General features: G+C 39.7%; 17 protein-coding genes, 1 long non-coding RNA gene and 1 pseudogene across 28 annotated transcripts; 14 read left to right on the forward strand and 5 right to left on the reverse strand.

The window, feature by feature from the left end:
- The first annotated feature begins 291 nt into the window (after positions 1-291).
- On the forward strand, positions 292-9911 carry LOC121884246 (perforin-1-like). Its single transcript, XM_042392946.1, has 10 exons — positions 292-561; positions 676-749; positions 2959-3026; positions 4026-4179; positions 4277-4415; positions 4508-4588; positions 5107-5597; positions 7148-7241; positions 8125-8454; positions 9699-9911. The coding sequence occupies exons 1-10, from the start codon at positions 292-294 to the stop codon at positions 9909-9911; spliced, it is 1914 nt and encodes a 637-aa protein (XP_042248880.1).
- Positions 9912-16770: 6859 nt separating this feature from the next.
- Positions 16771-24799, forward strand: LOC121904906 (annotated as a pseudogene).
- Positions 24800-29100: 4301 nt separating this feature from the next.
- LOC121904913 (perforin-1-like) lies at positions 29101-37217 on the forward strand. Its single transcript, XM_042422712.1, has 9 exons — positions 29101-29450; positions 29566-29645; positions 31057-31102; positions 31416-31558; positions 31656-31794; positions 31898-31978; positions 32295-32755; positions 34131-34224; positions 36528-37217. Exons 1-9 carry the CDS (start codon positions 29106-29108, stop codon positions 36747-36749), a joined length of 1611 nt encoding a protein of 536 aa, XP_042278646.1. The 5' UTR covers positions 29101-29105; the 3' UTR covers positions 36750-37217.
- Positions 37218-55770: 18553 nt separating this feature from the next.
- Positions 55771-73442, forward strand: LOC121904899 (perforin-1-like). Its single transcript, XM_042422691.1, has 9 exons — positions 55771-56044; positions 56152-56231; positions 59444-59489; positions 60876-60988; positions 61080-61218; positions 61318-61398; positions 67852-68345; positions 70383-70476; positions 72733-73442. The coding sequence occupies exons 1-9, from the start codon at positions 55775-55777 to the stop codon at positions 72943-72945; spliced, it is 1530 nt and encodes a 509-aa protein (XP_042278625.1). The 5' UTR covers positions 55771-55774; the 3' UTR covers positions 72946-73442.
- Positions 73443-80235: 6793 nt separating this feature from the next.
- LOC121884258 (perforin-1-like) lies at positions 80236-85126 on the forward strand. The gene is made up of 9 exons (XM_042392967.1): positions 80236-80505; positions 80620-80699; positions 81147-81192; positions 81486-81628; positions 81726-81864; positions 81956-82036; positions 82360-82856; positions 83360-83453; positions 84483-85126. The coding sequence occupies exons 1-9, from the start codon at positions 80236-80238 to the stop codon at positions 84693-84695; spliced, it is 1563 nt and encodes a 520-aa protein (XP_042248901.1). The 3' UTR covers positions 84696-85126.
- A 5866-nt stretch (positions 85127-90992) lies between these two features.
- Positions 90993-124152, forward strand: LOC121904857 (perforin-1-like). 5 transcript variants are annotated; one of them, XM_042422644.1, is made up of 11 exons: positions 90993-91210; positions 117594-118079; positions 118955-119243; positions 119360-119439; positions 120067-120112; positions 121199-121335; positions 121433-121571; positions 121680-121760; positions 121869-122362; positions 122472-122565; positions 123472-124152. In XM_042422644.1, exons 3-11 carry the CDS (start codon positions 118974-118976, stop codon positions 123682-123684), a joined length of 1554 nt encoding a protein of 517 aa, XP_042278578.1. In that variant the 5' UTR covers positions 90993-91210; positions 117594-118079; positions 118955-118973; the 3' UTR covers positions 123685-124152. The 5 variants fall into 5 exon arrangements, with proteins under 5 accessions (XP_042278578.1, XP_042278588.1, XP_042278597.1 ...); XM_042422654.1 differs by lacking the exon at positions 90993-91210 and having other exon boundaries at positions 117280-117837; positions 117979-118079; XM_042422663.1 differs by lacking the exon at positions 90993-91210 and having other exon boundaries at positions 117280-117837; positions 118005-118079.
- Positions 93469-99375, forward strand: LOC121904882 (perforin-1-like). The gene is made up of 9 exons (XM_042422672.1): positions 93469-94582; positions 94699-94778; positions 95397-95442; positions 97053-97189; positions 97287-97425; positions 97534-97614; positions 97703-98196; positions 98306-98399; positions 98566-99375. The coding sequence occupies exons 1-9, from the start codon at positions 94223-94225 to the stop codon at positions 98773-98775; spliced, it is 1641 nt and encodes a 546-aa protein (XP_042278606.1). The 5' UTR covers positions 93469-94222; the 3' UTR covers positions 98776-99375.
- Positions 101088-117114, forward strand: LOC121904892 (perforin-1-like). Its single transcript, XM_042422683.1, has 12 exons — positions 101088-101102; positions 101816-101928; positions 109655-109734; positions 110428-110716; positions 110824-110903; positions 111370-111415; positions 111695-111837; positions 111933-112071; positions 112170-112250; positions 112567-113063; positions 113743-113839; positions 114326-117114. Exons 4-12 carry the CDS (start codon positions 110447-110449, stop codon positions 114554-114556), a joined length of 1584 nt encoding a protein of 527 aa, XP_042278617.1. The 5' UTR covers positions 101088-101102; positions 101816-101928; positions 109655-109734; positions 110428-110446; the 3' UTR covers positions 114557-117114.
- A 1792-nt stretch (positions 124153-125944) lies between the features above and the next one.
- si:ch211-14k19.8 (uncharacterized threonine-rich GPI-anchored glycoprotein PJ4664.02) lies at positions 125945-137707 on the forward strand. Of its 2 annotated transcripts, XM_042391038.1 has the most exons (11): positions 125945-126688; positions 127819-128202; positions 128650-130668; positions 130756-130844; positions 130932-130990; positions 131657-131820; positions 133086-133251; positions 133356-133547; positions 134892-135113; positions 137099-137258; positions 137348-137707. In XM_042391038.1, exons 1-11 carry the CDS (start codon positions 126646-126648, stop codon positions 137420-137422), a joined length of 3573 nt encoding a protein of 1190 aa, XP_042246972.1. In that variant the 5' UTR covers positions 125945-126645; the 3' UTR covers positions 137423-137707. The 2 variants fall into 2 exon arrangements, with proteins under 2 accessions (XP_042246972.1, XP_042246981.1); XM_042391047.1 differs by lacking the exon at positions 134892-135113.
- Positions 137708-142957: 5250 nt separating this feature from the next.
- On the forward strand, positions 142958-147018 carry actb1 (actin, beta 1). Its single transcript, XM_042391058.1, has 7 exons — positions 142958-143065; positions 144195-144320; positions 144465-144704; positions 145247-145493; positions 145588-145779; positions 145971-146152; positions 146354-147018. The coding sequence occupies exons 2-7, from the start codon at positions 144198-144200 to the stop codon at positions 146495-146497; spliced, it is 1128 nt and encodes a 375-aa protein (XP_042246992.1). The 5' UTR covers positions 142958-143065; positions 144195-144197; the 3' UTR covers positions 146498-147018.
- Positions 147019-151166: 4148 nt separating this feature from the next.
- On the forward strand, positions 151167-159588 carry fbxl18 (F-box and leucine-rich repeat protein 18). Of its 3 annotated transcripts, XR_006098416.1 has the most exons (9): positions 151167-151342; positions 153634-153831; positions 153986-154335; positions 154735-154870; positions 154981-156059; positions 156464-156682; positions 156782-156981; positions 157149-157201; positions 159546-159588. XR_006098416.1 is itself a non-coding variant. In XM_042423602.1 (8 exons), the coding sequence occupies exons 1-7, from the start codon at positions 151289-151291 to the stop codon at positions 156936-156938; spliced, it is 2193 nt and encodes a 730-aa protein (XP_042279536.1). In that variant the 5' UTR covers positions 151167-151288; the 3' UTR covers positions 156939-156981; positions 157149-157287. The 3 variants fall into 3 exon arrangements, 2 of the variants coding, with proteins under 2 accessions (XP_042279536.1, XP_042279529.1); XM_042423602.1 differs by lacking the exon at positions 159546-159588 and having other exon boundaries at positions 157149-157287; XM_042423595.1 differs by lacking the exons at positions 157149-157201; positions 159546-159588 and having other exon boundaries at positions 156782-157030.
- LOC121905410 (stonustoxin subunit alpha-like) lies at positions 157376-162753 on the reverse strand. Its single transcript, XM_042423632.1, has 5 exons — positions 161871-162753; positions 161706-161780; positions 161025-161088; positions 160759-160809; positions 157376-160057 (listed from the first exon to the last, which is right to left on the reverse strand). The coding sequence occupies exons 2-5, from the start codon at positions 161742-161744 to the stop codon at positions 159537-159539; spliced, it is 675 nt and encodes a 224-aa protein (XP_042279566.1). The 5' UTR covers positions 161745-161780; positions 161871-162753; the 3' UTR covers positions 157376-159536.
- A 117-nt stretch (positions 162754-162870) lies between these two features.
- On the forward strand, positions 162871-168565 carry ptcd1 (pentatricopeptide repeat domain 1). Its single transcript, XM_042423586.1, has 8 exons — positions 162871-163728; positions 163815-163955; positions 164981-165199; positions 165290-165391; positions 165482-166165; positions 166696-166812; positions 167219-167401; positions 168114-168565. The coding sequence occupies exons 1-8, from the start codon at positions 163237-163239 to the stop codon at positions 168366-168368; spliced, it is 2193 nt and encodes a 730-aa protein (XP_042279520.1). The 5' UTR covers positions 162871-163236; the 3' UTR covers positions 168369-168565.
- A 1167-nt stretch (positions 168566-169732) lies between these two features.
- zgc:112980 (uncharacterized protein LOC503706 homolog) lies at positions 169733-184506 on the forward strand. Of its 2 annotated transcripts, XM_042423614.1 has the most exons (22): positions 169733-169840; positions 171059-171197; positions 171658-171766; positions 171869-171962; positions 172183-172333; positions 172478-172589; positions 174865-174990; positions 175085-175147; positions 175250-175372; positions 175479-175634; positions 176366-176419; positions 177164-177390; positions 177486-177565; positions 178501-178590; positions 178695-178772; positions 178877-178981; positions 179690-179795; positions 182039-182111; positions 182296-182303; positions 182389-182449; positions 183827-183877; positions 183985-184506. In XM_042423614.1, the coding sequence occupies exons 2-22, from the start codon at positions 171068-171070 to the stop codon at positions 183986-183988; spliced, it is 2001 nt and encodes a 666-aa protein (XP_042279548.1). In that variant the 5' UTR covers positions 169733-169840; positions 171059-171067; the 3' UTR covers positions 183989-184506. The 2 variants fall into 2 exon arrangements, with proteins under 2 accessions (XP_042279548.1, XP_042279556.1); XM_042423622.1 differs by lacking the exons at positions 182296-182303; positions 183985-184506.
- smcr8b (Smith-Magenis syndrome chromosome region, candidate 8b) lies at positions 184364-197100 on the reverse strand. The gene is made up of 6 exons (XM_042423576.1): positions 196300-197100; positions 192375-192787; positions 190513-191273; positions 189150-189635; positions 186884-187367; positions 184364-186535 (listed from the first exon to the last, which is right to left on the reverse strand). Exons 1-6 carry the CDS (start codon positions 196480-196482, stop codon positions 186088-186090), a joined length of 2775 nt encoding a protein of 924 aa, XP_042279510.1. The 5' UTR covers positions 196483-197100; the 3' UTR covers positions 184364-186087.
- Positions 197101-200839: 3739 nt separating this feature from the next.
- mief2 (mitochondrial elongation factor 2) lies at positions 200840-210112 on the reverse strand. Its single transcript, XM_042395186.1, has 8 exons — positions 209990-210112; positions 206435-206593; positions 205545-205710; positions 205349-205437; positions 204089-204265; positions 203797-203960; positions 203099-203251; positions 200840-202267 (listed from the first exon to the last, which is right to left on the reverse strand). The coding sequence occupies exons 2-8, from the start codon at positions 206570-206572 to the stop codon at positions 201766-201768; spliced, it is 1389 nt and encodes a 462-aa protein (XP_042251120.1). The 5' UTR covers positions 206573-206593; positions 209990-210112; the 3' UTR covers positions 200840-201765.
- Positions 210113-212976: 2864 nt separating this feature from the next.
- alkbh5 (alkB homolog 5, RNA demethylase) lies at positions 212977-217561 on the reverse strand. 3 transcript variants are annotated; one of them, XM_042396652.1, is made up of 5 exons: positions 217393-217561; positions 216188-216942; positions 216025-216105; positions 215818-215934; positions 212977-213945 (listed from the first exon to the last, which is right to left on the reverse strand). In XM_042396652.1, exons 2-5 carry the CDS (start codon positions 216904-216906, stop codon positions 213786-213788), a joined length of 1077 nt encoding a protein of 358 aa, XP_042252586.1. In that variant the 5' UTR covers positions 216907-216942; positions 217393-217561; the 3' UTR covers positions 212977-213785. The 3 variants fall into 3 exon arrangements, with proteins under 3 accessions (XP_042252586.1, XP_042252576.1, XP_042252567.1); XM_042396642.1 differs by having other exon boundaries at positions 216188-216946; XM_042396633.1 differs by having other exon boundaries at positions 216188-217561.
- Positions 217562-219664: 2103 nt separating this feature from the next.
- myo15ab (myosin XVAb) lies at positions 219665-271945 on the reverse strand. The gene is made up of 78 exons (XM_042429396.1): positions 271855-271945; positions 271673-271744; positions 268409-268546; positions 268064-268286; positions 265611-268000; positions 262387-264627; positions 262127-262246; positions 261670-261987; positions 261183-261380; positions 260809-261050; positions 259209-259602; positions 258793-258875; positions 258190-258253; positions 257954-258063; positions 257172-257246; positions 256841-256931; positions 256707-256712; positions 256512-256615; positions 255801-255864; positions 255144-255257; positions 253542-253703; positions 253268-253381; positions 253106-253164; positions 252655-252778; positions 252444-252539; positions 251591-251722; positions 250813-250938; positions 249365-249442; positions 248879-249030; positions 247709-247754; positions 247436-247560; positions 246772-246889; positions 246442-246617; positions 245481-245565; positions 245345-245377; positions 245156-245237; positions 244802-244932; positions 244478-244573; positions 243931-244059; positions 243695-243801; positions 243348-243526; positions 242262-242334; positions 241883-242074; positions 241696-241778; positions 241063-241136; positions 238354-238459; positions 238111-238188; positions 237955-238019; positions 237434-237859; positions 236098-236179; positions 235785-235880; positions 235628-235688; positions 235211-235304; positions 234980-235097; positions 234135-234250; positions 233947-234006; positions 233574-233649; positions 233350-233465; positions 233138-233256; positions 232157-232298; positions 231678-231789; positions 231500-231574; positions 228131-228336; positions 227915-228033; positions 227573-227642; positions 227362-227434; positions 227088-227161; positions 226880-226962; positions 226634-226764; positions 226449-226543; positions 224884-224961; positions 224700-224796; positions 224165-224325; positions 223951-224084; positions 222192-222325; positions 220701-220834; positions 220429-220569; positions 219665-220332 (listed from the first exon to the last, which is right to left on the reverse strand). Exons 4-78 carry the CDS (start codon positions 268227-268229, stop codon positions 220231-220233), a joined length of 13326 nt encoding a protein of 4441 aa, XP_042285330.1. The 5' UTR covers positions 268230-268286; positions 268409-268546; positions 271673-271744; positions 271855-271945; the 3' UTR covers positions 219665-220230.
- Positions 271946-271972: 27 nt separating this feature from the next.
- On the forward strand, positions 271973-280063 carry LOC121909041. Its single transcript, XR_006099359.1, has 3 exons — positions 271973-272052; positions 279164-279233; positions 279981-280063. It is a non-coding gene; the product is annotated as an uncharacterized LOC121909041 (long non-coding RNA).
- The last annotated feature ends 6166 nt before the right edge of the window (positions 280064-286229 follow it).

Here is a 286229-nt window from a genome sequence, read left to right on the forward strand (position 1 = left end):
TAGGGAACAGTCAATAAGTAAATTACAATTCAGTAAATAGCGAAGCTGCCCGTTTCATTATTTTATATTCATGTAAAAAATATAAAAATGTCAGTTAGATGGTAATCTGCATGATAAAGAAAAAAAAATCAGTTATAATAACTATCCGCTTATAGTGATCAATTTGACACAGACAGACGTGATCACTATAAGCGGTTTCCACTGTAATTATGTGTAGCTGAAATGACTGATTTCCTTTTCCACTGTCTCTGTCTTTCTCTGAAACATTTCAGTGTCTCTTTGCCTCCTGCCATGCTCTCCATTTCATCCTCACCCCCTCTCTACCTGAGTTTCCTCCTCTTTCTTTCGTACCACTGCCCTGTTCTCTCCTTTCGGATTGGGAACCGCAGCCAGTGTGAGTCTGCTCCCTTTGTGCCAGGCCACAACCTGGTGGGAGAGGGCTTTAATGTGGTCACCATGCGGCGAAAAGGAGCCTACATGGTTGATGTGAAGACTTACCTCATGCCAGACGGCACCTGTACTCTCTACTCGAACCATATTCAAGACAACAGGCTGCAGAAAGTAATTTAAATCAGAAAGGCACAAACACAGACTTACATATTCTGCAGCAACTTAAAGAGTTGCACATACTTCATGTGCAGATGCTAATCATGCTGTTCTCACCTTAATTTTCAGCTGCCACTCTCTGCAGTGGACTGGCGTGCATACAGCAGCTGCGATGATGCTATCCACAGCAGTACACACACCTCCATCAGGTACTGTTATACATGGCATCCTAATCACTGAAAAGGATATATCATCCATTTTCATATTTTTAATTATGTTATTTCATTGCCTCAATACGGTGGCCCTGGGGTGCAAAACACAGCAATATTTTATAAAACACTTCCATCCATCCATCATTTTTATGCTGGGACCAGGTCACAGTGGCATCAGACTGAGTAAGGAAACCTAGACATCCTTTGCCCCAGCAACGCCCTCCAGCCCTTCCATCCTGGGGGATCCCAAGGTGTTCCCAGGCCAGAAGAGATATGTAATCCCATCAGCACGTTCTGGGTTTGCCCCAGTTGGACATGCCTGTAACATGTGCATGGCGTCCAGCAGGCATCCTAACCAGGTGCCCAAACCACCTCAGCTGGCTTGCAAAGGAGCAGTGGCTCCAAATTTCCGAGCTCCTCACCCTATCTCTAAGGCTGACCCCAGACACCCTGTGGAAGGAATCCATTGCCTTGTATCTACAATCTCATTCTTTCAGTCATTACCCAAAGCTTTTGACCATAGGTGAGGGTTGAAACATAGACTGACTGGTAAATTGAGAGCTTTGCCTTATGGCTCAGCTCCTTCTTCACTACAACAGTTTAGTCCAACACCCACATCATTGCTGATGCTGCAAAGGTCTCATATCCCTGGTAGAGGTCTCTGAGGTAGTCAAAACGCTCATTGAAACAGGGTTCTCCACACATCTTCCAATAAGAAGCAGCTGAATCAGGTGCTTCTCAGTTTGAGGACAGCAGACCTCAAGAAATAGAAAGGGACTTGAGCACACTGATAAATTTGCAGCCTTTAATTGTGCAAACAGACTAACATTTCGACACTACTGTGTCTTCATCAGAGTCAGGGTGGAAAAAGACATTAGGCAAACAACATATGTAATCAACCTAAACCAGGTGTGCAGTCGTAATTAGATAATAGGTTGAACAGGGTTTCAAATCTATTGGATGATGAATCCAAGGGCGGGAGTTGCCATAGTCAGTGTCCAAGTGCCACACCCCCAACACCCTGTCAGAAACAAAAGAGCACAAACCACTCCTGATTAATAAAATACAGCAAATCCAATTATAAATATATCCATCAAATGTGACAAACTAGAGGAAACATGACATACTTAGTTCTTCATCAATGCCAAAGGGCCAACACCATATCAGAAACAAAAAAACTAAACAAAAACCCTTCTAGAAAGTTACAGAAATAAAAGTACCTAAGGTACAAATACAAACATCCATCAAGTATGACAAGTCAGAGGAAACATGACCAATTCAGTTCTTCATTTATGCCAAAGGGCTCCACTGACTATGGCAACTCCCACCCTTGGATTCATCATCCAATAGATTTGAAACCCTGTTCGACCTATTATCTAATTACGACTGAACACCTGGTTTAGGTTGATTACATATGTTGTTTGCCTCATGTCTTTGTGAACCCTGACTCTGATGAAGACACATTAGTGTAGAAACGTTAGTCTGTTTGCACAATTAATTAATCAGTGCTTTCCATCCCCTCTTTTTCTTGTAGTCAAAAAGCTCCTCAGTGGCAAGGCGCGGGGTGTGGATGAGATTTGCCCTGAGATGCTGAAGGCTCTGGACATCGTAGGGCTGTCCTGGCTGGCATGTCAGGTACAGTGCATGTGGACTGGCAGACTGGGGTTGTGGTTCCCATTTTTAAAAAATGGGACCAGAGGGTGTGTTCCGCCAGGGTTGTCCCTTGTCATCAATTCTGCTTGTGATTTTCATGTGTCACAAGTGTTGTGTTTTGTGTAATGCTGTTGAGTTTTGCACCTTATGGCCACCATACCCGAAGGCAGGTCAGTAAATACTTGTGAATTTGTATCAGTCTTTCCTCAAGCTAAAAGCTTTTGTGATTTGTAGGTCCACAAATTCAGCTTTCCATTTCACTGTCTACAGATGAGCCTTTCATTTTGCACCACAAGTCCAAAAATCTAAAAATGGGTGTATTCCCCTTTAATAAGTATTTGCGGGTTTGAGATTTCACTACACAGACTCATGCAGTCATGGTTTGTCTTTGTCCTAAATTGCCCACATTTATCACATTATCAATAATTTCATTCCTATTTTCTTTTCATTTGTAATAAAAAAATGAACATACTGTAAAAATAGAATTAAAAAAGTAAACCTTTGTAATGAAGACATTTTAATGATGATTCTCTCCTGTAAATTGTGTCCAGGGCTCACTGATTAACGCCTACACCGCCCAGGACAGTGACGACCAGAGGGTAGGAAACATTCACAGTTGTTATTGTCAATCAATCAAAACATGAGGTGATTTTTTTCTTCACAATAAAATGTTTCATTTCAGTCGATTATTGATCATTTTTAATTAGTTATCTAACGACCTTTAATGTAGACCAGTAGAAAAAAAGATTGAATTTAACTACTATATTTTGAATTTAACCACTTTATTTATCAATGCAACAAGTAAAACTAAAAAACTGCCTTACCTGTCCTTTTTTATCAATAATTTCCTCATCGTCTGCACTCAATTCTCACCCCACGCTGATTCTGTTGTTGTGTCACATGTTAGTGGTGCAACCGAACAAAGACAGCTGTTAAAGCACACTCCATTATCAAGGAATATGATAGGCTGTTTATGAACCAGGGAGGGAGCATGCTCGGAGTCTCTCACAGCACAGACAATGCTAAGTTAGCCAACTGAGCTAATGCTAAAAGCCTTACAGCTGTTAGCATGTAGCTAAAGCAGAAACAAGTTACTGTTAAAGGACAAATGTGTAGGATTTAGTGGCATCTAGCGGTGAGGTTACAGGTTGCATCTAATCCAATACCCCTCCCTCAACCCCCACCCCTTCCAAGCGTGTAGGGCCTGAAAAACACAAAAGGTCCTCTCTATAGTCAGTGTTTGTTTTTTCTGTTGTGGGCTACTGTAGAAACAGTGCAGCATGGCAGGCTCTGTAGAAGTGGACCCACTCCTTATGTAGAAATAAAGCACTCATTCTAAGGTAATAACAACATAACAATTCCTATTTTCAGGTGATTATACACTAATTAAAACATACTTGTGAATATTATATTTCCTTTCTGCCAAGTTTGGTCCACTAGATCCCACAAAATTCTACACACTGCACCTTTAAGTTAACAGTAACAGAGTATGCTTGGGGTTTGTTCATGCAACTGAACGTTGTGTATTTGTTACGTGCCTTCATGACGGTTTGCATTTAATGCATATAAGTGAAACTATCATTCTATCAAACTATTTTACTGCTATTGATGAAGTGTGTATCACCGGTACATATCACTATCATTTTATCGCCCAGACCTACCTGGATGTTGAGAGAACACGTTTGTCTGCATATAACTTTGCTAAAGAAAAGAACAAACATGATCGCTACACCTTCAGCTTACACAGGGTCACCTGTAGCCATTACAGGTAAGGTGTGAAGACCCCTACATCACCACAGAATTCTTGATTTTTCAGTTATGTTTGTATACACAGATAATTTATCAGTGTGTCTCTTTGAGTCTAGTTACCGTGTGTCAAGGAGACCACCCCTCAGCCCTGAGTTCAGTGAGGATTTGGAAAGACTGCCAAGTTTCTACAATTCCAACACCAGATCTCAGTACAATGAACTCATAGATACCTACGGCACACACTACATCTACAAGGTTAAAACACACATCATATTTATTTCCTTATTTCACAAATAAATAACACCATAATTCATTTTTTTTCTCAACAACATTGTACTTCATTTAAGGTTTATCTTGGGGGGCGATTAATGCGAATCGCAGCTGCTCGTACTTGTTTGTCCACACTGAACAGGCTCTCCTTAAAGGAGGTCAGTAATACACGTGTCTGTACACAGTAACCAAACTGCATATTTGTACACATACTCCATATGCACACTATCACACCTATTCCCATCAGGTTTAGGATTAATTTTAAGGTCCTTGTTTTCATGTATAGAGCCCTGCATGGACAGGAACCTAAGTACATCTGTGATCTTCTCCATCTTTATATCGCTAGTAGTTCACTTAGGTCTTCTGACCCATCTTTTCAAACTGGCCTTTGTCTCACTTTAAGATGTCTAGTGATTGTTCTTTTGTGTGTTTCTTTGCTTGAGTTTTGGTTTGATTTTAACTTTAACTTGTGGCTTATGTTGTTATTGTTTGTATTTTTTATGGTCTTATTCTTAACTTTTATTCTTCAGAAGCACTTTTTTAATTCCACTTCTGTGAAAGGTGCTATGCTAAATAAACTTATTATTATTACTATTTGGTGTTTTGGTGATGGAGATGGAGAGCGTTGTCGACCATTGGCCATAAATAACATGTTATTTCTCCTCCTGTCCTCCAGGTGCACTCCTGCTTATCACTGGGTTTCAGTGTAGGCCTCGGGAAGACAAGTGCATCTGATATCAGCAGATTTTGCTCCAAGGTCCTACGGAACCAGGGCTTTGATACCTCGAGCTATGAACTATACCAAAATCACAAGCAGGTGTTAGGAGGTACTCAATGGTCAGGGGAGTTTTCACTTACTCGTAATGACTCTCTGGGCTACCTGAATTGGATGAAAACCCTCAAGAACCGCCCAGATATTGTTGGGTACTCCCTCAGACCAATGTATGAGCTGATGCCAAATGAGCCACAGAAGGCTCGGATGAAGACTGCCATCGAGCAGTATATAAAAGACAACACTGAGATTAACTTACACATAGAACCATATTGTCTGTTCATTCCCAATCTGGCTCCCAACTGCTGTCCTCTACAGGCCTGGAAAGGAACTCTGGTGGTGATCATCATCCGAGCCTGGGATCTGCATGGAGATGATTTCGGCACCACTGACGGGTACGTAGAGTAAAGGCCCATTAACACTGTGTGCAGTTTTGTCTGAGATGAAAGTTGACAATCGTGAGAGAAATTTGGTCAAATTTGTGGTCATCAATCCAAAACAATGGTCCTAAATCACACTGTGAGACAAACCAGCCGATTTGAAACAAAACATAAGGTTAAATGCTAATTTAACATGCCAGAATTAAGTCCCTTTCAGTACTGTGGATAACACCACTTGGCCAGACCTGCCGTTACGCTTAATGTCATTCTTGCAAATCACTGTTTAATTCAGGTCTATGTGCAGCGTGAAGCAAACTTCAATATTGAATAGAAAATATTACAACATGCAATAGCACAACATGCTGTCATCATAAAAATAAATAGACCACAGTATATGCATACTTGTCAGACTAAGATAACAGTCCACTTTGATGATAGATTTCTGTCTTCTTTTTATGCTTTCCTATGGAGGGGTCATCCACAGCATGTGGCCCCTCTTTTACCCACATCTCTGCAAATCTCAGAGCAGGGAACGTAGCAACACCTGGTCCATTTGCTTCGTCATCATGAAGCCTAGACACGGTGTCATCTCTACTGTCAAATAAGTGCAAGTACTGACAGTGAAAGTCCATTTCTGATTTTAATGTTGTTTGCACTAATGACTGCTCTCACATTGCAGCACCTATATATTTTTTAAATAGCTTATTTATTTTAGATATTTTATGTGGTCTATGGGTGAATCAGCATAAATCATTAAATTTTTCTCCCCATCAGGGATAAAAAAGGACTCAGCAGATGCAGGGATATATAGACTAGGGATGTGCAGAGAGCCCAGTATTTGTATTTGTGTCTGTATTTATTGAGGAAGCAAAATTATTTGTATTTGTATTTCAATAAAAGTGGAAATAGGCATAACAATCCTGTTTTTGTATTTATTACACTTCTAATTTTAAGATATTAAAGTGCTAAAGTAAGTGTTCTTCAATAAACTATTTTGCAAAGTAGGGTTCACACTCCAGGTCTCAAACCCTGATCTCCCAGACCCCTGACAACTGCACTGACCACTCAACCAAAGCTCAGCTCCATCAGACAGACAGACCTGCAGCTATTTATACCATGACTCAGAGACAGAGTGAAGTAGAAGAGAGAGACAGAGACAGCGATGTAACCTCGCTACACTACGAGTCCCGACCCGCTCGCTGTTATTTAACGTTTTTTTTTCTTCCCAAAAAACAAATATATTTTAAGATATTTGTATGAGATAAATATTCATAAAAAACTACTATTTGTGCTTTTCCTTATACTATAATCAGCTCCACCCCTAATATCGACCAGCAGGGGGAAAATCCTCGCCGTCCTCCCCTGCAAATCGCACCGAAGGTCGCGAGCAAGAGTTTATTAGAAACATCTGCCACAGTGTGACATGCAATGAATTTACACCGTTGTTGTTCCATTGGAGAATGAAATCTGGGGGTGCTGAGAGGGCTCACACTGCAAATATGATATCTATCAAACATAAACATTAATTAATTATTTCTTTTTCTTTCATTTTCTCTAATTCTCAGGTATGTTACGATGCAGTATGGTTCCACCTACCGCAGGACTGACACGATCTCGTCAAACGATCCTCGGTGGAATGCTCGTTATGATCTTGGCACGGTCAGTAATTTCTTCTCATTACTTCTGTTTGCAGATGTTGGGGAGTACTAAAATCATGTGAAAAAAGTTGTATAAAGCCATTTGTGGCTCCAGAGGAAGCTACGCAGTCTGATAAACTGCCTCGAATAATGTTACTTGAGTCAGCATTGGTTAGGGCCAAAGACAAGAACTTTGGGGTAGTGGAGTTAAAGTGAGTTTATCAGACCTCCTCATATCTGCTTGAGGCTAGCAGGTCCAGACTACATTAACTGCTACTAGCATAACACACTCAAATCTGTACAGTTGCGTGAATTGAGTTTAGTTGCAATGAGGGCAATGTGGGTGCAAGATCTAAGCAAGGGGGAAAAATGCTTGTGATAAAAAAACTATACCTGTAGTTCTGCTTCACTGATTTTGACCTTTTTTAAAAACTGTGCAGGGGCGCTACTGAGCGTGCAATATGTAATACGTGTCTGGTGGCTTTTCCTGAGGAATGTGACTTTTTAAATCATATTTTACTTGTGCAAACTTGTTTTTTCTACGACTCAGAGTGATGGCTGTGCCAACAGTAACTGATCATTCTCTATTATACTCCCGGAATCGGTTACAATGTCAGGATGCACAAGGTCGGATGGAACTTTGAACTTTGATGGTTGTTGGGCTGATCATTCTTGGGATTGGGAGGAGCGGGGTCTCTACGCATGTTGTGTCCAGGTTTCCCCTAGACTAGAGACATAACATGATTTGGGGGCTCATCTGTTCTTTCTTTTGTCCGTTGGTGCATCAGATCAGTTTGGTGAGAGTTTCAGTCAGAGGATTTCACCACTGCTTTGACTGAAGACAAATTGGATAGGTGGAGGAAAGCTGACCTTATCTTAATTGCAAATTTCTTTGACTTGCAAAGAAAAAGGAGTTAAAAGAGCTCCTGCATGAGAAGCTGAGTGAAAGGGGTTTGTTTGATGAGCCAGCTTCTGTAGGTGGAGCTGAGCCGGCTGAGCTAGCTGATGCTCCCACCCCACTTCAAGGTCTCCCTGTGTCAGCTGGCAGGGCTGCAGAGGAGCTCACATTAACTCTGCACATAAAGGAGGTGGCATTGAGGAATGGGGAGTTTGAGGTGGAAGCTATGTATTTAAGGGTTAGGGCTCTGGAGTTGGAGTGGGGAGCCACTGCAACTGCCAGTCCTTCCACCACTTCGCTGCTGTCCCCTAGTCTCGGAGCTGGTGACAGCTTCGATGTGAGTAGGCACATTGTACTAGTCTCACCTTTTAGAGAGTCTGAGGTAGAGTCATATTTCAATGCATTTGAATGCATAGCAGCTACACTACACTGGCCAAAGAGTGTGTGGCCTCTTCTACTCCAATATAAGTTTGTGGGGAAAGCTCAGGAGGTATGCACGTCTCATGTCAATAGAGGACAGTTTAGATTATGATATTCTAAAAGCAACTGTCTTCCGTGCTTATGAATTAGTGCCTGAAGCCTATGGGCAAAAATTTAGAAAATGTGAAAAGACTGCCACCCAGACATGTGTAGAGCTTGCGAGGGAGAAAGGTACTGGCAGATGAGTTTTCTGTGATGCACAAAGGTGTATCTTCTCCTCCGAATTGGCGAGATCCAGTTCCCATTGAGAGAAGGGTTAAATCCCCAAAAAGTGGCTCCCTTTTTTTTTTGATTATGTCAAAAGGGTTAACTTTCAATCTAACAAATATTAGAAGATACAGCCTACCGTCATAGCTTGCTCCTTCCCTTCGCATATATGATGTGAGATGTGATCTTGACATAATCTTACTTGCATAGTGTTCTACTCACTGACATCACTCACTCTTTATTTTTTATTTTATTCAATTCAATTCAATTCAATATAACTTTATTAATCCACAAAGGCAATTTGATTTTGGGCATAATAAAAACAGACAGGAAAATCATAATAATATAAAGATAAAAATAAATAAATGAGGAAATAGTCCACATGGCAGACAGGCATTTAAGTAGAGCACAAGCTGTCCTTCAGTTCCTTGTTCACCAGGCGGATAGCTTCAGGAATGAACGATGAGGGAGTATCTGGAACTGAGGGTGAAGGACATGGGTACTTTCCCCCATGATGTCGTGGGCCTTTACCCTGACCTGCTGCTCACAGAATTCATTTATTCTCCTTTTTCTTTCTCTTCATTTTTTTCTTTTCCTTGAACTTTCTTGATGTAATATTTTTATAATTGTTATTATCAATATGTTACTACTGGTTTGTTATTTTATTTAATGATTTCATTATTCTGTTTTATAATTGGCTCTTATAAGTGATTGTTACAACCATCTTTTTGCCGTAAATAGTCATTTTAAATTAATGAATAAATAAAAGTGGGGAAAAACTGTCCATCGTGAGTGTGGCAGTGCTTTAAAAGTACAATGCTAAATCAGTGGAGTACTCTCAAGATGATCTTCAACTCAACCTTGTATTTTCATTTTTCTTATTCTTTTATAAAGGTGGATACACGCTTAACTTTCAAGTTTGAGGTCTGGGATCAAGACTGGAGTTATGACGACCGTCTGATATCATGTGAGGTCTCCCCAACCCAGGGGCTACACAGTCGCACCTGTTCATCATCACTAGGCAGACTCGAGGTCATGTACAAACTGACCTGTGACCCTAACTTGACTGGAGACAAGTGTGATCATTATGAACCATCTCCACTTTAATTGAGTGTAGTATTTGATTAGTTGAACATTTAACAGGTAATAAAGGACTGAGGGCTTATACATTTATTTTCCTGTAATTGAATCACAATATTCTGTTTTCTCTTTTACATCTGTTTAGGGTTCAATCAATCATTTGACCATATAAAGTGTAGTGCTATGTAAGCCAAATGACTGTTCAGTTTTCTGTTTTATAAACTGTTAAAATTGCAATATATCACTTATTATTTGAACATATAAATTAGACATATACTCATGTACATACAATATGTTATTTAAAAAAAGAAGAAACTAAATCTTGTGTCTTTCTTTTTTGTCTACGTAAACAACAGCTTGGATGTTTTTTGTTGGTAGGGCTGTAATGGTTATGATATTGCTTTACATTTGTATCGCAGATTGTGTTGTAAACGTTGTTAGTAATTATCTTTAATAAAATTTTGTGACAAAACTGTCAATTTCTTGTTATGTCTTTCAAAAGAGAAAAACTTGTGTGCGATCCTCAAGTAAAGACAAAATCAAAAGGTAAGATGTGTCTCAAAGTCACAGGCACATCCTTTCTATAAACACACTGTGCAAAGCATTTTTAAAATTACACAACCCATCAAATAGAAGATAAAAGTCGTTTGTTTAAGAAGATGTTGTGACTTTTTCTGATTTATTTAATCATATGACTAATTTTTTGTCAAGCATTTTCATTATTATACTTGGCTTTCAGAAGGAAACTGAACATTTCAGCCACTCGGGTAAATCAAATTTGTTACACAGAGAATGTTGATAATATCAACATTAGAGAACTCACTGAGAAAAGGTCTTATTAGGGATTTATTAGGTGAAAAAATCAATCAGGCGGGTGTCAAGTAACAAAAACATCAATTCTTCCAATGGACAGTGAGTGATTTAAATTAAAGTCAATATAAACCTGTTATGTCAGACATGATGCAGGATTTCATCTTCATAAAATGTAAAATCCCCTGGAATAAAAAAAAACATCATAATTAAATTATAATTATGTTAGCAAATATAGTAATACAGTAAGTATAGTGAATTATACAGATAAATAGTCACGGGAGACGAGAGTCACAGCCCCTGTTTACTACACATTAAAATCACTGAGTTAAAATTTTACTCAGTTTGGGTCAATATAGTACCAACACAATACTGAGTTAATGTTACATAGAAAGCCATTTAAGACAAGGGGTTGTTTTGACCCAATTATAGTGTCATTTTTATTTTACTGTTGGGTTATTCACTCAAACTATAATCTACTCTACTCTTTTTTAACTTACATGTCACGGTTTGTTATTGATTGCTAATAATTTGTGTATCTTTTGAATGTTATATGTACATCTTTTTGTACAAGAAACAATACATTTGTGGACGATGAATTGTTTTCTTCTGCGGGTGTGGGCGAGACTTAATTGTGCTCTGCATTCTACAGTAGCCCAAAATTGACAAACTTATCACTGGCTCAAGAGAGGTCTTTTGCGTTTTTTGTGAGTTTCATGGCCCCCATAGGTTCTCCTACACGCTTGGAGGAGGAGGTGGAAGAGAGGAGTATTCAGTTGGTTGCAATCTGCAACCTCACCGCTAGATGCCGCTAGATCCTACACACTAGTCCTTTAAGTGTGATGTCAGATCTGTTGATTACGTTCTTGAAGTTGTCATTGAACATAATCCGAGGGTCATCATTCTGTGTGGCAGTGGGGTTAAAATTAGAGGTATATTCACATTATGTAACTGAAGTGTTTGACTTATAAAAGAAACCTGCTTTATGACTGAAAAAATAGTTTTCTAACATTACTGATGAACATTGATCATTTTGATTCAGTGGTTTATTAGTGTTAAACTATGTATTAAAATATAATTTGGGAGTGATAGCAGGTCTCAGCCCTGTTTTGAATCTGGTGATGGGGTTATCCTGTGATTTCCATTGAGATTGCCAATTACAGATTTATGGTTGTTGGTGCTTATTTAGAGTTCAGTTGTGTCAACTCAATAATGTCTACCATCCCTCCTCATGCAAATAAAGCATATGGAAACATGAGCTGCATCTTAAAACTTAAGAAAGACAGCTTGTACAGCTTGTAACCTTACATAAAACAAAAAACTTGTGTTTCTCCTGACTTTTCTCCAGAAACTTTCCAAGATGGAAGGGGTGTTTCTATTACGTAAGGCGGTTCAGTCATGTCAAGGAATGACAGTTTATAGCAAATGGTTATACAGTTAGATTTTGAGAAAAGGCTCTGCTATTTGAAAGACCTTTCAAAGAATCTGAGCAGCGACAAGGATTCTGTTTATTAATCCCACTAACAGACATACGTAGACATTAAATCTAAGTTAAAATCAACAATATGAAATACCACATAAAGGAAGAGGTTGGGGTTGTAGAGGGAGCTGCAGCAGCAAACTGCATTGGCAAGAGAGAAATCATCAGAGTGAGCTGTGACAGTGTCAGGTTCAAATGTCCAATCACTTGCATGAATGTGATCGGATGTTACCGGCTACACAGCTGCCAATGAGTCAGTGAATATGAGCATATTGAAAACAACTGAGACCAATCAGCTGAAACAAACAGGACTTCAGTGCTCTGCCCAAACTAACACTATGCTCCATTAGTTCTTGAGTATCAAATAATAATGATTTCTGTTTCACAGAATGTGTTTTGTGTTTTTCTCACTCTGCATCAAAGAGTCTGAGAGTCTACACAGCCATGCTAGCAGCTCTGTGAGGCTACATAGACATCAGCAGTGCTTTGAGCTATATGCTAACATGCTGACATTTAGCAGGTATAATGTTTACCATGTTTACCTTCTATTTTGATTACATTTTGCAGGGTTGGTTACAAACCAGAGTATAAGACAAATTAATATTTTTGCCTGATAATGAAAAGCAAAGAAATCACCAAAGTTATTACAGTTCATCTAAACATAAATGTGTGTGTCCAATATCATTGTAATTGTACAGCAGATATTTTAGCATTAGTAGCACCAGAGAAAAAATGTTCATTGTAAATCCAAAAATCAATAGGATTTACAATGTGGGAACCATGAATGTCACTCATTTTTTTAAGTTATATTACTATCCGTCCACTCATTGGCAATAAAAAATAATTAATACATGTAAATTGCTTCAAAATTCTTACATATGGCACCTATAAGCCAGTGATTTGCATTGTTATAAGTTTTCTCTGGACTCATTCCTCCAAGCATGTTTTTTGTTTGTGTTGTTTTAACAGCAGTCATTTAATCCAAGGTCATTTCCTTAAAGCTTTACACCCTTTCTGCTTTGACCTTACTATCTTATCTCCTTTTATGTGCTTTCCCCTCTTTTTCCTTGCTTCCTCATAAGTTGCCATCCTCTGCTTGTCTCAGGTCAAAGAGCTAGAGATCTTGCTACTGTTGGTTCTGTTTTTGATGACTGGCAGTGGAGCAGCAAAATCAACATTTTGGGCATTTGGAACAGGTAGACCCCTCTTTTTAACTTTTTGTAGGAAGATGACATCAGGAGTCTTGAATGGGTCAGACTGATAATTAATTTTAAAAGATTTAAGAACCAAAGATTAACTTCTGCATGATGCAGTAGATAGAGAGCATAATTTGAGCTCCGATGCTGGAAACTTTATCAACAAAAAAGGACAAAAAAGTCTCACAGATTTGCAAGAGACTTAACTAAAGTTAGGAGATGATAATCATAGTTCAGTATATTGGGATTGGAGGTATTTGCTGAAATCAGAAGTTTTGAAAACTATTTGGTTCTTTTAACAATTATGTCAACTATTATGTCTTACATTAGATTGACTAATCTCAAACTGACATCAGCAGCAAAACATCAGTGACTGTAAATTATTCTGTTATTCTGAGGCTGCCTGGCTCTGAATGATTGAATCAAAGTCAGTGTAGTGGTTCAGCACATTAACTGAATGATAACAATCAACACATAATCTTGCATTTTGTGGTTCCTAAGGATTGGCTGATCTTTCTGTGAATGCATGTGTGTATGTATTTATATGCAGGCTGATGAAGGTCGCTTGATCAAGACGTAGCTATTTAATACATGTGTGCAGGAGTGGATTTTTTGTTTTGTTCTCAAGCAATTAACATAAAAAAACTGAGAATTAAAATTTAAATCAATAACCAGTCAGTAATATTTAAGTGATCATAATTCCACCACAACTTCTGGGTTAATTTTGTTTATAGCCTACTCAGGTGCTATAATTATCTCCACTATGGTGGTAACTTTAAAGCAGAGGGTTTGATTAATATATACTAAATACTCTATCAGCCAAGACCAATACAAAAACATAATGAGATAACACAGGTTAACAACAGAAACAATATACATAGCATGCAAATAGCTGGGTAGGTCTGGCAATGCCTGGAACAGGTGTATAAAATTGTGTGGGAATATCAATTAAAACACAACAGAGGAAAACCACACCAACAGTAATAAACCACCATTGCTTTCACAGTCTATACAAGAGAAACTGGTCATAAAATCATATAGGAACACTACATACAGTCTTATCTCAAGATGAAAGAGTGTAAACATTGATAAGCAATTGTGTAGTGGGCCACTACTTCCTTAACCAGACAATACTATCAACTAATGATGGTGATAAACATACTTACTGTACAAAAACTGCAGCCTTTTAGGATAAGGCTTATTGCCATGTGTCTTCCCTACCCTGTCTGTGGCACTCAGCCCTAAGCCCATTATTTCCTACTGAATAAAAGGGAAATTTTGGTTCAAAAGAGACTCCTTGATGACAAGCCTGAAAACATTTTAGGCATACAGTTATGACTGCTATTTAAATTACATGATTTAAAATTTTAACAGTGCATTGACATCTGCTTTAAATATTGTTGCTCCACTAAAAGTTAAAAAGAGGTCAACTGACTGAATCTCCCCATGGTTAAACAATAATAGCATTAATGAGATCAACAGAATCTGAGAGAAAATGGAGGAAAATTAGGCTCACAGTTCACTGTAATATGTACAAAGAAGCCATGACTGTCTATAACAAAGCAATACGTCTGGCAAAAAAGGATTACTTTTATTATTACAGAGAATACTGGGATTTCTAGAATATTATTCTCCAACATTGAGTGGTGAGTTCCACCTCCCATCCCCAAAAATGTGATAAACTCACATTGTTCTTGTGCTTTAATATCATGTTTTTCCAATAAATCTTTAAATTAATTGTTTGTGCTGTTTTTGGGAGTCTTTTACTATGACAAAGCCGTCTTAGTTGCTTGGCTATTAAGTAAATATGTAAATATTTCAATATATAGTAAATATGACCACAATGTTTGCTGTTACCTGCAGACTTGACTATCACAAAACATCCTGGGACTGACTGAGACACATTGCAAAGGAGAAACATTGAGAAACCCTGCTGATACCTGAACAGGTAATCATAAACATGAACGTAATAAACAAAAAATAAAGATGTGCATGATGAACATTTAAAGGGTTCATTGACACAAATTACAAAATAAATACTATACATTAAGTTCCACTCACTTACAGTTGTAAAAGTGAAGAAAGACCAAAGGATTGTCTTATCATTTTAATGTGCAGAGATGTGTAAGGATAATCATTACTTCTCTCCTTGGCCAATGTGTGCATGTTTCTGAGAGAAGGAATGTGTCTTAAGAGGCCCATACCCCTCACTTTCCATCCTGGCTTAGGCTCAAATAAGGTACCATTCTGTGTCTTGGAATAAACAGGACATGTTGAGGGGTCGAAGGCCACATATGCCTTGAGGCTCTTCCTTGATTTGTGTCTTTAGGTGATGTGGCTCCTAGTTAAAATACATGTACATGTAAATGTATCTTGTGGCTGTTTGCCATCGGCTGTAATCCATAAATTTGTATGATTTGACCAATCACAGATCATTTCTTCGTTCCTTCTCCAACTATAATAGGATAGGGTTGCTTTTTACTCGCTGAGACGAACTGATGCAAATCTTTGTGTGTTCTGTCTCTTGATTGTACAATAACATTTTTTTAATCTTCAACCCAGCAGTGTTTTATGTATTATTTCATATGTGTGCTTAGTGTTTTCAGACAATTTCCACAAGACAGTAGTATTTACTCATGCAGATTTACTTTAGTTTGATTTAGTTTTGACAAAATAATCTTAAGGTCCACTTACTACCTTATTTAGAGCTTTCAACTTCATCTCACAGTCTTCTTTAGCAGGTGGAGTAGGCTCAGTTGTCATCACATGTTTTATGTGATTTTGTGACACGGTGGAGGTTAATGGATTTTCACTTGTGGTGCTTAACACATCAAATATGATATCTGACAAACTCAAGAGTAAGATTTCTCTGATGTTTTAGTTTTATGTGGAAGTTTATCATTCAAGGTATATAGTGACAGTGACAGCGGATAGTAGCAAAGACCACCTAATCAGCTCCTAGCAGAGGCAAGACAGGCAAGAGTTGGATGAACTTTGAGAGAAGGAGAAAAGGAAAGAGGAAGAAGAGTCCAATAAACTGGTAGATGGGCATCACGATGAAGATATAAGAAGGAAGGAGAATAGCAGGACATTTGCCAAGTTAGGCACCTCCACGCTGCTGTGCTTGTTTGATAAATAAAGTTCATGACCCAAGGTCTAGACATGAAACAAGGCCCACAGTTTGCTAAATTGTTACAAGACATCATAGCACACATAATACACGGATACAAAGAGGTAAAATAACATTTTCATCCCACAACAGGGTAATAAAGAAACAAACATTTGTAGTTTTTGTTGCGTTCATTAATAATTATGTGTAGCTGAAATGACATTCACTGGTTTCCTTTTCCACTGTCTCTGTCTTTCTCTGAAACATTTCAGTGTCTCTTTGCCTCCCGCCATGCTCTCCATTTCATCCTCACCCCCTCTTTACCTGAGTTTCCTCCTCTTTGTTTTGTACCACTCCCCTGTTCTCTCCTGTCGGATTGGGAACTACAGCCAGTGTGAGTCTGCTCCCTTTGTGCCAGGCCACAACCTGGTGGGAGAGGGCTTTGATGTGGTCACCCTGCAGCGAAAAAGTACCTACATGATTGATGTGAGGACCTACCTCACTCCAAGCGGCACCTGTACGCTCTGCTCCAACCCTTTTCAAGGAAACAAGCTGCAGAAAGTAATTTAAATCAGAAAGGCACAAACACAGACTTATATATTCTGCAGCAACATAAAGAGTAGACCATACTTTATGTGTAGATGCTAATCATGCTTTTCTCACCTTAATTTTCAGCTGCCAGTCTCTGCAGTGGACTGGCGTGCATTAAGCCGATGCAACACTGACCTCTACAGCAGTGCACACACCTCCGTCAGGTATTGTTTTGTACAGCATCATAATCACTCAAAGGGTTATATCAGTCATTTTCATATTTTTAATTAGGTCAGTAAATACTTATGAATTTGTGTCCGTATTTACTAAACTGAGCCTTTTGGGGTTTCTCCCCTTTTGTGACTTATTTTTTCATCCAATCAGTGTCTCTGCATGAAATCTGGCATCAAAGTGACACAACCTGAAATGTACTCACAAATGAGAGTCATTCCTCTTTATAAGCATTTGAGTGTTTGTGATTACTATCAAACTGCACAGACTCATGCAGCCACTGTATTCCTTGTTCTAAATTGTTGACATTTATCACATATTAATTATGGTTGAAAATCCCCATTTCACTTGTGAATATAAATTTTGACAGTCTGAAAAAAATTACTTTTGTAATGAAAGAGTTTTAATGATGATTCTATAAATTGTGTCCACAGCTCACTGATTAACATTCCTGCCAGGACAGTAATGACTGGAAGGTAAGAAACATTTCACTGCTATTGTTCACATTCAATCACCACTGGAGTGTTTTTCCTACACCTATTTTGTAGAAACAGTCATATTGCAGTAAAAAACCTAAGACCACAAAGAGCTGATATTAGATTTTGAAGCACCATGTTTCCTAAATAAGGTGCACATAAGTTCTTTTCAATTTGTGTTCTTCGTGTAAGTCCTTAATGCTTACAGAGCACTATATTAAATTAGAAATATTTCCAAATAAACAATGGTTTTATAACTGAATGGTCATATTTAATGCACTATATTGTGGTGATTATAGTTGGAACATCAAACAGATTATGATCTTTTGTCTTCATCAGGTTGGCCTAGATTTAAAGTTAAATAAGTCAGCCAACCTGGATATAGGGGGAACATGTTCACCCGCATATGACTTTGCTACAGAAAGGAACGGAGAGGGCCGCTTCTCCTTCAGCTTACACAGGGTCACCTGTAGCCATTACAGGTAAGGTATGAAGACCCCTGCATCACCACAGAATAACTGATTTTTCAGTTATGCTTGTTTACACAGATACATTACTAGTGTGTCTCTTTGAGCTACCGTGTGTCAAGCACACCGCCCCTTAGCCCTGAGTTCAGTAAGGATTTGGAAAGACTGCCAAGCTCCTACAACTCCTCAATCAGGGCTCAGTACAGTAAACTCAGTAAACTCATACGTATCTATGGCACACACTACATCCGCCAGGTTAAAACACACACACACACACACACACACACACACACCATATTTATTTCCTTATTTCACAAATAAATAACAATAATCATTCATTTTTTTGTCTCAACAACACTGTACTTCATTTTAGGTTCATCTTGGGGGACGACTAAGGTGAGTCACAGCTGCACGTACCTGTTTGTCCACACTGAACGGGCTCTCCTCAGATGAGGTTAGTAGTACACTTGTCTGTACACAGTAACCAAACTGCATATTTGTACACACACTCCATATGCACACGTTGTTACACTGTCTTGAAAGAAAGAGTTGAGCACATTCAAACAAACACTGATGTAATGTTTGTTTGCCTCATGATATCTCCAATTGTGTGTCATTTACTGGGGGGATGAACGCCATTCTTCCAAAAGATATTCCCTCATTTGGTGCTTTGATGATGGTGATGGAGAGTGCTGTCGACCATTGGCCATAAAAAACATTATGTTATTTCTCCTCCTGTCCTCCAGGTGCACTCCTGCTTATCACTTGGTCTCTCTGTAGGCCTTGGGAAACTGAAATTATCCAGTAACCAAAAGTCTTGCACCAGTGTCCTAGAGAACCAGGACTTCTGCACCTCGTACCACTCTGGTCTCCACCAACATTACACAGAGGTGGTAGGAGGCAATTTGTGGTCAGGAGAGTTTTCACTCACTCATAACGACTCCCTGGGCTATGAGAACTGGCTGAAAACCCTCAAGGACCAGCCGGACATTGTTTGGTACTCCCTCAGACCAATGTATGAGCTGGTGCCAAATGAGTCACAGAAGGCCGGGATGAAGGCTGCCATTGAGCAGTACATAGCAGACAACGCTGTGAGTAATTCACCCCGAGAACCAGATTGTGGGTGGCACATTCCCAACCTGGCTTCCAACTGCTGTCCTCAACAGACCTGGAGAGGAACACTGGAGGTGACCATCATCCGAGCCTGGGATCTGTTTGGAGATCTAACTGGCAACACTGATGGGTATGTAGAGTAAATGCCCATTAACACTGTGTGCGGTTTTGTCTGAGATGAAAGTTGACAATTGTGAGAGAAATTTGGTCAAATCTTTGGTCATCAATCCAAAACGATGGTCCTAAATCACACCGTGAGACCACTCAGCCAATTTGAAGCTTTGGTGACTAAAGACAGCCTGCAAAAAAGTGTCCAAAATGTAGGACAAAATTCTCACATAGTGACTGCTGCTATGTACCACATCTGCAAATCATCTCAAATCATCGGAAGAACATAAAATGAAATGAAGCAGAATAAACTGGCCAGCATGACATTGCATGAGTGCTGTTTTTGAATAAAGTTTAGGCAACATGCGCACACACAAACCAAAACGATGGAGGCAAAATAAAAAAGAAGTTTGTGGGACTTACTCGCATTCTTTGCTACATTTTCAAAACATAAGAGTGTCGGAGATGGATGAAACGAGCTGACAATGTGCCCCTGCCCTCGTTCTTTCTTTCTATATACATTGTAACACTAAGAATCACCAATTATTCATCACACAATCTGACTTTTCTCAAATGCTATTGTGACATAGACTCTGACACAGATTGTGACTAAGAGTTTATTAGAAACATCTGTTGCACTGTGATGTGCAATAAATTTACACAATCGTTGTTCTTGAACAATCTTAAAGCACCTTAAAGCTGGGAATGAAATCTGAGGCTGCTGAGAGGGCTCAGACAATATGAACATGATACATGTAACATTAATTACTTCTTTTTCCTTATTTTCTCTAATTCTCAGGTATGCTGAGATGTGGTATGGTTCCATCTACCGAAGGACTCATATGATCAATTCAAACGACCCTAGGTGGGATGCTCTTTATAATCTGGGCAAGGTCAGTAAATATTCTCAGTACTTCTGTTTACAGGTGTTGGGGAGTACTACTGCATCATGTGAAAAAAGTTGTATAAAGCCATTTGTGGCACCAGAGGAAGCTGCACATTCTGATAAATTGCCTCAAATAATGTCACTTGAGTCAGCATCAGTTAGTGCTGAAGACAAGAAATTTGGGGGTGTGGAGTTAGAAAGTGAGAATACCAGGCCTCTTTAGCCTCCTCATCTCTGCTTGAGTCGAGTGGCTATGATGGCAATGTGCATGTAATATAAAAGACGAGTGCTCTGGTTCTGCTTCATCGTTTTTAATCCTTTTTTAAAAAAACTGTCCTGGTGCCCTACTGCGTGTGCAATATGTAAGATGTGTTTGGTAGCTTCTCCTGAGGAATGTGACATTTTAAAACATATTTTACTGCTGTGCAAGCTTGTTTTTTCAGCAACTCTGAGTGATGGCTCTGTTAACAGTAACTGTGGTCATTCTCCAACATACTCTTGGAATTGGTTACATTGTCAGGATGCGCAAAGTTGAACTTATCTAGAGGACACTGTAGAAAGCCTCAGCCATCGCCTGACTGCCCGAGCTCTCTTGAGAAGTCGCCTGATGCTAATGAAGCTCTGCCTTTAAGTATCAAGCTAATGATGACTGAAATGCATACTGATATTGTTAATAAGCTTTACTCCATCATCACAGAGAAATTACTGCAGCTATTGAAACCCTTTTAGAGCAAATTGGAATAACTCAGTGAGACTGTTGCAAACCTTCAACACTCAGCCAACAACAATAGCAGTCAACTGGCTGACCTTGAAGCCAAAGTTTACAAATTGACCACTTTGGCTGACTGTCTGATCTGGGGGCGCGTTCGTGTTGGAACAATATTTGGATCGTCAGTATAACTTGTGTATAACTCCTTCCATAAAACTTTTTGGCATCAGCTGGATCCATTACTTTTACACAAGTATAATGAATCTTTTAATTGGTTGCCTTCTCCAAACCCTGTGCTTGCAAATATTTCTCTGATACTAAAGAAGGGCAAAGACCCACTCCTTTGTACCTCATATTGATCAATTAGCCTCTTAAATGTAGATTTTAAATCGCCTTGAATCTTTCCTTCTGACTATCTATTTAGCCGACCAAACAGTGCTTCTTTGTAACAGGCATTATTTCTCTAATCTTAGACATGTTTTCAACACTATTTATCATCCTCCAATTTCAAACACTCAAGAATTGCTTGTCTCTCTTGATGCAGAGAAAACATTCAACATAGTTGAGTGGGGCTGTCTTTTCTACTCTCTATGAAAATTTGGCTTTGGTAAAAATTTCATTTCATGGATTAAATTACATCTCCCCAGGCCTCTCCCAGGTCAGAACTAATACTGTGCAGTCTGACTAGTTTTACCTGTTTCACTCTGCTCGCCCAGGTTGCCCTTTAAGCTCCATATTATTTATAATTGCCATTGAACCCCTATCAATAGCCCTTCAATATAACCCTGCTATTTCTGGAATCTGCAGATATGAGATAAACCTGCAGTATGGAACTTTTACACATAAATGAATGTCCGTTACATTCAAGCCCTTGCCAGACGAGTTCACACAATTCTGATTAAGCCTATCACCGACAGATAAATCTGTCTGTATTTCACAGTATACAGAGTTTTTAAATCTCATGTCGGGCATGACATTCCCACACTGGCTGTTTGGCTGTCAATTGTGCACCTTTTCTAGACTTTCCAAATGTTATCAGACTGAATGGATCAAAGTCTGATAGTGAAACAAATCATTTTGTCTGGGTTGTTTGACCCTCAAAAGAATTTATCCACCGTTTTACAGCCACAACAGCAGGTTACGGCCAGTGGTCTGCTGGCATACTGGTACAAAGTTCATTGGGGTGTTTCTGGGCTGGTGGACCGTCAAAACACATCCATTTTTATCGCCCATCTCTGTGTGCCTGTCATTCGGGGTGCGCATGTGAGCATGCTGCATGCATGTGTCAGGCCGTATTCAGACAAAATCAGGTGTTGAGTGCATTGCTGCAGGGTTGAGCGGAGGTGTGTGGGAGTGTTTGTGCTCTAGAACGTAACCACTGTGAAACAATCAGAAAAAAACATTTTATTGATGTGATTCACCGGCTTTCTTGCCATTCCCTCTCTTCATTCACTCCCTAGCTCACTCAACCACAGCTAATCTCTCTCCCTCTCTCTCTTTTTCTCTCATCTTTTTTAAATGAGTCAGGAAGTCGACAGAAAAGTCTAACTTTACTTTTAAAATGATCAAACGAAGAGAAATATCCTCCCCTCATCCTAGTAACATCTTTGTACTCAGGTTAGGTATTTGCAAATTTAAAGATCTATATATTGATAATATATTTGCCTCCTTTCAACAGCTCTCAGATAAATACTTGCTACCTAAGTTACATTACTACAGATATTTGCATATCCATTCTTTTTTCCGCTCTAGATTTCCTGGATTTCGAGCTTTACCTATGGACACACCCCACGATGACTTCTTGACATCAGCAAACTTTTGTTTAAAGAATTAATTTCACTGGTTTACAATAGCATTTGTCTAATACGTCTGCAAACATCTAACCCACTTAGGGTCCTGTGGGAGGAAGACTTGGGAGAAGAAATTTCTAATGAACTATGGTCTGATATTTTGCATCGGGTTCATAATTCTTTTTGTGAAAGGCATGCTCTTATACAATACAAAGTTGTGCACCGTACCCACTACACCAATGCTAGATTATCTAAAATCTTCAGCAATGTTTCTCTTGCATGTAATCACTGTCAGCATTCCCCGATAGACCTCATACACATGTTCTGGCTATGTCCAGTTTTAAGTAACTACTGGACAGAGATTTTTAAAACAATCTCAGACATTATTGTAGAAAGGGTTGCACAAAATCCGCTCACAGCTTTGTTTAGGATCTCTCACTTTCCTTCTGTCTGCATTTGTGTTGGATTATTGATATTCTTTACTTCTTTAAGATAGAAAAAAATTAGACTTACTTTAAAGAGTTCATCCGATAAGTTCCTGAAAGTGCTCCCTTTTTTTGATTATGTCAAAAGGGTTAATTTTCCACGTAACAAATATTAGAAGATACAGCCTACCATCATAGCTTGCTCCTTCCCTGTCCATATATAATGTGAGATGTGACTCTTTTATTCAGTTCAATTCAATTGAACACAACTTTATTAATCCACAAAGGCAATTTAATTTTGCACATAAGTGAAAACAGACAGGAAAATCATAATAAGATAAAGATAAAAATAAATAAATAAGGAAATTGTCCACCAGGGGTGTGCCCGAATACAAATACATTATTCGGCAAAGCACAAATAATGGGTTTTTTTTTATGAATATTTGTTTCATACAAATATTTTAAAAATTATTTGTTTTCCGGAAGAAAGAAAAACATGTTAAATACCAGCACACAGGTCGGTTACATCACTATCTCAGTCTCTCTCCTCTGCTCCACTGTTACGCATTTCCTAATTTGGATATCACTCCCAGAGTTGGGGATGTTCCCCGGAGACAAAGCTGAACTACTGACACAAATGAAGTGCTCCCAAGAGAACACTTCTTGAACACTTATTGTAACACTTTAATTTTCTAAAATATAATAATAAAAAATAATAATAATAATAATTTTTCTGCCTCAACAAATACAGATACAAATACAAATACTGGGCCCTCTGCACATCCCTATTGTCCACATGACAGATAGGCATTTAAGTATTTCATGCACCAAGCTCCAGATAGAGCACAAGCTGTCCTTCAGTTCCTTGTTCACCAGGCGGATAGCTTCAGGAATGAACGATGCTCTGTGCTGGAGGCAAAGGCAGCGCCTGAGAGGGAGTATCTGGAACTGAGGGTGAAGGACATGGGTACTCTCCCCCATGATGTCGTAGGCCTTTACTCTGACCTGCTGCTCACAGAATTCATTTATTCTCCTTTTTCTTTCTCTTCATCTTTTTCTTTTCCTTGAACTTTCTTGATGTAATATTTTTATAATTGTTATTATCAATATGTTACTACTGGTTTGTTATTTTATTTAATGACTTCATTATTCTGTTTTATAATTGGCCCATGAAAGTGTGCTGACTGTGGCAACCATCTTGTTGCGGTAAATAGTCATTGTAAATTATTAAATAAATAAAAGTGGGGAAAAAACTGTCCATTGTGAGTGTGGCAGTGCTTTAAAAGTACAATGCTAAATCAGTGGAGTACTCTCAGGATGATCTTCAACTCAACCATGTATTTTTCATTTTTTTATTCTTTTATAAAGGTGGATACAAGCTTAACTTTGAAGTTTGAGATCTGGGATGAAGACTCAACGAGTAATGACGACCTTCTGATATCATGTCAGACGAAGCCGAAACAGGGGTCATACAACCTTAACTGTTCATCATCACTAGGCAGCTTCGAGGTCAAGTACACACTGACCTGTGACCCTCACCTGACTGGAGACAAGTGTGATCGTTACAAACCATCTCCACGTTGAGAAATGCATTTTTGGAGTCATGCTATTCACAAATGCCAGTGGCTTTACTTTAACTGAGTGTAATGTGTGATTAATTGATCATTTAACAAGTAATAATGGAACAAAAAAAGTACTTTCTGTGAGTGATGAAACAAAATGATGATTAGTAAGATGATGATTACATGTCAGTTTAGTGCTCACTAATTAACTACTCAATTATATAGGGAGTAGTAAATGTGTGAACAAGACAGTCTTGTTAGACATAGTCCAGTCTGTCTTTCTTGTAATAACTATGTAATTAACAGCCTGTAAATTAAAAGATTAACACATAAAGTTTACTTGTTTGAGAGAGTTGTGCATTAGAATTCCTGTTTAATTATGTTCTCAGCAACATCTCAGAGATGATAATGGAAACAAACATGTAGCTGAATGTGCCTACAGGATAGGTTCACAATTTTTCAAGTCTGTCTTTAAACAAGTCAGATGCCCCTACGAACACTGAAGGAGGTTTTCCTCGAGTAATCATTCCTCCTGCCCATAAACAGCTGTAGCCGGGTGGTAAATTGGTTCAGATGTTATTTTCCACTTAGGTGTGATAGCTCTCAAAGTTGTTTGAATGTCGAATACAGTAAATGATTCAAATGTGTTTCTTACTGACAGATAACAGACTCTCCTCTCTCCGACTTTAAGAAAGTTGTTCATGGTTCTTTTGTAGACCCACAATTAACACAGATGCACTGTTTTTAACTAGACGATGAATCAGAAAACAAATAAAATATAAAACTGGTGATACACTTGAGTTTAATCTGTAATGTTTCCACTCTGCAGTGATGTTTTGACGTATCAGATCAGTCTGATCAGTTGCAACTGATTTCCAGTAAGGGGAGTTGTCGATTTCAGGGTCAACTGAGGATAAAGGAGCGAGGAAAGATCAAATAAGGGCATTGGGGTGTACCCACAGTTACCAAATGTAGTAGGTGGAACTTTAGCACCCAGTTGATCTAGTGTATTGATAGATGCAGGAGGAGTAGCAGACGAGTTAGTGGAATGTGCTTTGGTCAGAAAATGCCAAGTTTAAGGGTGTGGTATGCCTGTTTTTCATGCACCTCTTGTTTGGGGCACACACTGAGATCTGAGGTAAGAGATTTGCTGTGATTTTAAAGTGTCACATGTGAAGTTCAGATAACAAATTTATATCTTTGTATTTTTCTTAAGAGAGCTGATTTAACACAGCCATCCCTGCTGCGAATGTGTTTTTTCCTGATTTATCCATGAAATGTTTTTCGATTGTGGTTTATTGTTGTTCTGTTTGTGTAGTGACTTGTAAGCCCTGAGCTGTTCCCAGAGGACACACAGACCTATAACTGCTTGGGTTGTGTGAATCTAAATTTCTGATATTTATTGAGAAATGTGCATAAGCCACAGAGGTTGTGAAATTGTAATTATTTTACATTGATGCTGTGCTTCCAGTTTCAATTGTCTTTGTCTTTTCCAGTCGTGTGTATGTGTGTGTGTGTGTGTGTGTGTTTGTGTGAATGCTGCAGGTTTTCAATATTTTAAAGATAAGACTAACATCGGTCCTTCTTTCTTTCTGCAGGGTTTCCTGGTGGCAGCCAGTGGGTGCACTGGGAATTGTGGGCACACTGTATGTGTGATACCTTGATTTACAGTGAAGTTGGTGTGTAGTGGTAGTTTGGGTGTGGTCACCTTTAGATTGGGTGAGTGGTGTAGTGGTTCCTTTATCATCTGCCTTTGGGACCACACTGTGCTGCCTCCTCTGACTGGCTTCCTTCAGGCTCTGCTTTAGTAGGACCTGCAGATAATTTTTAAATTAATTTTATGACATAATAAAACTGCTTGTAAGAACGCTTGCACCGGTTATTTTGACTGCTGAGTTTATTTAGAACTAGATGTGGCTGTATCCATTGTTACATTTGGTTACAGGATTCAGGCTGTGCCTCATTTGTAAATGCGCACAGCATCTCTCTTACAGGGGAAACACACTTATCATTTCATCTGCTTGAGTTTATCATTTAATAAACTCAAGCAGGTCTCTTTCAACGTCACAGTTGGTTTAGTGCCAAATTCCATCTTTTTGCTATGATCCTTCCACTACAGCTCAACAGGGAAACAAAAAGTGGGAAGAAGTGTAATTTGATTATTTAAATCTCCAGAGACGCCGTCACTTCACTCAGTAAGGAACCTTCCTACGCAAAAAAGACTATTCAACCACAGTCCAGTTTTCAGCCATGTTTTTGCTCCACAATTCCTGACAAATACTCTATTATCTCATGGCTAGATGAAAGTGTAAAACATTGATGAGCAATTATGTCGTGGGCCACCACTTCCTCAACCAGACAATACTGGCAACTAATGATGATGATAAACACACAAAACTGCAACCTTTTATGATATGGCTGGCCTTATTCTATATTTTTCTTAATGTTACTAAATCCCTAAAAAAAACACCACAACTATCAAAGCATTTGTCTGTCTCTTCCCTAAAGTGTCTGTGGCACTCATCGCCAAGCCTATTATCTCCTACTGTAGACGTAACAGTGGGCGTGGACACACACCTCTCTCATCTGTTGTGAAATCAGGAAGAGGATGAGGGAGAAATCAAACCTCAGCCACATTCTTTTGGAAAATTAATACAGCAATGAAAACAATTTTGCCCACCGATAATTCTCCCTACGATGTCGCTCTGCTAGCTACGGTTATAGTCACCCACAATCACATTTGACAGATACATTTTTGATGAGTCATCAAACATTTGAAAATGTTTTACAGGAAGAAAAGAGACTGGAATTTTGATATAAAAATACTCCATATCATATATAATATAAATATATTATATATATATTTATATAATATAAATATAAATACTCTCTCTATGTATTTGGCATACAAAAAGAGATGTATTTTTATCTCTGTGTCTATAAATGTTTTTGGACAACAATGGATATTTATGGCACAGACAAATAAGATATATCATGCTTTGACAACTTAGAAAATACTTGACGGAATGATTGTTGGTTTTGCTCTTTAAAAAAAAAAAAATAGAATATCACCAGCGTTACCCTTTGACAACTTTGCTGAGCCAGTGGGTTACCCCCTCTCAAATTTTACAGTAACAACACATCAGTTACAACTAATAGCTACAATGCTCACTAGAGGGCGCCTTTTACACAGCATCCATCTGCTTGACTGTCACTGTCTTCACCATAAATACTTTCAGAAATACCAATAAAACTAGGTCTGCTGAGTGGACCAGCTGTGCAGTTATGAACATTGCTAACAGTCAAGCATGACACACAAATTTAAAGACTTAAGGGAAGGTATCATTGCAACCTACTTTGGTGTGCTTCAATTGTTTTGCTTAAATTAATTGTTTGTACTGTTTTGAGATGGGTTTTTTTTTTTTTTTTACTATGACAAAGCCTGTCTCAAATGTTTGGCTACTCTACAGTAAATATGACCACAACATTTGCTGTTACCTGCAGACTTGACAGTCACACAACATCCTGGCCCGATCTAAACTGAGACACACACTGCAGAAATACAAGAGAAACCCTGCTGATACCTGAAGAGGTAATCAGTTTTCAAAAAATAAACATAATGCATAATGAACATTTAAAGGCTTAGTTCATCCTTGTTACAAAAACAAATGCTGTACAGTAATTCCCACTCTGGGACAGTGGGAATTACTGTACAGCATTTGTTTTTGTAACAGATTTATTTTAGTTTTATTTAGTTTTTGAAAAAATCTTAAGGTCCACTAACTACCTTCTTTAGAGCTTTCAACTGCATCTCACTTCTTTAGCACGTGGAGTAGGCTCAGTTGTTATCACTTATACCCTAATGCTCAATTTTTAGTATTTTCTTTTTTTTAAATTTTGCAGTATTCATTGCTGACTGTTGCTACAATAACACAGTTGGGGCGAATGTTTTCAGCTACTAGAAGAGGCAAGACAGGCAAAAGTTGGATGAACTTGAAGAGAAGTAGGAGCAAAAGGAAGAAGAGTCCAATATACTGGTAGATGGGTATCATGATGAAAATATAATGTCAAGTGAGAGCAGTATGAAATTTGGATATTTGCAAGGTTAGGCACCTCCAGGCTGCTGTGCCTGTTTGATAAATAATGTTTACAACACAGGATCTGGTCTACTTCAGAAACAAGGCCCACAGTTTGCTCAGTTGTTAGAAGATATCATTGCAAATTTAGATACAAAGAAGAAAAATTATGTTTTCATCCGGCAAGACACTGATGGGGAAACAAATAATTACAATTCTTGCTGTCTTCATTAATAATTATGTGTAGTTGAAATGACAGTCACTGATTTCCTTTTCCATTGTATCTGTCTTTCTCTGAAACATTTCAGTGTCTCTTTGCCTCCCGCCATGCTCTCCATTTCACCTCCTCCCCCTCTCTACCTGAGTTTCCTCCTCTTTCTTTCGTACCACTCCCCTGTTCTCTCCTGTCAGATTGGGAACCGCAGCCAGTGTGAGTCTGCTCCCTTTGTGCCAGGCCACAACCTGGTGGGTGAGGGCTTTAATGTGGTCACCCTGCGGCGAAAAGGAGCCTATTTGGTTGACGTGGGAACCTACCTCACTCCAAACGGCACCTGTACTCTCTGCTCCAACCCTACTCAAGGCAACAGGCTGCAGAAAGTAATTTAAATCAGAAAGGCACAAACACAGACTTATACATTCTGCAGCATATCAAAGAGTTGCACATACTATATGTGTAGAGGCTAAACATGCTGTTCTCACCTTTTTTTTTCAGCTGCCAGTCTCTGCAGTGGACTGGCGTGCATTCAGCCGATGCAATACTGACCTCTACAGCAGTGCACACACCTCTGTCAGGTATTGTATTACACAGCATCATAATCACTGAAAGGATTATATCATCCATTTTTATATTTTAATTTATGTCATTCCATTGCCTCAATACAGTTGTGCTGGGGTGCAAAACACAACAACATTTTTACAAAATGCAACATTTCACAAAAGACTACATTTCCAAAGCACAATAGCATTTCATAAAAAATGACGTTTCAGAAAACACAACATTTCCATCCATCCATCCATTTTATGCTGCTTATCTGGCTTACGGTGGCATCAGACTGCGTAAGGAAACCCAAACATCCCGGCAACTCCCCATAGCTCCTCTCAGAGGATCCCAAGGCCCTCCCAGGCCAGAAGAGATATGCAATCCCTCCAATGTGTTCTGGGTCTGCCCTTATGGCTCAGCTCCTTCTTTACCACAACGCCTTCATTACTGCTGATGCTGCAAAGGTCTCATATCCCTGGCAGAGGTCTCTGAGGCAGCTCCTCAGTAGCAAGACGTCAGGTGTGGATGAAATTCGCCCTGAGATGCTGAAGGCTCTGGACATTGTTCAGCTATCATGGCTGACACACCTCTTCGATGTAACATGGAGGTAGGGGACAGTGCCTGTCGACTGGCAGTCCGGGGTGGTGGTTCCCATTTTTAAAAAAGGGGACCGGAGGGTATGATCCAGCTATCAGAGGATCATACTACTCGGCCTTCTGGGGAAAGCTTATGTCAGGGTGCTGGAAAGGAGGGTCCGGCCGATTGTTGAACCTCGGATTCAGGAGAAACAATGCAGATTCCATCCTGGCCACAGAACAGTGAACCAGTTCTTTACCCTTGAAGGGTACTTGATGGATGATGGGAGTTTACGCATCCAGTCTACATGTTCTTTGTGGACATGTGGGGGGTGCTGCATGAGTATGGGGTACCAGGGCCGTTGTTGCGAGCCATTTGGTCCTGACATAACTGCAGTGAGAGCAATGTCCGCATTCTTGGCAGGAAGTCAGACTTGTTCTGAGTTGAGCTCCGACAGAGTTGTCCCTTGTCACCAATTCTGTTTGTGATTTTCATGTACAGAAGCTCGAAGCGCAGCCGGGATGGGATGGTGGTGGGGTGTGTCTGGTCTGGGGACCTCAGGATTGTTTCTCTGCTGTTTGCGGATGATGTGATTCTACAATGTCTTTGTTCATGCAGAAACACAACTACATTTCATGAAAATTTCATGAAAAATGGGTATATTCCCCTTTGAGACTATTTCACTACATAGACTCATGCAGTCACAGTCTTCTTTGTCCAAAATTGCCTACGTTTATCACATTATCAACAATTTCTTTTCATTTGTAAATATAAATTTTAACATACTGTAAAAATAGAATTGAATAAATAAACCTTTCTAATGAAGGAGTTTTAATGGTGATTCTCTCCTGTAAATTGTGTCCACAGCTCACTGATTGACATTTACATCTCCCAGGACAGTGATGACTGGAAGGTAGGAAACATTTCACAGTTGTTGTTGTTGTCAATCAATCAAAACATGAGGTGATTTCTTTTTTTAAACCACTGGAGTGTTTTTCCTAAACCTGGTCTAAAGAAACATATTACAGTAAATGAAAACCTTAGATCACAGTTTCTGTCAAAAGAGCTAGTAATGGTAACAGTATATTAAATTAAAAGTATTGCAAATCAAATATTTTTTTTATAAATGAACGGTTATATTTAATACACTATACTGTGGTTAGTGGCTAGTACTGTGGTATTATGGTTGAACATCAAACATCTCATGAGCCTCTTGTTTTCATCAGTTTGGCCTGGATTTAAATACACTTGTGTCGTTCAACCTGGATGTTGGGGGAACACATTCGTTTGCATATAAATTTGCTGTGAAAAAGAACAAACAGGATCACTACTCCTTCAGCTTACATGGGGTCACCTGTAGCCATTACAGGTAAGGTGTGAAGACCCCTGCATCACCACAGAATTATTGATTTTTCAGTCATGTTTGTATACACAGATAATTTACTAGTGTGTTTCTTTGAGTCTAGCTACCGTGTGTCAAGCACACCGCCCCTCAGCTCCGAGTTCAGTAAGGATTTGTCGAGACTGCCAAGTTTCTACAATTCCTCAACCATGGCTAAGTACACTAGACTCATACGTCTCTATGGCACACACTACATCCACCAGGTTAAAATACTCACACACACACACCATATTTATTTCCTTATTTCACAAATGAATAACAATAATCATTCATTCATTGTCTCATCAACACTGTACTTTGTTTCAGGTTCATCTTGGGGGACGACTAAGGCGAGTCACAGCTGCACGTACCTGTTTGTCCTCACTGAACGGGCTCTCCTCAGATGACGTTAGTAGTACACGTGTCTGGACACAGTAACCAAACTGCATATTTTTACACACATTCCATATGCACACTATCACACATGTTGTTACACTGTCTTGAAAGAAAGAACATATTTTTTAGTTGATCAAATTTGAACAAACAATGATGTATATCATTTACAGTATATACCAGACCCCATGATATCTCCAATTGTGTGTCATTTACTGGGGGGATGAACGCCATTCTTCCAAAAGATATTCCCTCATTTGATGTTTTGATTATGCTGATGGAGAGCACTGTCTAACACTGGCCATAAATTATTTCTCCTCCTGTCCTTCAGGTGCACTCCTGCTTATCACTTGGTCTTGGTGTAGGCCTTGGGAAACTGAAATTATCCAGTAACCAAAGGTGCTCCAGCATCCTACAGAACACGGACTTCTCCAACTCGTTCCGCTCTGGTCTCCACCAACATTACACAGAGGTGGTAGGAGGCAGTTTGTGGTCAGGAGAGTTTTCACTCACTCATAACGACTCCCTGGGCTATGAGAATTGGCTGAAAACCCTAAAGGACCACCCAGATATTGTTTGGTACTCCCTCAGACCAATGTACGAGCTGGTGCCAAATGAGTCACAGAAGGCTGGGATGAAGGCTGCTATCGAACAGTACTTAAAAGACAATGCTATGTATAAACCATCTGCCTCAACCACTCACTGTCCTCAACGGGCCTCGAGAGGAACACTGGTGGTGACCATCGTCCGAGCCTGGGATCTGAAAGGAGATATAACTCCCTCCACCGAGGGGTGCGTAGAGTAAAGGCCTATTAACACTGTGTGCGATTTTGTCTGAGATAAAAGTTGACAATCATGAGAGAAATCTGGTCAAATCTTTGGTTATAAATTCAAAATAATAGTCCTTAATCACACATTGAGACCAGTCAGCCAATTTGAAGCTTTGGTGACCAAAGACAGCCTGCAAGAAGTGTCCAAAATTTAGGACAAAATTCTCACATAGTGACTGCTGCTATGACCCACATCTGCAAATTATCCCAAACCATCAGAAAAACATAAAATGAAATGAAGCAGAATAAACTGGCCAGCATGATATTGCGTAAGCGCTATTTTTGAATAAAGTTTAGTTAACATGCACACACAAACCAATGGAAGCAAAATTAAAAAGAAGTTTGTGGGTCTTACTTGCATTCTTTGCTGCATTTTCAAAACATGAGAGTGTCGCAGATGGATGACGTGAGCTGACGACATGCCTCTGCCCTGATTTTTTTTTTTTTTCCAATTTACATCGTAACACTAAAGGCCCAGACGCACTGAAAGTGTCTGATGCTCCCGTTTTGACATACACCTATTGTTTTAAATGGCTGAACGCGCACCAAAAGTGTTATGAGGCAAATTAAACTGCCTTGACTGGCCTAGCCAAACCTTGTTTCGATTTTGGAGCGTCACATGAGGACCTAGGAACCAAAGCTGTTTTCTCGGCAGCTGAAAAAGAGAGAGGTAGCGCAAGCCAGCTGAGCACCTGCAAGCGAGCAAGAGAGAGAAAGAGAGACAGCTCAGCAGTGGTCAATCAAGCAGTAGTGAGAACAAAGCCGGTGAATAAAAGAAATAGAAGAGTTATATTCTGATTAGTTCACGGCAGGTACATTCGACAGCACAAACGAGTGACCGTCAAACACTCAACAGACTTACTGTGGAAAGAGGTGCTCTTAGTTTCAGTTTAATTTTCCTCCTCTGCATTTCTCCTTTTCATTCATTCATTACATTCAACTAATGCAGCAGTAAATACGAAGAACAACAAGACAGATTGGTGTTGGTTCTGTAGTGTTGGCATTTCAAATCTGATTCCTTTAGTGTGCCATAGGAGCATCAAATGAGGCGTGTCAAATGAGGTGTGTAAATTATCGCTTTTAGTGCATTTAGGCTTCAAGAATCACCACGCATTCATCACACAATCTGACATGTCCCAATGAGTTTATTAGAAACATTTGCCACAGTGTGTCATACAATGAATTTACACAATCGTTCTTGCATAGCCTTAAGGCACCTTAAGGCTGGAGAATGAAATCTGAGGGTGCTAAGAGGGCTCGCACACTACAAACATGATATATATCAAACAAAAACATTAATTAATTATGACTTTTTCCTTATTTTCTCCAATTCTCAGGTATGCTAAGATGTGGTATGGTTCCGACTACTACAGGACTCGTATGATTGAGTCAAACTACCCTAGGTGGAATGCTCGTTATAATCTGGGCAAGGTCAGTAAATATTCTCAGTACTTCTGTTTACAGGTGTTGGGGAGCACTCCTGCATCATGTGAAAAAAGCTGTATAGAGCCATTTGTGGCTCCAGAGGGAACTGTGCTGTCTGATAAACTGCCTCAAATCATGTAATTTGAGTCAGCATCAGTTAGTGCTGAAGACAAGTTTGGGGTTGTGGAGTTAGAAAGTGAGGTTACCAGGCCTCTTTAGCCTCCTCATCTCTGCTTGAGGCTAGCAGCCCCAGGCTACATTAACTGCTACTAGCATAAAAAACCCAAATCTGTACAGTTGAGTGAAGTGAGTTGAGTTGTAATGATGGCAATGTAGGTGCAACATTTAGGCAAGGGAAAAAAATGCATAGAATAAAGAAGATGAAAGCTCTGGTTCTGCTTCATCAATATTGATCCTTTTTAAAAAAAAAAAAAAAACTAAAAAAAAACCTGTCCTGAAGCACCACTGCATGTGCAAGATGTAAGACGTGTTTGGTACCTTCTCCTGAGTTATGTGACTTTTTAAAACATATTTTACCTGTACAAACTTGTTTTTTCAACGACTCTCAGTGATGACTCTGCTAAAACTGTTGTCATTCTCCAACATACTCCCGGAATCAGTTACAATGTCAAGTCAAGTCAGACTTATCTAGAGGAGGCCGCAGAAAGCCTCAGCCATCGCCTGAACATAACCCCTTGGGCTCTCCTGAGAAGATGCTAATGAAGCCCTGCTTTCAACTATCAAGCGTCACTGTCGTGCCTGCTGTTACAAGCAACCAAACCTTCTTGTATCTTTTTGGTTTTTAAGAGCGGTTGGCAACCGGTGTTGGCTGACCTTTCAACTGGATGTTGTGACGATGATGATGTTCCTTGGACGAACAGGGTGAAGCAAGTCCTGTGTCTGCTGACACTGTGTCACAAGGCACATCCTGTTCCATATTCCTTGTGCCCTAAAGTTGAAGAAGAGCTCCAACACATAGTGGACCAAGGAATTTTATGTAAGGTGGACTGGTCTGAGTGGGCAATGCCAATAGTACCAGTAGGCAAAAAGACTGACAAAGTACGGATCTGCAGAGATTTCAAGGTGACAGTGAATCCCATAATACATGCAGACCAATATCTACTCCCACATATAGATGATATTTTTGCATCTTTAAGATATGGCATGTGTTTTCTCAAAGATTTACCTATCTACAAATGAAAATAGAAGAATTATCACAGAAATACCTGACCATAAATACTCACAAGGGATTCAGATTACTGATCATCAGCCCCTAGTATCCATTTTCAGTCCCCAAAAAGGTGCTCCAGCCATGGCAGCTGCATACTTAAAACAATGGGCTTTATTCTTAGGACCACACACATACACAATTGAATGTAAAGGTACTAAGCTCCATGGTAATGCTGATGGGCTATCTTGCTTTCCATAAACAAAGTCTGAAAAAGCTATCAAACCTGCTGTAGTGCTACGCATGTCATAGATGGAACCTCTTTCTGTCACCAGTGCACAGATGCAAAAAGGGATGAGGAATGACCCTGTCTTAGCCAAAGTCTATGACTTGACAGTGAATGGATGGCCAGCACATGGAGACACCCAGCTGCTGGAGTACCCTACCTGGCGAGATCAGCTTTCTGTGTGTCAGGGTTGCATTATGTGGGGTCACATGTTGCCGTACCCCCAAAGCTACGCTCAAGAGTGCTTACCTCATTGCATTAAGGACACCTCGGTGAAGTTAAAATGAAAAGCCTCGCTAGAAGTTATGTGTGGCGGCTTGGCATAGATAGCCAAATAGAAGACCTTGCCAGGTCATGCACAAGTTATCAACAGACGCAGCGCCAACCGCAGCCAGTACCTCTCAACACATGGTAGGGGCCTGCCATCCTATGGCAATACATACATATGCTGGTCCATCGCATTTTTCTTCGTTGTTGATGCCCATTCAAAGTGGCCTGAAATCTTTATGGTTAAGAAAGCAACTGCTACTAAGACAGTGAACCTCCTGCGAATGCTTTTTGCTCATACAGGCTTACCTTTGCAACTGGTGAGTGACAACAGCTTTCAATTCACGTGGGGGGGGGGGGGGGGGGGGGGGGGGGGGGGGGGGGGGGGGTTTCAGTGCTTTCTCAAGAGCAATGGCATAAAGCACATCACATCAGCTCCCCACCACCCTGCTACGAATAGTCTAGTGGAAAAAACTGTCCATAGTGAGTGTGGCAGTGCTTTAAGAGTACAATGCTAAATCAGTGGAGTACTCTCAGGATGATCTTCAACTAAACCTTTTTTTTTTCATTTTTTATTCTTTTTTAAAGGTGGATACACGTTTAAAATTGAAGGTTGAGGTCTGGGATGATGACTCATCATGGGGAAATGATGATGACCTTCTGGTATCATGTGAGAGGTATGTGAAAAAGGGGTTTCACAAATTCACCTGTTCATCATCACTAGGCAGCTTCGAGGTCGAGTACACGCTGACCTGCGACCATCACTTGACTGAAGACAAGTGTGATCACTACACACCATCTCGACAGTAAAAAATGCATTTTGGAGTCACGCTATTCACAAATGCCAATGGCTTTACTTTAATAGAATGTAATATTTGATTAGTTGATCATATAACAGGTACTAAAGGACTGAGGGCTTATACATTTATTTTCCTACCATTGAAACACAATATTCTGTTTTCTCTTTTACATCTGTTTAGGGTTCAGTCAATCATTTGACCATATAAAGTTAAGTGCTGTGTAAGCCAAATGACTGTTACACTTTTCAGTTTTCTGTTTTCTAAACTGTTAAAATTGTAATATATCACTTATTTTTTGAACATATAAATTGACATGTATTCATATACAATATGTAATTGAAAGAAAGAAGAAGCTAAATCTTGTGTCTTTCTTTTTTGTCTATGTAAACAACAGCTTAGATGTTTTTTGTTGGTAGGGCTGTAATGGTTATGATATTGGTTTACATTTGTATCGCAGATTGTGTTATAAAGGTTGTTGGTAATTATCTTTAGTAAACTTTTGTGGCAAAACTATCAATTTCTTGTTATGTCTTTCAAAAGAGAAAACTTGTGTGTGGCCTTCAAGTAAAGACAAAGTCAAAACGTAAGATGTGTCTCAGAGTCACAGTCACATTTTTTCTATAAACACGCTGTGCAAAGCATTTTAAAATTACACAACCCATCAGTTAAAATGCCTTTGTTTGTTGTTGTGACTTCTCTGGTTGGTGTCCAGACACCAAACAACAGCAGGATCAGTGAGTTACCACTAGCAAACAAATTAACTATATTGGTCATTTATTTAATCATATCACTAATTTTTGGTCAAGCTTTTCCATTATTATACTTGGCTTTCAGGAGGAAACTGAACATTTCAGCCACTAAGGTGAATCAAATTTGGTACACAGAGAACAGTGAGAATATCATAGAGAATTCACTGAGAAAAGGTAGTCTTATTAGGGATTTATCAGGTGAAAAAAATCAGTCAGGCAGGTGACAAGTAACAAAAACACAAATTCTTCCAATGGACAGTAAGTGATTTCCGTCAATATAAACCTGTTATGTCAAACATGATGCAGGATTTCTTCTTTGTAAAATGTGAAATCCCCTGGAATGAAAAAAGGATCATAATTAAGTTATAATTATGTTAGCAAATATAGTAACATAGTAAGTATAATGCACTATATAGATAAATAGTGAGAGTGAAAGACCCTGTTTACTACATAATAAAAACACTGGGTTAAAATTTTACCCAGTTTGGGTCAATATAGTACCAACACAATACTGAGTTAATGTTACCCAGAAAGCCACTCAAGACAAGGGGTTGTTTTGACCCAGTTATAGTGTTTTTTTTAAATTATTTTACTTTTGGGTTATTTACCCAAACTAAAGCTTGTTATAATCTACTATACTCTTTTTAAACTTATGTGTCCCTGTTTTTTATTGATTGTTAATAACTTGTGTATCTTTTGAGTGTCATATGCACATCACTTTGTACAAGAAACAATACATTTGTGATATTTGTATTGGTGCTATATTGACCCAAACTGAGTAACATTTTAACCCAGTTATTTTTAGTGTGTATATATGCACTACATGTACCCATTTTATTTGAGGGTCTGTATTCTAAGTGTGTATATTTATCCACTAAAGAAGCCCTAAAAATTCCACAGTGGAAGAAAAAAATTACTATCTGTGAGTGATGACAAAAAATAATGATTAGTAAGAGGATGATTAAACGTCAATTTACTGCTCACTAATAAACTACTGAGTGTCAATGATATAGGGAGTAGTAAATGCATGAACAAGGGAGTGTTGTTAGACATCATCCAGTCTCTTTCTTGTAATAACTATGTAATTAACAACCTGTAAATTCAAAGATTAACAGATAGAGTTTACTTGTTACATACGATTGAGAGAGTTGTGCATCAGCATTCCTGTTTAATTGTGTTCTCAACAACATTGCAGAGATGATACTCATGGAAACAAACATGTAGCTGAATGTGCTCACAGAACAGGTTCACAATTTTTCAAGTCTGTCTTTAAGTCAGATACCCATACGAACACTGAAGGTTTTCCTCACTGTAATCATTCCTCCTGTTCATAACAGCTATTAAAAGATCCCCTTCAAATCCACTTCCAATGTAAGTGATGGGGATAAAAATCCAGTGTGTCCACACAGTCATGTTGTGAAAAAAATGCATTTAAAAGTTTATCTGAAGCTTATACGAGCCTTCGGCAGTCTGAGTTAGTCTTATCAAGTGGATATCTGCCAGATTTACAGTCTTTTTAGCATAAATTGGCTCTTTGTGTTTCTTCAGAGTCAGACAGTGTTTCCTTGTTGAGCTGCAGTGGACCGCCCATCTTCACAAGAAAAACAACACTATAAATCAAAAATTCAGGCTGGAAAGAAACTATAATTATGTTTGCGCCATCTAGTGGCCATAGTAATTATGACTCGGAGAAGTGACACAGATGACGTCAATATAAGAAGACTTGATAAGAAGAATTTATCTTATAAGGAAGAGGAGGGTTGGGTGCATGATGATAGTCAGTAAAAAGTGGTTGATTATTTATTATTTTTAATAAATCTCTATAATTGTCTAGAAAGATAAGAAAGGAAAAAAAGGACAAATCTTTATATGACATATACATATAACAACATTTTGTGTGGAACAAGAGGTTTGCTGTGGGGGAAATGTGAATGGAGAATGTGAGGTCAAACACTAGAAGACTTTGAAAAGACTTAAGTCTGACTCCCTCTCACGTCTAAAGACAATGTGTCATAAGTCACTGAGTTTAGTTACAGACTAAGATTTTGCAAAGACTGGGGATCTTGCAGGGTCACTATTTGCAAGGCTACAACTAGATTCCTTTTGAGATTTTTTCCCATCCTGCTCCTGGTGGAAATTTCCAATAAGAAAAAAACTGTTGAACAATGGAGCAGAAACAGAAGCTGCCCTTATGTGTGCAGTGGTTTGTTCTGAAAAAACAGCCTAAAGAAAATGTTAATTAATTAATTAATTCAGTTATAATTGAACAACAACAACTGTGAAGAGAAACAACAGGCACTACATGCCGATTGTTCCTGTGAACTCATTTTCAAATAACTTTTTTTTTTTTTTTTACAAATAAAATTTTGGGGGTTTTAACGTTTCTTAGGTATTGTCCCGTACTTGAAAAAAAAGTCTTCAATTTCCAGTGTGGGAAAACAAGGTATTTTTACAACATTAAAACAGCTACACAGTTTATACAGCTGCACACAGAAACCACCTTCAATCATTAACTATCTGACTGACTGAGTTTTATTACCACCATACAGATGACTGATTGTGGAACATTTTGTTTTCTTGCTGTTGCAGCCAGCGGAAACATTGTGTAATGAATTTCAGGAAGTTTTATTGCAGGATGTTTTACTTTGGTAGGCACAATACAGAAAAATGTAATAGGAGACAGTGTACTTAGCCAGGAATTAAAGGGTCAGTTCACTCAAGTCAATGCGTTCTCGCTCTGCACAGAGTTTCAGTGTTCAGTTTCAATATGATGCTCTTTTAATTTATACTCCCTTCTGGCATTGTTGCTCTCACTTCCCAGCACTGTAATAGCAAGTCTCAACTTGATAGCCATTAGTGGCCATGTCCAAATAACACACACAAAGCAGAAACTGAAACCCCAAAAACTTACATAAAGTAATAATTAAAGTTGCAATACACAACATTCAGCCACTAGATGTCACACTATAGCACCAGTATCTCAGACCAAAACAAACGTGTGCGTTTTTTACTCGATAAAGTTGGGGGAAAAAAATGAAAAGAAAGTAGTCCCTGAACAGACAGCTCATGAAACTCAGATCAAACAGTCAAAGTAATAGTAGTAGTAACTATTTTTTGCCTCGAATGTTTTCAGAGACATATTTTAGTGTACTGTTTAGCTGTAATTCAAGAAAGATTGTGATGCGGCTGCCATCTTGGATATGGACATGGAGGACACAGAGGGAATCACATGCACTAACATGCACGTGCGACCAGACCAGCTACCAAAACAAAGAACAGAGAAGCTCAGATAACAACACACACAGATGGAGTGTGACCTCATTCTCTGCTCACGTCACCATTACTCCACTATACCATAGCAAATAGTTGTTTGCTTACATCTAGTGAGGCTGAATGTCATTTATTGCAACTTTAAATGTGTTATAAGTTACAGTACCAGTCAAATGTTTGGATACACTCTCCCATGCCCTTGAATGAGACAGTGTGTCCAAACTTTTAACTGGTACTGTATAATAAATAAACTTTACTGAAATACTGATTATTTCAAGCAAAGGCAAGAGTGTATGTAAACCCAAGCCACAGATAATAATGTACAGCATCTTTTGAAGACCAGGTAGGAGCAAATACAACAACAAAGAACATCATGACAGCCCGCCACTGTAGATGATCTGAAAGACAACAAAGATGCAAACATAGACAAAAACTAATTGTGTCCCCCCCAAATATTTGAAATTGGATGGCTTTAGAAATTGTTAACTGTGCTTTTAATTAGCCTTAATTAGCCATAACTATATAGTATGTAAACATAAGTCACTTTACTGTATGTTTTTATTTGTATTTTAGTGTGCTAAACACAGACCCCCCCCCTTCTCTGTTTAGGCTATTGGTTAGCATACAGCTAGAAAGCTCTATGTAGTATCAGCAGAGATCATAGAGATGCTCAACTGTGGCTGTGGTAGTCATGTAGAATTGTTGTTAACTGCAGTATAACAAATCTTAGCTCACACCACAAAACAATTTGACTTAAATTTCTCTTTAAAGTGACTTAAGTATGAGAGGTTTTAACTATAACTCACAAGTGCATAAGTGGATATCCACATTTCCATATTTACAGTCTTTTTAGTATCAAATTCCCTCTTTGTGTTTCTGTGGTGGCACTTTGTAAAAAAGACTCACAAGAGAGAAGATGTCTTTCTGCTTTTTATTCTCACACTTGCAAGCAGGCACAAAAACCTTCAACAGTTACAGGAGCTGTCTTGGGAAATGAGCAAGATTTCCCTCTTAGCCATCAAACTTTATACACTCAGCAGGCAAATCCGCCTGTTTGGTTGGATAGACACGTTGCATATCTCTTTCTCTGAAAACACCAAACAGACCGCTGTCCACAAACCTGTCTGGGCGATTGCACCAGAACACCCTTTAATGTTTGTACAACCCAGTTAAATTCAGTTTACACAACCTTGGCCATATGTAAACATGTCCTTACAAGTCGGTGTTTTATGCACTTTTTCGACAACAGTTTCTTTGGACAGTGTTTCCCTGTTGAGCTGGAGTGGAAGTATAATAATAAACAAAAAGAGGGACTTTTGCACTAAAAAGACTGTAGATAACTTCTTGATTTGACTGATTTGTACGACTGAAGCTTCATATTAGATCCAAATAATTTATACACAAACCGTTATTACAAAAGCAGGATTGTTGTACTTATCCAAATAGTCTTGATGAATCCAGCCCTATGAGTTACCAGAATATATAGATAATATCACTGACTATCATATTTAAGGACATAGTCATGACTAGTTGCTCAGTTTGTTGTCATACACTGCAAATGTTTATATTTTAGAAATGTGATTAATATTATATTATTAGGCACCTGCTCTCTTTTGGATCATGGCCATGATGAGCTTGAGAACACTGAACCTGAAGAAGTGGCAGAAGTCTCGAAATTAACCCTGAATATGATCTAGATAAGGTGTCAAATAATTAAAGGAATCAACAGATGACAAAGAGAGTGCTGGCCAGCCCGTCACACTCCATAAATGGCTAGGCTGGATCATCTCTTTACTAAAGCAAGGAATCTCTGTCAGGTTTTCTGATGATATGGGAACCTGAAGAGACTCTGGACTTAGGTGGAGCAAGAAGAGAATTTCTAAGACTTCTAATGAAAGCTTTGCCCCAATCTCCAGTGATTGAGGGAGAAGACAGCAAGATGAACTTGGCCCTTGACAGTGCTGGTATGTGTTGATTATAATTACATATCATTGAGGTGCTGAAGTCCAGACAATAATTCATTACATTTGTATCACAATATTTTGTATGATTATTAGGTATTTGTCAAGTCTTTGTGCACATGCACTGTCAAGGTAGACAAGTACTTCATTGCAGGCACGGCCATCACAATAAGCCTTGTACACAGCAGTCCTCCCACTGGTTTTCTGTACCCAACTCTGTTCTCTTGCTTTGTTAATGGCCCAGAATTGGCTAAGCCAGTTTTGGAAGATGTTGTGGATAGTGACCTGCCCAAAAAATTAAAAGGGTAATTTTTTTTCTCAGGTTTAGAATATATTTTGGTGTATGTGCAATTGTTTCCACACTAGTGACGACGGCACTTTCAAATTTTGTTAATTGTATCTATTGGAAGGTCACTGAGTGTAAATCATTTGAAGATCTGCTAGCAGCAACAAAGCCGCTTGAGTAATATTTGGCCTATGCTGGCTCCCTGAGGCTGCTGCAGAGGTTGGAGACAAGAATCTGTTTGTAGATGACGTTCTTATGTTCCAAGTGATACACAGAATGCGGGGGCCTTTTGAGGGGTACATTTTTATCCTGTTTTTCGCCTCTCCAATAAGGAACTGCCTTGTGTTCAGGGTTTTCTGTGCACCATTTTTGTATATTGTGTATAGTGTGCTAGATTATGTCTACCCTCCACATGATTTGGCAAGGTGTGCTTGGGTGTGACTCTTGGCAAGGTAGCAGGTACCCTGAAAAATATGAATCTGACATACATACTTTACTTTTGTAGTTTAACTGCAGTGCAATACATGTGCATATTTTAATAGGTTTAAATTCCTATATTTATAATTATTATATTTTTTATTTGAATCATTCATCTGCTACATGTGAAAATGTAAAAACAAACTTTTTTGTGAAAACTTAAGTCACCAATCAAAACACAAAGTTAGTGTGATTCTTACTCAGATTTGGGGATGGACTGAGAACACTTGGCATGCTGGACGGAGAGTTTTCGCCCCCTTCTATGATGGTCTCCTACAACCCTCACAGCTGTTTCTTGTATGAACTGAAATATCTTCTCACTTGAAATTAATAATGCACTGTATCTTGTCATTGTATATCAGTTAAGAGTAGTGATGTGTTGTTTTTTTGTTGTTGTTTTTAAATCTAATTTCTGATGTATTCCTTTTTCTGTAGCTCAAGAGGGGAACACAGAAGCTGAGCACAATTCTTGCCTTTGCCACTGGAGCCAGTACTGTTCCACCAATTGGCTTCTCTCCACAACCTTCAACTGAATTTCTTCACCAAGAGCATGGCACAGAAACCACCTCTAAACTGCCCATTGCAAACATCTGCATCAGTTGTTTGAAGTTACCACTGCACCCCTTTTACAGAGAAAAACATGGATTTGCATTGGGCAATACCCATGGTTTTGGCATAGCTTAATTCATGGGCAGGCTTCCTTCTCAGTATTCTGTTTAAAGGTCTTCTTATTCAAATAAATAAATGTCAGTCAACACTCCAATAATACCAAAACAATTCTTAACACATGTTTTTGGTGTGGATATCATTCCACAGTGCTTTGTTGGAAAAATACACATTTGTTGTATCTTTGTTAAAACAGTAAGGTGCTAACATCTTCTTATCAAGTAGAGTTCAGATTTACAGAATGTTCAATGACGGAGAAAAAAAACTTTAATGCAGAAATCTATTGTGGAATAAGCTTAAAATGGGTTTGGAAATTGGCTCTGTATTTTTAGCCAGGATTAGGTTGCCAGTAATCTTGAAACCAAACTGAATTTACTGTAGCTTGCTTTCATTGATAAATTGTTTAGTTGTTAAATGCATTGGTAAATTGTTTTAATTTACACAGTGTTGTTCAACACTCCCTGCCTGCTTTTGAACATCAGTGTTCATCTAACTAATTTCATACTTTTCATCTTCTCATGACTTTGTATTTCAGTAACTTTACATTTATTATTAACATACAGACTTTGAGTTGCTCCAAGTATTTTTGTTTTTAAGGGAGTTATGAGAGTTCACCAAATCTTACTGTCTGGCTAACTGTTACTATACAACACGAAACGGCGACACACGAAATGACTTGATGTAAACCCTAATGACATTGACTATTGGTAAGATGAACTGGGTAAGGAATTGTGTTCTAAAACAAACTGGCATAATGATGATAGATGGTAATGTGGCCTTTTACTTATACTTTTTTTTTTTACAAAGTAGAGCCTTTATCAATCTGATAATCCTCGAATTTCCTCAATAAGTTATGCTTAAATGTTGTTAAATATAGTTTTATCCTTATCATAACTCATAACTTATTCTTGGATAAACATTTTGTATAAAAATAACAACTCATTGATTAAATTAAATCATTCATCTGCTACATGTGAAAATGTAAAAACAAACTTTTTTGTGAAAACTTAAGTCACCAATCAAAACACAAAGTTAGTGTGATTCTTACTCAGACTTGGGGATGGACTGAGAACACTTGGCATGCTGGACGGAGAGTTTTCGCCCCCTTCTATGATGGTCTCCTACAACCCTCACAGCTGGCCTGCTTGACAGCCTCTTCATCATCCGCAGAAATAGAAGCCGTCCTGAAGAAGTTGTTGTTCCTCTCTTGAGAGACTACCTAACAGATGCAGAGGGTCAGTGTAGAAGTGTTTCTTGTATGAACTGAAATATCTTCTCACTTGAAATTAATAATGCACTGTATCTTGTCATTGTATATCAGTTAAGAGTAGTGATGTGTTGTTTTTTTGTTGTTGTTGTTTTTAAATCTAATTTCTGATGTATTCCTTTTTCTGTAGCTCAAGAGGGGAACACAGAAGCTGAGCACAATTCTTGCCTTTGCCACTGGAGCCAGTACTGTTCCACCAATTGGCTTCTCTCCACAACCTTCAACTGAATTTCTTCACCAAGAGCATGACACAGAAACCACCCCTGCACCCCTTTTACAGAGAAAAACATGGATTTGCATTGGGCAATACCCATGGTTTTGGCATAGCTTAATTCATGGGCAGGCTTCCTTCTCAGTATTCTGTTTAAAGGTCTTCTTATTCAAATAAATAAATGTGAGTCAGCACTCCAATAATACCAAAACAATTCTTAACACATGTTTTTGGTGTGGATATCATTCCACAGTGCTTTGTTGGAAAAATACACATTTGTTGTATCTTTGTTAAAACAGTAAGGTGCTAACATCTTCTTATCAAGTAGAGTTCAGATTTACAGAATGTTCAATGAAGGAGAAAAAAAAACTTTAATGCAGAAATCTATTGTGGAATAAGCTTAAAATGGGTTTGGAAATTGGCTCTGTATTTTTAGCCAGGATTAGGTTGCCAGTAATCTTGAAACCAAACTGAATTTACTGTAGCTTGCTTTCATTGATAAATTGTTTAGTTGTTAAATTCATTGGTAAATTGTTTTAATTTACACAGTGTTGTTCAACACTCCCTGTCTGCTTTTGAACATCAGTGTTCATCTAACTGATTTCATACTTTTCATCTTCTCATGACTTTGTATTTCAGTAATTTTACATTTATTATTAACAAACAGACTTTTAGTTTCTCCAAGTATTTTTATTTTTAAGGGAGTTATGAGAGTTCACCAAATCTTACTGTCTGGCTAACTGTTACTATACAACACGAAACGGCGACACACGAAATGACTTGATGTAAACCCTAATGACACTGACTATTGGTAAGATGAACTGGGTAAGGAATTGCGTTCTAAAACAAACTGGCATAATGATGATAGATGGTAATGTGGCCTTTTACTTATATATATTTTTTTTTTTTACAAAGTAGAGCCTTTATCAATATGATAATCCTCGAATTTCCTCAATAAGTTATGCTTAAATGTTGTTAAATATAGTTTTATCCTTATCATAACTCATAACTTATTCTTAGACAAACATTTTGTATAAAAATAACAACTCATTGATTAAATTTAATTCCATCTGCATGCAAACCTTTTTTTTAAACTATGTGATGCAACAATGTAAACATCTATAGGAATTTTGTTTTGTAGAGATCTGGGATATGAGGACAATTCCTCATATGGAAATGGAAGTTACTTTTAGCTAATACTTCTACAAAAACAAGGCAAGTTCAATTGTTAAATATTGTATATTTGTAGTACTTAGTGAATGATTTGTAATTATTTTCCTATAACACCACAATCAGGCCCTGATTTACACATGCAAGCAAAACATATAAAAATCAAATTCGTCATGAAATTTCTGACATAATTTTATTTCCCTCTTAAGGACATACCCTTTTATTTTGGAGCATCCATATGCATTGCTTCCATTTGCTCTCAAGTCAGGCCAAAGTGTCAATGTTGCACAACCTTATTGCCACTGAGCTGATTACGTTTGAATCTGTTTAGCATAGTGATGCGCTACACTTCCTTAGTCCTAATAATGGAAAGTTTCTAAGACGCATAAAATGTGTGGGATGTTAAGACTCTTCTGAATTGTCAGATATATTAAAATATTGAGTCTTAAGTTGTTGTTTTTTTAATCAAGATGTAAAGTTGTTACTGTTTTAATATACACTGCTTCAAAAATTGTGTTTTTTCAGTCAATGTCTATGCAATGTGAAATTATTTTTTTCTGCTTTTGTTCTCCTATGTCTCTTCTCTCTGCTACTTTTGTGTTGCTTCTTATGCTCCTCCTGACTTCTATTCTTACAGATTCCACTAATGTTGTATTAATGTTGATGTTAGTTTTAGCCATCCTATGCAACAAAGGAAATCATGGGCCCTATCTTACGCCCGGCGCAAAGCAGCGCCAAGTGTGACGCAAGTGTCTTTGTTAGTTTAAGACCAATGCAGTTTAACATCCAGTACCCACGTTGGTTAAATAGCAAATGCACTTGCGCCCATCAGAGCGCCCATGGGAGTGTTGTTCTTAAAATGAGGTGGGGTCAGGCGCATTGTTGGCGCATTGCTATCTTGAGGCAGCAGAGAGTGATTGCACTATTGACCAACAAAAACCTGGTCTGAAGTCAATGGTGCAGTGTTTCACTGTTATTTTAAGGGCGCATTATCAAGACAGCAATATTTGCCTACATACGTGGGTGCACAACATACACTCTGCTTGTTACAAACACAGGACGCGCAGCAGCACAAAAACATGCAAAAGACTACAAATAAAAGGATTACAATGTGAAAGATTGTTATTGTGTACGTCAAAATATTTTTAAAAATACATGTCATAATGCTTAGTCATAATATTTATCAGAATTAACTCATCGCAGGAATGACGGATAAAATTGTCTAATTATTTTACCAAATCACGGCAACACACGTAGACAGACAGACAATATCGGATCAGACACAGATCGACTTTCCTGCTGCATCAATACATGAGCACATGAGGAACACATGAGGAAATAAATGAGGTGAAAACAATGATTAAACTAAAGAAGGAAATAAATCTTGACAGCTTCTAGCTGCTGCCAGCAGCAGGATCAGCACCTTGGAGAGCTGATCAAGTCCTGATAACTGTATTAATGATTCTTTACATGATTAAAATGAATGATTTCATTTTTGAACAATATTTAACAAACATACTTTAACATTTTTGGGAGTACAGTGATCAGGTTTCCATACTTTCAGCAATTGAAACCTTGTTGATTTTACCTGTTACTCCATTACTGAACAAAACAATTTTAAAGAAACCAAAGCTGTAATTAAAAAAATAAACCTTTTCAAAAACCAAACAAAAATACATTTGCAACAAATTAATTAACAGGATCTTAAACTGGTGGTCTGGGGATATCCACGGGAGGGTCCAGGAGCAGCAATGTGCTCATTATGAATCGTGCACTTTCACTTTGCGCACAAGCAGATATGTTTCCTCTGCTACTACTTGGCAAATGCGCCATCATAATAGCAATCCGCCATGGTGCAAGCACACCTGGCTCTTAAAGGGAATGGGAGATGACACTCTGATTGGTTTATTGCAAGTTACGCCGAAAACACACCCATGATTAATTAGGAGTCCAAAGACAACCCCTCTGTACCATGCGCCTGGCGCATTGACATTTTTTCCGCTGTTAAAATAGCAAAAGTGGATTTGGACACACCCTCAATGCACTTGCACCATGGGCTTCAGACCGTGTGCTTTAGATTGTTAAAATAGGGCCCCATATGTTAAAATAAGTTATAGTTCAGTCAATTTATTGAGATCTCCAGTGCCAAAACCTTCAATCGATGTGGTTTCACATGTGTTTCACTATTTTTTGGTAACAATTTGTTTGAACATTTAAAGTAAGAAATATGGCTGTAAAATGTAAATGTGGAGGTTTGAACTCACAGAATCACATTGATAAAGGTCTTAACATCCAATACACAGCAAAGATCTATGAAATGGAAGAAAAATGCAACTATGAACTATGTCTGTAACTCTGAGAGTGGTCTGTTGTCATCACTACCAAAGCCACTGTCACAGTGTCTCAAATACCATTCATACATGGGTTATGCATTTTGTGTAGCCATTCGTTGTCTGCTGAGAATAATGAGACTGGTAATTCTTTTTCTCTAGTGCCACCAGCAGGTTCATGTGTTTGGTTCAGATTAGGGCTGCAACTAAGGATTATTTTCATAAATGATTAATCTGTTGATTATTTTCTCAATCAATCGATTCAATCGAAGTTGTTTGGTTTAAAAAATGTCAAAAAATAGTGAAAAATGTCGATCACTGTTTCCCACAGCCTAAGATGACTCAAGTGTCTTCCTCTGTCCCAAAACACAGTCCAAAACCCAAAGATACTCAGTTTGCTGTCATAGAGATGAAAGAAACCAGAAAATATTCACATTTGAGAAGCTGGAATCAGAGAATTTGGACATTTTTTTCTTAAAGAATGACCCCAAATGATTAATTGTTTATCAAAAAAGTTGGCAACTAATCAATTACTTGACTGATCATTGCAGCTCTAGTTCAGATTGAAAGGTCTCAACAACTACTGGGTGGATCTGCATTGAATTTTGATACAAATTATATGTTCCACATAGGATGAATTGGATCTGACTTGTTCCATCACCAGGTCAAAATGTCTATTTGTCCAATACCTTGGTTTATCACCAAATGCCTGCAAAAGTAAGGAAATGTTTAAATTGTCAGCATGGTAAAATGTGAGCATAGTAAATATTAACTGCTTAACATCAGCTATTAGTATGGTCATTTTGAGCATGTTAGCATGATAACTACGCGTTTCTTTTTCATGGTGAATTTTGCTGTAAGTCAGTGACTAAATGTGAATAAATGATGATAAATGTGTTTCTTGCTGACAGACAGCAGATTCTCCTCCTCTCTCTGACTTTAATTTAATCCACAATAAAAGTTAATGGGGGAAATAAAAGATCATGAAAAGAAAAAAACTTATCAATAAATGAAGAAAGTTGTTTATGGTTCTTTTGTCGATCAGACCTACAACACAGACCCACTGTTTTTAAATAGACAGTGAATCAGAAAACAAATAATATGTTATGTATGTTAATATCTTTGGAGTTATACACTTGAGTTGAATCTGTCATCTGTTTCCACTCTGCAGTAATGTTGTGATGTATAAGATCAGTCTGATCAGCTGCAGCATCCAGTCAATAACTGTTTTCCAGTAAGGGGATGTGTTGATTTCAGGGTCAATTGAGGATAGAGGAGCAAGGAACGATCAAACAAGGGAATTGGATTGCACTTACAGTTACCAAATGTAGTAGGTGGGACTTAAGGATCCAGTTGATCTAGTGGATTGGTAGATAATAGGGGCATAAGGAGGAGCAGATGTGTCAGTGGGATGTGCTTTGGTAAGAAAAAGCCAAAATTAATGCCTGTTTTTCATTCACCTCTTGTTTGGGGCACACGCTGAGATCTGGGGTAAGAGACTTGCTGTGATTTTAAAGTGTCATATGTGAATTTCAGATAGCAAATTTATATCTTTGTATTTCTCAGTTTTCAAACAAGACTAGATAAACCTAGTAGGTGGCTGGACCGTGTATGGTCAATTTGCGAAATTGACCATACACAAATTTTTAACAGGGATAGTCAGTGGTAGCGTCTATAATGTGAATTCCTGGATATTGAATGTTCATCTGCAATTTTCTGTAGTGGTCCCAGTTATATTTATTGTTAAAGTGTACTAAAGTAGCATATCACATGACATGGTTAAGCGACGTTTATGTCAACAAAAAAATGCAGTTGCAAAAACAATACTTTATAGTCATATCTTGGAATGTTTTAACTTATTTTAATTTTAATTATAACTATTCTAATTATCTGTTAACTCCCCCTGCTTTCATCTCTTTCTATCTGCGGATGGCTGTAAACATATGGTCTTATCTATATGTTTATGTAGGATTAGCATACTAGGCTAACAGTCCGTCAGCTGTTTGACATTATATCCGCGCCGTGACATCTTTCAGAGTACACAAACACTGTAAACATATCTGTCACCTGCCCAGCATGGTGCTGTTAAACCAGAGACGCCGCAGCTACACCTTATTTTTAAACAGTCTATGGGCTACACACAGCACGGCACCGCTATGTTAACGATGCCTGAGGACATAATAGAAACTGTTCACGCCAATTCACTTTGAAAGAGCAACAGCCAATGGGGAAACTCCAACACTAGGCCGCCCGATCAATAGCGTAACTTAGCAGTACAGCATTATACCAAAGTGTGTAATACACCCGTCGGTCCACCTTGTCAGTGTCATGTTTTGCCTCACCTAGGCGTGACAGCTACATGTGTGAACACTCAATGCCAACAACTCCATCTAGCGGACGTAGTAAATATGACCCAGAGAAGTGACGCAGTAATGTCTATATAAGGTATAAAAATGTCCACATTAGGAGGAGGCGGGTTGGGTGGATGGCTAGATAGATAGCAAAAAGTGGATTTAGCTGCAGGAGACAGCTGTTAGCTTCCTGCCTCCAAGCGTCACGTGTCACAATTTTAAAAAAAAAACATAACTATGATTGTCATGGTGTTTACTGTTGCCATGATGACAAAGGTTGCCTAACTTTAAGGACGTAGTAACTTTAACCCACACCACATTTCAACTGATCATTTTAGCCCAAACCATGATCTTTCCCTAAACCTACATATGTGTTTTTTGTGCCTAAACCTAACCAGACCTTAACCACAGCGTTGTCACACCATATAACATAATTATTTTTTAACAGTGATTTGAAACAGGTTCGGAAAGCACCGACAAATTATGTTGTCCTTCAGATTACTGCCAATAGAGGCGCCATATTAGAAAATGCTCCTAACATACACACTTTTACTTTTCACACCTAGACGAGGCAAAACGTGACACTGACACAGCAGCCCAGTCGCTAGAATAAAATGTTGGCATTGTATGTTTCTGCAAACCATGGACACACTAAATCTCTACATTTCAATACGTTTAATACATAGCAAGTCAACATTTCTATAATACGTATCACAGGGAAAGTGACGTAGTTCACATGACATCTATATGAGCTGACTTTCATATTAGCAGGAGGGGGGTTGGGAAGTTGGTGTTAAGGTGTTAAGCATCAAAGCAGCAGAGGCCACAGTTCGACACCACCGATCACTTCATGTTTCATCCGACAAAACTGGGTATTTTTGGAGAGATGTCGGGAAAATTGCAGCCCTTTTTTTTGGCAACAAAGCCAGGTATTTTAACCCAAACCATGATATTCCTAACCCTAACCAAGTGGTTTTTGTGCCTAAACCTAACCAGACCTTAACCACAGCATTGTCAAAACTATTCCCGGCGTAATGGGTGGGCCCTTGGGGTCCAGGCCCACCCATCCAGGTATTTGGCCTTCCCTGGAGAAATCAGCATCAACTCCATTTCAATGCACGGGCCGGGCCTAACGACGTAACAGGGCCCATAAGGTGAAAAAATAAAATAAAATTCACAGGAGGAAAAAAAAACCTCCTGCCTTGTTTGTATGTTTTTTCTGTCATTTGTGGTGTCTGGATTTAGAGCAAAGTGAGACATCACCTTCTGTTTAGTATCCCTTTTGCTCCTAAGTGTTGAACTGGAAGTGTGGTGTTTGTTTTGATGTCAACAACAGTTGTTGCCTTTACACTTTTAGTTTCACTCTTATTGAGATCTTTCTGTCATCTCTTTCTGTTTCTAAGAAGCTTTGTATGCTTCACAATGGGTTTACATTTGTATTTGGTGTTGCAACAGTCATAAAATTAAAGAATTAAGCTGCAATCATGAGGGTTTTTTTGATGCAGTATTATATGCAATCAGCGTGGCTGATGTTTGTGCAGGGTGGACAGTAGTTCAGTCGTGATGTTACTGTGTGTGTGTCACAATTAAAACAAGCAAGATTATTTGTGTTAATGAGAAGACCATAAGATAAAATGTAGAGTCAGTAGTTACAGAGCTGAGTAGTTTTTGGCAGACTTTTTAATTTGGTTTATTCTGGAAGATCTAATAGAACTTACTGAGCAAGTGTACACAAAGTCACATAATGGAGGAGGGACCAAACCATTTAAAATATTATAAACAAATTTGAAAATAATCTAAAATTCTAAAAGCTCAGTAAACTGTATTTCTCCAGTACCCTACAGTGATGGAAATGCATTGGCTTTTTGTCCAGAGTTTTTAGAGTTGAGTTGGTAAGTTGTACTTTATGGTTTTAACTGTTTCTTAATATCTTTCTTAAATTTCAAATTTGGATCCAGTGTCACACCAAGATATTTAAAATCAGTGACTATGTAAATCTTTTCACCTTTGATGAGAATATCAGCATTAGGAGGTTGTACCATGGTTTTAGAGAAAAACATACCCTTTGTCTTGTTTACATTTAGACTCAGACATGATTGATCAAGCCAATGTGTGATGCTTTCCAGCGCAATTGTTAGCTTAGCAGCTGCTAACTCAGATGTTTTTTCATGTGTGTACACAACGGTGTCATCTGCATACATTTGCAGTTCTACATCATGACACTGTTGAAGGAGATCATTAATATACAAGCTAAATAATAGGGGACCTAACATTGACCCTTGTGGAACACCCATTGTGCACTTCATGTTACTGGACAGTGCGTCACAAACTTTAACACATCATATCCTATTAGATAAATATGAAGACATCCATGCCAGTGCTCTAGATGAGAAGTTAAATTTAGAGAGTTTCGATATTAAAGCATCATGACTGACTTTGTCAAATGCTTTATGCAGATCTAAAAATACAGCACCAACTACTCCTCCTTAATTAAGTCTTGATTTAATTTGCTCTATTAAAGGCAAGGTAGCAGTTTCGGTGGAATGATTTGCTCTAAAGCCAAATTGCATACAATGTAGACCAAAATTTTATGTGTTAAGAAATGTTGTCAGTTAGTCAATGACAACTTTCTCAGCAACCTTTGAAAGTAGTGGCAGTATACTTACTGGTCTGTAGTTACCGGCTTCAAGGCAGTCTTCAGATTTAAAAATAGGCGTGACAATAGCACATTTCCAGTCATCAGGAAAGGAGCTGTATTTAAAAGACATGTTAATTAAATGAGCAATGGGGGGAGTTAAAATATCTTTGTGTGATTTAACAAACATGGTGTCAAATTGGAAAGCATCACTACTTTTGGAGCTTTTGAAGGAGTTGATGATTTTGTTTACTTGTAACTCATTAGTCTCTACCAGCTCAAAATCTGGCCAGTAGCATCTACGGGAACAATATCCAGTTTCCTTTTCATACATTTTTTTCTTAATTCATATACAGAATCAAGAAAAGAAATATTAATGACAGAAGCATCAGTAAGATGATCTTCAATTAACTTTCCCTGTACTTTGAGTTTAAAATCTCCTAAAAAATTTTGGCTGCCTCTTTATGAGATTATCAATGTTTTTCCAGATCAATTTACTGTTGCCTTTTGCCTCATTCAAAATATTGAGATAAAAACAAGATTTAGCTTCTCTTAGCTCTTGGATAACTTTGTTCCTTAAACTTTTGTAAATCAGCATGTCAGCGTCTCTTCTAGTTTTAATTGCCTTCCTTAGTGCAGCATCTCTAGATTTCATTAGAATTTTCATTAAACCACGGTAAATTGTTTTTATTTTTAGATTTTATCTGTATCCTCACATTAAATCTTTCCCTCACAGAGTTGATTCTGTGAGTAAAAGTATCACAGCCACAGATCACAGAGCACAGAGGACAGTACATCATCCCAGTTAAAGCTGTTAATTTCACTGACAAATTCTTTTTGCTTAGCTCCGGGGGCATTGAAGGATCATTGTTTTAGTTGCCGTGGTCCTAAATCTATTTTTAGTCAGTTTTCTCGTGCATAGGGTTAGGTTATGATCTGATAAGCCAGTGATTAAATTATAACTTTTAGTTATTCTTTCTGTCGTTGCGGTGCACCTCCACCGCCTTTTTATTTGTAACCACCGTGAAATTTATTCCTCTCATTAACCAGCTTTCTTGCTATCACCACTCACTCTCCTCATCCAGTCTCTAGCTCGCTCGACCACTGCTTCTCTCTCTCTCTCTCTCTCTCTCTCTCTCTCTCTCTCTCTCTCTCTCTCTCTCTGTCTCTGTCTCTCTCTCCCATGGCTTTTAAAATGAGTCGTGAAGCGGCGTGTACATTGAAATCATGACGGGAAAAAGAAAGTCATTGTCTCTAAGTGAAAAACATAGGCTAGTCTCTCTGAAGCTTATGACAAACTACCAAAAAACGAGCCAACAAGATGCAGCAGAGACACAACCAGTTTAAACAGCTGTACTGTATTTGGAAACAGTTAAACAATAAAATTCAGTAAATAGCAAAGCTGCCCGTTTCATTACTTTATATTTATGAAATAAATATAAAAATGTCAATTAGATGGTTATCTGCATGATAAATAAAGAAAAAGAAAAAAATCAGTTATAATAATTATCCGCTTATAGTGATCAATTTGACCTGGACAGACGTGATCACTATAAGCGGTTTCCACTGTAATCATGTGTAGCTGAAATGACACTCACTGACTTCCTTTTCCACTGTCTCTGTCTTTCTCTGAAACATGTCAGTGTCTCTTTGCCTCCAGCCATGCTCTCCATTTCATCCTCACCCCCTCTCTACCTGAGTTTCCTCCTCTTTCTCTCGTACCCCTCCCCTGTTCTCTCCTGTCGAACTGGGAACTACAGCCAGTGTGAGTCTGCTCCCTTTGTGCCAGGCCACAACCTGGTGGGAGAGGGCTTTAATGTGGTCACCCTGCGGCGAAAAGGAGCCTACATGGTTGACGTGAGAACCTACCTCACTCCAAATGGTACCTGTACTCTCTGCTCCAACCATATTCAAGACAACAAGCTGCAGAAAGTAATTTAAATCAGAAAGGCACAAACACAGAGTTCTATAGCAACTTAAAGAGTTGCACATACTTCATGTGCAGATGCTAACCATGCTGTTTTCACCTTAATTTTCAGCTGCCAGTCTCTACAGTGGACTGGCGTGCATACAGCCGCTGCAATGATGCTGTCCACAGCAGTACACACACCTCTGTCAGGTATTGTTTTACATGGCATCCTAATCACTGAAAGGGTTATATCATCCATTTTCATATTTTTAATTATGTCATTTCATTGCCTCAATATGGTGGTCCTGTGGTGCAAAACACAACAACATTTTATAAAACACAACATTTCCATCCATCCATCAATTTTATGCTGACACCGCGTCACTGTCAGGAACCAAGCAGTAAGTGAATAAAGCAAAAAATAGTAATTTATTTACAACTTAATTTCAACTTAACAATTTTTTTTTCAAAATACAAAAATAGGAAAACCAGAAGAAAGTAACTAGGGCCTGTTAATTCAAATTAAGGTCAACTAAACAAACAGCAACCTAAACTGAACTCAACATAACAGACCTGACAAATGACACATAAGGGGGGTTTATATACATACAGGCTAGCCTACACAGACACACAAGGGGGGCAGAAACAAACAATTAACTCTACATTACAAATTAACTTTAATCTCAACAAAGATTTAAATCAAGAAATTATTTACAACCAAACTAACTATCCAAAGAAAGAAAAATAAACTTAAAGTCCTAAAGTAATTAAAGTTAACTGGATCCCAAAAGGCAGACTCCCCTCTGGCATGCCCGGTTGACCTCTTCTACTTCCTGCCTGCCACGGTATAAGAGGCCATCTTTACCGGTGCCGACTCTTTTGGCCAGAGGGAGGACTCGCCAGATCCATGAAAAAAAGACAAAGATAAAGCATGATTTAACACAAGCAAGAAATATTAAAGACAGAATCAAAATGCGTGCACTCAAATTAGCAAACTGTCAATAATAAAGTGTGCGCTGTATGAAAACAAAAGATTATGTGTACTGTGATTATTTGAAATGTTTGTATGTTAAGTGTTAAAAAGAAAACTACTAACACTTAGTGCTCACATGTGGTGCAGCCACCACACACTCCCCCTCCTCTGGATTCTCACTGAGGCAGCGGGAAGGTAGTCAGCACTAGCATTCATCTTGCCTGGGATGTGATGGACCTCAAACTGATAGGGCTGCATAGCCAGGTACCAGGGTGTTATTCTGCTGTTGGTATCCTTCATCCTCTGCAGCCACTTCAGCTCCTTGTGGTCCGTCTCCAGGACAAACTCTCTCCCAAGGAGGTAGTGCTTGAGGGAATCCAGAGCCCACTTAACTGCCAGGCATTCTTTCTCTACTGTAGAGTAACGCACTTCTCTTGGGCTTCGCTTAGTGCTCACATGTGGTGCGGCCACCACAGTCACAGTGGCATCAGATTGAGTAAGGAAACCCAGTCATCCTTTGCCCCAGCAACGCCCTCCAGCCCTTCCATCCTGGGCGATCCCAAGGTGTTCCCAGGCCAGAAGAGATATGTAATCCCTTCAGCACATTCTGGGTTTTCCCCGGGGTCTCCTGCCAGTTGAACATGCCCGTAACACCTCCAGAGAGAGGCATCCAAGAGGCATTCTAACCAGGTGCCCAAACCACCTCAGCTGGCTTGCAAAGGAGCAGCAGCTCTACTCCAAGCTCCCCACAGATTTCCGAGCTCCTCACCCTATCTTTAAGGCTGATCCCAGACACCTTCAAGAAGGAATCCATTTTGGCCTCTTGTATCCGCAATGTCATTCTTTCAGTCACTACCCAAAGCCTTTGATCATAGGTGACAGTTGAAACGTAGACCGACAGGTAAATTAAGAGCTTTGCCTTATGGCTCAGCTCCTTCTTCACCACAACAGTCTAGTACAACGCCCATATTACTGCTGATGCTGCAAAGGTCTCATATCCTGGTAGAGATCTCTGAGGTAGTCAGAAAGCTTGTTGGAACAGGGTTCTCCACGCATCTTCAAACAAAAAGCAACTGAATCAGGTCCTTCTCAGTTTTAGGACAGCAGACTTCAAGAAATAGAAAGGGACTGCAGCACACTGATAAATTTGCAGCTTTTAATTGTGCAAACAGACTAACGTTTCGATACTACTGTGTCTTCATCAGAGACAGAGTGGAAAAAGACATGAGGCAAACAACATATGTAATCAACCTAATCTAGGTGTGCAGTCGTAATTAGATAATAGGTTGAACAGGGTTTCAAATCAAATGAGCGATGAATCCAAGGGTGGGAGTTGCCATAGTCAGTGTCCAAGTCCCCAACACCATGCCAGGGACAAAAGAGCACAAACCACTCATAATTAATAAAATACAGCAAATCCAAGTACAAATATATCCATCAAATGTGACAAACTAGAGGAAACATGACGTTCTTAGCTCTTCATCAATGCCAAAGGGTCAACACCATATCAGAAACAAAAAGAAACAGAAATAAAAGTACCTAAAGTACAAATACAAACATCAATCAAGTATGACAAGTCAGAGGAAACATGACCAATTCAGTTCTTCATTTATGCCAAAGGGCTCCACTGACTATGGCAACTCCCACACTTGGATTCATCATCCAATAGATTTGAAACCCTGTTCAACCTATTATCTAATTACGACTGAACACCTGGTTTAGGTTGATTACATATGTTGTTTGCCTCATGTCTTTGTCAACCCTGACTCTGATGAAGACACATTAGTGTAGAAATGTTAGTCTGTTTGCACAATTAATTAATCAGTGCTTTCCAGTCCCCTCTTTTTCTTGTAGTCAAAAAGCTCCTCAGTGGCAAGGCGCAGGGTGTGGATGAGATTTGCCCTGAGATGCTGAAGGCTCTGGACATCGTAGGGCTGTCCTGGCTGGCATGTCAGGTACAGTGCGTGTGGACTGGCAGACCGGGGTTGTGGTTCCCATTTTTAAAAAATGGTGTTATGTTTTGTGTAATGCTGTTGAGTTTTGCACCTCATGGCCACCATACCCCAAGGCAGGTCAGTAAATACTTGTGAATTTGTAACAGTCTTTCCTCAAGCTAAAAGCTTTTGTGATTTGTAGGTCCACGAATTCAGCTTTCCATTTCACTGTCTACAGATGAGCCTCTCATTTTGCATCACAAGTCCAAAAATCTAAAAATGGGTGTATTCCCCTTTAATAAGTATTTGCGGGTTTGAGATTTCACTATACAGACTCATGCAGTCATGGTTTGTCTTTGTCCTAAGTTGCCCACATTTATCACAGTATCAACAATTCCATTTTTATTTTATTTTCATTTGTAAATACAAATTTTAACATAAATAAAATTTAAAAAATAAACCTTTGTTAGGAAGGAGTTTTAATGATGATTCTCTCCTGTAAATTGTGTCCACAGCTCACTGATTAACGCCTACACCGCCCACGAGGGTGATGCCGAGAAGGTAGGAAATATTCACAGTTGTTGTTGTCAATCAATCAAAACATGAGGTGATTCTTTTCCTTTTTTTGACCACTGTAGTGTTTTTCCTAAACCTGGTCTGAAGAAACAGCCATATTGCAGTAAATAAAAACCTTAGACAGTTTCTGTCAAAACAGCTAGTAACGGTAACAGTATATTAATCTAAAAATATTACATATTGCAAATTGCAAAAAAATGGTTTTATAAATGAAAGCTTACATTTAATATATTGTGGTGATTATGGTTGACCATCAAACATCTAATGAGCCTCTTGTTTTCATCAGTTTGGCGTAGATTTAAATAAGTTTGTGTTGGCAAACCTGGAAGTAGGACTGGGTGATATAGCAGAGAGCTTTTATCACAATAAAATGTTTCATTTCAGTCGATTATTGATTATTTTTAATGACCTATCTAATAACCTTTAATTAAGACCAGTAGAAAAAAAGGTTGAATTTAACTACTTTATTTTGAATTTAACAACTTTACTTATCAAGGCAACAGGTAAAACCAAAAAACTGCCATACTGGTGAGCTTACCTGTCCTTTTTTATCAATAATTTCCTCATTGTCTGCACTCAAATCTCACCCCACGCTGAGTCTGTTGTTGTGTCAAATGTCAGTGGTGCAACTGAACAAAGACAGCTGTTAAGGCATGCTCGCTCCATTATCAAGGGCTATGTTAGACTGTTTATGAACCAGGGAAGGAGCACGCTCTGAGTCTGGCACAGCAAAGACAATGCTCAGTTAGCCAGCTGAGCTAATTCTAAAAGCCTTACAGCTGTTAGCATGAAGCTAAAGCAGAAACAAGTTAAGTTACTGTTAAAGGACAAGTGTGTAGGATTTAGTGGCATCTAGCGGTGAGAATAAGATTGCATCTAACTCAATACCCCTCCCCCAACCCCCACCCCTTCCACGCTTGTAAGGCACAAAAGGTCCTTTCTATAGCCATTGTTTGGTTTTTCTGTTGTGGGCTACTGTAGAAACAGTGCAGCATGGCAGGCTCTGTAGAAGTGGACCCACTCCCCATGTAGAAATAAAGCACTCACTCTAAGGTAATAACAACACAATGATTCTTATTTTCAGGTGATTATACACAAATTAAAACATACTTGTGAATATTATATTCCATTCTTCCAAGTCCGGTCCACTAGATGTCACAAAATTCTACACACTGTACCTTTAAGTTAACAGTAACACAGTATGCTTGGGGTTTGTTCATGCAACTGAACTTTGTGTATTTGTTATGTGCCTTCATGACGGTTTGCATTTAATGCATTTAAGTGAAACTATCAAACATTCTATCAAACTATTTTACTGCTATTGATGAAGTGTGTATCACCGGTACATATCACTATCATTTTATCCCCCAGACCTACCTGGATGTTGAGAGAACACGTTTGTCTGCATATAACTTTGCTACAGAAAAGACCAAACACGATCGCTACACCTTCAGCTTACACAGGGTCACCTGTAGCTATTACAGGTAAGGTGTGAAGACCATTGCATCACCACTTGATTTTTCAGTTATGTTTGTATACACAGATAATTTACTAGTGTGTTGTCTTTGAGTCTAGTTACCGTGTGTCAAGCACACCGCCCCTCAGTCCCAAGTTCAGTGAAGATTTGAAGAGTCTGCCAAATTTCTACAACTCCAAAACCAAATCTCAGTACAATAAACTCATAGATACCTACGGCACACACTACATCCACAAGGTTACATAAATACACACACATCATATTTATTTCCTTATTTCACAAATAAATAACACCATAATTCATTTTTTGTCTCAACAACACTGTACTTCATTTCAGGTTTATCTTGGGGGGCGACTCATGCGAATTGCAGCTTCACGTACCTGTTTGTCCACACTGAATGAGCTCTCCTCAAACGAGGTTAGTAATACATATGTCTGTACACCAGTGGAGGCTGGTCCATAGAGGCAGAGGAGGTTGATCCTCCTCTATTTTTTGAGAGGCAAAAGGGAGATCAAAATATAAAAAAGAAAATTTGGTTGCAATAAACCATTACCAAATCTCAGTATTTATAAAGTATTTTTTCTCTCTTCTTTGGAAAAAATCCATTGCTGAAATTCTGTTTAAAATGCTTCAACGCGACACCTGCAGGGCAGGAGGAGAAAGAGCAGTGTATGAAGTGGTGGTGGTGGTGGTGGTGGTGGTGGTGGTGGGGGGGGGGGGGCAATTGGGGGGGGGGGAGTGGGGGACAGAGGAGGACGGGCGCCTGCTGACCTCCGCAGGGCGGGATTACATTGGACTCAATGTATTTCATTTTTTTTCATGCTAATCTGTGATTGGCCATGACACGTAAAATGACGCTCCAAGGGAGGACGTCCTCCCTTACCAATCAACAACCAGAATGCAATATTGACATTGAGTTGGTCCAATGATAGTTTCCAGAATTCATCTTCAATTCTCTCCACTGTAAAGCAGAGTAGCAGCAGTGGATATCTCCTTGCATTAGCCAACGCAACAGTTAGCTTGTTGTAACAGCCTGAAGGACTCTTTATACATCCATGGAAGGACTGTTAAGGACTGTTGTTAAGCTAGTGGGAGAAATTATCTGGTCTGTGCTGTGCAGCAGCTGCAGGACGCGGCCGGGGAGGCTGGAGAGAGAAGCAACCGGAGAAACAACCAGGAGAGTTAGCTTGTTTGTCATTGTTGCTAATGATATCAGACTGGTTAACCAGCAGCCATAAGGTTCTGTTAACTAACAAACAAGATGACCAACAGCTACAAATAGACGTTATGACATGAATACTTCATCTCCATGAAAGAAGAAGACGTCAGATAACGTGAGTCAGATAAAGCAACTCTCTCTCTGTCTCTTTGGTCGCTAATTTCATCTCTGATGGTTAAATGTCTCTATGTGGCTTTTTTGTGTTTTTTATCTCCTTAACAAGAATGCAGCAGAGATCATATAATGTGTTGTGGGTAAGGTTAGTTTGCTTGTTGAAGTTACAGTGAGCTGTCTGGACTCACTCATTCATTTGTTTTTAATTGAGTGGTTGTTCAGTCACCTGTTGATGTTGCATGATTAGTGTGAAGGAGGTCTGGCTGCTTGCTTCTGACAGTTTCTTTAGTTCGTTTTTAAGCCGAGCTGTATATTGAGTAATAAGCTTAAAGTAACTAGAATAACAAGTGTTAACTAGTGGTGTAACAGATCGTAGTTGATCCGTGATCCATACTGATCGCCCCCCACAGTTCGGCAGGCATATGAACTGCGGATTAACTGCAAAATTTAATGTCTCATTTAAGACAAAGTAAACAAACTGCTGTAAGTACAAGTCATGGACAGACAGCGTGTCGCTAACAGGGATTTTGAAGAGCAACGATCAAACCAGCATCTAACGGGTCCGATGTGACATTTGAGTTATGTTTACCTGCTGTTTAATGTGCTGCAGCTGAGCAGCTAATTAGCATCTAGCTGCTAACTGACGTTAGCAGTGAATGTTTGTTATCATCAAGTTTTGATGATGTGGACAGAGGCTGTTTCATTCACTGTTTAAAAGAGGAAGGTTTCGTGCCACATATTGCAATAACTGAGCGTTGAATATTTTATATATTTTATTTTATTTTATTTAAACATTGGACATCTTAAATGTTGTTTTCATTTAAGACCATGGGCAAAAGTTCCTTGCTGTTTCTGGCTGTCAGTGTGTCATAGAATAAATGGAAAACAAAGTTTTATTTGTCTCCCCCCTTTTTTTTTCACTGATCCTAATAATGATCTGATCCATGACTCAAATCCGTGATACGATCCGTACCGTGAGTTTTGTGTTCATCTTAACACCCCTAGTGTTAACATGTCAGCTTTGTAGATTATATTTTGTATATCGTACATATAGATAAGAGTGTGTAAGTCATGTATTTGATACATGCATTAATACTTTCTGATGTGAACCTACACGTATAGATCTGTGAATGTTTTTAGTGTTCAATCTTTCTAGTATTCAGTACTGATCTGAACCTGTATCACATTATAAGCTTTAAACATATATAGGAAACACGTGTAAATCATGTGATATCTTGTCTGTTATTGATGAGAACATAAATTTGTTGTCACAATAGAACAGTACTATAAATTTGAATTTCACTTTGTTGGTTAAATGACACATTTGAACCACTCAATGGCTAAAATGAGCACTTCTTTGTTTAGAGACATTATGTATACGCTAAATGTCTTTAAAGAAGCAGCCTTTTCACCATTCAGGGGTTTTTGTTTTTGAAAGCAAATTGTTTTATTGGCATATAAAATTGCCCCCCACCCCTCCGATTTCATCAAGTGGGACAATGATATAGTTTGATGCGGTTTGTTGTAAGATTCCATGTTGGTTTTCCTCCTGTCCTCCCAATTTTTTTAGTCACCAGCCACCACAGCTGTACACAGTGACCAAACTGCATATTTGTACACATACTCTATATGCACACTATCACACGTGTTGTGTTGTTCACTGTCTTGAAAGAAAGAATATATTTTTGAGTTGAGCATATTCAATGATGTAAATAATTATAGTATATGCTGATACGCCAAACCCCATATCTTCAAATGTGTGTCACTCTACTGGGGGCATGAAAACCATTCTTCCAAAAGATATCCCCTCATTTGGTCAAAACCCCGGCATTGGTCTCTAGCAAATTTCACTCTACATCCACCTCGCAACAGGGATAAAGCTGCAGCTCCATCTCCATCCGTGTCTCTGCTGGACCGGAAGCCCTGGAAGAGACCAGCTACCATCCAGTGACAGAGGTCTCAGCACCAGGCATCATCCCACATCCACTATACCAAGCTGGTAACCAGTCTGGTAACCTGCGGAGCTGCTGTCCCACAGCCCCCATCAGCAGGTGCTGTCTCCCCATCAACTCTCATCATTGGTGACTCGATAATCAGAAATGTGAGAGTCAACAAAGTGCACACTCTCTGTTTCCCACGCGGTATTGTACAAGACATTGCTTATAAAGTCCCAGGCATCTTGAATTCCTATCCCGAGGTTGACAGGGTCCTTGTTTATGTTAGCACAAATGACAATCAAAAGCAGCAGTCCAAGCTGTTATACCAAGACTTCACCCATCTCCTTAACATCCTCAAACAGTCCCACAGCAACGTCTACGTGTCCGAACCAGCCCCCACTCACGGCATGGGTCATTTCACGCAGCTGCTCAGCCTCAAAACCTGGCTCTCATCTACCACTATGCACTTTGTTGATAACTTCAACCTTTGCTGGAAGCATGGTCAACTCTCTCTCTCACCTCAGACGGTCTCCATTTAAACAGAGCTGGCACATGGGTGGGTCCTCTTTTCACCCTGGTAGCTCCCCCCCACCAACCTCATCCGTCATTAACCCTCTCACCAGACCTTTTCCCTATACAGGGATAGGGCATCCTGTCAATGTTCCACTGTGCGCGGCGGATCAGACCCTCGGTACCTGCGCCCCTTGACCTGGGCTGTTGTCATCAATGAGTCTGTGCCCCTCAGGATAGTGCTGTCAAATGCTGTTAAACGTCTTCAAGAACTGTTTTCAGAGTCAGCCGATGAGCACAGGAGTTTTCTCCTCTTTTGAACTGCAGTTAACCAGAGGTGGTTGTTCTAATCCATTTTATTGTATTTTACTTTACTGACCCCCTGGTTTTAACAATTACTTTATGTCTGAACTCAGTGATTTTTTATCCTCCATCATAAGGTTGGACAGTGTTATTATGGTTGTGGTTATTTTAATATTCATGTGGATGATGTCTCTTGCAGCTTTGTCCTGTTAACATCATTGAGTCCTATAATTTTATGTGTCTGGTCCCACACACATTAGGGGGCACACTCTAGACCTTGTTTTTACATAAAGTTTAATTATTGACTCCATTTGTTCTGAGGTTTTCCCTTCTACTGACCGTAATTGTGTTTTGTTCAGCCTGTCTTTTAACTTAGACTCTCTGCCCAGTAAAAGTTTAAAGTGCTCTCGGATCTTAAATCATCTCACAGCTGAAAAGTTTTCTGCAGGTTTTGACCCAAGTGCAGTGTTGTGTTCTCATGCAGATTGTCTAGTGCAATCCTTTAACACACATTGCTCCTCAGTTTGGATAAAGTGGCTTGTTGTAAAATGCGTCTTGTCCCCTCTGTAAATTCATCTCCCTAGTTAAATGACACCATTCGTTGTTTCTGGCGTAAATGTCAGAGGGCAGAGTGACTGTGGAAGTCACTAAGCTCCATGTTCACCGTCCTTACAACAAAGACCTTTTAACTGAGTTAAACAACACAATTAAAGATGCGAGGGCTTCTTATTTTATTTATTTTATCTTATTTCCACCAGTAATCACAATCCCAAAGTCCTGTTTAACACTATAATCAACAATGTCACTCCTGCACTTCCTGATGTGCTTGTTTTGTCAAATAAGGATTGCAGTAATTTTCTATCATTCTTTGTAGATAAGATTAGAGATGTCAGGGCTAGCATTATCTCCTCTTTTACTCCCCTCTCCACTTATGCAATTCAGCTGTCAATTCTGGACTGTTTTTCTACCATTTCCCAGCAAGACCTCACTGATCTGGTGGGTAGTATGAAATCCTCCTCCAGTCCTGTCAATATTTTCCCCACGTCCATGCTTAAAAATGCCCTTGAATCTATCGGTCCTGCCTGGTCTCTATCATAAACAGCTCCATGCAATCTGGCTGTGTCCCACCTTACTTCAAACATGCAGTTGTTCAGCCTCTACTGAAAAATAAACAAACCTTGATCCATACGTTCCCAATAACTACAGGCCTATATCCAAGCTGCCTTTTATTTCAAAAAATTTAGAGAAAGTTGTTGCTCAACAGCTCACTGCTGTCTTGAGTAAACACAATATTTTAGACAAGACACTCGGGTTTCCATCAGAAGAAACTGCTCTTCTTCGAGTCTCATAATGATGTCTTCTGATGTGGTTGAGTGCTCCGTTTTGGTGCTGCTGGATCTTAGCGCAGCTTTTGACTCTGTGGATCATAGAATAATGATTGAAAGGCTTAAACGGTGTGTGGGTGTGTCAGGGAGCGCACTGGACTGGTTTTCCTCCTCCCTCTCAGATAGAGCGTCACTTGGATCTTGGATCATGTCTGAAACTGCTGCTCTTTCCTGTGGTATGCCTCAAGGTTCTGTCTTGGGTTGTATTTTATTTGTTTTACATATGCTTCCTTTAGGTAATGTGATTAGCAAATTTAGAGATATTTCCTACCACTGTTACACTGATGATATTCAGCTCTATGTCTCTTTTAAACCTGATAACTGTGACAAACTGTCTGTGTTGCTCAACTGTCTGTCTGCCATGAAGGACTGACTGTCTAACAACTTAATACAGACAAGATAGAGGTTCTTAACATAGCGTCAGACAGTATAGTTCCCAAGGTTGCTGAGAGTATTGGGTCCCTTTCCTCAGCTGTTCAGTCTAATTTTAAGAAATCTCAGTGTTATATGTGATCATGCTATGTGTTTCAGTCAGCATATTAAATCATTGACCCATACATGTTTTTTTCCAACTAAGAAATATTAAAAAAAAAATTCAAGTCTATCGTATCACAACCGCAGCTAGAGATCATTATTCACGCTTTCATATCATCCTGGCTGGACCATTGTAATTCCCTTTTCACCTGTCACAGCAAGTCATCTCTGAACCGTCTACAAATATTTCGGAATGCTGCTGCAAGGCTGTTAACCAAGTCCAGCAGGACAACTCACATCACACCCATTTTAAGTTCTTTACGTTGGCTTCCCATCATGTTTAGGATTCATTTTTAAGGTCCTTGTTTTCACATATAGAGCTCTGCGTGGACAGGCACCTAAGTACATCTGTGATCTTCTCCATCCCTATATCACCAGTAGGTCACTTAAGTCTTCTGACCAGGGCCTACTGACTGTCCCTCACTCTCGTCTTAAAACAAAAGGTGATCGTACCTTTGAAGTAGTGGCTTCAACACTATGGAACTCTCTTCCTTTGGACATACAGTTTTTGGCCTCTGTAGAAGCTTTTAAAAAGCAACTGAAGACCCATCTTTTCAAACTGGCCTTTTTCTCACCTTAAGATGACTAGTGATTGTTCTTTTGTGTGTTTCTTTTGGGGTACCCTGTTGCTTGAGTTTTTGATTGTATGTTAACTTTAACTTGTGGCTTATGTTTTTATTGTTTATATGTTTTATGGTCTTATTTTTAACTTTTATTCTTGAGAAGCACTTTGTGAATTCCATTTCTGTGAAAGGTGCTATGTTAAATAAACTTATTATTATTACTATTTGGAATTTTGGTGATGGAGATGGGAGCGCTGGCGACCATTGGCCATAAATAACATGTTAATTCTCCTCCTGTACTCCAGGTGCACTCCTGCTTATCACTGGGTTTCAGTGTAGGCCTCGGGAAGACAAGTGCATCTGCTGTCAGCAGGATTTGCTCCAAGGTCCTACAGAACCAGGACTTCAATACCTCGAGCTATGAACTTCACCAAGATTACACAGAGGTGTTAGGAGGTACTCAATGGTCAGGGGTGTTTTTCCTCATTCGTAATGACTCTCTGGGCTACCTAAATTGGATGAAACATCTCAAGGACCGCCCAGATATTGTTGGGTACTCCCTCAGACCAATGTATGAGCTGATGCTAAATGAGCCAAAGAAGGCTCAGATGAAGACTGCCATTGAGCAGTACATAGAAGACAACACTGAGATTAACTCACACAGTGAACCAGATTGTGGGGTGAACACTCCCAACCAGGCTCCCAACTGCTGTCCTCTATGGGCCCAGAGAGGAAAACTGGAGGTGACCATCATCCGAGCCTGGGATCTGCATGGAGATATTTTCAGCGAAACCGAAGGGTACGTAGAGTAAAGGCCCATTAACACTGTGCAGTTTTGTCTGAGATGAAATTTGACAAGCGTGAGAGAAATTTGGTCAAATCTGTGGTCATCAATCCAAAACAATGGTCCTAAATCACACTGTGAGACAAACCAGCCAATTTGAAGCTTTGGTGACCAAAGACAGCCTGCAAAAAAGTGTCCAAAATTTAGGACAAAATTCTCACATAGTGACTGCTGCTATGACCCACATCTGCAAATCATCTCAAACCATCAGAAGAACATAAAATGAAATGAAGCAGAATGAACTGGCCAGCATGACATTGCATAAACACTATTTTTGACAAAAATTTGGGCAAAAAACATACAAACCAAAATGGTGGAGGCAAAATGAAAAAGAAATATGTGGGACTTACTTGCAAGCGTTGTACTGCGGCTGCCCACAGCTCCTGGTGTGTGTGTATAGGATGGGTCAAAGGCAGAGGATCAATTTCCGACAGGGATCAGGGTGCAATTTGTGAAACAATCAGAGTGGGGGATGTTTTTGAAGTGTTTTTATTCATGAAATAAATCAGAACCACAGTTGGCCTATACATTATATATTATATTATATAAAATAATTATGAACTTTAATAAAACAATAACAAAATTTGAACTTGACCACTGCATTTGCAGGAATATTGTAGTCCATTTTTTCAAATTCATCAAAATAGCGCAATATTTTCACTCTCAGGGATGTGATGTCAAGTTCATGCAGACACATAGGAGATGTAATCATATACAACAAAACATAAGGTTAAATGCTAATTTAACATGCCAGAATTAAATCCCCAATGCTCCTTTCAGTACTTTGGAAAGCGCCACTTGGCCAGACCTGCCTGTCATTCTTACAAATCACTGTTTAATTCAGCTCTATGTGCAGCGTGCAGCAAATTTCAATACTGGATAGAAAATAATAACAATATGCAATCGCACAACATGCTGTCATCATAAAAATAGAAGGACTACAGTATATGCATACTTGTCAGACTAAGATAACAGTCCACTTTGATGATAGATTTCTGTCGTCTTTTTATGCTTTCCTATGGAGGGGTCATCCACGGTGTGTGGCCCTTCTTTTACCCACATCTCTGCAAATCTCAGAGCAGGGAAGGTAGCAACACCTGGTCCATTTGTTTCGTCATCATGAAGCCTAGACACGGTGTCATCTCTACTGTCAAATAAGTGCGAGTACTGACAGTGAAAGTCCATTTCTGATTTTAATGTTGTTTGCACTAATGACTGCTCTCATGTTGCAGTGCTTAGATTTTTTTTTAAATAGCCTGTTTTTATTTTAGATATTTTATGTGGTCTATGGGTGAATCACCTTAAATCACTAAAATTTTGTACCCACCAGGGATAAAAAAGAACTCAACAGAGGCAGGGATATATTGCCTAGGGATTTATATTTTATTTATATTTGTGTCTGTATTTATCGAGGCAGCAAAATAATTTGCATTTGTATTCGAATAAATTTCAAGATATTAAAGTTCTAAAGTAAGTGTTCTTCAATAAACTGTTTTGCAAAGTAGGATTCACACTCCAGGTCTTGAACTCTGATCTCCCAGACCCCTGACAACTGCACTGACCACTCAACCAAAGCTCAGCTCCATCAGACAGACAGACCTGCAGCTATTTATAGCATGACACAGAGACAGAGTGAAGTAGAAAAGAGAGACGGAGACAGCAATGTGACCTCGCTACACTACGAGTCCCGACCTGCGCACAGTTATTTAACTTTTTTTCTTCTTCCCAAAAAACAATTTTTAAAATATTGGTACAAAATAAATATTCATAAAAACCTTCTATTTGTGCTTTTCCGAATACCCTATTTGGCTCCACCTCTAATGTAGACCAGCAGGGGGAAAATCCCCACCATCGCCCCCGGCAAATCACACCCTGGCTGGGGAATGAAATCTGAGGGTTCTGAAAAGGCTCACACTACAAGCATGATATATATCAAATATAAACATTAATTAATTAATTACTTCTTTTTCTTTTCTTTTCTCTAATTCTCAGGTATGTTGTGATGCAGTATGATTCCATTTACCGCAAGACTGGTACGCTCATGTCAAACAATCCTGAGTGGAATGCTCATTATGATCTTGGCATGGTCAGTAAATTCTTCTCATTAGTTCTGTTTGCAGTTTTTGGGGAGTACTACTGCATCATGTGAAAAAAGTTGTATAAAGCCGTTCAAGGCTCCAGAGAAAGATACGCAGTGTGATAAACTGCCTCAAATAATGTCACTTGAGTCAGCATCAGTTGGGACTGAAGACAAGAAACTTGGGGGTGTACCATCAGATGTGTAGATCATTGTAAATTGTAAATATTTAAAACCAAGGTAGCAGTCACAGTCAGTAGGAGTGAGAAGCCCTTTTCTTTTTGAAAACCATTTCAATTAGGAGTTTGGTTAGAGCTTTGTCTTTTTGTTACAGCTATTTTTTTGTCAGGGAAGTTTAGGGTTGGGGTTAGTCGATGTTTGTTTGTTGTTTTGGGAATTGCGCAACTTTGGCAAATAAACTGCTACATTGTGAACTTTGATGGTTTGTTTGGCTGACCATTCTTGGGATTGGGAAGAGCGGGGTCTCTAAGCATGTTGTGTCCAGGTTTCCCCTAGACTAGAGACATAACATGATTTTGGGGCTCGTCCATTCTTTCTTTTGTCCGTTGGCGCATCGGATCAGTTTGGTGAGAGTTTCAGTCAGTCACCACTGCTTTGACTGAAGACAAATTGGATACATGTAGGAAAGCTAATTGCAGATTTCTTTGACGTGCAAGTGCCTTTAAATGCAAAGAAAAATGAGTTAAAAGAGCCCCTGCATGAGAAGCTGAGTGAAAGGGGTTTGTTTGATGAGCCAGCTTCTGTAGGTGGAGCTGAGCCGGCTGAGCTAGCTGGTGTTCCCACCCCACTCCAAAGTCTCCCTGTGTTGGCTGGCAGTGCTGCAGAGGAGCATTAACTCTGCACATAAAGGAGGTGGAGTTGAGACATGGGGAGTTGGAGGTGGAAGCTATGCATTTAAGGGTTAGGGCTCTGGAGCGGGGAGCCACTGCAACTGCCAGTCCTTCAATCACTTTGCCGCCCTCCCCCAGCTTGTGACAGCTTCGATGTGAGTAGGCACATTGTACTAGTCCCACCTTTTAGAGAGTATGAGGTAGAGTCATATTTCAATGCATTTGAATGCATAGCAGCCACACTACACTGGCCAAAGGCTGTCTTCTACTCCAATTTGTGTTTGTGGGGAAAGCTCAGGAGGTATGCACGTCTCATGTCAATAGAGGACAGTTTAGATTATGATATTCTGAAAGCAACTGTCTTCCATGCTTATGAATTAGTGCCTGAAGCCTATAGGCAAAAATTTAGAAAATGTGAAAAGACTGCCACCCAGACATGTGTAGAGCTTGTGAGGGAGAAAGGTACTGGCAGATGAGTTTTCTGTGATGCACAAAGGTGTATCTTCTCCTCCGAATCGGCAAGATCCAGTTCCCATCGAGAGAAGGGTTAAATCCCCAAAAAGTGGCTCCCTTTTTTTGATTATGTCAAAAGGGTTAACTTTCAACCTAACAAATATTAGAAGATACAGCCTACCGTCATAGCTTGCTCCTTCTCTTCGCATATACGATGTGAGATGTGATCTTGGCACAATCTTACTTGCATAGTGTTCTACTCACTGACATCACTCACTCTTTATTTTTTATTTAATTCAATTCAATTCAATTCAATATAACTTTATTAATCCACAAAGGCAATTTGATTTTGGGCATAATAAAAACAGACAGGAAAATCATAATAATATAAAGATAAAAATAAATAAATGAGGAAATAGTCCACATGACAGATAGGCATTTAAGTATTTCATGCACCAAGCTCCAGATAGAGCACAAGCTGTCCTTCAGTTCCTTGTTCACCAGGCAGATAGCTTCAGGAATGAACGATGAGGGAGTATCTGGAACTGAGGGTGAAGGACATGGGTACTTTCCCCCATGATGTCGTGGGCCTTTACCCTGACCTGCTGCTCACAGAATTCATTTATTCTCTTTTTTCTTTCCCCTCATTTTTTTCTTTTCCTTGAACTTTCTTGATGTAATATTTTTATAATTGTTATTATAAATACGTTACTACTGGTTTGTTATTTTATTTAATGATTTTATTATTCTGTTTTATAATTGGCTCATGAAAGTGATTGTTACAACCATCTTTTTGCCGTAAATAGTCATTTTAAATTAATGAATAAATAAAAGTGGGGGAAAAACTGTCCATTGTGAGTGTGGCAGTGCTTTAAGAGTACAATGCTACATCAGTTGAGTACTCTCAGGATGATCTTCAACTCAACCTTGTATTTTTAATTTTTCTTATTCTTTTATAAAGGTGGATACACGCTTAACTTTGAAGTTTGAGGTCTTGGATCAAGACTGGCATCGTGTCGACCATCTGATATCATGTGAGGTCTCCCCAACCCAGGGGCTACACAGTCGCACCTGTTCATCATCACTAGGCAGACTCGATGTCAAGTACAAACTGACCTGTGACCCTCACTTGACTGGAGACAAGTGTGATCGTTACAAACCATCTCCACTTTGAGAAATGCATTTTGGAGTCACACTATTCATAAATCCCAAGGCCTTAATTTAATTGAGTGTAATATTTGATTAACATTTAACAGGTAATAAAGGACTGAGGGATTATACATTTATTTTCCTGCCATTGAATCACAATATTCTGTTTTCTCTTTTACGTCTGTTTAGGGTTCAATCAATCATTTGACCATATAAAGTTAAGTGCTGTGTAAGCCAAATGACTGTTACACTTTTCAGTTTTCTGTTTTATATACTGTTAAAATTGCAATATATCACTTATTATTTGAACATATAAATTAGACATATATTCATATACAATATGTAATTGAAAAAAAGAAGAAGCTAAATCTTGTGTCTTTCTTTTTTATGTAAACAACAGCTTGGATGTTTTTTTTGTTGGTAGGGCTATACTGGTTACGATATTGTTTTACATTTGGATCGCAGATTGTGTTGTAAAGGTTGTTGGTAATTATCTTTAATAAAACTGTCAATTTCTTGTTATGTCTTTCAAAAGAGAGAAACTTGTGTGCAATCTTCAAGTAAAGACAAAATCAAAAGGTAAGATGTGTCTCAAAGTCACAGGCACATCCTTTCTATAAACACACTGTGCAAAGCATTTTTAAAATTACACAACCCATCAAATAGAAGATAAAAGTCGTTTGTTTAAGAAGATGTTGTGACTTTTTCTGATTTATTTAATTATATGACAAATTTTTGGTCAAGCTTTTCCATTATTATACTTGGCTTTCAGAAGGAAACTGAACATTTCAGCCACTCAGATGAATCAAATTTGTTACACAGAGAATGTTGATAATATCATAGAGAACTCACTGAGAAAAGGTCTTATTAGGGATTTATCAGGTGAAAAAATCAATCAGGCGGGTGTCAAGTAACAAAAACATCAATTCTTCCAATGGACAGTGAGTGATTTAAATTAAAGTCAATATAAACCTGTTATGTCAGACATGATGCAGGATTTCATCTTCATAAAATGTAAAATCCCCTGGAATAAAAAAAATCATAATTAAATTAGAATTATGTCAGCAAATATAGTAATACAGTAGGTATAGTGAATTTTACAGATAAATAGTCATGGGAGACGAGAGTCACAGCCCCTGTTTACTACACATTAAAATCACTGGGTTAAAATTTTACTCAGTTTGGGTCAATATAGTACCAACACAATACTGAGTTAATGTTACATAGAAAGCCACTTAAGACAAGGGGTTGTTTTGACCCAGTTATAGTGTCATTTTTATTTTACTGTTGGGTTATTTACTCAAACTATAATCTACTCTACTCTTTTTTAACTTACATGTCACGGTTTACTATTGATTGCTAATAATTTGTGTATCTTTTGAATGTTATATGTACATCTTTTTGCACAAGAAACAATACATTTGTGGACGATGAATTGTTTTCTTCTCCGGGTGTGGGCGAGACTTAATTGTGCTCTGTCTCTATGTGTGAGGACACAAAGATTCACCTGTCCAGCCAAGAGGGGCAGATTTGAATTGCAGTACACTCTGTCACCCGTCTGGAGACAAGTGCAACCTGTTCAACCCAACTCCATAGTGAGAGATGCATTCTGGATGTCACATTATTCACAAATGCTGCTCGCTTTCCTTTTATGTGCTTTTAAGTGTGATATCAGATCTGTTGATTATTTGCTTTAAAGGAGCAGTGTGTAGAATTTAGTGGCATCTAGCGAAACAGACTTGGCAGAAATGGAATATAATACTCATAAATATGTTCTAATTAGCGTATAATCACCTGACAATAAGAATCATTGTGTTTTGTTACCTTAGAATGAGCCCTTTATATCTACATAAGGAGTGGGTCTTCTTCCACCGAGGCTAACATGTTTCTACAGTAGCCCAAAATTGACAAACTAATCACTGGCTCAAGAGAGGGTCTTTTGCGTTTTTTGTGAGTTTCGTGGCCCCCATAGGTTCTCCTACACGCTTGGAGGAGGAGGTGGAAGAGAGGAGTATTCAGTTGGTTGCAATCTGCAGCCTCACCGCTAGATGCCACTAGATCCTACACACTAGTCCTTTAAGTGTGATGTCAGATCTGTTGATTACGTTCTTGAAGTTGTCACTGAACATAATTTGAGGGTCATCATTCTGTGTGGCAGTGGGGTTAAAATTAGAGGTATATTCACATTATGCAACTGAAGTGTTTGACTTATAAAAGAAACCTGCTTTATGACTGAAAAAATAGTTTTCTAACATTACAGATGAACATTGATCATTTTGATTCAGTGGTTTATTAGTGTTAAACTATGTATTAAAATATAATTTAGGAGTGATAGCAGGTTTTGAATCTGGTGATGGGGTTATCCTGTGATTTCCATTGAGATTGCCAATTACAGATTTATGGTTGTTGGTGCTTATTTAGAGTTCACTTGTGTCAAATCAATAATGTCTACCATACCTTCTTGTGCAAATAAAGCATATGGAAACATGAGCTGCATCTTAAAACTTAAGAAAGACAGCTTGTACAGCTTGTAACCTTACATAAAACAAAAAACTTGTGTACAAACATGACATTTCTCCTGACTTCTCTCCAGAACTTGAGATACCAAGATGGAAGGGGTCTTTCTATTACGCAAGACGATTCAGTCAGAGACATGTCAAGGAATGACAGTTTATAGCAAATGGTTATACAGTTAGATTTTGAGAAAAGGCTTTGCTATTTGAAAGAGCTTTCCAAGAATCTGAGCAGCGACAAGGATTCTGTTTATTAATCCACCTAACAGACATACGTAGACATTAAATCTAAGTTAAAATCAACAATATGAAATACCACATAAAGGATGAGGTTGGGGTTGTAGAGGGAGCTGCAGCAGCAAACTGCATTGGCAAGAGAGAAATCATCAGAGTGAGCTGTGACAGTGTCAGGTTCAAATGTCCAATCACTTGCATGAATGTGATCGGATGTTACCGGCTACACAGCTGCCAATGAGTCAGTGAATATGAGCATATTGAAAACAACTGAGACCAATCAGCTGAAACAAACAGGACTTCAGTGCTCTGCCCAAACTAACACTATGCTCCATTAGTTCTTGAGTATCAAATAATAATGATTTCTGTTTCACAGAATGTGTTTTGTGTTTTTCTCACTCTTCATCAAAGAGTCTGAGAGTCTACACAGCCATGCTAGCAGCTCTGTGAGGCTACATAGACATCAGCAGTGCTTTGAGCTATATGCTAACATGCTGACATTTAGCAGGTATAATGTTTACCATGTTTACCTTCTATTTACCATGTTTACCTTCTATTTTGATTAAATTTTGCAGGGTTGGTTACAAACCAGAGTATAAGACAAATTAATATTTTTGCCTGATAATGAAAAGCAAAGAAATCACCAAAGTTATTACAGTTCATCTAAACATAAATGTGTGTGTCCAATATCATTGTAATTGTACAGCAGACATTTTAGCATTAGTAGCACCAGAGAAAAAATGTTCCTTGTAAATCCAAAAATCAATAGGATTTACAATGTGGGAACCATGAATGTCACTCATTTTTTTAAGTTATATTACTATCCGTCCACTCATTGGCAATAAAAAATGATTAATACATGTAAATTGCTTCAAAATTCTTACATATGGCACCTATAAGCCAGTGATTTGCATTGTTATAAGTTTTCTCTGGACTCATTCCTCCAAGCATGTTTTTTGTTTGTGTTGTTTTAACAGCAGTCATTTAATCCAAGGTCATTTCCTTAAAGCTTTACACCCTTTCTGCTTTGACTTTACTATCTTATCTCTTTTTATTTGCTTTCCCCTCTTTTTCCTTGCTTCCTCATAAGTTGCCATACTCTGCTTGTCTCAGGTCAAAGAGCTAGAGATCTTGCTACTGTTGGTTCTGTTTTTGATGACTGGCAGTGGAGCAGCAAAATCAACATTTTGGGCATTTGGAACAGGTAGATCCCTCTTTTTAACTTTTTGTAGGAAGATGACATCAGGAGTCTTGAATGGGTCAGACTGATAATTAATTTTAAAAGATTTAAGAACCAAAGATTAACTTCTGCATGATGCAGTAGATAGAGAGCATAATTTGAGCTCCGATGCTGGAAACTTTATCAACAAAAAAGGACAAAAAAGTCTCACAGATTTGCAAGAGACTTAACTAAAGTTAGGAGATGATAATCATAGTTCAGTATATTGGGATTGGGGGTATTTGCTGAAATCAGAAGTTTTGAAAACTATTTGGTTCTTTTAACAATTATGTCAACTATTATGTCTTACATTAGATTGACTAATCTCAAACTGACATCAGCAGCAAAACATCAGTGACTGTAAATTATTCTGTTATTCTGAGGCTGCCTGGCTCTGAATGATTGAATCAAAGTCAGTGTAGTGGTTCAGGACATTAACTGAATGATAACAATCAACACATAATCTTGCATTTTGTGGTTCCTAAGGATTGGCTGATCTTTCTGTGAATGCATGTGTGTATGTATTTATATGCAGGCTGATGAAGGTCGCTTGATCAAGACGTAGCTATTTAGTAAATGTGTGCAGGAGTGGATTTTTTGTTTTGTTCTCAAGCAATTAACATAAAAAAAACTGAGAATTAAAATTTAAATCAATAACCAGTCAGTAATATTTAAGTGATCATAATTCCACCACAACTAACTGGGTTAATTTTGTTTATAGCCTACACAGGTGCTATAATTATCTCCACTATGGTGGTAACTTTAAAGCAGAGGGTTTGATTAATATATACTAAATACTCTATCAGCCAAGACCAATACAAAAACATAATGAGATAACACAGGTTAACAACAGAAACAATATACATAGCATGCAAATAGCTGGGTAGGTCTGGCAATGCCTGGAACAGGTGTATAAAATTGTGTGGGAATATCAATTAAAACACAACAGAGGAAAACCACACCAACAGTAATAAACCATCATTGCTTTCACAGTCTATACAAGAGAAACTGGTCATAAAATCATATAGGAACACTACATACAGTCTTATCTCAAGATGAAAGAGTGTAAACATTGATAAGCAATTGTGTAGTGGGCCACTACTTCCTTAACCAGACAATACTAGCAACTGATGATGATGATAAACATACTTACTGTACAAAAACTGCAGCCTTTTAGGATAAGGCTGCAGTCCAGCCCTAAGCCCATTATTTCCTGCTGAATAAAAGGGAAATTTTGGTTCAAATGAGACTCCTTGATGACAAGCCTGAAAACATTTTAGGCATACAGTTATGACTGCTATTTAAATTACATGATTTAAAATTTTAACAGTGCATTGACATCTGCTTTAAATATTGTTGCTCCACTAAAAGTTAAAAAGAGGTCAACTGACTGAATCTCCCCATGGTTAAACAATAATAGCATTAATGAGATCAACAGAATCTGAGAGAAAATGGAGGAAAATTAGGCTCACAGTTCACTGTAATATGTACAAAGAAGCCATGACCGTCTATAACAAAGCAATACGTCTGGCAAAAAATGATTACTTTTATTATTACAGAGAATACTGGGATTTCTAGAATATTATTCTCCAACATTGAGTGGTGAGTTCCACCTCCCATCCCCAAAAATGTGATAAACTCACATTGTTGTTGTGCTTTAATATCATGTTTTTCCAATAAATCTTTAAATTAATTGTTTGTGCTGTTTTTGGGAGTCTTTTACTATGACAAAGCCGTCTTAGTTGTTTGGCTATTAAGTAAATATGTAAATATGTAAATATATAGTAAATATGACCACAATGTTTGCTGTTACCTGCAGACTTGACTATCACACAACATCCTGGGACTGACTGAGACACATTGCAAAGGAGAAACATTGAGAAACCCTGCTGATACCTGAACAGGTAATCATAAACATGAACGTAATAAACAAAAAATAAAGATGTGCATGATGAACATTTAAAGGGTTCATTGACACAAATTACAAAATAAATACTGTACATTAAGTTCCACTCACTTACAGTTGTAAAAGTGAAGAAAGACCAAAGGTCAAAGTCTTATCATTTTAATGTGCAGAGATGTGTAAGGATAATCATTACTTTTCTCCTTGGCCAATGTGTGCATGTTTCTGAGAGAAGGAATGTGTCTTAAGAGGCCCATACCCCTCACTTTCCATCCTGGCTTAGGCTCAAATAAGGTACCATTCTGTGTCTTGGAATAAACAGGACATGTTGAGGGGTCGAAGGCCACATATGCCTTGAGGCTCTTCCTTGATTTGTGTCTTTAGGTGATGTGGCTCCTAGTTAAAATACATGTACATGTATCTTGTGGCTGTTTGCCATCGGCTGTAATCCATAAATTTGTATGATTTGACCAATCACAGATCATTTCTTCGTTCCTTCTCCAACTATAATAGGATAGGGTTGCTTTTTACTCGCTGAGACGAACTGATGCAAATCTTTGTGTGTTCTGTCTCTTGATTGTACAATAACATTTTTTTAATCTTCAACCCAGCAGTGTTTTATGTATTATTTCATATGTGTGCTTAGTGTTTTCAGACAATTTCCACAAGACAGTAGTATTTGCTCATGCAGATTTACTTTAGTTTGATTTAGTTTTGACAAAATAATCTTAAGGTCCACTTACTACCTTATTTAGAGCTTTCAACTTCATCTCACAGTCTTCTTTAGCAGGTGGAGTAGGCTCAGTTGTCATCACATGTTTTATGTGATTTTGTGACACGGTGGAGGTTAATGGATTTTCACTTGTAGTGCTTAACACATCAAATATGATATCTGACAAACTCAAGAGTAAGATTTCTCTGATGTTTTAGTTTTATGTGGAAGTTTATCATTCAAGGTATACAGTGACAGTGACAGCTGATAGCAGCAAAGACCACCTAATCAGCTCCTAGCAGAGGCAAGACAGGCGAGAGTTGGATGAACTTTGAGAGAAGGAGAAAAAGAAAGAGGAAGAAGAGTCCAATAAAATGGTAGATGGGCATCACGATGAAGATATAAGAGGGAGGGAGAATAGCAGGACATTTGCCAAGTTAGGCACCTCCAGGCTGCTGTGCTTGTTTGATAAATAAAGTTCATGACTCAGGGTCTAGACTGAAACAAGGCCAATAGTTTGCTAAATTGACATCATAGCACACATAATACACGGATACAAAGAGGTAAAATAACATTTTCATCCCACAACAAGGTAATAAAGAAACAAACATTTGTACATTTGTTTTTGTTGCGTTCATTAATAATTATGTGTAGTTGAAATGACACTCACTGATTTCCTTTTCCACTGTCTCTGTCTTTCTCTGAAACATTTCAGTGTCTCTTTGCTTCCAGCCATGTTCTCCATTTCACCCTCACCCCCTCTCTACCTGAGTTTCCTCCTCTTTCTCTCGCACCACTCCCCTGTTCTCTCCTGTCAGATTGGGAACTACAGCCAGTGTGAGTCTGCTCCCTTTGTGCCAGGCCACAACCTGGTGGGAGAGGGCTTTGATGTGGTCACACTGCAGCGAAAAGGAGCCTACATGGTTGATGTGAGGACCTACCTCACTCCAAGCGGCACCTGTACCCTCTGCTCCAACCCTTTTCAAGGAAACAAGCTGCAGAAAGTAATTTAAATCAGAAAGGCACAAACACAAACTTATATATTCTGCAGCAACATAAAGAGTTGACCATACTTTATGTGTAGATGCTAATCATGCTTTTCTCACCTTTTTTTTCAGCTGCCAGTCTCTGCAGTGGACTGGCGTGCATTAAGCCGATGCAACACTGACCTCTACAGCAGTGCACACACCTCTGTCAGGTATTGTTTTGCACAGCATCATAATCACTCAAAGGGTTATATCAGTCATTTTCATATTTTTAATTAGGTCAGTAAATACTTATGAATTTGTGTCCGTATTTACTAAACTGAGCCTTTTGGGGTTTCTCCTCTTTTGTGACTTATTATTTAATCCAATCAGTGTCTCTGCATGAAATCTTTCATCAAAGTGACACAACCTGAAATGTACTGAAAAATGAGAGTCATTCCTCTTTATACGCATTTGAGTGTTTGTGATTACTATCTAACCACACAGACTCATGCAGCCACTGTATTCCTTGTTCTAAATTGTTGACATTTATCACATATTAATTATGGTTGAAAATCCCTATTTTCTTTTCACTTGTGAATATAAATTTTGACAGTCTGAAAAAAATTACTTTTGTAATGAAAGTGTTTTAATGATGATTCTATAAATTGTGTCCACAGCTCACTGATTAACACTTACACCTCCCAGGACAGTAATGACTGGAAGGTAGGAAACATTTCACTGCTATTGTTGATGTTCAATCACCACTTGAGTGTTTTTCCTAAACTTGTTTTGAAGAAACAATCATCAATCAAGCACCATGTTTCCTAAATAAGGTGCACATAACTTTTCAATTTGCTGTCCTTAATGTTAGTCCTCAATGCTTACACAACAGTATATTAAATTAAAAGTGTTCAAATAAACAATGGTTTTATAAATTAATGGTTATATTTCATATACTATACCATGGTGATTATAGTTGGAACATCAAACATATTATGATCTTTTGTTTTCATCAGCTTGGCCTAGATTTAAATAAAATTGTTTCGGCCAACCTGGTGGTGGGGGGAACACGTTCGTCTGCATATAACTTTGCTACAGGAAGGACACGAGAGGACCGCTACTCCTTCAGCACACACAGGGTTACCTGTAGCCATTACAGGTAAGGTGTGAAGACCCCTGCATCACAACAGAATTACTGATTCTTCAGTTATGTTTGTATACACAGATAAATTACTCGTGTGTCTCTTTGAGTCTAGTTACCGTGTGTCAAGCACACCACCCCTCAGCTCCGAGTTCAGTAAAGATTTGGTGAGACTGCCAAGTTCCTACAACTCCTATACCAGGGCTCAGTACACTAGACTTATACATACCTACGGTACACACTACATCCGCCAGGTGAAAACACACACACATACTATTTTTATTCCCTTATTTCATGAATAAAAACAATATTTTTGTGTCTCAACAACATTGTATTTCATTTCAGGTTCATCTTGGGGGACGACTAAGGCGAGTCACAGCTGCACGTACCTGTTTGTCCACACTGAACGGGCTCTCCTCAAATGAGGTTAGTAGTACACGTGTCTGGACACAGTAACCAAACTGCATATTTGTACACACACTCCATATGCACACTATCACACTTGTTGTTACACTGTCTTTAAAGAAAGAACATATTTTTGGGTTGAGCACATTCAAACAATGATGTAAATACTTTATATGCTGCTACACCAAACTGCATGTTATCCTCAATAGTGTGTCATTTACTGGGGGGATGAACGCCATTCTCCCAGATAGATATTCCCTCTTTTGGTGTTTTGATGATGGTGATGGAGAGCACTGTCAACCATTGGCCATAAATAACATGTTATTTTTCCTCCTATCCTCCAGGTGCACTCCTGCTTATCACTGGGTGTTTCTGTAGGTCTGGGGAAGGTGACATTATCTGGCAACCGAAGGTCTTGCACCAGTGTCCTACAGAACCAGGGCTTGTCCAACTCATACAGCTCTGGTCTCCACCAACATCAAACAGAGGTGGTAGGAGGCAGTTTTTGGTCAGGGGAGTTTTCACTCACTCATAATGACTCCCTGGGCTATGTGAACTGGCTGAAAACCCTCAAGGACCAGCCAGATATTGTTGGGTATTCCCTCAGACCAATGTACGAGCTGGTGCCAAATGAGACGCAGAAGGCCGGAATGAAGGCTGCCATTGAGCAGTACTTAGCAGACAACGCTGTGCCTAACTCACCCAGAGAACGATATTGTGGGTGGGGCATTCAAAACCTGGCTCCCAACTGCTGTCCCCAACGGGCCTGGAGAGGAAGACTGGTGGTGACCATCGTCCGAGCCTGGGGTCTGAAAGGAGATCCAGTTGGCAAGACTGAGGGGTGCATAAAGCTCATTAACACTTTGTTTTGTCTGAGATGAATGTTGACAATCATGAGAGAAACTTGGTCAAATCTTTGGTCGTCAATTCAAAACAGAGGTTAACTAAAGACAGCCTGAGGCGAAATTCTGACAGAAGTCTGAAATTTAGGACTAAATTCTCACAATGCTGATGTTGTAGACCCATGTCTACAAACCATCCCAAACAGGCACACAGACAAATCAAAACGATGGAGGCAAAACAAAAAAAAAGTTTGTGGGACTGCTGTATTTTCAAAACAAGAACGGTACAGATGGATGATGCAAGCCGACACCATGACTCTCCTCTCTTACGCTAACCACGCATTAATTGCGCAATATGACATGCCTCAAATTGATGTTGTAGAGTCTGATCGCAAACAAGATTTTATTAGAACTGTCACACAGTCTTTAAGCTGGCACTGACATATATCAAACTCAAACATTACTTAATTATTTATTTTTCCTTGTTTTTTCTAATTCTCAGGTATGCCAAGATGTGGTTTGGGTCCAACTACCGCAGGACTCGTTGGATCAGGTCAAACTACCCTTGGTGGAATGCTCGTTATGATCTGGGCAAGGTCAGTGAATCTTCTTGATATTTCTATTTACAGGTGTTGGAGAGAACTACTGAATCATGTAAAAAAAATACTGCACAGTTTGATAAATTGCTTCCAATAATGTTACTTGAGCCAGTGTTGCTTGGGGCTGAAGACTCGAAGTTCAGGGGGTGTGGACTTAGAAAGAAGTGAGGTTGAGGTTGAGGTTAGCAGCTCCAGGCTACATTGGCCACTACTGGCATCACACCAAAATCTGTACAGTTGAATGAATTGAGTTGCATTGTGGGTAATGTAGGCGCCAGGTTTAGACAAATGCATGGAATTAAAAAGACGATATCTCTGGTTCTCCTGCATCGATCTTGTTCCTTATTTAAATTGTCCATGTTGAGCCAACAGTGTTTTACACATGCAATCTTAAATCTGTGCATAGATTTTTTTTTTTTAAAAATGGACATAGCCACTGTGCCAAAACCCACTGGTTTGTGGATTCCCATTTTGAAGCCTCGAGATTTGACCGCCACCGCCATCTTGGATTCATGAAGCCAGAAGTGACCATATTTGGACGAGAGGTGGAACTGACCTTAATGCTAGCTGCTAGCTTGGTTAGCACAGTGCATTTACAATCTATTAATTGTGATAATGCTAATGCTAATTTTTGCAAGTGAAAAACATGCTTAAAACCATGAAAACAAAATGTACTTACATGAAAAAACTGAACATCCGACATCACAGTAGTACAACAAAACACTGAACAAGACTTTTTTAGGCAACCAAAATGTAACAATTAACTTTCATGTGAATCTGGGGTTATGCCATGGTTACGTTACCTAACCAACGTTGTTCCCATGGTGGTGACTTGTCTGTGATGGCACCCATCGGTCATTCAAAGAGGCCATGCCCTTAATTATGCATAACGGGGAAATTAGCCATAGAGACCAAAACCTTTTTTTTGTACCAGGCTGTAAAAATGTAAAACATACTCAGGATGATCTTCAACTCAGCCTTTAATGAGTAATTGTGTTTTGAAATTTTTAATTTTTTTTCATAAAGGTGGATACACACTTGGGTTTGAAGGTCGAGGTCTGGGATAAGGACGTGACCTATGACGACCGTCTAGGCTCATGTGTGAGGTACCTGAGCCAGGGGACACACAGCTTCAACTGTTGGGCCTATAAAGGCGGCTTCCAGGTCCGCTACACGCTCACCTGCGACCCTCACCTGACTGGAGACAGGTGTAATCGTTACAAACCATCTCCACAGTGAGAAATACATTTTGGGGCCATGCTATTCACAACTTGCTACTCGCTTTACTTTAATCAAGCGTGGTAGCTGATCAGTTGATCATTTAACAGGTAATAAATGACTGAGGGCTTATACATTTATTTTCCTGCCATTGAAACACAATATTTCTTATCTGTTTGAGGTTCAATCAATCATTTGACCATATAAATTACGGGTAAATTCACACACTGACTTATCTTTACTTAAAAATGTATGGTTTTCAGCTAATTATTACTAAAAATATAATGTTTATAATATAAATAAAATCAGTGCTGTGTGATGTCAGTCAACACTCCCAATTATTATGATAATGTATAGTATTGAATTTTGTTGGTGGGTTTACATTTGGATTGCAGATTGTACAGCTGGTGATTTTCAGTGTCAAATCCTTTTTTTGTCCATTTTTGTATGCCAATAAAGACTTTAAAAATATGTGCCTCAGATCCTTAAAATTACAGAAAACATTATTCATTTAGGTATACATGTTCTGCACTCTGCACTCATCTTTAGATGTGTGTATGTAGCAACTTTGTCTACTAGAAATGATGTTTGTATACTAAATTGTGACAGCAAATACATTTAGCAGGAAACATAATGCTGGCTGAATTACGCTTTCACTCAACACAATGAGAAAATATTTTTGGCATATTGCAAAAATGCCCTATGCTAATACAGAAATACAACTAATACAGAAAAAAGTCTGTAGTTTATCAACATTTAACAAACATTTAACAAACACCATCACTACCCTTAACCAAAGTATTTTTGTTGTATATACCTGACCTATATACCTGTGCACAGGATTCAGGATGTAAACTCTGCTCTCTGGCGCCAGAGGCCAATGTCGATATAATCCTGGCAGAGATTACGTTTGCCAGGCCAACATAATGGGGAAAACAACAAGTAGTATATAAACATAATTTCAAAGAGACACTGTTGGTATGTAGAATACACCAAAACAAAAATCAAACAAAAAAATCTTTGCATCACTGGGAAATATGAACAGCAGATGGATCAGTATAAAAAAGTTATGTTGGTCTCCAAATCAAGTGGACATAAACTGTATGTGAAACGGCAGAGAACAATTTTAACAGGATCGAAACTGATTGTACATGAACATCTTTGTCTGCTCTGGCATTTGCCCATAGCAAATACCAGCTTTAAAGGTTAAATGAAACAAGCTTTTGACAGAGATGCAGCTGGCATGTACCACTGGAATGTATGTGGGATGTGCAATAATAGAGAGTAATTTGTTGTTCAGTATGTGCTTTTGAAGAGCTCTTGAGCAAGGCACATACTGCAAGTCTGGTTATGTTCCCAGCAGCAGGTGAAGCAGTGGAAGTTACCAGGATCTAAACATGTTGCCTGTACAGTGTGAAATCAAGGCAACACAGGGCAGAAGAACCACACCTGTTTTATGTGTGTGGCAATAAGATACAGCCATTGCTGGAATGAAGAAGTCCTTTAGAAAGAGAACAATAACACAGCTTGTCTTGTTTTTTGTGTTGTTGCTACCATGTCATGAAAAATTGCACCTCGTGTGCTTTGTTCAAACACACACACACACACACAAACACACACTTACTCCAACAAGCACACACACTATTTTCCCCTGTATGTTTTCGCATTAATCTGGTCCTTGATGGATTGTTTAGAAAATGACAACTGTGTGTGTGTCTAAGAAATAATGTTACCTTTGCGAGGCAGCTGGATTGCGCGAGATCACGACAAGAATTCATGTTTTCATGTTTTCAGGTTTCAAGTTATTTGCTTGTGTGCGAACCACCGGTGGTTTGGACCAATCAGCATCCTATGAGGATTCTTGCGTGAGCTCATGAATCCAGCTGCCTCCCAAGGTAAGACAGTGATAGACAGATGGTTCATCCAATGACCTCCCATGTCATATCCCGCTGTTGTGTTTTTGATTTTCTTGTTCTGTTGGGTTCCTGTGTTCACTCTGTGTGTCTATTAATTCCAGTTCTTCTTATGGTCATTGAGCTTGTTTGAGTTCGCAGTCTGACTCTGTGTCCCTAGCCGCCATTCTCCACCAGTCCACCAGAGGCCCTCGGCTTTTTCCCTCCCTGTGATGTTAAGTCTGGACTGAGTGGAGGATGGACAGATAAGATAGTATTGTATTGAAGGACCAGTTGAGATATTATTGCTTATTGTAGTTAACCTTTGTCCTGACATATAAGTTTGTGTACACGTGAGCATACAGAGCTGAAGTAATAATTTTGCCTTCACATGGTTCGGAATTAGTTTGTATGTCTTAGGTATATTAGATATCTGTTTATCTCTGTACAGTAGCGCAGTGTGTTTTGTTTGCATTTGGCCTGCTGGCATTTGGTGCTTTCTTGAGCCTAATTATGTTTCTGAATTTTGTTTTTCTGTTTGCTCTGTTTTCCTCCTGTGTTCATGTGGTCTTCCTCTCACCTGCCCTGCTCTGTGTTTTCCCCACACCTGCCTTGTATCAGCCTTGTCAGTCCTGCCGTGCTCCCAGTTTCTTCCCCAGTCTATCAGCTCCCAGCCTGCCCTTGTGTTATGCCACCTGTTCCTTGTTGTCTGATTAGTTCAGTTTGTATTAAGTTCAGTTTTCAGTTCAGTCCTTGTCGAGTCGTCTGTTATGTTCGACGAGTCCAAGAAATAAAGAAGGTTTTCTTGAGTCCTGCTTTTGGTCTCTGCATTTGGGTCCACCTGATCTTCAATGTGTGACAATGTGTCTGCCCTTTTTGCAACAGTTTCCAAGGATGACTTCTGAGATGGTTCTGTGTAACAAACCATCTGACGTATCAGGTTATAATATGTGCAGTATGTGTCAATTTCTACCTTTCAGGCCCCTTTTTAAAACATGTTAAATTATCTACCTATCAGTCAGTCAGTCAGTCACACAAGTCTGCTGGCTGGTTTAACAAGTACAGGAGCCACGAAACAGAGTTAGCTTGCCACAAACTCTACACAAACGACAGGACCTGGGTCCTCTGACCTGCACGACTGGAGCACCAGACCTACACAGCAAATCCTGCATCCTTTCAGCTTTGGACCCAAACCCTTCTCAGCCTGTCTCTTCCATGGATTCACCAGCTAAGAAGCAGCGCACCACAAAGGATCTCTTTCTTCATGAACTGGTAACAACTGGGCATAGCCTAGCAACATAGTGAAGCATAGCACGGCTAAGCAAGAATGTTTAACTCAATCAATGTACTGTACACGTATTGATTTGGCTAAGGTTATTCATTGAACTATCATTGTGATGTCCTTGTTGCTCATAGTCAGGTTACTGCATAGCCACACCGCTAAGTTAATGTTAGCATGCTTAACACATGTTACATCCAGTAACTAGGCCTTGCATGCAACTAACCTCTTCCCAACCTGGCACCTTGATCCTAAACCAATTGGCCTTAAACAGAGAACCACACAGATAAGAGGTTTAAAACCTAGTTTTGCAAACTTTGGTTCAGGCAGCACATGTGGTTCAAGACACCACATGGTCTGGCCTTTTATCTCTGTAGTTCCCTTTGTCAGCCAAATTGTTGGCATGCCATGTGCTCAGTCACCAGGTGACTGCAGCCATCTTGCCATTGTCCTCCACACACATACACACTCACACTTGTATATAGGTACACTTAGCTAGACTAGTATTTTGTGTTTTGCTCTTTTACCTGTTTGTTAAATAAATGCTTTTGGATATACCTGTTGTCTGTTTTAATGTTGCACAAGAATGAGTTTTGCCAACATCTGCTCTGCAAAGAACTCCAAAATCCTTCAACCTTAACTAGTTATTGATATGGTAATTTTGTTTATAGTTATCCTTATCATTATCTTGATAATGATTAATTATTGCTGATAGCCAAACTTGTAGCCAAGGCCCAACACAGGAATTATGTTCACAGATGGTTCATGTATGACTAATATGAATTCCCTTTCACTTTCCCTTTGCTTGAGATAATTGACCAGTCAAACAGGTTGTACACCATTTTTCTTGTCACACTAAATCACTCTTGTGTTAATCCTCTGACATCTCCTCTGATACAATATGCTTGTATTGTTCTTTCTTGCTTCTCTGCCATTTCATTTGAGTGTCTGAAATTCTCATTTGTACATTTATTCACTAAATTGAGCCCTCAAACAATTCAAAAAAAGTAGTTTCTGCTAACAATCCCACAATGCATTGCACCACAATTACTGTTGTGCGACTCTACAGCTGTGAGTGATGATACAAAGTGAGGATCAGTAAGATGATGATTAAATGTCAATTTACTGCTCACTATTTAGTAACTTGGTAACAACTGAGTGTCAGTTATATGGGGAGAAGTAAATGAGTAAAAATGGGAGTTTTATCATCTCATCTGTCTGTCTCTGCATTTGGGTCCACCTGATCTGCAATTTGTGACAATGTGTCTGGCCTTTTTCAATCAGTTTCCAAGGATGAGTTCTCAGATGGTTTTGTGTAACAAACTATCCAGCGTATCAGGTTATAATGTGCACTATGTGTCAATTTCTACCTTTCAGGCCCCTTTTTAAAATATGTTAAATTCTCTATCTTGTTTGGTCTATCTATCTATCTATCTATCTATCGCCTTTATAATTACATGAAGACCAACCATCTCACAGGTATTATGTTCACAGATGGTTCATGTATGACTAACATGAATTCCCTTTCACTTTCCCTTTGCTTGAGATAATTGAACAGTCAAACAGGTTGTGCACCATTTTTCTTGTCACACTAAATCACTCTTGTGTTAATCCTCTAACATCTCCTCTGATACATTATGCTTGTATTGTTCTTTCTTTCTTCTCTGCCATTTCATTTGAGTGTCTGAAATTCCTGTTTGTACATTTATTCACTAAATTGAGCCCTCAAACAATTCAAAAAAAGTTCTGCTAACAATCCCACAATGCATTGCACCACAATTACTGTTGTGCGACTCCACAGCTGTGAGTGATGGTACAAAGTGAGGATCAGTAAGATGATGATTAAATGTCAATTTACTGCTCACTATTTAGTAAATTAGTAACAACTGAGTGTCAGTTAAATGGGGAGTAATAAATGAGTAAAAATGGGAGTCTTGATAGACATCATCTTATCTGTCTGTCTTGTAATAACTATGTTATTAATGACCTGTAAAAAAAATAATAATAATGGAAGTTTATATGTTACTTACAATTGAGAGCTGTGAATTGTGTCAGCCAGTTCCCAACAGAATCTCAAAGATGATAGTCATGGAAACAAACATGCAGCTGAATGTGCTTCAAGTGTGTGCAACCACTTGAAATTAACAACTTTTTTTCTTGCATCACCAGGCAGTATAACCTGCAGGTGGATCAAAGGAAAATATAAATATTATCTACATTGGACTCTGACTCGGGTGGACAAACAGTAATAAAGCATATTGTATCAGAAGAAATGTCAGAGGATTAACACAAGAGTGATTTAGTGTGACAAGAAAGATGGTGTACAACCTGTTTGACTGTTTTATTGTTTCAAGTGAAGGGAAATCGAAAGGGAATTCATGTTAGTCTTACATGAACCATCTGTCAAAACAAGCCTGTGACAGAAGTGACAGAAACGTAGCTGGTTAATACCTATGAGATGGTAGGAATACGTGTAATTATAAAGGCTGTTTTGTTGGTGGGGTGGTGCTTTTAAAGAGCCCTCAAAAAAAGGAACCATCTGAGCCTATTACACTGCTTGCTTATTGCCAGTCTCCTCTCTTTTATCAATGAAAATGTCAATCAATGTTCCTCAAAGGGTATTAAACACCTGCATTGTAAAACTCCCAACCACAAAGATGTTCCAGAAAATAAGACTGCTGCTAAATTAATAAGTCACAGTTCATCTCTTGCTGCTGGGTTAAACATATGCTCTTAAAGGATAGGATGTGCTGTATATATCAGAACCAAAATGAACCATTAAGCAAAATACTTTTAAATGAGTTTCAGGGTCAGGAATTTCAATTTATTTCCTTGGTTTGAGGTCTTAAAGGATGGGTTCACAGTTTTCCAAGTCTGTCCTAAAACAACAGTCAGGTGCTCAAATGAACACTGAAACATGTTTTTCTTGGCATAATCATTGCTTCTGTTCATACTGACCATTAGAAGATCCCTTCATAATGCACTTTCAATGTAAGTGATGGGAGCCAAATCCACAAGCCTTCCTCTGTGCAAAAATGGATTTAAAAGTTTATCTGAAGCTAATATGAAGCTTCAGTCGTCAGATCAATCAAATCGAATAGATATCTTTCAACGTTACAGTCAATTTGTTATCTACGTTTATGCTAAAATCTTTTTCCAATAAAAATATGGAATGAGTATGTTATGAATATGTCATATTTTTATAACTTGAGATTCAAATGCATTTCAAAACTTGAAGACAATACGATTTATAATTTTGGAGGTAAAAAAAATTGAAATAGTCGGTAGCACCTAAGCTTTGGAATAGTCTCCCAATAAGTCTGAGGTCTCTGGACTCTGTGGACTCTGTTCAGACAGGCATTTAGGTAGTAGGGGTGTGTCCGAATACAAATACGTTATTCGGCAAAGCACAAATAGTGGGTTTCTGACGGATATTTGTTTCATACAAATATTTAAACATTATTTGTTTTGGGGAGGAAAAAAAAGTCTATCTCAGTCTCTCTCCTCCGCTCCGCTGTTACGTCTATCAGCAGGTCTCAACGAGGGGAGTCACATCTACCTACATGACGCACATTTCCTAATTTGGACATCACTCCTGGAGCTACTGACACTTTAATTTTCTAAAATTAAAAGCATAATAAAAACAAAAACAGTATTTTTAGGTCTCTGTCCACTTTTATTCAAATACAAATACAGTTTTGCTGCCTCAACAAATACAGATACAAATACAAATACTGGGCCATCGGCACATCCCTATTAGGTAGCATGTGGTATTTTATGTTTTAACTTGTATTTTATGTCTGTTCTATTTGTTGTTTATCTTTTTATCTTTTTATCGTTTTATTTATTTGACTGCAAAGCACCCTGTGACAGGTGTCTGTGAAAGGTGTTATATAAATGAACTTCACTTACTTATTTCAATGATGAAAAATGTCATCACTCAAGCTTGTCAAGTTCAAAGGATTATGGGAAAGCAGGATTTTTGCAGCCCATTTCTCCAAAATGTAAGATGTGGTTTGACCTGTTGTCTAATTTGTTTTGTTGTACTCTTGCCATGCGCAGTATCAAGAACTACTCCCTGTTTGATAATAATAACACATGCTGTCTACATAACACGACCCATATAAAAGTGCTCTTACCTGCAGACTTGACAGTGTCACCACATCCTCAGCTGACACACTCCTCATCTCCATCCCACTTGAGGGATTCACACTGTATTTGAGAAACCCAGCTGAGGCCTGAACAGGTAATCTTGTTTCTAATGAATAATGTAGATAATAAAAATTTAAAGGATCTTTTCACCCAAATTACACAAAAAAAGATGTGTATTTTTGTTTTGTTTTTTTTGTTTTTAGATTTAATTGCAAAAATGCACAAAATAGATTTACATTTGGTTATACAGTATATGATAATATTCATACTTCTAGCATTCTTACAGTAAGAGAAAACAAAGAAAGAGATATAAATACTTGTAGAAGAGATACATACATACACATATATACAAAACAAATCAAAAAGGTTTCTTTGTCAAGGTTTTGAGATATCCTTGTGAAATTTTTGCTGCCTTACAGTTTAATTATTCAATTATTTACTTTTTTAAATTAGGTGAACAGACCATTTACAGTATTTTGTGTTTTACAATATTATTACAGATTTTTTTAATGTTATTTTGAGTTACGTGTACTACACAAATGATGATAAATAGCTGTGGCTGCAATCATCATTCCTTAGCATTCCTACTAAATGTGCACTTCTTGTTTTGACTTAACATCATGTTCATTAACCCTCAATTTCAGCCAAATTATCATACTGCACATTGCTTGCTGTATCTCACCATACTATTACTCTGCTTACCATAGCATATACTAAAATGCCAGGGTTTCTGAAAATGTTCCAGAAACAGAGCCTTTTTAAAAAATATTCAAATTTATTTGTTTATCACCATATCATACACAATAGTTCAAAGTGCTTTACATTAAAAAAGAAACAGCAAAAATGTACAAATAGAAACATCATGCATACAAACAGATAAAATAACGTAAACATAAACATATATTCATTCAAACAAACATACTGTACAAATATGGTGTGTTCATTTAAGAAAAGGAAGGTCTTTAATTTGCTTTTAAGAGAACACTATGTTGGAGCAAGTCTAAGTTCAGCAGGCAAACTGTTCCATTCTTTAGGTTCATAAATACTGAATGACATCTCACCAGACTTTGAATGTGCTCGAGGTACACAGAGGAGATTTCCACCTTGTGATCAAAGATCTGCTGGGGTTATAAACTTGCAGCATGTCTGAGATGTACTGTGGAGCCAGACCAACAAGTACTTTGTAAACCAAGGGGAGGATTTTGAATTGTATTGTGAAAACAACAGGTAGTGAGTGAAGGCTCAGGAGGACTGGAGATATATGGTCCAATCTTTTTGTCTTGGTTAGAACTCGTGTGGCTGAGTTTTGAATAACTTGTAATCTATGGATTTTTTTGTTTGGAAGACCCATAAACAGAGAGTTGCAATAATCCAGCCTGCTCATGACAAATGCATGCATGAGTTTCTCTGAGTCAGATTGAGAAAGAAAGCCTCTGATTCTGGAAATGTTTCTGAGTTGGAAAAAGGCAACCTTGGTGATGCTGTTAAAAGCTGAGTTCACTATCCATGGTTACTCCTAGGTTTTGAATCTGGTCACTTGTTTTTAGTGATCTGGACTCCAGATACAGACAAGTCATCTCTGGGCTTTAGCACTTATGGCCACACTCTCAGTTTTCTCCCTGTTCAGCTGAAGGAAGTTTGCTGCCATCCAGTGGTTGATTCCTTCCAAGCAGCTGACTATGGAGTTTAAGAGTTGGAAGTCATCAGAGAATAGTGAGACAAGAAGCTGCACCTCATCAGCATAATTATGGTAGTTGATGTTATGTTTGCTGATAATGTAACTAAGGGGAATCATATGTTGAATAGAAGAGGACCCAGGAGGGAGCCACACGGTACTCGGCACTCTAATTTATGGCTGTTGGAGTGGAAGTCCCCAAGTGTGACAATATGCAGATGAATAGAGAGGGATAGATGAATTACAGACTTCTAGAGCATAACAGTGAAAGGAAAAGGCAGAGAAAATTAGTAATTGTAAAGTGCTGCTATTATGACACTTATTAGCTATCCAACACTTCAGCTTATCATTTGTATTTTTGGTGTTACTGAGAAACCTTATAAGGTATCCTAGAAAACTAAATACACAACAGATTCAATACCATTAAACTGTGAACTGAAAGTTTTATCCCCATACAGGATGATGAAAGTTCAAGTGGAAATAATCACAAAGCCTGTTTGCAGTTTTTGTAAACTTCATTAACTTCATTGACAGTTACATTACAGCTGAAATGATACTCAATGATTTCCTTTTCTACTCTCTCTGTTTTTCCCTGAACTATTTCAGTGTCTCCTTGACTCCAACCATGCTCTCCTTTTCAACACTACCTCCTCTCTGCCTGAGCCTCCTCCTCTTTCTCTCGTATCCCTCCTGTCAGGGAGGGATACCAAGTCTCTCCTGTCAGACTTGGAACAGCAGCCAGTGTATGTCCGCTCCCTTTGTGCCAGGCCACAACCTGGTGGGAGGGGGCTTTGATGTGGTCACCCTGCAGCGAAAAGGAGCCTACATGGTTGACATGAAGACCTACCTCTCTCCAAATGGAACTTGTACTCTCTGCTCCAACCCCCTTCAAGGCAACAAGCTGCAGAAAGTAATTTAAATCAGAAAAGCAGAAACACAGACTCACATATTCGACAGCAATTTTAACACTTTGGCACACACATATTGTTAACATGGTAACTGAGGTGTTCTCACTTTCATTTTCAGCTGCCAGTCTCTGCAGTGGACTGGCGCCCATTCAGCCGCTGCAATTTTCATCTGTATGGAAGTGAACACACATCCATCAGGTATTCTGTGATATAGAATCATAATCACTGATAGTGTTGTAGTCCAGTATCTCAAGACGGATCAGTCAATACTTCCTAACATCCACTGGTTTTTAGAAAATCTAAAAAGCAAGATAACTGAGCTTTGAAATAATTGGTCAAAAATGTTTAAATCTGATTTGAGAGTTAATTTCAATGTCTGGCATCCAAATTCTTAATGTTAGCAGCTATGGGACAAATTATCTTTATGCTGTCGTGACAACTCAACTCAAAATCATTTAGCTCCAAACGTCAGCTCCCTGGTCATTGTTTATATTTCAGGCTCTGATTTTACATCACAACATCAAATGTTTTCTGTGTCAGCTCTAGGAAAGAGTGGTGAAAACTCACAGACACTGACTGAAATGTACTACAACATATAAAATCTTAAAAATGAGGGTCATTCCCCTTTCATTAGCATATATAATTCTGAGAATTATACACAGACTCACACAGCCGGTCTCTTTCTAATCTTTAATTGGCTCCATTAATTAAACTGATTGAAGTATCTAATAATTTCCTTTTATGTTGTCTGTTGGAGAAACTGCAAAATTTTGGAAATTAAACAGTTTTCATGGTGCGTATTTTATGTGCCCACAGCTCACTGCTTAAAACATACACCTACCAGGACAGCGAGGACTGGAAGGTAGGAAACATTTCAAGGCTACTGTTGAGAGAAATGCACTGTACTATTATTAATTATACACAGTATGTATATATATTTTTAGCCGATATATTTTTAGTTAAGTTCACTAAAAGTGAGTTAAGTTAAGTTTTAGTGAACTTAATCTCACCTTTATGCTTATCCTACAGATCCAGGGCTTGCATAGTACCTCCCATAATTTATGTGAAAACAAGTATATTAATGTAGGGTTACTAGTTTTGAATGATCTGTCCCATTATATATAATATATATAATATTTTGTCCCACAAATTTCTTTTGTGTTGCTCAATGCACCGAAAATCTAAGTCTAAACAAGAGTAATATGCCCAATTACATTAGATATGAAAGCTCTGTTTTCAAAAAAACATCTGATGACCTACTTATTCAGACAGGCATTCAGTTCATGTAGAACACTTTATCTCTTTCTCCAACCATTTTACTACTTTTATTTCTCTGCCTTTTCATTGGATCTTTTATTCTGTTTTTATAAAATTTTAATATTTATTTTCACTTTTTTTATGTTTAATATATTGTATCCTCCTGCTTGCATCTGATTTTATTTTAACCTGTTCTTATTGTTTCTTGTTGTACTCACTTACTATTGTGTTTTGTTTTAAGGCCATACTGTAAAGCAATTAGAGCCGCATGTTCTGTGTGAAAGGTGCTATACAAATAAAAGTTATCATCATCATTATTATTATTATTATTATTATTATTATTATTATTATTATTATATTTATTAGTCTACAGTCATGCCATCGGCTTTGTGAGGCTGTGATTAGGCACAGTGGTGCTAAATGGAGTTAAATGCAAACTTGAGCATGCTAACATGCTAACAAAGACAATGTTAATATGGTTATGTCACACAAGTATAATGTTTACCATGATCATCATATTTGTTTATCACGTTAGCATGCAAACATTTGCTAATTGGCATTAGCACAAAGTACATCTGAAGCTGCTGGACATGTCAATAGTATTGCAGGTGTTTGCTGAACCAAAATATTGGAAAAATGCAAATGTTGACACGATGCTGCTATAAACTAAAGGTTTATGGATCACCAAAGTGATTATAGTTCATCGTGAACATGAACATCTTTATCAAATTTCATGGTGATCCATCCAAACATTGTCAAGACATTTCACTCAAAACCACAAATGTCAACATCATGGTGGCACTAGAGGAAAAGTCATCAAAGTCATTAGGATTCATCCTATGAGATGAAACCATGAATGTCTTTGCCAAACTTTATGGTCAACCATCCAATAGTTATTAAGATATTTATGTCTGGACCAAAATGAAGGATTGACCAACTGACTGGCTTTGCCATCCCTGGAGCCACATTGCTAGTGTGGCTAAAAACTCAGCATCAAACACAGCATAGTACCCAGTGGAAAATGTTTACAATGAGGTCAGGTAATTATAAGACAAAGACATTGTTTTGGGAAAGGCATGTTACTGTGGACTTTTTAAAAAGAAATCTTTTATTGCTTTGAGAACTTCTAAAAATAAGCTTTTCTGTGATTTGGCTGAATTGCATCATGGTTATTACAATGGGGCAATGAGCAGCTCATGATCTCTTTTCTATCAGTCTGGACTAGATTTGACGAAGTATGGCAGCCTGGATGTGGGGGGAACACGTTCCACTGCGTATAACTTTGCTACAGCCAGGAGCAAAGAGGACCGCTACAGCTTCAGCATACACAGGACCACATGTAGCCATTACAGGTAATGTATGAAGACCCCTGCATCCCCACAGAATGTCAGAGTTTTCAGCTATGTTTGCACACACAGGTAATTTACTATGTTGTCTTCTTGCATTTAGTTACAGTGTGTCAAGCAGACCACCCCTCAGCTCCGAGTTCCGCAATGATTTGGCGAGACTGCCCAATTACTACAACTCCTCAACCAGGGCCCAGTACAGTCGTCTCATAGGGATCTATGGAACACATTATATCAACCAGGTTAAAACACACACACCACTTATTTCACAGGAATAAATGACAAAATATGCTATATAAAATGATGCAATATTTTTTGTCTCAACAGCATTCTATTGTATGTAATTTCAGGTTTATCTGGGGGGGAGATTCAGGCGAGTCACAGCTACACGTACCTGTTTGTCCAGACTGAATGGCCTCTCCTCAAAACAGGTATGTGTATCACTCATCTATTGAAGGCAGTAAACGTACATACACTCTGTACCAAAAATAATATCTTACATCCCCTCCTGTCATATAGGCGCACAACTGCTTATCAGCTGGTCTCAATGTAGGCCTTGGGATCAAACTGCCTGTTAACCTGAGGTCCTGCAACACAATCCTACAGAACCAGGATGTCTCCACCTCATACAGTTCTGGTCTCCACCAACATTACACAGAGGTGTTGGGAGGCACCGGTTGGGTGGGTGAGTTTTCTCTCATCCGTAACGACTCCCTGGGCTACAAAAATTGGCTGAAAACCCTCAAAGACCGCCCTGATGTTGTCCGGTATTCCCTAAGACCAATGTACGAGCTGGTGCCATGCTGGACAAAAAGGAATGGACTGAAGGCTGCCACAGAGCAGTACTTAGAAGACAACGCTATGCCTAACTCACCCAAAGAACCATATTGTGGGGGGGGCATTCCCAACCTGGCTCCCGACTGCTGTCCTCAACAGGCCTGGAAAGGAACACTGGTGGTGACCATCGTCCAAGCTTGGGGTCTGAAAGGAGATTATTGGGGCCAGACTGAGGGGTGCGTAGAGAGCAAGACAATATCCAGAAGGAAGGCACAATAAACATGACGCATCAAACACAAATACTGATACAGTTGTTTGCTTTTCTATGTTTTTTCCAATTTGCAGGTATGCCACAATGCGGTACGGTTCCATCTACCACAAAACCCGTGTGATCGGGTCAAACTACCCTCGCTGGAATGCTCAATACAATCTGGGCAAGGTCAATACTAATCTTCTCTTTACAGTTAGTTAAAAAGTCCACATCTGAGAGAAAAAACATATCACTTCAATCCCTGTGTGATGTATCAAACTCAACAGTTCAGGGGTATGTAATATTTTTGAATATTATTTTGGTTTAACTTTTACTATCTTTTTTTTTTATAAAGGTGGACACACACTTGGGTCTGAGGATCGAGGTCTGGGATGAGGACTGGAGCTCGGACGACCTCCTGGGATCATGTGAGAGGGAGCTGAGCCAGGGGACACACAGATTCACCTGCTCAGCCAGTAGAGGTGGCGTCGAGATCCGGTACACTCTGACCTGCGACCGTCACCTGACCGGAAACAGGTGTAACCAGTACAAACCAATTCCATAGTGAGAAATGCATTGGGTGGCATATTCTATGCAAATCTTGCTGGTTTTCTTTAATCAAGTGTGATATCAGATATTTACATTATTTTCACAGGTTATAAGTAAACTATTCAGTTTCTTATTTTACATTAGAGGTATAAGTGCATTTACATGTACATTAGAAGTGTTTGACTTATAAATGGATAATTAGCATTGTATGTGTTACTCAATTGAATGTATGAAACCATATAAAAAAGACAGTTTGGGAGGGATAATATTCCTTTGTATTCCTGTTTTAAATTTTGGTGCTGCGGTCACAATTAAATCACAGACTGTGCATTCGTTATATACAGTCAGTAACTGTTGATTATTTTCTGAATTCATGTGTCAAAATTGTTGTGAGTACCATTAGAGATACATTTTTGTGTGACTTTCTCATGCTAATAAAGGCTGTCAAATCATGTAAACTGTTTCTTTAAAGCGCCACTAATCAACACTGGTGTCACTTTATAATAAGGGTTCAAAACACATGCCTCAGCAATGCATAACTATGACTTAATGCATGAAAAAAAGCAGGATGTGACATGAATTCAAGTTGTCACCATTAATAAATGAACAAGCCACTATGAGTTAATGTGATTAGATAACACTTATATCAATTAGTGGTTGTTAAATAATATTATTTCATATATCAAATTAGATTAAATTAGCTGGCATCCAATTGTAGAAAAGGGCATTTCATGATGACCTTCTGTTAAAGCACAACAACCTGTTCTCAGAAAAATATGAAGCTGTTTTTATTAAATTTATATATTGCTTATTCATAACTAACAACTGGAACCAGTCTGAAGTGTCCGTTGTCCATCCTGGACCAGAACTAGGGTGGACAATGGACAATTACTCTTTGTTTTATCAGTACAGCTAATCTATAGTATGCATGTGTGATTATAAAAAGGAAATAATGCAGAGTATAAATGCAATCACTCACACTGCACCAACACTAAAATATACTGTCAATTATAAAGACACATCAGTGTAATTGTAACATGTATACCTACAGCCAGTTGATAAGAAAATTACAGGGACATCTTCAAAAAAACATACAGTACTTCACTACAGATAAATGAAAAGCACACAAAGGGTGTATGATGGGGTCGTGACTAAATGAACCTATGTGCAAATACTCAATACTGTAGATCATATATTTACATTGTGAATATTTAAAACCAAGGTAGTAGTCACAGAATCTGGTGATGGGGTTATCCTGTGATTTACATTTAGATTGGCAATTACGGATTTATGGTTGTTGGTACTTATTCAGAGTTCAGTTGTGTCAAATCTGTAATGTCTACCATACCTTCTCATGCAAATAAAGCATATGGAAACATGAGCTGTGTCTTCAAAACTTAAGGAAAGACAGATTTAGAACTGCAACGTGCAAAGCATCTAAAATTTGTACAGCTTGTAACCTTACATAAAACAAAAAATGTTTATCCCGACTTTTCTCCAGAAACTTGAGACACCAAGATGGAAGGGGTGTTTCTATTATGTAAGTTGGTTCAGTCAGAGACATGTCAAGGAATGACAGTTTATAGCAAATGGTTATACAGTTAGATTTTGAGAAAAGGCTTTGCTATTTGAAGGAGCTTTCAAAGAATCTGAGCAGCGACAAGGATTCTGTTTATTAATCCCACTAAATGTTTCTGGACAGCAATAGAAATCTATGGCAGGAAAATATAGGATATAGCCATCATGCTTTGACAACTCAGGAAACACTAGACAGAATGATGAAGTCATTGTTGGTTTTCAAAAGGAAATATATAGAATATCACCAGCATTATCTTAACAACTTTGCTGAGCCACTGCATTTCTCCTTCTCTCCCTCTCAAATTTTGAAGGAACAACAAAAATCACTTACCAATTAAGGCTACAATTCTCACTAGACAGTACCTTTAACTGTCACTGTAAATAATATCAGAAATACCACAAAAATATGTCTGCTGAGTGGATTAACTCTGCAGTTATGAACATTGCGGCCAATGTGGTGCCCACTAAAGTGTGATCACATTTTGGTAAACTAAATTGTTTGGTTTTAGTGTGTTTGAAAGAGGATATGCGTTTTATTTGTGTACTGTTTTTCATTTTCTTAAAAAAAAAAAAAAGCATAATCTAGTTTAAATCAGAATAATTTGTGTGCTATAGCAGTTTTCTGACAATAGGTGGCAGTGTGGACCGCGGTTTGCCACAGTGACTGTAATAAGGTACATGCGCAGCTGTCTTCTCCTCACGACTGTGGACAATTCATCAGCGACAAGCCACGTCTCTGGCTCACGTTTCTGTCCTGTATTTCAGGTTAGTAATGTGTCAGAAACTTACAGAAATTGCTGTAGTTTGTCAACTAATGCTGAGAGGTCATTTCAGTTTAAGTATGAGAGTGAAACGGGCAGTGATAGAGTTTGTTTGTCTCCCTGCTACAAAAGTAGCAACCTCCAACAATAACAAAAAATGCGCCAGGCGCACACACGTCTTTTTGTTAGTTGACATGCTAATCCTGAAATGTTAGTTTGGGCCACATGTCTCCTCTGTTTTGGTTAATTTTATATACTGGTTGACTCCATAAATGATTTGTGACGTTTAAGATGTATAATAATTTTAAATTATGTTAAAAATTGTGTTGGGAACAGTTTAAGTGTGTTAATTTGATTTTCAGGTGTTCAGTTATTAGCACTGAACATTATGTGTAAGCCTGCCTGATAGTTGGTAGTATCTGTGTGTCAGTGCATTTAAGATGCGACTATAGCCAAAACTTATTTGGCAGAATGAATGTAGAGATATGAAAGTAACACAGAGACAAAATGTGTGTGTATAGAGTTTGACATTTGAAAAATATGTCCAGACAAAATATGTCTAGTGAGACAATGATGTCCAGAAATAGTAAAGACTGGTTAAATGAAGGAAAGGGTAATGCACACTACACTGAATGAGATGTGAATAAACACAACTGTGGACAATTCAACAGCGACAAGCCACGTTTCTCTATCTCACATTTCTGTCTTGTATTTCAGGATACATATAACTGTTTATAGATGCTGCACCCCAGTACCTGTAACAGAATACATCATCGAATACATCAACAGCTTCATGAACAATAAGCCCTTACTAGAGTCAGAGGATTTAGGTATGGCACACTTATTAGACTTGAAAGACGCAGTTGATACAGTCATTCTGGGTCATGTTTCTGATTCACAAGTGCACGTCACAGATGGTGTTGTATCAAATGATCCATGTCCAAACGTCAATGTTGAAGTAAGTCAAACTAATGTTGATGCTAACCCAGCTGTGGCTACAGGTAGTGAGGGTACTGAAGTTGGTACTCCTAGTGTAACTTGCAGTGCAGCCACTACAACTAGGGACACCTATGACACAGAGCTGCAGAGGACATTGACTAGTTATGAGGAGCTTAGCAAAAAAATCATGCAGTACATTCCCACACCCACTCCACAGTCTGCACCTCAGTCACCTGTGAAAATATAGTCTATGTTACAGAGTAGAAATGTAACAGACACCAAGTGTTTAAGTGAAAATACACCTGTGACACATGACAAAATGGTGTCTTAAGAGAGCTTTCGCACCCTCAACGCAGAGAATTTAAGATTCAGGGGGTCAGATTGGAGACCAGGGGTCAGAAATCAGTTACAGTGGTGTTTGCTGGCAGATTGAAGAAGGCTTAAAGGAGCAGTTCAGTGATGCAGAGATTGCAAGAGCTGTCCTCAGAGTTATCAAACGTGGGAAGACATGTTGATGAATAAGGATCGAGGACATAAGTATGACGATGTCACTGATGAGGCAATCTTAAAACTGATGAAGAAAATAATGAGTGATGAAAGTGAAAGACAGTGGCGGACAGGTCCAGCCACCTGCCAAAAGCTCATAAATGCATACAGTGCTCAGCTTGAAGTTAACACTGCTCAGTGTCCTAGCGTTAAGGAGGAAAGTTTAGAGAATAAACCAAAGGCAGATATGATTCAGCGGTTAACAGGGAAAGTTAAAAAATTTACAAGTCTTGTTGAACTCATGCAACAGTCCATATAAACACAAAAGCCAGAACAGATCAGCCACTCCTGGGTCAGTGTAGGAGAGAGAAATTGCACGGCTGTGATAAGTGTGTTGAACAGAATTGTCATGATTGTACTCACTGTTTCCACTGTGGTGAAGAGGGCCACAGAGCAGTGGGCTGTCTGATGAAACCGACATGTCAGGGAAACTGGAGCCGGTTCCTGTCGAGGGACAAACAGTGACCAGCTACTGTCCCAGCCTAGCACATGTCATACTGCTCAGCCAGACAAAGAAAGAATCACAAAGTCTAACACTCAAACAGAAAACAAAGTAACAGAAAACCAGGGACAGAAACAACCAGACAAAACAACCAATGGACTCACTCATGACTTACCTAACAACAAAAGTGAACACTTAGCCAAGCTCACTGAGAGAAAAGCCCTCACCCATTGTAATTTAAATGACTTAGCAGTCAGTGCTCTGCTAGACACGGGAGCCCAAGTAAGCATGATTGATAGAGACTGGAAAAGCAAGTACCTACCCGACACCACTGTTAGGCCACTTTGCGAAATCATTGATGACGAAGAATTAAAAGTCTGTGCAGTGACTGGTGACGCCATCCCATTTGATGGTTTGGTTGCCCTTACTGGGGAATGAGAACCCCAATTTGTCAATCACTGTGCCTTTTCTTGTCAGCAGCGTTGCTCTGGCGAGACCACTGCTGGAGTTTAATATGGTGGAAGAGATGATACGGGAACAACCTGAAAAGCTGATTCTGACCCTCATCGCTTTGCTCTGTAATGCCATGTTGATACCAGCGGAAAAGGCAGAGTTCCTTGTGAACTTCATTCAGACTGACAAACCCTCTGTGCAGTGTAGGTGCCTACAGACAGGCAGACAGGACACTGTCATCTCAGCAGGTCAGATGGCCTGGGTCAAATGCCAAGTCCCGCCCAACATGGGCCCTTCTGACTCAGTCCCCCTGTTTGAGCCTGATGATAACAATCTACACCCACAGATCTGGATGATAGTGACACTTTGTTGGAGGTACAAAATCCAAGGAAACCCTATGTAGCTTTACCTGTGGGGAACAACACAAAACATGCAGTCACTCTACTGAGAAAGACAATCCTTGGAAGCATCCACTGTGTTGAAGAAGTGATCACAACAGACTCCCCTGAGACACCCAAGCCCACAGTGGCCGTTAACAGAGTTGTTCCATCATCTGCTGCCACCAGTCGATCCCCATGGCAACCTCCCATCAACCTTAGTCACCTCAATGATGAACAAAGTGTAAAAGGTAACAAAATGCTTTGTGAAAAAGCTGGAGCTTTTGCACGTTACAGCAATGATATTGAATGCATACCGAGCCTGTAGATGTCAATCACTCTTGAGGACAAATACCTGCACAGAGAACCTACTCAACAGTCCCAAAGCCACTGTTTAAAGAAGTGAAGGAGCACACACAGGAACTCTTGTTGAGAGGCTGGATAGTTAAATCCAAGTCCCCATATGCTGCTCCAGTTGTCTGTGGCAGGAAGAAAGATGGCAGCCTGCGTCTGTGCATTGATTACCGCCTCCTGAATAAAAAGACTGTCCCTGATCAAAACCAGCTGCCCAGAATACAAGACCTAACAGACACCCTTGGTGGCTATACCTGGTATATTTAGTATTCTGGACCAGGGGAAAGCCTACCGCCAGGGCTTTGTCGCTGAGTGTTTGCACCACTTCACTGCCTTCATTACTCTATCGGGTCTCTACAAATGGGTTTGGATCCCATCTTGACTCTCAAACACCCCCTGCAGCCTTTCAGCAGAGTACGGAGGAGATACTAGTCCCTCTTAGAGATGAGTGCCACATCCAGTATCTTGAACAACGTGCTCTGTTACGCAAAAACATTTGATGAACATGTTGATGCCCTCCGCAAAGTTCTCCAGACTCTCCAGCGTTATGGAGTTAAACCTGAGAAATGTGAACTTTTCAAACAAGAGGTCAGGTACGTGGGTCATCTCGTGTCAGCCGAAGGAGTCAAAATAGACCCACATGACCTTGCAGCCGTATGAAACCTCACAAGCAAGACACTGCAGACAGTTGGTGAAGCAAGAAAGTTTTCCCTGGATCGCAAAACCGATCTACGAGCTGCTCCAAACTAAGCCAGAGAAAACCCAGATCCCAACACGTGGGAGAAACACCAAACACCCTTAGCTGCCTTCCTGAGGGCCTGTTGTCTGGACCACTGCACATCAGGAAGCCTTCGAACAACTCATCACCCTCCTCACAAACCCACCTGTCTTGGCATATCCCGATTTCAACCTGCCTTTCATGCTACATACTGACGCATAAGACCAGGGCCTAGGAGCTGTCCTTTATCAGCACCAGAATGGAAAATTAAGAGTCATTAGATATGGATCAAGGATGTTGACACCAGCCGAACGCAATTACCATCTGCTAGTGGGAAACTGGAGTTCTCCGAATTTAAATGGGCTGACAAATTTCAGGATTACTTGTACTACGCTCCCAATTCACTGTTTACACGGACAACAACCTGGTAACCTATGTCATGAGTACAGAAAAACGCAATGGTATTGGTTATCGATGGATTGGGGAACTCATATTTCCAGTTCAACATCAAATACAGGCCTGGAAAGTCAAACATGGATGCAGACATACTGTCTCACCTCCCCTTGGATATGGAGAAATATGAAGTGGCTTGTACAGGGGATCTCTCAAAAGAGGCAGTGTGTGCTACATAGAGTGGGAGTCAGGCAGCAGAACAGAAAGATGTGGCCTGGGTTGCAGCCCTCAACATTTCTCCCTCAGACTCTCACCAGCAATCTCATTCTCAGATGTCAACTATCAGCCACAACAATCTTGTGAGGGCCCAAAGAGAGGATCAAGCTAAAGGGAAGATAGTTGAGTTAAAGGAGTCAGACACAAACTTGACAGCTGAAATACGCAAAACTGTAAGTGCAGCCACACGAAAGTTGCTTCATGAGTGGAACAGGCCATACCTTGAAAATGACCTCCTTTACAGACAAACAAATCAGCAAAGGCAACTAGACCTCCCTGAAATACAGGATGCTAGCTCTGAAAGATCTCCACAATGAGGTACGCCATATTGGCACAGAAAGAGTGCTCCACCTTGCAAGGGAGAGGTTTTACTGGCCCTTTCGGCCAAGGAAGTTGAGGACTGTGTCACCCACAAATGTCCATGCATTAAATCTAAGAAACCCGCAACACACATTCAAGTTCCCATGGGCAGCATCACATCCAACTTCCCTTTAGAGCTTGTATGTATTGACTACTTGCATCTGAAAACCAGTTGTGGAGGGTATGAATATTCTAGTGGAAGTTGATCACTTCACTAGATTTGCTCAGGCATATCCCACCAAGAATAAAAGTGGAAAAACAGCTGCTGAGCGTATTTTCTAGGGCTGTAGTCAACCAAAGAAAGTCTTGGTTGACTGAAATCTTCAACTAATCTATTAGTCGCGGGGGGGGGGGGGGGTCGGCTGTAACGGGAGAGAGTGCACAGTGAACTCCGCAGTCACACATTTCTTCGCGTCGGTTAGGCTAACCTATTGTTGCTAACTTTGGAGCTAACCCCCTTCACTTTTCCAGCACTTGGGGAAACAACAGACGTCACTTTTTAGCATTTATTAACTGTTACACACTGGATTCTGTACTGTACATTTACTGCCAGACTGACAACTTACTGCTAACCTTTTTTTTCTGCTCCGTTCGTGTCCACCGTCACTTTCCTGCCGCTCACTCTTTCCCGATTGCTACGCAAATGTACTACGCAATGCCAGAGTTACGCTACCAATAGTTTCCCAGGCAACGACACGGAGGTTGACTCACGTACCGGAACAGCACTGCACAAACACTCCCAAACACTATTGATTTCCAAATCAATGGATATTTGGCGTTACTTTTGACATTAAAAATTTTTTTTTTGGCCTGGCGGGAGTTCTTGTTGATATAATTATAGGAAAAACACTGATTCAGTAAACATTCAGTACGTTCAGTAAACATTCAGTACGTTCAGTAAACGCTCAGTAAACATTGAGTACAATTAGACCCAGCAGTCTCCATTAGGTTGGGCGAGTTCAAAGTTGTGAAAACAACGGGGGTGTTTTGAATACAGTCTGTCCCTCCCACCGCAGGAAATAATGGATTAATCCTGGAAGGCTGTTGATGTTGCACTCTTCTTCTTATGAAAGTAACACAGAGATTATTCGACCAATGAGAATTTGGTTGGACAAGAGCATATCTACCAACTAATCAACCAGTTGACCAGGACACTACAGCCCTAGTATTTTCAATGCCTTTATACCCAGATTTGGATATCCATCCGAACTACATCATGACAAAGGTTGTGAATTTCAGAACAAACTGTTTCAGTCATTGCAAAAACTGTCTGGAGTCGGCCACTCAAGAACATCGCCCTATCACCCACAAGGCAATCCGGCTGAGCAGCTGAACCACATCATTCTCCAGATGTTGAGAACATTGATTGAAAGCGAGAAACTACAGTGGAAGGATCACCTCAGGCATGTTGTATACGCATATAACTGTAACTACCCGTCATGAATCTAACAGTTACTCACCCTTTTTCTTCCTCTACTGCTGCCATCCTCATCTCCCAGTTGACTTGCTGTTTGGGTTAGTTGTAGAAAAGGAACCAGACTCACTCAGAGGATATGCAGAAAAATGGGCTGAGAGAATGTCAGAAGCCTACCAGATTGCTAGTAAAAAAAGCAAAAGATCTAGTGCAAGAGGGAAGGTAACATATGATAAGAAAGCAAAAGGGGTTGTGCTACAACCAGGAGACAGAATCCTAGTCCGGAACCTCAGTGAACACGGAGGACCTGGCAAATTAAGATCGCCCTGGCAGAAGGCTATCTACATAGTCAAAAGTCAACTTGCTGAGAGTCCAGTGTACATTGTCTGTCCTAAATCCAGAGACAAGCAAAAAAAAACAACACTGCATCACAATCTCCTATTGCTGGTGAACGACTTACCTGTTGAAGTCACCCCATCTCAAGCCAGACCTATCCCTGAAAGGAAAACACATCACAGACAAAGACAACCAAGAGTGACAGACACTCAAAGACAAACACACATGAGTGACAGCACTGAAAATGATTCAGATGGTGACTGTAATTCTGGATACTGGTTTAGGACACCTGCAGAAAGAACAGAGCAGAGACCTGTTACCCACCATGAGCAACTCACCATTCATCAGAGGGAACCTACCCGAGAACCAGCAGAAGACCCAGCTGTTCCAGCATCTCCTAGGAAGGAAAGTCACGCTGTGCCTGAATACTTACCAAATCCCATCCTGTTACAGGAAGAAAATAGAATCAAAGAGGGACACACCTCACCTCCACACCCACTAGTACCATACATTCCGCCTATATGTATGCCATGCTCACATCCCACACGTGTCATATACTTACTGTGGATCAGCTACAAAGACTCCGTTCACAATGTTTGTCTGTTAAATAAAGATTTGAAAATTAAGGAGGTTAAGAGTCAAGAACGGTTAAAAGTCGGAGGTAAAGAGTTTGAGAAATGCCGGGAGTCATTTTTATTTTGTGTGTGCCCACTAAGTGGTGCCCACTAAATAAATGAAATTGTTTGGTTTTAGTGTGTTTGAAAGAGGATATTTATTTTATTTGTGTACTGTTTTTCCTTTTCTTAAAAAAAATAATAATTTAGTTTAAATCGGGATAATTGGTCTGCTATAGCAGTTTTCTGACAATAGGTGGCACTTTGAGACCGTGGTTTGCCACAGTGACTGTAGTAAGGAGCATACACAGCTGTCTCCTCCTCACAACTGTGGACAGCTACAAGCCATGTCTCTCTGTCTCACGTTTCTGTCCTGTATTCAGGTTAGTAATGTGTCAAAAACTTACAGAAATTGTTGTAGTTTGTCAGCTAATGCTAAGAGATAATTTCAGTTTAAGTATGAGAGTGAAACAGGCAGTGAGAGTTTGTTTGTCCCATTGCTACAAAAGTAGTAACCTCCAAGAATAACAACAATGGCGTCAGGCGCACACACATCTTCCTGTTAATGGACATGCTAATCCTGAAATGTTAGTTTGGGCCACATGTCTCCACTATTTTGGTTGATTTTACATACTGGTTGACTCCATAAATGATTTGTGACGTTTAAGATGTATAATAATTTTAAAATCTGTTAAAAACGGTGTTGGGAACAGTATTAGTGTATGAATTTGATGTTCAGATGTTCGGTTATTAGCACTGTTATGTGTAAGCCCGCCTGATAGTTGGTAGTATCTGTGTGTCTGTGCATTTAAGATGCAACTATAGCCAAAACTTATTTGGAACTATGAATGTATAGATATGAAAGTAACACAGAGAGAAAATGTGTTTGTATAGAGTTTGACATTTCATTTTTGTACATGTTGTATAAACACAGAAAATATGTCTAGTGAGACAATGAATGTCCAGTGATAGTAAAGACTGGTTAAATGAAGAAAAGGGCAATGCACACTATACAGTGAATGAGATGTAAATAAACACAACTGTGGACAATTCAACAGCAACAAGCCATGTCTCTCTGCCTTATTTCTGTCCTGTATTTCATGATACATATAACTGCTTATGGGTGCTGCAGACCAGTACCTGTAACACCAGTCAAGCACGACATAAATTCAAAGACTTATGGGAAGGCATCATTGCAGCTTATTTCAGGGAAATGTTCTTTAACATCATGCTTTTCCAATAAATCTTGAAATTAGTTGTTTGTTTCTGCTATTCCACTATTTGTTAGGCTATTATATAGTAAATATGACCGCAATGTTTGCTGTTACCTGCAGACTTGACAATCACAACATCCTGGGACTGACTGAGACACACAAAAGAGAAACATTGAGAAACCCTGTTGATACCTGAAGAGGTAATCATAAACATGAACATAAACAAAAAATAAACATGTGCATGATAAACATTTAAAGGGTCAGCTCACCCAAATTACAAAATAAATGATATTACTCACCTACAGTGGTATTTACTCATGCAGATTTATTTTAATTTGATTTAGTTTTGACAAAATAATCACTTACTATCTTATTTAGAGTTTTCAACTTTATCTCACAGTCTGCATTAGCAGGTGGAGTAGCCTCAGTTGTCATCAAATGTTTTATGTGATTTCCTGACACAGTAGAGGTGAATGGATTTTCACTTGTGGTGCTTAACACATCAAATACGACATGAAAAACAAGGTGTACATGACAGTGACAGCTGATAGCAGCAAAGACCACCTAATCAGCTCCTAGCAGATGCAAGACAGGCAAGAGTTGGATGAACTTTGAGAGAAGGAGAAGAAAGAGGAGGAAGAGTCCAATAAACTGGTTGATGAGCATTATGATAAAGACATGAAACAAGGTCCACAGTTTGATAAATTGTCAAGACATCATAGCAAACTTAATACACAGATACATAGAGGTAAAATTATGTTTTCATCCTGCAACAGGGTAATAAAGAAACTAATGTTTGTAGTTCTTGTTGCAGTCATTAATAATTGTGTAGCTGAAATGACACTCACTGATTTCCTTTTCCACTGTCTCTGTCTTTCTCTGAAACATTTCAGTGTCTCTTTGCCTCCCGCCATGCTCTCCATTTCATCCTCACCCCCTCTCTACCTTAGTTTCCTCCTCTTTGTTTTGTACCACTCCCCTGTTCTCTCCTGTCGGATTGGGAACTACAGCCAGTGTGAGTCTGCTCCCTTTGTGCCAGGCCACAACCTGGTGGGAGAGGGCTTTGATGTGGTCACCCTGCGGCGAAAAGGAGCTTATTTGGTTGATGTGAGGACCTACCTAACTCCAAGTGACACCTGTACCCTCTGCTCCAACCCTATTCAAGGCGACAGGCTGCAGAAAGTAATTTAAATCAGAAAGGCGCAAACACAGACTTCTGCAGCAACTTAAAGAATTGCACAGACTTCCTGTGCAGATGCTAATCATGCTTTTCTCACCTTAATTTTCAGCTGCCAGTCTCTGTAGTGGACTGGCGTGCATTCAGCAGATGCAATACTGACCTCTACAGCAGTGCACACACATCCGTTAGGTATTGTATTACACAGCATCATGATCACTGAAAGGATTATATCATTCATTTTCACATTTTAATTGTCATTCCTGTGCCTCAAGGCAGGTCAGTAAATATTTATGAATTTGTGCCAGTGTTCACTGAACTGAGCCTTTTGGGGTTTCTCCCCTTATGTGATTTATTTTTTCATCCAATCAGTGTCTCCGCATGAAATCTGGCATCAAAGTGACACAACCTGAAATGTACTCAAAAATGGGAGTCATTCCCCTTTAATAGGCATTTGAGTGTTTGTGATTACTATCAAACCACACAGACTCATGCAGCCACTGTATTCCATGACCTAAATTGTTGACATTTATCACGTATTACAATTGAAAATCAAACTATTCAATTCCAATTTTCTTTTCATTTGTGAATATAAATTTTGACATCCTGAAAAAATTGAGTTTTAATGATGATTCTTTCCTGTAAATTGTGTCCACAGCTCACTGATTAACACATACACCTACCAGGACAGTAATGACTGGAAGGTAGGAAACATTTCACTGCTGCAGTGACTGCAGAGCTGATATTAGATTTTGAAGCACCATTCTGCCTAAATAAGGTGCACATAATGTTCTTTTCAATTTGCTGTCCTTAATGCTTCCAGAACACTATGTTAAATTAAGGTATTTTTATTAAGGTATATTAGGTATTTTCAAATAAATAATGGTTTTATAAATCAATGGTTATATTTAATATACTACATGATGGTGATTATAGTTGGAACAAAACAGAATAAACAGATTATGATCTTTTGTTTTCATCAGTTTGGCCTGGATTTAGATAAGTTTGTTTCAGCCAACCTGGATATAGGGGGAACACGTTCGTCTGCGTATAACTTTGCTACAGCAAGGACACGAGAGGACCGCTACTTCTTTAGTACACACAGGGTCACCTGTAGCCATTACAGGTAAGGTGTGAAGACCCCTGCATCACCATAGAATTATTGATTCTTCAGTTATGTTTATATACACAGATAAATTACCAGTGTGTCTCTGAGTCTAGTTACCGTGTGTCAAGCACACCACCCCTCAGCCCTGAGTTCAGTAAGGATTTGGCAAGGCTGTCAAGTTCCTATGACTCCTATACCAGGGCTCAGTACAGTGAACTCATAAATACCTACGGCACACACTATATCCGCCAGGTTAAAACACACACACATTCATCATTCTTATTTCCTTATTTCGCAAATTAAAAAAAAAAAAAAAAATTTTGTCTCAACAACATTGTACTTCGTTTCAGGTTAATCTTGGGGGACGACTCAGGCGAGTCACAGCTGCACGTAGCTGTTTGTCCACACTGAATGGGCTCTCCTCAGATGAGGTTAGTAGTACACGTCAGTACACATTAACTAAATTGCTAAATTTGTACACACACTCCATATGCACACTTTCACACGTTACACTGTCTTGAAAGAAAGATAAGATTTTTGAGTTGAGCACATTCAAACAAACGATGTAAATCATTTATATGCTGCTACACCAAACTCCATGATATCTCCAATAGTGTGTCATTTACTGGAGGGATGAACGCTATTCTTCGAAAAGATATTCCCTCATTTGATATTTTGATGATGGTGATGGGGAGCACTGTCGACCATTGGCCATAAAAACATGTTATTTCTCCTCCTGTCCTCCAGGTGCACTCCTGCTTATCACTTGGTGTCTCTGTAGGCCTGGGGAAGGTGACAGTATCCAGTAACCATAAGTCTTGCACCAGTGTCCTACAGAACCAGGACTTGTCCAACTCATACAGCTCTGGTCTCCACCAACATCAAACAGAGGTGGTAGGAGGCACTTTTTGGTCAGGGGAGTTTTCACTCTCTCATAACGACTCCCTGGGCTATGAGAACTGGCTGAAAACCCTCAAGGACCAGCCAGATATTGTTGAGTATTCCCTCAGACCAGTGTACGAGTTGGTGCCAAATGAGACGCAGAGGGCCGGGATGAAGGCTGCCATTGAGCAGTACTTAGCAGACAACGCTGTGCCTAACTCACCCAAAGAACCAGATTGTGGGTGGCGCATTCCCAACCTGGCTCCCAACTGCTGTCCTCAACGGGCCTGGAAAGGAACACTGGTGGTGACCATCGTCCAAGCCTGGGGTCTGAAAGGAGATCCAACTGGCACAACTGAAGGGTGCGTAAAGTCCCACTGTGTAACACTATGCAGTGTTGTCTGACATGAAAGTTGACAATCGTGAGAGAAACTTGATCAAAGCTTTGGTCGTCAATCCAAAATGGTGCTCGACTAAAGACAGCCCAGTGTTTCCCCCATAATAGTACAGGCCTGGCGAGAACCCCTGCCAGGCCAAAAACTACTTCTTTAAATGCCGAAAATAACGCCAAATATCCATTCGTTCAGAAATCAATAGCGTTTGGGAGCCTCTGAGCAGTGCTGTTTTGAAACGCGAGTCAACGTCTGTGTCGTTGCCTGGGAAACTCAAGGTAGCGTAAGTAAGCGAGTGAGTGGTTAAGTGAGAGAGCGAGCATCAGAATAGAATACACTGCAGCCTGAGGCAAAATTCTGACAGAAGTCTGGAATTTTGCTCTAAATTCTCACAATGCTGCTGCTACGACCCTCATCTACAAACCATCCCAAACATTTACACAAACCAAAATGATGGGGGCAATAACCACGCATTAATCGCACAATATGACATGCCTCAAATTGATGTCGTAGAGTTTGACACAGATTGCAACCAAGATTTTATTAGAACTGTCACACACAGTCTTTAGGCTGGCACTTCAAATATGACATATATCAAACTCAAACATTACTTAATTATTTACTTTTCCATGTTTTCTCTAATTCTCAGGTATGCCAAGATGTGGTATGGTTCCATCTACCACAGGACTCATATGATCTGGTCAAACGACAGCCCTAGATGGAATGCTCGTTATGATCTGGGCAAGGTCAGTAAATCTTCTCAGTACTTCTGTTTACAGGTGTTAGCGAGAACTACTGTATCATGTGAAAAAAGCTGCACAGTCTGATAAATTGCCCTAAATAATGTCACTTCGTTTGGGGCTGAAGTTTGGGGGGGGTTATGGTGTTAGAAAGAAGTGAGGTTGAGGTTGAGGTTAGCAGCTGCAGGCTACATTAGCTGCTACTAGCATAACACACCAAAATCTGTAATGTTGAATGAACTGAGTTGCATTGTGGGTAATGTAAGCATCAGGTTTAGACAAATGCATGGAATTCAAAAGACAATATCTCTGGTTCTGCTGCATCAATTTTTATCCTTATTTAAACTGTCAATTGTGAGCCAGACAATGTTTTACAAGTGCAATGCTAGATTCATAGAGTATTATGATCACAATAATGTGTACAAACACTGTGAATTAAATTGATTGTAAGATTGTAATTGTATTTTTAATTTTTAATTTATTTTCATAAAGGTGGATACAAACTTGGGTTTGAAGGTTGAGGTCTGGGATGAGGACACATACAGCAATGACGACATTCTAGGATCATGTGTGAAATACCTGATCCAGGGGACACACACCTTCACCTGTCCAGCCCCGGGAGGCGGCGCCAAGAACGGTGGCTTCGAGGTCCAGTACACCCTGACCTGCGACCCTCACCTCATTGGAGACAAGTGTAATCATTACAAACCATCTCCACAGTGAGAAATGCATTCTAGGGCCATGCTATTCACAACTTGCCACTTGCTTTACTTTAATCAAGCATGATAGCTGATCAGTTGATCATTTAACAGGTAATAAATGACTGAGGGCTTATACATTTATTTTCCTACCATTGAAACACAATATTTCTTATCTGTTTGGGGTTCAATAAATCATTTGACCATATAAATTACAGGTAAATTCACATAGTGACTTATCTTTACATCTTAAAATAATTATGTTGGTCTTGAAATCAAGTGGAGATAAACTGAATGTGAAACAGTAGAGAAAAATTGTATCAGAATCGAAACTGATTGTACTTGAACATCTTTGTCTGCTCTGGCGTTTCACAGAAAGGAAAACAGTGAAATGCCTATAGCAAATACCAGCTTTAAAGGTTAAATGAAACAAGCTTTTGACAGAGATGCAGCTGGCATGTATCACTGGAATCTGTGGCACATTCCATTTGTGGAATGAAGAAGTCTTTTAGAAAGAGAACAATAACACAGCTTATCTTGTTTTTTGTGTTGTTGCTACGATGTCATGAAAAATTGCGCCTCGTGTTTTGTTCAAACACACACACCCACACCCACACCCACACACACACACACACACACACACACACACACACACACAAACATACTCCAACAAGCACACACACTTTTAATTTTCCACTGTATGTTTTCGCATTAATCTGGTCCTTGATAGATTGCTTAGAAAATGACAACTGTGTGTGTTTGTGTGTGTAAAAAATAATATGCTACTTTTGGCAGGCAGCTGGATTCTCGAGATCACAACATCAAGGATCACATAAGAATTCATCTTTTCGGGCTTCAAGTTGTTCGCTTTTGTGCGGACCAATAATGGTTTGGACCAATTAGCATCCTATGAGGATTCTTACATGATCTCGTGAATCCAGCTGCCTCGCATGGTAGATGGTGATAGACGGTTCATCCGATCACCTCCCAAGTATCTTTTGAAAGTGCCTACCCTTTTCCAAACAGTTTCCAAGGACGACTTCTCAGATGGTTCTGTGTTTGTTCTGTCTGTCTCTCTTTCTTTCTCATGTACTGTGCTTCTTTTTTAATCTAACAGTAACAGGTACAACACAAGTAACTTATACAGATTTATATGGTGCACTATATTTACCCTCCACCATTTAATTTGAGTGTCTGAATTTTCAGTTTGTACATTAATTCACGAAATTGAGCCCTCAAAAAATTTCACAATGGAATGAAAAAAGTAGTTCTGCTAACGATCCCACAATGCATTGCACCGCAATTACTGTTTTGCGACTTTACCACTGTGAGTGATGATACAAAGTGAAGATCAGTAAGATGATGATTAAATGTCAATTTACTGCTCACTATTTAGTAACTTCGTAACAATTGAGTGTCAGTTATATGGGGAGTAATAAATGAGTAAAAATGGGAGTTTTATCATCTCATCTGTCTGTCTTGTAATAACTATCCAATTAATGACCCGTGTAAAAAAAAAAAAAGATTAATGGAAGTTTATTTGTTACTTACGATTGAGAGCTGTGAATTGTGTCAGCCAGTTCCCAACAGAATCTCAAAGATGATAGTCATGGAAACAAACATGCAGCTGAATGTGCTTCAAGTGTGTGCAACTACTTGAAAATTAACAACTTTTTTTCTTACATCACCAGGCAGTATAACCTGCAGGTGGATCAAAAGAAAATATAAATATTATCTACATTTAACTCTGACTCAGGTGGACAAACAGTAATAAAGCATATTGTATCAGAAGAAATGTCAGAGGATTAACACAAAAGTGATTTAGTGTGACAAGAAAGATGGTGTACAACCTGTTTGACTGTTTTATTGTTTCAAGTGAACGGAAATCGAAAGGGAATTCATGTTAGTCTTACATGAACCATCTGTCAAAACAGGCCTGTGACACCCCTGTGGGGTGGTACTTTTAAAGAACCGTCAAAAAAAAAGGAACCAGCAGATGGTGGGGGTCAAGGAGATTACGCTATTGTCTGGATATTGGAATAAATCTGAGCCTATTACTCTGGATTTTTTTGTTTGAAAGACCCATAAACAGAGAGTTGCAATAATCCAGCCTGCTCATGACAAATGCATACATGAGTTTCTCTGAGTCAGATTAAGAAATAAAGCCTCTGATTCTGGAAATGTTTCTGAGTTGGAAAAAGGCAACTTTGGTGATGCTGTTAAAAGCTGAGTTCACTATCCATGGTTACTCCCGGGTTTTGAATCTGGTCACTTGTTTTTAGTGATCTGGACTCCAGATACTTGCAGACAAGTCATCTCTGGGCTTTAAATCTGAGCCTATTACTCTGCTTACTCATTTGCTTACTCATTGTCTCCTCTCTTTTATCAATGAAAATGTCAATCAGTGTTCCTCAAAGGGCATCAAATACACGCAAACTCCCAACCACAAAGATGTTCCAGGAAATCGAACTGCTGCTTAAGTTAATAAGCTGCACTACACATATAAGAACCATTCAGAAAAACACTTTTAAATGAGTTTCAGGGTCAGGAATTTCAGTTTATTTCACAGTTTTCCAAGTCTGTCCTAAAACAACAGTCAGGTGTCCAAATGAACACTGAAACACGTTTTTCTTGGCATAATCATTCCTCCTGTTCATACTGACCATTAGAAGATCCCTTCATAATGCACTTTCAATGTAAGTGATGGGAGCCAAATCCACAAGCCTTCTTCTGTGCAAAAATGGATTTAAAAGTTTATTTGAAGCTAATATGAAGCTTCAGTCGTCAGATCAATCAAATCGAATAGATATCTTTCAACGTTATGGTCTGTTATCTACGTTTATGCTAAAAGATTTTTCCAATAAAAATCTGGAATGAGTTATGAATATGTCATATTTTTATAACTTGAGATTCAAATGCATTTCAAAACTTGAAGACAATACGATTTATAATTTTGGAGGTAAAAAAAATTGAAATAGTCGGTAGCACCTAAGCTTTGGAATAGTCTCCCAATAAGTCTGAGGTCTCTGGACTCTGTGGACTCTGTTCAGACAGGCATTTAGGTAGCATGTGGTATTTTATGGTTTAACTTGTGTTTTATGTCTGTTCTATCTTTTGTTTATCTTTGTTTTATTTATTTGACTGTGAAGCCCTTTGTGACAGGTGTCTGTGAAAGGTGTTATATAAATGAACTTTACTGACTTATTTAATTACTTGATTTCAATGATGAAAAATGTCATCACTCAAGCTTGTCAAGTTCAAAGGATTATAGGAAAGCAGGATTTTTGCAGCCCATTTCTTCAAAATGTAAGATGTGGTTTGACCTGTTGTCTAACTTGTTTTGTTGTACTCTTGCCATGCGCAGTATCAAGAACTACTCCCTGTTTGATAATAATAACACACGCTATTTCCTTAACATGACCTGTATAAAAGTGCTCTTACCTGCAGACTTGACAGTGTCACTGCATCCTCAGCTGACACACTCCTCATCTCCATCCTACTTGAGGGATTCACACCGTATTTGAGAAACCCAGCTGAGGCCTGAACAGGTAATCTTGTTTTTAATGAATGATGTAGATAATAAAAATTTAAAGGATCTTTTTACCCAAATTACACAAAAAATATGTTTTTGTTCGTTTGTTTTGTTTTGTTTTTAGACTTAATTGCAAGAATGCACAAAGTAGATTTACATTTGCTTATATAGTTTATGAAAATATTCATACTTCTAGCATTCTTACCGTAAGAAAACAAAGTTTACAGCTTAATTATTCTATTATTTACTTTTTTAAATGAGGTGACCATTTACAGTATTTTTATTATTATATATTTATTATTATTATTACTGATTCTTTTATGTTACTTTGAGTTACATGTACTATGCAACTGATGATTAATAGCTGTGGCTGCATTATCATCATTCCTTAGCATTCCTACTAAATGTGCACTTCTTGTTTTGACTTAACATCATGTTCATTAACCCTCACTTTCAGCCAAAATATCATACTGCACATTGCTTGCTGTATCTCACCATATTATTACTCTGCTTACCATATCATACCATATAGATTAAAATGCCTTTTTTTAAAAGTCTTTAAAAAAAATGCAGATGAATAGAGAGGGTTAGACAAATTACAGACTTCTAGAGCATAACAGTGAAAGAAAAAGGCAGAGAAAATGATATAATAAATATATATAAAAATATATAAACATCCAACACTTCAGCTTATCATTTGTATTTTTAAATACTATTAAACTGTGAACTGAAAGTTTTATCCCCATACAGGATGATGAAAGTTCAAATAATCACAAAGCCGTTTGCAGTTTTTGTAAACTTCATTAGCTTCATTGACAGTTACATTACAGCTGAAATGATACTCAATGATTTCCTTTTCTACTCTCTCTGTTTTTCCCTGAACTATTTCAGTGTCTCCTTGACTCCAACCATGCTCTCCTTTTCAACACTACCTCCTCTCTGCCTGAGCCTCCTCCTCTTTCTCTTGTATCCCTCCTCTGTCCTCTCCTGTCAGACTGGGACCCGCAGCCAGTGTATGTCCGCTCCCTTTGTGCCAGGCCACAACCTGGTGGGAGAGGGCTTTGATGTGGTCACCCTGCAGCGAAAAGGAGCCTACATGGTTGATGTGAAGACCTACCTCTCTCCAAATGGAACTTGTACTCTCTGCTCCAACCCCCTTCAAGGCAACAAGCTGCAGAAAGTAATTTAAATCAGAAAAGCAGAAACACAGACTCACATATTCGACAGCAACTTTAACACTTTGGCACACACATATTGTTAACATGGTAACTGAAGTGTTCTCACTTTCATTTTCAGCTGCCAGTCTCTGCAGTGGACTGGCGCCCATTCAGCCGCTGCAATTTTCATCTGTATGGAAGTGAACACACCTCCATCAGGTATTCTGTGATATAGAATCATAATCACTGATAGTGTTGTAGTCCAGTATCTCAAGACGGATCAGTCAATACTTCCTAACATCCACTGGTTTTTAGAAAATTTAAAAAGCAAGATAACTGAGCTTTGAAATAATTGGTCAAAAATGTTTAAATCTGATTTGAGAGTTAATTTAACATCTGGCATCCAAATTCTTAATGTTAGCAGCTATGGGACAAATTATCTTTATGCTGTCGTGACAACTCAACTCAAAATCATTTAGTTCCAAACGTCAGCTCCCTGGTCATTGTTTATATCTCAGGCTCTGATTTTACATCACAACATCAAATGTTTTCTGTGTCAGCTCTAGGAAAGAGTGGTGAAAACTCACAGACACTGACTGAAATTTACTAACACATATAAAATCTTAAAAATGAGTGTCATTCTCCTTTCATTCACATTTATAATTCTGAGAATTATGCACAGACTCACACAGCCGGTCTCTTTCTAATCTTTAATTGGCTCCATTAATTAAATTGATTGATGTGAAGTATTTAATAACTTCCTTTTGTGTTGTCTGTTGAAAAATACAGTTAAATGTTTTGCAGAAATTAAACCGTTTTCATGGTGCGTATTTTATGTGTCCACAGCTCACTGCTTAAAACATACACCAACCAGGACAGCGTGGACTGGAAGGTAGGAAACATTTCAAGGCTACTGTTGAGAGAAATGCACTGTACTATTATTAATTATATACAGTATGTATATATATTTTTAGCCTGACTTATAGTAAGATTTATGCACTTTTGATGAACTTAACTTCTTAATGCTTAGCATACAGGATTTGCATAGTACCTCCCATATTTTATATGAAAAGTATATTGGTTCTTTGGTTCTCTAAACCTTTGCTGTCAACCTGTATACAATTTGGGGAAATGAAATTTCTTTTGTGCTGCTCAATGCACCAAAAACCTAAATCTAAACGAGACTAATACTCTACAGTCAAATGCAAACTTATGCATGCTAACATGCTAACAAAGACAATGTTAATATGGTTATGTCACACAAGTATAATATTTACCATGATCACCATATTTGTTTAGCACGTTAGCATGCAAACATTTGCTAATTAGCATTAGTACAAAGTACATCTGAAGCTGCTGGACATGTCAATAGTATTACAGGTGTTTGATGAACCAAAATATTGGAAAAATGCAAATATTGACATGATGCTGCTATAAAATAAATGGATCACCAAAGTGATTATAGTTCATCGTGAACATGAACATCTTTATCAAATTTCATGGTGATCCATCCAAACATTGTCAAGACATTTCACTGAAACCACAAATGTCAACATCATGGTGGCATAAGAGGAAAAGTCAGGGGATCATCAAAGTCGTTAGGATTCATCCTATGAGATGAAACCATGAATGTCTTTGCCAAACTTTATGGTCAACCATCCAATAGTTATTAGATATTTATGTCTGGACCAAAGTGAAGGACTGACCAACTGACTGGCTTTGCCATCACTGGAGCCACATTGCTAGTGTGGCTAAAAACTCAACAGCATAGTACCCAGTGGAAAATGTTTACAGTGAGATCTGGTAATTATAAGACAAAGACATTGTTTTGGGAAAGGCATGTTACTGTGGACTTTTTAAAAAGAAATCTTTTATTGTTTTGAGAACTTCTAAAAATAAGCGTTTCTGTGATTTGGCTGAATTGCATCATGGTTACTACAATGGAGCAAAGAGCAGCTCATGGTCTCTTTTCTATCAGTCTGGACTAGATTTGACGAAGTATGTCAGCCTGGAGGTGGGGGGAACACGTTCCACTGCGTATAACTTTGCTACAGCCAGGAGCAAAGAGGACCGCTACAGCTTCAGCATACACAGGACCACATGTAGCCATTACAGGTAATGTATGAAGACCCCTGCATCCCCACAGAATGTCAGATTTTTCAGCTATGTTTGCACACACAGGTAATTTACTATGCTGTCTTCTTGTATTTAGTTACCGTGTGTCAAGCAGACCACCCCTCAGCTCCGAGTTCCGCAATGATTTGGCAAGACTGCCCAATTACTACAGCTCCTCAACCAGGGCCCAGTACAGTCGTCTCATAGGGATCTATGGAACACATTATATCCGCCGGGTTAAAACATACACACCACTTATTTCACAGGAATAAATGACAAAATATTCTATATAAAATGATACAATATTTTTTGTCTCAACAGCATTCTATTGTATGTAATTTCAGGTTTATCTTGGGGGGAGATTCAGGCGAGTCACAGCTACACGTACCTGTTTGTCCAGACTGAATGGCCTCTCCTCAAAACAGGTATGTGTATCACTCATCTATTGAAGGCAGTAAACGTACATACACTACCAAAAATACCAAATACCAAAATACCTAAAATAATATCTTACATCCCCTCCTGTCATATAGGCGCACAACTGCTTATCAGCAGGTCTCAATGTAGGCCTTGGGATCAAACTGCCTGTTAACCTGAGGTCCTGCAACACAATCCTACAGAACCAGGATGTCTCCACCTCATACAGTTCTGGTCTCCACCAACATTACACAGAGGTGTTGGGAGGCACCGGTTGGGTGGGTGAGTTTTCTCTCAGCCGTAACGACTCCCTGGGCTACAAAAATTGGCTGAAAACCCTCAAAGACCGCCCTGATGTTGTCCGGTATTCCCTAAGACCAATGTATGAGTTGGTGCCAAACGGGACAAAAAGGAATGGACTGAAGGCTGCCACAGAGCAGTACTTAGAAGACAACGCAGTGCCTAACTCACCCAAAGAACCATATTGTGGGTGGCGCATTCCCAACCTGGCTCCCGACTGCTGTCCTCAACAGGCCTGGAAAGGAACACTGGCGGTGACCATCGTCCGAGCCTGGGGTCTGAAAGGAGATTATTGGGGCCAGACTGAGGGGTGCGTAGAGAACAAGACAATATCCAGAAGGAAGGCACAATAAACATGACGCATCAAACACAAATACTGATACAGTTGTTTGCTTTTCTATGTTTTTTCCAATTTGCAGGTATGCCACAATGCAGTACGGCTCCATCTACCACAAAACCCATGTGATCAGGTCAAACTACCCTCGCTGGAATGAGCGATATGATCTGGGCAAGGTCAATACTAATCTTCTCTTTACAGTTAGTTAAAAAGTCCACATCTTAGAGAAAAAGATATCACTTCAATCCCAAAAACAGCTGATGTCCGAAGTAATTTTTAAAGGAATAGTTTGGCATTGTGGGAAATATGCTTATTTGCTTTCTTGTTGAGAGTTAGTTGAGAAAATTGATACCACTCTCATGGCTGTACAATAAACATCTAGCCTGACTCTGTCCTTAGTTCGACATTTCCAAAATGTACTTTTAATATTACTATTACTTGCTATTTTGCAGGGAGTTACATAAAGATTTGGACTGTTCACTTTTTCTTTAAGCAGTCCATTGATGCTACCGTTTCTTCCATTCTGTGTAATTTAGTAGTCAAAAACAGGTTTTGAAATGAGCTTTACAAGAATACTAACAATAAAGACTGTGCTCCACAGAGTTGAATTACATTATACTTGTTTTTTTCTGAAATACAGTACTTAAAGTATGTAATATGTAATATTACCTTTGTGATATATGTGGGAAAAACACAAAAAAACTTTAGGCAAAACAAAAGCCATATCAAAATCTAAAGTCTAAACAATTAATGTGGCTGCTTCTCCTTTTTGTCATCCATCAACTACTTTTTATATTCTGGCTTATGAAACTTTAGATGTCTGCTGTGGTTTGATGTGATTAGCTGTGAAAACTAATCAACCAAGTGGACAAGCAGAACTAAAGAAATACCTTTATGAATACACCAAACATATAACACTCATTTTTGGCATAATTTAAAAAAGGCAACCATCAACAAGCATTTTGTTAGTACAAAGTTGACCAAACAGACCGTGTGATGTATCAAACTCAACAATTCAGTGGTATGTAATATTTTTGAATATTATTTAATTATATTACTTTTACTATCTTTTTTTTATAAAGGTGGACACACACTTGCAACTGAAGATCAAGGTCTGGGATGAGGACTGGTACTGGGACGACCTCCTGGGATCATGTGAGAGGGAGCTGAGCCAGGGGACACACAGATTCACCTGCTCAGCCAGTAGAGGTGGCGTCGAGATCCGGTACACTCTGACCTGCAACCGTCACCTGACCGGAAACAGGTGTAACCAGTACAAACCAATTCCATTGTGAGAAATGCATTGGGTGGCATATTCTATGCAAATCTTGCTGGTTTTTCTTTAATCAAGTGTGATATCAGATATTTACATTACTTTCTTTAAATGCAATAAATTAGACGGGTCTACGGTATTCTCATTCACAGGTTATAAGTAAACTATTCAGTTTCTATTTTACATTAGAGGTATAAGTGCATTTACATGTACATTAGAAGTGTTTGGCTTATAAATGGATAATTAGCATTGTATGTGTTACTCAATTGAATGTATGAAACCATTAAAAAAACTTTGGGAGGGATAATATTCCTTAGTAGTTTTAAATTTTGGTGCTGGGGTCACATTTAAATCACAGACTGTGCATTCGTTATATACAGTCAGTAACTGTTGATTATTTTCTGAATTCATGTGTCAAAATTGTTGTGAGTACCATTAGAGATACATGTTTGTATGACTTTCTCATGCTAATAAAGGCTGTCAAATCATGTAAACTGTTTCTTTAAAGCGCCACTAATCAACACTGGTGTCACTTTATAATAAGGGTTCAAAACACATGCCTCAGCAATGCATAACTATGACTTAATGCATGAAAAAAAGCAGGATGTGACATGAATTTAAGTTGCTCACCATTAATAAATGAACAAGCCACTATGAGTTAATGTGATTAGATAACACTTACATCATGTTAAATAATATTATTTCATACATAAAATTATATGGCACCAAATTAGCTGGCATCCAATTATAGAAAATGGCATTTTATGATGAGCTTCTGTTAAAGCACAACAGCTGTGAAGATATAGTGAAACATTTAGCAATTTGAGAGAAAGATTAGATACCTTGGGAGTTGTTGGACCAAAAACAGAACTAAAGAGAGAGTGAATGTTGGACTTATATTTTCCAGGTGGCCAGAAACACGACAAATAAATGGCAACGTTGCTCTGTACCTGCTGGATGTTTAAATTAACTCTTTGCTAACAAGTTCACAGATAAAACTTCAACGGAACAGTTCAACATTTTGGAAAAAAATGCTTATTTGTTTTGCGGCAGAGACTTAGATAAGAAATCAATACCACTCTCATGTCTGTGCATTAAATAAAGCAGGCAGCCATTTAGCTTAGCATAGCTTAGAACCAAGTGGAAATAGGGGGGAACTAGCCTGGCTTTGTCTGAAGATAACAAAATCCGGCTACCAGCACTTCAAAAGCTCACTAATTAATATTTTTATCTCAATTGTTTAATCTATTCAATCACTGATGTATAAAAATGAGAATGTGATGTTTAATGGGGAATTAAGTGTCTCACTACTTGCCTAGCAACTGCGCAACTTACGGTTACTTTCTTCTAACAGTTTTTGTGCTAAGCTAGGCTAACCAGCTGCTGGCTGTAGCTTTATATTTTACATAAAGGTTCTCATTAACGCTCCACCAGAAAGCGAATAAAAATAAGATTTTCCAGAATGTCTAACTGTTCCTTTAAACAGTGATAATGCTGTGTTTACATCTTGTTTCTTCTGTCTCCTTGGGGCCATAAAATCAGTTATTGCAGGTTTAAATAGCCAGCTGAGCTCATACTATGTTGTTTCTTCACAGCTACTGGATAACTAACATTAACTTTAAAGGACAGGTTCACAATTTTTCAAGTCTTAAAACAATAGTCAGGAGCCCAAATGAACACTGAAACAGGTTTTTCTTGCCATAATCATTCCAACTATTCATGACTGCTAAAAGATCCCCTTCAAATGTGTTTTCAATGTAAGTGATGGAGACCAAAATCCACAGTGCATCCACACAGTCATTTTCTGCAAAAAGGCATTCAGAAGTTTACCTGAAGCTTATATGAGGCCTCAGCAGTCTGAGTCATATCAAGTGGATATCTGCCACATTTAGTCTTAGCATCAGATTCCCTCTTTGTGTTTCCTAGGACAGTGTTTCCCTTTTGAGCTGCAGTGGAAGTATAGTAACAAAAAGAGGGACTTTGGTAATAAAAAGACTGTAAAGTTGAAAGATATCTACTTGATTTGACTCATTTGGACGACTGAAGCTTCATATTAGCTTCAGATAAACTTTTAAATTTTTGCACAGAGGGAGGACTGTGGATTGCCCACATTGTACATGCATTATAAAGGGATCCTCTAATGTCTAGGAACAGGAGCAATGATTATGGCAAGAAAAACCTATTTCACTGTTCATTTGGTAAGCTGACTTTTTTTTTTTTTTTTGAGACAGACTTAAAAAAAATGTGAAACCCATGAGGCGACAAGTGGGGTGAGGCTTGTTTTGGAGTAATTCCGCCCCTATGTGGCCAAAAACGGTTAACACAGCTCTACAAATGACCTCAAAGTGCCAAATGACAGCTACTCGGGTGATGGTGAGCAAAAACAAATGAGCCCATCCTGTTTGGAGTACCGGGTCGTGGCTGTAGTTTCCAACACTCATCATCTAACACAAACAGTGGGGTGTACATGTAAAAGCGCTAACGAACTGCCCCCGCCCTCATGTCTTCATGCCTCCTGTGGTAAAGGTTTCCTGTGTAGCGTTTATGCGCTGCGTAAAAACCGACTCCTGCCGTGACCGCTGGATTCCTTCCTCTCATTTTTGGACATGCCAATTGATCCAAACGACCGCACGGAACAGCCTGGAGGCGGTATGAACCTCTCCCCTCACCCCCACACCGTCTCTCTGTCCAGCCTTCTTTACAGGACACTCTGTCTGGCACACGTGTATCTAATTTAGGTGACTCTGCGGCGCTGCGCCCCTGACAGCGCAGAGGTTTCCGTTAGAAGGAAATGATGGAGAAGGAAAGTTTCTGACGCCTCTCCGTTTCGTTGGGGGACTGTCCACAGGAAAACTGGAGATCATTTTCGCCTTGCTTTGTTTGCTCGTCCGCATCATAACGCACAGATACTGTAAATCTGGAAAAATCTGTATGGATTTGGGATTAATACGGTCTTCGACACTGAAATGTCTCAGGATTGGAAATGCAGCTCCACGCCTGTCTGTTGCTTCTTATTATCACAACAGGTAAAGAAGTCTGTCAGTCAGAACTGAAAACTGCCATAGATGTCATTGTATACTCATTTTATAGTCAATGAACTTTGTATTTGGCAAATTATTTCAGTTGAAACTGCTATAGATGTCATTATCTGCTACTTATAAATAAGGTTAGGCTACAATAGTGCTTCTCTCTTGTCAATAGATTGATAACCTCTAGCCCAGTGGTTCCCAGCATGGGTTCATCAGATGATTAAAGTGAGAAGAAAGAAGTAGAAAAAGGTCTTTTACAGAAAATTAGGTTTATTTATTTCTCAATTTCATTTGAATTTCAACACCTTTTTGTGCTTCTAAAAATCCTTCAAATGAGATGATATGAGAATGAGAAAGTCATTTTCATAACCTGTAATGAGGCGTCTCACATAGATTTTGATTATTGATTTTGATTTGAAAGGATCAAAAGCCAGAACGGGCTGGGTACCACTGCTCTTTCAAGATTCAAGAAGCCTGTCACATAGTAACAGAAATTCCTCCTTGACAGTCAAAGGTAGACAAATGTAACAATAACAATGCTAAAACTAGAGCTGCAACGATTAATCGATTAGTTGTCAACTATTAAATTAATCTGCAACTATTTTGAGAATTGATTAATCGTTTGGAGTCGTTTTATAAGAAAAAAATGTCTAAATTCTCTTGTTCCAGCTGCTCAAATGTGAATATTTGCTGGTTTCTGTAGTATTCTGTGACAGTAAACTGAATATCTTTGGTTGTGGACTGCTTTACAGGACAGAACAAGACATTTAAAGATGTCACCTTGAGCTTTTGGAAAACATGATCAACATTTTTCACGATTTTCTGGCATTTTATTTATCAAACAACTAATTGATTTAACAAGAAAATAATCAACAGATTAATCAAGAATGAAAATAATCGTCAGTTGCAGCCTTATATGATATGAGAATGAAAAATCCCTTTTTAGGTTGAATTGCCCACAACTCATAACCATAATCTGTGATGAGGGGTTAAAGGTCAAAAGCCAAATAAGGCTGGGAACCAGTATAATCCCTCTAACTGATTAAACTGGTTTTCACCACAGCATTTCACAGAGGTGTGTTCGAGTAATTCCTTCTCTTACAAGCATCTTTTTTTTCTTTCCCCAGATAAAACATTGGCCTTGCCGCACCGCCAGTGTGGTGGAAATGTCACCCTGGACCAAGAGCCTGCTGGTAACATCAATCTCACCCTACCAGGACTTTTTACTGAGACCAACAGGCTCGACCCAATGAACCACCAGACTGACCAAACCCTGCCTGTTTCCATTTGCACTTGGATGTTTGATATTCCTCTGGGTCGGATGGTACATTTAAAGTTACTGTGGTTGGAAAGTGGTTCAAGCATATCAGTGCGCTGTGTTTGGAATGAGGAAGATCAGGTCTTGGAGAGCGGGGGGACTGCCCTGCTCTCAGGCTGTGACAGAAACAAAGCTATCCTCACTTGGACAGGAACAAGACACTACTCAAATGCAATTAAGCTGTCCTATTATGGTGAGAAACTGCTACTCAATTACCCGGGTTAATTTATTGAGTCTCACTTGCCTGTATGTGCACCCTGATCATGAGAGTTTGATCTAATAGTGGTAATAGCATTTGGATTGGGCTTGTTTTAGAGCTGTTTTTACTTATGTGTCATGTTGTTGCCTTAAAGGATATATAAGAAGAAGAAGATAAGAAGTGTAGTGGTGAAAATATTTTTTGTTTACAGTCGAAGAAGAATGCTATGGTTACTTGGGCTGCATGGCGAGTAACTGTGGAAACAAACTGTGGAAATGTATTGTTCATAATGTACTGAGAGCTGTAAATCTGTCAGTAGGAAAGAACTTATCACATTTACTGTGGTGTGACAGACGTAGAGATGTTATGTTGTTGTGATTTCCACTCTGTCTCTCCTCACCCTGTCCCTCTCTGTTTTCGTGTTTGTTCCTGGTCATCCAGTTCAGGAAGATGAGAGGAATTCCTCGGAGGACCACACCAGCCCACATTCAGATCAAGACCTTGCGCATTGGTCTCAGACAGGAACCAGCTTTACAAGCGCTGCTCCTGTTAGGCAAGAGGTGGTGAGAGGGACAGAAGGGGGCAGAGGTCGCCTCTACGAAGGTCTGGAGTCGAGCTCTGGGCCTCAATCTGTGTCTGGTCCCTCTACTCTGGACCAGGGGCTGAGGCACCCCACCTCACCCCTGCCGGGACTCACTGTGGCTGGGAGAGCCGATAGGGAAACTCTCCCTCTTCCTGAGGAAGAACCAAACAATGGAGCGGATACATCTGGGGCTGCTCAACTCGCTGATAGTCCCATGTCTGCCAGAGAGAGAACACACCCCTATTTTCACACACAGCATACACTCAGTACTGACACACTCTTTCACACAGCAAATACAGAAACAAGCTCTAACGACGAGTTCCCTAAAACCCAGGTGGCATACACGCTGACAGATTCAGCAGTCAGTAGCTCCAACACCATGCTTGGCACAGATATGCACATATATACTCAGACAGATATACACACAGACAAACATAAAACTACACAAGCTCACCCCACTGTGTCCAGCTCCAGCGTCCTTCCTCTCACCTCCTCTCCCCCTGACCTACTTTCCCTGACATCTAGGGAGAGTGGCACCATCCTAATCCCACATGGTGGAGCTGTTAGTGGGGCACCCGTAGAGAAGCAGCCCCATGCCTGGAGGATCCAGCGAAGCACCTACAGGCTTAACTCTGATCTGCTATCCGCCATCACCCATGACCCTTTACAATCACCTCAGTGGGATGATTCAAGCAGTGCAAACACTGATACTGAACCTACTGTATCATCAGGGAGCCCCAGCAGGACGCATTCATCCACCACCCACATCCCAAAGCTTGACTCTGTTGTTGGAACTGTGGCAGCGTCATCTCATCCAAACATTAGTCGAACTGACTCATTTGTATCCGCTGCATCAGATGTTTCCAGTCAGACTGTGCCGTTTGAGTCCACTGCTATGTTTGAAAACACAATGAAGCTTCACACTCGTCACACGTCTGACCTGGATTCAGCTTCACGGACTCAAACAAACACTCTGCAAAGCACAGAGAGCCTCACACACTCGCCATCTCATCACATGTCATCCCCATTCACACAGACAGGCAAAGAAGACACGCAAACAGCAACACAAAGTACACAAAGAAATGTTGTTAATGCATACATGACTACAACCTTGCCTGATATCACCAAAGCCGATGACTGGATTTCAGGTTTCACAGATTCGTCTTCTACACCCAGAGCACCGATGACATTGGGAGATGTAGTCCAGAGCTCAGCTGACACGGGAACTAACACACTGGATACCACTCAGACACACTTAAATGAAAGCTCACCCACACACAAGTCCTTCCCGGCAAATTCACAGACTCCTGTTCCTTTTTTCCCATCTAGTACATCCATACACTCACCTACACCCGAATACTCGCTCCAAACACATGCTACGTTTCCTGGTACAGCCATGCCTTTGAGCTCCGCTGCCACTGAATCCTCTGCGCACACAGAATTCGTCGACCCCAAAACCACAGCTACACCTGCACAAACATCAACTAAATCTACATCTACACACACGCATCAAACACATATCAACCTGCCTTTTCCCTCCTCTACTATTGTCCCTGCTACACATAAACAGTCCAACAACTATATTACCACCACGCATACTGCTCTGTCCTCGTTCACAACCGAAAACACAGATTATGAACATGGAGATAGAGAGGTAGAAGACAAGTCTCGGCAGTTGCCCCCCCGCAGCACAACTGCACACACTCCCACAGCTGGACCTCCACAGCAACCCCCATCCTGGACGACCCCGCATCCCAGCCAGGAGAGCCATTTTGCACACACACCATCTTCTTCGACTTCTGCACCCACTTGGAGCTCCACAACGACTCAGACACCCAAGTTCTACATTGTGCCAGACCAGAATGCAGCCATCAGAGGTATTATACATGTTTGTGTGTGTAATGAAATATCCAAGTTGTGTGTTCAAGCTTGTTGTAAAGGGATGGTTTGCTCATTCTGTCCAGTGGAGTCAATTGAGCTGCTGCTGCAGATTATTGTGGAAGAGTCCAGATCAGCTTTTACTGCTGGCTTGGAGGAAGATACGGCTGCCTGGGTGAGACACACACACCAGCATTCATGCACACACTACTGTAATAAGCATGTTACTTGTATAAAGTTCTCACTTCCCTGTTTATTTTAGGTGGAGCCCTACCTACTGAGAGCCTCAGGGTTCAGTCGGCTGCTGGGAGTCTGGAGCAGGTGAGGTGGTTTAGAGAGATGGAGGAGGGATAGTATTCAGTGAATAGCTAGCTTGCAGTCAGCTCCAGTTTGTGCCTCTCATGTATTACCATTACATTTGAGTCACAGAGCGAAACATCAGATTTTCCAAACGATAAATACCTGGTGATCTTTGAAAAACCGAGAGGGTCAGTGAACAACATGTACCACTGCTCTGAAGGTATTTCCAGTATCCTCAAAGACATTTTTAACCACCCTGATGAAAAAATATTCCAGAAATGACATACAGTATGTCCTTGCTCTTTTTGTTAAACACATGCAAAATGTTATTTTTTATGAAAATATAAAATAGTTGAAAGAAACATTAATATATACCAGTAGCAATGACATGTTATTTCCATTCACTATTTTGTTTGGATTTGGAAAAAGAGACACAACTTGAGAAACAGGTTAAAAATCTTTGTCATTGTGCAGTGGATGGAATATTTTTTTCATCCAGATGGTTACAAGAGTTGGAAAATACTTTCAGAATTGCAGTCAAATGATCTTCTGGGTTTTTCAAAGATGACATGGTATTTATTTTTTTGAACAGGATGGCAATACATTAGAACAAACTACGACTAGTTTGCAGTAGTTTGTGTGAAAAGAGGCAAAGAAGGTGAATCTACTGTTCTGCTGTTGTTCCAGTGGCCATGCAGTGCAGAGTTTGGTGGAGTTTAAAACCAGCGGAGCTCTGCAGTGGCTCAGCATCACAGGACCCACATCACTGTTGGAACTAACAGGACTAGCTCAGGCTGTTCGTGAGGGAAGGACCTTTAGATCATCCAAGATCACCAACATCACGCTGGGAGGTGAGCCTGAGTTGAGATGTCCTACAGACAGCTGACAAAAGATTCCTAACATTTGGAGTGGCCGAGGAGTTAAAGCCGGAGACTTTTGTCACACATCGTTCTCCATCACTTTCCTCTCATTTCTCTACTGTTGGTTCTCTGAGAAAGGCATAAAAAATGCCCTAAATACTTAAAATGCCAGGTTAGTGGTCCGCAACTGAGTGGAAATTCCATTCTTAACCTGGTTAGTCAATTAACCCAGTTACAGACAGACCCATGTAAACATCATAACTCAGTTAGATAGACTCAGTTATGTTTGCAATCCAATATGTGACTAATCTCATTAACATCTCTGGTTTACTCAGGTATTACTCACATGCTACTGTGACCATGTTCAAACATCTTACTCCTTTCACTTTTGGTGTTTGTCATCTGCACAAATTCACACTGGCACAGTTCTGATATTGTCAAAACACATGGTTATATGAGGAATGAAGTGACCTCAGCCAGTTATTTTTGTGCTGTTTGCTGTTGAACAAATCAGGCTGATGGGTCTATTCTGTTGGCAGATTATTCAGGGCAGTAGGGACACTATTTGGTTGCAATATGAACAGTATGAACAAAAGTCAGCAAACTCTGCATGTAAACCTGGTCACTGACTTGCACTAAATAGACTTCCAAAACATGTATTCTTATTATTTTGTTTATTAATTTTCTAGCACCCATCGTCTGCAATGTTTTTAAAGTTAGTTTTAACATTGACATGTATGCAGACACAATGAAAGGATAATTTTGGCAATATACTATATTTCTGTTATTGTCATCAAAGCCCCTGAAAAGACCAAAAAAAAAAAAAGAATGTATTCTACTAGCAAGTATAGCCTATTTATCTAAACCTGATATAGCCTATTCCTCTGTGCCATACACCTTCACTGTTCACTGTGTCCAAAATCTATTAACTATTAAAAACACATCCCATCACTGAAAATAGTATCCAACAAAAGCACTATTCACTCCTGTTTGAGTAACGTTTACTAAAAATGACAGAGACCAGCTGTTTTAGGAAATATCTTTACCTTTTTTAAGAGTGAAACTATAAATCTATGACTTGTTTTTAAAGATTTACATTGGTACTGTACGTATTAATGGGCGTGAGAGTGAGTGCTACAGATAAACAAGAGAAGTCAAAACCATAATATTGGTTTTGAGCTTTTTATGGGGTTTGTTGACAATAACAAAAGTGTAGAATAACACCAGCTGTATCCTTTATCGTGTCTCCCATCCAGGTCTGCAGGGTGATGTGTGCGACTGGTTACTGCAGTGCCCAGCAGGCTATAAATGTGTGTCCCAGCCTGGCACTGCAAACTATAGCTGTTCCTCTGTCTGCCACTTTGATTACTGTCACCATCATGGCATCTGCACACACCACCCAGGCCAACTTCCAGTTTGCCGGTGAGAACATAACACACACAGAGGCATACATGCATGAATATTCATTTTGTATTACTCCGTCCATCCAAGAAAGTTTTGTGCATATATTTTTGTTTGTGTATTAGCTGCCTTGTAGGAGAGGACTTCTGGTACATGGGTCAGAGGTGTGATGTAAGGATGACTCGAGCGCGGCTCGTGGGCGCATGTGTTGCCATCTTACTCATCATGGTGACCGTCATTGGTGTTCTAGCCCTTGTGGCAGTACGACGCTACCGAGCCATTCTGATCCAGGCCAAAGTGGATCAGACCCGGAGCAGGTACTCACTCACTAACATACACATGTATAATCATAGCTTACACAGAACCTTTAATACAATCATAAATACTCACAATGGTGATATATATATATATATATCAACATGATTAGATGTTTAGATGATGATGTATTAAAAAACAATATGTGGAAAGTTAATCAGATGGTAGACTGGTGTTTGTGACCCATTCTGAGGGGACCTTAGAGTCCCTAGTTTCAAATCTTCTCTATAGTTTGGAAAAAAAAAATGTCAGTTATTATCATATATAATATTAGAGTTATATTACAGTTTAACAGTAAAAGCATAAGCGAACATCCCTGCAACTGCCATCATATTTTGATTCTTTTACATCCTGATTGGTGCGCAGAAATACATGACACACACACACGCGCGCACACACACACACACACACACACTTCAAACCAGCAAGAAGAGCACAACAGACAAAAACACAAAAAATAGAAATCTCTCATGAAATAACCAAAACTCTTCTAGCTTTGGCAGAAAATGTTGTATTTATACAGGACCCCATCGCTCAAAGTAAGAAGCTGATTGAGAAAACATGTTTTCAGGGCCTTTAAGTGTACAGTAATGATATAATAATAGCCTTAACATGACTCCAGAACAGGAATGATCCAATTGTGTTTAATGCTGATAACACAGAAGGCTGAAATGAGATCACCATAAAAAGAGTACTGAAAACAAGAACTGTGTACACAAATTGCACTAAAGGTGATCTCCACTAGGTGTCATAGTCTGACTGCCAAACCCTATCCTGTTGACAGAAGCTGTGCTGTAGACTCTTGGCAAAATTACATTACTCTTAAAGCTGCACTAGGCTATTTTTGTGTTAAAACGTACTTGTCATCCGAGCCTTAATCACTAAGTGGGGCTGTAACAGAGGCAAGACGTTATCCACTTTAACGTTGACGCTGTAGTTTCATCCTATTGCCTATAAGATATTCTAATATTGGGTATGGACACAGACAACAAGTCCAGGCAGGAAGTGATACATCTGAAGCTAAGCCTTAAATCCAGATTTGTCTCTTAAATGGATGGGAGTGAGCGTTCAGTCCAGAGAAAGTTGGTAAGATCAGAGCTTTACTTTCTTTAGCAGGCTTGGTCAACAGGAGAGCATAGTATTCAGTTTACTGAAGTAATTTTACATGACATGCCACCAGGTAATGGCAGCATAAAATAAAAGGTTACCTTTCCTTTCCATCTGCTGATTTTTGCTCATTTTTCTCCAGTGAGACTTTCAAAACTGGCATAAAAATTGAAGCAGGTACAATAAATATTGTATCCTATAAATATTTAACCTCACATTATGGTTTGTTGTGTGCGCAGCTATCGCAGGTTCAACCATTTTGATGAGCTGTCAGGCCGGTTCTGGTTACGTTCATTAGCAGGATCAGCAGACTCACTGGATAATCCTGCTTTTACACGTTCCGATGAGTTACTGCACCTGCGGGCACTCGACCGCCCCTGCTGTTACCACGACGACACGCTGTCGCTAGCCTCCACCTGCCCCAGCCACGGAACACACATCAATACAATTTACCCCCACAGGTACACACACACACACACACACACACACACACACACACACACACACATCCAGTATCAAACATGAACTTTTTGACAGTATCAGAACGTTACAGCGATTGATCATGCAGAGAGTAAATATCTGTCTGTACATCGGTCTTCTTCCATCCATCTGTTGGTCGATAAGAAAAACTTTCACTTGGGCCATTCATGCAACTTAAAACAATACAACAGTTAAAGTCAGCAACAGTAATTTGGACAATCAGTGCACACAACTATGTGATGTGGGAAATCAATAATTATCTACTAAAATACAAATCATGCTTTAAAATACAATACGTCATCAGAATTTCAGTTATTTGTTGTCATCAGCTGTCAAATACATACTACAACAAGCATGCGATGTAACACATACATGTGCCAGTACACTTAATACTGTGAAGGGTACACCTTATAAAGCAACATCAGATTTAAGAGATAATCACGAAAATGTTGATCAAGATTTAAAAAAAACAAACTAACAAGCAAGCTAAAAGCAAGCCCCCATTCTAAGGTAGATAAGAATTAACCTGCCTGTTGACAACTGTGAAGGATTATAATATAAACAGGTTGGTTTGATTCCTCCAGGTCTGCCTGTCTACATCCTAGACCCTTCACTGCTGCACAAATATCCAATATCCTGTTAGCCTGACTACAACATACAAGATAATGACTATAGTTAGCAACAGCTGTCTTTTAATGCAAATGTTAGATGCAAAAATGATTTTGTTTCCAAAGAAATCCTAATCTGGGGTTCCACAGGAGTTCCATAGACACAATTTAGCCATTGACAATTTTATATCACTCAAAGAGAAAAATTGATAATGCTTTAAAATTGCAGGCATGAACTTGAACCATTTTACTGACTATATTTATGGATCTTTTAAAAAATAAGTATACCTTACCTGCATTAATTTATTTTTTTGGCCACTTAGGGGCAGCAGAACAATCTGTAAACATAACACTGACATGGTATCACACTATAAAGATGATATGGCTCACAAGTTAGCAAACTTGCTTTTTTACACATCCACCACACACATATCAACATCAGCATTCACTTGAAGTCATTTTTCTTGCCACCTGCTGAATTTAAGTCCAATATTCATCTTTCATTGAGCTCCTTTGTGGTCTCCTCCAAGTCCTGAATTATCTGGGTCCTTAGCTGCTATATGTTCCACTATGTTCACCAGCTACTCACCAACTTTGTCTGTCTGCCATTTAGAGATGGGCAGGTAGTGTATGGTGGGTTTTTAGAGCTTTTTTAGCTGAAAACAGCTGCCTGCATCTGGAAGCAACGTTTATGAGGGTGAGACTGAACCAAAAATCAAAAAAGTAAAGTTGTGGTCTGTAAAACCAAATGATGAGCTGAAAAGTGCTAAAAAAAAAAAAAAAAATGCTAAAAAGTTCTGTAGAGCTGAGTTGGGTGATAATTATCTTTAGGTTTGTCACTACAAGCAACACCTTTATTTTATACAAAGTAATGTCATCCAGTGTTAGTATATAAATATTGATTAGAACCATAAGGATTGAATACTTTATTTCATCGATACAAAGAAAAACAAGCAATTCAGGTTAGGTGAAAGAGTAAATAGGTAAAGGTAAGGTCAAAACACGGCAATAATTGTGTGTAAATAACAATACATCAACTTAATGTATTATTGATTGAATTTCTTGATTGTAATTACAATATTGACCATAAATCATTCAACAACTCAAATAAATGTGTAAAACACAGTTAAAGTTTAAATAAAGTGAAAAAAATGTAAAAACAAACAAAAAAAAAAGAATAAAACTACATTGCTGACCCTCTCCTAACCTTTACTCTTAAACTTTTACTACTCAGAGTTTCCCAAAGGTTATTTTGACAAATTATAAATGTGTATCTGTAAATATTGACTCATACACACATACAAAGACAATGCCTGTGTAACCCTAACTAATCCCTTGCATCTCTGTATTCATTGCAGCTCCCAGTATGGTTGGAGGGGGAGCGAGATGAGCATGGGGGATGGTGTGTTGGACTCCGGTAAGGCCAGCGACCTTTCAGTCTGTAGCTGGCCAGTGGAACCCATTCAGTGGACTCCATTTCCACTTCTGCAGCAACTGGCCTCACACAGGACACCCACAGTGAGTGTCTGACTATGTGTTAGATAGAGAGAGACACAGGAGAAATATGTATTTGTTGCATATGATGTGTTGTTCCCCTATGAAACCAGGTGAGGGTGAGAAGGCCACGGTCCTACTGTGAAGGCATGGAGCTGGTAGACCTGGGGAAGAGTTGGACTGCATGACTCGCATAAAGAAGAATTAAATCTGTTCTGACACTGGTATTTGCAGTCAAATCTTCTTGTTTTGTAAATAAATAAAAATAGTAAAACAGTGTAAATGTGTGTAGGTTTACAGTATATAATTTTGCTGAATTGTCGTTACATTTTCCAGTTTGATTTTACAATCTGTTTCTGATATGCTCATTCTGATGTTATATTGTAAAGATATCAAAAAACAAAGAATATGAAGGCTGTCTAAATGTCTATGGCGCAGTCTTATGTAATGCTTTAATAAACTCAGGGCAAGAATACATGTATTCAATTTTTGGGGTTTTGGTGACTTAAAAAAAGAGAAAGAAAGTCCTTGTGCATCTAAACATACTGAGCTTTCCACTGAGGTAAGTTTATTTGTAAAGCACATTTCATACCAAAGGGTGCTTCACACAATGCTTTAAAAAATAGAGAAAATACAGCACTAACATTAAAACATAAATTAGATCATTAAAAGTAAATAAAAAGATAAAAATAGAATTAAATACAATATGGGTCACAAATGAGTGCTTAAAGAAATACTTCAACAGTTTGGGAAATACGCTTACTTGGTTTCTTGCTGAGCCTAGATGAGATGATCAATACCACACTCATGTATATAAGGAATATGCATATATATATATATATATATATATATATATATATATATATATATATATATATATATACATACACACACACACAGGAATATATATGGGGAATACAAAGTTACAACCAGAAGCTAGCTTAGCACAAAGACTGGAAACGGGGAAAAAGCTAGCCTGGCTCTCTCCAAAGGTAACCAAATCAGCCTACCAGCAGCTATAAGGGTCACGAATTAACATTATATATACATTATTCTATGGCATGTAAAATAATGACGTGGGGTGGCCGTGGCTCAGGGGTTGTCAGCTCTACTGCCATTGGTGTGTGAGTGTGTGTGTGTGTGTGTGAATGAGAGGTAAAAAAGCACTTTGTCCATTGAGGTCGAAAGGCGTGATATAAGTGCAGTCTGTTTACCATTATTTTATCCTTACAACAGTGTAAAAATTACATTGTGGTTTTATGCAAGGATATGTGCTGGACTATTTCTTGGCCGTGCAAAGTGACTCCCTGTAGTCTTGTCATCAAAGTGAGGTTGCCAGATAACCAACAGAGAGTCTGCCCCAGCCACTAAAAAATTTGGCCAACAAACAAGATATGACGTTCATTTATTGAGCTTTAGTGGTGGTGGAAGGTGGATTTTGTACCTTTGGACAAAGCCAGGCTACCTATCCTCCTGTTGCCAGTCTTTATGCTACACTAAGCTAACTGGTGGTTGGCTGTAGCTTCATATTTGGAGAGTGGTATCAATCTTCTCAACTTACTATGGGCGAGAAAGTGAAAAAGTGTTACCCAAAATGGTGAAATAATCCTTTAAGATTCAGTCAAATGCAGCAGCATAAAACTTTTTAACTCAGATTTAAAGGCCCATGCTGCAGTTAATTAAAACATACACACACAGCACATTACAACACTGACATGTTTTATGTGTGTCTGAGCTGACATGAATCACCTAAGTAATAAAATATAGTACACTAAATTTAAAACAACACCATTAAGAATGAAAATAAGATTAAAATTTAGTTTCTAATAACTGAGAAAGCCAAATTGCCTGAATGAGTTCATATCCCTCCAAAATATCTTCTGGATGTTTGTTCCAGCCAAGGTTAGATTACCAATGGGGCAAAGCAATCAGCTGCCCCGAGGCCCCAGAACCCCCAAGGACCCCAAAAGCCCCAGGTTCACTATGTGTCAACTGTTTGTATATGATTTGATCAATCACAAGTTTGTTTTTGGCAACAGTACACCTGAGGAATGTCCTGCATCATGACTGTATCTATTGTGGTCACATCATAGAGGGAGACCCTGAGTCAAAATCTAGTTTTAAAGGATAGGTACACAATTTTTCAAATCTGTCATAAAACAATAGTTAGGTGTGAAATAGGTTCTCTTTGCCATAATCATTCCTCCTGTTCATACTTGCTATTAAAAGACCCCCTTAAAATGTGCTTTCAGTTTAAGTGATGGGGGCCAAAATCAACAGTGTGTCACACAGTCATTTGAGCACAAATGCAAATTAATCTGAAGCTTATACGAGGCCTCAGCATTCTGAGTTAGTCATATCAATTGGGTATCTGCCAAATTTAGTCTTTTTTAGCATAAAACTTCCCCTTTGTGTTTCCTCAGACAGTGTTTCCTGTCAAGCTGCAGTGGAAGTGTAGTAACAAAAAGAGGGACTTTGGTGCTAAAAAAGACTGTAACATTGAAATATATATACTTGATTTGACTAATTTGGAGGACTGAAGCTTCATATTAGCATCAGATAAACTTTTAAATACATTTTTGCACAGAAGGAGGCTTGTAGATTGTGGTTCCCATCACTTACATTGTAGGTGCATTATGAAGGGATCATCTAATGGCCAGTATGAACAGCAGGAATGATTATGGCAAGAAAAACCTATTTCAATGTTCATTTGGGCTCCTGACTGTTGTTTTAAGACAGACTTTAAAAATTGTGAACCTGTCCTTTAACTAGACTAGACTGTCCAAAAACAAGTTTTCTGCCAATGGGCCCCTGAACAGGTTGATTCAGCTATGTTTCAAACTCTGTGGCACATAAGACACTAAATGCTTCTTTTCCATGTTGAGTTTGGACTCTGGGAATGGTTAACAGACCACTACCGGATGACCTGAAAGACAGAGAGGGCTCATATGTTAACAGACAGTCAAAGGTGTATTTTGGGCCTAAACCTATGCCCAAAATACCTAAACTAAACTAGACATTTATTAACAAACTATTTAACTATTTAAACACTAGTCTATGACACACTGTAAGCCAGTGCAGAGAGCTGAGAGTTGTTGTAAATGTGTTCATTTTGTCTTTGTTAGGACCTTCACAGCAGAATTTGAATGAGCTTATTTTGTTGGGTTTTTTTGTAGTGAGGCTTTAGATAAAACAATTACGGCACCCTAACAGGGAGGAATTATTATCTAATATTGCATGCAGAGTATTTCACATACCTTTTTCCTTTGTCTCTCTCACTTGAGCATACACACATGGGCCACACCTCCTCTCAGTGCTGTGCATGAAACTCTGCTGGAATGTGATGCCATAAATGACTGGGAAAGACTGCAAGAGTACACTGACCTTATATCGCACTTCTATAATTGTCCCTGCCCTGGGAAAATTAATAAGGGAGCGATCAATTCAGGGGAGTGAGGCAATTTGGCAAATAAAGGAGGAGTGTGTGTTTAAGAGAGAGAGAGAGAGAGAGAGAGAGCTAGAGATAGGGAGAGGGATGAGTAAAAAGTGGACAGAAGCTACCTGCTAGCTTCTTCCATATACGGTCTTAGTCAGAGCTGAGAGCCAGGCCTGTGAGTTTCTCTGACTGTGTGAGTGAGCAATGCAGGGAGGGTGTGTGTGTGTGTGTGTGTTGTAATGAATGCATGACTCATGCACGCTGCCGAGTTTTGAAATGGCTGGAGGAATGGCATGAGAGTCCAGAGGAAACACTGAGAAATTTCTGTCAGGGAGGAGTTAGAGAGTACAAAGTTCAAGTTGGTGTTATCTTTCTTTTTCTTTCTAAATATATAAAAGTGGTGAAGAGTACAGAAATCAAGGGGAAAGTGGCAAAAATAAAGCAACATGCACACACACACACACCCCTCTCTCTCTCTCCCTCCCTCTCTCTCTCTCTCTCTCACACACACACACCACATACACACACACAGCCTTAAAAAGGGAGATTCATTCATTTCCTCAGACTGGTCACATGACCTGAGCAGTGCATTCTTCCCCCCATGTGACTCGCTCCAATATCTCCTTATATGGACGTCATCCAAAGGAACTCTTAAAGGGATGGCTGTCCTGCCCTGGGTCTATACTTGGTGTGTGTGTGTGTGTGTGTGCGTGTGTGTGTGTGTGTGTGCATGCGTGTGTGTTTTAAGTCTCTGTCTAGAGCAGGATAATGCCAGTCTGAAAAGCCAATTCCCTGATCAGCTCATTCACCCCCACCACCCCCAACCCCAGCTCCATGGTGTCCTTACCTGCTCTATACTTGATGATGACATATGGGCGTATGTGTGTGTGTGGTGTGCCTGTGGGTCTATGTGGTCACTTCCTGCATGCATCTGCAGAAGTGATGCTCTGTGAAACCTACTTCCTGTCTCATTTGGTGAGCTGGCTCCCATATATCCTTATTAGGAGCACATAGGGCCAGTGAGAATTCCTAGTGTAAGTTTATGAGTCTTTGTCCGGTGCCCTTATTGAGTTAAAACACCACCCTGACCCACCCACTTAGTCTCTGGTCAACTTATAAGATGAGCTATGCACTATGAATTCCAAGTCTGTTTCTTTTAAATAAATGACACATCTTGAACAAATACTTCAGGTGAGAGACGCCACAATGAGTTGCACTGTATCACATATCTGGGTGTGTCCATGTGCAGGTGTGTACATCCATGTCACAGTGAGTCACATTCCTGAATAATCATCTCATAATCTGTCCTGCAGTTTCATTTTTACCTAATATAGGTATGTTCCGGAAATGAAACACCTGACCATTACAACTCCTTATCTCTCATTGCAGCGAGCGAGGTTAATCTGGCCCCTGCTCTCACTTTACGCATTACCCAGGCAAGTGATGAGAGATAAGAGATTTACAGCTTGCTGAGAGTTTGCTGTAAACATACCTCAGGCTTGACCACACAGATCACTGTCACTCTGATCTGCATGTGTGTGTGTGTGTGCCACTGGTATGCGAGGGCAGAAGTGTCAATCAGGGTGTTAACAGTGCTGTCAGCAACCCTGAGATTGTAACCACCCCATGCCCTGGCATTAGTATCTATGATGAGTGAGAAGATTTTGCTGTGCAACAAATGCATTAGCACAGACTGAAATTCAGTCAAAATGTTGTATATCCCCTCACTTAAAGTGGATGAATTATGGATTTGTTTGTCTGTGTTCTGCACTCCCTCCAGTGCAGAAAGATAAGAGCAGAAGATACAATCGTGGTGAAGAGTTACTGGGATATGTAGGCCCCATCCCAAGGTAGATGATGTCAGGGATTAAAACAATTACGCTGCAGACAGGATTACATCAAAATGTGCTCATTAGCTTAATGTGCAAACATCAGATACATAAAAAAACATGTATTTTAACTCTGCTTCTTACTTAATGACCCTTAGTTTTGCAGCACAAGTTCTGCAATTTGTTGCCCACTTGTAAATCATCACCACTGCGACCATAATAATGATGAAAAGAGAGTTTAAAAAAAAAATGTTTTATTGAACACCGGATGACCACAAATTGATCATTTTTGATAGCATATAGGTTAGTTTTCATGTTGCATGTCCCCCTCCTGTCTTGTCACAGAGCAGAGCTGTTATCTGCATGCGCCACACCCAGTGGATGCAGCTGGACCAATCAGAGGGCGCCGTGCGGAAAGTTCTCCTTTTATGGAGAGGGGCTGCAGCACGAGCTCTCATAAAACCCTGCAACTGACTGGCCTCCATTGCAGTCAAGTTCAGACACTAACCCCTACCGGAGTGTAGCGCTCAGCCACAGTCTTAAGCCGACAACCCTCCCGCACACAGGTAAGAGAACTTGCAGAATGGCGTTTTTTTTTGTTGTTGTCATATTTGAAATACATTTTTCATCTACATTTGATCAATATTTTAGCCGGAGAGCTGATTTTAATGCGCCGGTTAAGTTATGGATGTGAGAGGTTTTCTGTTGCCTCAAGTTGAAGCGACCGTTGGTGATCGCCGCTAACTGAATCGGCGTCGTAGCTTGTCATTCATTAACTACATGCTTCAATTCAAACGTAGCTTTTTTTTTTTTTTTTTTTTAATTAGTCTGTGCGGTTTAAGGTGACGCTGCTACTAATGGTTAAGTGTTGGCATTGATGTCGCTTATATTTAACAGACAGAAGTGTGAAATAAGCCGGCTGCTCCCCCGGGTGTTATCACTTCATCAGTTTAATAAATCAGACTGTGTTAAAAAGCTTGACCTTCTCGCTTACATGTAAGCATCTGCGTTGGCACGGTGTCTGCGTCCGGTGTCTCCGATTTCACACACACACACACACACAGAAACAGATAGAAGATAGCAGCTTAAACGGATTATGTTTTTAAAAGGCAACTAAAATCTGAAGGAGTCGTTTAGAAATGTCTTGATGACGTTACAGCTATGAATTCATTTGACGTCAGTGAGAAGTTGCCTTTTTTTCCCTTCCACATAACCTTTTTGCATGGTGGTCACGACATAACGGTAACGTTACACCTGATGACTGACATGTGAGAGGATGGAAGTTCATTTACTTCAACTGGCTCAAACGGCTGTCTTGGAGAAGTGTTAACGATGTGTGAAACGTTAAGTCAGTTAAGATGATCCCGGTGAAGGGAGTGGCCGGCTGTCGGTGTCATTTGAGGTTTAACGACACACGGGGCGGCTTCCCGGGCCGGGCTGCCGCTGTCTCTAAGCTGCTCTCACTTTTGCCTTATATGGAAATGGCCAGACCGAGGGAGAAACCGCCTTTGTTTCTCAGCTCTGGATTTGGAAACTGGAACCTGCGCCACTGCGACATCCAGCGTCCAGTCTACATAATGACAAGGCTTTAGCCAAGTTGATGATTGCCAGATGTAACCCATAACTGTCACCGAGCATCTGTTTTTAAACAATATCCTCCTTTCATCCCCCCCCTCCCTTTCCCTCTCTATCCAGAAAATGGAAGACGAAATCGCCGCCCTCGTTGTTGACAATGGATCCGGTATGTGCAAAGCTGGCTTTGCAGGAGATGATGCTCCACGTGCTGTGTTCCCCTCCATTGTTGGACGTCCCAGGCATCAGGTACTTTCCTCATCACATTATATATAAATCCTAAACCATAAATGCATAAGTATTTTTTTTTAAAAAGCTAAAATTTTGAGCATTTCAGTTTTTACAGTGTCTTGCTTTTTTAATTTTATAACGACATTCCTGTTTGCTTTCTAGGGTGTGATGGTTGGCATGGGCCAGAAAGACAGCTATGTGGGAGATGAGGCACAGAGCAAAAGGGGTATCCTGACCCTGAAGTACCCCATCGAGCACGGTATTGTCACCAACTGGGATGACATGGAGAAGATCTGGCATCACACCTTCTACAATGAGCTGAGAGTTGCCCCCGAGGAGCACCCAGTCCTGCTCACAGAAGCCCCCCTCAACCCCAAGGCCAACAGGGAAAAGATGACCCAGGTAAATGAAGGCTGATAACCCTGACAAATCTTCTCGATCAGGACTTGGCTCACCTGCAGGGCTCTGCAACTGTTGCCCCCTCAGGCATTTCTTCTTCTGCTCAATCTGTAAATTTCCTCCTGCTCCTTTTTAATCTCCAGGTTTCCTCTGTCCTGAGCTCATCTTTCATCTCTGCGGAAGCTTCAGGTGTCTATCTCGCTGTACTGTGATGCATCAGGAATGACTAGTTGCAGCATGGTCACTGCTGTTTTTTCAAATTAGGCTTCTGTTAGATTTGTTAAAAGGATGACAATCACCCAACTACACTGGTGACTGCATGATGTAACAGTTTGTACAAGATGAGTGCAGCAACCTGCTCTACTATCAGTCAACATGACTAAAGTACAGATTATTGTAATGACTAGTTGGTGTGTGTTTACTCAACAGGCCTGTGTGCTGTGCTTTTCTTGATCTGACTCCACTAACCCATACTAGCTCACTTTGACTCACTGATGTGCATGACTTATTCAATGACTCATCTTTCATCTCCCTCTCTCCTCCAGATCATGTTTGAGACCTTCAACACCCCTGCCATGTATGTGGCCATCCAGGCTGTGCTGTCCCTGTACGCCTCTGGTCGTACCACTGGTATTGTCATGGACTCTGGTGATGGTGTGACCCACACAGTGCCCATCTATGAAGGCTACGCCCTGCCCCATGCCATCCTCAGGTTGGACCTGGCTGGCAGGGACCTCACAGACTACCTCATGAAGATCCTGACTGAGAGGGGTTACAGCTTCACCACCACAGGTGAGCATGCAGACACTGACTTTTAAAAGAAGTTAATATTTAAAGCTGGGGAAAACCTAAAATAACCATGAAATGTATTTTTCTTGTCTCACAGCTGAGCGTGAAATTGTGCGTGATATCAAGGAGAAGCTCTGTTATGTTGCACTGGACTTTGAGCAAGAAATGGGCACTGCTGCCTCCTCTTCATCCCTGGAGAAGAGCTACGAGCTGCCTGACGGACAGGTCATCACTATTGGAAATGAGAGGTTCCGTTGCCCAGAGGCCCTCTTCCAGCCCTCTTTCCTTGGTAAGTGAAGTCAGAAACTAATTTCTAAAGCAGAAATGTATTTTTCAATCAATGCATGATTGAAACTACACTGTGCACACTCTGGCTGTAGCAGCAGAGAGGACTTTGTGTGCAGGATAAGTTATTTTTAAATTTGATCAAAGTGTATGACATTATGACAAACTATAACTGACATTCTTCCCTGTTCACAGGTATGGAGTCTTGCGGTATCCACGAAACTACCTTCAACAGCATCATGAAGTGTGATGTGGACATCCGTAAGGACCTGTATGCCAACACTGTGCTGTCTGGAGGTACCACCATGTACCCTGGCATCGCTGACCGTATGCAGAAGGAAATCACTGCCCTGGCACCCACCACCATGAAGATCAAGGTAAAACTCCTCTTCATTATTCACACTTGTAATCCTACCTGAGGCAAGGATGCAAAAAATGTTCCAGAAAGCTCTTTACCTCTACTGCCACACAGTGGACAAACGGGGTTAATGCAATATTAAATCTCTACTTGTCTTTTTGCTTCTACTGTATTTATTTTAAGGACTTGATTTTAACAAAGGCAAATTTTCTCCCTCCAGATCATTGCTCCCCCAGAGAGGAAGTACTCTGTATGGATTGGAGGCTCCATCCTGGCTTCCCTGTCCACCTTCCAGCAGATGTGGATCAGCAAGCAGGAGTACGATGAGTCCGGCCCCAGCATTGTCCACAGGAAGTGCTTCTAAACAGACTGTCAGTCCCACTCCCCCCCGAACACACACTGCTATAAACCCAAACGACTGGCTCTGCATACATGCCTACACCAACACACTGGTGTATGCTGAGCCTACAACACCTCTTCCCATTTTCCCTCATCACTATGGCTATGGCACCATGCCCCCTGATGGGGAGAAACTCTGCAGGAAGTACAGAGCGTCCCAGGCGGTGTGAATGTGAGGAACATGATGTCCATTGTCGTGTTTGTGTAGGTCATTCCAGATGTCTTTGTTCACCACCTTATTTGCCTCTATGAAGGTTTATTCTCTGGTGGGCCCACTGCCCAACAGACCTGTAGTATTGCTTAATATGTAAATTATGTAATCTGAAAACTTGTTTTGTTTTTGTACTTTCAGCCTTAAATATACTTGGTCCAGTTTGTTTTTGTCATTATGCAAAAGACAAAGCTTCTACCTTGTATGAAGGTTTGTGCATGGGGCTCCTAGCCTCTGGTGTACACAACAACCCAATAAAGCGCACATGTCTGAGATTCCAGTCTGACTTTTTGGTCTTTATTCAGCTTAGTTCAAATATTAAAGTTTGTTTTTAATCATCCTGGGATTTATATTTTATATCAACTACAAACTTTAATCTTTGTGCTAGAATGAAAATTGTCCAGAAAACTTTTTTTTTTTTGTTTTTTTTTTTGTTTAGACAATTTACATGATGGACGCTATTGTGTTGTCTTTAAACATGTCTCAGAGGAGTCGGCATGTTATCAACATTAAACAATGTAAGCCATGATGAAGACAGATATACAGGTTAAAAAATCATCTTTTGTCTCCAGATAACGGTATATGTAAATTGTCCAGCGGTTATAGATGTTGTCACTTAAGTGGCCCTTTCAGATCCCCAAGATTGTGAGTTTGATTCCTGTCAAGAGCCACATTCAGAGTTGAATGCTGCAGGAGAAGTTCGTATGGATGTCTGAATCCATTTTGTGACAGGTGTTGGTTGTACAAGTCTAAGCTTAAGACTTCCTGTTTAATAAAGAATCCCTACAATAGGTGTAATTTCTTAAATGAATTTGCAATCACAAATGCAGACACATACAGGTGCTCCCAATCTGATGATTACTGATACTGGTATGCACTGGTGAAAATTGTCCAAAAAACTTTTTTTCTTTTCTGGACAATTTACTTGATGGATGGATGTCCTTTAAACGTATGTCAGATGGGTTCCTCTCTGATCAACATTAAAACAATTCAAACAATGATGAAGATACACTGCATACTGTTAACTCATGTGAGTAACGGGTCATTTTAAAGAGAACTGCTCCTGGATTATCTGACTTTTAGCAACACGGTTAATCCTGTGCTCAAACATTTTAGCAAATACATAAGCCAGTGTCATGGGTTGAATAAAAAAAATGTTCTTGTGTGATTGCTGCAAGCAATCTGGCTGAAATCAATTTATGGATGAAAGTCACCATATATATATATATATATATACATCTATAAAATGTTTCTGCCATTTTACATTTTGTAGTAAACACAGTTTTTGCTTCTTATTGTGCATATTTCATGCTATCCTCACCAAACTTGGTACGTACCATATTTGGATGACCTTAAACAATACTTCTCTATATATTCTTGGATATCTCTTACTGTTTCTCTGTAATTGGTTACTCAATCTTTGTAGGTGTGGTCTAATACACATAAACTACCATATCTCCTAATTGCATCATTCAGTTGCAACCGACTTTGGCAATACAAAACAGGCAGGGATGTTGAAACAGCCAGTGGCAGTTGATACAATTTCACCTGTAGGTGGCTCTACAAGATTTTAAAAAAATGCCACTGGAGCAGCAGCAGCAGCAATCACATGCATTTTCTTCAGGGAATGCACATTCTAGTTCACAATTACATACTGCAAAGGATCCCCAACCAAAAATTAACTAAATTGAAGCTAAATTAACCAGTTAGTAAATGGTAGATGGACTGCACTTATTTAGCACCTTTCCACTTTATTGGACAAATTGCTTTACAATTTTTGCCTCTCATTCACACACACACTCACACACCAATGGCGGCAGAGCTGACATGCAAGGCGCTGGCCTGACCATCAGGAGCAACTTAGGGTTCAGTGTCTTGCTCAAGGACATTTCGACACACGGACAGGAAGAGCCGGGTATCAAACTGCCAACCTTGCAGTTAGCGCTCTACCTCTTGTGAACAATATGTATGAAAATGAAAATAGTAAAAGCTTATGTCGCTTTTAGAGAGTATTTGAGAATTTTTTTATGGATGTTTGAATCCATTTTGTCCATTTTGTGACAGAGAAGGTGTTGGTTGTGTGAGCCCAAGTTTAAGACTTCCTATTTCATAAAGAATCCGTACGGTAGGTGTAATTGCTTAAATTAATTTGCAGTCACGACAGATTGTCCGATAAGAACTGGAGAAGAAGATGTCCTCAAATGGTGCCTCATTCACTACCACACACATATAATTCAAGCTACCCTGTAATAGACTGAGTTCAGATCAATATCTGTGAACTGATGTGGTTTCTGCAACATAATAAAGAGTAGGAATAACCTGCATTAATTACGATTTACAGTCTCATGGATGCACAGGATCTCTCAGTCCACAAAAGTCTCTAAATGAAAGGAATCCTGTATGGAATTATTGGAAAAGAGACAAAATATATCCTGCCAACGAATCAACCCACTTTGATGTGGTGAACTATCATTATTAAAGTTCCCTCCACTCAAAAATGTGCAATCTGCAGCCTCACTGCTAGATGCCATTAAATTCTACAAACTGGTCCCTCAAGGCGTGTACTTACGATCATGATGTGTGACATCACTACTAGTTTGGAGCCAATTGTGGTCCAGTATACAACTTACACAAGGGTGATGTGGAAACTTGAAGCTTCCTGTGAAAAAAACACTAAGAATGTACTCTTCAGTGAAGTAGGAGTCATCTTGTGTCCAGTACCGAAACTTGTGAAATGAACTATATTTACATATTTATAGATTCTGGATTTTTTCAATGAGGGAGAAAGAGGAGGTGTGATTTTAAGGTTTTTTAAAAGGTAATTGTTCTTTTTTATGCAAAAAAACATATCAGACACAGTTTATTTTTCCAAGAAAAGGATTCTTATATGTCATAAAACATGAGTGGAGTGGGCCTTTAATCAGTCAGCATACTTAAGAATTAATAACTCAGTAGAACAGTTACCTGCAATATGTGGTGTCAGATATGGTTGTAAAATTGGAAACATATTACATCACACTAGCTTCTACTGATTTTATCAAAACTTCATGTTTATTAATTTTACGTGGTTTAAACCATACTGGTTTGCATTAAATGCCATTATTTCACTGTTGACCTTTTGGAGTGCCATAGCGCCCCCTGTTGATGGATTTTGATAAGCCTAGGTGGATACATACAGTCTGACTGGATACAGCCCATTGCATACTTTGTTTATGTTAGTTAATAAATACTCATCACATATTTTATGAGCATTTGATAAAAGCTAATGCCCATTTTTGATCAGCCACACCCAGGACTGTCATCATTCCCAGATGAATTAATTCACTGTTTCAAAAGCAGGTTAATTTAGTCTTTATGTCTCCACACACTGGGAGAAAAAGTCAACAATGTAATGTTAGACGTTATTGCCTCACAAATATTACAAATATTTAATTATACATTATATAAGGTATGTTTTCTATCAAAATCACATACAAATGGCACAAACACGGCCTATGTTTCCTTTTCCCATTATTTCTCATGGCTCTAAATGTGTGTAGTTGCCCAATATGCTGATATGTGCTTTCTGATTATGAGAGAGAAAAACATAAGATAATCTTATAGCTATATTTGATATGTTTCTTTTTTTCTGAACAGTACATTTAAACAGTGTGATCATGCATCATTAAGAAAACTCTCATCATTAGTCATGCTCATGACTAGTTTTTAAACTCATGTTATTGTTTTAATCTTAGATTTTTTATTTTTTATTTTTATTTTGATTATTTAAAGGTCCCCTCCAGACATGTATATATACTCTGCTTGGAACAATATGTGTCTAATATGGAATTTCTGCAAAAAAACAAAACAAAAAAACAACACTTTAAAATCCTTAAAATGGCATCTCCTCTTTCTCCCTCATTAAAAATTCCAGGATCTATAAATATGCAAATCTACTTCATTTCCAAAGTTTAATTGCTGGACACCAGATTTCTACTTCACTGTAAAGCTCATTGTCAGTGTTGTGTGTTGTGTAAGTTGAATATTGGACCACGATTGTCTTCCAAACTATTTGTGATTTCACAAATCATGTTGGTAGTCCCGCCCCTTAAAATCTGATTTTCAATGAGCTCAGAGAATCTTTCCGCTTTTAGCAGAATGTGAAAACAGCCTTCTAGTGTCAAACTCTGCACATACATCATTCTGCACAGTGAAGCTCAAACTGAAGGAAAAATAAGTGAAACATATTTTTAAGTTGAGGGGGACTTTAAAGTTATTTATTTATATCATATATTTTGTCTTCTGTACTTTTATGGTGCTTATGTGTTTTGCATTTTTTGGGACAGCTTTTATTCGTACTGTAAAAAGCGGGGATTTAATTTATTCAACGAAAAATTAAGAAAAAATAAACGAAATAGAAAAAAATAATCGCGCAGGAAGTATGTCCGTCACTGAAAGACTTCCGTCGTTGTGTAGCAGCTAACATCGTCCGTGCAGCTAACGGTTGGGCGTTCAACAGCCTGCGGTTCACTGAAACATGAATGAACATCTAAAATCCTGTCGATCATGAGTGGGACTGTCAGAGGGATTTTTGAGGGCATGGATCGACAGATTGTGAAGGTGGGTTAACTGACAAACCTCGACAACACTTCATTAGTCTGTTAACGGTAACGCTGAGCGAACCAACTAAAGTAGCTAATGCTGCTATTGCTGTTTTTCCTTGAATGCGTAACAATAATTCATGTATTTAGGAGGCTTTTTGTCACAGGAAATTAGCTCTTATTTGGTGCCCCAAGCATTAATGACCTACATTCCAACGCTTTTCCAAAACTATATTGTTATTCTTTCCAACTGTTCATCGCTTTTTCTATTGTTTCGTTAAATGCCAGGGGGTTAAGAGACACTGTAAAACGTAAAGCATTGTTTTTGTTCATCAAACAGATAAATACTGATTTTGTTTTCTTTCAAGAGTCACTCTAAATTGCCACTGATACTAATTGGTTGGTGCTAGATTGGATGGGCCAGAGGGACTATGTGCGAAACTCTCGCGAGATTTGTACACTAATCTTAACCTTAACCTAATCCTAATCTTAAACCTAACTCTAACCGCACTTGCAAGAATTCATGCCTCCGGCCCATCCAATCTAGCATGTACCATACTAATTTTTGGAAGTCAGATTTGGGCAATGAATGATTTCTGGTTGTCTCATGTTTAAAACATAATTTTGGAGGAGATAATGTGCCTTCTTACTGTCAATCAGGGGAATTATATTTGCTATTTGTTAGGTGTTTTAATGGAACTTCGATAATTGTTAATATCTACGGATTTAAATCAAAATCTGACAATGATCACCCACCTAAATCTTTGGAAGATAGCCTTGTACATTGACTAGCCAAATTCCCTGATGTATATTTGATTATAGGGGGAGACTTTAATATTGTCTTGGATGATGTAAAGCAGTGGTTCTCAAACTTGTTCACATCAAGGACCCCTAAACTGACAAAAATTACCCCACAGACCCCTATTTGATAGTATTTTGTCCCAGGGTCCCCCATCTGATAAGACTTTCTTTTAGATGCTTTATTACAGAATGTGTATGAAACCCATGACTAAATAGTCATACATTCTGTCATTGTGTTACTTATAGATGGAATTATAGTGAAAATAAGTTATTCCTCATTTTACTGGGGACCCCACTTTGAGAACCACTGATGTAATGGACAGATGGCCATCTAAGACAACCATCTAACATGAACTCAACACTGAAATCTCTTATGGAACGATTTAACATCACTGATATACAGAGAGATAAATGCAGGAATGATAAGGTTTTTACTTGGTCTAACAAAAATGGCTCCAGACAGTCATGGATAGACTTCTGGCTTGTTTCCAAATCCTTAGATAAGAGATAGTATTTCTGCTAATGTCTTAACTACTTCATTAACTGACCTTAAAGTTATCTACATAAGCATTAATTTTATATCAAGTTTGTCTCGCCACAGAGGTTCTGCCTACCGGAAAATGAATAGCTGGCGTATATATTACTACTGGACAAAGACACGAAATAAGAGGATTTTTGGTCTGAACTGGGAGCTTCTCAAATTTGAAGCTGTTAAATATTTAAGGAGATATGGCACCTCCCTTGCTAAATCAAGACGTGCTTTGGAAGAATCATTTATTTCAGAAATCATCTCCCTTTCAAATTTTCCTACAGGTAGTCTCTCAGCAGAAGAAAGATTAAAATTGTCTGAGTTACAACATCAATTAAATGACATTTACAAAACTAAAGCAGAAGGTGCTTTTATTCGATCAAGGCAAAATTGGTGAAAGCAAGGGGAGCAAATGTCTGCCTATTTCTTTAAACTTGTAAAGTCACAAGCAAAGCACAACTCTATTTTTCAGCTAAACATAGGAGGGAATGTTACTGATAAACATGAAGAAATATCCAGATGTTGTTTTGAGTATTACTCCACTTTATTTAAGTCTCACTTTAACAGAAATGCGTTATAATAATATAATATTAAATCAGTGAGCAAAGAAGATCAATCGTTCTCCTGTCGCTCTAGAATTAATTTTAAATGCTATTACTTACCTTAAAAATAATAAGTCACCAGGCAATGATGGAAATACATTTAAATTTTATAAGCTTTTTTCAGAGTTACTTGCACAATTTCTCTTTGAAGTCATCAAATCATCATCGTCAGTCTTATCATTATATTAGCTAAGTTTCATATTCATAAATGTAAGTTTGCCAACAAAAACGTGTGAGCTATACTTACAGACTATTAAATCCTGCACTCATTTCTTTAATGTCTTTTAATTTTCTTTCTATTTCTTATATGTTTTTTGTGAATCTTAGTACACAGGTCTAAAAGCATCTAAACCTGACACTGTCTGTTGTCCCTCTCAGGCTATATGTGACAAGGACACGATGGGTTCTGCCTCGGTAGGAATGTCAGATTTGTCCGATGAGATCCTGCTGTGCATCCTCCGCCATGTTCCAGTGTGTGACCTGCTGATGAATGTGGCACAAGTCTGCCACAAGTTACAGATACTGTGCTATGACAAGGCCCTGCTTTCACACGTCAGCTTCTCTGAGGAGTACATGGTAAAGCTTTTGAGAACATCTTTTAGCATTTATTTGAACTGATGAGACAATGAGTTTATGCATGTGTGTGGAACTTCCAGTATATATTAAACACATTTCTGTAACAACACAAACAACATTATAAAGATAAAATTTCTTCTTTTTTTCCCTCCAGGCTGATGATCTATTAATGCGATATATATTGAGACAGCTTTCCAATCACGTGCAGTCTCTCAGCCTGAATGGTGTCTACTGGCTCTGTGGCTCTACCGTGGAGAAACTTTCCCGCTGCAGGGCCGTGACGCACCTCGATATCACCGGCTGTCGCCTCACTGCCCTTCGGCTCTCCCGTCTCCTCTCCTCCCTCACTCTCCTCAGATCGCTTGCTATTGATGTGACGTCAAGCTTCAACTCTGGACAGCTCAGTTCAGAGGCTGTGGACACGCTGAGCCGCCTGTCAGAGCTCAGGCAGACACTGTTGACGCCCAGTTATGGTGTGGTGCCGTGCTGCGCCCAACTCCGCAAGTAAGGATCTGTAGGATTACTGAGATTCACACACTAAACCTGTGTCCAGAATTACTCCCTATTTGTAAATGAATTAATAATGCAATGGTTGAACTGTTACAGAAAGAAAATAATATTTCCAAAAGGTCAATCTGCATTTACGTCTTCACACAAAGCGCCCTCCTATGTATGGAAAAAATGCACAAAGGAGCAAATTTGGACAGACATGTAGTGCTGTTTGACGGGTGATGATGTCAGACCAGAAAACAACTGTCTTTATGCTTTTCATCCATCGGTACAGTTAAGCATCAAAGCACTGATGGCGCTTCTCATCTCAGGTGTGTGCATGCACATTAGTGCTGCTTGTTGGTGCCTGACTATGTTAGTGCTACAGATTTTGTGTGTGTCTCTGTATTGTAGGCTGATGCTGCAGTTTGACATCTCAGACGTGACCAGAGATGGTGTCGGTGTTTGCTGTCAGTTAATGATGGGTCAGAGCAGCGTGCCACATTACAAACAGCTGGAGGAGTTTAGTGCCAGACTGGCCCCAGGAGAGGTGAGTTTTTTAGTGTATATATTAGTGTAATCTGTCCCTATACTGTACATCTGCAATATACACTGCAGAACTGTGCAGTAATTTGTGTATCTGTGTGTTTATGTCCTTAGGTAAACCAGACCTTGCTTCTGCTCTATCTAGCTGTGTTCAGCGTTCACGTTCCAGAGCGTCTCCGAGTTTTCCTCGTGTCGATTCCTGGCCCAAACCCGGCCCACTGGCCTGCCGCTCCCTCATTGGCCCGGAGCTTGGGTCAACGTGGTGACCTGGAGGCCCTGCAGCTTCCTCGGTCCTGGCTGGATTCTTTGTCACTAAAGCGAGCCCTGGAGGGCAACAGCCCCAAGCACCTCAGCTTCAGCCGCTGCCCACACTTCTGGCCACAGGTGTTTGAGTCGCTGCTGGAGGGAGGAGTCAAAGATGCTACACAACTGATCAGCCTTAACCTCAGCGGGATCAATCACGTTCTTTACTCAGAGTGTAGGAGTGTGGATGATCAGCTGGTTGCTGTGACTATGAATCGGTTGGCAGCTACCTGTTGCAACCTTAAACACCTGAATCTGATGCACACACATTATCACCATGAAAACACATCTGAGCTAAGTGGGGATACACACCTGTGTGCTAGCTTGGCCAAATTCAGACACCTGCGCTCTCTCACTCTGCCTGCATGCGCCCTGTCAGATGGCGTAAACACAAATCACATCTCTACAAAGAACTCCTCCTCCTCCTCGTTGTTCCTGGGGTTAAAGAAGCCTCCTCGCGTGGGGCTCCAGAATTATAAACCTAATTCAGAGCCTTCTTTGTCAGGGGACAGCACCTCGGGGCTCGCTCAGCTCTTAGTTGGCTGCCCTCTTTTAGAGACCTTAGAGCTCATAGGTCCAGGTTTTGTCTCTGCGCTGCCTCGGCTTGAGCCTTGTGCACGTGCAAGCGTAGAGCCTCGTGGTATGTGCGCGTGGGCTCAAGGAGTTGGCGATGCACACCTGGCCGTGCTTGAAGCGTTCTCTCGATTACGTCGTCTGACTCTGGCTGGGCTTCCTGGGGTCCTTAGGGGGACAGGGCTGATACAGCTGGCCAGGCAGTGCAGAGACCTACAAGTATTATCCATTGCCAACATGGGATCCCTAAAAACCATGAACTACGCCCCTGCGTTGCTGGACACACTTAGACAGTGCACACAGCTAAAGGAATTCAGGTTAGAATATTTATATTTACTGTTACTCTAACCACTACATAGTACATTCATTTGTATATGTTTTAGGTGATACATCTTTCCTTGTTCCAGTTGAAGAATTTACCGTCAATTCATTATTTGTTTTAATAAGAGGAGAGTTTGGCCTTAGAGTAGATTCTGAACCAATGAATGCATGTATAACTGCAGTTTTTTAGGTGGATTTTCATTACAAATCTGTCTTGTAGCATGATTCAAAGTAGTGTTGTGTTTTTTTTTTTTAATTTAGTGATAGCTAAAAGGAGTCTTCTTTTGTGATTAGAGGTGGTACCTTAGATTGACTACAACATATGGGACACCAGTTTTACATCTTTGTTTGTCTTGTTTTTACATTCTAATTGTTTAATATTGTGTGTCTGTATGTTTAGGTTAGAGCAGCCCCACCTGAATGCCAACGCGTCTTTCTTTGAGGCTCTGTCCTGCTGCTCTCGTCTGCAACGTTTCTGCCTTATCTCGCGCAGCGGCACCTTCGACCCATCGGCAGTAGAAACTTTCATGGAGCGTTGCAGCCATGTCACGATGTGCCACATGTTCATGGGCGGCACCTTGGTGGCTTGTCGGACACTGCAGAAAGCTCTTCAGGAGAAGTCAGTTGTTGTTTGTACCGTATATGAAGCAGAGCACATACTGTATGTCAAACATTTAATGGAACGAGTGACGTGAACTTCTCTTTCTCTCTCTCTTAGATTTTCAGTTGAGCGCTCGGCCCTGAATGTGGTCATCTATCCATTACAGCATGAAGACCTTCCTTCAGTCATCAGAGATATCCCGCTAACGCTGCTGGATCGGATAACTTTGTTCCAGAGCCACGTGGCCCAGCCCCCACATTTATCACCGTGGTGACTTCGCCACAAAGCTCCAGTGTGATTGGTGCTCAACAGTTGAGGTGCTGAGACTGTTTTTTCAGCAGGAAATAAAATTCACAATTGAAAGACTGATTGATTGATTTTCATCTACTCAGTAATTTCCAGTTTTGTGATCAGTTGTATCAACAACTGTTTCAGGCTCTACAACAATACATGAAAAATGCTTGTTTACTTTTACATGACGCAGTGATGTCGGTCTTCAAAGGGAAATTTGCTTCTGCTCACCTGGACAGGTCAAAGGTCAGTGTCAGCTACAGATGAATGTTCTTTAGTTGGTGGGGATTTGTAGTCTCTTGTTAAAGTACATTTCACATGTGGTGCCTAAATTCTGGCCTCTTCATTCAAAAACCATTTCTGTTAACTTGCCACTCTGCTGCTTTATAATAAGTGCCAAACATATGAATTAAGGGATGTAATTGTTTTTGAACTTTGTACAGCTGCCCACAATCCACACAATCCCTATAAATTATTTTAAATACTGTCTGTGTACCATTTGTCTGTTCATGTCATGTCATTTTTCAAATGACTACAACAGATACATACCAGCTGTGTCAAACAGGTTTTCTTGCCAAGAGATAGATATGATTTATTTATGGATTACAGACACAAAAACAAAAAAGATTTCCAACATGGTCCCAAGATGGTAAAAGACAAAAAGCATAGATGATAAGATTGATACCTCTCTCATTTATTTACAGTAAATATAAAGTTACACCCAGCAGCCGTTTAGCTTAGCTTAGCATTTATGGAAGCAGTGACTTCCTGGAGTCTTGTCACCGCTCCTGAGAAGAAGATAAGAATTGACATCATTCTTATGTCTATGTGAAAATTATGAAGCTGAAACCAGCAGCTGCTCTTTTATCTCAGCAAAGACTAGAAACGGCTATCCTGGCTCTGTCATAAATACTCCCTGTAAAAACCACAATTTGCAGTTTTTACACTTCAGTTTGTGCACAAATGAGATAAAACGTATTAATTAGTGAGCTTTAGAGGTTCTGCTAGGCAGATTTTGTTACCAACATAACTAGACTGTTTTCAACATTTAAGCTAAGCTAACCAGCTGCTGGCTGTAGCTTTTCATTTAGAGAACAGACATGAGAGCGGTGTTGACCTTATCTCTCTCTGCTACTATGGTTTAACACACTTCGATAATTTCTCAGTTTCTTTTATTTTATTACGTACACTCAGAAAAGGTCAACCTTTACAGTTTAGTTCTATATTGTTTTATTTCAGTGGGAAAAATGAAGTGTACGCCATGTTTCAATGTGTGATTTAAGACACAAATGGAAAACTAAAAAGTTAGAAAGTGACACACACAGTAAGACATGATACAGTTAATAACAAGGTGCCATTAGACACTTAAAATATTGCAAATTACATTTGTGTTAAAAAAAAAAAAAAGTTGGTCCCCATGTTGTCGCTCAGTTGTGGCTTAGAGAACAAATAAGGTGCACTAAATCTGCTCTTTGACAACATCAAACATTTAGTTCGGGATTGGAAGTGGATACATGTGTTCCAGTATTCTAGTTATCATCTGGATTTTAGAGTATGCCTGTCTGGTTGTATGTTTGCACATGTAAACATCATGCCCTGGTTTCAGAATACTGAATCATGATACTGTGGTATGTAAAAACCTTATCCAGGTTTCTGGTCAAACTGCCACATGTACAGGTGGGTCCTTAACTGAAACTACACAGTAGTTTGTTACTAAAGCTAAAAAATATGGTCTAGTGTTGATGTAGAAATACTTAATACTGATCTTGTCTCCTGTTTTGATCAGTATAATCCTGTCAGTCAAAATTAAAAATATTTACCCATCAACAGTGTCAAAGGAAGCTGAGAATAGTGTTCTTTAGTTATCTGTGAATGATAACATCTTATTTATTTTTATATAAAACACAAGATAGTATGAGAAGTATAAAAATGTATTTTTTAAATGAAGTACCCAATGACAGTGACTCAATGATATTTTCATTTGTATATATCCGTTGAAGGACCAAAAAATCCTGCACACTGTTGATTATTTGTCGTCACTTTATAACCTCCAAACAGGACTTGGGGGAACTTTGGAAGACCAAGGTCTGAGGACTGAAACAATGTTAATTAAATGAAAAATCAACAGTGTGCAGGATTTTTTTGGGTCCTTTCAATGTCACAGTTTATGATCCGACGCACCTGCCCACAAGATTTTCTGGAGTGAATCAACTTTGCGTGTTATCTGTTTGTTTATATCTGAATTAAAATCAAATAAATACTGAACCAGTTTTGATTGCAGTTATATAAACTCTTGTTTTTAACAAATCCAAAACCTCACATGCAGGATACATAAATGTAATTGTGATTTGATGAAATCAATTGATTAATCCTTCATTAACAGGATTATTTATGTCTGAATCAAAAAAAAGGATGAAAAATCAAAGCTCTGATGTCCTTTCTGTTATGTGTGTGAACATTTTGTCTCATTTGCACTCCTGCTGAAGGGAATACTGCTCATCCCCGCTGCTGTTAAACATGACGAGTGGACCGACTTAAGCTGACATGAGACAGAAGGGAAACTTATTGTGTGAACCTTTATCTACTCCAGGTCACACAGCTGGGCGTTGCCTGCGATCCACAGTCCGGGGTACAGCGGCTGTGTGAACGTGGTCTCCTCTCTGTGCATCAGCTGCAGCATTGTGTCAGACACACAGTAGAAGGACAGAATACCTGCCTTATGATCCAGGTACACCCCGACTCTGGAGGACTGAGGCTCAGGAACCACAGTCTCCTCATCATTGTGTCTGAAACATTCATGGTTTTTGTTCAAGTCTAAACTCCAGGACTTGTCGTTGCACCCGAACGCACACTCGTTAAAATAGTCTGACCTGGCGAGATCTTTGTATGCCACTGCTATTTCTATAGATCCTTTAAACTCCACCTCCCAGTAACAGCGTCCTGTCAGTGCCTCTTTACACAACACCTGAAAGAGGTGAGAGAACCTGTCCGGGTGTTCAGGATACGTCTGGACTAAATCCGTGAGCTCGGCCTCTCTGTTCCCCTCAGACAGAAGCAGCTCTCTGTATGCTGTGTTTGGGTCCAGGGTGAGGTGGCAGTAATCTGTGAGAGGACAGAAGGAACAATGCAAGTGATGACTGATGAGTCCTCATTCTGAGCAAAAATGTATTTAAACATTTATCTGAAGACAAACTTTACTAGTTTACTACTTTTAGTTAAATGATTGTTTTATTTCTTTTTTTTGGTGAGATGTCTCTATTAACCCTTTTAAGTTTGCTTAATATCACCAGCATCATCTTTTCCACTCCTTTAATGTATTATGGGTTTTTTTTGTGTCGTTACTTGTGCAAATAGATAAACTGAACTAAAAAAGAAATGTCATTGAGTGTCTTTAAATGCAGTATACTCTCTTCACTATGACACACTGACAGTTTGAGGAGACGGAGAGTCCAGATGAGTAAACAAATACTCATCCAGGATGTGCAGAGAACTGTATAAATATATAAAGCTGCCTAAATATCCTGCCATGGGGAGATGATGTCACCTTAATTGATTTAGTTTTGAAAGTCTAGCAGTTACTAAAACAAACTTTGGGGGTTTTTTTTGAGAGACATTTGTAACATTATCACAATGGTTGGGATAATTGTCTCATTATCTCATTATCCTCTATCTCAAGATAATGGAGTAAAGTAAAATCATTCCACACATATCCAAAAGATTAAACAGCAAATTCTCACGAATTTACATGACAAACATTATTGGGAGACAGACTGTGTTTGGTTTTAAGACATAATCATACTCACATTTTAAGAAGTCAGCTCTGGTTTGTGGTTCATCTGCTAGCAAAGCATCTTCTGTTAATATAACACAAAATTACACAATTTTCAATACTTGGTGTGACTGTGTAATGTTTCTCAAACTCATTTTAAATGACAGCTTGCTCAGGAACATTAGATTTGACAACAGATTACATTTGATAAATACTACTACTAATATTTTTTTATGTATCAAAGTCCAGTCTTATCTTCTGTCGGTACATTTGTTGTGTGTGTGTGCACGTGCTGTGTACCAGGAGGAGGTGTGCCGTTGGACACAGGACAGGAGGTTGGAACTTGATGGTCTTGTTCAGAGACCTGTGGAGATCATTGTTTGACTTTCAAGGCATAGGTGTCTATGACTCAGTGGCAGAATTTTAAAATTTGTCTAAAACTGTGACACCAAGAGGCCTTTTATTGAGGTAAATATTTATAATTAAACGTGAGGAACAAACATATGTCACAACCTGTAATACCAAACAAATGCAAAGTACAATGCAATGCAAATAGTACGCAGGAGGATTTTCTGTTTTAAAACTGGCTGTATAACTGAAATATCAATTGGATGTAGAAGCTCACTCACATTATATTATATACTTTTTGCAGCTCCTATAGACTAACAGATTAGATTTAGAAAAGAAACAAAGACACACAGTTGATAAAATAACTACAACTTAAGTTTTAACAACTACAATAAATTACTTTCCATGCCAGTGTATTAAAAGTCCAATTCTTTAATTGAACTTTGGAGCCCTCTGCTGAGACATTATGTTGACTTCCCTTAGGTCTACATGGTAATAATGATGTTTTATATTGTTTTTAATCTACTTGTTATCTTACATTAATGTTGGCAGAGTTAACTGACATGTCAGTTTTAAGTAATAATCACAAACAAATCTACAAAGTCAAATGGAAAAGTTATATGAGCATTTTACCAGCCGCGCTGAGGTTGGAGCTCCGACTCTCTCTTCCATTGTTGAAGCTCAACTAAAAAACATCTGTATGAGAGCCTGTGTCGAAAATAACAGACTTATCTGTTTTAAAATGAATCATAATAATCTTATCTGATACTTATGTTTCGTTCGGCTCACAGGCTTCACCTTGTTTCACCCCAGGAAGAGACGCAATATGACTAATAACCAGCTGGCGTCAGTGGAGGCAATTATATCCAAAGATGCACAGACATAGTAATCTATTACTGATGTAGTCGATCGGAGTGAGACATCCTTTTTTTCCCTTATTGAGTACATGAATTAATATGAAGTACAAACGTGGAAACAATTAAATAAATTACATTATACATTAGAATAGAGTTAAATTAAGACATTTAAAACAAAACACTCATTAACAGTGTTTACAGCCTTCTTGTTAGTGCAGGATTTAATGGTTTGTAAGTACTGCTCACATTCTTTATGAAACACTGAGAAAAGAGGTTTTTTGTTAGCAAACTTACACTTATGAATATGACCCTTAGCTAAGATTAATGACATAAGCTTGTTTCCCATTATTTCTGTCGTAACTTTAAAAAAACAGTACATTTATATACAATCAACAAGCAAAGTCAGTCATAAATTTATAATTTACGAAATTTAGAAGGCTCTTGCCATAGTCTTATATAGAGTAACCATGCCAAAATAAATGTGGCACAGTTTCAGGATGTGCAGAGCAAAATGAACATGATACATTAACATCATTCTTAAATCTAAAGAAAATGTTTTACAAAGTAGAATTTGTGTATATGTTTAAAGGACGCCTCCTTTATCTTACTAGTGAAGGGACATCCTAACCTAACTCTGTCTTGCTTTGTTTTCACCATTTCTTTCTAAATGTTGGTATTGGCAGTGGTAGAAGAGGTACTCAAAACTTTTTTCTTCAGTAAAACTATTGTAAGTTATTTTGGGGTACAATGAGTTAGAACAGTAACATAATTCAATATTTTTCATTTGTAAATCTATAGGTATAGATAGATTTATGTGTGTTATGATTGCCAGTCCACATAAACAGGACTGAGTCACTGACAGAAGAAACCTGGACTCGAATGATCCTCTTGAAGTCCTGTTGCTGCGGGGGCCCATCAATGAAACACCAGGAAAGGAGGGGGCCCACCTGATGACCCCAGTGAAGCGTTTACCCCTTACCCCTGCTCAAGGAATGATTGCCGATTATAACACAGGATTGTAAAACCAAGTCCTCTGAGCTTGACTGTAGCTGTTGCCTACCTTGCCTATAACCAGAACATGTGAAGACTAAATAAAGCCAGACAGGGTGTTGGTTCGATCGATATCTCAGCTAGCAACTATTCAGGTCTGGTGTTTGTCATTGAAACATCGTGGTGAGCACAACATGCTGGAAGCTACGTAGTGACCGTCTACAGAGAACTGTAAGTTTTAAAAACCTTTGTGTTTGCTGTCAAGAAAGGAAGGAGAAAGCTGACATGTTAATTAGCTTGTCGTTAGCTCAGCAAATATGTTAACGTCCGTTGCCTGTTCGTGCGTGCGAAACGGGAGGAAAATAACGGCCCCCGTTGCTAAGTTGTCCCTGTTTCCAACGGTTAAAACGTCACCCAGCGGACTGAAGTTGACAGGGGTACAACATTTGTCACAACACCGCCCCGCCAGACTCCTCACGGCGCCTCCCTGGCAGCTTCCAACGGGGCTAACTGTCAGATCCGTGTCCCTGTCAGCCTCCTCCCGAGGGGATGCGGACCCTCGGGGCTCCCCCTCAGTCCCTGCAGACGGAGAGGACTTCGGCTCTCTGTCCGCCGACATGTCCTCCAGGAGGTCGTTCAGGAAAAGCAGCCCGTACACCCAGGATTTGCGATACCGAGAGGACGAGGCAGCCGCCGCCGGGGAAGAGGAAGAGGAGGAGAGCCCGGTGAAGCCTCGCAGGTGGACCGGGAGGAGAAACACACCTTACTGGTACTTCTTACAGTGCAAGAAGCTGATTAAAGACAACAAGGTTAGGTCGCATTTGATTTCTACTGAGTCTTGCTTTCCCTCTCCTCCTCCTCCGTGTATTTATAACATTTATTTGTCCTGTCACAGCTGCAGGAGGCTTTGGATTTGTTCAGCAGAGACATGCTGCAGGGAGAGAGGCTGCAGCCGGAGGAGTGCAACTACAGTGTCCTGATAGGAGGCTGTGCTCGAGCTGGACAACTCAAAAAGGCCTTTAAACTCTACAATGATGTAAGGATACCTTATTTTAGAGCTGCAACGATTAATCGATTAGTTGCTAACTATTAAATTAAGCAGAAACTATTCTGATCATCTATTAAGCGTGATGAGACATTTTTAAAGGAAAATGTCCAAATTCTCTGATTCTAGCTTCTTAAATGTGAATATTTTATGGTTTCTTTACTCCTCTATGACAGTTAACTGAATATTTTAGGGTTTGTGGACAAAACAAGATATTTGAGGATGTCATGTTGGGCTTTCAGAAACATTTTTCACCATTTTCTGACATTTTATGGACTCAACAACTAATCAGTTAATAGTAAATGAATTTATTTGTGTTATAGTGAGATGTTTTTCTAATATTTTTACCTTCCCACTTATATCACTGGGAATAGATGAGATATTAAAAAAAAGTGTCACTTTAACACAATACGATTCAACAGCACTGCAAACTACAGCCTCCAAAATTACCTTTGAGTTGAATCAGCACATGTATAAAACAGTTCAAATCATTAAAGATGCAAAAATTCAGTCTTATTCTTTTGTTCACACTCCTTGTGGTTCATGTATTTGTTGACAGTTACTTTCCCACTATCTGTAAACAAATCTTCGGCTCCAAATTTGTCCTTTTGACACTGCTCATATTCAAATTGATGAAAACTCACACTATATCAGTCGGTCACTTAGTTTTTGTTATTCTAGTTACTACTTTGTCATAATAGTAACTGTGATCATTTAGCTTTTAGTTAGTTTATTAGTTAGTAGCGTTTAGTTGTTTTCATTGGTGTGGAGATGGTTTACTTTTTCAGTTAGATTTTACAGTTGAAACCTCCAGAAAAAAAGCTAATAAATGATTCTGAGTTGGGGCTCTTTTGTCAAGCTTCAGAATTAGTTTTAGTTTGTTCTCATAAATTTTGTCTTTATTTCAGTCTCCCGTCATAGTTTTTGGCTTTAGCTTACACACAAACAATCAGAGACCTCCTCAAGTCGAGTCATAATGTGTGTAAGTACAGTTTGTGTGCGTTCGTGTCTTCCAGATGAAGAAACGAGGTCTAGATGCTACGGATGCTACGTACACCGCGCTGTTTAACGCCTGCGCTGAGTCGCCATCAAAACAAGTCGGTCTTCAGCAGGCTCTGAAGTTGGAACAAGAACTCCGTCGTAAAAACTACCCCCTCAGCACCATCACGTACCACGCCCTTCTGAAGACGCACGCCATCACCAACCACCTTCAAGCCTGTCTGCACACGTTCAGGGTACGACACGCGCCTACATTTCTGTGAGTTTATGGAAAGTTGTTCCACTGAATTGTGTTTATTTGTGCTTACACCATGTGCGTTTTATAGGAGATGCTGCAGAACGGCCACGCTGTAACTCAGGAGACGTTTCACTACCTGCTGATGGGCTGTCTGAAGGACAAAGAAGTAGGATTCAGACTGGCTTTACAGGTAGATTGTTGGCTTTGTTCAAGAGTTGACAGTAGAGAGACACCAAGCACTTAGGGGATTTTCTTGAGAATAACTCTGTGTTTGTTTCAGGTTTGGCGCCAGATGTTGAAGTCAGGGATTCTTCCAGACTCTAAGAACTACAACCTACTCTTGCGAACCGCGAGGGATTGTGGGATTGGAGATCCTGCCCTGGCCACTGGTGTTCTGCTGAGGACTGACTGGGAGTGTCGGAAAGAGAGGGAACACGTGTCACGTGTCAAGTCAGACTCCAGACACAAAGATCTAATAGATATTGACTTTTTGGAGAGGCAGTTGTTTATCCAACCGGATTCACATGGTGACAGTCAGAAGGGCAGCAGAGACAGTGAGGAGGAGTCCCATAGCAGACAAGACTCAACCCACTTGATACCAGTCAGACAAAGAGAAAACGTCTCGCTACCTGTTAACTTAGCAGATGCTTCTACAGCCCCGAACCTACTGGACCTTTTTGAGGGAAAAAGCGTTGGTGTGATCTCCTTAGGCGCAGTTGATCGAGCATCCGATAGACTCGCTCTGATCGGAGGAGGTCAAGGTTTCCTGGAGAAGATGGCAGCCAAAGGACTCAATCCAGACCTCAGAACTCTCACCCTGTTGGCCGATACGATGGAGCCAAGCTATCAGTCTTTACAGATGCTGTTGAAGGTCGCCAAGCAGCATCAGGTGAAGCTTGACATCGCGTTCTTTAACTCTGTGATTCGCCGAGCAGCCAGAGCCGGTGACCTGGATGGAGCAAAGGTATAGACACACAATCTCAATCAAACCACAGTTACAGTATAGCAATATGAAAAAGTTCAATATTAAGTAAATGAGACATTACATAATAAATATATTTCAATAACAATTGTGATTGGCTGGTCACTTATTCAGACTGAAGCTACAGACAAACACATAACTGACTCTGGCATCTTCTTGATTGACTTACAAAGATTTTGTGTTGAAATGTGGCATTATGAAAGAAAATGACCCATGTCCCCATTACTTTGATTAACGCACACACCTGTCTGTGAACAGTTTCCATAGGAACTAATACTTTCTACCTAAGAAATAGTACCAATGAAAACAGTTCATAGTGTTTTCTTAGGATTATCCAGGAGAAACAGTAAATCCCAGATGAATATCTCAAAAAACAAGCATATTAAACCAAAACCAGCTGCATGACTAGATACATCTAAAGGCAAGAGAGAACATGTGTTTTCTTGTAATTTTGCTGAATCGATCTTTTTTAAGTGTGTGCCTGTTTCTGATATACTTCTTTTCCATTCCAGTCCGTGTTGAGCGTGATGCGACAACGCAACGTCAGTGTGGATGTACAGACGTTTGGGAGCCTCGCACTGGGCTGCGAGCGACAGAAAGATGGTCTGCAGCTGCTGAAAGACATGGAGGTGATGACATGAGTGTTGGCGTCAGTATCTGAAGGGGAATACATGTTAAATTAAAAAAACTCGCATTGTATTTGCTGACAGAACAATCTCACTACGAGATCCATTTAGTAACTGTTCTGGAGCTTTTGATCATATCACAAAATCTTTCTCAGTAGATGAAGTTTGTTCAGCTGTTGTGGATTTTTAAATGTATAAATTTCCATTTTTGGGAGCACAATACAGACTTCTTGTCCCTGTTGGCTCATAAAATTGGGACTGAATGTTGATTCTTGACCTTGGAAACAGAAGTTGACAAAACAAGGTCGTTTTAGTAGATCAGTCAAAAGTAAACGGACCTTGTGGTGACATTGTTTTGTCTGCTGTTATACTTCATTCAGCTTCACAAGCCACCTTGTGTTTTTCTCAGGAGGCGGGATTAAGGCCTAACGTCCAGGTGTTTTCTGCCCTCATTGGCCGAGCAATTCGTCGACTGGATTACGTCTACCTTAAAACAATCCTCAAAAGCATGAGCGACATGAAGGTGTGGCCCAATGAGGTCATCATCAGACAGCTGGAGTTTGCTACTCAATATCCTCCCAACTATAACCAGGTAAGCTACTGTAGCCTCAGTACTGTACATGAGGGAGGAAGAGTCTCATGGCAGTACGTACCTGAGCATCACCAAATAAAACAAATACATCTACATGATTAAGATGTTTAGCAACTAAACCTTTTAAATACATCTTTTTTGTGGCTTAAACAAATTATTCGAAATTTATGCTTACATACTGACATACTGTGCACTCTCACACACCAGCACAAAGTACCAGTACAAACAGTACAGTGCAAATTAGCTTCAGCTAGATGTCCTGTATACATGCTTTTCCTCATGTCACAAAGTTTATCTGTAACGTCCCCGTTCAATAAATACACTAAAAATCAAATAAATCAATAAGTGTCAGTTCTGATCACAGCGCAAGAGCCTGCAGAGTCTCCTGCAGTCTTTGTGGCACAATAACATCAGATGAAAATGAATCAACATGTTCCAAATCAACCCAAACCAGGCATCCCAAACATATTCACACCAGAGACCTACAGCTGCGGCTCAGAGCTGTCAGCACTTTTCCTCTTTTCCAAAGCAGACGTTTCACTCTGAGCCGTGCTGTGAATGCTTCCATGTAAAGAAGGATTTGATTTTGTCAGATTGTGTCAGTATAATTATTCTTGACTGATTGATATTCTCTTTTTCTTCTATTTCTCCTGCTCCCCTCTTCCTCTTGTTCCTTTCTCTTTCATCCCTGTCCCTGCTCTCTCAATCCCAGTACAAGTCCAGAAACAACTATCTCGTTCACATTAATGGTTTTCGAGGTTACTACCAGCAGTGGCTGAGAGCCATGCCTGCCCAGAGCGCTGAAGACGAGCAGGAAGCAGAGCTGCAGGCTGAGATGGATCCTGCTGTGTTGAAAACAGAAGCTGCAGATGGATTGACAGAAGCCCAGAGGAACCAGAGAGCAGCAGCGAGGAGATATCGTTCTCGTAACAAGGACAAGACGAGCAGCTCTGTATCAGCTCTCTAACTGAACTGACAATAGTTTTTCTGATACTCTGTTTGTCTGCGTTCGGCTGTGTAACCCCGGATGAACTTTGGGTCAAAGTCATGGACCTTCTGACAGTTAATTTATTGCAGTCCCATTGTTATTGTAACTAATATCAAAGTCAATTCTAAGTTTAAGTACACGAGTCTTGAGACATTAAACTTCATCTTGGCATTGTATTTTATTTTATTTTGAATCCAGTTTGTTGAATTAATTTGCTCTTTATTTGCATCAGATCAGGTTTTTACAGAAATTGAACCCTCATCATCAGCCGCACAATTTTTTTTTTTTTTTTTAGCACAAACAAATTTCATTAATGTCTATAAGGGTGATGATCACCGTCTGTGCTGTGTTTGGAAGATTTGGGAGAGCGTCGAGAGACCGTGGGAGGAAAAGGGGTGATGCAGCTGGTTCCATTAAACTGCGAGAAAGCTGCAGAGTTGATGTTTGGGTGGTGGTAGATTGTGATCTCTAAAAATACTTCTTGAAACAGAAAACGCTCAGGGTTGAGGCTTCCTTACAGTCGGATGTACAGTCTGATGTAAGATGATTAAAATGTAATAAGCTGAGAGAGCTGAAGATGCCTGATGTCTCAAGAGTTGATCTTTTGTGGAATATCTTAAAAGGCAGAGTTCACCCTGATCTTGAGCTTCAACAGAACAAAGAAAGGAGTTGACAGGTGTCTGATAATTGTAGATAGTTACTAAAGAATCTCATTTTTTTTTAAAAATGGATGTGTTACTTGATCATTAAAGAAGGGGCTTGAAAAATCAGTGTTGGGAAAAAGTTCAAAAGAGATTAAAGGGAAGAAAATTAACCTACTGAAGAGCTAATTTTAAAAGTTTAAAAGCTATTTTACTTCAAGAGAATGGCTATAGTGCAACAATAAGGACACCAAGCTACCAAGAAAAAGAAGCAACGGAAATTTGCATTTAATAAGATAAAACTTTATTGATCCCTTGAGGAAAAAATTGCATGTTACAGCAGTGCAGGAAACAATGAAATAGATAATAACTAGGAGTAATAAATTCAAACAAAATAAGTCATGTAAATGGAATTCAATCTATAAACATTATGAACAATACTGTGACTATATACATGACCTGACTTGTGGATGTAAAAATAAAAAAGTTGTGCAAAATATGTGCAGAAGTAGCATAATGGTTCTAGTGAGTGTAGTTGTAGTTATATAAATGTTATATTATATCAAAATATAAATGAAATATGCAGTAGTGATATCTACACAGGCCAGCTATACTAAATACAAAAGCAGTTTTTCTGTACTTCTCCACACTCCGGTCCAGTAGGCGGTGGTAAGACATAAATACGGTGATTACAACCGCCAATAAAACCCACGAAGAAGAAGAAGGAACAGGAAACGTCATGTTTGTTAAGATTTGAGGACACCGGGCGCGAAAAACATCGTATTTATTTTGTGTAAAAGGACAACAAAGGTAAGAAAACTTGTCGCTCACAAAACTAAAACAACCATTAAACATACTTGTTATCTGTTTACGTTACTATACTTTGTAGTAAAAACGTAAAGCGAGAATACTTTTTACTGTTGACACATTTGGCGACTGTTAAAAGGAAGTTAGCTAGTTTCTTAAAAAATAGGGGAAAAAATGAGTGCGGTTTGGTAAGAGCCCCGAAGGAAAGTTAACGCAGCAATGTCTCAACAAAGTTATCTGTCCTGTATATTTTATTGACTGTTACACCTCAGACTATTTGACCTGAAAAAGAAATTCAGCTGTAAACATGTTTATCACTACTTCATTTTGATGGATACTGGCAAAAAATGGTGTCCCCGTAGTATTTATAGTATTTAGACAGTGTCACAAGTTTTTAATAGCTATTTCAGTTACTAAATAGAGAAATACTGCCAGCTATACACTAAAGCAGTGGTTCCCAACCTTTTTGGTCTGTGATCCTTTAAAATAAAGCAAAGTCTACCTGGGACCCCTCCTTACATGTCGCATTGTCTACCAGTTAAGTTGCGGATTATTGTCTTGATTCACTGGTTAATCATTTTGTCTGTAAAATGTCAGAAAATAGGAAAAAAAAACAAATACCCGTTAAAGCCCCCAACAGTCCAAGGTTACATCTCCAAATGTCTTGTTTTGTCTGACTAACAGTCCAAAACTCAAAGATATTCAGATTCTCATCAAAGAAAAGCAATAAATCATCATATTTGCGAAGCTGAAAAAAACTTATTTTTTACATTTTTGCTTAAAAATGACTTAAACCACTATTCAATTATCAGAATAGTTGCTCATTAATCTTCCTGTCAATTGATTAATCGACTAACCTCACAGCTTAGAGGCTTGAGGATGTAAAATGCAGAAATCCATAAGAAATAAAATTAGAAAAAAAAATAAAATAATAAAAATAAAAGGAAAGCTTGGGATAAAGAATCACAATTTTGTATCCAAAGTATGTTTTGGTTTTTTTTCTCTGTATCCTAACCTGTCCTATCATTTGGCAACGACCCCTTATGGGGGTCCCGACCCCCAGGTTGGGAACCACTGCACTAAAGCTTGTGCGAGCTGAGCAAGAAAACAAACCAGACAAACCTGTAATCTTCAGCTGAGGCACAAAACATTGCTGGTGATGTTTTTTAGTCTACCGGTGTGAGTTGTTAATTGTCTTTTCTTTCCTTTTTTTTGTGCCAGACATTTCTGATGTGCACAGCGGCGGACAATAGAGAAATAATCATCCTCAGTGATGATGATGATGAAGACTCTGACCATGACATATCATGCAGTGACCCCTCGGTTCTCATCGTGGAGGTGGAGGATGTGAAGAAGAGCGGTAACACCTGTATTTATTTAATACACCAGCCTTTGTATGTAGGTAGATTGGAAGTTATAAATAATAATAATAACTTTATATTGCACCTTCAAAAACAGAGTTTATAAACTGCTTTGACAGACAAAACAACAGCAGGATAATCAGAAAGCAGCATAATAACAGAAAAAGAAAAGGAGACACTGATTCTGTTAGCTTTATCTACTCAAGCAGGTCGTTCCAAAGCCGAGGGGCTCTTATGGCAAAAGCACCGTCAACCCACCTGAGGATCTAAGACTGCGAACTGGCTCGTATGGGGTCAATATATCTGTTATGTAGCTTGGAGCCAGACCCAAACGTGCTTTAAAAATGATCAGTAAAGTCTTAGAAACGAACAGGAGCCAATGGAGAGAAGGATTAGGGTGATGTGATGTTGTTACAGTAATAAATAATGACCAAATGCTCTTCTTCCTCTGTGTTTCAGACTGTGTGTTACCTCCCAGCGCGTTGGATGAAGACCTGGTCGTCACCTTCTCCCGTCGTGCTGAGGTGCTGCCTCACGCACGCTACGACTGTCCCATACATCCTTTCACGTGAGTTAACTGCCATGCACACTTGAACTACTGAACAGTTCGCCTTTTACCTCCCGAAACCAGCTTCATATAATCACACTACTTCTCTCCTGTGCTACTCAGGGCTACAGACAATGAGGTCAACGCTCCTGTGGCTGGAAATCAGCTCATTTGTGACCAGTGCTTCTGTTACATCTGTGACAAACTGGCGTCATCGGTATGTTGTTGATGTCGGAGTGTTTATAAAGAGTATCACTTGCTTACAGCTGATGAGCTGTGGGCCAAATGATAAATATCCAACTTACTTTTGTACTTTTTGTGATGAAAGTAATTAATTACAGCTGCAATGTAATTAATCACTGTTAATTACTCTTTTTCACACTGGTGTCCTCTGTGTGTGTGCGTGTGTGTGTGCGTGTGTGTGTGTGTGTGTTCAGTGTGTAATGTGGTGTCACAGTGGTGTGTGTCACTGCAACAGCCACAAAAGGAGCAACTTCTGGAACGACCTCAGAAACAGTACGCTGCTGGGAGCTCTGAAGACTTTTAACCTCACTCTGTCTGAAATAGACGCTCACCTCCGACGTGCAGGTACTCGCCCTCACACACAAACATGTACACATAGAGAGCACATTCACACTTATAATAACAAACACTGAACCGGTTGTTGTGTGACTGTAAGTTCATTACAGTCCTGTCTTTTCACTGTCTTGGATTTGTCCTCCTCTTGTCCAGAGACAATGCTGCAGAGCTTCAAAAGAGAGCTCTCTGTGCAGTTTTCTTCCTTCATGAAGGGAAAGACGTTAGAGGAATACGGTCTTTTGAACCATCAAGGCCTGATCCACGAGTGAGTGAAAACTACTGTCCACCCTCAGATCCTCAGACACCATTAACATATCAGAAATCCAGTTTTAAAAAAAGTAGAGATGCACTGATTGCAATTTTCTTTGCCTGACCTGCCGATTCTGATTTTCTTTCTTTACAAGAACAATAATTGATAGCATACACAAACATTTTTGTAACTTTTCTTTAATGAAATATTGAAATTCAATTGTATGTTCATTAACTATTTAAATAACTTACATTTTTCTTCTTGAAATTAGGCTTGTTCACCATGGTGATGGTTTTTTAAGTGTCTGATTTAGTTAATCGTTCCTCCACGACTTGTTCTGGATTTAAATGTATTACAAATTGCGAACTATGTGTCTTCTTCACTCACGCTGAAGAACTTCCACACAATCGACATGTGTGTGTGGCTGTACTGTCTGAGCCGCAGCTGCCGCTCTGTGCGTGATATGAAACATATTGCAGCTATGTGCGGAAAATATGATCTGCAAAAAATCGGATATATGAGACTGATCAGGGCCGGTCACCGGTCATGGCTGATTAGCTGAAAAGTGGCCAATATCGAGCAGTGGCCAAATGATCGGTGCATCTCCAGACAAAAGTCATCAAGTTATTCATCCTCATCAATTAATGTCTGTTTCAAACTGAAGGGTCACCAAAGAGAAGAGAGAAATCTAATAATTATTTGACACCTAATCTTTTAAAAGTTTGTCACTTATGTTCAGTATGTGCCTTTTGAGAGGAGTCTACAGGCAGACTCTAAAGTGTTACACTTGCTGTGTCATCATTAATTCAAACTGCTGTCTGATGCAGTAAATAAAATAAATATAGGTATTGTTTGATTGCTATGTATTTGCTATAAATCCAGATGTTTGCTCCTGGAATGACGGCTGTCAAAAACGCCCAATGTGCTCTGTTAGAATACTTTACCCCGCTGAGAAAAACAGTGGTTCAGTAGTTTCAGTTAATTGTGTGACAGTGAGCATCAGTGAAAGACGGGAGCAGAGTGTCTGTTTTGGTGACTGTGTGCAGGTGTGCTGCACCACTAAAGAGCTGCTGCTGGTTAAAAAAAACTTCAGTGTTTTGTTAACATTGGGGTTGAAGAGAATCTGTCTAGACAGTCCGGCAACAATCCACTCTGACATCCTCTCGATAGAAAATACGATACTATACAAATTATTATAGGAAACTATAACTAATAACTAAAATGTCCTATAAAAATATTATAGGACATTTTCTTAATGTAGACGCGTTCAGCTGTAAAACTTATCTAAGTTGTCTCATTAATTTTAATGCAGGCCAAAAGTGAGCATTTTAAGTTGTGCAATGAAGGAGAAAATTGGTCAAATAGAACTTAATTATTAATATATAATAAATATTGAATCATGAAAAATGGTCAGAACTGCCATAAATTAAAATCTGACACTGATAATACTTTGACAGTAGTACAGAAATTATAGTGAATATGATCGAAACCAGTAGAAGACATAACAGGCACTTGTGTTAATGTAAAGGTGATAATTGAGGATGTTGATGACATGACACAGACCAGATGTTGAGTAAAACTGAATAAAGTTAAATTTAGAATAATAAAATACACACACACACACACAACATACACTATGTGGACACCAAAACATCTAAAACCATGTGACATAGCAGCCTGGACTCTAGTGGGAAGGCGTTCCACAATATTTGGAAACCTGCGGTGATTTACTCCCATCCAGTCACAAGAACATTAGTGCGATCGACCACTGATCTCAGGTGATAAGACCCGGCTTTATGTTAATCCCTAAAGTGTTGGATGGGGGTTGATATCAGGACTCTGTGCAGGTCAGTCAAGTTCTTCTACACCAGTCTGTGAAAACCGTTTCTTCATGGAACTCGCTTTGTGCACCGAGGAAAACACAGTTTGTTGACACAAAGTTAGAAGCACACGATTGTATAATATATCACTGAATGCTGCATTACGACTTCCCTTCATTGGAATTAAGGGACTTATCCCAAACCATGAATAATAGCCCTAGAATAAAAGTGTACAAAAGTATGTGGACATACTTTTGGCCAAACTGTAGTAATATTTTAAGTCGGAGAATAGCTGACAGACAAACCTCATCATCTTTACAGCTGCTATTGAAAAAATGATACCAACAAATAAGAAGGGAAAAGGATCATTCCCAGTGACATTTTACCGTTCTGTCCCAACAGGCAGTGAAATGATTAACACACAAAGTGCAATTTTTGACCTTTTTTTTTAATTGTATTTTTTCCTGCAGTTACACGCCTGTGTATGAGAGCGTGTCATCGTTCCTGAACAAAGCAGATGAACAAGACGGCAGAGCTGCAGCCATCATGAGACTGGGAGCCGCTGAGGACTTTATCCGACATTTCCATGTCACAGGGTAAACACACACACACACACTAGATGAATGGTTTTCTCCACAGTTTTGAATTGTCTGTGTAGTAATTTTCATTCGTTAATATGATTCTCCGCAGGACTTTCATCCTGCAGTCTCCCATGTCTAATGCTGCTGAGGCCAAAGTGGTGTTAATGCACAGGTAAAACACACTCACACAAAACCTCGTCTTGTGTCTATAAACCATTTACTTTGATGTTTTCCCATCTTGCATTTGTGTTTGTGTTTGTGTTTTTTTTCCCAGGGTAGTAGCATCAGTGCAGAGACAGATGGTAATGGCTGATTTTACCTCACAGTTCATCCACAAACTGCAGGATTTTTACAAAAGATTCAATTTCCCCCCTGAGCTGAGGAGCATGAGGAACAGGTGAGTGTGTTTAAAATATTCCTGTGAGACTTGTGTGTGTGTGTGTTTCCTGTTTATCTCCGAGCCTTTTCATGTGTTATCATAACTTCATGTTTGTGTGCTCCAGCCTGTGTGTGCGTCCCTGGGATGACGTCCTGCTGGTGTCTGTAATGAAGGGGCAGAATGTGTCGGGTGTCCGCAAAGACAAAGGCAAGAAGGACGTCCTGATTGAACAGATCTCTGTAGTTTTACTGAGGACAGAACTTCTACAGCATCAGCACAGGTACAGAATAGATACACCACACACACACAAACCTTCTCCAGCTAGATTTCTCCTGGAGAGAGCCGGTTTCTTGGCTGTGTTTATATTTAACCAGGTTTATAATCACCCTCTGACATGTGAGCATGTGCATGACCAAGACTTCAGACAGGGAAAGTATCTGCTGTGACAACAGAGCAGCAGGATGAAATGAAAAATCATTACACCACATTACAAACCATGCACTCTCAGAGCATGTAAGTCAAATGCTCTGTCACACACACACACACACAAACAAATAATTGTGAACCAGCTTGTATCACTAAAATACACTTTAAGAAGTTAGCCATGGTTGCTAAATGACATTACTGACCTGCTGTGCCAGTAATCTCTGTGCCTCTAAACGCCGATTTCCTGCGTAACCTGACTTCTCAGAGCAACGTGGTTTCTTGTGTCCATGACTCTTTCACACATGTACTGTACACTTGTGATAATCGAATAATTGTTTAAGGAGTTGTTTAAGCGAAAATTGTACAAATTAATCAGTTCCAGCTACCCCTGGTTTACTCTTCTATGATAATAAACCAGTTGTGTTTGGATTTTGGACTGTTAGTTGGACAAATCAAAACATTTGAAAATTAACCACTTGCTCTGGGAATATTTTTTTCACAATTCACTGATACTTTACAGAGCGCACAAAGCCTAGACATTTACAACTGCTAATAAAACCAAACCTGGCTTTGTCATGTCTGCAGGTACAGAGAGTTGTGCCGCTACCTACGAGTTGTCCAGACTGATGAACCCAAACTGTGAGTATGTTTGTGATCAAATAACGACAAATTCTTTTCATTTTTTTTCCTCTTGAATGAAGTATAAGCGTGTTTAATTTCACTTTTTCTTTGACAAAGATGGTCTCTTAAGTGTGAGTTAGCATGGAGAGAAAACTGAGATTTCAGAGTTATTGTTCCCAAAGCCAGACAGTTACTGCACTATTAATCTAGTGACTGTGGTTGCTGATGCAGTGTGGAACATCTACTTTATTTCAATTTTGTGGGCTTGATGATAAATCATGTTGACACAGAGTACATTCCTTCTGCAGTTTAATGATAAAATTGTAAATCTTTGCCTATAAATGGAATAGATTGATGACACTGCTGAGGAAGATATTTTATAATTATTCCCTCAAACAGAGGAGGAAAAATTATAAGATTTTCCTATGTTGCAGTTTCCATCATTAAAATCACTTCCTCTATCCAGTAATGTTTTTTTGGATCCTTTAACCATTTTTAGTAACATTTTTGGATGATTAATTTGAGTTTTGTTTAGTAAATTTATTGTGTTACAAGAAATCTGACAATATTCCAAAAACTGAACATGTGCTGCTAAAACATTATTCTGAAATTTACATGAATATTTAAATACGGAAACAAAGTACATGAAGGTTCAGGCCTCATGTTAAAAATGAAAGATCAAATCAAATTAAAATCTTGTGGATATTTATATATTTAAATGTTTTTTTTTTGACTTGATGCATTTGATTTTGTTTTTGGTAGCTTGCAGCAGGTACAAGACCTCATCCCTTTCTTCATGTGCATGGACGGGGACTTTACATCGGCTGTGCAGAGTTCGCTCTCATCGGTGAACAGCCCCGCCTCCCGCTTCACTCCAAGCCTCTTCTTCCTTTACCTCCGCATCTTTGAAACAGCAACTGCACCAAATCTGACGGTCAGTCAGCCCGCACAGCTCTGCAGTTCTGACGCAGAATGGAAGCCAATTAAAGGTCAGACAGGGATATATTATAACATCACCATTTTCACTTACAATCCTCATGAAAAGGATTTCCTTGTAAGAAGTTTAACCCTCCCTCCTTTGTAGATGCTGCACCACTGAAGCCTGCTGAGCTGGTCAAGTTTGCTCTCAGCGTTCAGAGATGCTGCTCAGCTGTTTACACAGATGTAAGTCATCTTATCGGACGAGACCTGGAGAGATTTGTGCTTTTGTCATCTGTATAACTACTGTACTCTACTGTAAATGTAACGGCTATCTCTGTGGTCTTACTCAGTTTTAAAGGAGAAGTTGTGTTGTAAAACAATAGTCAAGTGCCCAAAGGAACATTGACACATGATTTATTGCTTTAATCATACTGACCATTTAGAAATCCCTTCATAATACACTTACAATGAAAGTGACGAGGGACGAAATCCACGTTGGGCTTTTAGGAAAGTGTGATGGGCAATTTTTTTTACATGTCAACCGATTAATCCATTAATCAATAATTTGATTAATTCAGTTTATTTGATAATGTAACGAGTCTAAAGCCATGCTAGCAGCTCTGTGAGACTGTACTCAAGCTAACATGCTCACAATGACAATGCTACATGCAGGTATAAAGTTTACTGCTCACCATCTTAGTTTAGTGTGTTAGCATGCTAACATTTATACACTTAATTTATAACATTTCATAAACCAAAGTATTGGACAATTTTGACATTTTTATACTGAAAACCTTTAAAATGACACATTGATGGAGCTGAAAGGCAGCGGCCTGGCCATCAGGACCAGTTTGGGCTTCATGGTTTTGCTCAAGGCTTTGCCTACATTTAGTTTTATGCTGATTTATACGATAATCTGATATGTGCTCGGACCTGCACGTCTTTGAGAAGCAGCCTCTAGTTTGTGTCTTATGAATAGTTTAAACATTGTTTATGAAATGTGTGATATAGATAAAGTTTGCCTCGCGTGTCAGAAAGTAAAATACCTGCACGTTTCTATCTTGTTCCCAATTTATTCTACATGATCGACCACAAATGATGCTCCTCCTGCATAGAATTTATTGATGTATATGTGTGTGTGCTTCATGATGATGTGACTGTACATCTTCCTCATGCAGTCTCAGTGTTGGACCCTTTTACTCACAATCGTTAACACACCTTGTGATTCACTCAACGGTCTACCAGCACCCACCCCGGAGTTTCTAAACGTATGTTTTTCTTGTTCGTTGACTCCCCTGTTCTTTTGATAATTCTCCATTTTATTAATCATTTTGTTTCAGTTGTTCTCAACTGTTTTCTCTCTGTCCTTCAGGAAGCGAAGGATGTTGTAAATTCGATTCTGCTCGACCAGTCCTGCTCCAACATACAGATCCCACGATTCTTCCAGATGGTACGAATGTTTAGATGAACACGAGCACTCAAACTCATCAATGTTACGACTGGGTAGGGTAAATGTTAAACTGTTGGTATGTGTGTGTGTTGTTGTGTTTACAGGTGTACCCAGATCATGCCTTGTTGCTGTTGGTAACAGGGGCTTTAGGTCTGAGAATCCTTCATGCTGCTCTGAATCCAGCACTCCCTCTGCTCAACACTTTTAAGGTAAATGTTAGATGTCACATTTCTGTCTGTGCACATTTAATCCAAACAGCTACGTTCCCTGACTCTCACACTGTTTTTTGTCTTTAGAGTTGGAACAGTTAGTCAATTAATCGATTAGTCGATGCAACTGTTTTGATAATCCATCAATCATTTCAGTCATTTTTCAAGCAAAAAGGCAAAATATATGTTGGTTCCAGCTTCTGAGATGTGAGGATTTTCTGCATGTTATCATAGTAAATGAAACATTTTGTGGTTTGGGACTGTTGGTTGGATAAAACAAGTATTTTAAAGACATCACTTTGTACTCTTGTAATCTGTGATGTGAGGTGGAGGTCACTACTTTGTCACATTTCAAAGACTGAACAATTAATACAGAAAATGATCAGCAGATTAATTGGTAATGAACATAAAACACAGAAGGATGTTATTAATAGAATATATCACTACTATATGCAGTGATAATTTGATAACCAGATTAAGGTGAAACTCAAAACATTAAAGTTACATTACCCAGCTGACATAGTCGCTAATAAATTGCACTGTTACAATCTGCTTATAAGTGATTGAAATAATGCAGCGGTAAAACGTATCTTGAACATCAGCCTGCAGTGAGTGGATGGATGGTTATACGTAAACGAGGTGCCTTTGTCACTCCATCTAGTTATCTTTAGGACAGCTCATCATCCGAATGATCTTTCTGTCTTGCAGGAGAACACGTGGGCTCTCAGGTGGTTGTGGGACAATCTGTCCTCCAGCACAGACCGCTGCAGTAGCTTCTTACAGGAGATCAAACAGGAGATGGAAAACACAACAGGTGTGTGGACGTCTTCACTTTGTTCTTAGGTCCGCTTTTCTTTTTTCTTTTTTTTTTAAAGAGAATTGGATCAATTCACTAAACTCAAATTTGCTCCAAGTGCTGAAACCTCAAAAATAGGTTCAGTTCAACAGAACAACAGTTCTCCAATTACATTGATTTGTCAATGATTTATTTAATGCACTCTGGATGACTAAGTGAAGGTGCTGACCATGAACATCCTCGGTTCACATCAGGCTGTGGAAATGATTGCATATCCTTCCCTACCTATCCCTCTCCTCATTTGCTGTCATCTCTATGCTGTATATATTCATTTTGGGGGCATTTAATGTCTTTATCATATAAAATAATGATAAAATGAATTTCAAGTCACCTGCAACCTTTGGTGACTCCGAGTGGTAACATGTAGGAACTGCATTTACATGCAACCCCACAAGTTCACAGCACAGCCGACATCACTGCTCCCTAAAGGCCTCAGTATGCTTCAAACAAAGTGCCTATCTCATTGTCTAAGTGTGATTTCAGACAGAAGGCAAAGCAAATTTTTGCCTTGTGTCATTTGTGTGAAATTTGATTGCTGTGTTATTTGTACAGTCTGTGTTTATTTGGTTTATGCTGTAGCTGTAAGCTCCATAGCGTAGTGCAGACTGACCGTGTGTGTGGGAGTATTTGTGTTTAAACTCCAGTTCTTTCTTTTTCAACGTTTATGAAGCAGCGGCCTGTTTCACCAAATTTGGAACATTTATGAAACGGGACAGTTTGATAGAATATTTGCAATCTGTATCTAAGCAGCGCTCGCAAATCCCCGTCATGAAACAGGCTCCAGATACATAAAACCCCACCATTAGTTTCTTGCCCACGTTGAAATGTTTTCAATTTGCACAGACCATAGACTGTATAAAAATAATGGGTGTAGCCACCCGTTATGAAGCCTCGAGTGTGGCATTTTGACCATCGCCATCTTGGTTTTTTTTTTGTTTGTTTTTTTTTTAGCCAGAAGTGATGAGAAGTGAACATATTTGGATGAGAGCATGGGGCCGGGCAGGAGCTCCTCAGGGTCCAAATACAGCACATCATGCACCTCCGTGGTAGCGTCTTGTCAATCACAAGGTAGCCCCGCCCTAAAGCATACGCTGCTTTATCGTCTATTTTACTCTAAATGGGACTATAATTTACAAAACGAACATCATGCTGTATTGAAGAAGACTTGAAACTAGTGATTGAGACCATAAACTCATTAGGAAAGCGTTTACTGAGGTAATAAATCAAATGAGAAGTAGGGTCATTTTCTCATAGACTTCTATAGAAACGGATTTCTTTTTGGAGCCAGTGGAGACGCCCCCTGATGACCATTAAAGAAAATGCAGGTTTAAGACACTTGCGTGTCTTCTCACAAGTCGCACAATCCCAAGTTAAGCTGCAGCTAATCGTGTCTTCCCATCAACTCTGTGTGCAATTTCGTTGCCTCTCACTCTGCTTTTTGTTGACACTGGAAGTGAAAGTGTGGCTTTATCTCACAATTTCTGTAACTTTCCGAAACCAATATTCCGATTACTGATATTTCGAGCAGTAGTTGGCCAGGTGTGAAAGTAAGCAGTATTTTCTCAAAATATCTTTTGTTTTCATTCACACTTCTGCTTCTGTCAGTTTCTGTGCCAAATGCGACTATATCGATGCCTTCAAGGGGAGACTGCCTGAAAGCGCGCGCTGTTCCACCTCGTGTCTCGCCTCTCTGGCTGCAGGCTTTTCGCTCCACTTTCGTCTGTGGCTGTTTGGAGCAGAAATAATCACTTTTTTTTTTTTTCAGACGACACATCATTTGAAGCATATTGAGAGGAAAAACACGTTGAATACATTTCTTAGCATAAGATTATTCACACAGCCTTTAGGCAAGTGTGTTAAAACCTGCATTTTTTTTCCTTTTTTTTTTTTTTTTTTTTATTGCCTCATCTTACTACCGTTTTAAGGATGCATTTACCACGACTAACTTCCTGCCTTCTGCAGTCAGCAGAGATGTGTATCACGTTGCCTCTCTGCTCCTGGTGTAAACGATGGAGCACGAGATAAAAACACACAACGACACGCTCATCTAAATATTTCTCTTCAGTGCTACTAGTGGTCAAAAACTCTTGAGGGTGTTTGTAAGTGAAGATGAAAGAACAGCTGTGTGCAAAAAAACAGCTGCCATGTGGTACGACGTAACCGCGTAACATTGGTTGTCTTTGTTTCTCTGTCACACTCAGATGAGGAGAATTTGTTACCCTTTCTTCAATCCATCATACCCACTCTGTCTTCTTCAGCAAAAGACTGGGACCAGTAAGTCATATTTAATTTCTAACTTTTTGGAACAAAAGCTCTGCAGCCTCTCGAGGTATTAAAGACCTGCTGCAGCGTTTCGATTTTCCTTTTTTTTTTATAGTGGATTTTAAAAGGTAGTAAGACAGAATCTGATCTGTTGCCTTTTTTCCATGTGCTTCCCTGATGACGTGGTGGTGATCAGCACCTACTGTAAGTTGTTCTGTCATATGTGGTGATATTTGCTTTGCAGTCTGAGGTGTTGATTTAACCCTCCGTGTCTCTCCTCCTCCTGCAGGCAGCCCAGCAGCCATTAAACTCCGCTCCTCCCTACTGAAGGCCCCATCACAGTGTCAGCTGTAAGTCACACAACTCTCATCTTTCCAGCAGTTCCTTCCTTTTCAATTCACTTTTAAAGGAAAAGTCTATTTCTTAATTGTGGTGGGTAATAAATATTTACTTTGAAAGCAAACTGTAAATTAACAACATGTGGAGTTTTCATCCACAAAAACATTTTGTGTGTATCCTTCAGACTAGACTAATGTGTTGAATTCCTCATAAAGCAGCTGTAAAGCAGATTTATTTATTCATTTTAAAACAGCATTGTTTACGTCGAATAAGTCGTCCTCCTGTCTTTTGCGAGTGCATTGCTAGATTTCTTGGCCCATTAGCGCCATCAGCTGTCTAACAGCGGGATAGCATGAAACCGGCGGAAGTTGTGTGTCAGTGTTTTCCTCCTTCAAATTCAGGTTTCCATCTTGTTTCGGGTGCTGTTTTTTTTTAGCGCCCCCCCCCCCCCCCCCCCCATCTGCGGTTCAGGTTAGGTTATGGTTTGGCATAGCTGAGATTACTGGTTGAGTTTAGGATAAGGTAAGAGGAAACTCATAACGATGCACTGATGACTCTCTTTCTCTCCTTATAACAATTCTGAAACCTAAACTCATGATATCGGGTGATGTGGAGGAGAGCCAGACTGACAAATTGGTCGCATATATTGGCCGTTTATGTCAGGTGATAAATGACAAAAAAAATTGAAGTACAGAAATGCCGCAGATATGTCATGAAACAGTGTCACTATTATCTATTTTGTCTACCAGAGACAAGTCATAAGTTTATTTTCCAACTGTTGAAACATCCTGACTGCTACGTTTCTGGGTCTAAATTGTTAAAAAAAAAAAAAAAAAAAAAAATTTAAGGGAGCCTTATCAAAAATGTTTATTTATGTTATGAGTTGTCAAGAAAATTAATATCAACTGATAGATCATTATTTCTTCTTCTTCTTCTTCTTCTTCTTCTTCTTCTTCTTCTAATTATCGATATTGGCCTCATAAATCCTGTAGCTGTCGGACTAAAATATGGAGTACTGATTTTTTTTTTTTTTTTTTTTTTTTAATGTATTTTCAATTTCCAACCTGTGTTCTTCACTATGTGGAAATGATGAAGATCATTCTTTAATGTGTAAGATAACACAAAGCTGGAACCAATGTGTTTTTAGTCTACAACATTTAATTATATTGATCTAGAAGGTTTATAAAACCACATTATTACAAAGACTAAGACTAAGAAATTTATTTTACATGGCGTCTACCTGATATGTTAATAAGGACCCTCTCGGTGTGAGTATGATCCATCATATTAGATCAGTGCACAAATGTGAGGAGTTGTTTGGCTTCTTAACTCAATAAGTTATTTTCTGTCTGTATTATGTGTCATAATATTATTTTATCTCTCCTCAGGGCTGATGCTGTCACATTATTAGCTCCATTTGCACCTAAAATTGCAAAATTGTAAGTGTAATAAGTCGAATTTGTATTATAAGTGGTCCAAATGAATTTATCAAAGAAGTGCTTCTAACATCAAATAATTGTTGTTTTTTGTCATTGTGTGTTTATAGCTGAGCCTCTTCCTGCAGACCTGTGAAAGTCCTGAAACACTGAAGTGGCAGCAGGACGGCTCTGCTCACCTGGCAGAGTATTTAGAGTACGAACTGTCTGTCGTCCTGCTCATAACTACAGTTCAGTTCCTTCATACCCCCCCTCAGTCCAGCGGAGCGTTGATGAATGTGTGTGGAGCTGAAACATAAATAACTTCATACAGACGTCAGGATAGACCTGCACAGACCGAGTCGTCTGTATGATGCAGAGACTTTAAACACGTGTGTTATTTTGCAGCATTTAATAACATGATACAGACACTTTATGTTGCTTCATTCTTAAATTGTCAGTGTTTCTTCCGTATGCTAATGAGCCAAACTGAATAATAGTTTAATTCTGTGAGAGATTTTTTTTTTTTTTTTTTTTTTTTCCATCGAATGGTGTTTTTGTACTTTTTGATATTCATTGTCATCATAAATGTTCATAAGAGGCAATGATGTAATGTTGATTAATAAACGGGAACATTGACTGGTTTAATGAAATCATAGAAAAGGAAAATAACGTGTTGGTTGCTCAAAACTGCTTAAAAATGAGTCCAAGTGAAACATATATAATTTTTAATTTTAAAAATAATTATACACACACTAAAATTGGCTCATATTTGCATACACATTAAAATCCAGTGTTAAACAAAAGGAAGGTGTTGCTCTGTCATCAGCTCAGCTGCAGTTTAGAGTTTAAGCAAAGTTGTTGTCGTTAAATGCACCTGGACGGTTCAACTAAAACCTGTTTTTAGTTTAACTGAGGTTTAAAGCCACTGTGTGGTTTAACTGTCTGCTCATATAACTCTGTAGCTTGTTATGAACATAAGTTGAACCAAATGTAATGATGTGTAAATTAATTTAAAATTTCTGCCTCAATTCTTCTTATAAAAGATTATTTTTCTGCAAACTGAAGTTGACAATTACAGTAACTTCTAACTGATGTACAAACTGTGTTTGACTGTTTGACAATCTGATAACACAGGCTTCGATATTTTATACATATAAATGCTAAAATAATTTATTCACATTCAATAACACATTTTGATTTTACTTAGAAATTAGATTAAACTGGAAAATCTATTTTAAAAACTGAAATGAATGTTCAGGTTCCCCATTTGCTGAAAGAAATGAGAAAAATGTTTTGTTTTGGTTGGACCATGAGGTCATTTTATGGTACATTTGGTTTAGCGGCACTTCAAGAAATAGTTTAACGTTTTTCAGAAATTAACTTAATAGTTTTCTTGCTGAGATGTCATCATGTCTATATAATAAAGATAAAAGGAAGTGAATTTCCCAAAATGTTGAAGGATTTCTTTATGATGAAGCTGTTTGTTTTATTAACAGAGGACTCATGTTGAATCTTGCAGCTGCATGTTACTGCAAACAGTTCAATTGAACCCATTAAAAAATGAAGTCAAGCCGGTTAAATGTTGTTTAAACAGACAATATAACAAACTACATAAAACCCTGATTTGATTGAAGCTCAGGATCTTTGTTCCGTGACTGATTGATCACCTTGTTTCTGTCTGTCTTTATACTGTCAGCTGTCCAAAAACATGCCAAATAAGTTATTTTTTATTATTTATTAAAAAGTTGGATGACAGAGCAACAGACCCAACAAAGATTTTTAAAAAAAGGAACACTCCATTTAGTTGTGAACTACTAAGATCCACAAAACCCACAATACCACGTCGTCTGAACAGTAACTTGTGTTCACAAGTGGCTCAAATATCTTAATTTACACAAAATTCATGTGTAATTCAGTGATAATCCTACATTTTAAAAACACTCCAATAAAAAGTCCAATACTTGAAGTATTGGACTTCAGTATTATACTTCAGGTGTATCAGACTACCTGCATGTAAGTCTTTGGTGCTTGTGAGGCACTAGTGCACTAATGTCCAGTGATACACGACCAGGCTTCATGCATAAACACTAACAGGTAACACAGCAGATTAAAAACATGATTCTTGTGTCTTCATATGTTCAAAGTTGCAGGTGACAGTAAAACAGAGACCAGTGCGGACCATCTTAATGTCGGCCTCTTGTTTTTGTTCTTCCAGTGTCTTAATGAGCGCTCTATGTTGCGGCTGTATTTCTATGGAGTGTCATCGAGCTGTAATAGAATCTTAAAACTGGTGGGCCACATCCTGCGTGACGCTGTTTGACGAGGTCAGACAGGAAACGCATCACTCTCAAATCGCTCTCACTGCTGCAGAATCCTCGCGATAACAGGAAGTCGTCTCCTCGTGCAACGTTATTCCCATCAGCAGTGTCAGGACGGTGGAAAGAAGGATTAAACGTGTGGAGCAGAGCCTGATTGGCCAGCGCTGTCAGGCAGCTCTCCAGGTGCAGCAGGTATGTGATCCCCCGGCTGATGCTGGTGTGAGGATCCGCCAGTCTGCTGATGAGAGAGCCGGAGTATGACGGACAGCGCAGCGTCTTCTGGTCCAGGTCCAGCAGGGCCAAATAACGACTGTAGCGAGTCAGAGAGTGAAGCACGCTGGACGAAGAACTGGAGGGTGATCTGAGCAAAAAGAAGAAACTTAATTTATTTAATGTTACTGTTTTCTCACAACATAAATTAGAATGTCAGATAAATGCAGGTCATGAGAACGATGAGGTGAAGTTTTAGGGCAAAGAAGGCAAGAGGTCAACTTTGTGCCTCAGGGCAACTTGACCTCAACGGTGCATCAGATTAAGACGTATCATGTGAATGAAGTTCAACTGAAATCACATTTAATAGGGGAAGGGGAGGGGAACGGGAGGCGCATTCAGTTGGTTGCAATCTGCAACCTCACCACTAGATGCCACTAAATCTTACACGCCGCGCCTTTAAGACTTGCAGGTAATCAGCGGTTGTGTTCTGGTATACCTGTGTATGCCGATCAGTCTCCAGGTGAGCAGGTCGGTCAGTTGAAGGGGCGTGGTCAAACTCGGCATCACAGCACTCCCATCAGCAACAGGAGCAGGCAGGAAGAGACTAAGGGCGTCCACCTGCTTCCTCACCAAAACCTCGTCTCCTCCGATGACAACCAGCGGCCGGCCGCTCAGTAGACAGAACACGGCATGCTGGGAGAATGAGTTCTGTTTCAGGAACCTGAGGGCTCTGAGTCCAGCCTTCCTTCTCCTCCTCTTCTCTGAGCGGGTGCTGCCGTGGACGTTCTGGGTGGGAGAGAGGAGGTCTGAGGAGCCGGTGAAGCTGGTGCAGTCAGATGCTTCGTCGACACTAAGAAGCCTGAGGGGAGCGCAGGGAGGAGACCATCGTTCAACCTCGGGCAGGGCAACAGGTGGGGCAAAGTTCACCTGGAGGTCAGGCACAGTTTGATGAACTTCAGGCGACTCCGCTGCTTCCACGACTGTTATTAAAGATGAAAAGAAAATTTAACTTTAGGGAAGGTGTTATGAACATCTCAAAGCGAGCAAAAGAGCAGGAACACAAAGGCCATACCTCAAAAACAATACATCAAAAATATCATAAATATCAAAACATATATATATATATATATATATAAATATATATGATATATATATATAAACATAACATCAGATTCATCATCACATATCAGAATTAAAATCAGATATATTCAAAAATATATTGTAGTAAGCTAGAAAAAAGGAACTTTAAATTCTTGTACATCCTTCTTTAAAATGTTAACTAGATCGAGTAAAATTAAGGAAACTGACAGTTAAATTTACAAATTATAATATATTCAAATGTGTGTGTAAGGATCTAGAAATTTAAAAATATTATATTATGTTTATAAAAAAATGGTCAGCCTGTTGATGTGCAGGATGTATAAACATGTCAGGGGTGAAGACTACAAGTTTGAAAATGTTAAAAATCCAGGGGTGTGAAGGTGATCAGACGTCTGTAGCCCACTTAAGGCCACATTAGCCACTACTAGCAAAACAACCCAAACCTGTACAGTCGAGTGAATCGAGTAGAGTTGATTGTGGGTAATGTAGGAAAATGGGGAGTACTAGTTTAATTGTATTATTGTAGAAAGGCATTAATTGGGGAGGACTCATCACCTTAAAACTCCTTCAGATGTTTTTTAAACTACATATTGTAGTTTAGAAATCAAGACTCAGCAGCTAAACAGCATACTTCTCCTCTCCGTTATTTTTAAAGCCTGATTTTAGCAGATTGTTTCTCACGTCTTTTTTCCCACTTTGGACCCCAGTAACGAGCTGGTTTTGTAAGCTGCCACTCAAAGTTTGGAGTTTGGAGCTGAGGACTGCAGAGTTTTCACCCCTCACAGCTCCCCGCTGCTGTTCTGTGTGAACTTCCACCTATTTATCTCTGGCTGTGTGAACTGGCCATCAGACAGTTAATTGGAGGATGCAATATTAGTTATCTGAAGCCCAATTAGGATTTATTTCTCAAAGAAAGGTTGGATGATTTTAATATCGCTTGTGATAATAAGTGATTTTAGTCTGTATGTAAGTATATATATATATATGTGTGTGTATTAGTTACAGTCCCAAATACCAAAACCAGACAACTTGTATTATAAAATGTATCTCTGACAGTTTAAAGTGCACCATCAATGTTCCTGTGAAACCTGATCTATAAATGAGCCTTCGACTGTAATCTGTCAGGTATTATAATAACATCTAGTGAGTGTATTTCCTGAGGAAGAAGAGCAAATCTGCACTAAAACTGACAAAACAGCTTTTTGTTCTCTGTTTTGACCCTCATTAATCAGTGTTTTCACTAGGTCAGATAATTTAGTCTCTTCTTTTTTTTTCTTCTAAATTTTAATTTACTTATATTTCTACTCATAATACATGAATACATACACATTATATATATATTTTATATATGTCACATCCCCTTTTTTCTGCAATTGCGCATGTTGATCTACATGCAAGCATCCAATGTTTGTTTGTTCTGTGTTTATTTCTTTGCTCATAAAAATTAATAAAAGAGATCTGTAAAAAAAACCAATATTTTTCCACATCATCAGATTTTCAAAGACAATGTAAGTGTGGATTTTTAGTATGAAAACCATCTACAGTGTGGATGTACGTTGTTTTCACACAGCGTTTTCTAAATTAGCCAAACACGTGTTGATAAAGCGTTGAATCCTGTTTAAATAAGGTTTTTAAAACTGATATTGCTGTAGATGTTTTACCCTGCAGCGTCGTTGAAATACTCTCTGGACTGTCATCTTCATGGACGTGATTCCTCTTCAAACACTCAGTGACCGGCTCCTCTTTGATCGTGACCTCACTAGTGACATTTATTTGCTTTATAGACTCTTCTCTGTCATCTCGACCTTCACCTTCCTGGACAGAAAGCTCACTTTCATTTTCTAGAACAGTTTCATCCAATGACTCCTCCTCTCGGATCGTCTCTTCCACTCTGTGGACGTCATCACATTTACACTCTGTCAGTATCTCCTCCTCCTCATCCTCCTGCAGGCCGTTACTCAGAGGTTGGTGCTCTGCTTCCTCCTCTGTGATGGCAGTGAGGTCGTCAGGAAAGATGGACTCGGTTGTACTCAGGACCTCGATGCTGTCCTCGCTGTTGGCCCGTCTGGCGTACGCTCGAACTCGCTTGCCGCCTGCCTCCACTCCTGCACGCCTGAGAGAGGTGTCCAACATCCCCATGTGTATTTCTGTGGAAGTGAGAAAACTGTCAGCTGGTCCAGTTGTATGAGACGCATGTTTGAGTGTTTGATTTTTCCCATTAACCACTTTATTATTAATTCTATTCAATGAAAACGTCTTCAAATTATTTGTTTTGTCAAGCGAAAATAAAATCAAAAGATTTATGAAATTTACAATGATATAAAATAAAGAAAAGCAGCATTTGAGAAGATGGAACCAGTGATTGTTTTTGCTTTCAAACAACTGAAACGATTCATCAGTGATCAAAATAGCTGTTGATTATTTTTCTCTCGATCAACTAAATGATTAACTGACTAAATGTTTCAAGCTAAAATAAGCAAATGAAAAGCTTTTGAGGTTTAAGCTTAAACACTGACATTACAAGCTATAAATGTTAATTTTGCTCTTTGTTAATCTACAATCATTAGCTGTGTTTAAAAGTGACCGAAGATGCTGTCAGGACTGCAACTAACTAATATTTCCATTAATAATTAATATTATTCTTTCTGTTAATCACTTGCTTGCTCTGTGAAATGTCAGATAATGGCGAAAAACACAGCACCATTTTCTGACATTTTATAGACCAAAGAATTTATTGATTAATTGAGAAAACAATTGACAGATAATCAATAATGAAAATAATCGTTAGTTGCAGCCCTAGTTAATCTTCAAATCAGGATGAGTCGGCTATGAGATATTCAATTTACAATGATATAAAACAGAAAAAAGCAGCAAATGTTCACATTTGAGAAGCTGGAAGGAGAGATTGGCTTTTTTCTCTGTAAATGTCTTAAATTAATTAATAAATTATAAAAATTGTTGTTGAATCTTCCGCTGATCAATGAATTGACTAACTGTTTCAGTGCTGCTGTCAGTGGGACGAACCTCTGCTGTCAGATCCAATGATGTCATGCTGCGTCCGATAAGACTTCTCCGTTCCCAGCACTTCAATGCTGTCGCTGCTGCTCACACTTCCTGTCATCTCCATGGCAACGTCATGGTCAGGGCTCACTGTCCCACTTTCTCCTGCCACCAGTTTGATTGGGATCTCCTCCACACAGGAGCAGAAAGACTCTAGGCTCAGTGGTTCAGCGTTCAACGGCTCGCCGCCGCTCTTACTCCCTGTCGCCCTCTGTGTCTCTGCCTCAGTGCTTTCCCTCTCCTCCTCCTCACCATCCTCTGGGGTCCAAAGCTCAAACAGGAAGTTGGTGAGCGTGAGCCTCCTGGACAGCGAGCGTGTGACACGAGCAGTGCGCAGTGCGCTCCTGTCGCCACGCAGGCGGCGCTCTGTGTCAGCAAGCTGCTCCTTCATCAGGGACAGGAAGTAAGAGTTGCAAAGCTCCTGCAGCTGCTTCAGACGGTGCTCGGACCTGCAGGAGGGGGAGCTGGAGAGGGAGGTGGGAGGACATGGCTCAGGAGGCAGTAACGCAGTCGGATCGGTGAGCGAGTCGGCAGGGTCGTAGGGCAGGAAGTCGGGCTGTTTGAGCTTCCTGTTTGGGTAGGAAGTGACCTGGCGGAGGAGGTCTCTGTGGTTTAAGATGGAACGCTCGACAGCTTCGAGCTCTTCGGTTTTCTCGCCCGATTCTGCAAACCTGTTCACCTTCTGAGGAAGCTCCGTCTCCTGTTGCAGCGTCAGCCGTGTGTACCTGGAGGTCAGAGAGACATATTTAGTCAGGAGACTTGAAGAGTAACTTAACACCAGGCTGGTTTAAAGTTTCAAGTCTGTTGCACCTGTAACCACACCCAACAGTGATGTCATGGTGTCCTGGGGTACACCATGACATCACTGCAGCCACTGGAGGTCAGTGAGGACAAGACTTAAGGGAGTGTTAAGTTAAGGCCCATTCATTCTTTGATGAAGCAGCTGTCCGCAGACAGCTGCTTCTTGTCTGCAAGACCACAGCTGTGATCTGGCAAACGGTTCCACAGAGGTCAGCAGACAAAGACGCGTTCCACATGTAGTAAACAGGGTTGCAGTGTGATAACTTTCCAGAGTTGTAAAATCCAGTCTGTGAGTATTACAACCCGCTGTGCAGTGTTTTTCTGATCAGCCTTTAAATTTACTCATGATCCAGTAAATCCAGTTACTCCAACCGGACTTACTAGATCATATTTCATTGTCACTTTAACCAACACTTTAAACAAGTGGAATACAGATCATACATACAGTAGATGAGACAGACATTCCTGCTTGCTTTTCACGCATAAACTATGAATTGGACTTTACTCTTTAAGCTCAAATGATACTTTTCCATATTGCTGAAACAGACCAAAGTTCACGACTATACGCTCCGTTTACACATGTGGGGAGATGACGTCTACCTACACAGACAGCCAGTGTCGTCAAAACTGAATTGCATGAGTGTTTGCATTTGCTTTGTTGCTTTGGAGTATTTCAGGTCCTTTACTTCCATGAGATCAGTGCTGAAAAGATTTGTAGATTAACTGATTAGTAGATTGACAGAAATATTGCTGAAATATTTCCTGGTTCCAACTTCTCAAATGTAAAAACTGTCTGTTTCTGATTTATATCACTGTAAGCTTTATATCTTTCAGTGATATGAAATGATTAGATGATTGATATTAAGCTTACTGTGTTTTAGACTGTTGTATATAATAGTTGCCAATTAATTTTCTGTCTTATCGATTAATCGAAAATTACAAATACGTGTGATATGTGGTGGGAGATATCATCCACCCTTTGAACATGTTTATCATTATGATTTCAGACGACATCCTGATCTTACTCGAGCTCTTGTAGTTTTCTCTGCAGCTCCATAGAAAACGCTTGTCTGTTTCCCGTCTTGAGGCTCTCGGACGCCTGAGAGAAGCCCGTCGACAGTTCAGAGAAGTTCTCCATCAGCTTCGCCTGGTCCGAGCACACGTAGGCCATACAGAAAGGACGCACCATGCCCCGAGCCTCCAGGTCGTACAGGGTCACGTGGTGAACGTAGGCAAACGCGTCCTCCGCCGAATCCCCCAGGATCACTTTGGAGTCCTCGCTGAAGTTGAGGCGGGGGCCGGGGGATGTAGGAGGGGCGGGGCCGGGGCCTGACGCCTGGTAGTCCACTGACATGATACGAACAGAGAAGTGGTTGAGGTCAAACGAGCCGATGACTCGGGGGTCGTCTGGTATCGTCAGAACAGGCTTCGGTCCCACCTGGAAACACACAGAAGAGTTTTTTAGAGACCAAATACAATATAAAGAAATATAATTTATTATTTTACCAGAACAGAAGTATAATATACAGTCTTCACTGAATTATGGAGATATTCTGTATAGAGCAGAAATGATTAGTAGAATAATCAATCAGTCAATCAACAGAAAATTATTTCCGCAACTATTTTGATAATCAATTAATCGACATTCTTTAGGCAAAAATGCCAAATATTCTGTCGTTCCAGCTCCTAAATTATGAGGATTTTCTGCTTTTCCTCATTTTGTTTGATAGTAAACGTGATATATTTGGGTTTTGGATAAAATAAGCAATATGAAGAAGTCACCATGGAAATTGTGATGAGCATTTTCATTATTTTCCACTATAAATTTAATGGGCCAAACAATTAATTTAATGATTGAGAAAATAATTGTCAGATTAATCAAAAATGAAAATTATTGTTAGTTGCAGCTTTAATCATGTACGCGACATGCTGCTGCCATCTTTAAACTACTGGACGCCATTTTATACCAGTTCATTACTCAAGGAAGCTATCGCACCGACTACATGACGAGGTCAAACCTGAAACCAGTAATTAATTAGTTGATTGACACAGAACTGCTACTAATGATTCATTTCATTATCTGTTAATCTGCCGATTCTTTTCTTGTTTAATATTTTGGTCTGTGAAATGTAAAAAAATAGTGAAAAAATGCCATTTACTATTTCTCAGAGCCTACAGAGACGCCTTTGATCTGCTTGTTTAGTCCAACAGTTCAGAATCTAAAGATGTTCAACTGACTTTTGTGTGTTGAAAGAAAAACAGCAAATTATCACATTTCAGAAACTGGAACTAGAGAATATTTTGTACTTTTGCTTGAAAAATGACTGAAACAATTAATCAATTATCAAAATAGTTGCCAATAAATTTTCTGTCGACCGACTAATCAATGAATCAACTAATCATCGCAGCTCTAGATTCATAGAAAATGTACTGTGAATTATTCTGATCAGTGATTGTTTGAGTTATTTATTAAGCACAAATGTAAAACATTTGCTGGTTCCAGTTTCTTAACTGTGAGAATTTGCTGCTTTTCTCTGTTTTATATCATTGCTGCCAAAAAAAAAAAAAAATGCAATTTGGGAGCTTGTGATGGACATGTTTCATTATTTTCTGACATTGTTACATCTAAACAATTAACTGACTAATTGAAATTAATGAAAAAATATTTGACAGACTAATCAATAATCAGTGTGTTTTTTTCATGTAAGTTGTTGTGCTTGTATATATGAGCAGAGAAAGAACGGTCTAAGTTTTCAGTTGTAGTTCAGTTTAGATCTGCAACGATTAGTCAACTATTTTAATAAGTGATTTATTGCTCATTCCAGCTTCTCAAATATGAATATTTTCTGGTTTCTTTAGTCGTCTTTGACAGTAAACTGAATATCTTTGGGTTGTGGACTGTTGATTGGGACAAAACAAGAGATTTGAGAACCATTTTGGGAAACAGTGATCGTCATTTTTCACCATTTTCTGACATTTTATGGACCAAACAACTAATTGTATATTCAAGAAAATATTCAACAGATTAATCGATAATGAAATTAAGTGTTAGTTGCAGCCCTAATTCAGTTTATAGTTAAATTTTAGTTATGTTTTAATTATTATAGTCATGTTTTTATTATTCTCTTTTGGAAGTTGGATGTCATCACTCATCTAGAAGACATCCACATCCTGTCAAACTGGTAGTTTCATTTTGTTTAAGTTGTTCAGATATTTATCATGTTTTGTCAGATTTTAAGTGAATGATCATGACACCAGATCACAAGACACATTCACTTTAAAAGTTCCTCATACCAACTGAAAGCCTCCACCACTCTGCACCTTCCTCATTTCTCTGACAAGACTTTGACATTTTACTTGCTGACATTTTTAATAATATTTGAGATTATTTATAAGTCTTTCTGGGTGTGTGTGTGTGTGTTGTGGTTGTTTTGTGTGACTTGACACCTCGTGTTGTAATCTCATTTATATGTAACTTGTTCCCCGGGTTTCTCTTGCACAAGAGATCTTAATCACAGTGAGACTTCCTGAATAAATGAACTTCAACCAGCTATCAGTTGCAATAGTATGGCGGTATATAAAACACTGAGCTGCAACATCAATTTTGTCAAGAAAAGGCAGCAACATAAGAATATTCATGTATCCAAAAAACAAAAAATGAAAGATTAGGAATCAAATAATCACATTTTCCTTGGATTTTATGCACTTTCTGAAAATTGAAAAACTTAAACTCACATTTATGAATATTGTTTGCCCTGAAATAATTCAGCAATTTATCATTATTATGTCTATTTATTAAATCCTGGAGGTTTAAACTGCAGAACTCTGACAAAGCACATCTTTATTCTACTACATATTATGGTATTTAATAATTATTCTTAAAATATTGTGCCAAATTTTTTACTTTCCTCTCATTTTTATTATACTATTCTATACATATATTAGTTTTTTACAATTGGTTGCATGCATCTTCAAAACTCTTCACACAGTCAACAACTGTAACAACATTTGCATTTCTTTAGATACAAAAAGCCTTCTGTGGCTACATCCTTCAAATTTCTTGAATACTCTCCCTGAACATGTATCTATATAGACAGCAATTTTTCCAAATCATAACCACATTGAAATACATCAGTATTGTTGTGTAGTTGTTGTGTTATTGTGTCTGCTGGAAGGATTTGCTTTTGTGTGTAAAATGAGCTGCTGTGTTGGTAAAGTTGACAGTGTGAAGAGTTTTGAAGATAAGATAGTATTGCACCGTGCATGTAATCAATCGTAAAAATGTATATAAAACACATTCATGTACACTGGTTAAGTGTATTTTCCTAAATACTGACAAATGGATGGATGGAAATTGATGGTTTTTTTCTACCTACTCTCCTCTATTTGTATCTGTGTGACATATTAATTTAATTTTGGATGTATGGCTCAGTTCTCCTAATTCTGTCATTTCATTTTCTCAGTTTTTTATCATTTAAGTATCTTCATTTAGTCTGATTCTTGTGATGTTGTAATTTTGCCTCCCTGAGGGCAGGGCTGGGCGATATGGACAAAATCAAATATCACAATATTTTCAACCGATTACCTCGATATCAATATTGAGACAATATTATAGGGACGACTATTGATGTGTATAAAACATATTTACACAGTGAGATTTTTGATAAATAATCATCAGTAATGTGGATATAAAGACTAAGTGGGTACAGCTAGAACAGTCTGGTAAGTTTAGGAAATTACATCAGTTTACTGTAATGCAGCCTTCAGACGATAGTCTCATATCACAATATCACTATAATATCAATATATTGTTCAGCCCTACCTGGGGGTCAATAAAGTGTCATCTTATGTCCACTTTTTTCCTCCTTAATAACACCTACCTTTACAATATAATACTCTAAAAACAGACACAAAGCAGTTTTATTTAATCCAAATTAAACACAGACGCACCTGTTCTGAGAACTCAGCCACCAGTATGAAGTCTCTGTGAAACTGTGCTGCGGAGGTCCAGGGGTTGGATGGAGGTAACAGGGGCACAGAGAGATCTTCAGGTAGACCCTGCGCCTCCTGACCCTCCTCCTCTCCAAACCCCTCCGCCGCGGTGAAGGCCAGCAGGTCCGGTGACCCGATCATCTTCCAGACCGAGAGGGGATCAACCCATGGAGGAGCTCCGCGGCCGCCTCAGGTGCCGCCCGGCCTGTAAGTCAGCTGTTCAGGCGGGGGCGCCAACGACAACAACAACAACAACAACCGGAGAGTTAAAAAAAACTTGTTGCGCAGTTGATTCCAGTCATGAAGCGACGGACACTGAAGCTGCACACTAATAAAAAAGAAAGGAAGACCCTGCCCGACTTGTTTCAACAACGACGGTCACGTAAACATGCAGCGTTTTTCAGGAACAAACTTAACGGAGAAGCGAAAGTTCCCTGCGGGCGCGGCAGCAGTCACACGATAAAGCCAAACTTTGTCCAGGGATATGTGTTCCTCTTTTTTCGTAATCAACAAGCTATCTTACAGCGTTAAAACTTGTCCCCCTCTGTGTTGGGTATCTGACCGGCAAGCCGAGCCCTCTGCACCCATATTTAGCCATGTGACTGTCAGACACCGGGTCGGGGACGCGCCGCTGCCGCTCGCTGCTATTGCGAAAGCGGCGGCGCTTCACGGAGACGCAGACTGGAGTCAAGTTAGACACAATCATTGAGACTTCCGGTCATTTCAGACACAATTAAATTAAATATTCACAGAGTGACCTAAATACACAACCTATAAAAATATTCGCCCGCTTTTGGAAGTTTTCTTTCTTTTTTTTTACCTACAAATTATACATATTTATTTGCGTTTACAATACAAAATGTCCAATACTTTTCACTCATTACTGTAGCCTATATTTGAACAAGCTGTATATATACTGTACATAACCACCAACTGTATGTATATAAGGTAACTTCTTTCTGAAGATTGCTGTGTTGTTATTCTGTGTAAGTAGGGGAGAACAGGGTTGGTTGTCACACTTTCATTTGAAACCTTCAAAAATTGTTTCCTTAATAGATTCCCTTTCATTGTGTAATGGAAGCGTGAAGTGTCAGGTATGGATTAACTTTACTCTCCTCTCAAAGATGTGGACGGTCAAATACGCCTTGTGCGCTTGTGACTACGATCCCCATCGTGGGACTGGTAGTCCCTGCGTGACTTTAATGAGGAAAACTTTCTTAAAATCTTAAAAATGAATGATTTCATGTTGAATGTTCATGACAACTCGGATACCTAACTGGGATTTTTTGCCACCGGTAAAGCTAAGAACAACATGTTGTAGCATAGCAAGAAAAAAACTATCTAAATTAGCTCTCCCCTCATAGTTTTTAATGGTAATAATTATTTTATTATAAACTTATTATGTAAAAGCCTGGAAGAGAAACACTGAATAGCTGGATATTTACGTTTTGACATGAAAAACACTAAACATCTTCTCACCTCAATGTCAAGTGTCTTACTCCTGAAATGACCTTGTAGGTGATCTCTGACCCCAATTCTGAAAATTTCAGCGCCAACATTTTTCAAAGACGCCCTCTAGGGAGCGATATCTAATGAATGTGACAACCAACCCCGTTCTCCCCTACACTGCGAGCCACTAAACCACAGTTAAATTCCTTGTATGCATAAATAAACTTGGCCAGTAAAAATTATTATTATCACACTGTAGTATTTAATATTACTATTATTTAATGCAGCATTTTTGACACTGATCAACTGAAAAAAAAAAACTTTGGATATCCCTAAAAATCCTCAAAATTAATTTCCAATATAAAATGACAAATATAAAATAGTTTTTATTAACATTCACCACCTTTAAAAGGACTCTCCTAACATGACTGATGCAGCCAGTTGCTTTTAAAAGTCACATGATCAGTTATCACCTGTGTGAAACTCCTGCGCTTTGTAAAGTCATCCAATAAAATTTAGTTGTTGTTAACGGGTGTTTAAAATCATTCATGTAGGTGTTTGTTGCTGTATTTGAATGCATGATTATATATATATTTTTTCCCTCTATGTTTGAGAATGTGGTTGATTCAATTTTTACAATTAACACCTTCACATTTAATACCCCAAACTGAACTTTGTCGAGGACTAGGAGTCTTTTTCTGCTTCTATAGGGGGTCCTGAGGGTCTTAATGCATAGGGCGACTGTGTTATTATTTATATGATTATAAAAAGTATTCAGCCCCCTAGTGGAAGTTTTCATATATTGTTTTACCACATTGAATTAAAGTCAATTTATTGCAGCTTTTCAACACTGATAATTAATGTTTAAGTGAACAGAGCTCTACAAAATGATCAAAATTACAAATATTAATTAAAAAATACTTGTTTGTATAGACATTCACCCCCAACAGGACACAGCTTAACCATCACTTTAGAAACCCCTGCACTTTTTAAAGTAATAAAATAAAATGTAGATGTTGTTAACAGGTGTTTAAAATGATTTTTGAGGGTGTTTGTTGCTGTATTTGAATGCATTATTATATATAAAATTTTGTCTCTATTATTTTTTCCTCCATGTCTGAGAATGAGGTGGATTAAACACTGATGAGTAATATCCACAACTGAACATTGTCACAGATTTGTCTGAAGCTGTTAATAAATATGACGGATGTGAAGCTTGAAACCGAGCCTGTCGGAGCCTCTGCGGCTGGTGGACGACTGGAAATGATCTGCTTCAGCCCGGCAACGGAGGCAGCTTAAAAAAACTGGTGGAGCAGAGACGGGTTCTGACAGTGTGAGGTCATCATCCGAGAGGTTTTGTTCATTTCCGCAGCATTTATCAAAACAATATCAAAAAGTCCTTTTCTACAAAGTGAAATCCAACAAGACTCAACAAGTAAAAGAGGCACAGCTACTGCTAAATAAATAAACAAAGAATAAATAAATGAAAAGCAGAATACAAACTACGTAAACGTTACCAGATAGTCTATCAGATACATTTCAGCACATTACAGGTAAAAAGATTTTCTATATTAAAACAATATTCACGTCCGTATGGTACATTCAAAGAGTTTTTGCTTGCTGTAATCATTGATCCTGTCCATACTGGCTCCTGCAGAGATTCCTCCCTAAAGTGATCCAAATGTAAGAGACGGAGGACAAAATCTAGTCGCTGTCCTGTGTAAAAATGAATTTTAACCTTCAGCTGTATGAATTAATCTAATCAAGAGGGCATTGTTATGGAAAATTCTATGTTTAAAGGTTACAAATTGGGTTATACTGGGTGAAGCACCAGTATAACCCACAGAGTAACCAACACTGAGTCTTAAGCTGAAGGAGACACTGTCTTCTCTCCTTGAGACTCAGAGCAGCTGTCTGTGATGTTTGGGGGAAGCGGAAGCCTTTCTGATAAAGGATAAATCGGCGTTGCCATGGTTACCAAGGTCAGAGGGGGTTACTGCCCGACTCCCTGGACACCACAGATAGCTGATTGCGTAGACTCCGCTGGCATAATCAGACAACGGCGGCTCAAACCTCCATGCAACGTGACTGAACTAACACGAGTAAAAACATTTCCCTGTTCAGAAACTAATGAGCCGATAGACTTTGTATACGGTAGATGCATCGAGTTTGACCATTTCTGGGCGTATAGTGTTTATAGTAAGAGCTGTAGGAGTTTAAAGACCAAAGTCAGAGCTGAAATCCTCAGAACATTAGAGACGGCATCAATGCACATTCAACTGTGATCGAGAAGGTTTCTGTTCTCCGCTTGGCCAAGTGTTCAGTAAATATTCTCAGCATAAGACATCAAAGGCTCCTGGACGCTTTCTTCACTGATGAGTCGACCATTGATCAGCGTTTTCTCCATAACAGGCATCTTCCAAAGTTAGTTTTTTTTTTAGTACAAGATTCCCTCTGCAGCTCAGCAAAGAAACACTGTCCATGGAAATACAAAGAGAGAATTCTGTACAGGAGAGTAAAAAGACGTAACTCGGGGACGATCACTTGATTCGACTAACTGCGACTGCTGAGGCCTCATTTTTGAACATAAAGCTTTACAGAGACGGTACAGACAGGAGGAACAACTACAGTGATCAATAACTCTTTAAATGCACATATGGGTATTGGGAGTGTTGTTTAAGAAAGGCTTAAACTAAAAAAAAAAAAACTATTTCTGTACATGCAGAAAAGTTAAACTACCCAGTTTGTAGCAATAATCTTGTATATAATGTTAAGTAACAAGATTTGAAGTTGTGGTGATTTCAGGTCACATGTTAGTGAACATCCATTTCTGTTGTTTGGACTATCAGCTGATGTTAACAGCCAACTAAATGTCACAAGATCTAGTTACAAAAAGTTCAAACAGTTTCTAATGTGACAAAGTTGCATGACTCTGTTAATGATTACACACTGCAACTGATGAACCAAGCTGCATTAAAAAAAAAAAAAAAAGTACCTTTGAGACAACTGATTTTAATAAAGATAGAAAAGAAATGTCGGGGCAACCGGGTCAGAATCTAAATAAGTGCTTTAATTCAGTTTGCAGTTTCACTGTTCAATCACAGAAAATCAATTTTTCTTTCACTCAGCAAAGAAAACAACCGATGATGCCCACAACATTCATACCGTATTTAAAAGCAACTGCATAAAATTATTAGGCAACTTTAACCATAGTTTAAAGGGCTAATTTACCCCAATAAGATTGGCAACAGACTGAACACTTAACACTATGAACAAAAATACTGCACACTTCAACCTCCAGTATGATAAAATATACATGTCGAGTTAAATAAGTTCAACTCGGGCAGACTGAGTCGTCTAATAAGTGCAGCGAAACCCAGCAGGTCGTTATTATTCTGCATAGTTAGAATATTTAAAGATTTAGGAAAATGATGCAGAGCACACGCTATCAGTTGAAGAACAGAAATAATATATTAATCTGTATTCCTCCTCTGCTGACGACGGATGTGCTGAACTGTATGTATGCGTCCGCGTTGACCCTTCATTGTCTCCCAAACTAAAAACACTCATGTGAAACACAATCACACACAAACTTCAATGCAGACTTGGCTCTGGTGTGTTATGATCAGGCACATCCCGAAAGCATCGTTTCAAACATCTTGATTAACACGTCCTCGGCTCCCTCCCTTGGCACTTTTCCTTTCATCACGGTCGTTTGTTTTAGCTTGATTGTCACTTTCACATCTGCGGTCTCCTTGTATTCTTCTCCTCATCCTGCCCGGTGTCGACGTCAGTCCATGGTGCCTGCCATTTTGTCATTGCAACTGTACCCTGTTTGTTTGCATCAAAGCAAGACGGAGGAGCTAAACAAGGAGAGGAGGCTTTGTCTTGAACCGAACATCATGAATGATAAAAGAATATTCCTTTGATCTGTGTGTGTCAGAGCTTGAGATATGTGAAGTGTTGTTGTGGGTGTTATATAAACAGTATTTCAGGCTCTGACACAGCACAATAGAGCATGAAGCCCATCTGGTCCACCTGGTCCTCTGACAAGCCGCTCAGCAGATTGACAGCCGGCTTGAAGTAACTGTGCAACGCCTCTTGCTCGAGGTAGCCAATCAGCTCCGTGATACACTGCTGGAATCGCACGTCCAGGCTGCTCTCGGACCAGTCGCTCTCACTGTCGCTGAGGTGCAGGATGAGGTTGGCCAGCGGGGCGGCTTCGAGCGGTCGCAGAGCGGGGTTCAGCCTGCACACCGCCTTGAGGATTTTAAGCGTGAGTCTGCGGTTGCCACCGTCGGAGGCGTCGAGCTGAGCCAGACGCTGAGTCTCCCACGGGTAGAGAGAGAGGTGCCAGGCGTTGATCCAGGGAGAGGTGAGCTCAGGCTGGGCGGTCAGAGCCACGTCCCCCTCCCTCAGCAGAGGCAACACGGAGATGAAGAGCGGCTGACTGCTGTCTACCTTTTCTTTTTCAGGCCTGAAGGATCACAACAGGAAAAAAAAATGAAGTTAAAGCCTGTATTAATTAATATTTTGGGGCAGCTTAGTTTGCCCTTTTACACATTCATATACAGAGTAACATCAGCCTTCATTTGAATCATGTTTCTGACCACCTGATGAATGTAAGAGTCATTTTCACTCTACATTTAGCTCTGTATCAGTGTCTACCAACTCCTGAGAAAAACATTTGTCTTTTTAGCCACTAAATGCTCCACTGTGTTCACCAGCTAGTTGATAACATTGTCAGTCTGCTGTTTGGCTGCCAGTGTGCAGTGGGTTTATCAGAACTTTTTCACTGAAAAGTGATGCCTGCTGTGGCCAAAAACATTGCTGATGAGAGTGCTGCGAGTGAACTAAAACAGAAAAGTTCCGGGTCCTAAAAACCAAAACAATGAGCTGAAAGACACTAAAAAGCTCTGTAGATCTGAAAGGAACGACTGAGTCAGGTGATAATTGTATGTTCATCACTACAAGTGACACCTTTCACATTTCATGTCGTCACTTGAATCATTGTTCACATAAAAATATCTATTTGTGCAGCTGTGCAGGAGATCGTTTTACTTTTAGTATCTTGTATACACGCATTTTCATCTAATTGCCTTTTGGAAACATTTACATGCAAGACAAAATTTTGCAACAGATAAAAGGACAACAGATATATCAACAAAGAGAGAAATTCAGGTTGTAACATAATGTAGTTTGGTTTAAAAAGACACATTAACTGTGGGGTTAATCAAACACTTCGTTCATTGTTGAAGCACATTTTCAACACAAAGAGCAAAGCATAATTTTAAGCATAAACACACACCGTATCTCAAGTCGAAGGTCTGGTCCTCCCAGTACGGGTCTAACGAGACAGTCCAAAGTGCCGCTGATGGACGGCCAGTTGATCGTTTCCATGACAGCTTTATTGAACATGTTCACAACAGCTTCTGCGGACAAATAACCGCCCACCAGATACCTACAAGACACAAGGAGAGACAGGTTTTTAAAAAATGGCTCAATGTTTTGGGTATTTGTGTTGCACGTTTAGCCATGATGCCTATTACTGCTGCTTCTATGTTATTTACAAAGGCTGATGTAAAAGCCTTGTGTAGGTAGTATAAACCTTTGTGCTTACGTTGATGAATTCTGTTGCTCGATGATGTAAAACTAAAATCAGTGAGCTACTAGAGGCTAAATGGATCCGTAGAGCTGCAGAGTCACCTGTTATATTAGATCTATCAGTGTGATTCAGTTTTAATAAAAAAATAAAAATAAAAATTGATAAATGCAGCTTTAAAGCATTTTAAAGGATCCTGTCTGTGATGTAACTGTAAAACAAAACTTTTATAACTAAAAGAACAACAATTCCTCCAACAATCACTTCTGCAAAAACACCTCTTTGGCCAATTATCAGTAATAATCTGCTAGTAAAACCAACTGACCTGTTTTATTTATAGAGATGCAAACACTAAAATGTGGTATTTGCCTGAGCAATGAAAAGTATTTTCTGTGTGTGATCACCTGTCCCAGTAGCTGCGTCCTCTGGGAAAATATTCTAAATTGACTCGTCGGACCATCCAGTGCAGTGGGTGTGTGAGCAGTGTTTCCTCTCCCGGGATGAGACGCCACAGAGAATCTTCCAGTTGTAGGGGCACCAGAAGACACGCATGGTCCGCACTGACCACCTAAACACACACACATACATACATACATGAACCCAGGTGGCATTCATCTAACACCTTGCTGATGTGCAAAAGTCCTGTAAAAGTGTCTTATCAGCTCTGAGGAAAATGCATTTTGTACTTGTGAGTACCTGCAGGTCATCCAGAAGAGAACCTCCGAGGTTCATCTCACCCAGGGGCATGTCAGGATGACGGCTGTGCATAAAGCCCTGGATCTCAGTGCAGATGTCCAGAGCCAAAGACTGAGCCCTCTGGACCTCATGTGGAGCTAGAGCCGCCCTTGTGTGATAGTACTGTTGCAGACGATCCTAAACACAGTTTATACAGTTTAATACCGTTTCCATTACTCATATTTTTCAGTGATTCGGAGCATGATGAGCTCCGAGAGTCTTGAAAAATCAAGTTTCTGTTCAGGTGGACAGGTTCTGTACTACATTCATGTATGTACATCCTTCAGAGAGGCACAGGAACTGTGTTGGTAAGATAACAACCCAAAACAAGAAGTGAATAAAAGTCTTTTACACTTGCACTGGGAATACATGCAGCAGTCTCTTGTGTAATACAATATTCAAAGTCATTTTGTGTCTCTACAAAGACTTGAGAGCTGTGACAGGAAGATGTTTTGCCTGTTAAGTTGCAGCAAGGAGAAAAACTAGTTAACAAAAGAGGAACAATGCCAAGTGTATTCTGTTGCTGCTGTTACAGAAGAATTTGCAGAGGTTACCCGATCTTCAGGGTGCCCTTTCTAGGCGAGTGGTTTTACATTCCTGAAGGGAGTTAAAACTTTAAAACTCCTCCTGCTGACACAAAATTACAGCATCAACAGTTATATATATACACCGTTACACAGTTCCCGTTATACAGCTTCAACTGTTCCCACAGTATTATTTGCAAATGCAATGTGCCAGCTATGAAGAATTTGAATACGAAGATGTGAGGCTGTTCATAAGAAGACACAGTTGCTCAACTTTTTAAATGGCAAATCACATTTTTTTTAAAATCACTTCCCAGGACCACTCATGTGTTTGTAATGTATGGGACTTCACCGCTCTGCTAACATTTACTGAACAAATTATTCAATGAATTCACACACTTTCTGCTTCTGTGGATGTTCTGCATACTAACCTGAAAGTGTGTTCATGCTTGGTTGACTTCCTCTATACAGCCAGTGCACAAGCTCACGATGTAGTTTCATTATGCAGGGCTCTTGGGGGCTCTGTGCAGCTTAACCAGTGCATAACAATGTGTATCCCTTAAGCACTGCACTTTACAAAACATGTTACGCATGAATAAATGAATGAGCCAACACCAAGGAGAGCGCTTACAGCAGCTGCAAAGACTGAATTCATAAAGCCCTTCAAGAGTTCAGAGGTGAAATGTCAAGAGTGTACCTGCAGACTGACGACACACAGCTGGAGCCTCTTGGATTTTGACTCGGGTTTAGGCTGCACCTCCGTCTGAGGTTGTTGGCACAGGTCAGCTGATTGAGAGAAAGGTTTAAAACAGCTGTCAAGTAACATCAGCGGGCTGCGTACTGTGAATATTTGTGTGTCAGTCATTTGTCTGTTGCTCAGATGTAGTCGATACCTTTCTGTTGTTTGGCCGCCTTGGCGACGTGTTTCATCACGACGCCCTCTATGCCTTTCTTGATCAGCGTGGGGGAAGCGGAGACTAAACTCAACTCCTCCCAGCTCTCAGCCATCTTCTGCTCCACCTTTTCATCGTCAGCCGCTCGGCCCGCGCGCTCTATCAGCTAAACACCCATCGTCACGGACCAGGAAAGCAAACACAGATAAAACACCGTCAGTATACAGAGTGTATTCACTGTCACAACCTGCAGACAGAATTTAGAGGTAACCTCGGCCTCAACAGGAGGAAGATCAGGACTATTCTGAAGGTTTTGCATGTTTAAGGCCTACAGATATTTTACATTAGTGCAGACAATTTTCTTAAAGGATGCTAGAGATTTTAGACTAAATTCATTCATACCACTAACATACCGTACTGTATTTGTTAGTATTTTGTTGCCTTCTTTGGTTTTGTCTGTGTTACGTTACTGTTGTGTTTTATTATAGCAAGGGAGTTCTTAATTGGAGACGTCTGTTAATTGACTACATTATCTTTGATTTTAGAATCAGCAGCCAAACAGCAATCAATCAGTTTAATGCAAAACAATAAAAACAGAATGATCCTTTTTGCTAAACTATATTTGCCTGTTTGTTTTTGTTTTGATGTTATTGTCTGAAAACATATCTTGGGAATATGATCAGGCTATTTTATTTATTTATCACTTCGGGACAACTCAACATATAACTCATACTACCACTCTGAGTGTTGCTAGTGCTTTTCAGATTTCATGGAGAATCTTTATGGCACTTTATCTCAAGTCAGAACTTTTTTTTTTGCAGTAATTTATGCCTTCATGGTGCATATGAACGACCCACTGATGTGACACTAACAACCTCAAAAGCACTCACCCGTTTCACTGCCAACGTAGCGATGCCTAGCATGGCAGCTCCGCCGACTCCCAGAACCAGCCGGGCATTAGACAGCAGGAAGTCAATCACCATGGCGATGCCATCCTCTCCCCGCCTCCGACTGCCCTGGAAGTTCATCGCTTCCTTTTTTGTGGTTAGCCTTGGGAAGGGAAAGTGACTATGTTTAGAGGAGCAGAAAGTAACAACACATGACTGTCAGGTAGATGGGAAACTAACTCGACCTGCAGTTTTCTCTTCTTCTTGAAATCTTGTATACAACTGCGCTTATACATGAATGTTTTAACGTTAGAATCATCCATGAGATGAACTGAACGCAGCATTTCTATTATAATTAAAAACAACATATGAATTCAACATATTAATATTAAAAATATGTGCAGATCGGTGACAAATTAAAGGAAAACTTGAATAAATAAGTAGAGAAACATAACAAAGGCAGATGCTTCCAAACGGGACACGATGTGAATCACATGCCCAACCCAACTGAGCGTCTACGGGAGATTTTGTTGCACAGCGTTCTCCGCCACCATCATCAAAACACCAAATGAGGGACTATCTTTTAGAAGAATTGTGTTCATTTTTCCAGTAGAGTCCCTGTCAAGAAGTACTGACACTGTTCTGGAGGCCCAACACCTTACTAAGTCTCTTTATTTGGCGTTTTTTCCTTTAATTTGTCACCTCTGTATGTCTGTAGTTTGAATTTGCACCGGCAAAGAGCCACAGAGCTTTACTCATGATGACATAACATCTTTTAATCTTCCTTAAAACGCCCTTTTCAGTTAGAGGATTACTGAATGTGTCCTGCATGTAAAACTGCGTTACGTTAACGTTGATATTACTGAATTATGGAGAAACAGTTTTGTTTTTCTGAGTGTCGATTGCAGGGTGCAGTCATTGGTGTGATACGGTGAATAAAATGAACGGAAGACCTCATTAGCACCTTTTGTTTTTGAGCGTCTAAACACTTTGCTGCTGTCTGTCACTTGCTTTAAACACAAGTGCACGGTGTCATATTTTAGACCTTTAACAACCACAATGAATCTTGTTTGACAGGAAGCTCACAGAAAAAGCAGACGTGCGTTTGACTTTTAAGAAGAGAATTGGAAACTATGCTGTTAAGTTTGTTTCTCTTGGGAGTTGAAAGTATGGTTCGTGAAGAGACATTTAGATCTGTTGTATGAGGAAAAGTAAAGGTGTAATTAATAACATTAATGGCCGGTTCTGTTCCTTTGCAGTCTTATTAATCATTTCCAGTGAGCCACATGGAATTCAGTCATTAATGTTATTAATTACAGCTGTGATTTTCCTGTAGAGATATATCAAAATGCCTGCCAAGACAAAGAGCAGTTGGTGGAGCAGCTGCCTGTCTGATTATAAGGCCGGTGATCAAAGACAGTAGGAAGAAAGTATGTTTCTCAAAACTAAAGCCATCAGTAAGGTTATCATTGATGGGGAACGATATTTTAATTTGGTCCGAGTTGGAAAACAGCGAGCCGATCCTTTCAAGTGTGGTTATTTCTAGAGAGAGATACGTGCAGTACATGACCATAATAAATAAGCTTTTAGTTTGTACAATACTAAAACACTATCATATTTAGCTCCTGGCACCTGAGATCTAGAAATAGTCACAGATCACTCGAGGCCATTTCAACCGAGTGCACGTCTCTCTCTCTCCTTGCCAGATGTACATGGTCCCGAGAATGGAGATATGCTCTATTTTTAGACCCAATACATGCCTGAGTCACACCGGCTGGGTCAAATATATAACAACCTTTCTAGTCAAGTTACAGTAGAACAAATGTCCGCAGCACATAGAGTACTGAGGTGACGCTTTCAACATTAGAGCAGAGTTCAGTTTTCTTTTAGTTACATGACCCTCAAACCAAGTGAAGGACATCTGATATTAACAAAGGTTACCTAACCCTGGTTGAGCTGATGCAAACACATCAGTCTGGAGCAACTGATAAACATATAGATTAGTCATAGTGGTATTGACCAATATGTTGTGTTGTAGCAGCAGGGCATTAAAAAAAAAAGAAGACTGGAACAATGATGCTTCCAAAATATAGTTTATCATGCAATTTTAGTATAATATACTAAATATACAGAATATATACAAACTATTGTTTCACTGTGAGCGAGGGGACAAGCAGCCTAACGTTAATAGCTGGGTAGAAATGAGCGAAGTGATCTTACATGGGATAAAGGAAGTGAAATGAGAGTTTTTGTTTGTATTGCTTCTTTTTGTGTTTGTGTGATAGTGACAAAAGGTGGCAGCACTGCTGTACAGAAACAGTGAGTTGTTGGCATAAACAGGAGCACCGTGTTCTCCCACAAGGTTCCTAAACCAGTGGTGAAAATTAACTGAGTACATTTACTCATTTTATGTTACTTTGTACTTCCACTCCACTACATTTAAGAGGAAAATACTGTACTTTCTACTCCACTACATTCATTTAACAGCTTTAGTTACTTTTCAGATGAAGATTTGACACAATGGATGATATAACAAGCTTTTAAAATACAACACATTGTTGTATGTGGAACCACAAAGATGAAACCAGTGGTTTCCAACCTTTTTGTCTTTTGACATCTTACATAAAGCAGTGTGTAGTCGGGGTCACATTTCAGATGTCTATGAGTTGTAAACAGCTCCACCAAATAGTGATTTTTCCCTCTAAACTTCTCATATGGTTTAATGTCAATAAGTGTTAAAATGATCCAATATTTCACCAAAAATCAAAGATTATAGGAAAAGTCTAAACACTGAAAACACATTTGTGTATCAGAACTTTTTTTCCTTCTTCTTTCCTCTCCCATTAATCATCTCAAGACCCCTCAGATGCACCTGGTGACCCCTTGGAGAGGCGAGACCCCTAGGTTGGTAACCACTGGACTTAACTAGCTAACTGTATATAAAGTAGTTCAAACTAGCTCCACCTCCAGCAGCTACAATAACATGCTGATGCTTCAATATTAATAATCTAATAATGTCATATATAATTATATATCAGTCAGAGGGACCAAAACACTACTTTTACTGCAATACTTTCAGTACATTTTGCTGCTCACACTTATGTACTTTTACATAAGTAGGATTTTTCATACAGGACTTTTACTTGTAATGGAGTATTTTTTTTTTCCATTGGTATTGGTACTTCTACTTAAATAAAGGATCTGAATACTTCTTCCACCACTGAAAGCGGAACTGTTAGACAGCAGTGACACTTTATCATCCTCCAAATCATAACTGCTGATTATTTATAATAATAACACTGGTTACATATAGCCTGCACTGTGTGGATGTAACGCCTGAGATTGCTTACAGTAACAGTCTTCGCTGGTAACATTTCACGACAAATGCCCATCTAAGGTAGTTACATGGCAAATAAACCGACTAAACAGGCCATTTTTTTAGTGTTTTTCACGTATAAGCATGAAGAGAAGCAGAAAACGTATTAACGGCTGCCAACTGCTGCTAACAGCTAACCAACAGCTAGTTAGTTAGCGCCACTCTACTGTTAAACATACTCACCACTCAGCGCGGAGAGAAAGATAAGAATCTGACCCCAAACCATTAGCGTTTGTTAAAATACGTGTGTCGATGACAACAAAGCCTTTTTGCAATCGTTCGCGACCATCTTGGGGTAAATATAGCTCAGCCTGCTAGCTAACAGCTGTCTGTCAATTTCTTCTTCGGTGGTTAGCAGTCGACGTCGAGGTGCAGCAGCGCCCCCAGGAGGACCTCCGGTACAGCAGCTGTAACTTAAAGGACGGATTCACACATTTTTCAAGTCTGTCAGGTACCTATATGAACATTGAAAGAGACTTTCCTCTTTATAATCATTCCTCCTGTTCATACTGGTTATTCAATGTGCTTTCAATGTAAGTGATGGGGGCCCAAAATCCACCATGTTTCCAAACAGTCATTTTGGGCAAAAATGCATTTAAAAGTTTATCTGACGCTTATATGAGGCTTCAGCAGTCTGAGTTAGTCATATCATGTGGATATCTGCCTGTCTGTTTCCTCACACAGTGTTTCACTGTTGAGCTGCGGTGGAAGTATAGTAACAAGAAGAGGGACTTTGGCACTAAAAAGGCTGTAACGTTGAAAGATATCTACTTGATATGACTAATTTGGACGAATTAAGCTTCATATTAGCTTCACATAAACTTTTAAATACATTTTTGCACAGAAGAATGTTTGTGGATTTTGTCCCCCATCACTTACATTATAAGTGCATTATGAAGGGATCTTCTAATGGTCAGTATGAACAGGAGGAATTATTACAGCAAGAAAAAACAGTTTCACTGTTCATTTGGGCACCTGATTGTTGTATTAGACAGACTTGAAAAATTGTGAACTGTCCTTTAAGTAAACATAAAAAAGTATTAGTTGCAAAATTTATCTAATGTATTAAAAGTAAAAGTACCCCTTAATGCAAAATGGCCTCACTCAGTGTTATAGTTATTGTATAATGTGTACAGATACACAGCACAGTGCCTGTAAAACATATTCACCACTTAAGGAATTTGTTTTATCTTAAAACATTGAATCAAAAATAATTTAATATGGATTTTTATCAATAATCCATCAACAGATCTCAACAAAGTAATCTAAATTAATTAAATATAAAGAATACAAAATACATCATCTGTTTTATATGTAAAATACTGACCTGTGAAATAAATGTAATGTAATGAAAAGTACAAAAATGTAGAGGAGTGGAATTATATAGTAGCATAAAATGGAAATACTCAAGTAAAGTAAAAGTACCTCAAAACTTGAATAACTTGAATAAATGAACTTAGTTGCATTCCTCCACTGTAGCTCTTTTGGTGTTTTCCATCATGTCACATGATCTTCATCAGCAGACGGACTTTGACCACATTCTCCCTTGTGTTTCCCCTGACAAACAGTGTGTCCAAGCGGAGCACAAAGAGGTAATTCTACACTAAAAGAGTAACTGTGGAGGATTATTTAATTTGTCTACATCAACCTGCTGAAGCCTCATAATAACTAAATCCATAGTCTTCATTTGGAGCAAAAATGTATTTAAACATCTATATGAGGCTTTAGCCATCTGAGTTAGTCAAATAAAGTGGACATCTGTCACATTTACAGTCTTTTTAGCAAGGACTTGATTTGATTAATTTGGACAGCTAAAGTTGCCTTTGATTGTACAGTTGAAAAGATCAAAGCACAGATACATTGAACATATGCTGTGAATTATGTGTGAATTATAAATACTAGTTTCTGTAAATATCCAGGACGCATAACAAATACACCAAATGAGTAAATATCAGAGTACAGAAATTTAATTGGAAAGGCCCAAACAGAGAGTCTTCTCCACTTATGTGAAGATAAACTCTTCATTGATGTGATCATAGAAACTTTCTACAAGAATGACAATACATTCAGACTTTATTCACTGAGCCTCAGCCGAAGTTGAATTTCAATTCTTAGCAAATACATGAAAACTGACTTTTCATTCAGTGAAAATAGATGCGTGTCAAAACCCTTTAGTTGTGAAACCCTCTCAGGAATCATTCCTACCAGGGTGGGCGAAGAACCCTGAACGCAGTGATTCAGGGGACAAAACATGGAATCGTATACTGTATTTGTTTCAGATGTTTTCGAGTTGTTGTTGGATTCTTGTTTCTCAAATGATATAATTTATTGGAAAATGGATTTAAGTAGTAAATTAAGATAAAACCTAGAAACAAATCTGATACTGTGGCCAATCAATTGCTTTCTCCTTTATAACTTGTCAAAAACATGTCCAAAAAATGCCTCATACTGCAAACAAGTTATGCTATTCAGGTGAAGTCAATGCCTTCTTTTTTAAAGATATTTATGATGGTCAGAAATCAATGATGGTCATGGCAATCAAAGGCACACTCCAGTTTGTTGTTCCCTGTCCTGGTGCTTGAGCAGCCAGCTTGACTGAGGGACAACGCTGCTTTAATGAATGGCAGGCCAACTCTGTGGAAACAATTTCAGCTTTATTTCATCCAGCCGGCGCCTTTTTTTAGCCAGAAAATGTGACCACTGAATCCCATGAAACCACCTCATTTGCTACCACTGTGTCCACAAAGTTAAGTGTCCCATTCACTGTCAGAGAAACTCCAGGATTTTTGCCTCTTTCAGACTCCAATGTCAGCCCTTATATTTAACTTTTAGTGACATGTTAAAGATCACTGCTAACAACTCTAGCAGACCCTCAGAAAACAGCAAACTTCATCTTCAATTACACTGTCTTTAGAAAGTAATTTCTTCTCTGAACCAAGGTTATTTTTGTTCATGTGTAATTCCAGACTAACATAGCAGTCAGCTAACATGTACCTCTGCCAACTGTGGCTGACAGGAAGCAAGAAAACTAATTTATGTGTTGACTTAGCAAACGCAAGGACAAATGCATGTGGAAATTGAGTTTCTTCTCTGGAAATTAAGACTCAAATTAAACAAGACACAATAGGAGTGATTTTGCTCAAAATTAAGTTTCAAACTGACCCAAATGTCAATTTAAAGGAGGAAAAATTAGATTTAATACAGAACAGCAATAACATGGCCTCTGTCACTCAGGTAAAGCAACTTTATAGACTGAAACGGGAGTGTAAAACAAGGCCTGAGTTTTTTTTTCATCACTCCGTAACGCATCAGTTTAGTTGATACACCATTTTGTGACCTCAACCAAGATGAGCAACACGGCTGAATCAAACCATAGCACAGAAAGCATGGCCGCACATCTGCCGGTTGTTGCAACATAAACTGCGATAGGGAGGCGAACATGAACAAACAGCAAAGATCTGAGATGGCACAGTAAAGGTTTGGATCAGAAATGTAGGTGTGAAAAAACTAAAGGTGTCTTTCTGCATAAAAGTTCCCCCAATCAAAGACTATACAAACGTATTGTACATTATAACAAGTTAGATTACAGCTCATCTTTCCTTTTGTACAAGTCCATACATACATCTTTCTTTTAGCTCTTAAGGTCTGTACATCTTGGTTACAAAAAATACATGCCATTTTGAAGTATCTATGAACATAGAAACAATAAATGTTTAATTCAAGGTAATTGAACAGTTTAACAACAGAGCTTAACTGGAATAAGTAACTCGAGGATCTTTAATGTGCAGCAGAGACGCCAGCTTCGTCTGCCAGAAACAAATATACACTCAAACTGATTCAGACTCAAATCAAAATGCAGACGACTTGCTCCTTGTGCCAGACTAAAACTGGAGCGAAAAAAAATGATGGATGATACAATATTGAATTACATAAAAGAAATGGTATATTTATATGTGTACACGTGTGTGTGAAAAGTTCTCAATGACGTCTCATTTTGACTTTACGTCCTGAACTCTCCCGATGTTTGTCGTAATCCTGTCCTCGGTTCCAGTAGTTCTCTGAGCTGATGCTGTGACGACGTTGGCGGGAAATTGACGGATGTCTGTTCTCTTCTTTGTCCATCTCTAGAACCCTCGGCCTGGAGGAGGGGAAAGAGAGAGAAGCCACATCAGTTTTTTATTATCATTAATCACTTGCTGGTTGATTGTTCAATACCTCGTTATTTTACTATTCATGTGACACCTGCTCAAATGTCGACACAGGAGGCGTTTCAGCTGTGTTTTTCAGTCAGCTGTCTCGCGCGCCTGTGTGTGAACTAGAGCAGCAACAATTAGGAGGATTTAGTGCTTCTCTTTGTCTTACATTATAATAATCTGAATATCTTTGGTTTTGGACTTTTGGTTGGACAAAACAAGACATGTATTGATGTCATCTTGGGCTGTAAGAAATTGTAATGTACTTTTTTTTTTTTTTTACATAGTTTTTTGACATTTTATAGACCAAACAATTAGTTGATTGGTCGAGCAAATAATTGGGAAATTAAATCGATAATAAAAATAATCGTTCGTTGCAGCTCTAGTGTGAACAGATACGGTTCTATTGTAAACAATGCAGCTGTCTACACAGGCTGCCTGACGGTTCCCTTTACACTCGCACTTTTACACACAACTGCAATAAGAAGTCCCTCAAGTCTGCTTCCTTCAAATCTATGTGCACAGCTACAGTTATTGTGTATTGGGCTCCGAGCACTGCTAAAACACGAGTGACCTACACTCAGTATTGTACCTGAATGCACCCTGAGTTGACATAGATGGAGGACCAGAGCTGCTGCTTTCACTACGCAGCCTGTGTAGACACTATCTCCTTTGCATGAATGGGTCTGTTTTCAGGCTGCATTGAGACTGAAAACAGCCCTGCATAAAAACAATGCCGGTGTTAATTTTGACAAGTTTAACTACTCAAAAGAAACGCCATACTTGCGACACATGCATGGGCATGTGAGAGGACTGTATGGCTCATAAATTTATCTGCAATTTGTGTGTGACAATCACTTTTGAGTCACTGGCACTATTTGCGACCTGCGTGTAAGCAGTGCTCGCTAATCACTTCTGCAATAACCCCTGCAAAGTTATCATGGCTGCAACGGTTTTATCTTTTGTTTAAATGATGGCGGGATAAACAGCAGAAACACAGTGTTCATGTTATACAATGTAATCCGCCGGGAATGTGTGTTTGCATGCATATGATTGGCCAAGTCAGCGCCTTGCCGGTGTGACATTGCATTGTGTTGCAGTAAAAGTTGAGCCTGGTTCAACTTTTTTCTGGACGACCTGCGTTGTTTTGCTGGAGCTCTCAGCGTTGGCATCTCCGCTACGTCAATGCACTGCCCCCATTCAAATGAACGAGAGGGCTGATGTCGGTCTGTGCGCCACCATAGAGGTCTTCACGGAGCTTTAAGGTTTCTAGCGAGAGACCCTAACTGGGCTGTGTCCAAGTTATATTCAGTCTAATTGTGAGCCATTGTATTGCTGTGGGTCTGAGGTCTGTATGTCAACATGTTTTAAGTGGGCATTGTGACTATGAAATATGATCCAGGAAGCACAACTAGAGTGATAAATCCACGAGTTTGAAGGCTTATCAGCATTACAATGTTATGAGGAAGGATTTTACTGCTCTGGAAGGTTATCAGGGCAGCAAACATTTCATCTTTTGTCAAGGTGATAACCAGGTCAACAGTAGTGATACAGAGTGTGAACGTGATAGCGCAGGGAAAAAAATGACATGTAAGTGTATTATTTTTACCACAGCTGCTTGTTAACTTTAAAACACTGCAGAAAACCCTGTATGTGTCTGGCTTGACTTTTGGATCAGGTTCAACTATTTTCATACCTGTTAAGGACCGGTTCCCTTTTAAATTGGGTCTGTTTCTTTAAATGTATTTTATTTACATTGGGTAGGTTTTCCACACGTCATGAACACCTCTAGTGTGTCTGTATGTGGCAGTGTATACCTGTGAGCGGCATCAGGGTCTGCTTTGCGATGAGAGCGTTTGGCTTTCAGAGGAGCCGGTCTCTCTGCAGGAGACGAGCTTAAAGCGCTGTCCAGTCGAGGAGCGTCAGGTCTAGTCCTGGCAAACAGGAAGGAGCAAGAAACACGTGAATCAAGACAAGCTTTCATTAAAGATTATAGTTTCCTTACTGATTGCCTGTTGACTCACTTCCTAAGGATGATAACTGCACGCCTCTCTTTAATGTCCTGGGGGCGGATGCAATGAGTGATGTCATCTGCTGCGTAGCCACTGAGAAAGAGAGATGTGTTAACAACTTCATCCCTCAAAACAATAACTCAATCAATGCATGACAGCAAATACAGACAGTCACCTGAGTACTGTGACACTCCCTCTCCTCACAGGCAGGACGAACACCGGCTCTGACACCCGGATGGGCTTGAACTGGAAGCGGCAGCCGAAGCAGAGAGCGCTGTCACTGAAGAAGGACACTGAGACGATGGGCCGTGCAAAGATGTGCAGAGGATCCACATGTGACACAATGCAGCCACCTGGTTGATAATCATTGATGACTGCACTGTTTACAAACCCTTCCGGGATCACTCCACTGGACACCAGCCGCTTGATCACCAGCTCGTGCACCCAGCTCGGAATCTCATCCACCTCTCCTTTACGGTACAGCCGCTCCTGGCCCGGTCCACGCTTCTCCAGCTGGGCTCCATAAGTGTACCCCTCCCCAAAGAAGTACTTGTTGCGGAGGGGCGCCCTGTCCACAGTGTGCTCACGGTACAGTCCAGCCTCCCCACTGGTGACCACCTCGTCGATCTTCTCCTCGATGCGGGCGCACTCCTCCGGGGTGAAGATGTTCTTCTGCAGAATGCTGCTCTTCACCCGGTCGGCCTCCTGCTCCCGGAGCTCCGAGCTGTCATCGCTGTGCTCACAGTCGTCATCGTCGGACTCCCGATACTTGCGTTTTCCACCTTTCCCGCTGCCGTTACTCGTCCCGTCCACGTATTTATTCTTGTACTCGTCTCTGTGTGGAGTCATGGATTTCAGCTTCTCCCTCAGGTCAGAGTATCCGCTGGCTGCCATGTCAGCCAAAACAAAACGACGTGTGTGGTTGAGCTCCTAGCTAACAGAAAACATGTATCAGCGCTGCATTTCAGCACCGGTTTAAATGTGTCTAGTTAATGTGAACGGACTAGACGTCAAAACGAGTCTTTAATGATGGATATCAGCAGTATCAGGGGGCCCTCTCTCACTCACTCACAGCAGTGTCCAGCGTTCAGAAGTGGCTAACATTAGCTATTTGCAGCTGCGCATTGAAACAGCGCTGTGGTGCCAAACCAAACAAGCGGCAGTCGTTATTCCCGGGCGGTTATGTTCGCTTATAAACAAACGGAGCTGTGATATAAAAGCTGCGTCGACACAACAACACGCTCAGCCAGCGGAGAGGCTAACGGTAGCTAGCCGAGCTGCTAGTTAGCGTCACTAGCCTGGCTTGGTCTGTCCGTCGCCGCCTGGAAATACCGACAAACCGCGCAGCAACATTTCACATGTCACCGCGAAATAACAAACCTCGGGGCTCCGGAGACGTTTCCGCTTAGGTCCGAGAGTCCAGGAAAAACATTGTCATACTCGTTCAAAGTAACTGCGCTCAGTTTACAAAACCACCACGACCCGTCTCCAAGAAAAGGGCTGAAAATAAACTCGTGTAACCTGTCCGAGATCTGCGCATGCTCAGTGGCGACCTGCCAGTTTGGGGAGAGACTGTCACGTGGCCTGGAGAATCCATTTTGGGATCCTCCTGCTAATTTAGTCCCACTAACCTTTTATTTACCTACTTTAAATATGTGTTTAAATGGATTTGTTGATGTTTATTATAATGTTGTTCACAGTGTTGATGTCTTAATATTAAAATAAAAATAATAATGATAACAAGACTGCACTGATTTGTCTGTGATTTGTTCAAAACACTAATCAAAACTGTCAAAACATCAAATCAATCAAAACATTTTTATGATCCTTTTCACTTATGTAAAGCGTATTTGAGTATCCTGAAAAGCACTCCATAAATAAAAATAAATTATTATTATTATACTTATTATTATTATTATTATTATTATTATTATTATAAGGATACTTAAAGATCTCTTCCAGCCATGTTTTAAGATTTATATAAAATACTCTACTTTGAATAATAATTTGTGTCTGATATGTTTTTTCCACAAACAAAAGTTCAATTATCTTGTTAAAATCCTTAAAATTACATCTACTCCTTCTCCCTCATTTAAAATTCCAGAAACTATGAATATACAAATATACAGTACAATTCAAAAGTTTGGACATTCATTTGAATGATGGTGTCCAAACCTTTGACTGGTTACTGTATTTCATTTCAGAAGTTTAACTGTTGGACACAAAATGTCTCCCACTTCACTTCACAAGTCCATTTTCAATGCACTGGAGGCTCCACGTTTCAACACACTTGTGTTAGTTGCATACCGGACCAGGATTGGCATCCAAACTATTTGTGATGTCACAAATCATGATCGGAGGCCCCTTAAAATTGGATTTTGAATGAGCACAGAGAAACTTTCCACTTTCAGCAGATGAAAGTGAAAACAGCCTTCTATTGTCTATAAAAAAAAAGACATATTAAAAACAAAAAAAATGTATTTATTTTATGAATATCTCCCCACTATGGAAATGAATAGAGCAAATATTATTTATACATGTTTTATAAGATTTGCAAGTGTAATTAAGGTTTCATGAAGTGAATAAAAAACATCTGAATATTTGTGCACATTTAAGAAAAGATAAATCGATGCATAAATTTACCGCCGGATATGTTGTGAGTACTGGTGAATGTCTCATCCTGTAGATACAAACCCACACAGATTTCTTTTGTGCTATTTTTCCTTGAAAAGAGGAAGGATTTGTAAATCTTATAAAACACATATTAGTAATGTTGCCAATAATAATGCACTATTTTCTCTCCATAACCCACCCACTATTTGGTCCAGCTGTTGTACACTGAAATATTTGTAGTACTTTTATTATTATTTATTACCGTGCCTTAATATTGAGATTTTGATGAGTCGATCAACTGATTAGTCGATTAACTGAAATAATTTTCAGTTTGCTAATCTAATCTAATTTTTAAGTCATTTATCAAGCAAAAAGTTATTAAGATGTGAGGATTTGCTGTTTTTCTGTTTTTATATAATTTAATACTTTTGGGTGTTGGACTGTTGATCAGACAAAACAAGCAATTTGAAGATGTTTATTTAAACCCAGATTGGCCCATTTTTAGAGGATTTTACTATTTTCTGAAATTTAATGCACCAAACAATTAAACAAAAATAATCTACAGATTCATGAGTCATAAAAAAGTGCCAATCACAATTTCCCCAAACCTAAGTTGACACATTCATGCTTTTTTGTCTGACCAACAACACAAAATCCAAAGATATCCAGTTAAATATAGACGATGAAGAAAACCAGCAGTCTGACAAACTACAAGAAGCTCATTTTGATGAATTATTTTATAATAAAAAAAAAGTTGCAGATTAATTTTGAGATCTGCTTAATCTGCAAATCTTTGAAACTCCAGCATTTTTCAATATTTTCAGGCTTTTTTTAGATTTAGCAATTAGTTGATTAATTGAAAAAAAAGATCAATAATGAAAATAATTGTTACTTTCAGCCTTACCTGAACCCTGTTAACTAAATCAAATGTCTTGTTGATTTTTATATTATTGTTGAAACTATAAAAACATTTAGTACTGTCATTTTATACCGAACATGTTTATCATCTTTGAATCATTTTGACAAATAAGTGATGAAGTGCTCTTTATTTTGATAAAATATTCTTTACAAAATAACCACATTGGTGCATGAACATTTGTTGAAAATGATAATAGTTTACAGTAACATGTCAAGTTTAACAGTCAACAGTATAAATAAAAAAATAAAAAAACATGTTGCTCATCAGTTATAAAACTTGGGCACAGGCCTGCAAAGCTCCCTCACTGCTCATTAACAGCTTCTATACAAATAAAACATCTTTAATGTTTAAACAATTAAAACTACAGCAGCAAGTGCAAATATTAATAAATGTCAACCTGAAACGAAATCTCAATTAACGTTGACTTGTATTTGTCTCCGGGCTGCACTGTGTTCAGTTATTGCAGTATAACAATTAATTAACAGAGGTACGTGTATGCATTCACATATTATATTAGTGCGTGTGTGTGTGTGTGTGTGTGTGTGTGTGTGTGTGTGAGAGCTACACACAACAAAAACCCGGAGGTAAGAAGAGGTAGGCTATTAATTTAGGGTTTTCTTTACATGTGTGTGTCTGAATGTGTTCATACAAGTGTGTGTGCGTGATTGTTTGTCATTTAGCATATGTTATAACATGGTGATTTCGCTCGGAGGCAGGGTGAGCCTCTTCTCCCGCACCGACATCATGTTTTCCACCTGCATGGCGATGACTCGACACAACTCCAGGCCCTGCGGACAAACGCCACCAGCATGAGCGTGAAGACCGCAACAGTAGCACTGACAAACGATCTCTGAAGTGTGTCCATGTCTGTGTTTACACAATACCTGCTCAAGCTGCAGCTGAATGACCCGCTGTGCGTTCATGTCCCCCAGGGTGAGGTCTACGTACGGGTAACTCGTTCCAGCGGTGGGCCTCTGAGTGCGGCTGGATTGCACCTCCACCAGGGGGACCACTGTCATTAGTTCCTGCACCACAGAGACTACACATTTTAACACACTAGTGCCCACTAAAGAACATATGTGACTCTAGTTGTGGGTTCATGTTTCAGTCACGATCAGCATATCGGAGTCTTGTGAATGTCTGTGTCGTTACTTACGTGTGTATTTTTGTGCAGGAAGTGGAGACCATGTTGATTGACAGCAACAATACAGGGGGCGTAGAAGGTGGTGGAGCTGCTGCTGTGGATGTAGAAGAACGACGAGCCGAACATGGGGAATGCGCTGACCAACCCTGCACACACACACACACACACACACACACACACACACACACACACACACAATTTAACAAGACTGAGCACATATTGTCACTTTTTTATTATTAGAGAGAAGGAGTTGCATGAATAGGAAATAGAAAAACCCTGACATTATCAGAGGGGGCTCTCAAACTTTTACATGTCAGGTTCAGTTTCCTCGTCATGAGGATAACTGCACAACGTGTGAAGACAGTTGTATAATGTTTTCTGTGGATCTGAAGGAGCTTTGTTGGGTCAAAACACAATTACCCTGCTGTGTCATCAGAGTTATCTCTAGCTTGGGTTTGGAGACAGACAGTCTGCGTTACAAACTGAGGGCATGGAGTTTAAAAAAAACTTAGGCGTTTACCAGGCAGGCACAAGGGTCTAGTGAAAATCGCTGCATTATGGGAAATGTAGGATCCAGTGTCTCTGAGACTTGACCTCAACTGGGAACTCAAAGTCAAGAAATCTTTGCCTCTGCTGCTTTGAGTTTGATTGTTTTCCTTTGTTTAATGTCTGTCATAATGGAAGTGCAAAACTAAAACACTGGAGTATTCTCGCTGAACTACTGTAAATAATCTCTGTATTATGACAATATCCTTAAAAAGTGCAAATGTACACATCAGTTAAAGCATTTCTGGCCTTCAGAACAATCGAATGAATTCCAGGATACAGGGCCTGCTGGTGGCTGCAGATTGAATCCGGTGAGGAGGACCATGTTATAAGGTCAAAAGCACCAGAACAAGTGAAGTCAACATGGATTAGAAGTCCTAAAGAGGCTCAGTATCATGGAAAGTTTGAACAGTTGTACAGTTAGATGTCAATGAACCAACTACATCTGCTGACAATAAATACTGTGACACAATATACATTTGCCGACCAGCAGAGATCTTGCCATACAGCTTATATTATGGTAACTATTCCTTTAATATTTTTTGTTGAATTGGGCTATTGTGGGCAAATTTGTGAATCAATGAACAGGAATGTTTCATGACTTTATTGGATTTTTATGTGTTTTGATACTTTGATTTGTCAGGTATTTAATTTGCTGGATGAGCTAAAAACTCCCATTACTGTCTAGATAATTTATCTACATTCAGCTTTTTCCTGAAATTTAAAACAGGACATTAAATTATTTTCCTGAAAATATATCATATAACAATATCTATCAATGTCAAGATTTAAAATTACATGTACTGATACAGGATTTTATCCATATCGTCCACTTGTAGAAGTTGCAGTTGTTACACATGTAGAGAAAATATAATTATATCTCAAAACTGACCAGTTTAGTCAAAATCATAGTTATTACCTGAAGTGCTTCCCCCTATATATGAAAAGGGATCTTACCCAGAAACTGTGCTCTGGCCTGGTGTGGGCTCAGGGTCTGCACTTGCTGCATGTGCTGTGTCACCATGGTAACCCACTGCTGCGGTGGCTGCTTTTTGAACAGAGGTGTGGCGATATACTCCGACAGTTCATGTCTGGGGGGAGAGAGGAGGAGGGGGGAGCAGAAACAGAGTCTCAGATAAACAGAAGTCTGCTTCACTCAGTGATTTCCAACTTTTCTCAAAATGATTTTCCACAACTCAGTGAGCTGTTCCGTTCGTCTGTCGGCTCTATGTGTGTGGGAGGAAAGAGGGAGTGATAACAACAGTAAGAGCAAGAAACGACAACAGAGTTTTACCAGTAGAGAAAGATAAGAGACTCTTGCTCCTTAAATATAACTATTAGTGAGTGCACTGGATTCTGGTCTTTTCAACAACAAGCTTGTCCCTGAATGTTGAACTTCAGAGCTAATTGGTAAATCTAAAGCTCACTGAAGCTCCAGTGCAGCTGTGTTGGTCTTGATTTGTTGTCATGTTGTCTGAGTTTAGAAAAACATCCACAGAGGAAAAAACTATGCTCATTTCACCAATATATTTTGGACATGTGAAATATTTAAATCATATTGGATTGGTGTTAAAAGAGAAATAAGTTATGAAACTGGAATTGATTTTGTTTAATTCGTCCTGAAATAATGGATGGATAATGGAATAAAATGATATTTACTGAAAAACTGCTTTAAAGGATAGGTTCACAATGTCTGTTCAAGTCTGTCAGGTGTCCGTATGAACATTGAAAGAGGTTTTTCTCGCTGTAATGATCCCTCCTGTTCATACTGGCTATTAAAAGATCTTCAAATGTGCTTTCAATGTAAGTGATGGAGGCCAAAATCTGTGCAATGCATTTAAAGGTTATATGAAGCTTCAGCAGTCTGAGTTAGTCATATCAAGCGTATATCTGCCACATTTACAGTCCTTTTAGCATCAGATTCTTTGTGTTTCCCTGTTGAGCTGTGGTGGAAGTATAGTGACAAAAAGAGGGACTTTGCACTAAAAACACTGTAACACTGAAAGGTATCTACTTGATTTGACTAAGTTGGATGGTTGAAGCTTCATATTAGCTTCAGATAAACCTTTAAATAAATCTTTGCACAGATTGAAGGCTGTAGGCTTCGGCCTCATCACTTACATTGTAAGTACATTATGAATGGATCCTTTGATGGTCAGTATGAAGAGGAGGAATGATTAAGGCAAGAAAAATGTTCATTTGGGCACCTAACTAGTGTTTTAAGACAGGCTTGAAAAATTGTGAACCCGTCCTTTAAGTGTAATTACGAGAAACTGGAGGCAAAGGGGAAACACAAGTAAAGACAAATGGAAAGGACTGGTGGAGAAAATTAAAAACGTGGAGAAAATTTGAGGCAGTGTTGACTGTAGTTAATCAAAATGGGCTAAACGGCCGTGCTGTGCAAATAGAAATCATTAAGAGACTGGAAGAATTTTGTGGGTGAATGTGTGTATTTATGTAAGTACATACAGTATATGTATATGTGTGTTTAATACACTGTATGTATGTACAAATCTATTTTTCTTCATGTATTTAGGTAAATCCTCACTGTATTAAGGACTTACCTTTTTCTTTTTTTCACTTTTCTTGTTTTATTTTATCACATTTTTTTATTTTTAGGATTAGAGTTTGCTCTACTGCACACACAACTGTAAAAACGTGATGAACTGGTGTTAAACCAGCGATGATATGATTGATAAAGTTATTGTTTTCTCACATGCTGGGGATGAAGATGATGTCTTTGGCTCTGTGCTGCAAAGCTGCCAGTTTGGAGATCTGGTGGAACTGTTGATCGCTCACTTTTCCGTGTGGAAGGACATTTAACAGTCCTTTACGGTAGTCCGGCAGGATCTGATGTACACACACAAACACAGTTACATACACAAAAACACACATGTAAGTAACACTGTGTGAAACATCACCTGTCGTACCTGGTTATAGTGCATGGCCACACAAAGCTCATTCTCAAACTTGAGCGGTTGAGTCCAGACGACCCGTCTGAACCAGAAGCTGTAGTTGGTGTCGACTAACTCCGCCTCTGTCGCCACATCCAGGATGTACTCGTTTTTGTTCAGAGGTCGCACATTCTGACCTGGACGCATACACACACACGTGGATTTATTACAAATAGATAAAGCATTTTTAAGACAAACCTAAACTATTGGATTAGTGAATCTAGCATCAGATATTAAAAAAACTAAACGTTGCAATCCAACACAAACTATTGACACATTAACCCTGAAACCTGTTAATACTTGTAAAGCCACCTATAGTGCGAGCTGCTGTGCCTCTGAACAGCAACTAGAGAGCAGTCTGATATGTAATCTGTGAGTGTATCTGCTTCACTGACAATGACAAAGTGATTGCTTCCCTGCACTAATGCAAAGTTTAATGCGTGTGAGACAGAGAGCGAGAAGGAGAGAGCGTGTGCATGAGGAAGAAGATTACACACATGTATGAACACACCTCGATTGGTGACTAAAAATATGGCGTATTCTTCCATAGCCTCCAGTCTGTGTAACGCCATCTCATAACACAGTTCCTCAATCACCTCTAAAGCAACCTGAAAAACAACAATATCAACACACACACGTTAAATGCATTGCAACCTCCTCATCCTCATAGACACCGGTAGTGACTGAACACTTACAGAACACGTTTTGATTTTCACGTGACGTTCGATGCCTCCAGGAAACAGAAACAGCTGACGTTTCGAACTGCGTCCCGCCTGAGAAAGTAAAAATACACACTTGTATTTATATATACTGGACATACACACGGGCAAGTCGGACTGCAGCTGATTTTTCCAGGATATTAACACACTTAAACCCATATAAACAGTGGTGGAAAGTAAATTGACTCAAGTGCTGCTACTTGTGTTTTACCAAAATATTTCCATTTTATGCTCTTTTATTCCAATAGATTTGAAAGGTTTTTTTATACTCCTCTACATCTGACAGCATTAGTTACTATGTACTTTTCATAATAATATTCTACATACAAATTATATTACCAGCCTATAAATTTCTTTATGAATTAAATTGTCCCAAAATAATGTATAGTAGTCAGAATAAAAGGTTATATTCTGTATCTTTATTACGGTGAACAAATTCCATGAAAAGATAAAACCAGCCATTGTTTATTCTGTCTCCCAATGCCTTCCGACTGTCCAACCCTGTCTCTGGCTCTCAGCCCCAAGCTCACTGGTTCCCACTGAAGACATTAATCTTTACAAACCGGTCACAAATATATAGTTTCATGTTTTTTAAAAAGATTTCCTTTTTACTTCAAACAGGAGTAAATAGAGCATTTGTTGGGGGAATATTGGGTAATATTTTCAGGCTGCAGTGTCCATTATCAAGTTAATGAAGAAACATGTTACCCAGGGCAACAGTAAGGCTGATTGATTGTTTTTAATAGTTTTTGGAGTGGAGCTCTTTTGCACAGAGGAAAATGCTGAATCAGGCTCTGGCCACACAGACAACACTTGTTAGAATAATCAGTTCATTGTTGGTTTTGTTCTTCTCATGAGATTTGTTGACAAATATGAAAAATAACATCAACTTTATCCTTCAAAATGAACTCCAATTTGACCAGTTACCACATTTAATTGCTGCTTACTTCAATCATAGTAATACTATAAAATAACAAATATAATACTATAGTTCTGGGTGGGGCTATTCTGCATAATGATTACATTCACTTTTCATACTTAAATTAGTTTTGCTGCTAATACTTCTACTCTTTTACTTGCAGGACTTTTATGTGTAATGTATTTTTACACTGTGGGTATTGTTCGTTTTATTTAAAGGACCAGTGTGTAGGATTTAGTGGCATCTAGTGGTGAGATTGCAGATTGCAGTACCTCGCCCTCACCCCTCCCTTTCAAGTGTGTAGGAGAGCCTATGGTGCCTGCAAAACTCGTGAAAGGCCCTCTCTAGAGCCAGTGTTTGATTTGTCCATTCTGGGCTACTGTAGAAACATGGCGGTGCAACATGGCGGGCTCCGTGGAAGAGGACCTGCCCCCTATGTAGATATAAAGGGCTAATTCTAAGCTAACGAAAACATGATTCGTATTTTCATTATACACGTATGAAAACATAACATTTATGAATGTTATATTCCATTTCTGCCAAGTCCGTCCGCTAGATGCCACTAAATTCTACACACTGCACCTTTAAGTAAACAATCTGATAAATAAAAGTAGGCACTTACCAGCATGGCCTTCAGCTCCATGCTGTTGGGCGGAACAATGCGGCCGCCATATTGGAACGTCTTCTTCAGGTTCTGCTCGCATGCTTTAGCTATGCCTAACACATTTAAAGAAAACATTACAAACTGGTGGCTTTGTTAATGTGTACATCTGGTGATAGTGTGTGTGTGTTTGTGTGTGTTTTTACCCTGATACTGAGGCCCAGCGCTGTGAGAGGCCTGCTGGAGGTATTTCAGCAGGAAGGGCTTGAGGACTTCAGAGCAGCGATGAAAAGTGGTCAGGATGTACAGCAGCCTCCAGCCACGTTGGCAACTGTCACTATAGAGCACGAGAGCTCACGGTCACACTCAGGATCACAGGCTCAGTTAAGAAAGAGGTTCACGGTGTGTGTTGGACTAGCGTGTATGTTGTAATGTGTGGCAGGCAGACTTACGGTTTGGAGCTGGTGTTAGCAGTAAGCTGTTTAATGACTTGGCAGTAAGCTTCATCCCTCATCAAGGTGAACTCTCCTATCAGCTGAGGGGAGCACACACACACACACACAAACATAAACACACACAAACATACATGCACAGATTAGCAAACTGTCAAAGAGAAAATAGTCGCCTAACAAATAACTGTGTGTATATGTGTGTGGTTACCTTGAGGAAAGTGCTGACCACTTCATGTTCTGTCGAGCCCCTTAATGGAGAGTCACCCATGAAGCGCATCACCGCTGCACAAATTACACATCCAGGACACGCACGTCAACACTATTTAAGTCTTGAATAGCAGACTTGGTAAAGAAATACAGCTTGCTTTGATTATTTAAAATCTAGTACATGAGCTTGTCTCATTTGACCAGAATAGTAATTGGAGGCCAGCTGTAATAAGATGATGTAATTAGAGGAGAGATGAGAGAAAGTGAGAACTTACACAGGAAGAGATCTGCTGCCACTCTGTTCATGGCCGGGTCAGTAAACTCTATCAGAGACCCGGTGAGAGGAGTCTGCAAATGACAAAAACACACAAAACAGGTGTAATATAAACAACGATTACACTGGAAAATAATATAAATGTATGAGATGATTAAGTCTTGTGGTGTGATAAGATGATTTAAGTTACAGTGATGAGAAAAGAAGGGCACCTTGGAGAACTTGATCATTTCAGTGGGTTCCCTGGTGTCTCTGCTTTTGCTTTTGCTCTTCAGGGAATCTCTGTGAACAATAATCAAGCACAATGTTCTGCATTTAGATTTAAACAGTGATGGAAGAAGTATTCAGTTCATTTACTTCAGTTAAAGTAGCTATAAAATACTCCACTATAAATATACTCCAATACATTAGTCCTAAATTAAAAATCCAGCAAAATTGTACTTAAGTACAGTAAATCTTCTTTCTGAAATTGGATTTAAACATAAGATGATCTCTGTGTGTGAGTGTTTTCCTGTGTCTGCATTTGTGTCTGCACATTTCTTTGTTTGTCTCACCCCCTCCCGCTGGCTGCCTGTCTGAAGTACTTCTTGGCAAACTCCAACATGTCATATTTACTGTCCTGCAGAGCCCTCTCATCCAGATCTCCATCAGTAAAGCCATCAAGGGAAACCTTCTAAAAGACAAAAGTTGATAATGAAAAACAACTTAATACTCAGTTCAGACAGACAAAAACAACTGTTATGTGTGGGTGTGTGTACGTGTCTGTGCACCTCAATTGTTTGATCTATCTCATGTGCAGCCATGGTGGACGCCACGGCAACAGCCACAGCTGATGACACGGCAAACTGTCCTGCTCCGCCTCGAGGCTCCGACTTGCGGTCCAGAGGCAGGGACAGGAAGTCAGGAGGAGCAACGGGATGGACGCAATCGGCCGGGAATGCACCAGAGCGGCCAAACACGGCACCAAACTTCCAACCTGACACACACACACAGCAGAGCAGGGGGATTACAACACCCAATCATACAGAAACACAAATATCTCGGGGTTTGTGTCCCTCCCTCCTGCTGCAACTTCTGATCAATATCCGCCTTTGCTCTGACAGGAAGTCAGATCCTTACCAGCATTCTCCTCTCTTATCATGTACAAGACTTAATTCTCCTCCACAGCTGATAACTTGGCACATAATATAGTCTTTGATCTAATTCTAGATACTAAAGATGAGGAAACTGTATTCATTAAATTACTTATCTGGAGATTTACTTTAACCTTAGTCCCAATCTCTACACGCCTACCACTGACCCTTGTCCTACATAGTCATACAGTAAATCTATCTATCTTTAACCCTAAAACAATTACCTTAAAATTAAAGCTGCACTAATGAATATTTTTAGATTGACAATAGATTAAATGACTTAATGTGTAATGTGAGAGGGGTCACTCAAAGTGATGAAACCACAGAGAATTATCACCCAATGCATTTCCTGCAGCTCGGTAAAGTGTCTTTCAGCTCATTGTTTTGGTTTTGCAATCCAATTGTACTGTTTTGGTTAGGGTTCATCATTTTAACCCTGATAAACCCACTGCACCCTACCAAACAGCAGACAGACAAAGTTAGTGGCAAGCTGAAGAACATAGTGGAGAATTTAGCATCTCTCGGGAGGTGGTGGGGACCCAAAACAGACCTAAAAGGAGAGTAAATAATGTAATTGTTAGGTGGTCATGGTCAACAAGCCCAGAAAAATGGACACTGATGTTAGATGCAGGAGACCATATGGTCCCCCTGAAGCTGATGCTTGAAGCTTTGAAAACCCTCTGCAGAGAGACTCAGAAAAAGAGGAACATGAGCCTGAGCTATCCCCCTACTATACTAGTCCTTTATTAGACAAGGCTTTGCAAAGAACCTCTGATGAAGGGCCAAGTTTCCCTACAAAGCCTGACAAAGCCCAGAAGGAAACAGACCCTCAAGCTTAGAATGCCTGGAGCAGCCGAACAAAGAAAGAAAAAGATGCCAATGAACGCAGAAACAGAGTCTGAACAAAAAGAAGATGACTCATATGCTGCACCCACCTATACTCCCATAGGTCCTAAGCACAGGCTGATGGGAAAGCAGACAAGAATGACAAACAACACAACAATGCAGCAGGCATATGTTGAGCTGAGACGAGCCCAGGCAGGGGCAGTCATCACAGTAACAGACGCCAACCTGATGGTGAGAGAAAATCTGTGAAATAACTGGAAGCAGACCGCTGCGTCTCAATATCAGCAAAAAATCCTCGAAATCAGGCAAACCAGAGCACCGATCACACAATATGAGGCGGTGTTAGCTTTGATTGGGAAGATGTGGGTGAGGTATGTCATCCATGTTGCAGACCCAGGGTACTCAGAAGATGCCAGCACCTACCTGGCCAAAGTGGCCACTGACTTTGGGGTAGCAATGAACCGTGCCCATGAACCAGATTTAGAGTCTGTGACCATTGCCTTGTCCTACTTCAGTGCATCTACAGCAGCCTGGCGCCTGGTGGAAGAAGGCGTCTTGGAAGCAGTGAAGAAACATGACTGAACTAAGAGCATCTGGACACCGTTGAAGAAGGTAACCCTGTTGTATAGCCTGTAAATGTGTCCAGGCGGCCCACATGATACAGATTCCAGAGAGAAAGAAGCAATTCTGCCCCAACCATTCATTCCATTGAATGGGCCAAATCAGGAGTGGAGAGAGGGTGGCCGCTCACCAGGTTTTGAGACCCTGAGAGTGAGGCCCTCCACCCTCTATCCAAAGTCTTTAGAGGGGGACGACAATGAGCAGGGGGGACCTGAAGTGGCCACTACACAAAGCGCCAAGGCAAAGGAAGCTGACAATGGACCAAGGGACGCAAGAAGGCTAGGAGTGAGAGAGCTTTTCAGTCGCCTGAAACAATGATATGACTCCAGTATATATATGGAGCCAGTACATATCCATATGTATATAGATATGTACCAGTCTTCCTCCTCCTTATCTCTGCAATTCTGTGTGATCTTCCATTTAGCTCTTGTGCAGGTGGTGGTCGGCCTTCTCTAGGCCTGTCATTCAGGGCCTCACCAATATCGACAACCTTGGTTCTCCAGTTGTTGTCATTTGTATTCTTTGCAATCCAGTTGTTGACTAGCGCTACGGTGCGCTCCACAACCCCATTGGCTTGAGGTGTGTACGGCGGTGAGTACACTCTCTGTACCCCGTGGCTCTGACACCATTTGTCACAACAGAAACACGACTCCAAATGAATGCTAATGTTGCTCTGTGTCTGCTGGATGTGTAAATCAGCAAATATTTGCCATAACAACTTTATAAGGTGTTTACATTTCAGTTTTGTGTTTACAGCAAAGCGCTTTAAATTGTTTACCTTGTGGGGACCAGCTTTTGGTCTCCAGGTAGGCGGTGAGTCCCCACAATGTGATGTAAATACACACACACACACACACATATGGTCACATATGCGGTTTGACAAGTAATTGATTAAAAATTCTGTTTTATGCTGCCCAGGTCTTATATTGACATTGGATATTAGTAAGATTAAAACCTGTAGAAATATATAATATATAATAATATAAATAATGTAAAGTTAAATTCAGAAAACATGAGCATAGTGTACTATGTAAGGCTGATTTATGGCAGCCCTGGAGTCCAGATTTTCAGGGTTCAAAGAAACAATAAATACATAACAATAAATGACAAATACAGAATGTGTGCATGTGCACTTTCATTTGTGTCTGTCCTATCCAATATGTGTTTGACGGGAGTTCTTCTCATCTGTAATCCTATTTCGTCTTTTGTGTCCTCAAGAAACAAAATGAATCAATATTTTTTAAATTGCTTCGCCACCTTCCATCTGAAAAATAATTTTCTGACACAATGTTGTATTTAAAGAGTGCTGTGGGCACTGTCAACATCACTGTACCTATTTCTGTAAAATACTATCACAGCTCCGGGGTACACAGACACAGTCAACAAGAGTAAATCTCTCAAAGCTATCAGTTTGAACAGTCACCTCGCTTAATTTTGGGCCCTGACCATGACACTGACATGTGGTTTCCACTTGCAAAAAAGTGAAATGGATAGATCGGATTGTGTATCAGAAAATAAAAAGATTGTATGAACACTCACCAAAGTCTTGAGAGTCTCTCTTCAGATCCTCCAAATACACCACCTTCTTCCTCACCACACAGCCATAGCTGTAACCTGGAGGACACACACACACACACACACACACACACACACGCTTGGATCACAGATTCACCAAAAGATGTCAGGGCTTTTCACAACATCTGCAGCAGGGTCTCACCCTTCTCCAGCCCGTCCAGTACTTGCAGCCTGATGATGTCGCCTTTGTGGAAACTGAGCATTGAGCGGTCGTCAGTCACAAAGTTACGTTCTGCAATCACATAGTTTGAGTCCTGAGAGGAAGAAAGAAAAAAACATACCAACACTGTTACATGTGGACTGATACGTTGTATGTTTTCGATGTGCCGACTGTTTGCCTCAACTTGACTCGTCTATTCCTGCTTCAGGTTCTGCTTTCCTACATCTCCTAAAAAGCTTTCTGGTAAATTTTGAAAAAGTATATGGGGAGAGTTACTTATTTATTTTTTGGGGACTAAATTACAGTAGTGTCAATTTGAATGAAAGTCATGCGTGTTTATATGTGATTGTTGTTGTATATTGAGGTGTTTTCAGGTGGATTTCTTCTTTAAACTAACATAAGTTTTTATAATTCTGGACAGAGGAAGTGTGTGTTTGTGTGTGTGTGTGTGTGTACTGTACCTTTTTGATCTCATTGATGAAGGTGTCTATGAGATGTTTGACTTGTGGTGCTTTAGCTGAGAACAGGATCAGCTTCTCGTTGGTCAGATTGAACTCCAGCATGTTCTCAGATGGGATGGTCACAAACAGGATGTCTGCATAACTGAACAAACGCAACTAATTGATGGTAATTTACTCTCACACATATAAAAACACAAAATCACTATCTTGTCTTATGTTTTACAGAGTTTCTGTGATGTAATTATTACTGATGTAGCTAGCAACCGGCAAACCAGTAAATTTAAAACTGTCATGGAGAACAAAGTTATTGTTTTCCAATTTATGATCTTATTGATGTAAGACTGAACAAAAAATGCTGTATGCAGCGGTGGCAGATGTGTTCAGATTCTTTGCATCAGTAAAAGTACTAATACACAATGTAAAAATACTGTTACAAGTAAGTCCTGCATTCAAATTTGCACTGAAGTAAAAATACAGAAACATTATCAGCATTAAATGTAATTAAGCAACAAAAGTAATAATACTTATTATGTAGAAAAATGGGCCCTGCGAGTGTTTTACTATCATATATTGCATTATTGGACAATTATTAATGATGCTGATAACTAATCTGAAATGTGTGAAGTAGAAGTATAAAGTAGCACAAAGTGGAGATATTCAAGTAAAGTACAATACTCCAAAAGTAAATACTAGTATACATTCCACCACTGGTTTTATGCTGTTTGTTTACTTTGCAAGCTGAGTTTAGTTTGAACTTGAACCATCTGTAAAAGACTGAACAAGCTGGCTGAGCCCCATAGTTAGCTGGCTAACCCCCTATCTTCTTTTAAATGGTTTAAAATGAGCAAAGTCAAAGGAATCAAAGTAAATCTGATGCACTTTTATGTGATTGACAACTGAATGACACTTTCTGATACTCCAAACAGGATGAAAGAATTCCAGTAAGCATTTGCAAACACAGACAGTGAAAGCAACACATACGTGTACGGTCGTAGGACTCTGAAGTAGTCTGGAGCTGCAGCGCTGCTCTTTACTGTCTTCAACAGCTTAATGCCGCTGTGGGACACTGACAACACCTGCACACCTGTTCCTACACTACCCTGCAAACACACACACACACAGAGACCTTTACTAAACATAACAATAGTAACACACTCAGTAATTATTTTCCTTTAAGGATTTACCACCCTCACCGATGCAGGGAACAGTCGGGAGAAGTATATTTCCCAGGTTTCCCTGGCCGCCGTGACGATGGTTTTCTTCACATGCTCCTCCACCGGATCCATATTCTGCTCAACCCCGTGTTTGGCTGTCATTCACACAATGAGACACATGAACTCATGAATGTCAAAGAGATGTGTTTAGATTAGCCCAAACAGTCTAAAAAAACTGTCTCCGGGAAGAACAGACAGATTACCGAACAGAGCTTTCATTTTCTGCCTTTCATCTCTGGTGATGCGAACACAAGCTTCTGACAGAGTGTCGTTCACTATCTGGAGGAGAGGAGGAGGAAGAGGAGATGAGAGGAAGAGGAGAGGAGAGGAGAGGAGGAGGAAGAGGAAAGAAAAGAAGTGAGTGGTAATGTTAAAAATAATTTTCAGAAAAACATATGGAGCACAATTGGTGAGAGTTAAAAAAAAAAAGGATCGATACCACTTGTGGTATCAATCTATTGGTATCTACTCTCTATTCCTTGAAGTTAAAAAATGACCACATGAGTATTATATAAAATATTTATCTGTTGGTGTTAAATCATTCAGTTTTCATTCATTCATCATCTCTTAAGTCACCTGTTTGAAAATGAGGTCTAGGACCAGCGGATTGTTGAAGCTGTCTTTGGGATAGAAAACCTGCAAAAGACGAAGCACTCACAATAGAATAAAAACATTTTGACAGTGGATCATAATACCTTTTTGTGTGTATACAGTGTGTGTGTGTGTGTGTGTGTGTGTGTGTGTGTGTGTGTGTGTGTACACACCTCCTTCCTCAGGTACAGTCTCCAGGGAACATTGGTGTAGGTGTAGTGCTCCTCGTTGGTGCTCTGATGAAGCTGGGTCTGGATGGTCTCTGTCTCTACTGGGAGCTCTCGAGAAACTGTATCAGAAAGGTCATGTTTACCTTTTAGTGTCATCTTTATTTAGACAAAACCGTATTAAGTGAACATGAAAAGTGTTCAGTTGGTGTTTTGCTTTAGAACAGCTTCAACATTCTTGCACTTTGCTCCACCGCTCCAAATGCTTTTGGGTCAAGTGCCCGCTAGATGACAGGACAGATGTGTTTTCAAAATCTGCATGTCAGCTGTTTGACTGCCAAGTTCTTGACTTTTTCTGGGACATGCCAATTCTTAGCAAACAGACTTCATATTTTCATTTATTGCCAGTGGTCTTGGATTAAATTAGCTACATTATCACTTAATATCAAGGTGTAAATTAAGCCAGAAAAGATATCTAGGTGCTGGCACGTCCTAGATGATCTCCAACAACACTAAACCTATTCTGAAGTATACATGTTTGGTTTTCTGTTTTTTATAGTGACCATTTAATAAACTAGTTGCCTTATAGAAAAGATAAACACATAAAATTAACATGTTTTGCTTAAAAGTGATGATTTCTCCCCACTTTTGGTGCTGTAGAGCAAAGAAAAGAGGATACAGCATCAATAAAAGTTTTTAAAAAAAGTACTTATGAATTGGGAAATGCATTCAACATATGTGTGTGTTAGACCATACAGATACAGACAATGTGTTTTTATGAGAAACCAAACCAGAAAGCAGCACACACAGCACAGTGATGTAGCTGTGTCTGTATGTAACTGTGTGAATACCTGGAGGAGGTACGGGAGGAGGCCGATCAGGTGCTCTTGTCTTTGTGCTCTTGGTGGGTTTAAATCCGGCCTCTTTCATTGCAGATGCAGAAGGTGAGGGAGCAACAGGACGTTTGGGCTGGACAGACATAAAAACATTTCTTTATATGACTGTGACTGCAGCAATCATCACGTTCAAAACTTGCATGTCTAACGTTCATGTTTGTCAGGGACGTGTGTGTGTGTGTGTACCTGTGGAGCTGGAGGGTTTTCCATCTGGGGTTTTAGGATCTGTAAAGCTTCATCACGAGCCGTTTGCTTCTTCTTAAACTTCCCCTCAGGTCTCCTAAATACATCCAAACAGTGTGAACATCACACATTACAATTTAAAGAATGTTAAGCTACAAATGTTTACTGTGTAAATACAATCGTTCTGGTGCTGTGTGCTCACTACAAGCAGCAACATCACAGGCAGCATCTGTTGGTGGTTTGTGATACAAAAGGCTTTGCAAGTTTTGTTTAAACATACATACAGTTAATTCTGTGACAGAAGATAGCATCAACTGCTTTACAGTAGGGCGACAAGAGAAAACTATGATTGCTGTGCTAAGTAATCAACCCTAATCGGTCTGTCTGTGTGTGTGGATTTGTGTGTTTGTGAGATCTCACCTTTTGCCAGGAGGCAGCGGGTCTGGTGGTGGAGGTGGGGAGTTGTACCTTTCGATAATTTCTTTAAAACAAACCATAAACCATGACAAAATTGAGTATATCATATGTTAAATTTTCTTTGTGTTAGAATGATATTTCAGCTTTTAAAGTCAGTTACCTTGGATATCTTGGCTGGGGACGATGTGCTCTGCAGTCCGAGCTGAGTACTTCACCACCTCTCCAGCAGGGGGCGGAGGAGTCGTTGCTACTGGGGCTAAAGCACACACACACACACACACACACACACACACACACACACACACACACACACACACACACACACACATACACACACACACACACACACAGCGAATCAGGAGTTTGACTCTTTTATTTAAAGCTCTCTGAGCTAAAGAGACTCGAGTTAAAGGGACTGAAGGGACTTTCTCTCTGTTTCTCACTCGCTCATGTTTTCTCTCTCTCTCTCTTACCAAACTTCTTGGCGGGTTTGTCCTTGTTTATGGGGATGCCTGGAGCCTTCCTCCGAGGGATGCTGTCCTTACCTGACTGGGTCTGGGAAAGCCACAGAGAGGAGAGAGAGGACTAGAGTTTGCACTCAAGGCTTTGGTACACATCACATTAAATGTTAAATCTTTACAGACTAAATCAGTGGTTCTCAAACTTTTTCACATCAAGGACGCTTAAACTGACACAAATTAGACCACAGAACCCCAACTGATAAGATTTTTGATTTTAGATGTTTTATTACAGAAAGTGTATGAAACCCATGACCAAAATAGTCATGCACTCTGTCACTGTGTTACTTATGGATGGAATTAGTAGAGAATAGTGAAAATAAATTACCCCCCTTTTTGCCCCAGACCCCACTTTGAGAACCACTGGACTAAATCGTCTGTGTAGATTTAATATCTAATAATTTTGGTGGAGTCAAGACAACATTAGAGTAAAGAAACAGGACAATATATTGCATGAATAAAGCCATTTTCTTTTGTTACAAACAGCAGAAAAAAAACTCAGAGGAAATTATTATCTGCTTGATTGTTTGTATTATGTCAACATACTTGGTGCCAAATTCACAATGATGTGGTGTTTTGAATGTTTGCTGTAGAAAATTGTCCTTTAAATTGTCCTGAACTGCATTCAAATGTTCAGATTTATACAGATTGATTTGTTTGAAATAACGCTAAAAATGCTTTCAATAAAATGTAACTGTAACATTGCGTTAAAGATCAGGATTGTGTATCAAAACATCACAATATCTAAAAATATTAATTGCAATTGAATTTAAAGCAATGACTTTAAAGATAATAGCTTTATTTGGACACTACCTGCTTATAGTAATGCTAACACTAGACTTTTATTACTGCAGCTACAGTCCACATTGATAAAACTAAGCTACCAAACCAATAGAAAAGTTGGAACAGATTCTTTAAATCTCCTATCAGTCCATTTATACTGCCTTGGAGATCCTCCCTGTGTACACACGCCTTCCTCTGAGCACTCAGGGACACAAACCAGTGTTTCTAATCTTGGATCTTCTGTTGACGCATTTTCTGTAGGTGTTGCTCTTTTTTTAGTTCAACCTTGGTGGCTATTGTCTCGTCTCCCGACTACACAGTTTGTCTTTTTCTTGCAAACAAACCTGTTATTCTTTCCAAAGAATGAAACAGTATTTTGTTCTGTGCACATAATTGGTTTGTGGTAAGTGATGCTTGTGGGTTGAGGTTTGCAGCAACAACTATGACAACTTTAATGAACTGAGCAGTCATAAATCATTATGTAATATGTCTAATATGTCTCACAGACCTGTGCAGACGGGTTCGCTTTAAGCTGTGGTGACTCAGTTTTGTTGGTTTTGTTGGAGCTTATCTGAGATTTGGGGTTCGGACGGGAGGCCTGAGGCTGAGTTTGGGCTTCTGGCTGAGACTGTGGCTCAGCAGGAGGCTGAGCTGGAGGCTGCAGTGGAGTTTGTTCCTGTCGAGTAGCGGGAGGATAGGGGCTGGGTGGGATGTTTGCTGCAGTGTAGGGAGTCGGAGTGAAGTTAGCATAGGGGCTGGGTGGGATGTTGGCGTATGGGCTTGGAGGTATGACAGCATAGGAGCTGGCGGGGGCGTAAGGGCTGGGAGGGTGGTGGAGCAGAGGGCTCATGGGAGGGCTTGTGATAGGGGAGGTGGGGGGGCTTGTCACTGGGCTGCTGACTATGGCCATAGCCTGCATGGTCATCTGCTGCGCCTGAGAAAAAAAGAAAGATGACACATTACATTGAAAGCAAGAGTTTTCCTTCAGCACTGAAACACATTAACAGTGGATCCAGACGGAGAGTTTACCATGATGATGGCCTGCTGGTTTACGATGGCCTGCTGCTGCTGAGCCAAAACAGCCTGCTGGGCATCTGGAGGAGAGAGGAGGAGAAAGACCGTTAACAAGACACAGGTATGAGAAATTATGTTTTACAAGTTTTTTTCTCATTTTTCTCTTCACACCTGATGAACCAGGTGTCACAGGTGCCACCGCAGCAACAGGAGGCGACATTACGCCTCCCACAGGAAGGACTCTCACAGCTGTGGACACACACAAACACACACATACATCAATTTCCTGTCAGATTTTCACTGTGTTTCTTTTACTGCGCTTGCTGATGATCTACTGTACGAAGATAGTTAAGTTTTTCCAGTGTGAATACTTGCGGGTGTGTGTGTGACTGAGTGTCTTTGTTTGTGTCTGACCTCCAGCTGGAGGTGGGGGGCCGGTTGACTGTCCTTGCTGCCACCCGCCTCCAACTCCCCCAGCCCCTTTCATCCTGCTGGACAGTCCTGCAGCTGATTCTACTTCCTGTGAGGAAAAACTCAGACTAGATCATCAATGCATAAATACAAGAGGCATCCAAAATCTATCATTTCATATCAAATAAACACATTGTGTAAGTTTGAAAAGTGGTTCTGAATATAGCTGGTATCAAACTGATGTATTGATATATTGGCTGATATATCAGTGATAGTGTTAATTTTTGCCAATAAGTACTTGTGATGCCATTACATAGTTTGTCCACCAGGGAGCACTGACAAGTTTGATTTTTCTTCATAAAAAATATTTGTCTATGATATAAGTTTATTGAAAAAAAGAAGCAAAAAACGAATATTGGTTGATATACTGTTATCAGAAAATGTAAACTTGTGAACAACAACAGTGACATATCATCACCTTTTAAACTGATATGTTGAACTTGTTAGCAAACAGTTGCTTATCTACACAACCACGAGTTACGGAGCAACATCGTCGTGTTTTTGGCCACTTGATGAATGTAAATATTCACTCTCTATTAGCTCTGTTTTTGGTCTCAACCAACTCCTTAGTGAAATATCTGCCTGTTTAGCTGCTAAATGCTCCAATATGTTCACCAGCTAGTTGCTAACTGTGTATGTTTGCCTTTTGGTGCTGAACAGATCGTGCACAGTGGGTTTTTAGAGTTTTTTTCTCTGAAAACAGCTTCCTGCTGCGGCCAAAAACAACTCTGTCAGAGTGGTTGGAGTGAACCAAACAGTGAAGTTGTAGTAATTGCAGTAGTTGTAACCAAGGGGAGCTGCACAGTCGGGTGATGATGCTCTGTAGGTTCATCCCTATGAGTGATGCCTTCTTGCTTCAGATTGTCATTTGATAAAATCAAAATATTGATTATAGATGCTTTAAAGTAATGTATCAAAAAAAAGTTAATAGTTGTTTTGGTATAAGTACTGAAACTCAGGTATCAGCAGCATTATTGGAAAATGTCAAGTTTATCTCTGAAAGGTGTACAGCTAGCTTCTTCACCGGACACAGCAGCAGTATTCAGCCTGGATTTACAACAATACCAATAGATTCAAACAACTAACCAGAGTCATGACAGAAAAACTATCAAACGAACATAAGAACTTCTCAAACCACTCGACTGCAGCAGAATTTACTTCTCCACAGCAGATCTGTATACTCAGTATTTCCCAAACATATGTTCATATTATAAATTTAAAAAAAAAAAGCGTATACGCTACCTCAAGGGAAGCTTTGGCGATATGAGGAGGATAAAGAATGGAAGTGGATAAATTAGAAGTAGAGTATTGTGAAGCAGAAATATTGTGGAGAATCTACAAGTGTTTGGAACATACTTTACATAAAGATAAAAGGTGGATTATGCTACAGGAATGGTTTGAAAAGTTTCTATGGACATTTTGTTATGGCTTGTTTTTGCCATGCCTCTGAGTCACCATTGAAATCCATTGTAACTGTTGTGAATCTAAGCTCACTACAACTGCTGTCCTCTGCAAAGGAGCGAGCTACAAAGTTCAGAACAACCTTCAAGGCAATATTTGATACTGAAAAGATTGATTTTTGGCACATTATCTTTAATCAGTGCATGTGTGCTCCATACTGTGTTAAAGGGAGATACACAGGGATAAAAATGTTATTTGTGTAATCAGTGCACTTTTTCAGATCCCCGTCTTAAATGTGCAGCCGTTCCATCAGAAATCAGCCTCTGACCAATAAATCCACAGGAGTGTGTGTGTTTGTAGGCCATGTCTCATTAAATAGTAAGCCCTTCATTTGCCAGAGTGTCAGTTCCTCGTAAGCAGATCCCCGCGTTGCCTGGGTGGGAAATCACCGTGGCGATCTAGTGGCTGTGACAGTTACGGTAACTGGGTAACGTAATAGGTTGCTGGGCGGGAGAGGTCTGTAGAACACATCTGATACATGCTAATTCCTGTCAGCCACATCCGATAGCACGGCTAACATTCACCACATCGCCGTCCCAGCTGAAGACTGATAGATCCAACATGGCCAGTGTTCACTGCCCCATTGCCTCGACTAAATACGTGCGGATTTAACTCAACTGACAATCATCAGATTATCACCGTAACCAGAATTAGTTTCATTTCATTAGTATAATCTCCTTGTAGTGTTAATGCTGTCCAAAATGAACAGTGAAGTAAGTCATTCTGATCTGACAACAAACACTACAATTCAAACTATTCAAAGTGGATCCTTCTGTATTAAAGGGAAACTTTCATATAGTTTGTTCTGCTTGTGTTAACATGTGAAACTACTGTGACAACAGCAAATCTGATCTTAAAAATATGTTACGTTTAAACACAACCTACATTTAAATGAGTTCCCATTACAATATAAGTTCCTAGGGAGACACTTTTATCCAAAGCAACCTGCATTTTCCCCCCACATATGAAGTACATACACATGGGACAATATGAGGTTCAGTGTCTTGCTCAAGGACACACATGAAGTGAACCACTCTGCCTCCCAAAAAGAAGAAAATCCCTAAAAATGCAGCTTTAATACAGAGTTTTACAGACAGGTTACACACAGTAATCTGCAGTAAAGGAAGAGGAGGAGGAATCCCCTTTCATGCGGTCAAGTGTTTGTCAGTGTGAGTGAATTATGTAACTTACCCCAATTCCGTCAGACAGAACAGGGTCAAATAGGCTGTCAAGATAACGATCCATCCCTCTCTGAGGCTCAAAGTCTGTGAGAGGAGAGGAGGATATTGTCTACTTCAGATGTTTTCAAACTGTGAGGCGAGGGAAGGGTGTGGAGGAAGAGACATGAGGCAAAGATACTGCCTGAGGTGAAAGACATAGGTGCATAAAAATGTATTCTAAAAACAACGGGAAGTTATTTATTGGAGTTTAGCCGCTGATTTGGCTGCTCATCAACATGTTCAGCAGTTGTAGCTGCAGCTGCGGTTGTGACTCTCAGCTCATGGATGCAATTATGATACTTTAAAACCTGAAGTGCCTGATTGACACAATTTGTGTCAAAAGTCATAACTCAGTCAAATGCTAATAGCTGCTAATAGCTAATTCAGCATACTTTTAAAGGTGCCAGTCTGCCAAATATTCAAACAAATGTAAAAAAAAATTGGCTCAAATTGTAGCCCACAGATAACTAACAGACGGGTGGAGACAGGATGGGGGTGCAGTTGTCTCAATTTTGAGGGGGGTCCTACACTGTCAGACTTTGAAAAGAGCTGGTCTACTTTGAAAACAATGTATGTGCATGTATGCATTTGTTTGCATGCCTACCTTGGCTAATGAGTCCATCTGAGCCAGTTATGGCTGAAGATATGACATCATCATTCATATCAAACCCGCCACCCAACAGGCTTCTAGAAAACAGAGACAAAATAATTCAAACGACTGCAGCCACTGAATATGTACATAAATCAAAACATTTTGTGTGTTTGTGTGTGTGTGTGTGTGTGTGTCTTACATGCTAGCGTTGGGCCGCACTCTGCTCGGTTCCTGTGCAGAGATGATGAAGTAGCTGCTGTGTTTGGGGAAGTCAGTAGGAAGCTCCAGGTCTGACATCAGATCCAGAACGTAGTCCGAGCCCTCCAGCTCCACCCACTGAGCCGGCTCCTTCAGCAGCACTGACCAGCCTCGACGGCCGTCCACCACACTCCTACACACACACACACACACACACACACACACACACACACGAACACACACGCACAAATACACTTACAGACACCTTCAAACCTGATCTCCTGATTGTTGTTTTTTTCCTTTAGTTCCCTTTGTTCAGTCTGTCTTTGTAGCACAAAATTGTACTTGTATGCGGGAAACATTTGACAGAATGGTAATACCTGTGTTGTAAGATGTCTTTGGCCATCTCTTCTCCTGTTGTCCAGGAGTGTAGAGGACACAGGAAGGACACACCTGAATGACAAATAGCTTAGTCTCAATATGAAAATAACAGAACATTCAGACATCGAATAGTTACTCAACAAGAAATACAACTTTAAAATGATGCGCTGTGTTTTATTGGTATAAAGCATCAAAATCAATCTCACTCAAATGATGAAATAACACCAAAAAGTTAGTGGCAACGTCCCCCCCCCCCGTCTGTCTGTGAAGATTCACACAGACACCACCACCCACAAACTGACACAAACACATCCAGTGAACCGGAGCAAGTATCAGGTGTTGTTTAATCCTCAGTAGACTTGCCAAAAGGCCACAGGACAGATTAGCTGGATGAGAGGAGGAAATGAGAGAGGGACAGATAACTCTTACGTGCTGAATAGTGCACACATTGACTGGGCTCAGGTAAAAAAAAACAAAAAACAGAGAGGTAAGGTTGGGTCAGTGAGAAACTCAAAGAGAAGTTTACTTTGACATAGACACATAGTACCAGTCTGTGTTTATAATGCTGTCTGCATGTTTGAGAGTTGTGCAGTGTCGCAGCCTGTGATTTAAACTGTTAATAACACAAATCTATTCATGGAGAGATAGTAAATACTTTAAAGAAAATAAAGATAAATGCAATAAAAAGGCAGATACTAGTAAAAAATAATTTTCTCTAAGTTACAGGGAGGCAGAAAGTTACACACAAGCATTTAGTTATATTTTCTCTATATTTACAGCCTTGCTTTATTTTATCTTATTTCATTTAACTTTTTTTCAACCAGGAAGTCTCTTGAGATATAATATCTAATTTGACAAAAATGACCTGGCTAAAATGGCAGCATAAATTGCTAACACTGTTGAATCTGCATAGATGGTGTCGCTTTGCTAAAGGGCACCTTATCTGCAGATGTTGTGTAAAAAGATCACTTTGCTCTCTGATTTCTATCCATCCAAATCTTTCCAACTAGCCCAGGAATTGAAAATGAGATAAAATCACTCTCTTTGGCCACTGGGTCACATGTGTTTCGTGTGTGTTTTCTCACCATCGAAGCAGTGTATGTGCAGGACGGTGTGAGCTCTCTTGCGATTGGCGGTCCACTCCAGCAGACAGGGTGGGTAGGTCCGGGCGTACTCTGGCCCGACATTCAGCCGTTGCAGAGCCTGGAGCAGACGGTGCTGACACACACAGTCATAACCCTCCGGCCCATAGTCAGAAACAAACCTACAACAAGCACACACAGTATACACGCAACAGATGAAAAAGCATATAAAGACACATAGGTATTTGCAGAAAAGTAGAGATTATATAACCAAACAAAGACAGATTAATGTCATTATTTTCCATAAATTATAATGCCAACATATTTTACTGTCTGAGCGTGTGTCTTACTTCAGCAGGTACTTGGCCAGTCTTTGAGAAGGCAGGAAGGCAGAGAGACAGGAGGACAGGAGGAGCCAACCACGCTCTGAATTCAAAATGTTGGGATTCCTCCACACCTAACAGAGAAAAGAGAGAAGAAAATGAAAATAAGGAAAAGGAAAAAAAAATGTCTGAGATAATGAGCAAAGTGTTCTAGTTTGTCATAATTGGGGTTTAATTGGCTAGAAAATTGAGCTGGCTCTCACCTGATTGGCTACTTGAACCAAGATCTCATCTCTGAGGCTGGGATTGGCAAGCCCTCTCTGGATGATGTAGTTCCCGAACAGATTCTCCTGAGCCCCATTCAGGTTTGGATCACCCATGAACCTGAGTATCTGTCAAAAACACAGGCACTGATTTACAGCACATTCTGAAACCTTTAAGGTCAAGTTACACCTACAGTATAAAGGTTGTAAAGCTCTCTGACGGTGCTTTGTAACAGCTAGATACGTAGCTTGGACTTGATGTGTTTATGTGTTAGCATTTTGCAAAAGATACATAAAAGAGAAAATTATTGTATCTGACTTTCAAAGAGGTTTTAACCCACTAACTCACGGAGGTAAAATCAAGTTTAAATGGTAAGCTGTTAGACTAACCCACATAGCTAGCTTTTTTCTTTTATTTATCAAACTATTATCAAACTGGACATGTGAATCTGTCTGGGTTTAATATCCAGACAAAGTGCTATTTAGCTGCTGACTTGGAGGTCGTGGATGCTGGAGTTTCCCAGCAGCATATGAATGCAACATGTACCAGAATGAAAATGTTCAGGGATCCTTGTTTCAGCTCCTCATCCAGTCTGATCAGAGAACTCTCCAGCGGGGCTGTCAGCATCCCAAACAACGGCTCCTACAACACACACACACACACACACACACACACACACACACACACACACACACACACACACACACACGCAGTGCTTACAGATAACCATACATAAACACATTTTAAAGTTTTGTTTTTCACAAACCTCCACATATAAATACTGTGTTTTCTGTGTGTGTGTGAGAGTGTGTGTGTGTGTGTGTGTGTGTGTGTGTGTGTGTGTGTGTGTGTGTGTGTGAATGTTTGTACCCGAAATATGGCCCTGATGTAATGTGTCATGAGGTAGATGTTGATATCCAGCGGCAGGGTAAGCTGGGGTTCAACCTGAACTTTTGGAGCCTGGACCACCGCCAAGCAATCAGAATGAAGCTCTTCACCACCTGTACACACACACACACACACACACACACACACACACACACACACACACACACACACACACACACACACAGCAGGACATGTGTCATCACATAAATACAACAGTAAATACTGTCGAACCCACCTGCAAACATCGGTAATGGAAGTTTATTTATAGCACACATAACTGACTGGGTATCACTGAGTGTTATATATATATATGTGTGTGTCTTTGTGTGTGCACACCTGAAGCTGCCTGCAGCAGGGCTGCCAGCTCAGCAGGGATAGGCAGTGTTGTCACATTCACCACTTCTCTATTGATGCGATCCTACACATTGCAAATACACACACACACACACAAACATTTATATTACACTTATGCTACATCTTTTTCTCAAAATCTGACACTTTAACCTTTTTCTGTCCTTCACTCACCTCCTCCGCCTTCCTTGCAGGTTCCACCACTGTCTGACAGAAAGACAACAGTATCAATTTCACACATTTGTTCATTTTTTATTCATTTTTTTTCTAACAGTTATTGTAAACGTCATCAGAAACACTGCGCGCATACCCTCATGTAACGCTGCCGGTTGACGATGAGCAGAACGGCGGAGCGAAACCTCATGAGGTACTTCCTCCTCAGAGCAAACTTTTTTCTGTTCAGGTAAACAATATAAGATGAATTATTCATTAAGATAGAGAGTAGAGAAAAAGTAAAGGAAGGACGAGTTGTTGCAAGCTCGAGTAAGAATTTGCTTGAACAAACATTTGATAACATGAAAACACAAACACCCCTGTGGAAAATGCAGGTGTTAGAAAACCTGACAATTTTTGTAGCATTAATATCTTTTGTTAGTATCGATTGTGCAATAAGTGTAGCAAGATTTGAGTTGATCACACTTGTAGAGTTAGTTATAGTTTCAGTGCACGTTTTTAAAAATGCAATAATACCTGTCATTTCACCAAATTCATTATTGCGTAATCAGCAATCTCTGAAATATTATTACAGATTCAAAATATTTGACCTTGAGTTTATTGCCATTTTAATGTCCTCATTAAGGCAGTAAGTGAATTTTTACACATTTGAATAAAATGGAAATTTGCGTAACGTCTCCTGGGTTTGTCAGACTGACAGTGAGAAAGAAATCCATCATGTTTGATGGATGAACACAGCCTGAATCCTCTGGCTCAGTCTCCTCATGTCAAGGACAAAAGAAGCGGGTTGTCTGTGATAAGCTTTGACCTATTTGGCTCTGTGAAACCAAACGCTTAAGCCTGATTTGCCGAGCTCAGGACTGAAACTCCAGACTCAAGCGGCGTGAAAGCTAAAACACTGATGTGTCAGTTTCAAAACTTCACTTTAGGCTGGCAGGAAAAAAGACTCCCCTGAGATAAACAGAATACGTTTATGTTTTTAAGTAAAGAAAACTAGCTGATATCTACCTTATTTCACTTTTCTTTAAGGAGTCATTAGACATTAAATCTAAGAGTCACAAGCATTATATTAACTACTGATCTCAGGTAGACATTACCTGGCCAGGTAGCCTCTGCAGTGAGCTTCAAAGTTGGTCATATTGCATTTGAACTTGACAAAGTTCTTTCTGACAAAAAATGTGCGGGTGTATCTCTGCAGCGTTATGGCAGCGATGTTCAACACGCGGTCACGCTTCCCCTCCAACAGCTGGTACAGCTCCTCTTTCAGGAAAATCTAACACACACACATGCAAACACAGTGAAAATACACACAAATCTAAATTCAACAGTTTTTATTTTTTATGTATGATTTATCAGACCTTGTGTTTTGTGTGTGTGTTTATGTTGACACGTGTGTGTGAGGGCATTTTGTTACTGAGCGAGCTCACCTTACTGACTCCCAGCTGATACGAGCCTCTCTTGACGGGGCCCAGTTTGTGAAGCATAATGACACAGTTTTCTCCGTCTGCTGGTGGAAGATCCCTCAAACAGAGCAGAGATTTATACCTGTGTGCACACACACGCCCACACACACATTTAATATGTCGATCCAGTTTGAATATAGTTGTAATTTTAGACATAAGAATCCATGAAATCAAATGGAGGGATGTAGTATTTGTCTTCACTTGTCAGTGTGAATATGTCTCTTAGGTCACTTAGGTCATTACTGGTTTTGTTTTAGTGTTACTCTGACTGTGAATTGGGGACTGTTTGTATTTAGCTGTGCTAGTGTGAATCTAATTGACTGTTGGGATAAGTGTTGGGATCTGGGACTGTTTTTCAAATCAAGCACGACTACTTTGGCAGCCAGTGGTCAGAGGTGCTGAGAGATCAATTGATCCAGCTGGTTTCCTACTGTTAGAGCTGACAAGTGCCAGATGTCTGTTTCAGAGGGGAGCATAAACAACTGTTCAAAGGAAAGAAAACTTAATGGGACGTTGGGGTAATTTATATTATATTTCAGCTTCTGTATGAGCTGAATATTCTCCTCAAATACGTGTAATGTAAAATTTTGTGCGTCTGGAAAAACTTGATCAGTTCAAAATGACCCACCTGGACAGGAAGCTGTGAAAGTGCAATCTGATTGGATAACCTTCCCTCCGTATATGGATGGTCTCCATGATACCAGAATAACGCAGCTGAGTGGTGACCAGCTCCATGTCAAACACTCCTGGTTCCTACACACACACACACACACACACACACACACACACATACACAAATAACACAAATATACACACACACATGAGCCATATATTACATTTCCATTACGATACAAATTACCACCGCAAACCTGCACACATCAACCAACTTGTAAATTTATACCTTATGATGGTTTGGCTTGATGCATCGCACAAAATAAGGGTTACACCTGTCACAGATAGATGAGAACGAATAGATGATAAAAGCTTAGTACATTTGTCTTGTGCAAGGAAGACAACTTTCCAACTGGAATAAAAATGGTAGAACATGGCTGCATAATGTTTTATAGTTGTTTGAGCTATGTGTGAACTGTTTCAGACTGAAAGATCTCTGTTTTTATCGATATGAGAAACTATTAAAGGGGATATATCACACAGATTTCTAAGTCTATATTTATATTCTGGGGCTCTACTGGGATATCTTTGCATGGCTCACAGTTCAAAAAACACCTTATCTTATCTTATAGTTGCCTGTTATGCAGCCGTTTCTTGTCTCTTTAAGACCCCCCTCCCGATGAGCCCACTCCGATTCCGTTTGGTTAGTTTCTGGAAGCTACATCTCGGCAGGCTTTCGGCGGCTCGAGAGGCCACGTAAACCAACAGTAGTAGTAGGATTCCACTTCTTTATCTCGTTCTTTACTTGAAAAGGAAACTTCTCAAATACATCCGCACATGTTCGAGCCCAAATCTGATCCCAAATATGCAAGCGGACAACGTGAACAACCCAAAGCGGCAATTGTTGCGGGCACGTGTGTAAAATCTGATGGGATCACGAGGAGGAAGTAGAGGTAACATTGCAAACAACATAGACATCCAACATAACAGAAAATCACATAAAGCATGATATGTCCCCTTTAAGCAAATAAAATGTATCTTCCAAAGATAAATGACTCCTGCAAACACTGACTTATTGTTCAAAACTCATTGTCTATTTAGACACAAGTCCATAATATATATTATACTGTAGATTTGGGCTGTAACTTTCACTCATTCTCTGTTCTCTAAATCATAAACACTCTCTATATCTCACAGCATCTCTCAGCCACGTCAGACACTTACAGTCATCATTTTTGCGTCACCACTGATAGATGCACTATTATATACAGTAAGTATACTTGCCATGACTTTCATCTCATGAGCAAAGCATTGTGAGAATGTTTTAGGGCACTACATTGTCATACATTGTGCACTCAAATAATTTGGAGGAAAATGAATATAATGGGTAGAACTCTGTAAGGAGCTGGTTTTGAACACAGTTTTGCCATTTTCCCATTGTGTGTTGTTTTACTAAAACCTTTCCATCTTCTCCAGCAACTCCTGCAGGCTGCTCTGGAACTTTGCGCTGACTGTGTTGGCCTGATAACGACGAGCTGTGCTACTGCGCCGCACGTTAGACCGCTGCTGGGACACAGACTCTGAGTGCTTCAGGAAGAGGCTGGATACCATCTGTGCACACACAAACACATGCAAAAACATAAATAGAGGACAAAACAAGGTTGAAGAGTGAAGAATCAACACTGAGTATCATCTAATAGGTGGATGATACTGTGTTTGTATATATTTGCATTCATTATTGATACTTAAAACACTAAATCAAGGACAAGTCAAAATACACAACTGTATTGTGAAAGCCACAGATGACGAGTAACAATCATAACACATAAACGTAATTAAAAATGAGTGTGTACGCTTACTTTCACTAGTAAGGAATGAGGAATACATGTTCGAACAATAAAAGAGAGTAACTCATAAGAGAAAAAGAAATATTTGCACATCTCACTCTGTTCTTGCTCTGCATGAAGAGGTCTAAGACATCCTGGCGGACCATGTCGAAGTTCTTATCCAAGAACTTGTGAACCTGCACCGCAAAACATCAGGAAAGTTTTACAACAAAATCCCAACCAGGAACTTTTAATATCACATTTAAACGTTGGAGAGACAAAAGTGCAGCAGCCCTGTGCACATTAATCTAAGCTACTGTAGAGAATTCATGAATTTTAATAAATTGATGAAGGCATTTTATTTATAACACGTACACGATGATAATCAATCATAACTGAATGTAGAGATATCAGAGATGGACTGGCTTTGGGGGATTTAAATCTATGTGTGTAACAAAACTGTCTATAAATTCAAGGAAATGTTGGGATTTTTGGCTGGAAGAATTTTATTCATTTTTTCAGTCAACAACTTTATACTCAGCAGCAGTGTTGGAGACTGTGTGGGCACATGAATACTAATAATTCCCACATCAAAAGATTTACATGTTTTGAGAGAATATATTTTTGACCTTAAGAGACATTGGAGGTTATAAGGTCCCTGAAGACAGCGAGATATTGCATCAAAGTTTGATAACCCAAGAAGAAGTAACAAGAAGCGAATATCTGAATAAAATTTTACTGGTTGCCTTTAAAAGGGCAACAACTACGAACTGGTGTAAAAAGGAAGATTCAAGATGGACACAGTGAGGGAAATATTTGTGGAGGAAAAACTGACATTTTCCATGACAAATAACAAAATAGGAGAAATGAATCAACTTTACTACAAACAACAATATCATTTCCTGACCTGGTTATAAGTAAGAAATGTACAATTCACTTGGTTTCTGTGATTTGTTGATGTTTGCTTCTCATTTTATTTTGTAAAATATCTTTAAATTGTTACAAATATAAAATAAATGACAAAAAAAGTAAATTGTTAGGACAACAAATGGTGTACCGTTGTCATGGAAGGAAGGAAGACAAAGAAAGAAAGAAAGAAAGAAAGAAAGAAAGAAAGAAAGAAAGAAAGAAAGAAAGAAAGAAAGAAACAAACAAACAAACAAAAGAAAGAAAGAAAGACAAAATAAGAAAGAAAGACAGACAGAAAGAAAGAAAGAAAGAAAGAAAGAGAAAGACAGTCAGACAATCAAAGAAAGAAAAAGTAAAACAGACAGAAACAAAGAATGAAATAAAGACATAAAATCAAAGATAGAAAAAAGACAAAGTCAAAGGAAGAAAGAAAGAAAGAAAGAAAGAAAGAAAGAAAGAAAAAGAAAAACAAAATAGGAAAGAAATAAAGACATAAAATCAAAGATAGAAAGGAAGAAAAACAGGCAGAAAGAAAGAATGAAATAAAGACAGAGAAAGAAAGACAAAACAAGAAAGAAAGAAAGACAGAAAATCCAAGAAAGATAAAAAAAAAGGCAAAGTCAAAGAAAGAAAGAAAGAAAGAAAGAAAGAACGATACCTGGTAGTCGACCTTCCCAGCATAGTGTTTCAGGGTGAACTCTGGCAGTGGCATCTTTGGCCTGGCATACAGCGGGTTGTTACCATGGTGATAGTGGCACTTCTGAAGGAAGGTGTGGTCTGTTGCCTAGCGATGATGAGGAGACAGTTAATGGTTGGTGAGCAGTGGAAACTAAATGTCTACAGCACAAACACATGTTGCCGTGTGTGTGTGTGTGTGTGTGTGTGTTGCGCAGCAGATAGTCTCAGACATATAACACCGTGTTCATATTTCACTTTAAGCATCAGAGACACTTTATAAGACGTTTATCTCAATATGAGCTCAGTTATCGTCTTACGTTAGGAGCCGACAGCAGCAGGTAGGCAATTAAGTGAGTATGTGGGATAGTTTTGTATTGATCGTAGCTGGCTTATTATACGCGTCAGCCTCCTGGTTTATGAGAAATCCAATAAGGGAGATTTTTTTTTTTCTTAACCAAATTTCTTGAGTATTCGGATGACTTATTGTTGGCTGTTGCCTTTTTTTCCTCACAATACACCTAAATAATGCAGTTATAAGTTTCTTGTGATCCAATCTAACTTCATTTTAAGTACATTTGTTCTCCACGGGTGTCTGCCTCGGCTAATTGTTTGTTTGACTTTGGATTGAGTAATGAATTATTAACAACCCTTTGCTTTAATTAAGTATTGTTTGAATCAGTCAATCTTATTTTCAATTAACTCACATCAATATCAGCTTTATTATTCAATTTTAGTGAACACCCATGTCTTTAGTTTACCTGAGGGAAACCGCACTGGTCATCTAGTATGCGCAGTATCCCATGAGGCTTTGCAGCAATGAGGTCAAGGCAGGCCTGGTTGTGGCTGAAGGGCTGCTGCTGCCACTCGATCTGCTCCCGCATGTACTCCTCCTACGCAGCACAGCAACAAAACAACTGTAAAGTTCAACAGGTTGGTGTATATAAAGCTCCTCTAACGCCACTGTTGGTTGTTTCCAGTTTTCACTTTAGTTGTAAGTACTGTTGGTTTGTGAGATTTAATGACCTCATGAGTTCATGAAAGCTGCTCTGAAATTCATGAGAGTCCGGTTACAAACAAGGTTCTGTATCTTTTGACTCTACATTAATACTTTTTTAACGCTATTGAATCTTTTCTTGGCGCTTAACTAGAAACAAAAGTGAAGTTGGGTTGAAATTGCTCTGATTTAAGGATCCAGACATATGTGTATTAACCCAATCAGCATTATTTGGTGTTTTGCAGGTCAAAAGATCCAGACGTTTGTTTACAACCAGGCAAAATATGTCTGAAATGTATTTTTTTATCTTAATGTTGTTTCAACAGCATTTCAATCAGTACTGAACATGCATACCAGAAGCCAGGTTACTAACAAAGTCTGACAACAGTTAGGACCTGTTTCACAATGAAATATAGTTGCTGAGATGCTGTTTAAACAACAATTATACCGCGTTGTCTTACATTCTTTGATACTTTGACTTCTCACCCATATTTGGCGCGGTTATAACCCAGCTGTCTAGACACACCTTTTGATACACAACTCACCAAATCAGTCCTTACTTAACTGGGAACATACCAATATGTGTATGAAAATAAAAAACTTCCAGTTTCCCTGACCTGTTCCTCCTGGAAGATGACCCTGTTAAAGTAGAACTGCAAAGTTTCATTGGCGTAGTTTATGCACAGCTGCTCAAAACTGTTCACCTGTAGCTCCTGGAGGGTAAAGAGAGGAGACATTGGGGAGTTTTTGGGCAGGTTAGTTATCACAGGTCAGCTGAGACACATCAGTGCTGTAAGATTACTGAGCGACAATATTCTTTAGTGTGACCTCAAATCCATAAATGTCCAGTATGGAGATGGAGAGGGCTTCGTTGCGAGGGTAGACCCGTCCGTTGATGCGCTCTGTCAGCCAACTAAACAGCAGCGAATACAGGATCTTGGCAACGGCATCTCTATGAAAAACACACAATAAGGTTTCTATGGAAACAGAAAACCCGGTTCCTATGGAAACAGAGGACATCTGAAAAATCTCTTCCCCAGCCCTGACGTCCTTTGTCCTCACATGCCTCTACCAAAGACTGAAAGAGAATATCAAAGACTCTTCACTCCCTCTCAGCAGTTTCCTGGTATGATTTTAAAGAACGAGTAAAAAAAAAAAAAAAAAAATGAGCACATGAAAAAGCTTCAGACAAGACTGTCAGAAAGGCTTTTATTTCAGGTTATTCCAAGTAGGTGCATAATGTTTAATCTAACAGATACCACATTCAACTTTTACCCACCTGGCATCCACAGCACTCTCCACTGTGAGCGGAGTGTAGATCTTCTCCCGTACTGTATCCTGGAGGTCAAACACGTCTGTTATCTATTTAATCCTTATAATCTCAATAATTATATCTAAGATGTGTGGCTGTGATTGTTTATGTGAAGTGTGTTCTGCTTACTGTTAGTTTGAAGGTGACGGACTTCTGCAGGCCGTCAGGTGAGACCTGCAGCAGCTCAGCTACCACCCTGATCTCCTGTGCGCTCACCACTGACGCAACCTCCTGACCTTCAGTCTGCAGGGACGTGCACACACACATACGGAGGCAATGACATTCATTATTACCATCATTAATCAACATCATCATTACCATTCAGCCGTGAAACTAAATGCATTTATGTAGCCCATTTGTGTGTGTGTTTGTGTGTGTGTGTGTGTGTGTGCGACAGAGAGACCTGGTGTGGCTGAAAGAAGACGTTCCCCAGATGAAGGACAGAGGAGAGAAGCCTGTAGATGCCGTTTTGCTCCTCTGGAGTGAAACACAGGATGTCCATGGCACTCAGCAGTCGCCTGAAGTCCTCCCCGTCATCCTTCCCCTCTATGGTACAGTCCCCTCCCTGCACTCATGTACACACATGCACAGTTAACAACAACATACTCAGCCAGTTTAATCACAGCTGTAATTAAAGTGTAACTTTAAATCAGCAGCTGAAAGTCTTGTTTTTGCTAACTTCCAGTGGTTAACTTCTCACCTTGCTGCAGTGATGTAAAAGTCTGCTTCAGGGTGTGACAGTACATTGTGACATAACTAATGAGTGCAGTTACTGGTGCAACAGAGCGAACTTCTCACCAACTTTTCAGCCTGGTGTTAAGTTACACTTTAGAAAATAAGCCAGAAGTGCTTGTAGTAGTACCCACAAACTCACAAACCAGTATCAATGTAAATAGTCAAAGATCATTGATCGACATTGGTGTGACTGGGATGAGCACATGTTGATTATGTTTCATCTCATTAAGTGGTAAAAAGTAATCAAAGAGAGTAAGAGTGCAAGAACACACCATCAGAGAAATAACGTAAACCTGAATATTGGTTCAACATACCACGAGTCAGTTTCTATAAAGGAAAAACTCATATTAAGAGCTCTGTGGAGCAACTTGAAGCTCTAAATACTCAATAACACAAGATAATTAATGTGATAAGAATAAATAAACAAGATCAAGAGTCTACAGCCATGCTAGTGGCTCTGCAATCCTGTGTTTAGACACAGTGGTGCTTTGAGCTAAATGCTAATGACAGCCTGCTAACATGGTCACAATGACAATGCTAACATGCAACATGCAGATGTTATGTAGGTATAACGTTTGCAATGTTCACCATTTTAGTTTAGCATATTAGGGAATTAGCACTGAACACAAAGTGCTGCTGAGGCTGATGGCAATGTCTTTACTTTTGCAGGTATTTGGTCATAAAGTTTTGGACAAGTTAAACATTTAACTTGATGATGGCACTAGATGAAAACTAAGGGATTACCAAAGTTACTACAATTCATCCTGTGGGGAACATGAACATGCACCAAATTTCTTGTCGAGACATTTTACTACAAAAGTCTATCAAATATCAAAATATTTCTATGTGGACCAAAGCAGAGGAGACCAACTTTGCCATGCAGTTACACAAAACTAGGTCTTATACAAGTCATACATCAATCAATAAAGCCTCACTAGATACACACAGTAACAAGTTCTTTATCCATTTTGTGTACAAAATCTGCAAATCATATTTCTCACTCAATATATCTGAAATACAGATACTCCAGGCTGCAAAGGTTACTCACTTTGTATTCATGTACCACAATAAGTTTGTGCCATTAATCACTTTGTAGAATAAATGTCATGTTTTCAAAAAATTGGCATCTCATTTGTTAATATGACTGCGTAATTGATTACAGTGACTACTCCTTATCTGTGCTCCGTGTGTGTGTGTGTGTGTGTGTGTGTGTGTGTGTGTGTGTATGTGTGTGTGTGGACAGGAGTGTAGCTCCTATTTCTGTGAGCACCTGATTCAGATAGTAGTAAGTCTCAGCTTCCTGCAGATACAGTGAGCGCTTCTCGTGAGGAGGAAGACCTGCCAACATCTCATAGAAGATGTGGTAGTTCCTCTCCGATTTGGCCTGTGGATGAACACACACACACACACACACACACACACACACACACACACAAACACAAAACACACACACACAAACACAAAACACACACACACAAATACACACAGTCCACAATTTAGAACTGCAGTTGTGGGTTTGTTTGTTGGATTGAATTAGTCCTGTAATAAAAAGACATTGGACACTGGATGGATGGATGGATGGATGGATGGATGGATGGATGGATGGATGGATGGATGAATGGATGGATGGATGGATGGATGGATGGATGAATGGATGGATGGATGGATGGATGGATGGATGGATGGATGGATGGATGGATGGATGAAGAGAGACTGGGGTGGATAGAGACACAGTTAGATAAAGAGCAACATGTTTGACACCTCTCATGCTGTCTGCCTCTAGAATCTCCTCTTTCTCACAGTGACTCAGTTGTAAGAAGACTCCACTTGACCTGCTGTGTGTGTGTGTGTGTGTGTGTGTGTGTGTGTGTGTGTGTGTGTGTGTGTGTGTGTGTGTGTCCATGTGTGTGTGTGTTATGTTTTTCACCTGAAAGACAATGCGGGACTTCTCCAGCAGGTACTGAGACGTTATGGCACCGCTGATTACACCCCTAGTAAATTACACATAGGCAGGCACACAGACACACATGCATGCAACAATGCACACACATAGACAAACACACACACACACACACACTCAAAGTGAGTCCGAGTTAAGTAACAGGTCATGCATGTGTAATGTGCTCGGATCTTCTCTGTCACAGTTCTAGCAGAAGATCAACTACTCATCTAACTGTGTTACTGGGACATGTTGGCATAGTCACCACTAAGCCTACTGTTTGTGTGTGTGTGTGTTTGTGTGTGTGCGCGCGTGTGTGCACAAATATGCACATGGGTAACCACAAGCCTATTCAGGGTTAAGATAACACGCAGGCATACATGTTATATTTTAATTCAGAATAATTAAATTCTAATTAAGAAAATCAATTAAGCATTTTTTGGTCCACTAACCTTCTTCTTTTAGTCAGGAAGGCCAGAGGGACTTCCACTAACTGTTGCAGCCATGCTTGCTGTAGTTTTAAAGATTTTTCTTCTAAACTACAACTATTATATAAGTGATCTCATATTGGGTCTGCTTTACATCAAATAAAATGTGTAGCTGTGTTTGATAGAGAAATGAGAAAAAAACAAACATTTAAAACTATTATTGATGTTGCTTCAGTTCTTGACTGTATTTGTTGAAGTTGTAATTACTTACCCCTCCATGTAGATCTGCATGAACTTGCCAAAGCGTGAGGAGTTGTCGTTGCGCACCGTTTTGGCATTCCCAAAAGACTCCAACAGGGGCGTAGCCTCTAGGATCTAACCAATCACCACATGCAAATGTTACCATGGCTACCTTTAAAAGGGATGGTGGCTCACATAAGAGCCAACAACTTTAAGAATAGTTTACCTCTATCTGATGGGACATGAAGGAAAGAGAAGAGAAGAGAAGAAAGGAATAACTGTTAGCTTAAATGACCACAGTATGAGCTGTGTTTGTCAGCATGCATGTACTTTTAGGTATATAATCTACCAGATATCTACCTGTTGTGTGACGTTGCGTTTGTGATGTATGGCTGTCAGGTAACGCAGGATCAGTTTAGTAGCTTCAGTCTTTCCTGACCCGCTTTCTCCGCTGTAATAACAGTTAGTCTTTAACAGCACTTCTTTTATTTTATTACTCACAAAGAGTAGCACATTCTTGATAGGATAATAAAAATGGTTTACTTTTCCTCGAGTTCATTTTTTAATTCAAAATAGCATTTCATTGTTTAAAAGACAGGTTTGAGTTTTTGTCCAAGTGCTGCTAGTTGAAATGAGCAGCAAATTCAAGGCCTTACTCATTCAAAGTCTGTTCATCAACAGCATTTCATACCTGATCACAATACACTGGTCCTTTTTGGCATCCATCATGGTGGTATATGAGAAATTAGCAATGGCAAAAAGATGGCTGCAACACAACAAAACATTTTTAATGAACAAACGCATACAGATGCATATTGGTTGCATAAGTGTGTGTTGTGTGTGTGTGTGTGTGTAGATGTGAAGTGGTAGTGAAATACATAACCAAACTCTACCTTGGCAACCAACCAACGGCAGTGTAATAGGAACCTCTTACTAACACCTGAGAGTGCTGGCATTTACACCTCTATTTACCACCATACTGTATCTCAGAGCACAGTTTCGACACATGTAGACAGATGTAGTACAACAGTGCAATCACACACAGTCTCAACGGCAAAGTTAAAGGTTAGAGAGTTATGCTTATCTACTCTATTCAGCAATGAAAAGTACTCTGAGAGCTTATTCCTAAATATGTTATTTCAATTATAATAGAAAATGTTAAACTGAATCTGCATAAAAGTACATATGCTGACAATAATGAGATACATAAATCTGATTTTTTTCACTCAAATAAGTGCAGTAGTTCATGAGAAAATTGTGTAAATATTCCGAATCAGCAAAAAGAACTAATTACTTGTTCTTTGGCCAGCTTTCCACCAAATTTAACTGGAATCTGCTGACAAGATTTTCACATATCCTCTTAACAAACAATCTGGATTGAAAACATAACCTCCACCGAGGCGGTTAGGTTATGCTTAAGCTCATGGGCAAATAGCTTGGACACACATATACACACAAACTCCCAGGTCTTACGGAGGGTTGTCACTCAGGCCACAGCCCTCATATTGAAGTACCACGTCTGTGCCGTAAATGTTGAGCAGCTTGTAGGGGTTCACAGACACGAGGATGCTACCTATGTAGGTCTGTGTGGAGGGAAGAGAAAAAAAAGAAAAAGACAGATAGTGGATACATGGATACAACTGGTATCTCCATGACTTTTAGATTGTATTTAAAAGTTATTTTATCTGCATATTAGAAATTAAGCATACATATACGAGTTCCTGGTCGTAGCGTTTCTTCAGGTTCATCAGAACTGTGGTCTCATTCAGCTCACTGAAATTAAACACACAGAAAATGGAGAGTACAGAGCACATACAGGATTCCCACACTCACTTTGGTTAATATGAATTACTTCTCAAAGGTTTTGAAAGGTCCTTCTCTGTGAAAATTGGTAAAATTCTGAGATAGAGGGATCTTTTTTTTTTGAACAAGTCAAGAAATGATTTTGAAATAATGTCTTTGAAACTGCTGATTACTGAACACAAATATCTCATGAAGGGGTTTCCTTTGGATGTGAAGTGATGACTTTAAGATAAACATCTGCACGGGTGTTGCATTTACATTTTAATAAACTACTTAAATACTTAACATACTTAATGCTTCTCTTTCTGAAACCCCTACATTTTCAATGATTTAAAAACCTTCAGGCATACTGGGAGACACAAACAAAGTGAATTGCTGCTTGAAGAAACTGAAAGGATCTGCATTGAAATGACCTGTCATGGTCTACACTGGAGCATCAAAATGCCTGTAAGCCTGTGACATGAGTGAACAAGCTGTGAGGCTGTTTGTTAATATTGGATTGAGCTTACGGGAGCTGTGTCATGTCCTCCATTCCCTCTGCCCAGCGTTTCACCCTTTGGCCTGTTGTGGGCATGCTTAGGATAGAGTAGATCTGGACACACACACACACACATACACACATTATGGTATGTAATTAGTCTAATACTGTCATGCAACATTGTAACAGCTTGAGGGATATAGTCATCGCTTGATGCAGAAATGATGTGAGATGACCAGAAATTCTCATATTTTTGTTTGTGAACTTTAGAGGAAAATGTTCATTGTTCAGCTTCCAGCTTTTACATGCTTCAGTATTATTCTTTGAATTGTGTCTATATCTCTGTACACTCATTCCTGTCCTAAATAGTTGTCTATAAAATGTAATAAAAAATTATAAAGAACTCCTCATCATCCAAAAAATGAATTTGTGAAGTTTGTTAGCTACCTTGTCATACCAGCTTTGACCAGGTACCCTCTCTCTGTCAGGAGTCCAGTCTGGATCCTGAGGCTGCCCATCCACAATTCGAGGTGAGGGTAAATATCCTTCCAACATGCCGTCTTCTCTGTACATGGACCACTTTGACAGATTCTGGACTGTCCCGTGTGGCAAAACTCTCTCAGCTGCCCAAACATCCTCTCCTCCTTCCCCTCCTCCTTGAGCATCCCTGGCCCAGTGGCCTGACTGTGGCCCGTAGGGAGGAACCACAGCATAGCAATTATCCGGACCCTGCAGTCCTGTTGGTGCCCTGTATGAGGCATAGCGAAGCTGCTGGTTTTGGATAGCATCACCCAGCTTCGGGTTGTGGAACCGTCGTGTGAGAAGAGAGCTATCTGGCAACCTGTGGAGCAAGGAATGGGTCTCTTCATTAAAGAACATGTAACACATGTTGTAAAATATTGACCAAAATATGCTGAATTGTGATATAATTGTGACGCAAATGGAAATTCATGAGTCTTTTCTATATATATCGTGTTTCCACCACAAGAACTTCCCCAGGGACCCCGGTGGTCTACTGGTTGGGACATGTGCCACATGGCCACAGCAGTTCGATTACGACTATGGACCATTGTTGGGTATCATACCCGTCTCTGCCCTGTCTCTGTTTCCTGTCTTTCTCTGCACTTTCATCTTTCTTTCCTGTAGAACTGTGTACTCTAGTATCAATATTAGGAGGGGAGGACATTTCTAGATGTTTATTAATGTTAAAAACCAAAGGCCAAAGCCAAAGGTCTCTACCTTTGTTGTATGTCATACCCATCTCTCTCCCCTTGTTTCCTGTCTGACACTTCACTATCCACTGTCCAATAAAGGAAAAAAGCCACAAAATTATCTTAAATAAAAAACAAAACAAAGTTAGACCTTGTTGTTGTCTTGGCAACTAAAAGAGCTTAATCCATAAAAGAGCACTAATAAGAAAGCAAGATAAAAAGAGAGGGAAAGTGTGAACGAGCTGTGTGAACGAGCTGTGTGCACAAGCAAAGAGAGAGAGGGAGCTCAAGTCAAAAGACGTAGGGAGTTTATGATAGAGAGAAAGCAGCCGTGAGAGAACAAAGTGCGGGAACAAGAGAAATAAAACTTTATTTGCAGATAGTTTCATGGAGGTTATATACTAAAGCAAAAAAGAATTACCATCAAACTGTCGGCAGATCGTCTGCTTTGTAAACAGAGGCTGTGGTGTTTTCAGTCTCATTTTCCTCCCCTACTGTATGTCTCCTTTTCATTCATTCATTACATCCAACTCAAACATCAGAGTCACACAGCACTAAATAACAACAGGACGACTTTGGGTTGTTGTTTTCTCATGTATGAAAATTTCAAATGCTGCTGTTATATACACAAAGAGGACTTTCAGTTCCTAGTTTAGTTTCTGAGTTTCATTCCTGGAACTTTTTGTTGAAAAACCTTATGTGAATTTCATTCTTCATTGGCAAAAGTTAACACCTTGCTTTCAGATTCATTTTTCAACAACAATTCTGTGCAACGCCTGGATAAGCCTCTCAGGCAATTCTATATCCTAGTTTCCATTAATAGTGTTTTTCCTTACCTGTAACTGATGCCACGCATGTCCCCTTTCTGCAGTGCAGAGGTGAGGTTAGGGGTGGTGGGTTTGGGTGCCCCTGACAGTACAGAGTTTTCCGACAGATGAAAAAGACCTGCAGAACGAAGTGCTTTGTTCTGTCTTAGAGCACCAGCAAGGTTTGGAGTGGAGGGCTCCTGACCAGGAATAACCAGGGAACCATCAGGGAGCTGGTATGATGCATTACGAATGTTTTGATTTGCAAGAGCCTGCAGGTGGCAGGAACAGGAAATCAGATTATTAAATGTTATTAAAGGCTGTTATGTTTAACTTAAAGGTGCCAATAAAACAGACTGGTAATGTAGACAAATTAAATTAAGGTAAACTAAACAGGTACACACTTTAGACAGATCAGGGGCGACTGGTTTCCTTGGGTCAATGATGATGGTTCCATCAGGCAGGGTGTAGGATACGCCCTTAAGGTAGGGGTTCTGCAGGGCGGCTGCCAGGTTGGGGGTCTTTGGTTTTCTTGGGTCAACTATAATAGTTCCATCTGGGAGGGTGAATGAAGCTCCTTTCAAGGCTGGGTTATCGAGTGCCTAAGTATTACAACAGCTGGGTTCAGGTAGGGTAAGCCAGAAAGGTTAAATAAGTGCAACTGAAACAAAGTCAATTAATCTTCAGTAGAATTAGAGAAGAAGCTTAGTACATTTTATTTCCAATAATTATTAGCAAAACAAAAACTACATCGATTAGTGGAAACTATTTAAAATCCCTGTCCCTGTGCCCTTCTGAAAGAGTAATAGATCAACACACACACAAAAGTAACAGGTAATGTGAAAGTAAAGGGAAACATAAAAATCCAAAGAGTTTAAATGCATGGCTAACCTTTGCCAGGTTTGGAGACATGGGTAAATTGGGGTCACGAACTCCTTCTGGTAGGGTGAAGGAGGCATTTCGAAGGGCAGACTTTTGGAGGGCTTCAGACAGGTTTGGAGTGACAGGTTTCCATGGATCAATGATGATAGTACCATCTGGTAGTGTGAACGATGCATTTTTCAGGTGAGGGTTCTGAAGTGCTGCTGTAAGGTTTGGGGACTTCTGTTTCTTGGGGTCAATCACAATGGTACCATCAGGGAGAGAAAAGGAGGCTTCACGCAGAGCTGGGTTGTTTAGGGCCTTAGCCAGGTCTGGGGAAATTGGTTGCTGCACAAGGAAGGAGAGCAGAGCCAGAAAACTATCACTAACTTTAACTAATGCACGGTTATAGTAGGTAGCGAGAAGAGAGGAAATTACAATAAAAGGTGAATTCCATTAAAGTAAAGGATAAAGAGTTATTGGTTACCTGCTGTCTAGGGTCTATAATGGTGCCATCAGGGAGAGTATATGATGCAGTCTTGATACTCTCGTTCTGAAGAGCTCTGGAAAGGTTAGGAGACATAGGCTTCTGGGGCATACGTGGGTCCTGTGTGGGTGGGAGTGGGGAGTAATTTAGAGAGAGTACAATTGTAATAATGCAATTTTTATTGATATTGTTACATTGTATGTAGACAAACATACATATGAGGTTGCATAGTTATTTTGACATTCTCCTTTTATATCTACCCTGATAACTGATCCATCAGGCAAGGTGTACGAGGCTCCACGGACTTGCTCGTTTTGCAAGGCACGGCTGAGCATTGGGGAAGAACGTGAATCTGTATATGGTGACACGAAGGTTCCATCTGGAAGCCGGTACGATGCCTGCATCAACTGTGGGTTGTGTAGGGCACTTCCTAACATTGGTGAAGAGGGTGGTGGGGGCCCATAGGAGGGCCATCTAAATTGCACAGGTGTCCGATAAGATGCATGGCGGAGGTTTGGGTTCTGTTGTAGTGCGCTGTGGACCTGAGGCCCAGTTGGTGCATAAGGGTTACGGCGTTGCATCATTGGAGATCTCAAAGATGTGACATTCTGCAAATCAGACCTGTACTGTAAAGCATCATGGAGCAGTGGTGCCGGGCCAGGCTCAGTGATATATTCATATGGAGTAACAACAGTTGGTCCATATGGTGAGCGGAGATGTGGAGTCTGATAAGAAGCCACACCCCTTAGTGCCGGACCATGTCTCATGGCTCCAGATAGCATTGGAGATGAGGGTACAGATGGGGCATATGGGGACTGAGGTCTTTGAAGAGGAGACACATAGGATGCTTCTCTTATTGCTTGGTTTTGCAGAGCTCCAGACAGCATTGGCGATGAAGGAGGCATAGGCTGTTCATACGGTGATATTGGCCTTTGCAAAGGAGAGACATAGGAGGCATCTCGTACAGCTTGATTCTGTAGAGCCCCAGACAACATGGGAGAGGAAGGGGCCATAGGCTGCTCATAAGGTGACATTGGTCTCTGCAGTGGGGAAACATAGGAAGCATCTCGAATAGCCTGGTTTTGCATTGCAGCAGAAAGCATAGGGGATGAGGGAACATGAGGGTCTGCATATTCGGTAGTCATACCTACCATCTGGGCTGCCTCTGGGCCAAGAGGAGAAGAGAAAGAGGCCTGTCGGATAGCCTGGTTCTGCAAAGCACCAGATAAATTGGGAGAAGAGGGGGCGACAAACTGATGAGACTGCTCAGTATAAGGATCAGCATAGGGGCCAGACACATACGTTTCCGATGCATAAGTGGTTGGATGAGCAGCTCGAGGGGGCAAGAGGGGTGAAGACTGACGAGAAAGTCGAGGAGAGAGGCGTGGGGATGCAGGATGTGGCATATGCTTAAGGGAGGACTGTGGCGACACGGGAGGCCTCCTTCTCATAGACTGCTGGGCCATGAGGGGACGTCCTCGAGCCATGGGGCGAGGAGGAAATCGGCCAGATTCTCTCCTCCCCAGGGGAACACGGTGGACCATGTGAGGGGAGTGGAAAGGAGAGGAGAGGAGGGAGGAGTCCACTGTGAGAACAGAAGATCCATTGCTTCGTATGGAGGAGGGACGGAATGGACGCACATTCTGTGTGGGTGGGGGCACTGGACGTCCCCGGAGACCCATAGGGGAGGGCCGAACAGTACCTAAGGGAACATTTCCCCCCATCCTAGGCCTGGCCAATGGAGTGGGGTCCCTGAGCAGCCGAGTTGAGCGACGAGAAAGGGTAGGAGATGATGGGGCAGGCCTAGGTCCTGCAGGGGATAAACTGCGACGAGATGGGGAGGGAGAGGGAGATGGCCTTCTACTGAGGTGTGGAGAGAGAGGGGGAGATGCATGACCAGGGGAGTGGGGAGGGGAGGGTGGCCTATACATCTTTCTCCCACCAAATGGGCTGTGGGCAGGAGTGGGTGATGATGGGGGACTTCGCCTCCTTATGGAAGCACGGGGTGATGGGGGTGGAGAATGTTGCCTAATTGAGGCTCTTGGTGAAGGTGGTGGACTACGCCGAATCATGGAGGCTTGGGTAGAGAGAGAGGGTGAGGGTCCTCTTGCCAGGGGAGGCGGTGACCTCTGAGGTTGCATTCTACGACGGGTGATGGGGGAAGCCATGAGGGAGGAAGGAGGTGAAATCCCTCTTGACATGACAGAAGGGGGTCTTTGGGCATTAATGAACCCACTCCTCATGGATGGTTGTGGGGAGGGGCTTCGTCTCTGTGGAAGCATAGGGGAGGGTACTGGAGAAGCCATGGCAGAGGGATAGCGCTGCATCTGTGGGGAGGGCATGATGACAGAGCGGCGGGATGGAGTTGGAGAGGGCTGCAGGCGCCGGGCAGGAAGGGGGGACATATTTGCTTGCTTAATAATCATAGCAGTTGGAGTAGGGATTAATGGTGGGCCATAACCCTGTTGCTGTGAAATCACCATTGGGTCTGTCATCATCTGCTGCTGGAAAAACACAACAAAAATTGTGTAAAATAAGTGGAGAATTTAAAGAGGAGAATGTAATCATTAACAATGATAAAAATGGGGTGGCACTACTGAAAATAATATTAAGATTGTAGTGAAAATTGTTATGGTATACCAATTAGAAATACTACCACCCTTATGTGAAGTTGGATACATCTGCTCTACAATTAACAGTTTTTGTTAAGTTCTGTTTTTACCAATTACTACAAAATCCAGTATTCATTGTGAAAACTACATTAAGTATACCCCCCACTCCACCCCAACATAGTACCTCTGTGTGGCTAATATTATTGCTAACATTTCTGTGGGAGCTCCGAAGACTGAAGTCTTGATGCTTGCATAAAATGTGATAGCATAGACATCAGTTCTATGGAGATGCCATGGCTGTCTCTCCAAGGTGGGACTGTGTAACTCAAGCTGGTGCTTAAAGCTGAAATTATGCTTCTCTGAAGATACATGTAAACATCTCTGTACAGTGAAGGGTATTATGGGCATGTTATAGGTGTTATAGGTTGTGGGGACTCGCAAAAGAGCCAATGTGCACACCTCCCAAATGTCAACAACTTCTCATATTGACCATAAAAGAAAGAGCCATGCAAAAGTGCACCGTGCAACCCCTGTGCACGTGCAGCCCACATGTATCCCAGAGAAGCATAATTCCAGTTTAAGAGGCAGTAGAGGTGTGCTCTTCAGAATGCAACAGGATATTTTGTCTGATTTTCACATGTCCACCTCTCATTATGAATCAGATTGGAAATCAGCAGACTTGCTCCTCAATGCCAGTTAACTAAATGTATTCTGATAAAACTTAAAAGCTTACTGAAAAATGTTTGTGCTATGTAGTTACAATACATAAATATATGCTTTCCATATATTTGATACCAGTTAGAGAATCAGTCAACCCTCTAAAAGAGTATGGATATTCAGAATCAATCATGAAACACCAAGGCTGGAATTACCTGGGGCGGCATCATTTCTGGATACATCTGTTGCTGGGGCGACATCAATTGCTGTGACATCATCTGCTCCTGTGGTGACATCATTGGTTGTGGCATCATCTGCTGTGGTGACATCATTTGCTGCGACATCATCTGCTCCTGTGGTGACATCATTGGCTGTGGCATCATCTGCTGTGGTGACATCATTTGCTGCGACATCATCTGTTGCTGTGGGGTCATTATCTGTTGTGGGGATATAATCTGTGATGGCATCATTTGGGGTGACATACTCTGTTCTTGTTGTAAAATCATCTGTTGCTGTGGTGACATTATCCGTGGTGGCATCATCATTTGTTCTTGAGGGGACATCATAGTTTCTTGTTGCAAAGACATCATCATTTGCTCTTGAGGAGACATCATCATTTGTTGTTGTGGTGACAATGCCATTTGCTGCTGTGATGACATCATGGCAGCATCTTGACCTGGTGGAAAAGGCATCTGGTCTTCATACTGGATTTCTGACATGTCTTCAAACTCTGGATCAGGTGGCAAAGTAGGTGGAGGGGGCAGGGGCACATCTAGACGCTCTTTCCCAAATAGGCGCACTTGAGGTCTAGGAACTCTAAATGTCATCTCACTTCCCTGAACCCCGCCAGTACCATCCCCATATTGATCCAAGTGGTCTGCATACTGGTCCCCATATAGGCCCTGTACCTGATCCATCCCTTGCCCTCCAAAGCCAAAGACCTGCTGGCCTCCTTGTGGGAAACCAATGGCCTGCTGGGAGCTGTAGTCTTGGTAGGGCATGCCAGCATCACTATAGCTAAATTGATAGTCTGGTGGAAATCCGCCTTGCATCCCCATCGTTACTGCATAAGGATTCTCATAACCTGCCTGTCCGTTGTCATAGTAATCCCCTTGTCCATCATTATAGTAAACTCCTTCACCATTTGCATCATAATAACCCTGAGCCTGAGGGCCAAGAAATCCATCCATCTCTCCTTCATGCATATGGTCCTCACCCACCAGTGCATAGTAGTCCAGACCCTCGTCACCATACATTGCCATTGCCTGTTGTTGCTGGTAACCATAGTAATCAGCTTCCTGGTTGTTATAGTAGCCTTGGGCAGCGAAATAAGGGTTATAGTAGTCCCCCATGTCTTCATCATAGAGACCACCCTCATAATAGTCTGCATTTGGATCATAGACTCCTTCTTCTTCATAGTAACCCAGGTCCTGATAGTCTGCTCCACCTGCTCCATTGTCATAGTAACCAAAGTGACCCTGACTTTCATATGCTGCAGCTGCCTCGTCTCCATAACCACCATAACCATCACCATAGCCTCCATAACCTTTCTGGCGGACTGAATGCCGCTGGTCATATCCATAAGCCTCCTCCCCATGCTCATACCCATCGTTATGGTAACCACGGAGATAACCTCTGGAGCTGGCTTGGCGGCTGTGTGCTCTACGTCCCCCCCAGCCATGGTGTCCCGAATTTCGACGCATTTTAGTGGACAGGAAGCGATTGGTCAGCCAATTAGTTGCTGCTGCAACCTTACCCAGCAACGAACTTCTGTTCTTGAAGCCATCAGTTCGGCCATCACCGTCCTTTTTTCCAAATAACCCTTTAAAGAAACCACCCTTCTTCTCCACTGAATCTCTTCCTCCTCCCAGACGAAGCAGCATATAGGTTGGCTTCTTCCCACCATTTGCTTCTGCCCTCTCTTTGGCCTCCTTCTCTTTTTTCCTCTTTTTGCTGGCCTTAAACCTCATCATGAATCGAGAGGTGTTCTTCAGCATTGACTTGCGGCGTTTCTTCTTAGCAAGTTTTTTTCTTCTCTTACCCAACCCAAGAAACAAACTGAATGTACTTTTTAGCTTCTTCCTGCTGTTCCTCCGCTTCTTGAAGCCGGAAAACTTCATGAACATCCTGGACATGTTCTTCAGACCTTTCTTTGGGATTTCCCTTATCGGAAGCTGCGGAGCCTCCTCTTTCTTCTTTCCTTTCTTCTTCTTTGGATCAGCATCAGATTTCCCTCCTTTATGATGGTGGCGGTGATCTTTGGATTTCTTTTTGGATTCAGCATAATCATAATCATCCTCCTCCTCATCCTCTTCATCTTCATATTCCTCCTCCTCCTCATCTTCTTCAGAATCTTCCCCACGTCTAGACTTTCCCCCTTTCTTTCCTTTAGCCCCCTTGCCTCCTCGCCCCCTCCCTCTCCTGTCATCCTCTGAGTCTTCCTCCTCATCATCTTCTTCACTGAACTCTTCATCCTCTTCTTCATCACTCAGGAGCTCTTCATCTTCCTCCTCCTCAGATTCCACCTTCTTTCCCTTGCCTTTGTCTTTTCCTTTCTTTCCATCATCTTTCCCCTTAGGTGGTTCCTCCTTTCCCTTCTTCCCTCCTTTCTTATCATCCTTTCCACCTTTTTTATCATCCTTTCCACCTTTCTTATCATCCTTTCCACTTTTCTTATCATCCTTGCCAGCTTTCTTATCATCCTTGCCAGCTTTCTTGTCATCTTTTCCTCCCTTTTTGTCATCTTTTCCTTTCTTTTCCTCCTCTTTCTTTTTCTCTGGTTCAGGTTTTCCTCCCTTCTTTGCGTCCTTCTTGGGATCTTTCTTGCCGGGCATTTTGACAAGTAGCTAGGAACACACCATGCCCTCTCTTCAGGATGTAATGCTGTAAACCTTCAAACACACAAACACATAAATATTACATGTACGATGTATGGAGGGAAATGTTGTAGGAGTATGTTAACATGAAGAAAATATGATATGACATTTTAAGAAAATATGACTAGAAGTCTGACCTTTAAAAGATTCCTCAGTTTAGATATGCCTGGTTGAATTTGTGCCGGCAATATATGCAGGTTCAGTATCTGTGTGAGGACAGGTCCACCTGGCCAAAGCAGTACTACACTGCCCAAATCTGGTCCCCATGAAGGCTCCTGTAAAGACAAAAAGTACATAGCTACATTTCAGGAATCTTTTTGCCTACACTCACACTCACACACAAATATTGGCATACACACAATGAAACCAGGTAATCAAGTCTAAACTTTGATCTTCATATCACTTTCCCATTCAGTAACTGTACTAAAATGTATTAACTATTAAGTCCATGACACTGTTTTAGCACCACAACTTGGTTAGAAATCTTTAAACTCTACCCATAGATCTCCAATGTCTGCCCAGTGTTCTTTAACTATTAGACCTTTAACCCTAGTTTGCTATTTTAGACCCAGAGGTGTCCAGAAATTTTTACCTAGAAATCTCCTATCCCCCTCTGGCTCCTACACAGTGATGTACAATAACCATCCATAGATGTCCAGCTCTGCATGTGACCTCCAAGGTCAAAGGGTTCAAATGGTCAGAGCAAAAACACCTCCTATAAATCTACTTCTGCTTGTGTATGCATAGCATCCACTCTACACACAGCATGATCCATGCGGACAGGAAACAAAAAACTAAACTAAACAAACAAAATGAAAAAAAACACACACACACAAAACATGCAGCTGCTACTAAAAATCAGGCTGTATCTCCACTATGGTCAGTCCTCCAGTAGAGTTGCAGTTAAAAACAAACCCTTGTGGCCGTGTCACCACAGTCATTCATTGAGACAGCTTTCCATCATAGTCACCTCCACATTCAATGACAAACGACACAGAAGAGCAAGTGTGGTGGTTGCCAGGATCTTTGTAGTCTTCAAATTTGTTGTGTCCTTGCTGGAGGTCTCTCTTCTTTAGCGGTTAAAAATAAACAAAAACAAAAAAATTCTGGGACAAAGTCTTTAGGTCACACTCTGCTTCTTCCTCTGACCTACTCCGTCCTCTGTTGCTCACTACAACACATTCCCTCACTCAACACACCACTCTGCTCACACGGCCCTCCTCAGAGTTTGTGATAGCTAGAGTGTGTGTGTGTGTGTGTGTGTGTGTGTGAGGGAGAGAGAGAGAGAAGGGCAGATGGGTTGCCTGTTTGTGTGTATGTGTGCGCGTTTCCGTGTGGGTATATATGTGTATGTGTATATGTATGTGTGCGTTGGAGGAGTTCCTTCTGGCGGGTCGTAGAAGGAGTCTTAATTTGTCATCTGGCTCTACAGGTGAAACTCGAGAGCTCTGGGCTACTGAGGGGGCGGGGCATAAATAATACAAAAGGTTGAGATAGAGACAGAGAGAGAGAGAAAGAGAGAGAGACAGACATGGGATGCAGAAGATAAGCCTGATGGGCAGTAAGATGCCATCAAATCCACAAATATCTTATAATTAACAGCCTCTAATTTCCTTATTATGAATGTGCTGCATGTATACTTATGCATGAGAGAAGTCATGTAGATACACCTTTACACTGCCTGATCTTTAATCTATTCCTCTTTTCCCAGAGTAATAATTTAAATTCAATAAGATTATATATATATATGATACTGATAATAAAATAAAATAAAGAGAGAATGCTTTTACAGAACTCTGCATGCAGGTTTTCAGTTGGATTTTTGTCCCATTTTGCCCAATCATTTTGTAGTAAGCGGCCCCATACCTCGCTGCTGTACAATGCAATCGATTCTATAATTGATTTAATATTTTGAGCCATGTCTTAACTGGAATTTGGATTTGAAGTGAACACACACAAAGTTTCCTGTGGAACTAATCTGTAAACCAGGTAAGTACAGGTATTTCTTTGTTCTATTTGGGTCCCAACTATTTTAAATATTGGGTCATTTCTTTGTAACCTTGATCTTTTTTGGAAAGTGATAATTTTGGTCCTTTTCAACTGTCAGGGCCCTGGTCTGACAGTATTGATGGAGAAGGTCCAGACTCTGCTGAAGACCTTCCATAGTAGGACACTTGATTTCTGTGTCTTGAACAGTGTGATCAGGTGCTGATCTGTGTGTGTATGTGTGTGTGTGTATAAGTGAAGATCTGTGATGCATCATTGTCAGAAATATCCTATTCAAACAGCATCAATATGAGCAACGCAGGCTACCACCAACCTACTTCCACATACGTAACAGCGAGAGAAGGAGCAGAGGCAGGAGAAACACCCACTTGTTAGACGTATGACGTCTTCCCTCTAGGTATCAATAACAGAGGAATGACTCTCACAAACAGACACACACACGGCTAGTGAAGGATCAGTAACAGGGCTGTGATTATTAGTGCCATCAACCAAATTATTCCTCTTCCAGAGGGAAGGGGTCGGATTGCCGGATCTGTCCTGTTACAGGGTATAGGTGTTGGGTTGCCAGATCCTGATCTTTTGGTCTTGCTACGTAAGTCTATCTGATCATTAACATCCAGCAAAGAGCACATGTAGTGAATGCAGAGTTATGTCTTTGAATGGGTGCACGTGTGCATTAGAATGAGAGACAGCATGATGAAAGAGTATTTTTTCTTGCATTTCCCACGGTTTGTCTCTAACCATACATCCGCCTTTGAACCAGAATGAAAAGACTATATCAAACGTGAAAAGCTCTGAGTTTCAGCCAGTCTCCCTTCTTCCCAAAGCAATCGCTGCTGGCAGGTGGTCCTCCATCTCTTGATAGAATTTGTAGAGAAGAGACAACATAGAGAAACTGGGATACATGCCCGGGAGAGAAAAGCAGACTTATGACAGAGGTGGATTTGATGAGGCTCATCAAAAGCATTCAGGTCCTTAGGGGGAAGCAGTAGACCATGTTTGTCACTACACCTACACACATACACACACACACACACACACACACACACACAGTAATCTGCTGCTATCTAGTGGACCAGCATTACACCTGCAGCACTCTTAATAGTTTGGAGTTGGCTGACAAGTTAAGAGGCCCGCAGCAAGTGTAAAATCGCACAACACAGCAATTAGCTAATCATTCAGCACTCTTTTTTTGGTGATTTGATATAATCTCACTGTATAATGAGAGGCGATGAGATACAGTAAATCAGCACACATCAAGGGGAAACATTTATCTTGCAGGAGAAAAGTGGCCTAACTAATGTGTGCAGGCAAACTGATGGACTTGCTCTGCACACTGTTTGTGTGGGCTGAAGGGGAGGGATGAAGGACGGTGAATGTCCCCAGAAACTCACCTTTCCTCCTGCACACCCATCCTCCGGGGTTGCTCACGTCACGGGAGCGCCGTAGTCAAGTTTCCCCATCCTCTTATAGGTCCAAAAAAAAAGGGGGGGTAAGGGGAGGTTAAAAACACCAAAAAGTAAAACAAATCCCGTTTACATTTTTCTTAATCTTAACCACTCACACAGCTCCCCACCTCTGCTGCTCCTCTGGCGAGGATCAGAGCAGCAGGGGTCGGTTCACAAGGAGGAAAAGTGTGCCACCGGGAACGGAGGATGAATATTTAACGACTATTCTTCGGTGACCGGCCGGGGGCTTGAGTTCCACACACTCCGGTGAGACCTGAGCACCGCGGGTGGGCTGCTTGTGTCAAACGCTGTGATACACACCGATGGTAAACAAACAAGGCACATACACTTAAATGCTATTTAATTTTTAATATTGTTCATATGTTTTTTTTTAGCGTTTACAAATACTAAGTAGACCCACACCAGAGGTTGTATAATGTGTTTGTTTTGTTTTGTTTTTAAGTGAAAAAAGTAGGTTTCCCCTTCACTGGTGTTAATTGTTTTTATCATGGGCTTTGGACATAAAAAAAAAAAAATTCTCTCATCCGGACTTAACTCAGTGAGAAAGTGTGTCATTTTATGGCTAAAGGGGTAAATGGAGCATAACAGATGTAGGTAGGTGAGAGAGATGTACAAGAAAACGTACCGTTAACGTCTCCACATGAGCAATCCTTCTGTTGCCCGCCAGATGGACCCGCCTGACAGCAAACAAATAGCAGAGCGCCACAAACTGCTGCATCTCCTCCGGATTCACTGTATAACCCAGATGACCTTGCCGTCCCCCCCCCCCCCCCCCCCCCCCCCCCCCCACACGACCGGCTGGCCGCCAGTATCAGAGCAGGTTTTGGCTTTGATATTAAACCCACTGTGCAGAGCCACGAAGCAAGACCTCACTGGTTTTAAGAAAAACAAGCCTTTGGCTTCCTTCGAGCTATTTTTAGCGCTGTTCCTCAAGCAGTGACTTACATAGACTTCAACCAATAGGCACAAGTGCAGTGTTTTGGGTAAACAAATTTCATATACTGTTGTCTTTCTGTAGCTGGCAGCCAAACACTGAACAGCCAGTCTTTGTCAGCGCAGTCAGTTCTGCAGCCTGTCAGCTTCTGTTCTAACCAAAACTAAGACACTGTTTTCATTGTTTTGACCACTGAGCAGCATATTAGGCTTCTTAAACAATGCCCTTGGTAATACAACTGCTGATGTGCAATTAAATTAGTCACACTATGTGATTGATTAGATCATTGGTTCCCAATTTGGGGAATAAATCTGGGAGGTCATGAGATGATGGTCAGATTCAGAAAGCAGAAAAAACATGTTTCTGCTACAGAGAGTCGTGCTTAATTCTCTTATTGTTGCTTTTCCCTTGTGAATTACTGAATGATTTTATGTATTCAGGACTCTAAAAGCTATCCAAATGAAATAAAGTAAAATACACCACTTTTAATTTAATCTGAATTTTTCATGACTGTTCGACTTGTGCAACCTGTGACAAGGACTCACAAAGTGCTTTATTTAAAAGGGTAACAAGCCAAAAAAGGCTGTGAACCACTGGATTAGATGAATTATAGTCGAGGGCACCACTCTACTGAGTGTATGTGTGTGTTTGTGCCTGTTTTAATTTTACAGAGCTAAAAGGTAGTAACACTGTTTGGCATCAGCGCTATTTTGTTCCCCCTTGAAGCCGGCCAGCATTATCTGGATTATTTTGAAGGGGTACAACCAGGAGTTGCTGCTACAAATTGTGGCCCCCTGACAACAGCTCGCTCAGGGCCCTGAAACAGTAAATATCTATAATGCTTGACATGTGCTTGGACCCCTGTCCAGCTCTGGGCCATGTGAATCATTCAAGGAAAGTAATGGCATCACCCTGCAGGTACAAGCTGCTTTTCTGGAATAACATACAGTATAGAGCAAAACCCTGTTTCGGGAAGTCTGTGATGTTTTTGCAGGAAAAATGTTGCAGCAGGTGTCAAGATAGACTTTAGACTAGTTATTTGAAAAGAAAAATATCGGAGGAGATGTATCATGAGATAATTGAAATGAAGAGTTTAAATGTAAGAAGGCTAAAATTTATAATTAACAGTTGGAAATTACAGAAAAAGTAGCCCTGGCTTATTACTTCTGAGTCTGAAATTGATGCAGTTGTGAGGTTTCCCATGACCAGACTCTGCTGGTCGGACAGCAGGTGATAAATTGGTGTGCAGATTACCAACATTAGTTTTTCTCTATAAGGACTCAGCTGAGTCTGGAGCTGGAACAGCTGCTCCGAGACACCCGGTCTCTGCAGCAGGTCAGAGGGTGACTGTAGAAGACTCCCAGTGGGACAGACAGACCTGTGCATGTGTGTGTGTGTTTGTGTGTTTGTGTGTGTGTGTGTTTGTGTGTGCGTTAGAGAGCAAAAAGAAAAAGACACATACAGTAGATAGATAGATAGATAGATAGATAGATAGATAGATAGATAGATAGATAGATAGATAGATGGATGTTCAAAAGACACAAAAGCAGCAGGTTACATCCATCCACACCCATTTAATAGACGCTCCACCTGGTTAGGCCGGATAGTGGAGGATTGCGAGGCTGCTGGAGTCGCGAGGGCCCTGCTGTGTGTCTATCAGTTTTAAATAATCCCTGCTGTTGCTGAAGTATCCTTGAGTCACATGTTGAACTCCTGCCTGTTGAGGGAACCACCTGACTGCTGTTCCACTCCAAACTGTAGGGAATTTGTCTCTGCCACTCAGAAAAATGCTTCTTTTCTTTTCTTTTAGATTATCTAAGCAGATCCGCTTAGCTACATACATGGACCCACTGCTGCAGAATCTACAGTGTCCCACAGCCAGCAGTCAGCACACCCACTCACACACCCACTCCAAGATGGATGGAGTGGGTGTGTGTGTGAGGGGGTAAGGGCTAGTTGACACTGACAAATAGTCTTAAAGAGGATAAGAAGCTGTATTTGCGGGAAATTAGATAGAATATCATAGGAATGTATAGCAAGTGATTGTAATTATGGACTTGCATAATGATTATCGGAGGTTCGGGGACAGAAATGTTAAATCTCTGCATCAGGGAAAGACACACAAATTCTCCAAGTGCTGTAAAGAGCAACATAGGACATTATTCTAAACATGAGACAACCAATTCAGTACACATTTTTATATTTGGATGAATAGATGAAGAAAGACACTCATTGTTCCCTGGTGACCCAAGGAAATATTATTATACCTTTCAAAGCAAGTCTAGTACCACAAACTTGCACTATATCATACTTTGTAAATAACATACAGGTCAAATACAGTACAATACATATAGAGTTCTACAATATATAAAACATAAAGCATGTGGCTCTTAATTTGCACTTATAAATCATAAGTAAGTTGTATAAAATATGATTTGGCTGTTCAGTGGGCAGCACAAAATATAAATGACACATACACAACCTATACTCATGAGGTAATTAGCATATACACTGTAGGTGTAAGCATTTAGCTTATATAGTAATATTCACTAAAATAATGTTGAAATATATGTATATATTTCATAAAATATATGTTTCTCACTTTGATTAAAGTTGTGTTTTAGTGTGCCAAAATCCTTGGATCTAATTTGGTCACAGATATTTGTACAATTCATCTGTAATCAGTGTGAACTTTTTTGTCTAAGCACTGAGTCCAAACGTTGTGTTGTGATTTCTGCTACCCAAGGTCTCACAAAACTGTAAAGGTACGTTTCGAGATCAAATTGACTCTTTATCAGGTACAGAGGTACCTCTTCATTAGGTAGAGAGTTACCTAATAATGAGACAATTTGGCTTCACGAAAGGTTTTTTAAATGTAATAAAGTAAAACATGTTTTTGTTATTGTGCTTCTGTTGTGAGTCCTTGGAAAGCAGAAATCACAGTACAATTCACTTGCAACCATTTAATTAGATATTCAAACTGTAAGCCGTAAGAATTTTACTATGTGGAAAAATTAAAAATAATATTAAAAGTATTAAGATATATGCTGTATAACCACAATGTCCCTTGTTTAAGTCCTGCTGCAGACCCTTGTTGTCATACATATGTCATACTCCTCTCACTGTTTTTCCTGTCAATTTCTATATATAATCTATAATCTAATCTATAATCTATATATGCTTCTTACAAATTAAGTTTTTGTTTTTTTGTGGGTAATTTCTATCACCAAATGATCATACATAAAGAAAAATAAAAGATGAGCAGAAAGTGTATAAGGTTGACTATCATCAGCTGATACGAAATATATTTTAAAACGATGATGCAAGGTCTATCTATTCCACACTAGTAGTTCATTAAAATTCTGTTGGCTCCTGGGAATGAATTAAATTAAGAATATCTTTGTCTTGACCTTGAGAATGAGAAACTTGCGTTCAGATGGGGAGGGCGGGAAACTGAAAGGGATATCCAGCAGCTTCACAGCAACATTCATGTTATATGTCAATGTGGCTTTTTTTTTACTGATCAGCAACCTCCCATCAACAGATTCACAAAGTCACCATGATCTGGATAAAAGTACTAAAATAGCACCGACTACATTAAAACACTTATTAGGAATGAATAAGTTCTAACCATTCAGGTACAGTTAAAAATGTAAGTAATACAAAGTGGCAATACTTGTCTTCTCTCTAGGTTTCAGAAATGGGCTTTCATTTATAAAATTTCTGTGGTATTTATTCACATTCAAAATATTCATTAGACCTGATCTAATGTGAAAGTATTTCTTTAGATAGCTGTTAAATTTTTGACAGTAAGGCAACATAATCACTCTGTCACACAGCTTAAAGAATTTAATATTTCTTTCCTCTGGGTGTTTTGAAAACACAACAGCTCTGAGGATTTTGCTTAGTGCAGCTTTAGGTCTACCCCACTCCCAAGTATACAAGAGAAAAGGGGCCACAGAGATGAAATTATCATGTTTTCTGCACAGCAGGTGATTATTTGATCATCAAGAACCACTTGGTTCTGAGATCATGCTTTCATGTTGGGATGATGCTGTGGCGCAGAGATAACACCTGTCTTGGCAATTTAGAACAGAAATGTAATTTATATGAAAGCTAATGCATCTCATAAGCCTGTTAGATGAAGCCAAATTACAATTTAAGATCTTTTTAAATAGAGCAAAGAAGGCAGTCCAACCATAGTGGATATTTTCCAATTTAGACACAAAGCAAAAAGGAAGATAGGCAGCAGAGGGGACACCTGTGGCCTCGGACTTGTGTGTTTGACTAATGTTGTAGCAATTTGAGACATTTACTCTTATTATACATTATGTGTAAGATGCACAACTGTCTCTTGCTCTCTGCATACTGATGTGTTGTGAGCAGGCAGGTTCTACAAATTTATATTCGGAAGGGCTGACTTCAACAGACCTGCAGTAGCCCCACACATTTTGCCACTTACACTGTGGAAACACAGAAATAAAGTATTTCCGTACTGTCTACAAAGATCATCTACAATCTACAATCTACTAAAAACGAAATGTTTAAATTTGACATTTCAATAACGGGTGATGTGAAATTTAACATTTGGATGAGTTTGGATTATCTTGAATTAACCTTAACAGCCTGCAGTAAAACAGGAAGGATATAACACTATCCTCCAGTGGTCTTTATAAGCTTCTATTTCACTGTGTAGAGGCTGTAAATACCACACGCAGCCCAAACAATTTTGGTTGGAAAAATACCTTAAACAGAAGCGTATCCTATACCTGAATTTGTTTTATGATGTCATGCATGTTATATTAACTTAAATAATTTATTAGTCAAACGATACCGTAGCCTATATCCTATCAGCCTATAGGCAGTCTGTGACAACTAAAGGTTAAATAAAGATTGAAAATCAATCCCCAGGAGGAAGTGGAGGATCTGGCAGGGGAGACAGACCGCTGGCCTGTTCTTCACCACAAACCAGACCCAGACACAATGATGGATGACTGGGTGAAAATCATTATACAGTACATTCTTAGACTCAACTTCTTTACTCCCTCCGTGTTGTCATGGTGTTCTATGATCTCTGCCCCCCTAAACATCTGAATTTCTGAGCCTCAAACTTTAGGGTTATCAGCAGGCTTTACTTGTCAAAAGGCAGAATAACATCAACAACAGGTAGGCAGTCAGCGGAGGCAAACAAAACCAGAAGGGATCAGGCAGGCAGCCAATAAGACCAAAAACTAACTGTGGTCAGAGTCACTAAAACAGGCAAGCGGGTAGAGATACAGGAAACAAAGCTGCAATAGACGATGTGGAAAACTACTGGGCAGGTAGTGTGGGGCTAATGATATTCAGGTTTGCAGACAGGTGGAGGATAGGTTGACAGGCAAAGGCGGGAAGACAGCGAGGGCAACTGGTGGTCAGGATGGAAGAGGAATGGCAGTGTCTAAAATCACTGCAGAGGATGGAAGAAAATCAATATACAGTACATTCTTAGACTAAACCACTTTACAGCATTACTCTGCCCCCTAAACCTTAAGATTTAGGTATCACTGTAACAGTTGAGTGAGACCCACAAGCAGCCTCAGCAGGTAGGAGTAGTAGTACAAAAGCAGGCTTTACTAGTCCAAAAAACAGGATATACTTCAGTTCAACAACAGGTAGGCAGTCAGCGGAGGCAAGAAAGACTAGAGGGTATCAGGCAAGCAGCCAAAAGTCCAAAAATTAACTAAGGTCAACGTTACTCGCAGGCGAGAAGGTAGATACAGAAAACAAGGCTACAAGAGACAATCTGGAAAATTATTGGTTACTGAAGAGACATATAGTTTATACTGAGGTTATATAAACTCTCAGTGCAAATATACTGAGATTAGTACACAGATAAACAGGATAATTAATCAGATTAAGATAAAATTTTGACATTCTTATCAGTATTTACCAGTTTGTAAGTGTGTTACCTCAAGGCAACACTTGACTGCACTTAATTCTGTTGCAGTCAGACACAATTGACACCTGTTGCACTCGTGTTAAATCCATTGATTAGTTGCAATTGTTGTGTGCTTGAAATGCCCTTTTTTCCTCTTGATATTCCTTCTTGCAATTTCAAGGTTCACTGTTTTTCATGTTTATCGGTTATATGTTATTTTCTGTGTACAGCATCTAAACAATATTGAAAAGGGAGAAACACTGATCACTGATGCACTTAATACCCCCACCCCCACATCCCCACATCCCACACTCGTTCTATACGGGGAAGGCATGGGTCTCTCTCGTCTCACTGCTGGCCCTCAAGTCCCAGTCGTCCACTCATGATGGTCAGCCCACCTACGCCTCGGAGTGTTGTTGCCACAGGCAGACAGTCACAGTCAGGATACAGAGGAGAACCACATTTATTATCAAAGTTTTACATACCACATGCATATGCAAACACCACTGGAACATGATTGATTAACATAAACATTTTGCAAACGCTGTTTTCACTTCACTTTCAGGGAGCGGGGAGCAACGGGAGAAAGACGGAGATAAGTCAAGAAACAGCTGGAGTGAGTTCACCTCATTCAGGTATGACACATTCACTTGTTCACTCATTTCGCTCTCTCTCTCTCTCTCATACACACACATGCATGCACACACATTTCTGCAAAATGTTGCTGTGTCACATGTGAATTCAAGCAAACTAAATACTTAATTGCTGCTCATACTCTATGTGTTTGTCATCATGTTTAACAGAGTTTACCAGCAGTGGATGTGGTATTCCATATTTTAAAAAACACTGTTTAAGATCTGAAAAATGCTGCCCTTATGTTAGGAAAATGGACGTCAAGTCAAGTTTACTCACCCACACATAGTCCTGTACATGCACTGACACACGCACAGTTTTTCATTTAGTTTTCATTTTTCACTGCTATCAATCATAACCTGTTTAATCCCCCAACTGACATCATTGTCTACAATATTGGAGTCATTATGACACTAATAACGTGACAGTCTATAACAGCCTGTTTGTGCCGTTCTCATGGGTGTGGTGTAACGAGGATAATATTGGTCAGTCAGCATCGGACGACAAAGTGTCACAGAAGATTACGCAGCAGGTGGAAAACATGTAGCTTTCCATGAGAGACAAATAGTCCCGCTGCAACCATGTTAATGCGGCCTTCACTGATCACATTGACCAGACCATATGCGCCAAGAAAATGCTACAGCGTCACCTTACAAATGTGTGTGTGTGTGTATGTGCGTGTGTGTGTGTGTGTGTGTGTGTTTGTGTGTGTAAGACTGCATAATTTAACCACCCGCTCTCTCCTGTAGTGGTCCTTTAGGAGATGTAGCAGATGGACAATATCCTTGCAGAGCTGGAGTTTCCCATTCAGGAGAAAAATGGCCCAAAAAACAGCCTGCATCAGATTACAAAATGACCAAATAGGGACTTGGGCTAAAAGATACAAGTACACAAACACACACACACACACACACACACACACACACACAAACATTCAGTTCGGGCTCCCATTTGAACAAATCAAGTGATTTCTTGACTACTAAATTAAATGACAAATAAATAATTATTTAATTCAAAAAAATCATAAATGCAGACATTAATGGATAAAAAAAAATCTAATAATAAATAAATAAATGAATGAAGAATTTTATGGTAGCAAAATGACTGAATAGATATAAATGAAGATGCATTTACTTGATAAAACAATAATGAAGTTAAAGATAATAATTTCATAAATATCATAACGACATTGGCTTGATCAATGAGCACACCTGGGTTTAGTGTAATGGTGGTTGGTCTGGTATATCGGCCAGATTTTACCAATCACATCTTCTGGATGGGTCACATTTTCAAAAAAAATTAAACACTTTTAGTTATCAGTTGATTTATAGTATTCATTACTTTATTAAATCATAAATCTTCATAAATTAAATTGTCAAATCAACATTTCTTAACTGAAATGAACTTAAAAGATAGGTTCACATTTTTTCAGGTGTGTCTTAAAACAATACTCACATACCCAAAAGAACATTGAAAGCGTTTGTGTTTGCAGTGATTGTTTCTCCTGTTCAAACTGGCTCAAAATAATTCAACTTCTGAAAAGCAATGTCGCCCTATGAATTGGAAGAAAAATCCACAGTTGTCGCTCTGTGCAATCTAAAGTTCAGCTGAGGCTAATATGAAGCTTCAGCAGTCTTAGCAAGAAAAAAAAGAGTCTTTTTTGCATCAAGTTCAATCAATAAGAATGCTTAATTCTCAATTCTTTCTTTTAATAATTATTCCCTCCAGTATTTTTAAAAAAAAATGCAAGAGGCTTGTCCCTCTGGTTCACATCATCCAAACAAATAACTTTTTCTTGCCCACATAGGAGCCAATAACTGATCATCTCTCTCTTCATTAACCCAATATGCTTATGCATAACAGCAACAACTTCCACTACCAGCACCAGGATAAAGACTCATTTAGCAGTTGGCTGATCATGGCCAAGCTGGGAGCTTATGTTTTGGCTGATTATTGGATTCATATCCGCAATTGGGCATTATAATCTCCAGATAGAGTTAATGTGAAGATCTAATCTATCTTTAATCAACAACACAAAATTTGTTAACTAGTCTCTTGATAGAAATTGCTGCATGTTTTTTTTTCAGTTTCTGAGTTGTTCATGTTAATGGAAAACAAGTGAAACAAGTGTGCTTGTGGATTTTAGGAGCTCAAGGGGCACCTAAAAATACATCACTGAAATTGTCAGAGTTCAGCAGTAAATATTTGCAGGTTCGCTCATTCCCAATTTTATCTCACTGGTGTTGACCTTTTGTGTTGCAGCCTCACCGACACTTTACCAACACTGATGAATAAACACAACTCAGCTCTCATGTAGGTGCTTCCAACTTGAACTCCTAATACGTTATGCAAAAACCCTTAAATATTTACAGGAAATGTTGTATTCAGCGGTCATAGAGTTTGTCCTTCTATCAGGAGATCTCAGTTAATCTGAGAGTGAATAATGCTTCAATCTCACAGTCAGGATTTTGTTATTGGTTGTAAGGTGTTTAATGCCCCGTCTTGCTACCCTGATAATAGAGAGGCCATAAAAAGTTACAGCCTCAAAATGAGCTGTTTAAATTGTTCTGTACAGACTGTCAATTGGTTTGATTTGACTACTGCCTCCAACATGGAAACGCTCTATTGCACCAACTCCTCAACCACAGCACCAAAGTACCCAACATACAACCTGAGAACCCCACAAATTTAACACTGTGAGCATACAAATGGGAGTCCCTGTAGCGCTGGGAATTTCCAAGCTGTCAAATTGGGTACCAGACTCTGGTAACCAGAGTGTGCCCTGGTGCTTCAAGTGCAAATTAACCAACACAGTCTAAAAGAGTGCTCTCTCAGATCAACTGGAGGACATTATTTCTGCATAGCTACTTGTGTGTGTGTTTTCTAGGTTGCTACTCGAGGTGGGTCATATCGAGGAGTCGGTGTCCTCTCTGCATATCTATGTGTGCAATCCTAATGCCTCACGCTGCAGCAGTAGAGAGTTAGACTGTGACCTCCATCTCACTGTAGTGATTGTGCATGCTTGGATGCCTAAATTGGAGTCAAGTCTTCATTAAACCTGCAGGTTAGTTTTTGAGAGTTACAGGAATAGTTTGACATTTTAAGAAATATGCTTATTTGCTCTCATGTGTGTACAGTCAGTATGAACCTACAGTACCAGCAGCTGCTGGTTAGCTTAGCCTTGCACAAAGGCTGTAAGACAGGGGAAACAGCTAGCCTGGTTCTGTCTAAATGTAAACCTTCCTACCAGCACATCAAAAGGCACTAATGTCATTTTTTGTACTTCCATTTTTGTGCGGATTTAACAAATGAGATATAATAATTTAATGAGTGTGCTTTAGAAATGCTTGTAGGTGGATTTTATTATTTTTGGACAAAGCTAGTCTAGCTGTTTCTCCCTATTTTCAGTCTTTGTGCTAAGCTAAGCTAAGCTAATCAATTTCCGGCTTTAGTCTCATATTTAATGGACAGATACAAGAATGGGATCAAACTTCGCATCTAACTTTCAAATTATGAGAGCTAATAAATGTAATTCCAAAAATTGTCACACTATTCCTTTAATATGAGTGGGAACAGTTGCCACCATCTTTTCACGCCTCTGTATACGCTTCTCTTTTATTTTATGCTAACTTCCCCAAGCTGAGCCCTTTGCATGGATGGACATTTTCCATGGAAGTTGTATGAATTTGGAAAGTCAAGTTAAAAGGTTCAGTTGTAATATATATTATTTTATTCAGCTCTAACTTTATTCAAGACATGAATTATTCAAATCCTTAAACTCACCTGTGCTGATTAACTTAAAGTACACTTACTTTATCAAAAAAAGAGACATTTTTGTTCCAAATTAATGAGGAGATTTTCATATTTATGCATATTTTGTTCACCTATTTCACCTGAGAATGGTTCTGGTTTTTGTTGTGAAAATGAGGACAGATGATTTTCATGAGGACAGGTCTCACTAAAGCTTCAAAACTTTCTAAGTCCTTACTTGCAATTAATTATTAATTTATCGAGTGACCTTTTCAGACTAAATATAATTGCTGATGTGGCCGAGTGAAAAAGACACCGCAGTGCATCACTTCCAACTAATTGATTTGGCTGCTGCACTCATGAACTTTTCACTGTGATCAGCACTGTGACAGGAAGTAATCACCCATCATTTTTTTACATGAGCGGTTTTCAAAGGTGCCTATAAATTTGAATGGGGTTGATGGTACCGCCTAGAAAGACCCCTCGAGAATCAGCCTAAACCTTTCCTGTGATCCAAGCACTACACACACTGCCCCTGTCTGGTTGTAGGAAGCAACTCTTGTCTGTAGGAGAGCTCATTCCAGGTCACCCACTCTCTGTGGGCGAGAGAGCGAGAGAGGGTGGATAACGCAAGAGAGGGAGGGAGACAAAGTAAAAAGACAGACTAGAGAGAGAGAGAGAGAGAGAATATCTATAACTTGGTAAATGCCAGCTATCACACCGTTCTGTTCCAGATAGAGAGCCTTGAATACATTTCTGTTTATTTTGTTGCCATTTATTGACGGAGTGATTCATTTCCTGAGTCTATATAAAGACATGTACTGTAGCTACAACGCAATGTATTTGCTATGGCAGTGCCTCAGTCTGAGAAAAAAAAAAGAAAAAAAAAAAGATCATTGTATAAAAGACAGAAATTTTGTCTTGTAGGCTTGCCTCTCCTCTGAGCTCATCACACAGTCATTAGGCTGAACGCAGCCCACCTACTTACTTTACCAACCAGCTTACTTCCAGTTGCATAGAAACATAACAAGTGAATCATGCTCTTGTGGATTTCTATTGTGTTTGCTTGTCAATCAAAGTCTCCATGATTGTCAGATAAGCCCTGGTGTGTGCTGGCATGAAGTTGCCCATGTATTATAAAAACTGGGCAAGTCGGTGTTGCTACTGAAATGACTGTATGGCAGCAGGTATCATGTGTTAGACTGTGACTGGATGCTTTTGAATTAAACACTTAAAAGCATAAAATCCACAGTGCTATGCTAAAAAAAAAAAACAACAACATACAAATTGATTGTGAAAATACAACATACAACTGTGCTATCAGGTCTTGTTGTCATGGAAACAATGTCTTTTACTAAAAAGATTTTTAAGCAAAGTTGTCAGTTACAGGCTTTTATAGACTGAGTTTCAGTTGGCTATGCGGCTAATCCTCAGCTTTAAAAGATTTCTATATTAGTTGCATCAGCAGTGAGCTGGCTACAGCAGGGCTTCGTGTGCTGGGTGGGTGTGATCAGTGGGGCCGGCGTACATCCGTCTGTGAATGAGTGGCCGGCATCTTGTAGCAGTTAGTGTGACCGGTTCTTTATGAATGGGGCACTTGTATAGTCCGGGACAGCTCCCAAAACACAGACCATATGTAACCGAGTTGTGCCTCTGCCATAATAAAAGTGGTGACACTCTGATGAAGTCAGTTACCATGGATACAAAAAAATTGCCCACATCATTTTTTTTTTTTGTCAGAGGCCTTGTGTAATCATTTTCTCTTCCTTGTAACTTATTTATCTATTTATTTATTCATTTATTTATTTATTTATCAGTCTGTTTGCGTGCCTGCCTGCTGGTTTCATAGTTGGGACTGCTTTAATTGGACTCCTTTTCGTTTCCTTTGGTTTATTCCAGCACTATTGGACTACTGGGCTTTGATTATTAGCCAAACAACATTAGCAGAATGAGTTTTTATCTTCAGTAATTATAGGGAGTTATAACAAAATAGTTAGCACACTGTTGACGCACTACACAGTGATAATGGGTCTCCCTTGTCTTTCAAATATTTCATAATCACACACTGGTACGAGCAATTAGTAACAGCCTTGTGAAATTTAATCAGACGGCAGAAATGAAGAAGTAAAGGCAGCTGGCTCACTGGGGTGTTTGGATGCTGGGAGCCAGATTTGAACCTGAGCTGAGCGTCTGCATGTGTGAGTGTGTCCAGGCGTCATCTCTGAAGCACGACATGCCCGGGTAACTTCTGTTCAATGTGCTGTTGGCCCCATGAAAGATGCATGATGACTGAGCCCAGCGGTTATAAATCAGTTTTAATAACAGGGACGCAACACCGTGGACTCTTCTCCTGCTGCCTAAATAGGCTACTGTACCTACAACTGTCCGCAGACTGGGAAGAGATGACTCACCATACTGTCCAAGTGTTGTGCTGGTGTGTACCAGATAAATGAATACTAAATGAGAGAGAGAGAGATATATGTCCTCAAGTCTATGTGCACACATAGTCCTGAAAAAGGTCACATCCCAGAAATGTCTATGGGGAGATCTGCAGGCATGCATACCCTTGAATGAGATTATACTTAAGGAAAAGGACAGCTTTTGAAAACATATCTATGGGGGCCTCAGAAGAATGTATGATTTTATTTCCTTGGCAACAGCTTAATGTCTAAATATAGAATATAACACACGCTTTAGCCATGCTCCATTGGGGCTAATTTTTTGGTTAACAGACCAAAAATGAAAGCCATCGTTAATGGCGTTGCACAGCATCAACAGTTTCCCAAGGGGGTGTCCTGGGTCTGGCCGGTCCCAACAGGACGCCTCTAATGGGTGAGTAACAGGAGGAGATGGTGGTGGGTAGGATGGTATGAAAGAAAGCAGCGGAGCTATTATATTTGGAACCCCGGGATTTTTTTTTTTTCCTCAAAAGAAAAGTAGACCATCATCCACTCATCGTGCAGTCTTTCTCCCTCTCTTTTATGTCCACGTTATGCAATTGTCTATTTCTTTTATTCCAAGCCTCGGAGGCTCTGGCTCTGACGGAGGAGGATAGAGGACCTCAACAGGTGGAGATTTTTATTCTAGGGATGGAGGAGGAGGAGGAGGAGGAGGAGGAGGAGGAAGAGGAGAGTAGTGAAGTGTTCTTTAATAATAAGCCCTCTGGTCTGCTAACACTGAGCTTTTTTTTTTTTTTTTTTTTTTTTTTTTGCCCTCAAAGTGTAACTCAGCTTATGATGACAGCCAGA

Source organism: Thunnus maccoyii, chromosome 2 (genome assembly GCF_910596095.1).
Source record: "Thunnus maccoyii chromosome 2, fThuMac1.1, whole genome shotgun sequence".
Classification (NCBI taxonomy): Eukaryota; Metazoa; Chordata; class Actinopteri; order Scombriformes; family Scombridae; genus Thunnus; species Thunnus maccoyii.

Coding starts and splice junctions, on each gene's coding strand:
- LOC121884246 (XM_042392946.1), top strand. CDS start 292: ATGCTCTCCATTTCATCCTCACCCCCTCTCTACCTGAGTTTCCTCCTC. Junction 750..2,958: donor CACAGCAGTACACACACCTC/CATCAGGTACTG, acceptor TGTAAATTGTGT/CCAGGGCTCACTGATTAACG. Junction 3,027..4,025: donor GAGGGTAGGAAACATTCACA/GTTGTTATTGTC, acceptor CTATTGATGAAG/TGTGTATCACCGGTACATAT.
- LOC121904913 (XM_042422712.1), top strand. CDS start 29,106: ATGACAGTCACTGATTTCCTTTTCCATTGTATCTGTCTTTCTCTGAAA. Junction 31,559..31,655: donor GTCACCTGTAGCCATTACAG/GTAAGGTGTGAA, acceptor CTTTGAGTCTAG/CTACCGTGTGTCAAGCACAC. Junction 31,979..32,294: donor ACGGGCTCTCCTCAGATGAC/GTTAGTAGTACA, acceptor CCTGTCCTTCAG/GTGCACTCCTGCTTATCACT.
- LOC121904899 (XM_042422691.1), top strand. CDS start 55,775: ATGCTCTCCATTTCATCCTCACCCCCTCTCTACCTGAGTTTCCTCCTC. Junction 60,989..61,079: donor GTCACCTGTAGCTATTACAG/GTAAGGTGTGAA, acceptor CTTTGAGTCTAG/TTACCGTGTGTCAAGCACAC. Junction 61,219..61,317: donor GCACACACTACATCCACAAG/GTTACATAAATA, acceptor ACTTCATTTCAG/GTTTATCTTGGGGGGCGACT.
- LOC121884258 (XM_042392967.1), top strand. CDS start 80,236: ATGTTCTCCATTTCACCCTCACCCCCTCTCTACCTGAGTTTCCTCCTC. Junction 80,506..80,619: donor AAGGAAACAAGCTGCAGAAA/GTAATTTAAATC, acceptor CTTTTTTTTCAG/CTGCCAGTCTCTGCAGTGGA. Junction 81,865..81,955: donor GTACACACTACATCCGCCAG/GTGAAAACACAC, acceptor ATTTCATTTCAG/GTTCATCTTGGGGGACGACT.
- LOC121904882 (XM_042422672.1), top strand. CDS start 94,223: ATGATACTCAATGATTTCCTTTTCTACTCTCTCTGTTTTTCCCTGAAC. Junction 94,779..95,396: donor AGTGAACACACATCCATCAG/GTATTCTGTGAT, acceptor ATGTGCCCACAG/CTCACTGCTTAAAACATACA. Junction 98,400..98,565: donor CTCAATACAATCTGGGCAAG/GTCAATACTAAT, acceptor TTTTTTATAAAG/GTGGACACACACTTGGGTCT.
- LOC121904892 (XM_042422683.1), top strand. CDS start 110,447: ATGCTCTCCATTTCATCCTCACCCCCTCTCTACCTTAGTTTCCTCCTC. Junction 111,416..111,694: donor AGGACAGTAATGACTGGAAG/GTAGGAAACATT, acceptor TGTTTTCATCAG/TTTGGCCTGGATTTAGATAA. Junction 112,072..112,169: donor GCACACACTATATCCGCCAG/GTTAAAACACAC, acceptor ACTTCGTTTCAG/GTTAATCTTGGGGGACGACT.
- LOC121904857 (XM_042422626.1), top strand. CDS start 118,815: ATGATGAAAGTTCAAATAATCACAAAGCCGTTTGCAGTTTTTGTAAAC. Junction 119,244..119,359: donor AAGGCAACAAGCTGCAGAAA/GTAATTTAAATC, acceptor TTTCATTTTCAG/CTGCCAGTCTCTGCAGTGGA. Junction 122,363..122,471: donor TATTGGGGCCAGACTGAGGG/GTGCGTAGAGAA, acceptor TCCAATTTGCAG/GTATGCCACAATGCAGTACG.
- si:ch211-14k19.8 (XM_042391038.1), top strand. CDS start 126,646: ATGCAGCTCCACGCCTGTCTGTTGCTTCTTATTATCACAACAG. Junction 126,689..127,818: donor GCTTCTTATTATCACAACAG/GTAAAGAAGTCT, acceptor TTCTTTCCCCAG/ATAAAACATTGGCCTTGCCG. Junction 130,669..130,755: donor CCAGAATGCAGCCATCAGAG/GTATTATACATG, acceptor CATTCTGTCCAG/TGGAGTCAATTGAGCTGCTG.
- actb1 (XM_042391058.1), top strand. CDS start 144,198: ATGGAAGACGAAATCGCCGCCCTCGTTGTTGACAATGGATCCGGTATG. Junction 144,321..144,464: donor TTGGACGTCCCAGGCATCAG/GTACTTTCCTCA, acceptor TTTGCTTTCTAG/GGTGTGATGGTTGGCATGGG. Junction 145,780..145,970: donor CTTCCAGCCCTCTTTCCTTG/GTAAGTGAAGTC, acceptor CCCTGTTCACAG/GTATGGAGTCTTGCGGTATC.
- fbxl18 (XM_042423602.1), top strand. CDS start 151,289: ATGAGTGGGACTGTCAGAGGGATTTTTGAGGGCATGGATCGACAGATT. Junction 154,871..154,980: donor CCAGACTGGCCCCAGGAGAG/GTGAGTTTTTTA, acceptor TTATGTCCTTAG/GTAAACCAGACCTTGCTTCT. Junction 156,683..156,781: donor CAGAAAGCTCTTCAGGAGAA/GTCAGTTGTTGT, acceptor TCTCTCTCTTAG/ATTTTCAGTTGAGCGCTCGG.
- LOC121905410 (XM_042423632.1), bottom strand. CDS start 161,744: ATGGAAGAGAGAGTCGGAGCTCCAACCTCAGCGCGGCTG. Junction 160,810..161,024: donor CAACGGCACACCTCCTCCTG/GTACACAGCACG, acceptor TTATATTAACAG/AAGATGCTTTGCTAGCAGAT. Junction 160,058..160,758: donor CAGAGCTGACTTCTTAAAAT/GTGAGTATGATT, acceptor GTCCTCTCACAG/ATTACTGCCACCTCACCCTG.
- ptcd1 (XM_042423586.1), top strand. CDS start 163,237: ATGTTAACGTCCGTTGCCTGTTCGTGCGTGCGAAACGGGAGGAAAATA. Junction 166,166..166,695: donor GTGACCTGGATGGAGCAAAG/GTATAGACACAC, acceptor TTTCCATTCCAG/TCCGTGTTGAGCGTGATGCG. Junction 167,402..168,113: donor ATCCTCCCAACTATAACCAG/GTAAGCTACTGT, acceptor TCTCAATCCCAG/TACAAGTCCAGAAACAACTA.
- zgc:112980 (XM_042423614.1), top strand. CDS start 171,068: ATGTGCACAGCGGCGGACAATAGAGAAATAATCATCCTCAGTGATGAT. Junction 171,198..171,657: donor GGAGGATGTGAAGAAGAGCG/GTAACACCTGTA, acceptor TCTGTGTTTCAG/ACTGTGTGTTACCTCCCAGC. Junction 172,590..174,864: donor CATCAAGGCCTGATCCACGA/GTGAGTGAAAAC, acceptor TTTTTCCTGCAG/TTACACGCCTGTGTATGAGA.
- smcr8b (XM_042423576.1), bottom strand. CDS start 196,482: ATGATCGGGTCACCGGACCTGCTGGCCTTCACCGCGGCGGAGGGGTTT. Junction 192,788..196,299: donor TGGCTGAGTTCTCAGAACAG/GTGCGTCTGTGT, acceptor GTGTGTTTCCAG/GTGGGACCGAAGCCTGTTCT. Junction 189,636..190,512: donor CATTGGATCTGACAGCAGAG/GTTCGTCCCACT, acceptor TCACTTCCACAG/AAATACACATGGGGATGTTG.
- mief2 (XM_042395186.1), bottom strand. CDS start 206,572: ATGAACTTCCAGGGCAGTCGGAGGCGGGGAGAGGATGGCATCGCCATG. Junction 205,711..206,434: donor CTACGTTGGCAGTGAAACGG/GTGAGTGCTTTT, acceptor ATGGGTGTTTAG/CTGATAGAGCGCGCGGGCCG. Junction 204,266..205,348: donor TGTGTGTCGTCAGTCTGCAG/GTACACTCTTGA, acceptor AACTGTGTTTAG/GATCGTCTGCAACAGTACTA.
- alkbh5 (XM_042396652.1), bottom strand. CDS start 216,906: ATGGCAGCCAGCGGATACTCTGACCTGAGGGAGAAGCTGAAATCCATG. Junction 216,106..216,187: donor GGGAGTGTCACAGTACTCAG/GTGACTGTCTGT, acceptor TCTCTTTCTCAG/TGGCTACGCAGCAGATGACA. Junction 215,935..216,024: donor GCAGTTATCATCCTTAGGAA/GTGAGTCAACAG, acceptor CCTGTTTGCCAG/GACTAGACCTGACGCTCCTC.
- myo15ab (XM_042429396.1), bottom strand. CDS start 268,229: ATGCCCGGCAAGAAAGATCCCAAGAAGGACGCAAAGAAGGGAGGAAAA. Junction 250,939..251,590: donor ACCAGTGCGGTTTCCCTCAG/GTAAACTAAAGA, acceptor CATCATCGCTAG/GCAACAGACCACACCTTCCT. Junction 242,335..243,347: donor GCACATACACTGCTTCGATG/GTGAGAAAACAC, acceptor TTTGTCATTCAG/GTGTGTCCTTCCTGTGTCCT.